The sequence below is a fragment of the Pavona decussata genome, unplaced genomic scaffold (genome assembly GCF_977016875.1).
Source record: "Pavona decussata unplaced genomic scaffold, jaPavDecu1.1 SCAFFOLD_391, whole genome shotgun sequence".
Taxonomy (NCBI): domain Eukaryota; kingdom Metazoa; phylum Cnidaria; class Anthozoa; order Scleractinia; family Agariciidae; genus Pavona; species Pavona decussata.
Window position 1 is genome coordinate 1,008,275 of NW_028145763.1, and position 231,726 is coordinate 1,240,000.

The window sequence follows — 231,726 nt, forward strand, 5'->3', positions numbered from 1 at the left end:
ATAAAAGTACATTCCAGTTAAAGAGCAACGTCTTCCCTTCAAATATATGCAATAAAATTTTGGGGCCAACGTACCTACGAAATTTGACAGTTGAAATTACCAAGTGCACTTTTGTAAACAAATGCAATCTTTAATTAGCTCAACAACGACGAGTCAATGACATACGGAAGGAAAAACATTACAAAATCCACTTACGTGCTGAAGATACTCTGACCTTGAGAAAAAGGAATGCTTTCAGTTACCTTCCCAGTGGGATGGCGGAATGGAAACATGTTTCTGCGTAATTTGTGGTGAAGTTTATACAGTCTTCGACAAAGAAGGCAAACTTTGACCATTCTTTGACTGTAACTCCCGCTGTTCGTCACGGAAAAACTGAATTTTTTGCGGTATTCGAAAGATCCAACGACTCTCGAGATCCTTACAATAACCGAGGTCGTCAAGCTAATGTTTCCTTTCCGACAATAAAAGTATCTTTTCTGTGGCGCATGAAGTAGCGAGAGATCTCCTGATCCAGCAGTTGGCAAGGAAAAAAAGATTGCGTTACATACACATTGTCGTCCCCAGATCACTCGGGTCGGGAATACGTGAGTGCCGAGCCGCGCAAATGATTATCTGATATCAGTTTTAGAGAAAACGTTTTTTCATGTGAAGCAATATCAAATAAGAGGATATCAGATACAGACTACTTAGCTAAACAAGAAAGTAATCAAGCGCCTACTGCTGAAACTGAACATTATATGTTTCCCCAAACCTGCGTTAAAGGCTGAGTTTCACGGTCAAGCGCATGCGCGAGCAGACCGGCTCAAAAATAAATTGTACGGGTCGACACTAAATTCGATGCGAGCTTGTGGTGGAACAATCTGTTGAAATCGCGCCCGAAATTGGATCATCCGCTCTTCGTTCTTCATTTTTTTTAATCGTTGTTTCCTGTTGTAAATATACGTTCGATTTTTGTAAGGTCAAAAGTGTTTTAGCATCCGAAAACGACATTTTTGTCGATGGATCGGCAAGGAGACGTCGCGGCCGACCGGCGACGGGACGTTCTGTGGACTCTCTGGAAGCACAGAAGTTAAAGCGGACAGAGTGGAGTGGATGTAGAAATCCTGTGTGGTTAACAAGATACGTCCACCAAACGTGGAAAATTGGTAAAGAGATAAGTCTGTTTAAAATAGACAACGATTTCGCGGCACATCTGCTTTCGCTGGAAATGGCAAAGGTCACCAACTGGCTTTGGATGAACTCGCGAGGATTTTCTAGATTTCAATCGTACTGTTTGTTCATATGGAAGTCAACTGTCAAAAACGGAGAATTCGACGGACAAACAGCATCAAACATCAGTGTTTTGCTTTGGATGGAAAAAATTGTACAACACTGAGACGCGAAGCGAATAAATATGAGATCAAATGTGCGAGTTAGTTGTAGTCGTCTATTAGCGGGCTCGAATAGCGGGCATTAGAAAAAAATCCAAAAGATTTGCGGCAAACTACAAAATCTATTGTAAGGTATTCATTTATCTATAAAATTATGGTCATTGCGAATGGCAAACGCAATTTTGATTTGCCACCATGGCAGAGTTTTCTCAAATGCATTCCAGCATCTCGGAAGGACGCTCAGTGTTGTTGTTACTAAACGGTCGCATCGCTTCTTGAAACTTGCGGATTTCTCGTTCTTCGCCTTCTCGCTGGTCTAATAAAATCAGGCTATCGAACGTACACACTATAGTAAGTTTATCACTGAATGCTGATGAAATACTGGATTTAAGTACGTAAGTTTGAGGGAGCTTTTCGGCTTTTCGAACCGCGCGTAATAAAAAAAGGTCGATGCTGCGAGATATCGACATTGTACTAAAATAAAACCGTATACGTTCGCATAAGTTCTGGCATTTCTTGAATGTCATGGGACATTCACGAAGCGGCGCTGCCAAAATCCCCATGTGTTTTACATGGACAGCCTCTTTGTTTCTTTCTGAAACGTGACCGAAACACTGGCCGGTCAGTTTTATTTTTATGCCAGCAAGTTATAAGACTTGCCCGCCATATCCCGCCGGTGTTGTGTACTCGCTTCTAATTGGTCCAAAAACAATTGGCTTGACAGCGCTTACGTTATCGCTCGCACATGCGCCGAACCGTGAAACTCTCCCTTTAATATATCGCCGATTTTCAGTCTGGATGTAGTCCGGCTTCAGCTGGATTTTACTAACTTTATTGGTAGCACCGCCTCGCTTTTTTTTTTTTTACAGGAGACTGGCAGCACATGTAGCAAGTTTCTTGGAAGGGGGTCTGAGTCATGACAAAAAATTCTGAAACGCCTTTGTTTTCTAATGACAGCCTAGTAGAGATATTCTAGTTCCGGTTCCTACATTCCGCCAACAAGTTGTCTACATCTCTCTACGTAATAACCACGAAAGGAAGTAAAGTACAACTCGAAGGCGTGGAAGACGTGAAAATACATCAAATGCTAACTGTTATATACCGTTTTGTTACAAGACTTATGCAAAGATTTTGCAATCATTTTTGGTGAAGTGCACAGCTGCACTCATGCACGAGACACCTTTGTAATTAGATGTACGGTAACTTACATGCCGTTGAGAAATGGGTGACATCTATTAAATCAAAGTCAAGATTCACACATTTTGCGGAACATGATGATGCTAAGCTTTTTGAATCCATTCGACGCGTTAAAGTTAGAGAGGTTAAATGATTCGAAAGTGACCGGATGGGATAACAGACACTGGTCAAGAATAGTTTGGCGAGTTAGTGAATAAGCAGCTTCGCCCGCCCTCAGCGGCAATTATGTCTTCTTCAGGGGTGTCTTCTTGGCTGTTCTTTAGCTTGCTGAGGAGTGAGGAAATCATCTACTGTAAACCTTCTATTTCCGCCTTTTTCCTTAGCAAACCTTATGTCACATGCTACGGCTGCTGCATGAAGCTTATGGCCGGTTTCCTGTCCAATGGTAAACTTTTCATCAAGGTAGCTTTCTTACCTTCAGTGAAACGTTTAGCCTGCTTTATCGGCCCAGCCCGGCTTGTGTTTGAATCTCTTCAGCAGGGCCTCGAAGCGTGGATCTTGCCACTAGCTGGTTGAATATCAGAACCACGAAGAAGTTTGTCTCTGTAGGCGATTCTGACCTTGTCGAATAAGTTCCCCCTTTCGAGGACAATTTCACATTTACCGTCCTGAAAATGGTTCTCTTAAGATCTGTAATGCTGGAAAAGTTTTACATATCCGTCAACCAGGCAAGTGAAGAGCTTTGTTGGTTGATCATCTTCATCGTGGGAATCGTTTTTCTTCTCTAATTCTACTGAGTGGAGCTTTCCTTAACCTCGGGTATTGCACAGCTACTAGCAAAGATGTCAACGAAGTTGATGAACGAGCGGGGAAGGCTCGCGGGGGAGGGTAGCGAGTTAATGCATGGAGTGCTTAGGGGACCAAAAAGTGCCTACTTTGGTTGTTTTTCTCCTTCCTCTCCAGACACTTTTCGTTCATTTGGAAGGGAAACGACTTTTGCTTTTAAACTTTCCACGCGCCCCATCATTTTGGAATTTATTGACGTCATAGTAGTTTAAAATTCAGAAAAATAAATCTTTAGGGCATTACCCTTACAATTTTAAAGTAACCATTAAACATAAATCATTTTACTCTGAAATTCGTAGCCTACGTAGCAGTCGGGGAAGGCTCACGAGGGAATGCACGGAGAGCGCATGGGACCAAAAATTTCCTACTTTAGTTGTTTTTTCGATTCCTCTCCAGGAGTTTGTGTTCACTTCTCCTGCTCGCCTGGTTAAAATTTTCCACACCTACCCGGGACACCTAAGACGATGAAACCACAGACCCTTCTCATCTCCCACCTTACTCTTTACCCCTCCCCCGGAGGGAATGGGAGTGCTACGTGAGAAGAAACATAACGCAACTCAAATAGCGGGCTAGTTTTAATCTTAATTTCTTGACCAGGTATTATGTTGGAATTGTCCTTTTTATCAAGCAGACTTGTAAATGTTTTGTTAATTAGGGATAGGAATAGTGTTACTTCAAACTATAAATTTTTTATTACCGCATTACTACTCTGGTTCAGTTGATTACCTGCTCTAGCTAGGAGTAACACTAACTGCGCCTCATTTTGCAAGGAAGCATCACGGACGTTGCATGATTTTAGACGTGCTTTTCTGTCCTTGACACCACTCTCTAGCGCTATACTCCTCACCACTGCAGGATTTGCTATTTTGCTGCACTAAAACTACATGTTCCACCGACGAAGGTTGAGTAACCGCATGTCGCCATGACCTGTATTAAGTAGTAATTGCTTTATGAAGGGGCCAATGATTGTCACGAGAATTACTTGATCATCGATGGACAGACAGGTGGGCGGACAACTTTCTGTGCTTATGTCACGCAATCCAACTTGTTGACAGTTCGTAAATTTTTTGCGAGACTCAGTTACGTGCGTTTCACAGATCCTCACCATCTGGCCTCAAAAGTATCATCCACTGCAAAGGTACGTTTCTCGTAGATAGCCTATGGCTCACGTATGGAATAGAAGTCAAATAATTTATCAATTTAGATTGTTTTTGAAGCGCGGAATTTGCTTATCTTTTGAACAGGTGGTGTGACAATTAAATAATACTTTTTCAAAACTTGTCTTGTTTCTTTCAAAATTCGCGGATGATTCATCGAAAAAATGTTTTTAATCCACAAAAAATATAACAGGAAGCAAAATATTTTGTTCACTTCGGGTATTTCATGACACGAGGGGATTTTAGATTGTTTTCCTCCGCATGTCATTGACTCGTCGTTGTTGAGCTATTTGAAAATTTAGTGTTAGTTTACAAAAGTGCACTTTGTAATTTCAACTGCTAAATTTCGTAGGTACGTTGGCCCCAAAATTTTATTGCATATATTTGAAGGGAAGACGTTGCTCTTTAACTGGGGTGTACTTTTATGAAGTCTAGAAATGTACCATTGGCGATATTTTCATTTGAATTTAGCCGATTTTTGTACCTGCCGAAATGGTTCACAAAAGAGACAAGTTAAAAAATCGATAAAATATTCACCCTATTATTAAAATTGGAAATAACCATCCTGAATTAATCATAAATGTCTTCTGACTTCCAGTTTCAACTTGGCGTTTAGTTTTAGTTACGTTTTATATCCAAATCCAGATATCTACGATCTGTAGTAAAATATTCCCTGAGTGCCTTCCGAGAGCTGAAAAACCAAATTATTTGTCCTACAGCTAAAATATTTATTTGATTGACCCAAAAGTTAGATAAATGTAAATCACTTACCTAGTCCTTTGTTTTGAGAAAGTTTGAGGAATTTTATTTTTTCTCACCCAAAACACATTAGTTGAAAATTACAGACGGTCACTCTTAAGACGTTCCGACAGGAAACGCTCACTTTTATCAGTTGAAAGGACGCAAGACGTACAAACGGTAGCTAGATTTGAACAGCTGATATTGAATCGAAATGACTGTTAATAATTTGAATCCTCTGAGTGAATTTGCTTACAGTGCTGTTTATTGTGTTTTTCATTGTTCTTCTTTGCTTATAGTGTTGTTTATTAGTATCATCACTTTAAATTGTTAATTGTCCGTCTTTTTAGTGATTCGCGTGTGAACATCTTACTTAGTAACACGCGCAAAAAAAGTAAATAAATTATTATTATTATTATTATTATTATCATTATTATTATTATTATTATTATTATTATTATTATTATTATTATTATTATTATTATTATTTTTATTATTATTATTATTATTTCTTCCGAAACGCCAACAGACGAAATGCAACGGAACTGTCTGAACATATATGGACGCAAACTTTTCGCATTAAATGGAAAGTACTCAAAGAGTGCAAACCCTATAATAACACTAACACTGAAGAAATGTAACCTATGTCTTCACGAAAAGTTTATTTTAATCTGTAGAAAAGATCTTTGTAGCCTGAACAAACGCAATGAATTACCAAGTTCATGTCCCCACAGAAATAGATATGTACTCAAAACCTCTCGAATATTGTAAAGTAACCGTTTTTATCATGGCACGTGAATTGTATCACGCCACGTGCATTAGTATTTTATCGCCCAGCAAACGCTTGTTTTAAATCACCAGTTCGAATGATTTCACAAATCCCTACCCTCATATAAATAGATATGTACCAAAAACCTCTTGTATAACGTAAGGTAACCGTTTGTATCATGGCACGGAAATTATATCACGGTACGTGGAATTGTCAGTATTTTATCGCCTAGCAACTGCTTGTTTTAAATCGCCATTTTTTGATTACTTTATATAGCCAGCCTTTAAATCTTTACCGGCCATTCGTTGAAGTTGCCTGATGAGTGTGGTCAGCTCCTAACCATACGAAACAGAGCTGTAGCAATAAAACAATGAATCACTTCTGAAGTGTATATCTCCATATCTATCGATTTTGGGGAGTAAGCGATGCTGGAAGTTATCACTGCTAAAAGATCGTAAGCTTACGCACCACGCATTCAAATATGGCCCGGGTATAAGTTGAGTAACAGCTTCTTGTTTATTTGGTATAACGATTATTTAAGACAGGAAGTATTTTACACTAGGTTGCGTCACGCCTCTCATCCCAGGCATGTTTATTTTCAATCTTTCCCTTCAATTTTTGAGTTGGGTTCACTTCGGAGCATTTCATTTGATGTTTAATGGCATTGGCAATTGGCCTTATAAGGATATTGACGGAAGTCGGGTCGTTCTCTCGAAATCGCGAGCCCAGTCAAGAAAACAGAGGACAAATCCATAAATCTCGAAGTTTATATCCGTGAACCTGTTCTGGCTTCTAAACAAAATTAAACCAGTTTTCTGATTTTACAGGTTGAAAGTTTGGACAGGTAAGTCTTGCAACTTTTATTTGGCTATCGTAGTGTAATATAATTCAATGACGTTTTTTTTTTTTTCACTTTTACTTAATTTGTGTAAAGTTGTTTTCTTTATAAACGCACGGTAAGCGGTCGCTGACAAAAAAGACTGATTTGTTCGTTTGTGCTGTATGTGATTTTACGCATTAATTACATGATAATATTATGACCAGTTTATAGAGGTTCTACAAGTGTTGAAATGGTAACTTTCAACTGAACGATCCTTAGCGATAGTAGCTCTTTTGTTTTACGCTACTAAAGGCTCACTAGCCACTATTATATAAAGGCCGCATAGCAAGTTGTGTTACAAAGTTAAACCTGATTTGATGGCCGGCTATCATTTCTGGTCTCACTGCTTAGCAGCCACAACCAACCTTTACTGCTTATTAGATCGATATTTGTTTTTTTGCTCAGATTTGCTGGATGTTTTGCTTGTGGTGCTTAATTCCTGTGATACAGTTTATTATGTGGTGTGCAAGGTGGTTCTATTGTAGCTTTTGAGTCTCTTGTCTCTATTCAACCTTACCCTCGACCCCTGTGTATATTGTTTAACGCTCTAAATTGCAAAGTTGGTCGATATTTTGAGAATGTAGATGAAGTGCTAGACCATTCAAATGATCTGTTTAACAGTCCTTTCAGGCTGTGTTGCTACTCACCTAACCTTTCAATCGGCCCGTCTAGATCAAATCCACAAGCTATGAATATTCAAGCTATCGAACAGCGTTTCTCTCTGGTGCTATTGTTTACGGTTTACTGGGGGGAGTACAAGTCTGTAGTAAAGACTTTACAATCGGTAGATAACATCCTAATTTTCAAAGAGTATTAACCATTCGAATGAATGCAACTGGCCATTACCTTCTGGTTATGCTGCTCACGGCTGAATCTTTTCGAAAATAATTTTTGAGAAATATTCCTTGAGCTCTGACACTCTAGCTGGAGGGTGTTTGAACACAACTGAAAAGGCCTGATTCTGATCCAAGAAGGAGTGTTTTCACCCAAACCAAAGACGAAAGCCAAAAAAAAATCATCAATGAGATGAAACATCATTTTCACTTTGCACGCATGTCTTTATTTATTCTCAGTTTTACAAATCCCTTAAACCCACTATTTTAAGCCCCTTATAACACTAATTAACCGTTGTTCGGTTTTTGAAGGCCATTGCTGTTGCCATCGTGACTTTATTGCTGCAGGTTCCAGCCGGTTCACTGCACCAAGATATACCCCATTGCTTTGATATGCACTTCGCCATTATCTGGAAAAAACCCGGCAGGAGCATCGTTTCCACACGAGTTGGACGTATCATGATTTCCTCCGGTACCAAACCCAATTCTGGAGTCTGGTGTAACGCAGTCGATGTTGTTGTCAGCAATGTAACCGATTCTTGCTCTGGCAAGGACCTGTTCGTTATTGCCAACCTGCTTGACATTGAACCCCTCCCTGGAACATCCGGTCTGTAGAGAAGCTGCAGGACCAATCAGTGACTTCCACGTGTTACGGCCCAGTGTGGTGGCTGTGTATTGACCGTCAGCAATCAGTGAGTACAGGGAGCTGGCCTGCTGGTTGATGACAGCAAAGTTGATTTTGTTGTCGACCATCATCCCAAGACAGACCTTGGTAAAGGGCGTGTTCCAGTAGGTCGGCAGCTTGGTTTCGGTTTTGTCAAGCCCAGTCTGTCCTCCTTGAGGGTTAAAGCTTTCTTTGGTGCTCCAACGAGGGGAAGCGTAAATGAAGGTATTCTGAAATTAAAGACAGAAAAAATCTCCTCTTATTAGCAAGAAGAAAATGAAGAAGCAAAAATGTGGCAGAATCTAGAGAGAAACGAACCTTTGCACCATCAATCTTCATGGCCAGCGTCCATGCTCCACTCCCACACTCAGAGTTTCCCATTTCACAGTAAACAGCAACCACTTCCGAGCCAACCCTCAGGTCGTACACGCCACTCGAAAGTGACCTGAAAATAGAAGCACGAAAGAATCTATAACTGCTTTGGATACGGATCCAAACTAGACCTACCCTGTTTTCTACTGAGTGTTTTGCTTTCGTTCGCTATGTTACTGCCTAAAACGATTACCTCCGAAATCACAACAGGTAATTCAATTGGCGCTGCGATTTTTAATAATAAATTATCCATTTGTAAAACACGTTTTAGCATAACAATGATCAAATGTGCTGGCTGTATACAACAACAAGTCAATTTGCGTTAAAAATAAAATAATGTGCCACACATGCCTAAGATAATACTACTCAACACGAAAAAGTTTACGAACTATGAAAGTCTTCAGCTGTTTCTTAAAGACAACCAGTTCGTTGTGGCTAGTGGAAATCAAAGATGTTTCACCGACGGTAGGGAGCAACCTGGCGTTACCACGGGCAGACCCGCACCCTCTGTTTGTGTGGTGTAATTACCGTTCGGAACTTGAGGCTTTACATTCACTCGGGGGGGAGGGGAGGCGGGGGGAGTCTTGTATAAAAGGGGCGGGGACACTCGTCGTCTCGCTTAGGGGTTTAAATTTTGGACTTTGGTCTCACTTAGGGTGTTCTGGCCAAAACGCCATTATATTTAGCCGTAAAGGTCTTGCTTAGGGGTGCACGCAAAGAAATATAAAAAATATATTTTTGTCTGTGTTTTAAAATGGTCTCTTTAAAGGGTCAACAAAAACAAAAAGCAAAAACAATAACGCACATGCACTCTGCTCTCGTCCTTATAAATTTTCTTTGACATCACCGTCAGTTTACAGGCAACATTCAGTGGCGTTATGATATCCCAGAATAAACTTGATGCGTTTGGCGCTTGTTACATGCATTCGCCTTGACGTCTGACTGGCTTATTGTGCTATTTACACAAATTCATTTGCTGCGATCGGCCGGAATATTTGGTCTTGCTTTAATAACAGACTAATAACTCAGAAAAGGAAGAAGAGGTAATGAATAGGCGCAGCCACAAATTAAAACTATATTTTATGGGTTAACTTGAACTCTCCAGAACATTGTACACTGTTCGACGGAAAACAACTTTTTTTACTAAATAATTTATAAGTGATCTAGAATCATATTAACTTTTTTGAAGACCCGCCAAACTGTTTGTGAATGAATTCGTTTTGAATGTTAATTTCCTTTTGCCTAAAACTAGAAAAGGTTAAACGAAATGAATGTTAAAGATTTCGATCTCCTTCCTGAGTCGGATTGAATGAGACGAAGAAGAGATGTATGCACGCCAATAATTGTTACTTGTTTTATCTCAAATTAACTACGTCAGCTGTCCTTGTCAACTTACGGATATTTCCCGTACAGTTCGTTGCAAGAACAAGGATCTGTAAAAAAAAAAAAAAAAAAAAAAATTGTTAATGCAAGTTTGAAATTCAGAGATGTTACAAAATTCAACTTATAAGAAAAATTATGGAGATGAGTTCTGTTTACCTGGCCAAATTCTGCCGTTTCCGCCTTAATACTATCTAGATGGGGCCTTTTTTAGTTTTCTTCATGTTGCGCATGCCGGGGGAAAGGAGGGATTATGCCCCCCTCCATAACTTTAGAAGTATAAAACCTAAGACGGTGACACTTAGAGGATAGATAGTACGTCCGCATCATGAAGTGATGACGTCATTTAAGGTGGTTATTCGGTCATGATTGCCAAATGGCGGCCATCTTGGATCCGCCATCTTGGATTTCTGGATTTTCCCAAAACTTCAGGAAAGCGCCAAAATTGAACGACAAGTAACCAGAACCAATAAAAGAACACTAATATGAGCTGAAAACATCAACGTTTTGGGAAAAAGTGACTTTGCTATCTAGGGCATAAAATGTAACTTCAACCAATACAATTTATCCATAGGATAGTGACTTATTCGCTGGATAAAGCTATCTGCTCTTTGAACAACTGGGGCCAGAGACCATCCCGAGATGCGCAGAATGTATGCGCAGTAACAAAAAGGAGGCAGCGTCCTTAATGGCGCGAAAACTTTACCTCCAAAAATTCCATGTACCGGCCAATTTTGCACGATTCTTGCACATTCTCGTCAACTGACCCGCAAATAATTAAAAGCATTATGGTATCACTTACAGCAGTCTTGGAAACCCTGAGACGTCACACTTATCACAAGCGTCAGAAGAACAAACACAGTCTTCATGGTGAATGGCGAAAAAACGGGTCTGGATACTGAAAAGAAAGATTAAATTATTACAGAAACAGATGAACCCTACTAACCTACTTTTCTGAAATTGAACGAACGAATAAATGATTTATTGCTTAATTCCTTGTTTGCAAGATGAACGAACGAACAAACGTACGTTAACGACTGGGTAAGTGAGTGAATGAATAAATGAATATACGGACGGACGGACGGACGGATGGTTGGATGGATGGATGAGTGAGTGATTTGAATAAATTTTGAATGAGATGAACGAATAAATGAACAAAGGAATTAATGAATGAATGAAAAGAAAAAGAAAAACAGGAGTCTAGCAAAAAGACGTACGTTATCACGAACGATAAGAAAGTCAAAACTCGAATTATGGGAACTGAATTGAGGAAGAGTTTGATTGTCTGCAGTCATGACGTCTTCAATATCTATCATATGTAGGGTTCTTGTGGGCACTTCTCTAACAACTGGAAAGACTAAATCTTACAAAGAGGAAAGTATCAAGACACCCACTGTACGATTTAATGTAATTTAACAGGTCAAAAAATTAAAAAAGGAGGAAAACACTGGAAAATGTTTCAAACATCAAAAGTCTCACGCTTTTAAATAAGAAGAGGAAAAGAAAAAGCCCATTTTTCGAGCGAAATAGTTCTGTGCTAGATGGCAGTATGCCTAAGATATCTTTAAACACGTTATCCAATCGTAATCAATCTTTACCTTAGTCTAGTTTTTAGCACCTGAATATTGGAAACTGATGAAAACGATGGGTAGAAACTGAACGCAACAAAAGAACATATACGTTTTTCCTACAGAAGAAAAAACTGGATCTAAATGATCAACAATCAAAATGTGTCTCGCGCCTCCGCTAGAGTGCTCGCTAAATTGCTGAGTACCTCGTTCTCTGTGAAAAAGATTAGCCTGAATATACTAACAAAAATGCTAGTCGAATGAATATCCTCTTAGCTACTTAGTAGGCTAGTAGTCCAGTGAATTTCGTTTACAAACTGACAAATCTATTCTCAGATAAGTAAAAACTTTACCTTGTATGATTTTCTGGGGTTGTTAAAACTTCAGTTGGATCCGGAGCTTTCTAGCCAGTCCTAGAACTGAAATAAAGATCTGTCTGGTTGTGTCCTTTTTATTGCTTTGAAGACAATACATCCACCCGTACAATACGTGTGGTGATCAATGATCACAAAATTAATTACCACTGCAGCTATTTGACACATGTTAATTATCTCTCACAATTTTCACACTGTGGGTGTGAATCAGCACCAGGGTGGGAATCGCGATATTGAACAAAGTATGACAACGACTTCCTTAATTAACTCATACGTGAACAGGCAACCCTTTTTTACACATTACGATCTTGAGTGGCCGATATATAGTACATTAAAACTCAAAAACGAGGTCAGACAAAGTCAGATAACCTTCTTTGTTTAAAAAGCTCCGCCTACTCTTCTCGAACAGACATGTTTTTAATTTAGTGTTTTGAGACGTTTATTTTTTAATCAGTTGACTGTGGAAGGCGTGGCCAAATGAAGCAATTATGTCAAACATCAAAACAAAACACTTTACAACGTTGGTATGTAAAATTAGGTAAAGAATTAATGCGTTTTATTTTCTAAAGTGTGATTGGATGTAACGAAAATCACACAGACAATCTTGGAAGAAAGAGGTAGCTATAGAACTTGGCTTTCAAAATTAAAGTCAAAGTTGAGTTTTGGTCGATTTCTGAGTCGTGATTACTTCGCTCATCTTGGCGTTAATTTGCCCAGGTTTTTGCCTTTTCCTTGGGCGGCGTGCCCAGTTTTGCGCTACATTTCGAAAACCGAACGTGAATAAAAGAACATACCTTTCCTGGGAACTGCTTTCCATTCAGTAATTGAGACCACGGGATATCTCTCATTAGCTCACGGTTTTATAAGGTTTATTTATAATGTCACATCGACTTTGAACGAATTTAGCCACACTATGTTAGAGATAATGCCGAAAAAAAAATGTTCCAGGAAATCAGTTTGATTTTTAGTAAACGTTTAGCGTGGCAACCGTTAAAGCAGCACGTCTTATATTTCTGTCCACCGTCTAAATTTGAGCCCAGATGCCTTGACAGCCAAAATATCGAAAAACATTGTCCGTTTTAGAGGTTCTCGGCTCCTGGCGCTTTCTAACGAAAGGTTCGCAAAAATTATATACTTAATCAAAAACTACACTTATTAAGCTTTCTATTGATACATATTAGTTTGTTATGGTTTTCAGTCTCACAACTAACTAGCGTCCGGCTTGAATTTTTCGCGAGGAACACCTCAACAGTAGGAAGTATCCTTGAATTTAAGAGGATGGAATTTATTTGTAGCGGAAAGCATCGAAATTTTAATGAGCGAGCCGACATTAGACATCTAAGCTAAATAAAAGTAGCTAAAAATTTGGATTGTGAGGCAGTCTACTTTAGCATGGTTGTTCATGATCATTTCGTGCTAGGACATCTTAACTTTACCTTTTCACTCTTTTCAGTCATGAGCTCAGAAGTTCAGTATTCTTTCTCAATTTTGTTTCTATTTCCTTTTTACAATATTTCAGTCGGAATTGTTTGGATCTCGCGGCAAATTGTTGTCACGCAAAGCTATCACTCTGGATACTTACACGTGCTACAAAAAAACGCTCACTTAAATTAGTTAAATTACTTAAATTTTCTGAACGTTAGACTTAAGGTTCAACGGACTTTAGATGAAATTTTGATGGTCGAAGAGAGTCACGAGACTGACAAAGTCGTTCTTAGTTTCATTATTTTACACTTGCTAGCTCAGTATAAATTAAACAAAGTTAAAAGTCTTACCTAACAACTAGCTCGTTTATTTAATACTTAAATCGTTAGTAAAAGAGGTAATCACTGCATCGGATCTGGAATTTATGATAGAATTTATCTAGAGAATTTATCATAGAATGTTGTAGTAAACAGCATTAAGAGCTAATTGTCAACAATTTGTAATCCTTTAAAGAAAAAAATTCATTTTATTAGCAAATTATGGCTCTTTTAATTTACTTGCTGACATTATATTGATTATATTGCTTGTATATTAAGTTGCCATTGTACTGTATTCTGTATTTTGTACAGTTTTCAATGTGATACTGTACAGGACTTGAAATAATATGTTATAGACATCGGTATCCCTTATGTACCGGCATCCTCCGTTTCCGGTACACTTTGCTATTTTAGTATGACACTTCAATTTCTCAAATTCTCAATTTATTTGCCATAAACCATAAAATCTATACAAGCATACATATGGTGTAATACATACATATAAAGTAAATAAAATAAATAATTGACATTAGATATTTTGAAAAGAAAAACAAAAGGGTCTGGTAAGGAAACCTTCATTTAATATTAGGCCACGTGTAGAATATTATATTTGTTTTATTCTACTTTTTGTGTATATCGATATTTTTTACCAGGCCATCAATAGGAGCTTTAAGTTATAATTTAAATGGAGCCTTTGGCACACCAAATTCAAACACTGAAAGACTTGTAACAACACTGTACACTGAACAAAAAAAGAAAAAATACATGCAATGTACACATTAAATTAGCGTTTGAGAGCGAGCTTCAGTTGAATCTTAAATTCGCCAAGGCTTCTTTGATTTAAGTAGCGAAAACATTTTGTCAAGTTATTAAATGCCCGTGTGCGCCATTATAATTAGCACTGACTACCGTGATACTTCAAATTCCTATTTAAGGTTATTAAACTCAACAAATCACGCGATATCTGGCGCCTTATTCCTGTCAATCATTGTTGTCCATATTTGAGCGCAAAAAAGATAGGGCAGTGCCATACCGCAAAGAGGTTTAAAAACTAGAACACATTAAAAGTATCGACCCGCGGTACTTGGAAACAAGACCAGCTAAGTAGTGTATGCGGCAGCTTTTCGGGCTCGACACCGAAGTACAGGCAGCGCGCCGATAAAGCTTACCAAGTGAGCCTTGCAGCTGACTTTATAACTGTGGCGCCGAAATTAAGCTGATAAATAATTAAAAAAAAACCGGAATATCACAGTGTATATATAGTAAATGTGTCTTATATAACCAATTTCTTTTCACTGAATCAGTTCACTTTTTATTTTGATCTACAGTATTTAGGTGGAAACCGGGTGTGCGGAGTGGAGTGTGTGGAAAATAACAAGAGTGGGTGGTGTACCTGGGAGGGTACACACCAAAGTTTCAGTGCGAGTAGGCACCGCCATGAGCTCCATACACGTACCATGACTTATTTACCATTTTTGACAAGAAAAGTAACCTTTCATATACCGTAGAAAATGGTGTCCCTTTCACACTCCTACTGTAGAAACATTACGTCTCTTTAAATGAATTTAGTCCGAAATAAATTGGAGAGTCGTTTAGATCATCAAACCGCAGTCAATAACGAATACCAATTTGCCACCATGCAGCAATTAAAGTTCTCACATAGATTTGAACAAAAACTTTATGTTTAATGGTATCAGACCTTGTAGCTTAGGAAAACAATATAAGCAGCAGACTATAATTCAAGTGGAAGATAATTAAAACTTTCATGAAAACAAACCTCTAGTGGTTTCTTTTAAGCAGGTAATTAAGATTTAGGCGTGAGTGCATTTTTATAATGGTGCCGCAATTTTTGTTAGAAACTTTTTTTTTTACATCATTAATCGTTTTATGGTTTCACATGACGGTATTATATTAGGCCGTGATATTTTCATAATAGTCTCACAACTTTGCTGGAAACGTCTTTGAAAACAAACATCCTGTGTGGTTTTATTCAGTTTCTATTAGATGAGATTTAGGCATGAGGGCATTTTCATAATAGTGGCGCAATTTTGCAAGGAACTTGTCTCAAAGCAAAGTCTTCAGTGTGATTTTAATTTTTCGTTAGCTGATATTTGGCTTGGGTGGAAAACTGGTAGTGCCAAACGTTTTATAGGGGAGGCTCCACCCTAATCTCCAGACACTTACCATTATATTTACTAGTTTTTAAAGTAAAGGTAACCCTTTCATATAGTTATCGTAATCAATGTTTCTCTTTAAGGTGATTCCATCGAATTGCATTGCGCATCCTTGCTGCGCATAATTTTTCGCGTCATTTAGCGCGCGCGCGCACAACATTACGGGATTTCCTTGAGGTTAAGCTCGGCAGGACAACAAAATGGTCCTTTTCTTCTAAACGAGCACGGTGACCCCCATTTTTTAATGCATCAATTTAAATGTCATACGGTTGACCACTATATATCACGATTGAAAGAAAAGTTTAATACTCTACTTTGAGATATTTTTATTTGAATGCTTTAAAAAGCATGTATTTAGGTAGTGCTGCTTACGTGCACACGCAGCAAAATCTTTAATTTCATTCATAATCTTAACTCCAGTTCAATGAAAATGGTTTGTTGTGTAAGATTAAAGGAAATTTTGTTGAACTGCTTCGATATTTTAATGCAAGAAATTAATTTTTCTAGAAATGATAGTTCCCTTTTCTGATTACTAGCGTTCCTAATATAAACCTCGTGGGTCATCTATTTACTATAATAGCCATCTAGGTTGCACAAAAACGAGCACGGTGACCCCCATTTTTTATTGCATTTTTGTAATGCTCATACCATAGTCATGAACTGGACCAAGTCTGAGACAATGTTAAATACTCCTTCTATTTCAGCGGAATCACCTTAAAGGAGTTTAGTCCGAAATAAAATTGAAGAGTCGGTGATAATGAACCGCGGTAGTCAATAAAATGAATGACAATTTAACAAAGAATATTAAAGTAATCTACGTTTTTGCTTACAGTGTAGAGGAGAGAAGAAGACTCGCGATAATTAAGGATGATCGTCATTAAATTTTAAAGCCCATTTTTATTTTCTGCCTCTTTTTTTGCTGATTTATACCAAAAGGCTCGAAATTTGATGAGCGAGCCGACATCAAACATCTTAATCAGTGACTCAGAAAAAAAATTAAAATTTAATTGTGTTGCACAGTTGTTCATAATCTTCTCTTGCTAAGACGTCTTAACTTAACCTTTTGACTCTTTTCAGTTATATGAGCTGAGAAGTCCAATATACTTTCGTTTTGTTCAGTTCTGTTTGCCGTTCACAATAAATATTTCAGTCGGAATTGTTTGGATATCGCGGCAAATTGTTGTCAAGCAAAGCTGTCTCACTGGATACTTCACTTTAATCAGTTTAGAAAGGACACAAGACGTAAGAACTGCATCCTTTCTTTGTCAGTACCATTAGCTTGTTCTTGTTTCTTTAATTTTTCTATTTTTCCACTTTTAAACATTGTAATAAAACAGTCGCATACAAGGCCGCAGTGTCTAGTATCATTGACAGCTTCCATTTGAATAACAGTGAGGAGCGCCGTATGATCGTTTCCAAGGCTGACCTTGTCGAAACGGAAAGGTTTGGATTGTAGCGTGAAACTTCTTCGAGTTTTAATGTCTTGGTTTAAGACTTAGGTGCGTTTCCAGACCATACATTCGATAGTTCTAGCAAGACCGGAGAATTTTCATGTAATTTCTATAAATTTAAACTTTAGATTTGAACGGCTGATAATGAATCGAAATGAACGTTTACTAATAATTTGAATCCTCTGACATATTTTGCTTATAGTGCTGTTCATTGTGTTCTTTGCTTATAGTGTTGTTTATATCACTTTTAACTGTAAATTGTTTTCCCTTTTTGTGATGCGCGTGTGAGCATCTGACTATATGTAACAAGCGCAAAAGAAGTAAATAAATTATTAATATTATTATTATTATTATTATTATTATTATTATTATTATTATTATTATTATTATTATTATTATTATTATTATTACTTGGTTAGTTTGCAATTTTTAGGTTTGTGTGCTAAGCAACTGATAGAGATGATGAAAAATGGCATTAATATAAAAACTCAATGTCTTCTGATAAATTCAGAAGGACTGGCTTCGACCGGCGTAATATGGATTGCAAAACCAGAGTAAAAATAAATGTCAGATCCAACATACTCTTTTTAAAAGAAGTCATGTGTACGATATTGAATCACCTAAATGCTCTCCCGTTTATTTAGCCGCAGCATTTCTCACCAACTCAAACTAACCTTTTATCGTGAACAATGTTTATTAGTAGCACGTACTGGCTTTTGGTTTAAGTTTGTTTTTCGCCATATGCTCTTCATTCCAAAGAAAAGCACAGTGAACCGTATAGAGCGTGTTCATGTGACGTCATCATTTTCTAAAATCCAAAACTAAAGAGCCTCCAAAGTTTTCATCCTCATCAGGTATAAGAGGCCGTATATTTAAAACTGTTTACAATTTTGCAGCTCCATAGCGTCCTTCGTTTGGAAATCAGAGCAGTTTAAAATTTCACGATTATGGAGTTGCGTGACAAAAAGCTACGATCGACTTCGCTGAAAAACAAATGCTTATCATCGATTTTTAGTCTTTTAGAAGTTAGAACATTAGAGAAAGTGCTTATGTAAGAGCTTTTGGTGTTCAGTACTGCTTATCAGTCAATAGATAACCAAAGTAAGTTTCAGATGTTAACACTATTTTTCGGCCGCCATATTGGTGTTCCACGGGGATACACCAAGATGGCGGATCCATACTGGGCTCTGTAAATTTCTGCAAAACATTTCGACTGATATATGACGTTTGGGGAGACGTAAAGGCCTAAAATTTGGAGAGTTGTCTCCTTTGGTCATCCTCTATAATATCATAGCTTCTCAACTTTTTCCTTGGATGGTTTTCGATTTATTTTTTTACTGCGTGACAGTGAATACCCTCTATTGATGGTCTGAATGCAAAACGATAAACGTTAGTTTTCAATCTCAGTTTCCCCACGTCAGTTTAATGATCATCAATAAATACCTTTACCCGCAACTCCTAAAGATAGACACTTTATCATGCAAGCGTCTTACAAAACAGAGCTTTTACTGGAAACCACCTGCTGACAAGCCGCCCGGAATAATTTGAAGACACATGTTTTTCCATATCCGCGTATCACTGTGTAAGTTGCACTGACCTGCTCGAATCACTGAACGCCGCTAAATTTGCCAACAAGTCAAGATCGGGAATCGTGAACTAATTGTTTTCTCTCGGAGCTAAGAATCCTATTACGAACAGTTACAAAAGGAGTGCTTTAAGATCGGAAAATAGAAGGATAGTCTATGAGTGAGTTCAAATGTTGAGTTAGTCTGTGAGTGAGACTACGATCATGAGTTCTCTTCGCTTGATGAGTTCAAAAGTGCAAACTATCCCTGCATATTTTTACTTGCTGTTTATTAATATTTCGACTCGCCGAGCGGGAAGGAATCAAAATACTTCATAGCTTCTAAAGAAAAACAACTAAATAAACAATATAATAAATAAGTTGGAGGAGTGCTTACCGTTTTAGCTAAGGTTGTGAGTCAGAGAGACTCGTTCTCTCAAAAAAGAGTAGTGTCAATGACAATATCATCGGCAGCAGAGACGTGCAAGCGGAAGATCACTGACAAACAAATATCTTGTTGAAAGAAATGTGATGGTATATTTCCAGCCTGGTGAATGAATGAGAATGATGATTATTCAAGAAAGTGACGCAGGCATACTCGGAAAAAAGAAATCCGAGTGCTCCTATCAGGAGTCGAACCTAAGACCTTCCGATTACTAGTTCGGATGCTCTACCACTGAGCTACAGGAGACTCGTGGGAGCTAAGGCCATTAAACTAGGTTCATCATCATTCTCATTCATTCACCAGGCTGGAAATATACCATCACATTTCTTTCATATACCACACGTTTGACATTCAAATCCTAGCAGTATGCAGGATGTTTGTCCCATGAACCTAGTTTAATGGCCTTAGCTCCCACGAGTCTCCTGTAGCTCAGTGGTAGAGCATCCGAACTAGTAATCGGAAGGTCTTAGGTTCGACTCCTGATAGGAGCACTCGGATTTCTTTTTTCCGAGTATGCCTGCGTCACTTTCTTGAATAATCATCATTCTCAAATATCTTGTTGTTTTGTAATTCATCCGTTAGATTGTGTATAAGCTTTCAGTACAAATTAGTGATCATGCACGCAGCATTCAGATAGAACATTAGGGAAAGTTTGTGATTTGCCTAATTAATTAACACCGGCCTTTTTCACGCATTCTTTTGGCACTATTCTTAGTTGGACCTTATCGCTTAGTAAAAAGCCACCATTTGAATTAAGAAAATATTGTCGAAGTGATCCACCCTTTCATATACCTACGTCTTTTTAAATGAATTTAGTCCGAAATTAAATTGGAGCGTCGGTCAGATCATTAAACCGCAGTCAATAACGAATACCAATTTTCCACCATGCAGCAATTAAAGTTCTCACATACATTTGAACAAACACTTTATGTTAGGCGGTATTAGACCTTGTAGCTTGGGAAAACAATATAAGCAGCAGACTATAATTAAAGTGGAAGATAATTAAAACTTTTATGAAAACAAACTTCTAGTGGTTTCTTTTAAGCAGGTAATTAAGATTTAAGCGTGAGTGCATTTTCATAATGGTGCCGCAATTTTTGTTAGAAACTTTTATTTTTTACATCATTAACCGTTTTGTGGTTTCAGATGACGGCATTATATTAGGCCGTGACATTTTCATAATAGTCCCACAGCTTTGCTGGAAACGTCTTTGAAAACAAACATCCTGTGTGGTTTTCTTCAGTTTCTATTAGATGAGATTTAGGCATGAGTGCATTTTCATAATAGTGTCGCAATTTTGCAAGGAACTTGTCGAAAAGCAAAGGTTTCAGTGTGATTTTAATTTTTCGTAAGCTGATATTTGGCTTGGGTGGAAAACTAGGAGTGCCAAAAGATTTATAAGGGAGGCCCCACCCTGTTTTCCAGTTACTTAAAATATTTATCAGTTCTTAAAGTAAAGGTAACCCTTTCATATGATTCAGTCGTAGAATCGGTGTTTCTCTTTAAAGGAATTTTTTCTAACAAGTGGCATATTTTATTGGTATTTCCATATAACATTAATGGTATTGCAGCAACAATGATAAATATAATAATTACAAGTTACGGATTAACAAATCATCACGCCTCAAGGACGCTTCAAATATAAAATGGCTCATTTTTTTAACAAATCACGGGGTCTACGCTATAGAGCGTTTTGATTCAGGTGACTACCGGCCATATTGGTTTACTGAAACAAAAGAAAGTATTTACATAAAAATAGAGTTCAATTCCCAGAGGTTTAGTTTGGGACACCAACATGGTCGCCGTGATTTCATGTAAAAACACTAATGAAGAAAAATGAAAATAGATCTTCGTCTAATAAATTCTTGCAACTTTCACAAAATTTTCTAACGTCGTAAAATAAGGTTTTTTCCGTACATCAGCACATGAGACGCAGCCGAAAAAGAGATGACACTCTTCTTCTACATTTTTTGAATAGCAGCATTCACAGCTTCTTAGCTCTCTTGGTGTTCAAGGCTTTGTATGTCTACCTTTTTCAACTTGAAGGTTATGGCTTCCAACTCTTAATTTGGCAAGCATGATTCTCCTGTGTCTCATATTCTTGAGCAGATCATAGCAATCACAACTCAGTTGGTATTATTAATAAATTTGGAATAAAAATTAAGTTTAGTATTTATCTTAATAAGTTTCATTGGATGCCGTTTAGAGTCTTTCATTCGAAGAAAGGGTGGATACATATTGTTTTAATGAGTTGGGTTTTTTTGTTAGTAATAGAAAAGCTAGTACTTGTTGTATGATTATATTTTATCAATTAGGTATTTATTGAGTTCATGAAGCTTTGATCGTTTGACAGGGGAAGATTTTCCGAGATATAAAGGCATTGCGTAGCTATATTGTCATCGGGCAAGGCTTTAAGGTGTAACCAAAAATGTAATACATTGCAAAAAATATCGCGATTTCAGAGATAACCTTCCTACTTCATTTCGTGCCGCCACATTGGGTGCCCGTTTGTTAAGCCCAAGATAATATTTAAAAAACTGTGAATGGAGTCGTTCAACTGAATCGTTTTCCCATATTTGAAGATTCATATTATCATAGGCTCAAAAGACTTTGGAAATATAAAGTAAGATAGGTAAAAAGAAGACTATCGAATAATTTGTTACAAATCTTGAGCGGAAACTTACAATAATTCAAAAAACGCTTTGTCGCAAACATAGAACGTCTTGTTTTCAACAGATTTTTGTTTAGCAATTATGAAGCTATATCATTACCAGATATCGTGGATCCTACATACGAATAACTAGGGACATTGTCAATTTGTAAGTCGTCTAAGAAGAAAGACAATTTTTCTAAAATAGACTTTCTGCGTTCTTTCTGAAAGATCATTATTTTGGATTTTTGAGTGTTGACAGACATCAAGGATTCTTTACAAAATTGATGTAGGGAGTTAATGCTTCTTTGCAAACCAACGGCACTTGTAGAAATTAGTACTAAGTCATATGCATATAAAAGCAAATTTAGCCGTGAGCCGTTAGGCGAGGTTATGGGGTCTGAACCGTGGGTATTTTCTAATCTCGAAGGAATATCGTTTAAATAGAGGTTGAACAAAAGGGGTGATAAGATACAACCTTGGCGCACCCCTCTGTTATAATTAAAATATTCAGATCTCATAATATCAGCTCTGACATAGCAGTCCGACTTGGAATACATGTTAGCAATAACGTTGAAAAATTTCCCACCTATTCCATAATCGAGTAAACGCTTTAGCAAGCCAGGATGCCAAATAGAATCAAAAGCTTTCTTCCTCGAGGTGTATTAGTTACATATTTGTCAATTAGAGTTAAAGAAGTCCAATATACTTTCGTTTTGTTCAGTTCTGTTTGCCGTTCGCGATAAATATTTTAGTCGGAATTGTTTGGATATCGCGGCAAATTGTTGTCAAGCAAAGCTGTCTACACTGGAAACTAAAGACGTTCCGACAGGAAACGCTCACTTTTATCAGTTGACGTAAAAACGGTAGCTAGATTTGAACAGCTGATATTGAATCGAAATGACTGTTAATAATTTGAATCCTCTGAGTGAATTTGCTTACAGTGCTGTTCATTGTGTTTTTCATTGTTCGTCTTTGCTTATAGTGTTGTTATTAATATCATCACTTTAAATTGTTAATTGTCCGTCTTTTTAGTGATTCGTGTGTGAACATCTTACTTTGTAACACGCGCAATAGAAGTAAATAAATTATTATTATTATTATTGTTATTATTATTATTATTATTATTATTATTATTATTATTATTATTATTATTATTATTTCTTCCGAAACGCCAACAGACGAAATGCAACGAAACTGTCTGAACATATATGGACGCTGTAAGACGCAAACTTTTCGCCTTAAATGGAAAGTACTCAAAGAATGCAAACCCTATAATAACACTAACACTGAAGAACTGTACCCTATGTCTTCACGAAAAGTTTATTTTAATCTGTAGAAAAGATCTTTGTATCCTGAACAAACGCAATGAATTACCAAGTTCATGTCCCCACAGAAATAGATATGTACTCAAAACCTCTCGAATATTGTAAAGTAACCGTTTGTATCATGGCACGTGAATTGTATCACGCCACGTGCATTAATATTTTATCGCCCAGCAAACGCTTGTTTTAAATCACCAGTTCGAATGATTTCACAAATCCCTGCTCTCATATAAATAGATATGTACCAAAAACCTCTTGTATAACGTAAGGTAACCGTTTGTATCATGGCACGTAAATTCTATCACGGTACGTGGAATTGTCAGTATTTTATCGCCTAGCAACTGCATGTTTTAAATCGCCAGTTTTTGATTACTTTACATAGCCAGCCTTTAAATCTTTACCGGCCATTCGTTGAAGTTGCCTGATGAGTGTGGTCAGCTCCTAACCATACGAAACAGAGCTGTAGCAATAAAACAATGAATCACTTCTGAAGTGTATATCTCCATATCTATCGATTTTGGGGAGTGAGCGATGCTGGAAGTTATCACTGCTAAAAGATCGTAGGCGTACGCACCACGCATTCAAATATGGCCCGGGTATAAGCTGAGTAACAGCTTCTTGTTTATTTTGTATAACGATTATTTAAGACAGGAAGTATTTTACACTAGGTTGCGTCACGCCTCTCATCCCACGCATGTTTATTTTCAATCTTTCCCTTCAATGTCCTTTTTGAGTTGGGTTCACTGCGGAGCACTTCATTTCCTGTTTATTGGCATTGTCAATTGTCCTAATAAGTATATTGACAGAAGTCGGGTCGTTCTCTCGAAATCGCGAGCCCAGTCAAGAAAACGGAGGTCAAGTCTATAAATCTCGAAGTTTATATCCGTGAACCCGTTCTGGCTTCTAAACAAAATTAAACCAGTTTTCTGATTTTACAAGTTGAAATTTTGGACAGGTAAGTCTTGCAACTTTTATTTGGCTATCGTAGTGTAATATAATTCAATAAACGCGCGGTAAGCGGTCGCTGACAAAAAAGACTGATTTGTTCGTTTGTGCTGTATGTGATTTTACGCATTAATTAAATGATAATATTATGAGCAGTTTATAGAGGTTCTAGAAGTGTGAAATGGTAACTTTCAACTTAACGATCCTTAGCGGTAGCAGCTCTTTTGTTTTACGCTACTAAAGGCTCACTAGCCATCATTATATAAAGGCCGCATAGCAAGTTGCGTTACAAAGTTAAACCTGATTTGATGGCCGGCCATCATTTCTGGTCTTACCGCTTAGCAGCCACAACCAAGTGAACCTTTACTGCTTATTAGATCGATATTTGTCTTTTTAGCTCAGATTTGCTGGATGTTTTGCTTGTGGTGCTTAATTCCTGTGATACAGTTTATTATGTAATGTGCAAGGTGGTTCTATTGTAGCTTTTGAGTCTCTTGTCTCTATTCCACCGTACCCTCGACCCCTGTGGATATTTTTTAACGCTCTAAATTGCAAAGTTGGTCGATATTTTGAGACTGTGGATGAAGTGCTAGACCATTCAAATGATCTGTTTAATAGTCCTTTCAGGCTGTGTTGCCACCCATCCAACCTTTCAATCGGCCCGTCTAGATCAAATCCACAAGCTATGAATAGTCAAGCTTTCGAACAGCGTTTCTCTCTGGTGCTATTGTTTACGGTTTAATATAAGTCTGTAGTAAAGACTTTACAATCAGTAGATAACATCCTAATTTTCAAAGAGTATTAACCATTCGAATGAATGCAACTGGCCATTACTTTCTGGTGATGCTGCTCACGGCTGAATCTTTTCGAAAATAATTTTTGAGAAATATTCCCTGAGCACTGACACTCTAGCTGGAGGGTGTTTGAACACAACTCAAAAGGCCTGATTCTGATCCAAGACGGAGTGCTTTCACCCAAGCCGGAATCAAACAAAGAACAAAGCCAAAAAAAAAATCATCAATGAGATGAAACATCATTTTCACTTTGCACGCATGTCTTTATTTACTCTCAGTTTTACAAATATCTTAAACCCACTGTTTTAAGCCCCTTATTACACTAATTAACCGTTATGGCGTTTTTGAAGGCCATTGCTGTTGCCATCGTGACTTTATTGCTGCAGGTTCCAGTCGGTTCACTGCACCAAGATATACCCCATTGCTTTGATATGCACTTCGCCATTATCTGGAGAAAACCCGGCAGGAGCGTCGTTTCCACACGAGTTGGACTTATCATGAAGTCCTCCAGTGCCAAACCCAATCCTGGAGTCTGGTGTAACGCAGTCGATGTTGTTGTCAGCAATGTAACCGATTCGTGCTCTGGCAAGGACCTGTTCGTTATTGCCAACCTGCTTGACGTTGAACCCCTCCCTGGAACATCCGGTCTGTAGAGAAGCTGCAGGACCAATCAGTGACTTCCACGTGTTACGGCCCAGTGTGGTGGCTCTGTATTGACCGTCAGCAATCAGTGAGTACAGGGAGCTGGCCTGCTGGTTGATGACAGCAAAGTTGATTTTGTTGTCGACCATCATCCCAAGACAAACCTTGGTAAAGGGCGTGTTCCAGTAGGTCGGCAGCTTGGTTTCGGTATTGTCAAGCCCAGTCTGTCCTCCTTGAGGGTTAAAGCTTTCTTTGGTACTCCAACGAGGGGAAGCGTAAATGAAGGTATCCTGAAATTAAAGACAGAAAAAACCTCTTCATATAAGCAAGAAGAAAATGAAGAAGCAAAAATGTGGCAGAATCTAGAAAGAAACGAACCTTTGCACCATCAATCTTCATGGCCAGCGTCCATGCTCCACTCCCACACTCAGAGTTTCCCATTTCACAGTAAACAGCAACCACTTCCGAGCCAACCCTCAGGTCGTACACGCCACTCGAAAGTGACCTGAAAATAGAAGCACGAAAGAATCTATAACTGCTTTGGATACGGAACCAAACTAGGCCAACCTTGTTTTCTACTGAGTGTTTTGCTTTCGTTCGCTCTGTGACTGCCTAAAACGATGACCTCCGAAATCACAACAGGTGATTCAATTGACGCTGCGATTTTTAATAATAAATTATCAATTTGTAAAACGCATTTTATCATTACAATGATCAAATGTGCTGGCTGTATACAACAACAACAAGTCAATTTGCGTTAAAAAAAACATAATGTGCCACACATGCTTAAGATAATACTACTCAACACGAAAAAGCTTTACGAACTATGAAAGTCTTCAGCTATTTCGTAAAGACAACCAGTTCGTTGTGGCTGGTGGAAATCAAAGATGTTTCACCGAGGGTAAAGAGAAACCTGGCGCTAGCAGACCACCCTCTGCTTGTGTGGTGTAATCACTGTTTGGAACTTGAGGCTTTACATTCATCCGGGGGGGGAGGGGGGTGGGGGGAGTCTCGTATGAAAGGGGCGGGGACACTCCTCGTCTCGCTTAGGGGTGTAAATTTCAGATTTCGGTCTCACTTAGGGTGTTCTGGGCAAAACGCCATTATATTTAGCCGTGAAGGTCTCGTTTAGGGGTGCACGCGAAGAAATATAAAAAATATATATTTGTCCGTGTTTTAAAATGGTCTCTTTAAAGGATCAACAAAAACAAAAAACAAAAACAATAGCGCACATGCACACTGCTCTCGTCGCAATAAATTTTCTTTGACATCACCGTCAGTTTACAGGCAACATTCAGTGGCGTTGTGATATCCCAGAATAAAATTGACGCGCTTGGCGCTGGTTACATGCATTCGCCTTGACTTCTGATTGGCTTATTGTGCTATTTACACAAATTCATTTGATGCGATCGGCTGGTATATTGGTCTTGGTTTAATAACAGACTAATAACTAAGAAAGGGACGAAGAGGTAATAAATAGGCGCAGCCACAAATTAAAACTATATTTTATCGGTTAACTTGAACTCTCCGGAACTATTGTACACTGCTCGAAGGAAAACAATTTTTTTCACTAAATAATTTATAAGTGATCAAGAATCATTGTAATTTTTTGAAGTCCCGCCAAACTGTTTGTCAATTAATTCGTTTTGAATGTTAATTTTCTTTTGCCTAAGACTAGAAAAGGTTAAACGAAATGAATGTAAAAGATTTCGATCTCCTGCACTCGGATTGAATGAGACGAAGAAGAGATGTATACACGCCAATAAATGTTACTTGTTTTAGCTCAAATTAACTACGTCAGCTGTGCTTGTCAACTTACGGATATTTCTCGTACAGTTCGTTGCAAGAAGAGGGATCTGTAAAAAAAAAATGTGTTAGTGCAAGTTTGAAATTCAGAGATGTTACAAAATTCAATTTATAAGAAAAATTATCGAGATGAATTCTGTTTACCTGGCCAAATTCTGCCGTTTCCGCCTTAACACTATCTAGATCGGGCTTTTTTTGGTCTTCTGCATGGGGCCGGGGGAAGGGGGGATTTTGCCCCCTCCATAACTTCAGAAGTATAAAAGCTATGACAGTGACACTTAGAGGATAGATAGTTTGTCCACATCGTGAAGTGATGACGTCATTTAAGGTGGTTATTCGGCCATGATTGCCAAATGGCGGCCATCTTGGATCCGCCATCTTGGATTTCTGGATTTTCCCAAACCTTAATGAAAGCGCCAAAATTGAACGACAAGTAACCAAAACCAAAAAAGGAACACTAATTTGAGCTGAAAACATCAACGTTTTGGGAAAAAGTGACTTTGCTTCATTTTTAAAAGTTATTTTCTGAAGTCAAGGCAATCATCACTGACCGACCACTTTAACATTTTCCCAGATACATTTCTGAAAAAGTCCTGAAGCTTCAGGCCGTTTGCTCGAATAGAAAATGTTATTCAGGTCCAAATTCGTCGCGGGCATAATCAGTTCCCCTCCCCGTTCATCTCTAGATAGAGTTAAGGCTTCACAGCATCGTCTCAAGGTTTCTATGGCTAATGAAAGAATATGCAGTAGGAAGAAAATCATACATTTTAAATTACTTTCATGGGCTATATTAATAATTTGCTACCCCTGTACATGTGTTACTTGGTAGTATAAGTGGAATGATGATTCCCACTTTTTGCCAAAACAACAGTTCTAAAAAGTTTTAAAATGCATAACAATTTCACTGGTTATTTATCTCTGAAAAATGCGTGGTTGTGTGGTTTTCTTTCTGGATTTCAATAACCCTTGCTCAGATCTACTTTGGCCTCGCAGAGCACTGAAAGTACTCTAAAATACCTTTGAATTAGTGGGCACCGTACAAAATAAATAACGCCCAAGTTGCTTATATTAAAGAGCAGATAACACTATCCAGCGCATAAAATGTAACTTCAACCAATACAATTTATCCATAGGATAGTGACTTATCCGCTGGATAAAGCTACCTGGTCTTTAAACAACTGTGGCCAGAGACCATGCCGAGATGGGCAGAACGTATGCGCACTAACAAAAGCAGGCAGCGTCCTTAACTGGCGCAAAAAATTTCACACCTCCAAAAGTTCCATACACCGACCAATTTTGCACGATTTTTGCGCATTCTCGTCAACTGACCCGCAAATATTTAAAAGCATTATGGTATCACTTACAGCAATCTTGGAAACCCTGTGGCGCCACACTTATCACAAACGTCAGAAGAACAAACACAGTCTTCATGGTAAATGGCGAGAAAACGGGTCTGGATACTGAAACGAAAGATTAAATATATTGCAGAAACAGATGAACCCTACTAACCTACTTTTCTGAAATTGAACGAACGAATGAATGATTTATTTCTTCCTTGTTTGCAAGATGAATGAACGAACGAACCAACGAACGTTAACGACTGGGTAAGTGAGTAAATGAATAAATGGATATACGGACGAACGGACGGACGGACGGACGGACGTACGGATGGTGGGATGGATGGATGGATGAATGGATGGATGGATGAGTGGGTGATTTGAATAAATTTTGAATGAGATGAACGAATAAATGAATGAATGAATAAATAAATGAATGAATGAATGAATGAGTGAATGAATGAATGAATGAATGAATGAATGAATGAATGAATGAATGAATGAATGAATGAATGAATGAATGAATGAATGAATGAATGAATGAATGAATGAAAGAATGAATGAATGAATGAATGAATGAATGAATGAATGAATGAATGAATGAATGAATGAATGAATGAATGAATGAATGAATGAGCGAAATAGTTCTGTGCTAGATGGCAGTATGCCTAAGATATCTTTAAACACGTTATCCGATCGTTATCAATCTATACCTTAGTCTCGTTTTTAGCACTTGAATATTTGAAACTGACGAAAACAATGGATAGAAACTAAACGAAACAAAAGAACAATGATCAACAATCAAAATGTGTCTCGCGCATCCGCTAGAGTGCTCGTTAAATTGCTGAGTACCTTGTTCTCTGTGAAAAAGATTAGCCTAAAAAAACCAACAAAATGCTAGTCGAATGAATATCCTCCTAGCTACTTAGTAGCCTTGTATTCCAGTGAATTTTGTTTACAAACTGACAAATCTATACTCAGATAAATAAAAACTTACCTTGTAGGATGTTGTGAGGTTGTTAAAACTTCAGTTGGATCCGGAGCTTCCTAGCCAGTCCTAGAACTGAAATAAAGATCTGTCTGGTTGTGTCCTTTTTATTGCTTTGAAAACAATACATCCACCCACACAATAAATGTAGTCGTCAATGATCACAAAATGAATTACCACTGCAGCTAATGACACATCTTAATTATCTCTCACAATTTTCACGCTGTGGGTGTGAATCAGCACCAGGGTGGGAATCGCGATATTGAACAAAGTATGACAACGACTTCCTTAATTAACTCATACGTGAACAGTCAACGCTTTTTTGCACATTACGATCTTGAGTGGCCGATATATAGTACAATAAAACTCAAAAACGAGGTCCGACAAAGTCAGATAACCTTCTTTGTTTAAAAAGCTCCGCCTACTCTTCTCGAAAAGCGATATTTCTAATTGACTGTTTTGAGACGTTTATTTTTTCATCAGTTGACTGGGGAAGGTGTGGCCAAATGAAGCAATTATGTCAAACATCAAAACAAAACACTTTACAACTTTGGTATGTGAAATTAGGTAAAGAATTAATGCGTTTTATTTTCCAAAGTGTGATTGGATATAACGAAGATCACACAGACAATTTTGGAAGAAATAGGTAGCTGTAGAACTTGGCTTCCAAAATTAAAGTCAAAGTTGAGTTTTGGTCGGTTTCTGAGTCGCGATTACTTCGCTCATCTTGGCATTAATTTGCCCAGGTTTTTGCCTTTTCCTTGGGCGGCTTGCCCAGTTTTGCGCTACATACGTGAATAAAAGAACATACATTTCCTGGGAAACTGCTTTCCATTGTAATTGAGACGACGGGATATCTCTCATTAGCTCACGGTTTTATAAGGTTTATTTATAATGCCACATCAACTTTGAACGAATTTAACTACACTGACTGTTTTAGAGATAATGCTGAACAAAACTGTTCCAGGAAATCAGTTTGATTTTTGGTAAACGTTTAGCGTGGCAACCATTAACGCAACACCTCTTATATTTCTGACCACCAGCTTAATTTGAGCCCAGATGCCTTGACAGCCAAAATATCGAAAAACCTTGTCCGTTTTAGAGGTTCTCGGCTCCTGGCACTTTCTAACGAAAGGCTTGAAAAAATTATATACTTTATCAAAAACTACACTTATTAAGTTTTCTATTTATTTATGGCTTGTTATGGTTTTCAGTCTCACAACCAACTAGCGTCCGACTTGAATTTTTCGCAAGGAACACCTCGAAAGTAGGAAGTATCCTTGAATTTAAGAGGATGAAATTTGTATCGGAAAAGTTCGAAATTTTAATGAGCGAGCCGATATTATAAGACATTTAAGTCAAATAAAAAGAGCTCAAAATTTGGATTGTGCAACAGTCTACCTTAGCATAGATGTTCATGATCATTTGTTGCTAGGACATCTTAACTTAACCTTTTCACTCTTTTCAGTAAAAAGCTCAGAAGTTTAGTATTCTTTCTCAATGTTGTTTCTATTTTCTGTTCACAACATTTCAGTCGGAATTGTTTGGGTATCGCGGCAAATTGTTGTCACGCAAAGCTATCACACTGGATACTTACACGTGCTACAAAAAACGCTCACTTAAAATAGTTGAAAGGACGTCAGACGAAGCTAGGTTTCTTTCTGAACATTAGACTTGAAGTTCAACGGACTTTAGATGAACTTTTGATGGTCGAAGAGAGTCACGAAACTCACAAAGTCGTTCTTAGTTTCATTTTTTTTACACTTAGTTACAGGGAGCTCAGTATAAATTAAACAAAGTCTTACCTAACAACTAGCTCGTTTATTTAGTAATAGAGGTAATCACTGCATTGGATCTGGAATTTATCATAGAATTTATCTCCAGTTATCATAGAATGTTGTAATAAACAACATTAAGAGCTTTGTCAACAACTTGTAATCTTTTAAAGAAAAAAAAAATCATTTTACCAACAAATTATAGCTATGTAACTTTACTTGTTGATATTATATTGATTATATTGCTTGTATATTAAGTTGCCATTGTACTGTATTCTGTATTTTGTGCAGTTTTCAATGTGTTACTGTACAGCACTTGAAATATATGTTATAAACATTGGCATCCCCTATGTACCGGCAGCGTTCGTTTCCGGTACACTATGCTATTTTAGTATGACACTTTCTCAATTTCTCAATTTATTTGCCATAAACTATAAAATCTATACAAGCATACATAGTGTAATACATACATATACAGTAAATAAAATAAACAGATAAATAGATATTTTGAAAAGAAAAACAAAAGGGTCTGGTAATGAAACCTTTATTTAATATAGGCCAAGTGTACAATATTATATTTGTTTTATTCTACTTTTTGTGTATATCGATATTTTTTACCAGCCCATCAGAAGGAGCTTTAAGTTATAATTTAAATGGATCCTTTGGCACACCAAATTCAAATACTGAAAGACTTGTAACTACACTGTACACTGAACAAAAAAAAGAAATAATACGTGCAATGTACACATTAAATTGGCGTTTGAGAGCGAGCTTCAGTTGACTCTTAAATCCGCCAAGGCTTCTTTGATTTAAGTAGCGAAAACATTTTGTCAAGTTATTAAATGCCTGTTTGCGCCATTATAATTAGCACTGACTACCGTGATACTTCAAATTCCTATTTAAGGTTATTAAACTCAACAAATCACGCGACATCTGGCGCCTTATTCCTGTCAATCATTGTTGTCCATATTTGAGCGCAAAAAAGACAGGGCAGTGCCATACCGCAAACAGGTTTAAAAACTAGAACACATTAAAAGTATCTATCCGGAGTACTTGAAAACAAGACCAGCTAAGTACTGTATGCAGCTTTTCAGGCTCGACACCGAAGTACAGGCAGCGCGCCGAGACTTTATAGCTACGGCGCCGAAATTAAGCTGACAAATAATTCAAAAAAACCGGAATATCACTGTGTATAAAAAGTGTATGTGTCTTATATGACAAATTTCTTTTCACTGAATCAGTTCACTTTTTATTTTGATCTACGATATTTAGGTGCAAACCGGGTGTACGGAGTGGAGTGTGTGGAAAATAAAAAGAGTGGGTGGTGTACCTGGGAGGGTACACACCAAAGTTTCAGTGCGAGCAGGCACCGCCATCAGCTCCATACACGTACCATCACTTATTTACCATCTTTGACAGGAAAGGTAACCTTTCATATATCGTAGAAAATGGTGTCCATTTCCACTCCTGCTGTAGAAACACTACGTCTCTTTAAATGAATTTAGTCCGAAATAAATTAGAGAGTCGTCTAGATCATTAAACCGCAGTCAATAACGAAGACCAATTTGCCACCATGCAGCAATTAAAGTTCTCACATAGATTTAAACAAAAACTTTATGTTTAATGGTATCAGACCTTGTAGCTTAGGAAAACAATATAAGCAGCAGACTATAATTCAAGTGGAAGATAATTAAAACTTTTATGAAAACAAACCTCTAGTGGTTTCTTTTAAGCAGGTAATTAAGATTTAAGCGTAAGGGCATTTTTATAATGGTGCCGCAATTTTTGTTAGAAACTTTACTTTTTACATCATTAATCGTTTTGTGGTTTCACATGACGGCATTATATTAGGCCGTGATATTTTCATAATAGTCTCACAGCTTTGCTGGAAACGTCTTTGAAAACAAACATCCTGTGTGGTTTTATTCAGTTTCTATTAGATGAGATTTAGGCATGAGTGCATTTTCATAATAGTGTCGCAATTTTGCAAGGAACTTGTCTCAAAGCAAAGTCTTCAATGTGATTTTAATTTTTTGTTAGCTGATATTTGGTTTGGGTGGAAAACTGGTAGCCGGTGCCAAACGTTTTATAGGGGAGGCTCCACCCTGATCTCCAGACACTTACCATTATATTTACTAGTTTTTAAAGTAAAGGTAACCCTTTCATATAGTTATCGTAATCAATGTTTCTCTTTAAAGGAGTTTAGTCCGAAATAAAATTGAAGAGTCGGTGATAATGAACCGCGGTAGTCAATAAAATGAATGACAATTTAACAAAGAATATTAAAGTAATCTACGTTTTTGCTTACAGTGTAGAGGAGAGAAGAAGACTCACGATAATTAAGGATGATCGTCATTAAAATTTAAAGCCCATTTTTATTTTCTTCCTCTTTTTTTGCTGATTTATACCAAAAGGCTCGAAATTTGATGAGCGAGCCGACATTAGACATCTTAATCAGTCACTCAGAAAAAAAATTAAAATTTAATTGTGTTGCACAGTTGTTCATAATCTTCTCTCGCTAAGACGTCTTAACTTAACCTTTTGACTCTTTTCAGTTATATGAGCTGAGAAGTCCAATATACTTTCGTTTTGTTCAGTTCTGTTTGCCGTTCACAATAAATATTTCAGTTGGAATTGTTTGGATATCGCGGCAAATTGTTGTCAAGCAAAGCTGTCTCACTGGATACTTCACTTTAATCAGTTTAGAAAGGACACTAGACGTAAGAACTGCTTCCTTTCTTTGTCAGCCGAGTACCATTAGCTTGTTCTTGTTTCTTTTATTTTTCTATTTTTCCACTTTTAAACATTGTAATAAAACAGTCGCATACAAGGCCGCAGTGTCTAGTATCATTGACAGCTTGCATTAGAATAACAGTGAGGAACGCCGTATGATCGTTTCCCAGGCTCACCTTGTCGAAACGGAAAGGTTTGGATTGTAGCGTGAAACTTCTTCGAGTTTTAATGTCTTGGTTTAAGACTTAGGTGCGTTTCCAGACCATAAATTCGGTAGTTCTAGCAAGACCGGAGAATTTTCATGTAATTCCTATAAATTTAAACTTTAGATTTGAACGGCTGATAATGAATTAAAATGACTGTTTACTAATAATTTGAATCCTCTGACATATTTTGCTTATAGTGCTGTTCATTGTGTTCTTTGCTTATAGTGTTGTTCATAAGTATTATCACTTTTAACTGTAAATTGTTTTCCCTTTTTGTGATGCGCGTGTGAGCATCTTACTATGTAACAAGCGCAAAAGAAGTAAATAAATAAATTATTATTATTATTATTATTATTATTATTATTATTATTACTTGGTTAGTTTGCAATTTTTAGGTTTGTGTGCTAAGCAACTGATAGAGATGATGAAAAATGGCATTAATATAAAAACTCAATGTCTTCTGTTAAATTCAGAAGGACTGGCTTCGACTGGCGTAATATGGATTGCAAAACCAGAGTAAAAATAAATGTCAGATCCAACATACTCTTTTTAAAAGAAGTCATGTGTACGATATTGAATCACGTAAATGCTCTCCCGTTTATTTAGCCTCAGCATTTCTCACCAACTCAAACTAACATTTTATCGTGAACAATGTTTATTAGTAGCACGTACTGGCTTTTGGTTTAAGTTTGTTTTTCGCCATATGCCCTTCATTCCAAAGAAAAGCCCAGTGAACCATATAGAGCGCGTTCATGTGACGTCATCATTTTCTAAAATCCAAAACTAAAGAGCCTCCAAAGTTTTCATCCTCATCAGGTATAAGAGGCCGTCATATTTAAAACTGTTTGCAATTTTACAGCTCCATACCGTCCTTCGTTTGGAAATCAGAGCAGTTTAAAATTTCACGATTATGGAGTTGCGTGACAAAAAGCTACGATCTACCTCGCTGAAAAATAAATGCTTATCATCGATTTTTAGTCTTTTAGAAGTTAGAACATTAGAGAAAGTGCTCATGTAAGAGCTTTTGGTGTTCAGTACTGCTTATCAGTCAATAGATAACCAAAGTAAGTTTCAGATGTTAACACTATTTTTCGGCCGCCATATTGGTGTTCCACGGGGATACACCAAGATGGCGGATCCATACTGGGCTCTGTAAATTTCTGCAAGACATTTCGACTGATATATGACGTTTGCGAAGACGTAAAGGCCTAAAATTTGGAGAGTTGTCTCCTTTGGTCATCCTCTATAATATCATAGCTTCTCAACGTTTTCCTTGGATGGTTTTTGATTTATTTTTTTACTGCGTAACAGTGAATACCCTCTATTGATGGTCTGAATGCAAAACGATAAACGTTAATTTTCAATCTCAGTTTCCCCACGTCAGTTTAATGATCATCAATAAATACCTTTACCTGCAACTCTAAAAGATAGACACTTTATCATGCAAGGGTCTTACAAAACAGAGCTTTTACTGGAAACCACCTGCCGACAAGCCGCCCGGGATAATTTGAAGACACATTTTTTTCCATTTCCGCGTATCACTGTGTAAGTTGCATTGACCTGCTCGAATCAGTGAACGCCGCTAAATTTGCCAACAAGTCAAGATCGGGAATCGTGAACTAATTGTTTTCTCTCGGAGCTAAGAATCCTATTACGAACAGTTACAAAAGGAGTGCTTTAAGATCGGAAAATAGAAGGATAGTCTATGAGTGAGTTTAAATGTTGAGTTAGTCTGTGACTGAGACTACGATCATGAGTTCTCTTCGCTTGATGAGTTCAAAAGTGCAAACTATCCCTGCATATTTTTACTTGCTGTTTATTAATATTTCGACTCGCCGAGCGAGAAGGAATCAAAATACTCCATAGCTTCTAAAGAAAAACAACTAAATAAACAATATAATAAGTAAGTTGGAAGAGTGCTTACCGTTTTAGCTAAGGTTGTGAGTCAGAGAGACTCGTTCTCTCAAAAAAGAGTAGTGTCAGTGACAACATCATCGGCAACAGAGACGTGCAAGCGGAAGATCACTGACAAACAAATATCTTGTTGTTTTGTAATTCATCCTTTAGATTGTGTATAGGGTATCAGTACAAATTAGCAATCATTGATGCACGCAGCATTCAGAGAGAACATGAGAGAAAGTTTGTGATTCGCATAATAAGTTGACACCCACTTTTTTCACACATTCTTTTGGCACTATTCTTAGTTCGACTTTACCGATTAGTAAAAACCCAATAAAAGAAAATATTGTTGAAGTGATCCGCCTAAAACAAACATGCACACTTTGAACTGTACTCCAAATACACAGATCATGAATGAAATCATCCGTTCTCGTTGACATTATGAAACCTGAAAAATGGCTTATCAATTTACGACAGGAAAGGTAACCTTTCATATACCGTAGAAAATGGTGTCCCTTTCACACTCCTACTGTAGAAACACTTCATCTCTTTAAATGAATTTAGTCCGAAATTAAATTGAAGCATCGGTCAGATCATTAAACCGCAGCCAATAACGAATACCAATTTGTCACCATGTAGCAATTAAAGTTCTCACACTGACATTTGAACAAAAACTTTATGTTAGGTGGTACCAGACCTTGTAGCTTGGGAAAACAATATAAGCAGCAGACTGTAATTTAAGTGGAAGATCATTAAAACTCTTATGAAAACAAACCTCTAGTGGTTTCTTTTAAGCAGGTAAAGAGGATTTAGGCGTGAGTGCATTTTCATAATATTGCTGCAACTTGTTAGAAACTTTTATTTTTTTACACCATTAATCGTTTTGTGGTTTCAGATGACGGCTTTATATTAGGCCGTGACATTTTCATAATAGTCTCACAGCTTTGCTGGAAACGTCTTTGAAAACAAACATCCTGTGTGGTTTTATTCAGTTTCTATTAGATGAGATTTAGGCATGAATGCATTTTCATAATAGTGTCGCAATTTTGCAAGGAACTTGTCTCAAAGCAAAGTTTTCAGTGTGATTTTAATTTTTCGTAAGCTGATATTTGGCTTGGGTGGAAAGCTAGGAGTGCCAAAAGATTTATAAGGGAGGCCCCACCCTGTTTTCCAGTCACTTAAAATATTTACTAGTTCTTAAAGTAAAGGTAACCCTTTCATATACTTCAGTCGTAGAATCAATGTTTCTCTTTAAAGGAATTTTTTTAACAAGTAACATATTTTATTGGCATTCCCATATCACATTAATGGTATTGCAGCAACAATGATAAATATAATAATTACAAGTTACGGATTAACAAATCATCACGCCTCAAGGACGCTTCAAATATAAAATGGCTCATTTTTTTAACAAATCACAGGGTCTACGCTATAGAGCGTTTTGATTCAGGTGACTACCAGCCATATTGGTTTACTGAAACAAAAGAAAGTAAAATAGAGTTCAATTCCCAGAGGTTTAGTTTTGGACACCAACATGGCCGCCGTGACGTCATGTAAAAACACTCCATTGAAGAAAAATGAAATTACATCTTCGTCTAATAAATTCTTGCAACTTTCACAAAATTTTCTAATGTCGTAAAATTAGGTTTTTCCGTACATCAGCACATGAGACGCAGTCGAAAAAGAGATGACACTCATCTTCTACATTTTTGAATGGCAGCATTCACAGCTCCTTAGCTTTCTTGGTGTTAAAGGCTTTGTATGTCTACCTTTTTCAATTTGAAGGTTATGGCTTCAAACTCTTAATTCGGCAAGCATGATTCTCCTGTGTCTCATATTCTTGACCAGATCATACCAATCAGAACTCAGTTGGTATTATTAATAAATTTGGAATAAAAATTAAGTTTAGTATTTATCTTAATAAGTTTCATTGGATGCCGTTTAGAGTCTTTCTTTCGAAGAAAGAGTGGATACATATTGTTTTAATGAGTTGGGATTTTTGTTACTAATAGAAAAGTTAGTACTTGTTGTATGATTATATTTTATAAATTAAGTATTTATTGAGTTCATGAAGCTTTGATCGTTTGACAGGGGAACATTTTCCGAGATATAAAGGCATTGCCTAGCTATATTGTCATCGGGCAAGGCTTTAAGGTGTAACCAAAAATGTTCTACATTGCAAAAAATATCGCGATTTCAGAGATAACCTTCCTACTTCATTTCGTGCCGCCACATTGGGTGCCCGTTTGTTAAGCCCAAGATAATATTGAAAAATTGTGTATGGAGTCGTTCAACTGAATCTTAATTTTTTCCCATATTTGAAGATTCATATTATCATAGGCTCCCCAGACTTCTGAAATATAAAGTAAGATAGGTAAAAAAAAAGACTATCGAATAATTTGTTACAAATCTTGAGCGGAAACTGACAATAATCCAAAAAACGCTTAGTCGCAAACATAGAACGTCTTGTTTTCAACAGATTTTTGTTAGAAATTATGACGCTATACCGCTACTAGATCTAGATGGGGTCTAAACCCTGGGTATTTTCTAATCTCGAAGGAAGGTTAAATGAAATGGGTGATAGGATACAACCTTGGTGCACCCCCTCTGTTATAATTAAAATATTCAGATCTCATAATATCAGCTTTGATACAGCATTCCAACTTGGAACACATGTTAGCAATAGGGTTAAAAAAATTTTCCACCTATTCCATAATCGAGTAAACGCTTTAGCAAACCAGGATGCCATATAGAATCAAAAGCTTTCTTGAAGTCCACAAAACAACAAAATAATTTTCTTCGAGGTGTATTAGTCACATATTTGTCAATCAGAGTTAAAAAAGTCCAATATACTTTCGTTTTGTTCAGTTCTGTTTGCCGTTCACAATAAATATTTCAGTCGGAATTGTTTCGATATCGCGGCAAATTGTTGTCAAGCAAAGCTGTCTACACTGGATACTTAAGACGTGCTACAGGAAACGCTCACTTTAATCGGTTGAAAGGGCGCAAGACGTATAAAAAAACGTCAGCTAGATTTGAACAGCTGATATTGAATCGAAATGACTGTTAATAATTTGAATCCTGTGTCAGATTTTGCTTATAGTGCTGTTCATTGTGTTTTTCATTGTGTTGTTCTTTGCTTATAGTGTTGTTCATTAGTATCATCAATTTAAATTGTTAATCGTCCTTCCTTTTAGTGATTCGCGTGTGAACATCTTACTTAATTTGTAACACGCGCAATAGAAGTAAATAAATTATTATTATTACTTTTACTATTATTATTATTATTATTATTATTATTATTATTATTATTATTAATTATCATTTCTCCCAAAACGCCAACAGACGAAATGCAACGGAACTGTCTGAACATATATGGACCCGGCCTGAAGGACGCAAACAAAAAATTTCGCATTAAATGGAAAGTACTCAAAGAGTGCAAACCCTATAATAACACCAACAAAAAATGTAACCTATGTCTTCACAAAAAGTTTATTTTAATCTGTAGAAAAGATCTTTGTAGCCTGAACAAACGCAATGATCGAAATTACCAAGTTCATGCCCCCCCAGAAATAGATATCTACTCAAAACCTCTCGAATATTGTAAAGTAACCGTTTGTATCATGGCACGTGAATTGTATCACGCCACGTGCATTAGTACTTTATCGCCGAGCAAACGCTTGTTTTAATCACCAGTATCATGGCACGTAAATTCTATCACGGTACGTGGAATTGTATTGTATCACCTAGCAACTGCTTGTTTTAAATCGCCAGTTTTTGATTAATTTATATAGCCAGCCTTTAAATCTTTACCGGCCATTCGTTTAAGTTGCCTGATGAGTGTGGTCAGCTCCTAACCATACAAAACAGAGCTGTAACATTAAAACAATGAATCACTTCTGAAGTGGATATCTCCATATCAATCGATTTTGGGGAGTTAGCGATGCTGGAAGTTATCACTGCTAAAAGATCGTAGGCTTACGCACCACGCAGTCAAATATGCCCCCCCCCCCCCCCGGGGGGGGGGGTCTACTTCCTTATAAGAGGCTAATGGGGATGTGCCGCTGGATGGGGTTCGCATTTTTACGACTGGATTGACTAGAATGTGGTTGCATTTTCAATAGAGTTACTAAAATGGGGTCGCACATTTTCGGATTTTTGGGGTGAGAAAGTTCTATTAAGTAGGGATTCGAAATGGTCTCGGTTAAAAAGTGCCGAAAGTTGTCGTTATTAAATGTAACAATCACCTCGCATTACATTCCGTTCTTGAAAGTAAATGCATAAATAGAAAGTGACTTAGTTGGGATCGCGAAAATTCATTTTCCCAAAAAGTGTTTAAGATGGGGTCTATAACTGGCCACAAAAAAGACTATAATGGGGCAGGGGCTCTGAGAGGCCAGCTGCACATACCCAGCAAAACTGAACCCAAGTACCTCCCCCCTCCCCCCCCCCCCCCCCCTTCGGGAAATAGCCCTTTTTGAGTTGGGTTCACTTCGGAGCACTTCATTTCCTGTTTATTGGCATTGTCAATTGTCCTAATAAGGATATTGACAGACGTCCGCGGGACGTTCTCTCGAAATCGCGAGCCCAGTCAAGAAAACGGAGGTCAAGTCTATAAATCTCGAAGTTTAGATCCATGAACCTGTTCTGGCTTCTAAACAAAATTAAACCAGTTTTCTGATTTTACAGGTTGAAATTTTGAACAGGTAAGTCTTGCAACTTTTATTTGGCTATCGTAGTGTATAAATATAATTCAATGACGTTTTTTTTTTTTTTTCACTTTTAATTTGTGTAAAGTTGCGTTTTCTCTCTGGTGTTATTGTTTACGGTTTAATAAAAGTCTGTAGCGTAGACTTTACAATTAGCAGATACCACCCTAATTTTCAAAGAGTATTAACCATTCGAATGAATGGCATTGGCCAGTACTTTCTGGTGATGCTGCTTACGCCTGAATCTTTTCGAAAAAAACACTTTTTGAGAAATATTCCCTGAGCTCTGACACTCTAGCTGGAGGGTGTTTGAACTCAACTCAAAAGGCCTGATTCTGATCCGAGACGGAGTGCTTTCACCCAAACCGGAATTAAACAAAGAACAATCACCAAGAAAAATTATCAACGAGATGAAACATCATTTTCGCTTTGCACGCATGTCTTTATTTATTCTCAGTTTTACAAATCCTTTAAACCCACTGTTTTAAGCCCCTTATAACACTAATTAACCGTTGTTGCGTTTTTGAAGGCCATTGCTGTTGGCATCGTGACTTTATTGCTGCAAGTTCCAGCCGGCTCACTGAACCAAGATATACCCCATTGCTTTGATATGCACTTCGCCATTATCTGGAAAAAACCCGGCAGGAGCATCGTTTCCACACGAGTTGGACGAATCATGAAGTCCTCCAGTGCCAAACCCAATCCTGGAGTCTGGTGTAACGCAGTCGATGTTGTTGTCAGCAATGTAACCGATTCTTGCTCTGGCTAGGACCTGTTCGTTATTGCCAACCTGCTTGACGTTGAACCCCTCCCTGGAACATCCGGTCTGTAGAGAGGCTGCAGGACCAATCAGTGACTTCCACGTGTCACGACCCAGTGTGGCGGCTTTGTATTGACCGTCAGCGATCAGTGAGTATAGGGAGCTGGCCTGCTGGTTGATGACAGCAAAGTTGATTTTGTTGTCGACCATCATCCCAAGACAGAGCTTAGTAAAAGGCGTGTTCCAGTAGGTCGGCAGCTTGGTTTCGGTATTGTCAAGCCCAGTCTGTCCTCCTTGAGGGTTAAAGCTTTCTTTGGTACTCCAACGAGGGGAAGCGTAAATGAAGGTATTCTGAAATTAAAGACAGAAAAAATCTCTTCTTATTAGCAAGAAGAAAATGAAGAAACAAAAATGTGGCAGAATCTAGAAAGAAACGAACCTTTGCACCATCAATCTTCATGGCCAGCGTCCATGCTCCACTCCCACACTCAGAGTTTCCCATTTCACAGTAAACAGCAACCACTTCCGAGCCAACCCTCAGGTCGTACACGCCACTCGGAAGTGACCTGTAAATACAAAAACGAAAGAATCTATAACTGCTTTGGATCCGGATCTAAACTAGACCAACCCTGTTTTCTACTGAGTGTTTTGCTTTCGTTCGCTATGTTACTACCTAACACGATTACCTCCGAAATCACAACAGGTGATTCAATTGGCGCTGCGATTTTTAATAATAAATTATCCATTTGTAAAACGCATTTTAGCATAACAATAATCAAAAGTGCTGGCTGTATACAACAACAACAAGTCAATTTGCGTTAAAAAGAAAATAATGTGCCACACATGCCTAAGATGATACTACTCAACACGAAAAAGCTTCACGAACTATGAAAGTCTTCAGCTATTTCGTAAAGACAACCAGTTCGTTGTGGCTGGAAATCAAAGATGTTTCACCAAGGGTAAGGAGAAACCTGGCGCTAGCACGGGCAGACAACCCTCTGCTTGTGTGGTGTAATTACTGTTTGGAACTTGAGGCTTTGCATTCATCCGGGGGGGAGGGGGGTGGGGGAGTCTCGTATGAAAGGGGCGGGGACACTCGTCGTCTCGCTTAGGGGTGTAAATTTCGGATTTTGGTCTCACTTAGGGTGTTCTGGGCAAAACGCCATCATATTTAGCCGTGAAGGTCTCGTTTAGGGGTGCACGCGAAGAAATATAAAAAATATATATTTGTCTGTTTTTAAAATGGTCTCTTTAAAGGGTCAACAAAAACAAAAAGCAAAAACAATAGCGCACATGCACACTGCTCTCGTCGCTATAAATTTTCATTGACATCCCCGTTAGTTTACAGGTACCATTCAGTGGCGTTATGATATCCCAGAATAAAATTGACGCGCTTGGCGCTGGTTACATGCATTCGCCTTGACTTCTGATTGGCTTATTGTGCTACAGTATTTACACAAATTTATTTGATGCGATCGGCCGGAATATTTGGTCTTGGTTTAATAACAGACTAATAACTAAGAAAGGGACGAAGAGGTAATGAATAGGTGCAGCCACAAATTAAAACTATATTTTATCGGTTAAGTTGAACTCTCCGGAATATTGTACACTGTTCGACGGAAAACAATTTTTTTTTCACTAAATAATTTATTAGTGATCTAGAATCATTGTAATTTTTTGAAGAACCGCCAAACTGTTTGCCAATTGATTCGTTTTGAATGTTAATTTTCTTTTGCCTAAAACTAGAAAAGGTTAAACGAAATGAATGTAAAAGATTTCGATCTCCTTCCTGGCTCGGATTGAATAAGATAAAGATGACATGTATACACGCCAATAATTGTTACTTGTTTTAGCTCAAATTAACTACGTCAGCTGTCCTTGTCAACTTACGGATATTTCTCGTACAGTTCGTTGCAAGAAGAGGGATCTGTAAAAAAAAAATGTGTTAGTACAAGTTTGAAATTCAGAGATGTTACAAAATTCAAAAGAAAAATTCTGGAGATGAGTTCTGTTTACCTGGCCAGATTCTGCCGTTTCTACCTTAATACTATCTAGATGGGGCTTTTTTTTGGTCTTCTGCATGGGGCCGGGGGGAAGGGGGATTATGCCCGCCTCCATAACTTTAGAAGTATAAAATATATGAAAATGACACTTGGAGGATAGATAGTACGTCCGCATCGTAAGGTGATGACGTCCAGTTTAAGGTTGTAATTCGGTCATGACTGCCAAATGGCAGCAATCTTGGATTCGCCATCTTTAATTATTGGATTTTCCCAAAACTTCAGGAAAGCGCCAAAATTGAACGACAAGTAATCAAAACCAATAAAGGAACACTGATATGAGCTGAAAACATCAACGTTATGGGAAAAATGGTGACTTTCCTTCATTTTTAAAAGTTATTTTCAGAGGTCAAGGCAATCATTACTAACCGACTACTTGAAAAACTGAAAAATACCGGAAGCCTCAGGCCGTTTGCTCGAATATAAAAAATGTTATTCAGGTTCAAAGTAGCCCCGCGTTAACCCCCCTCCCCGTTCATTTCTAGATAGAGTTAAGGCTTTACAGCGTCGTCTCAACGTTTCTATGGCTAATGAAAGAATATGCCGTAGGAAGAAAATCATACACATCAAATTACTTTCATGGGCTATATTAATAATTCGCCACACCTGTACATGTGATACTTGGTAGTATAAGTGGAATGATGATTCCCACTTTTTGCCGAAACACTAGTTCTAAAAAGGGTTTAAAATGCATAACAATTTCACGGACATTTTTTTTCAAAATTGAACTGATTATTTTTCTCTGAAAAATGCATGGTTGTGTGGTTTTCTTTCTGGATTTCAATAACCCTTGCTAAGATCTTCTTTTCCTCGCAGAGTCACTGAAAGTGTTCTAAAATACCTATAAATTAGTGGGCACCGTACACAATAAATAAGGCCCAAGTTGTTTAAAGGGCAGATAACACTATCTAGGGCATAAAATGTAACTTCAACCAATACAATTTATCCATAGGATAGTGACTTATTCGCTGGATAAAGCTATCTGCTCTTTGAACAACTGGGGCCAGAGACCATCCCGAGATGCGCAGAATGTATGCGCAGTAACAAAAAGGAGGCAGCGTCCTTAATGGCGCGAAAACTTTACCTCCAAAAATTCCATGTACTGGCCAATTTTGCACGATTCTTGCACATTCTCGTCAACTGACCCGCAAATAATTAAAAGCATTATGGTATCACTTACAGCAGTCTTGGAAACCCTGAGACGTCACACTTATCACAAGCGTCAGAAGAACAAACACAGTCTTCATGGTGAATGGCAAAAAAACAGGTCTGGATACTGAAAAGAAAGATGAAATAATTGCAGAAACAGATGAACCCTACTAACCTACTTTTCTGAAATTGAACGAACGAATAAATGATTTATTGCTTAATTACTTGTTTGCAAGATGAACAAACGAACGAACGAACGAACGTTAACGGCTGGGTAAGTGAGTGAATGAATAAATGAATATACGGACGGACGGACGGACGGACGGACGGATGGTTGGATGGATGGATGAGTGAGTGATTTGAATAAATTTTGAATGAGATGAACGAATAAATGAACAAAGGAATTAATGAATGAATGAAAAGAAAAAGGAAAACAGGAGTCTAGCAAAAAGACGCACGTTATCACGAACGATAAGAAAGTCAAAACTCGAATTACGGGAACTGAATTGAGGAAGAGTTTGATTGTCTGCAGTCATGACGTCTTCAATATCTATCATATGTAGGTTTCTTGTGGGCACTTCTCTAACAACTGGAAAGACTAAAAATTTAACAAAGAGGAAAGTATCAAGACACCCACTGTACGATTTAATGTAATTTAACAGGTCAAAAAATTAAAAAAGGAGGAAAACACTGGAAAATGTTTCAAACATCAAAAGTCTCACGCTTTTAAATAAGAAGAGGAAAAGAAAAAGCCCATTTTTTGAGCGAAATAGTTTTGTGCTAAATGGCAGTATGCCTAAGATATCTTTAAACACGTTATCCGATCGTAATCAATCTTTACCTTAGTCTAGTTTTTAGCACCTGAATATTGGAAACTGATGAAAACGATGGGTAGAAACTGAACGCAACAAAAGAACATATACGTTTTTCCTACAGAAGGAAAATCTGGATCTAAATGATCAACAATCAAAATGTGTCTCGCGCCTCCGCTAGAGTGCTCGCTAATTAAATTGCTGAGTACCTCGTTCTCTGTGAAAAAGATTAGCCTGAAAAAACTAACAAAAATGCTAGTCGAATGAATCAGATCCTCATAGCTACTTAGTAAGCTAGTAGTCCAGTGAATTTCGTTTAGAAACTGACAAATCTATACTCAGATAAATAAAAACTTACCTTGTAGGATGTTGTGAGGTTGTTAAAACTTCAGTTGGATCCGGAGCTTTCTAGCCAGTCCTAGAACTGAAATAAAGATCTGTCTGGTTGTGTCCTTTTTATTGCTTTGAAGACAATACATCCACCCGTACAATACGTGTGGTCATTAATGATCACAAAATTAATTACCACTGCAGCTATTTGACACATCTTAATTATCTCTCACAATTTTCACACTGTGGGTGTGAATCAGCACTAGGGTGGGAATCGCGATATTGAGCAAAGTATGACGACGACTTCCTTAATTAACTCATACGTGAACAGGCAACGCTTTTTTGCACCTTACGATCTTGAGTGGCCAATATATAGTACATTAAAACTCAAAAACGAGGTCAGACAAAGTCAGATAACCTTCTTTGTTTAAAAAGCCCCGCCTACTCTTCTCGAACAGACATATTTTTAATTGAGTGTTTTGAGACGTTTATTTTTTAATCAGTTGACTGTGGAAGGCGTGGCCAAATGAAGCAATTATGTCAAACATCAAAACAAAACACTTTACAACTTTGGTATGTGAAATTAGGTAAAGAATTAATGCGTTTTATTTTCTAAAGTGTGATTGGATGTAACGAAAATCACACAGACAATCTTGGAAGAAAGAGGTAGCTATAGAACTTGGCTTTTAAAATTAAAGTCAAAGTTGAGTTTTGGTCGATTTTTGAGTCGTGATTACTTCGCTTATCTTGGCGTTAATTTGCCCAGGTTTTTGCCTTTTCCTTGGGCGGCGTGCCCAGTTTTGCGCTACATTTCGAAAACCGAACGTGAATAAAAGAACATACCTTTCCTGGGAAACTGCTTTCCATTCAGTAATTGAGACCACGGGATATCTCTCATTAGCTCACGGTTTTATAAGGTTTATTTATAATGTCACATCGACTTTGAACGAATTTAGCCACACTATTTTAGAGATAATACCGAAAAAAAATGATCCAGGAAATCAGTTTGATTTTTAGTAAACGTTTAGCGTGGCAACCGTTAACGCAGCACGTCTTATATTTCTGTCCACCGTCTAAATTTGAGCCCAGATGCCTTGACAGCCAAAATATCGAAAGACCTTGTCCGTTTTAGAGGTTCTCGGCTCCTGGCGCTTTCTAACGAAAGGTTCGCAAAAATGATATACTTTATCAAAAACTACACTTATTAAGCTTTCTATTGATACATATTAGTTTGTTATGATTTTCAGTCTCACAACTAACTAACGTCCGGCTTGAATTTTTCGCGAGGAACACCTCAACAGTAGGAAGTATCCTTGAATTTAAGAGGATGGAATTTATTTGTAGCGGAAAGCATCGAAATTTTAATGAGCGAGCCGACATTAGACATCTAAGCTAAATAAAAGTAGCTAAAAACTTGGATTGTGCAGCAGTCTACTTTAGCATGGTTGTTCATGATCATTTCGTGCTAGGACATCTTAACTTTACCTTTTCACTCTTTTCAGTCATGAGCTCAGAAGTTCAGTATTCTTTTTCAATTTTGTTTCTATTTTCTGTTCACAATATTTCAGTCGGAATTGTTTGGATCTCGCGGCAAATTGTTGTCACGCAAAGCTATCACACTGGATACCTAACAGCTAGCTCGTTTATGTAATTCTGAAATCGTTAGTAATAGAGGTTATTACTGCATCGGATCTAGTGCCCCTACAGAATTTATCATAGAATTTTGTACTGTAAACAACATTAAGAGCTTTGTCAACAATTTGTAATCATTTAAAGAAAAAAAATCATTTCACCAACAAACTAAAGCTATGTTAAGTTACTTGCTGACGGATATTAAGTTTCCATTGTACTGTATTCTGTATTTTGTGAAGTTTTCAATGTGTTACTGTACAGCACTTGAAATATATGTTATAAACATCGGCATCCCTTATGTACCGGCAGCCTCCGTTTCCGGTACACTTTGCTGATTTAGAATGACACTTCAATTTCTCAATTTTTCAATTTATTTGCCATAAACCATAAAATCTATACAAGCATACATAGTGTAATATAGATACATATACAGTAAATAAAATAAATAATTGACGTTAGATATTTTGAAAAGAAAAACAAATGGGTCTGGTAAGAAAACCTCCATTTAATATAGGCCACGTGTGGAATATTATATTTGTTTTATTCTACTATTTGTGTATATCGATATTTTTTATCCGGCCATCAGAAGGAGCTGTAAGTGATATTTTAAATGGAGCCTTTGGCACACCAAATTCAAATACTAAAAGACTCGTAACAACACTGTCCACTGAACAAACAAAGGGAAAACACATGCAATGTACACATTAAATTAGCGTTTGAGAGCGAGCTTCAGTTGAGTCTTAAATTTGCCAAGGCTTCTTTAATTTAAGTTGCGAACACATTTTGTCAAGTTATTAAATGCCCTTGTGCGCCATTATAATTAGCACTGACTACCGTGATACTTCAAATTCCTATTAAAGGTTATTAAACTCAACAAATCACGCGATATCTGGCGCCTTATTCCTGTCAATCATTGTTGTCCATATTTGAGCGCAAAAAAGATAGGGCAGTTCCGTACCACAAATAGGTTTAAAAACTAGAACACATTAAAAGTATCGACCCGCGGTACTTGGAAACAAGACCAGCTAAGTAGTGTATGCAACTTTTCAGGCTCGACACCAAAGTACAGGCAGCGCGCCGATAAAGCTTACCAAGTGAGCCTTGCAGCTGACTATATACCTGCGGCGCCTAAATTAAGCTGACAAATAAATCAAAAAAACCGGAATATCACGGTGTATATAAAGTGTATGTGTCTTATATGACCAATTCTTTCCACTGAATCAGTTCACTTTTTATTTTGATCTACTCTATTTAGGTGGAAACCGGGTGTGCGGAGTGGAGTGTGTGGAAAATAACAAGAGTGGGTGGTGTACCTGGGAGGGTACACACCAAAGCTTCAGTTCGAGCAGACACCGCCATCAGCTCCATACACGTACCATCACTTATTTACCATCTTTGACAGGAAAGGTAACCTTTCATATACCGTAAAAAATGGTGTCCCTTTCACACTCCTACTGTAGAAACACTACGTCTCTTTAAATGAATTTAGTCCGAAATAAATTGGAGAGTCGTCTAGATCATTAAACCGCAGTCAATAACGAATACCAATTTGCCACCATGCAGCAATTAAAGTTCTCACATAGATTTGAACAAAAACTTTATGTTTAATGGTATCAGACCTTGTAGCTTAGGAAAACAATATAAGCAGCAGACTATAATTCAAGTGGAAGATAATTAAAACTTTTATGAAAACAAACTTCTAGTGGTTTCTTTTAAGCAGGTAATTAAGATTTAGGCGTGAGGGCATTTTTATAATGGTGCCGCAATTTTTGTTAGAAACTTTTACTTTTTACATCATTAATCGTTTTGTGGTTTCACATGACGGCATTATATTAGGCCGTGATATTCTCATAATAGTCTCACAGCTTTGCTGGAAACGTCTTTGAAAACAAACATCCTGTGTGGTTTTATTCAGTTTCTATTAGATGAGATTTAGGCATGAGTGCATTTTCATAATAGTGTCGCAATTTTGCAAGGAATTTGTCTCAAAGCAGTCTTCATTGTGATTTTAATTTTTCGTTAGCTGATATTTGGCTTGGGTGGAAAACTGGTAGTGCCAAACGTTTTATAGGGGAGGCTCCACCCTGATCTCCAGACACTTACCATTATATTTACTAGTTTTTAAAGTAAAGGTAACCCTTTCTTATACTTATCGTAATCAATGTTTCTCTTTAAAGGAGTTTAGTCCGAAATAAAATTGAAGAGTCGGTGATAATTGAACCGCGGCAGTTAATAAAATGAATGACAATTTAACAAAAATTATTAAAGTAATCTACGTTTTTGCTTACAGTGTAGAGGAGAGAAGAAGACTCACGATAATTAAGGATGATCGTCATTAAAATTTAAAGCCCATTTTTATTTTGTGCCTCTTTTTTTGCTGATTTATACCAAAAGGCTCGAAATTTGATGAGCGAGCCGACATTAGACATCTTAATCAGTCACTCAGAAAAAAAATTAAAATTTAATTGTGTTGCACAGTTGTTCATAATCTTCTCTCGCTAAGACGTCTTAACTTAACCTTTTGACTCTTTTCAGTTATATGAGCTGAGAAGTCCAATATACTTTCGTTTTGGTCAGGTCTGTTTACCGTTCACAATAAATATTTTAGTCGGAATTGTTTGGATATCGCGGCAAATTGTTGTCAAGCAAAGCTGTCTCACTGGATACTTCACTTTAATCAGTTTAGAAAGGACACTAGACGTAAGAACTGCTTCCTTTCTTTGTCAGTACCATTAGCTTGTTCTTGTTTCTTTAATTTTTCTATTTTTCCACTTTTAAACATTGTAATAAAACAGTCGCATGCAAGGCCGCAATGTCTAGTATCATTGACAGCTTGTATTAGAATAACAGTGAGGAACGCCGTATGATCGTTTCCAAGGCTGACCTTGTCGAAACGGAAAGGTTTGGATTGTAGCGTGAAACTTCTTCGAGTTTTAATGTCTTGGTTTAAGACTTAGGTGCGTTTCCAGACCATAAATTCGGTAGTTCTAGCAAGACCGGAGAATTTTCATGTAATTTCTATAAATTTAAACTTTAGATTTGAACGGCTGATAATGAATCGGAATGACTGTTTACTAATAATTTGAATCCTCTGACATATTTTGCTTATAGTGCTGTTCATTGTGTTCTTTGCTTATAGTGTTGTTCATAAGTATTATCCCTTTTAACTGTAAATTGTTTTCCCTTTTTGTGATGCGCGTGTGAGCATCTTACTATGTAACAAGCGCAAAAGAAGTAAATAAATTATTATTATTATTATTATTATTATTATTATTATTATTATTATTATTATTATTACTTGGTTAGTTCGCAATTTTTAGGTTTGTGTGCTAAGCAACTGATAGAGATGATGAAAAATGGCATAAATATAAAAAACTCAATGTCTTCTGTTAAATTCAGAAGGACTGGCTTCGACCGGCGTAATATGGATTGCAAAACCAGAGTAAAAATAAATGTCAGATCCAACATACTCTTTTTAAAAGAAGTCATGTGTACGATATTGAATCACCTAAATGCTCTCCCGTTTGTTTAGCCTTTGCATTTCTCACCAACTCAAACTAATCTTTTATCGTGAACAATGTTTATTAGTAGCACGTACTGGCTTTTGGTTTAAGTTTGTTTTTCGCCATATGCCCTTCATTCCAAAGAAAAGCACAGTGAACCGTATAGAGCGTGTTCATGTGACGTCATCATTTTCTAAAATCCAAAACATAAGAGCCTCCAAAGTTTTAATCCTCATCAGGTATAAGAGGCCGTATATTTAAAACTGTTTACAATTTTACAGCTCCATAGCGTCCTTCGTTTGGAAATCAGAGCAGTTTAAAATTTCACGATTATGGAGTTGCGTGACAAAAAGCTACGATCGACTTCGCTGAAAAATAAATGCTTATCATCGATTTTTAGTCTTTTAGAAGTTAGAACATTAGAGGAAGTGCTTATGTAAGAGCTTTTGGTGTTCAGTACTGCTTATCAGTCAATAGATAACCAAAGTAAGTTTCAGATGTTAACACTATTTTTCGGCCGCCATATTGGTGTTCCACGGGGATACACCAAGATGGCGGATCCATACTGGGCTCTGTAAATTTCTGCAAAACATTTCGACTGATATATGACGTTTGGGGAGACGTAAAGGCCTAAAATTTGGAGAGTTGTCTCCTTTGGTCATCCTCTATAATATCATAGCTTCTCAACTTTTTCCTTGGATGGTTTTCGATTTATTTTGTTACTGCGTGACAGTGAATACCCTCTATTGAAGGTCTGAATGCAAAACGATAAACGTTAATTTTCAATCTCAGTTTCCCCACGTCAGTTTAATGATCATTAATAAATACCTTTACCTGCAACTCTTAAAGATAGACACTTTATCATGCAAGCGCCTTACAAAACAGAGCTTTTACTGGAAACCACCTGCTGACAAGCCGCCCGGAATAATTTGAAGACACATGTTTTTCCATTTCCGCGTATCACTGTGTAAGTTGCACTGGCCTGCTCGAATCAGTGAACGCCGCTAAATTTGCCAACAAGTCAAGATCGGCAATCGTGAACTAATTGTTTTCTCTCGGAGCTAAGAATCCTATTACGAACAGTTACAAAAGGAGTGCTTTAAGATCGGAAAATAGAAGGATAGTCTATGAGTGAGTTCAAATGTTGAGTTAGTCTGTGACTGAGACTACGTTCATGAGTTCTCTTCGCTTGATGAGTTCAAAAGTGCAAACTATCCCTGCATATTTTTACTTGCTGTTTATTAATATTTCGACCCACCGAGCGGGAAGGAATCAAAATACTCCATAGCTTCTAAAGAAAAACAACTAAATAAACAATATAATAAATAAGTTGGAAGAGTGCTTACCGTTTTAGCTAAGGTTGTGAGTCAGAGAGACTCGTTCTCTCAAAAAAGAGTAGTGTCAGTGACAATATCATCGGCAGCAGAGACGTGCAAGCGGAAGATCACTGACAAACAAATATCTTGTTGTTTTGTAATTCATGCTTTAGATTGTGTATAAGGTATTAGTACAAATTAGCGATCATGGACGCTGCGTTCAGAGAGAACATTCGAGAAAGTTTGTAATTCGCATAATTAATTAACACCGACTTTTTTCAGTCATTCCTTTGGCACTATTCTTAGTTCGACTTTATCGATTAGTAAAAACCCAATAAAAGAAAATATTGTTGGAGTGATCCGCATAAAAGATACATGCACACTTTGAACTGCACTCCAAATACACAGATCATGAATGAAATCATCCGTTCTCGTTGACATTAAGAAACCTGAAAATGGCTTAACAATTTACGACAGGAAAGGTAACCTTTCATATGCCGTAAAAATGTTGTCCCTTTCACACTCCTGCTGTAGAAACACTACGTCTCTTTAAATGAACTTAGTCCGAAATTAAATTGGAGAGTCGTCTAGATCATTAAACCGCAGTCAATAACGAATACCAATTTGTCACCATGTAGCAATTAAAGTTCTTACATTGATTTGAACAAAAACTTTATGTTAGGTGGTATCAGACCTTGTAGCTTAGGAAAACAATATAAGCAGCAGACTATAATTTAAGTGGAAGATAATTAAAACTCTTATAAAAGCAAACCTCTAGTGGTTTCTTTTAAGCGGGTAAATAAGATTTAGGCGTGTGTGCATTTTCATAATAGTGCCGCAACTTGTTAGAAACTTTTATTTTTTTACATCATTAATCGTTTTGTGGTTTCAGATGACGGCATTATATTAGGCCGTGACATTTTCATAATAGTCTCACAGCTTTGCTGGAAACGTCTTTGAAAACAAACATCCTGTGTGGTTTTATTCAGTTTCTATTAGATGAGATTTAGGCATGAATGCATTTTCATAATAGTGTCGCAATTTTGCAAGGAACTTGTCTCAAAGCAAAGTTTTCAGTGTGATTTTAATTTTTTGTAAGCTGATATTTGGCTTGGGTAGAAAGCTAGGAGTGCCAAAAGATTTATAAGGGAGGCCCCACCTTGTTTTCCAGTCACTTAAAGTATTTACTAGCTTTTAAAGTAAAGGTAACCCTTTCATATACTTCAGTCGTAGAATCAATGTTTCTCTTTAAAGGAATTTTTTTTTGGCATTCCCATATAACATTAATGGTATTGCAGCAACAATGATAAATATAATAATTACAAGTTACGGATTAACAAATCATCACGCCTCAAGGACGCTTCAAATATAAAATGGCTCATTTTTTTAACAAATCACGGGGTCTACGCTATAGAGCGTTTTGATTCAGGTGACTACCGGCCATATTGGTTTGCTGAAACAAAAGAAAGTATTTGCATAAAAATAGAGTTCAATTCCCAGATTTTTAGTTTGGGACACCAACATGGCCGCCGTGACTTCATGTAAAAACACTCCTTTTGAGAAAAATTAAACTAGATCTTCGTCTAGTAAATTCTTAAAACCTTCACAATATTTTCTAATGTCGTAAAATAAGTTGCTCCGTAAATCAGCACATGAGACGCAGTCGAAAGAGAAATGACACTCATCGTCTACATTTTTTGAATGGCAGCATTTACAGCTCCTTAGCTCTCTTGGTGTTAAACGCTTTGTATGTCAACCTTTTTCAATTTTGAAGGTTATGGTTTCCAACTCTAAATTTGGCAAGCATGATTCTCCTGTGTCTCATATTTTTGATCAGATCAAAGCAATCAGAACTGTTGGTGTTATTAATAAATTTGGAAAAAAAATTAAGTTTAGTATTTATCTTAATAAGTTTCATTTGATGCGCTTTAGAGTCTTTCTCTATATCCGAAGGAAGAATGGATACATATTGTTTAAGTGAGTTGGGATTTTTGTTAGTAATAGAAAAACTAGTACTTGTTGTGTGATTATATTTTATCAATAGCGTATTTATTGAGTTCATGAAGTTTTGATCGTTTGCTAGGGCAAGATTTTCCGAGATATACAGGCATTGCCTAGCTATATTGTCATCGGGCAAGGCTTTAAGGTGTAACCAAAAATGTAATACATTGCGACAAATACGCGATTTCAGAGATAATCTTCCTACTTCATTTCCTGCCGCCACATTGGGTGCCCGTTTGTTAAGCCCAAGATAATATTTGAAAAATTGTGAATGGAGTCTTTAACTGAATCTTTTTTTCCATATTTGAAGATTCATATTATCATACTCATATTTTCAGACTATTAGGCTCCCCAGACTTCTGAAATATAAAGTAAGATAGGTAAAAAAAAGACTATCGAATAATTTTTTACAAATCTTGAGCGGAAACTTACAATAATCCAAAAAACGCTTAGTAGCAAACGTAGAACGTCTTGTTTCTTCAACAGATTTTTGCTAGAAATTATGACGCCATACAGCTACTAGATATATCGTATTTCCCAGAATCGAATAACTAGGGACATTGTCAATTTGTGAGTCGTCTAAGACGAAAGAATGTTTTTCTAAAATAGACTTTCTACATTCTTTCTGAAAGATTATTACTTTGGATTTTTAAGTGTTGACAGACATCAAGGATTCTTTACAAAATTGATGGTGGGAGTTAATGCTTCTTTGCAAACCAACGGCGCTAGTAGAAATTAGTACTAAGTCATCTGCATATAAAAGCAAATTTAGCCGTGAGCCGTTAGGCAAGGTAATGGGGTCTAAACCCTGGGTATTTTCTAATCTCGAAGGAATATTGAATAAAAGGGGTGATGGGATACAACGTTGGAGTACCCCTCTGTTATAATTAAAATATTCAGATATATCTCATAATATCAGCTTTGACACAGCAGTCCGACTTGGAATACATGTTTAAGCAATCGGTTGAAAAATGTTCCATCTATTCCATAATCGAGTAAACGCTTTAGCAAGCCAAGATGCCAAATAGAATCAAAAGCTTTTTCGAAGTCCACAAAATAACAAAATAATTTTCTTCGAGGTGTATTAGTTACATATTTGTCTATCAGAGTTAAAGAAGTCCCATATACTTTCGCTTTGTTCAGTTCCGTTTGCCGTTCACAAAAAATATTTCAGTTGGAATTGTTTGGATATCGCGGCAAATTGTTGTCAAGCAAAGCTGTCTACACTGGATACTTAAGACGTGCCGACAGGAAACGCTCACTTTAATCAGTTGAAAGAGCGCAAGACGTAAAAACCTTAGCTAGGTTTGAACAGCTGATATTGAATCGAAATAACTGTTAATAATTTGAATCCTCTGAGAGATTTTGCTTACAGTGCTGTTCATTGTGTTGTTCTTTGCTTATAGTGTTGTTCATTCGTATTATCACTTTAAATTGTAAATTGTCCTTTCTTTTTGTGATTCGCAAGTGAACATCTTACTATGTAACACGCGCAATAGAAGTAAATAAATTATTATTATTATTATTATTATTATTATTATTATTATTATTATTATTAATTATCATTTCTTCCAGAACGCCAACAGACGAAATGCAACGGAACTGTCTGAACATATATGGACCCTGAAGGACGCAAACAAAAAATTTCGCATTAAATGGAAAGTACTCAAAGAGTGCAAACCCTATAATAACACTGACAAAAAATGTAACCTATGTCTTCACAAAAAGTTTATTTTAATCTGTAGAAAAGATCTTTGTAGCCTGAACAAACGCAATGATCGAAATTACCAAGTTCATGCCCCCACAGAAATAGATATCTACTCAAAACCTCTCGAATATTGTAAAGTAACCGTTTCTATCATGGCACGTGAATTGTATCACGCCACGTGCATTAGTATTTTATCGCCCAGCAAACGTTTGTTTGAAATCACCAGTTCGAATGATTTCACGAATCCATGCCCTCATATAGATAGATATGTACTAACAACCTCTTGTATAATTAACGTAACGTAACCGTTTGTATCATGGCACGTAAATTCTATCACGGTACGTGGAATTGAATTTTATCACCTAGCAACTGCTTGTTTTAAATCGCCAGTTTTTGATTAATTTATATAGCCAGCCTTTAAATCTTTACCGGCCATTCGTTGAAGTTGCTTAATGAGTGTGGTCAGCTCCTAACCATACGAAACAGAGCTGTAACAATAAAACAATGAATCACTTCTGAAGTGGATACTGTCTCCTTCTCAAACTCATTAATAATTCATTAAGAGAAAAGAAAGAAAATCACTACCGTGACCGTGGTTTGGATATGTGATCCTAATTACCATAAAATTTTGCCAACTTTAGCCTTGAATTTCTCTGAGAAGTATCGATCATTTGAGAAGCCAGATCAAACACTCGAAAGTGTGTTTCATCAGATATCCAAACACCTCGAAGTCGTTTAAAAAAAACTCGGCTACGCCTCGTTTTTTCAACCTTCTTCTCAGTGTTTGGATATCTGATGAAACACTCTTCCTCGTGTTTGATATATTACATATCAATCGATTTTGGGGAGTTAGCAATCCTGGAGGTTATCACTGCTAAAAGATCGTAGGCTTACGCATCACGCAGTCAAATATGGCCCCGGGGGGGGGGGGGGGGCACTTCCTTATAAGTGGCTAATGGGGATGTGCTGCTGGATGGGGTCGCATTTTCACGACTAGATTGACTAGAATGGGGTTGCATTTTCAATAGAGTTACTAGAATGGGGTCGCACATTTTCGGATTTTTGGGGTGAGAAAATTCTATTAGGTAGGGATTCGAAATGGTCTCGGTTAAAAAGTTCCGAAAGTTATTAAATGTAACAATCACCTCGCATTACATTCCGTTCTTGAAAGTAAATGCATAAATAGAAAGTGACTTAGTTGGGATTGTGAAAATTTCATTTTCCATAAAAGTGACTAAGATGGGGTCTATAACTGGCCACAAAAAAGACTATAATGGGGCAGGGGCTCTGAGAGGCCAGCGGCACATACCCAGCCAAACTGAATCCCCCCACCCCACCCCCCCCCCCCCCCCCCTTGTCTGGGATATAGCCCGAGTACAAACTGAGTAACAGCTTCTTGTTTATTTTGTATCACGATTATTTAAGACAGGAAGTAGTTTACTCTAGGTTTCGTCACGCCTCTCATCTCTCATCTCATGCATGTTTATTTTCAATCGTTCTCTTCAATGTCCTTTTTGAGTTGGGCTCGTTCACTTCGGAGCACTTCATTTCCTGTTTATTGGCATTGTCAATTGTCCTCATAAGGATATTGACAGAAGTCCGCGGGTCGTTCTCTCAAAATCGCAAGCCCAGTCAAGAAAACGGAGGTCAAGTCTATAAATCTCGAGGTTTATATCAATGAAACTGTTCTGGCTTCTGAACAAAATTAAACCAGTTTTCTGATTTTACAGGTTGAAATTTTGAACAGGTAAGTCTTGCAACTTTTATTTGGCTATCGTACTGTAAAAATATAATTAGCTGACGTTTTTTTTTTTTTTTTCCACTTTTAATTTGTGTAAAGTTGCGTTTCTCTCTGGTGTTATTGTTTACGGTTTAATACAAAGTCTGTAGCACAGACTTTACAATTAGCAGATACCACCCTAATTTTCAAAGAGTATTAACCATTCGAATGAATGCCATTGGCCAGTACTTTCTGGTGATGCTGCTTACGCCTGAATCTTTCCGAAAAAAATACTTTTTGAGAAATATTCCCTGAGCTCTGACACTTTAGCTGTAGAGTGTTTGAACACAACTCAAAAGGCCTGATTCTGATCCAAGACGGAGTGCTTTCACCCAAACCGGAATTAAACAAACAACAATAACCAAGAAACATCATCAATGAGATAAAACATCATTTTCATTTTGCACGCATGTCTTTATTTATTCTCAAATTTACAAATCCCTTAAACCCACTGTTTTAAGCCCCTTATAACACTAATTAACCGTTGTTGCGTTTTTGAAGACCATTGCCGTTGCCATCGCGACTTTATTGCTGCAGGTTCCAGCCGGCTCACTGCACCAAAATATACCCCATTGCTTTGATATGCACTTCGCCATTATCTGGAGAAAACTCGGCAGGAGCGTCGTTTCCACACGAGTTGGACGAATCATGAAGTCCTCCAGTGCCAAACCCAATCCTGGAGTCTGGTGTAACGCAGTCGATGTTGTTGTCAGCAATGTAACCGATTCTTGCTCTGGCAAGGACCTGTTCGTTATTGCCAACCTGCTTGACGTTGAACCCCTCCCTGGAACATCCGCTCTGTAGAGAAGCTGCAGGACCAATCAGTGACTTCCACGTGTCACGGCCCAGTGTGGTGGCTCTGTATTGACCGTCAGCGATCAGTGAGAACAGGGAGCTGGCCTGCTGGTTGATGACAGCAAAGTTGATTTTGTTGTCGACCATCATCCCAAGACAGACCTTGGTAAAGGGCGTGTTCCAGTAGGTCGGCAGCTTGGTTTCGGTATTGTCAAGCCCAGTCTGTCCTCCTTGAGGGTTAAAGCTTTCTTTGGTACTCCAACGAGGGGAGGCGTAAATGAAGGTATTCTGAAATTAAAGACAGAAAAAATGTCCTCTTATTAGCAAGAAGAAAATGAAGAAGCAAAAATGTGGCAGAATCTAGAAAGAAATGAACCTTTGCACCATCAATCTTCATGGCCAGCGTCCATGCTCCACTCCCACACTCAGAGTTTCCCATTTCACAGTAAACAGCAACCACTTCAGAGCCAACCCTCAGGTCGTACACGCCACTCGGAAGTGACCTGTAAAGGCAAACACGAAAGAATCTATAACTACTTTGGATCCGGATCCACTCTAGGCCAACCCTATTTTCTACTGAGTGTGCTGCTTTCGTTCGCTATGTGACTGCCTAAAACGATTACCTCCGAAATCACAACAGGTGATTCAGTTGGCGCTGCGATTTTTAATAATAAATTATCCATTTGCAAAACGCATTTTAGCATAAGAATGATCAAATGTGCTGGCTGTATACAACAACAAGTCAATTTACGTTAAAAATAAAATAATGTGCCACACATGCCTAAGATAATACTGCTCGAGACGAAAAAGCTTTACGAACTATGAAAGTCTTCAGCTGTTCCTTAAAGACAACAAGTTCGTTGTGGCTGGTGGAAATCAAAGATGTTTCACCGAGGGTAGGGACAAAGCTGGCGTTACCACGGGCAGACCACCCTCTGTTTGTGTGGTGTAATTACTGTTTGGAACTTGAGGCTTTACATTTACCCGGGTGAGAGGGGGGTGGGGGGAGTCCCGTATAAAAGGGGCGGGGATGCTCGTCGTCTCGCTTAGGGGTGTAAATTTTGGGATTTTGGTCTTACTTAGGGTGTTCTGGGCAAAACGCCAATATATTTAGCCGTGAAGGTCTCGTTTAGGGGTACACGCGAAGAAATATAAAAAATATATATTTGGCTGTGTTTTAAAATGGTCTCTTTAAAGGGTCAACAGAAACAAAAAGCAAAAACAATAACGCACATGCACTCTGCTCTCGTCGCTACAATTTTTCTTTGACACCACCGTCAGTTTACAGCCAACATTCAGTGGCGTTATGATATCCCATAATGTAATTGACGCGCTTGGCGCTGGTTGCATGCATTCGCCTTGACTTCTGATTGGCTTATTGTGCTATTTACACAAATTCATTAGATGCGATCGGCCGGAATATTTGTTCTTGGTTTAATAATAGACTAATAACTAACAAAGGGACGAAGAGGTAATGAATAGGCGCAGCCACAAATTAAGACCATATTTTATCGGCTAACGGTGAACTCTCCGAAACATTGTACACTGTTCGACGGAAAGCAATTTTTTTTACTTAATAATTTATAAGTGATCTAGAGTCATTGTAAATTTTTGAAGTCCCGCCAAACTGTTTATCGATTAATTCGTTTTGAATGTTAATTTTCTTTTGTCTAAAACTAGAAAAGGTTAAACGAAATGAATGTCAAAGATTTTGATCTCCTTCACTCGGATTGAATGAGACGAAGAAGAGATGTATACACGCCAATAATTGTTACTTGTTTTAGCTCAAATTAACTACGTCAGCTGTGCTTGTCAACTTACGGATATCTCTCGAACAGTTCTTTGCAAGAAGAGGGATCTGTAAAAAAAAAAATGTGTTAGTGCAAGTTTGAAATTCAGAGATGTTACAAAATTATCGAGATAAGTTCTGTTTACCTGGCCAAATTCTGCCGTTTCCGCCTTAACACTATTTAGATTGGGCTTTTTTGGTCTTCTGCATGGGGCCGTGGGGAAGGGGGATTATGCCTCCCCTCCATAACTTTAGAAGTATAAACCTATGACAGTGACACTTAAAGGATATATAGTACGTCCACGTCGTGAAGTGATGACGTCATTTAAGGTGGTTATTTGGTCATGATTACCAAATGGCGGCCATCTTAGATCCGCCATCTTGGATTTCTGGATTTTCCCAAAACTTCAGGAAAGCGCCAAAATTAAACGACAAGTAACCAAAACCAATAAAGGAACACTAATATGAGCTAAAAACATCAACGTTTTTGGTAAAAGTGACTTTGCTTCAAAAGTTATTTTCTGAAGTCAAGGTAGTTATCACTAACCGACCACTTTAAAAATGTTCCCAGATAAGTTTCTGACAAAGTCCTGAAGCTTCAGGCCGTTTGCTCCAATATAAAAAATGTTATTCAGGTTCAAAGTCGCCGCGGGCATAATCAGTCCCCCTCCCTGTTCATCTCTAGATAGAGTTAAGGCTTTACAGCGTCGTCTCGTCAGCTAATGAAAGAATATGCAGTATGAAGAAAATCATACAAATCAAATTACTTTCATGGGCTATATTAACAATTTGCTACACCTGCACTTGTGTTTCTTGTTAGCATAGGTGGAACGATGATTCCCACTTTTTGCCGAAAAACTAGTTCTAAAAAGGTTTTAAAAAGCATAACAATTTCACGGACATTTTTTTCAAAATTGACCTGATTATTTATCTCTAAAAAATGCGTTGTTGTGTGGCTTTCTTTCTGGATTTCAATAACTCTTGTTAAGATCTTCTTTTCCTCGCAAAGTCACTGAAAGTGTTCTAAAATGCCCTTTTAAATTAGTGGGCACCGTACACAATAAATAAGGCCCAAGTTGTTTAAAGGGCAGATAACACTATCCAGCACATAAAATGTAACTTCAACCAATACAATTTATCCATAGGATAGTGACTTATCCACTGGATAAAGCTATCTGCTCTTTGAACAACTGAAGCCAGAGACCATCTCGAGATGCGCAGAATGTATGCGCAGTAACAGAAAGGAGGCAGCGTCCTTAATGGCGCAAAAACTTTACCTCCAAAAATTCCATGTACTGGCCAATTTTGCACAATTCTTGCGTATTCTCGTCAACTGACCCGCAAATAATTAAAAGCATTATGGTATCACTTACAGCAGTCTTGGAAACCCTGTGACGTCACAGTTATCACAAGCGTCAGAAGAACAAACACAGTCTTCATGGTGAATGGCGAAAAAACTGGTCAGGGCACTGAAAAGAAAGATTAGGTAATTGCAGAAACAGATGAACCCTACTAACCTACTTTTCTGAAATTGAACGAACGAATAAATGATTTATTGCTTAATTACTTGTTTGCAAGATGAATGAACATACAAACGAACGTTAACGACTGGGTAAGTGAGTGAATGAATAAATGAATGTACGGACGGACGGACGGACGGATGGTTGGATGGATGGATGAGTGAGTGATTTGAATAAATTTTGAATGAGATGAACGAATAAATGAACAAAGGAATTAATGAATGAATGAAAAGAAAAAGGAAAACAGGAGTCTAGCAAAAAGACGTATGTTATCACGAACGATAAGAAAGTCAAAACTCGAATTACGGGAACTGAATTAAGGAAGAGTTTGATTGTCTGCAGTCATGACGTCTTCAATATCTATCATATGTAGATTTCTTGTGGGCACTTCTCTAACAACTGGAAAGACTAAATCTTACAAAGAGGAAAGTATCAAGACACCCACTGTACGATTTAATGTAATTTAACAGGTCAAAAAATTAAAAAGGAGGAAAACACTGGTAAATGTTTCAAACATCAAAAGTCTCACGCTTTTAAATAAGAAGAGGAAAAGAAAAACCCATTTTTTGAGCGAACTAGTTCTGTGGTAGATGGCAGTATGCCTAAGATATCTTTAAACACGTTATCCGATCGTTATCAATCTTTACCTTAGTCTAGTTTTTAGCACCTGAATATTGAAAACTGATGAAAACGATGGGTAGAAACTGAACGCAACAAAAGAACATATACGTTTTTCCTACAGAAGAAAAATCTGGATCTAAAAGATCAACAATCAAAATGTGTCTCGCGCCTCCGCTAGAGTGCTCGCTAAATTGCTGAGTACCTCGTTCTCTGTAAAAAAGATTAGCCTTAAAAAACTAACAAAAATGCTAGTCGAATGAATATCCTCTTAGCTACTTAGTAGCCTAGTAGTCCAGTGAATTTCGTTTACAAACTGACAAATCTATACTCAAATAAATAAAAACTTACCTTGTAGGATGTTGTGAGGTTGTTAAAACTTCAGTTGGATCCGGAGCTTTCTAGCCAGTCCTAGAACTGAAATAAAGATCTGTCTGGTTGTGTCCTTTTTATTGCTTTGAAGACAATACATCCACCCGTACAATACGTGTGGTCATCAATGATCACAAAATTAATTACCACTGCAGCTATTTGACACATCTTAATTATCTCTCACAATTTTAACACTGTGGGTGTGAATCAGCACCAGGGTGGGAATCGCGATATTGAACAAAGTATGACAACGACTTCCTTAATTAACTCATACGTGAACAGGCAACGCTTTTTTGCACATTACGATCTTGAGTGGCCAATATATAGTACATTAAAACTCAAAAACGAGGTCAGACAAAGTTAGATAACCTTCTTTGTTTAAAAAGCTCCGCCTACTCTTCTCGAACAGACATATTTTTAATTTAGTGTTTTGAGACGTTTATTTTTTAATCAGTTGACTGTGGAAGGCGTGGCCAAATGAAGCAATTATGTCAAACATCAAAACAAAACACTTTACAACTTTGGTATGTGAAATTAGATAAAGAATTAATGCGTTTTATTTTCCAAAGTGTGATTGGATGTAACGAAAATCACACAGACAATCTTGGAAGAAAGAGGTAGCTATAGAACTTGGCTTTCAAAATTAAAGTCAAAGTTGAGTTTTGGTCGATTTCTGAGTCGTGATTACTTCACTTATCTTGGCGTTAATTTGCCCAGGTTTTTGCCTTTTCCTTGGGCGGCGTGCCCAGTTTTGCGCTACATTTCGAAAACCGAACGTGAATAAAAGAATATACCTTTCCTGGGAAACTGCTTTCCATTCAGTAATTGAGACCACGGGATATCTCTCATTAGCTCACGGTTTTATAAGGTTTATTTATAATGCCACATCGACTTTGAACGAATTTAACCACACTATTTTAGAGATAATGCCGAACAAAACTGTTCCAGGAAATCAGTTTGATCTTTAGTAAACGTTTAGCGTGGCAACCGTTAACGCAGCACGTCTTATATTTCTGTCCACCGTCTAAATTTGAGCCCAGATGCCCTGACAGCCAAAATATCGAAAAACCTTGTCCGTTTTAGAGGTTCTCGGCTTCTGGCGCTTTCTAACGAAAGGTTCGCAAAAATTATATACTTTATCAAAAACTACACTTATTAAGCTTTCTATTGATACATATTAGTTTGTTATGGTTTTCAGTCTCACAACCAACTAGCGTCCGGCTTGAATTTTTCGCGAGGAACACCTCAACAGTAGGAAGTATCCTTGAATTTAAGAGGATGGAATTTATTTGTAGCGGAAAGCATCGAAATTTTAATGAGCGAGCCGACATTAGACATCTAAGCTAAATAAAAGTAGCTAAAAATTTGGATTGTGCAGCAGTCTACTTTAGCATGGTTGTTCATGATCATTTCGTGCTAGGACATCTTAACTTTACCTTTTCACTCTTTTCAGTCATGAGCTCAGAAGTTCAGTATTCTTTCTCAATTTTGTTTCTATTTCCTTTTCACAATATTTCAGTCGGAATTGTTTGGATCTCGCGGCAAATTGTTGTCACGCAAAGCTATCACACTGGATACCTAACAGCTAGCTCGTTTATTTAATTCTGAAATCGTTAGTAATAGAGGTTATTACTGCATCGTATCTAGTGCCCGTACAGAATTCATCATAGAATGTTGTACTGTAAACAACATTAAGAGCTTTGTCAACAATTTGTAATCATTTAAAGAAAAAAAATCATTTCACCAACAAACTAAAGCTATGTTAAGTTACTTGCTGACGGATATTAAGTTGCCATTGTACTGTTTTCTGTATTTTGTGAAGTTTTCAATGTGTTACTGTACAGCACTTGAAATATAAGTTATAAACATCGGTTCCTTTATGTGCCGGCAGCCTCCGTTTCCGGTACACTTTGCTGATTTAGTATGACACTTCAATTTCTCAATTTCTCAATTTATTTGCCATAAACCATAAAATCTATACAAGCATACATAGCGTAATACATACATATACAGTAAATAAAATAAATAATTGACGTTAGATATTTTGAAAAGAAAAACAAAAGGGTCTGGTAAGAAAACCTTCATTTAATATAGGCCACGTGTGGAATATTATATTTGTTTTATTCTACTTTTTGTGTATATCGATATTTTTTACCAGGCCATCAGAAGGAGCTTTAAGTTATAATTTAAATGGAGCCTTTGGCACACCAAATTCAAATACTGAAAGACTTGTAACAACACTGTACACTGAACAAAAAAAGAAAAAATACATGCAATGTACACATTAAATTAGCGTTTGAGAGCGAGCTTCAGTTGAATCTTAAATCCGCCAAGGCTTCTTTGATTTAAGTAGCGAAAACATTTTGTCAAGTTATTAAATGTCCGTGTGCGCCATTATAATTAGCACTGACTATCGTGATACTTCAAATTCCTATTTAAGGTTATTAAACTCAACAAATCACGCGATATCTGGCGCCTAATATTCCTGTCAATCATTGTTGTCCATATTTGAGCGCAAAAAAGATAGGGCAGTGCCATACCGCAAAGAGGTTTAAAAACTAGAACACATTAAAAGTATCGACCCGCGGTACTTGGAAACAAGACCAGCTAAGTAGTGTATGCGGCAGCTTTTCGGGCTCGACACCGAAGTACAGGCAGCGCGCCGATAAAGCTTACCAAGTGAGCCTTGCAGCTGACTTTATAACTGCGGCGCCGAAATTAAGCTGATAAATAATTTAAAAAACCCGGAATATCACAGTGTATATATAGTGAATGCGTCTTATATGACCAATTTCTTTTCACTGAATCAGTTCACTTTTTATTTTGATCAACGGTATTTAGGTGGAAACCGGGTGTGCGGAATGGAGTGTGTGGAAAATAAAAAGAGTTGGTGGTGTACCTGGAAGGGTACACACCAAAGTTTCATTGCGAGTAGGCACCGCCATGAGCTCCATACACGTACCATTACTTATTTACCATCTTTGACAGGAAAGGTAACCTTTCATATACCGTAGAAAATGGCGTCCCTTTCACACTCCTGCTGTAGAAACACTACGTCTCTTTAAATGAATTTAGTCCGAAATAAATTGGAGCGTCGGTCAGATCATTAAACCGCAGTCAATAACGAATACCAATTTGCCACCATGCAGCAATTAAAGTTCTCACATAGATTTGAACAAAAACTTTATGTTTAATGGTATCAGACCATGTAGCTTAGGAAAACAATATAAGCAGCAGACTATAATTCAAGTGGAAGACAATTAAAACTTTTATGAAAACAAACCTCTAGTGGTTTCTTTTAAGCAGGTAATTAAGATTTAGGCGTGAGTGCATTTTTATAATGGTGCCGCAACTTTTGTTAGAAACTTTTACTTTTTACAACATTAATCGTTTCGTGGTTTCACATGACGGCATTATATTAGGCTGTGATATTTTCACAATAGTCTCACAGCTTTGCTGGAAACGTCTTTGAAAACAAACATCCTGTGTGGTTTTATTCAGTTTCTATTAGATGAGATTTAGGCATGAGTGCATTTTCATAATAGTGTCGCAATTTTGCAAGGAACTTGTCTCAAAGCAAAGTCTTCATTGTGATTTAAATTTTTCGTTAGCTGATATTTGGCTTGGGTGGAAAACTGGTAGTGCCAAACGTTTTATAGGGGAGGCTCCACCCTGATCTCCAGACACTTACCATTATATTTACTAGTTTTTAAAGTAAAGGTAACCCTTTCAATCATATACTTATCGTAGAATCAATGTTTCTCTTTAAAGGAGTTTAGTCCGAAATAAAATTGAAGAGTCGGTGATAATTGAACCGCGGCAGTTAATAAAATGAATGACAATTTAACAAAAAATATTAAAGTAATCTACGTTTTTGCTTACAGTGTAGAGGAGAGAAGAAAACTCACGATAATTAAGGATGATCGTCATTAAAATTTAAAGCCCATTTTTATTTTGTGCCTCTTTTTTTGCTGATTTATACCAAAAGGCTCGAAATTTGATGAGCGAGCAGACATTAGACATTTTAATCAGTGACTCAGAAAAAAAAATTTAATTTAATTGCGTTGCACAGTTGTTCATAATCATCTCTCTCTAAGACGTCTTAACTTAACCTTTTGACTCTTTTCAGTTATATGAGCTGAGAAGTCCAATATACTTTCGTTTTGTTCAATTCTGTTTGCCGTTCACAATAAATATTTCAGTCGGAATTGTTTGGATATTGCGGCAAATTGTTGTCAAGCAAAGCTGTCTCACTGGATACTTCACTTTAATCAGTTTAGAAAGGACACAAGACGTAAGAACTGCTTCCTTTCTTTGTCAGTACCATTAGCTTGTTCTTGTTTCTTTAATTTTTCTATTTTTCCACTTTTAAACATTGTAATAAAACAGTCGCATACAAGGCCGCAGTGTCTAGTATCATTGACAGCTTGCATTAGAATAACAGTGAGGAACGCCGTATGATCGTTTCCAAGGCTGACCTTGTCGAAACGGAAAGGTTTGGATTGTAGCGTGAAACTTCTTCGAGTTTTAATGTCTTGGTTTAAGACTTAGGTGCGTTTCCAGACCATAAATTCGGTAGTTCTAGCAAGACCGGAGAATTTTCATGTAATTTCTATAAATTTAAACTTTAGATTTGAACGGCTGATAATGAATCGAAATGACTGTTTACTAATAATTGAATCCTCTGACATATTTTGCTTATAGTGCTGTTCATTGTGTTCTTTGCTTATAGTGTTGTTCATAAGTATTATCCCTTTTAACTGTAAATTGTTTTCCCTTTTTGTGATGCGCGTGTGAGCATCTTACTATGTAACAAGCGCAAAAGAAGTTAATAAATTATTATTATTATTATTATTATTATTATTATTATTATTAATTGGTTAGTTCGCAATTTTTAGGTTTGTGTGCTAAGCAACTGATAGAGATGATGAAAAATGGCATTAATATAAAAACTCAATGTCTTCTGTTAAATTCAGAAGGACTGGCTTCGACCGGCGTAATATGGATTGCAAAACCAGAGTAAAAATAAATGTCAGATCCAACAAACTCTTTTTAAAAGAAGTCATGTGTACGATATTGAATCACCTAAATGCTCTCCCGTTTGTTTAGCCTCAGCATTTCTCACCAACTCAAACTAACCTTTTATCGTGAACAATGTTTATTAGTAGCACGTACTGGCTTTTGGTTTAAGTTTGTTTTTCGCCATATGCCCTTCATTCCAAACAAAAGCACAGTGAACCGTATAGCGCGTGTTCATGTGACGTCATCATTTTCTAAAATCCAAAACTAAAGAGCCTCCAAAGTTTTCATCCTCATCAGGTATAAGAGGCTATATATTTAAAACTGTTTACAATTTTACAGCTCCATAGCGTCCTTCGTTTGGAAATCAGAGCAGTTTAAAATTTCACGATTATGGAGTTGCGTGACAAAAAGCTACGATCGACTTCGCCGAAAAATAAATGCTTATCATCGATTTTTAGTCTTTTAGAAGTTAGAACATTAGAGAAAGTGCTTATGTAAGAGCTTTTGGTGTTCAGTACTGCTTATCAGTCAATAGATAACCAAAGTAAGTTTCAGATGTTAACACTATTTTTCGGCCGCCATATTGGTGTTCCACGGGGATACACCAAGATGGCGGATCCATACTGGGCTCTGTAAATTTCTGCAAAACATTTCGACTGATATATGACGTTTGGGGAGACGTAAAGGCCTAACATTTGGAGAGTTGTCTCCTTTGGTCATCCTCTATAATATCATATCTTCTCAACGTTTTCCTTGGATGGTTTTCGATTTATTTTGTTACTGCGTGACAGTGAATACCCTCTATTGATGGTCTGAATGCAAAACGATAAACGTTAATCTTCAATCTCAGTTTCCCCACGTCAGTTTAATGATCATCGATAAATACCTTTACCTGCAACTCTTAAAGATAGACACTTTATCATGCAAGCGTCTTACAAAACAGAGCTTTTACTTGAAACCACCTGCTGACAAGCCGCCCGGAATAATTTGAAGACACATGTTTTTCCATTTCCGCGTATCACTGTATAAGTTGCACTGACCTGCTCGAATCAGTGAACGCCACTAAATTTGCCAACAAGTCAAAAACGGGAATCGTGAACTAATTGTTTTCTCTCGGAGCTAAGAATCCTATTACGAACAGTTACAAAAGGAGTGCTTTAAGATCGGAAAATAGAAGGGTAGTCTATGAGTGAGTTTAAATGTTGAGTTAGTCTGTGACTGAGACTATGATCATGAGTTCTCTTTGCTTGATGAGTTCAAAAGTGCAAACTATCCCTGCATATTTTTACTTGCTGTTTATTAATATTTCGACTCGCCGAGCGGGAAGGAATCAAAATACTCCATAGCTTCTAAAGAAAAACGAATAAATAAACAATAGAATAAATAAGTTGGAAGAGTGCTTACCGTTTTAGCTAAGGTTTTGAGTCAGAGAGACTCGTTCTCTCAAAAAAGAGTAGTGTCAGTGACAACATCATCGGCAACAGAGACGTGCAAGCGGAAGATCACTGACAAACAAACATCTTGTTTTTTTGTAATTCATCCTTTAGATTGTGTATAAGGTATCAGTACAAATTAGCGATCATGCACGCAGAATTCAGAGAGAACATTAGAGAAAGTTTGTGATTTCCCTAATTAATTAACACCGGCTTTTTCACACATTCTTTTGGCACTATTCTTAGTTCGACCTTATCGATTGGTAAAAAGCCACCATTAGAAAGAAAATATTGTCGAAGTGATCCACCCTTTCATATACCTACGTCTTTTTAAATGAATTTAGTCCGAAATTAAATTGGAGCGTCGGTCAGATCATTAAACCGCAGTCAATAACGAATACCAATTTTCCACCATGCAGCAATTAAAGTTCTCACATACATTTGAACAAAGACTTTATGTTAGGCGGTATCAGACCTTGTAGCTTGGGAAAACAATATAAGCAGCAGACTATAATTCAAGTGGAAGATAATTAAAATTTTTATGAAAATAAACTTCTAGTGGTTTCTTTTAAGCAGGTAATTAAAATTTAAGCGTGAGTGCATTTTCATAATGGTGCCGCAATTTTTGTTAGAAACTTTTTTTTTTACATCATTAATCGTTTTGTGGTTTCAGATGACGGCATTATATTAGGCCGTGACATTTTCATAATAGTCTCACAGCTTTGCTGGAAACGTCTTTGAAAACAAACATCCTGTGTGGTTTTATTCAGTTTCTATTAGATGAGATTTAGGCATGAGTGCATTTTCATAATAGTGTCGCAATTTTGCAAGGAGCTTGTCCCAAAGCAAAGTTTTCAGTGCGATTTTAATTTTTCGTAATCTGATATTTGGCTTAGGTGGAAAACTAGGAGTGCCAAAAGATTTATAAGGGAGGCCCCACCCTGTTTTCCAGTCACTTAAAATATTTACTAGTTCTTAAAGTAAAGGTAACCCTTTCATATACTTCAGTCGTAGAATCAATGTTTCTCTTTGAAGGAATTTTTTTTTAACAAGTAACATATTTTATTGGCATTCCCATATAACATTAAAGGTATTGCAGTAACAATGATAAATATATTAATTCACCCCAAGTTACGGATTAACAAATCATCAGGCCTCCAGGACGCTTTAAATATAAAATTGCTCGTTTTTTTTTTTTTTTTTTACAAATCACGCGGTCTACGCTATAGAGCGTTTTGATTCAGGTGACTACCGGCCATATTGGTTTACTGAAACAAATTAAAGAAAGCATTTGCATAAAAATTGAGTTCAATTCCCAGAGGTTTAGTTTGGGACATCAACATGGCCGCCATTTCTTTGTTTTGGGACACCAACATGGCCGCCGTGACGTCATGTGAAAACACTCTATTGAAGAAAAATGAAATTAGATCTTCGTCTGATAAATTCTTACAACTTTCACAATATTTTCTAATGTGGTAAAATAAGTTGTTCCGTAAATCAGCACATGAGACGCAGTCGAAAAAGAAATGACACTCATCTTCTACATTTTTTGAATGACAGCATTCACAGCTCCTTAGCTCTCTTGGTGTTAAACGCTTTGTATGTCTACCTTTTTCAATTTGAAGGTTATGGTTTCCAGCTCTTAATTTGACAAGCATGATTCTCCTGTATCTCATATTCTTGACCAGATCATAGCAATCAGAATTGTTGGTATTATTAATAAATTTGGAATAAAAATTAAGTTTAGTATTTATCTCAGTAATAAGTTTCATTTGATGCGCTTTAGAGTCTTTCTCTATATTCGAAGAAAGACTGGATTTATATTGTTTAAGTGAGTTGGGATTTTTGATAGTAAAAGAAAAACTAGTACTTGTTGTATGATTATATTTTATCAATAGCGTATTTATTGAGTTCATGAAGCTTTGATCGTTTGATAGGGCAAGATGTTCCGAGATATATAGGCATTGCCTAGCTATATTGTCATCGGGCAAGGCTTTAAGGTGTAACCAAAAATGTAATACATTACTATAAAAGCGCGCATTCAGAGATAACCTTCCTACTTCATTTCGTGCCGCCATATTGGGTGCCCGTTTGTTAAGCCCAAGATAATATTTGAAAAATTGTGTATGGAGTCGTTCAAGTGAATCTTTGCTTCCATATTTGAAGATTCATATTATCATAGGCTCCCCAGACTTCTGAAATATAAAGTAAGATAGGTAAAAACAGACTATCGAATAATTTGTTACAAATCTTGAGCGGAAACTTACAATAATCCAAAAAACGCTTAGTCGCAAACTGTAGAACGTTTTGTTTTTTCAACAGATTTTTGTTAGCAATTATGACGCTATACCGCTACTAGATATATCGTAGATCCCACAATCGAATAACTAGGGACATTGTCAATTTGTAAGTCGTCTGAGACGAAAGAATGTTTTTCTAATATAGATTTTCTACATTTTTTCTAGAAGATCATTATTTTGGATTTGTAAGTGTTGACACACATCAAGGATTCTTTACAAAATTGATGTTGGGAGTTAATGCTTCTTTGCAAACCAACGGCACTGGTAGAAATTAGTACTAAGTCATTTGCATATAAAAGCAAATTCAGCCGTGAGCCATTAGGCAAGGTGATGGGGTTTAAACCCTGGGTATTTTCTAATCTCGACGGAATATCGTTTAAATAGAGGTTGAACAAAAGGGGTGATAAGATACAACCTTGGCGCACCCCTCTGTTATAATTAAAATATTCAGATCTCATAATATCAGCTTTGACACAGCTCTCCGACTTGGACTGATACATGTTAGCAATAACGTTGAAAAATTTCCCACCTATTCCATAATCGAGTAAACGCTTTAGCAAGCCAGGATGCCAAATAGAATCAAAAGCTTTCTTCCTCGAGGTGTATTAGTTACATATTTGTCAATCAGAGTTAAAGAAGTCCACTATACTTTCGTTTTGTTCAGTTCTGTTTGCCGTTCACAATAAATATTTTAGTCGGAATTGTTTGGATATCGCGGCAAATTGTTGTCAACCAAAGCTGTCTACACTGCAACCTAGTTCCCAGCGTCTCTCTTCTTCCCGCCCCCCTGGAGCGAGAGAGGAGAGACCCTAGACCAGGCTGGTCACGTGTCTCCCAGAAGAAAAAAATCCTCAGGAGGGGTCCCTGATTCTGGAAGTTTTGTTGTGCCAAACTTTTGCAAACATCAAAACGAGGCTGGCGTCGGTTGTTGAGATCCGCCATGTTTTATAGCAGCCTTCACTTTGCAATTGTAAATAGCAGCTACTGGAACATAAATCTCAAACCAAAACAAGTCAAGTGCCTGGAGGCAATTTACTCTGGAAGAGATGTTATCGCTGTACTGCCAACAGGATACGGAAAATCGATCATCTTCTATCTTTTACCCGGACTTTTCTTTCACAAAATGAACTCTCGATCGACACCGACAGAATCGCCATTCCATCCAGTTATTGTCGTCGTTTCACCGTTGAACTCCTCTCTCGCTCCAGGGGGGCGGGAAGAAGAGAGACGCTGGGAACTAGGTTGTGTTCTTCTTTGCTTATAGTGTTGTTCATTAGTATCATCACTTTAAATTGTTAATTGTCCGTCTTTTTAGTGATTCGCGTGTGAACATCTTACTTTGTAACACGCGCAAAAAAAGTAAATAAATTATTATTATTATTATTATTATTATTATTATTATTATTATTATTATTATTTTTATTATTATTATTATTATTTCTTCCGAAACGCCAACAGACGAAATGCAACGGAACTGTCTGAACATATATGGACGCAAACTTTTCGCATTAAATGGAAAGTACTCAAAGAGTGCAAACCCTATAATAACACTAACACTGAAGAAATGTAACCTATGTCTTCACGAAAAGTTTATTTTAATCTGTAGAAAAGATCTTTGTATCCTGAACAAACGCAATGAATTACCAAGTTCATGTCCCCACAGAAATAGATATGTACTCAAAACCTCTCGAATATTGTAAAGTAACCGTTTTTATCATGGCACGTGAATTGTATCACGCCACGTGCATTAGTATTTTATCGCCCAGCAAACGCTTGTTTTAAATCACCAGTTCGAATGATTTCACAAATCCCTACCCTCATATAAATAGATATGTACCAAAAACCTCTTGTATAACGTAAGGTAACCGTTTGTATCATGGCACGTAAATTATATCACGGTACGTGGAATTGTCAGTATTTTATCGCCTAGCAACTGCTTGTTTTAAATCGCCATTTTTTGATTACTTTATATAGCCAGCCTTTAAATCTTTACCGGCCATTCGTTGAAGTTGCCTGATGAGTGTGGTCAGCTCCTAACCATACGAAACAGAGCTGTAGCAATAAAACAATGAATCACTTCTGAAGTGTATATCTCCATATCTATCGATTTTGGGGAGTAAGCGATGCTGGAAGTTATCACTGCTAAAAGATCGTAAGCTTACGCACCACGCATTCAAATATGGCCCGGGTATAAGTTGAGTAACAGCTTCTTGTTTATTTGGTATAACGATTATTTAAGACAGGAAGTATTTTACACTAGGTTGCGTCACGCCTCTCATCCCAGGCATGTTTATTTTCAATCTTTCCCTTCAATTTTTGAGTTGGGTTCACTTCGGAGCATTTCATTTGATGTTTAATGGCATTGGCAATTGGCCTAATAAGGATATTGACGGAAGTCGGGTCGTTCTCTCGAAATCGCGAGCCCAGTCAAGAAAACAGAGGGCAAATCCATAAATCTCGAAGTTTATATCCGTGAACCTGTTCTGGCTTCTAAACAAAATTAAACCAGTTTTCTGATTTTACAGGTTGAAAGTTTGGACAGGTAAGTCTTGCAACTTCTATTTGGCTATCGTAGTGTAATATAATTCAATGACGTTTTTTTTTTTTTCACTTTTACTTAATTTGTGTAAAGTTGTTTTCTTTATAAACGCACGGTAAGCGGTCGCTGACAAAAAAGACTGATTTGTTCGTTTGTGCTGTATGTGATTTTACGCATTAATTACATGATAATATTATGACCAGTTTATAGAGGTTCTACAAGTGTTGAAATGGTAACTTTCAACTGAACGATCCTTAGCGATAGTAGCTCTTTTGTCTTACGCTACTAAAGGCTCACTAGCCACTATTATATAAAGGCCGCATAGCAAGTTGTGTTACAAAGTTAAACCTGATTTGATGGCCGGCTATCATTTCTGGTCTCACTGCTTAGCAGCCACAACCAACCTTTACTGCTTATTAGATCGATATTTGTTTTTTTTGCTCAGATTTGCTGGATGTTTTGCTTGTGGTGCTTAATTCCTGTGATACAGTTTATTATGTGGTGTGCAAGGTGGTTCTATTGTAGCTTTTGAGTCTCTTGTCTCTATTCAACCTTACCCTCGACCCCTGTGTATATTGTTTAACGCTCTAAATTGCAAAGTTGGTCGATATTTTGAGAATGTAGATGAAGTGCTAGACCATTCAAATGATCTGTTTAACAGTCCTTTCAGGCTGTGTTGCTACTCACCTAACCTTTCAATCGGCCCGTCTAGATCAAATCCACAAGCTATGAATATTCAAGCTATCGAACAGCGTTTCTCTCTGGTGCTATTGTTTACGGTTTACTGGGGGGAGTACAAGTCTGTAGTAAAGACTTTACAATCAGTAGATAACATCCTAATTTTCAAAGAGTATTAACCATTCGAATGAATGCAACTGGCCATTACCTTCTGGTGATGCTGCTCACGGCTGAATCTTTTCGAAAATAATTTTTGAGAAATATTCCCTGAGCTCTGACACTCTAGCTGGAGGGTGTTTGAACACAACTGAAAAGGCCTGATTCTGATCCAAGAAGGAGTGTTTTCACCCAAACCAAAGAACAAAGCCAAAAAAAATCATCAATGAGATGAAACATCATTTTCACTTTGCACGCATGTCTTTATTTATTCTCAGTTTTACAAATCCCTTAAACCCACTATTTTAAGCCCCTTATAACACTAATTAACCGTTGTTGCGTTTTTGAAGGCCATTGCTGTTGCCATCGTGACTTTATTGCTGCAGGTTCCAGCCGGTTCACTGCACCAAGATATACCCCATTGCTTTGATATGCACTTCGCCATTATCTGGAAAAAACCCGGCAGGAGCATCGTTTCCACACGAGTTGGACGTATCATGATTTCCTCCGGTACCAAACCCAATTCTGGAGTCTGGTGTAACGCAGTCGATGTTGTTGTCAGCAATGTAACCGATTCTTGCTCTGGCAAGGACCTGTTCGTTATTGCCAACCTGCTTGACATTGAACCCCTCCCTGGAACATCCGGTCTGTAGAGAAGCTGCAGGACCAATCAGTGACTTCCACGTGTTACGGCCCAGTGTGGTGGCTGTGTATTGACCGTCAGCAATCAGTGAGTACAGGGAGCTGGCCTGCTGGTTGATGACAGCAAAGTTGATTTTGTTGTCGACCATCATCCCAAGACAGACCTTGGTAAAGGGCGTGTTCCAGTAGGTCGGCAGCTTGGTTTCGGTATTGTCAAGCCCAGTCTGTCCTCCTTGAGGGTTAAAGCTTTCTTTGGTGCTCCAACGAGGGGAAGCGTAAATGAAGGTATTCTGAAATTAAAGACAGAAAAAATCTCCTCTTATTAGCAAGAAGAAAATGAAGAAGCAAAAATGTGGCAGAATCTAGAGAGAAACGAACCTTTGCACCATCAATCTTCATGGCCAGCGTCCATGCTCCACTCCCACACTCAGAGTTTCCCATTTCACAGTAAACAGCAACCACTTCCGAGCCAACCCTCAGGTCGTACACGCCACTCGGAAGTGACCTGAAAATAGAAGCACGAAAGAATCTATAACTGCTTTGGATACGGATCCAAACTAGACCTACCCTGTTTTCTACTGAGTGTTTTGCTTTCGTTCGCTATGTTACTGCCTAAAACGATTACCTCCGAAATCACAACAGGTAATTCAATTGGCGCTGCGATTTTTCATAATAAATTATCCATTTGTAAAACACGTTTTAGCATAACAATGATCAAATGTGCTGGCTGTATACAACAACAAGTCAATTTGCGTTAAAAATAAAATAATGTGCCACACATGCCTAAGATAATACTACTCAACACGAAAAAGTTTACGAACTATGAAAGTCTTCAGCTGTTTCTTAAAGACAACCAGTTCGTTGTGGCTAGTGGAAATCAAAGATGTTTCACCGACGGTAGGGAGCAACCTGGCGTTACCACGGGCAGACCCGCACCCTCTGTTTGTGTGGTGTAATTACCGTTCGGAACTTGAGGCTTTACATTCACTCGGGGGGGAGGGGAGGCGGGGGGAGTCTTGTATAAAAGGGGCGGGGACACTCGTCGTCTCGCTTAGGGGTTTAAATTTTGGACTTTGGTCTCACTTAGGGTGTTCTGGCCAAAACGCCATTATATTTAGCCGTAAAGGTCTTGCTTAGGGGTGCACGCAAAGAAATATAAAAAATATATTTTTGTCTGTGTTTTAAAATGGTCTCTTTAAAGGGTCAACAAAAACAAAAAGCAAAAACAATAACGCACATGCACTCTGCTCTCGTCCTTATAAATTTTCTTTGACATCACCGTCAGTTTACAGGCAACATTCAGTGGCGTTATGATATCCCAGAATAAACTTGATGCGTTTGGCGCTTGTTACATGCATTCGCCTTGACGTCTGACTGGCTTATTGTGCTATTTACACAAATTCATTTGCTGCGATCGGCCGGAATATTTGGTCTTGCTTTAATAACAGACTAATAACTCAGAAAAGGAAGAAGAGGTAATGAATAGGCGCAGCCACAAATTAAAACTATATTTTATGGGTTAACTTGAACTCTCCGGAACATTGTACACTGTTCGACGGAAAACAACTTTTTTTACTAAATAATTTATAAGTGATCTAGAATCATATTAACTTTTTTGAAGACCCGCCAAACTGTTTGTGAATGAATTCGTTTTGAATGTTAATTTCCTTTTGCCTAAAACTAGAAAAGGTTAAACGAAATGAATGTTAACGATTTCGATCTCCTTCCTGAGTCGGATTGATTGAGACGAAGAAGAGATGTATGCACGCCAATAATTGTTACTTGTTTTATCTCAAATTAACTACGTCAGCTGTCCTTGTCAACTTACGGATATTTCCCGTACAGTTCGTTGCAAGAAGAAGGATCTGTAAAAAAAAAAAAAAAAAAATTGTTAGTGCAGGTTTGAAATTCAGAGATGTTACAAAATTCAACTTATAAGAAAAATTATGGAGATGAGTTCTGTTTACCTGGCCAAATTCTGCCGTTTCCGCCTTAATACTATCTAGATGGGGCCTTTTTTAGTTTTCTTCATGTTGCGCATGCCGGGGGAAAGGAGGAGTTATGCCCCCCTCCATAACTTTAGAAGTATAAAACCTAAGACGGTAACACTTAGAGGATAGATAGTACGTCCGCATCATGAAGTGATGACGTCATTTAAGGTGGTTATTCGGTCATGATTGCCAAATGGCGGCCATCTTGGATCCGCCATCTTGGATTTCTGGATTTTCCCAAAACTTCAGGAAAGCGCCACAATTGAACGAACACTAATATGAGCTGAAAACATCAACGTTTTGGGAAAAAGTGACTTTGCTTCAAAAGTTATTTTCTGAAGTCAAGGCAATCATCACTAACCGACCACTTTAAAATTTTTCCAGATAAATTTCTGAAAAAGTCCTGAAGCTTCAGGTCGTTTGCTCGAATATAAAAAATGTTATTCAGGTTCAAATTCACCGCGGGCATAATCAGTCCCCCTCCCTGTTCTTCTCTAGATAGAGTTAAGGCTTTGCAGCGTCGTCTCCATGTTTCTATGGCTAATGAAAGAATATGCAGTAGGAAGAAAATCATACACATCAAATTACTTTCATGGGCTATATTAATAATTCGCTACACCTGTACATGTGATACTTGGTAGTATAAGTGGAATGATGATTCCCACTTTTTGCCGAAACACTAGTTCTAAAAAGGTTTTAAAATGCATAACAATTTCACGGACATTTTTTTTCAACATTGAACTGATTATTTATCTCTGAAAAATGCATGGTTGTGTGGTTTTCTTTCTGGATTTCAATAACCCTTGCTAAGATCTTCTTTTCCTCGCAGAGTCACTGAAAGTGTTCTAAAATACCTATAAATTAGTGGGCACCGTACACAATAAATAAGGCCCAAGTTGTTTAAAGGGCAGTTAACACTATCTAAGGCATAAAATGTAACTTCAACCAATACAATTTATCCATAGGATAGTGACTTATTCGCTGGATAAAGCTATCTGCTCTTTGAACAACTGGGGCCAGAGACCATCCCGAGATGCGCAGAATGTATGCGCAGTAACAAAAAGGAGGCAGCGTCCTTAATGGCGCGAAAACTTTACCTCCAAAAATTCCATGTACCGGCCAATTTTGCACGATTCTTGCACATTCTCGTCAACTGACCCGCAAATAATTAAAAGCATTATGGTATCACTTACAGCAGTCTTGGAAACCCTGAGACGTCACACTTATCACAAGCGTCAGAAGAACAAACACAGTCTTCATGGTGAATGGCGAAAAAACGGGTCTGGATACTGAAAAGAAAGATTAAATTATTACAGAAACAGATGAACCCTACTAACCTACTTTTCTGAAATTGAACGAACGAGTAAATGCTTTATTGCTTAATTCCTTGTTTGCAAGATGAACGAACGAACAAACGTACGTTAACGACTGGGTAAGTGAGTGAATGAATAAATGAATATACGGACGGACGGACGGACGGACGGACGGACGGACGGACGGACGGACGGATGGTTGGATGGATGGATGAGTGAGTGATTTGAATAAATTTTGAATGAGATGAACGAATAAATGAACAAAGGAATTAATGAATGAATGAAAAGAAAAAGAAAAACAGGAGTCTAGCAAAAAGACGTACGTTATCACGAACGATAAGAAAGTCAAAACTCGAATTATGGGAACTGTATTGAGGAAGAGTTTGATTGTCTGCAGTCATGACGTCTTCAATATCTATCATATGTAGGGTTCTTGTGGGCACTTCTCTAACAACTGGAAAGACTAAATCTTACAAAGAGGAAAGTATCAAGACACCCACTGTACGATTTAATGTAATTTAACAGGTCAAAAAATTAAAAAAGGAGGAAAACACTGGAAAATGTTTCAAACATCAAAAGTCTCACGCTTTTAAATAAGAAGAGGAAAAGAAAAAGCCAATTTTTTGAGCGAAATAAATCTGTGCTAGATGGTAGTATGCCTAAGATATCTTTAAACACGTTATCCGATCGTAATCAATCTTTACCTTAGTCTAGTTTTTAGCACCTGAATATTGGAAACTGATGAAAACGATGGGTAGAAACTGAACGCAACAAAAGAACATATACGTTTTTCCTACAGAAGAAAAATCTGGATCTAAATGATCAACAATCAAAATGTGTCTCGCGCCTCCGCTAGAGTGCTCGCTAAATTGCTGAGTACCTCGTTCTCTGTGAAAAAGATTAGCCTGAATATACTAACAAAAATGCTAGTCGAATGAATATCCTCTTAGCTACTTAGTAGGCTAGTAGTCCAGTGAATTTCGTTTACAAACTGACAAATCTATTCTCAGATAAGTAAAAACTTTACCTTGTAGGATTTTCTCGGGTTTTTAAAACTTCAGTTGGATCCGGAGCTTTCTAGCCAGTCCTAGAACTGAAATAAAGATCTGTCTGGTTGTGTCCTTTTTATTGCTTTGAAGACAATACATCCACCCGTACAATACGTGTGGTCATCAATGATCACAAAATTAATTACCACTGCAGCTATTTGACACATCTTAATTATCTCTCACAATTTTCACACTGTGGGTGTGAATCAGCACCAGGGTGGGAATCGCGATATTGAACAAAGTATGACAACGACTTCCTTAATTAACAGGCAAACCTTTTTTACACATTACGATCTTGAGTGGCCAATATATAGTACATTAAAACTCAAAAACGAGGTCAGACAAAGTCAGATAACCTTCTTTGTTTAAAAAGCTCCGCCTACTCTTCTCGAACAGACATGTTTTTAATTTAGTGTTTTGAGACGTTTATTTTTTAATCAGTTGACTGTGGAAGGCGTGGCCAAATGAAGCAATTATGTCAAACATCAAAACAAAACACTTTACAACTTTGGTATGTGAAATAAGGTAAAGAATTAATGCGTTTTATTTTCTAAAGTGTGATTAGATGTAACGAAAATCACACAGACAATCTTGGAAGAAAGAGGTAGCTATAGAACTTGGCTTTCAAAATTAAAGGCAAAGTTGAGTTTTGGTCGATTTCTGAGTCGTGATTACTTCGCTCATCTTGGCGTTAATTTGCCCAGGTTTTTGCCTTTTCCTTGGGCGGCGTGCCCAGTTTTGCGCTACATTTCGAAAACCGAACGTGAATAAAAGAACATACCTTTCCTGGGAACTGCTTTCCATTTAGTAATTGAGACCACGGGATATCTCTCATTAGCTCACGGTTTTATAAGGTTTATTTATAATGTCACATTGACTTTGAACGAATTTAGCCACACTATGTTAGAGATAATGCCGAAAAAAAAATGTTCCAGGAAATCAGTTTGATTTTTAGTAAACGTTTAGCGTGGCAACCGTTAAAGCAGCACGTCTTATATTTCTGTCCACCGTCTAAATTTGAGCCCAGATGCCTTGACAGCCAAAATATCGAAAAACCTTGTCCGTTTTAGAGGTTCTCGGCTCCTGGCGCTTTCTAACGAAAGGTCCGCAAAAATTATATACCTTATCAAAAACTACACTTATTAAGCTTTCTATTGATACATATTAGTTTGTTATGGTTTTCAGTCTTACAACTAACTAGCGTCCGGCTTGAATTTTTCGCGAGGAACACCTCAACAGTAGGAAGTATCCTTGAATTTAAGAGGATGGAATTTATTTGTAGCGGAAAGCATCGAAATTTTAATGAGCGAGCCGACATTAGACATCTAAGCTAAATAAAAGTAGCTAAAAAATTGGATTGTGAGGCAGTCTACTTTAGCATGGTTGTTCATGATCATTTCGTGCTAGGACATCTTAACTTTACCTTTTCACTCTTTTCAGTCATGAGCTCAGAAGTTCAGTATTCTTTCTCAATTTTGTTTCTATTTCCTTTTTACAATATTTCAGTCGGAATTGTTTGGATCTCGCGGCAAATTGTTGTCACGCAAAGCTATCACTCTGGATACTTACACGTGCTACAAAAAAACGCTCACTTAAATTAGTTAAATTACTTAAATTTTCTGAACGTTAGACTTAAAGTTCAACGGACTTTAGATGAAATTTTGATGGTCGAAGAGAGTCACGAGACTGACAAAGTCGTTCTTAGTTTCATTATTTTACACTTGCTAGCTCAGTATAAATTAAAGAAAGTTAAAAGTCTTATCTAACAACTAGCTCGTTTATTTAATACTTAAATCGTTAGTAAAAGAGGTAATCACTGCATCGGATCTGGAATTTATGATAGAATTTATCTAGAGAATTTATCATAGAATGTTGTAGTAAACAGCATTAAGAGCTAATTGTCAACAATTTGTAATCCTTTAAAGAAAAAAATTCATTTTATTAACAAATTATGGCTCTGTTAATTTACTTGCTGACATTATATTGATTATATTGCTTGTATATTAAGTTGCCATTGTACTGTATTCTGTATTTTGTACAGTTTTCAATGTGTTACTGTACAGGACTTGAAATATATGTTATAGACATCGGCATCCCTTATGTGCTGGCAGCCTCCGTTTCCGGTAAACTTTGCTAATTTAGTATGACACTTCAATTTCTCAAATTCTGAATTTATTTGCCATAAACCATAAAATCTATACAAGCATACATAGTGTAATACATACATATACAGTAAATAAAATAAATAATTGACGTTAGATATTTTGAAAAGAAAAACAAAAGGGTCTGGTAAGGAAACCTTCATTTAATATAGGCCACGTGTGGAATATTATATTTGTTTTATTCTACATTTTGTGTATATCGATATTTTTTACCAAGACATCAGAAGAAGCTTTAAGTTATAATTTAAATGGAGTCTTTGGCACACCAAATTCAAATACTGAAAGACTCGTAACAACACTGTACACTGAACAAAAAAGAAAAAATACATGCAATGTACACATTAAATTAGCGTTTGAGAGCGAGCTTCAGTTGAATCTTAAATCCGCCAAGGCTTCTTTGATTTAAGTAGCGAAAACATTTTGTCAAGTTATTAAATGCCCGTGTGGGCCATTATAATTAGCAATGACTACCGTGATACTTCAAATTCCTATTTAAGGTTATTAAACTTAACAAATCACGCGATATCTGGCGCCTTATTCCTGTCAATCATTGTTGTCCATATTTGAGCGCAAAAAAATAGGGCAGTTCCATACTGCAAAGAGGTTTAAAAACTAGAACACATTAAAAGTATCGACCCGCGGTGCTTGGAAACAAGACCAGCTAAGTAGTGTATGCAACTTTTCAGGCTCGACACCGAAGTACAGGCAGCGCGCCGATAAATCTTACCAAGTGAGCCTTGCAGCTGACTATATACCTGCGGCGCCTAAATTAAGCTGACAATTAATTCAAAAAACCGGAATATCACGGTGTATAAAAAGTGTATGTGTCTTATATGACCAATTTCTTTCCACTGAATTAGTTCACTTTTTATTTTGATCACTCTATTTAGGTGGAAAACGGGTGTGCGGAGTGGAGTGTGTGGAAAATAACAAGAGTGGGTGCTGTACCTGGGAGGGTACAAACCAAAGTTTTATACGAGTAGGCACCGCCATTATAAGCTCCATACACGTACCATCACTTATTTACTATTTTTGACAGGAAAGGTAAACCTTTCATATATCGTAGAAAATGGTGTCCCTTTCACACTCCTGCTATAGAAATACTACGTCTCTTTAAATGAATTAAGTCCGAAATGAAATTGGAGCGTCTATCAGATCATTAAACCGCAGTTAATAACAAATACCAAATTGCCACCATGCAGCAATTAAAGTTCTCACATACATTTGAACATAGACTTTATGTTAGGTGGTATCAGACCTTGTAGCTTGGGAAAACAATATAAGCAGCAGACTGTGAAAATTCAAGTAGAAGATAATTAAAACTTTTATGAAAACAAACTTCTAGTGGTTTCTTTTAAGCAGGTAATTAAGATTTAGGCGTGCGTGCATTTTCATAATGGTGCCGCAATTTGTTAGAAACTTTTATTTTTTACATCATTAATCGTTTTGTGGTTTCACATGACGCCGTTATATTAGGCCGTGACATTTTCATAATAGTCTCACAGCATTGCTGGAAACGTCTTTGAAAACAAACATCCTGTGTGGTTTTATTCAGTTTCTATTAGATGAGATTTAGGCATGAGGGCATTTTCATAATAGTGTCGCAATTTTGCAAGGAACTTGTCTCAAAGCAGTCTTCATTGTGATTTAAATTTTTCGTTAGCTGATATTTGGCTTGGGTGGAAAACTGGTAGTGCCAAACGTTTTATAGGGGAGGCTCCACCTTGATCTCCAGACACTTACCATTATATTTACTAGTTTTTAAAGTAAAGGTAACCCCTTCATATACTTATGGTAATCAATGTTTCTCTTTAAAGGAGTTTAGTCCGAAATAAAATTGAAGAGTCGGTGATAATTGAACCGCGGCAGTTAATAAAATGAATGACAATTTAACAAAAAATATTAAAGTAATCTACGTTTTTGCTTACAGTGTAAAGGAGAGAAGAAGACTCACGATAATTAAGGATGATCGTCATTAAAATTTAAAGCCCATTTTTATTTTTTGCCTCTTTTTTCGCTGATTTATACCAAAAGGCTCGAAATTTGATGAGCGAGCCGACATTAGACATTTTAATCAGTGACTCAGAAAAAAAAATAAAATTTAATTGCGTTGCACAGTTGTTCATAATCATCTCTCGCTAAGACGTCTTAACTTAACCTTTTGACTCTTTTCAGTTATATGAGCTGACAAGTCCAATATACTTTCGTTTTGTTCAGTTCCGTTTGCCGGCGTTCACAATAAATATTTCAGTCGGAATTGTTTGGATATCGCGGCAAATTGTTGTCAAGCAAAGCTGTCTACACTGGATACTTCACTTTAATTCGTTTAGAAAGGACACTAGACGTAAGAACTGCTTCCTTTCTTTGTCAGTACCATTAGCTTGTTCTTGTTTCTTTTTTTTTTTTCTTTTTTTTTCCACTTTTAAACATTGTAATAAAACAGTCGCATACAAGGCCGCAGTGTCTAGTATCATTGACAGCTTGCATTAGAATAACAGTGAGGAACGCCGCATGATCATTTCCAAGGCTGACCTTGTCGAAACGAAAAGGTTTGGATTGTAGCGTGAAACTTCTTCGAGTTTTAATGTCTTGGTTTAAGACTTAGGTGCGTTTCCAGACCATAAATTGGGTAGTTCTAGCAAGACCGGAGAATTTTCATGTAATTTCTATAAATTTAAACTTTAGATTTGAACGGCTGATAATGAATCGAAATGACTGTTTACTAATAATTTGAATCCTCTGACATATTTTGCTTATGGTGCTGTTCATTGTGTTGTTCTTTGCTTATGGTGTTGTTCATAAGTATTATCCCTTTTAACTGTAAATTGTTTTCCCTTTTTGTGATGCGCGGTTGAGCATCTTACTATGTAACAAGCGCAAAACAAGTAAATAAATTATTATTGTTATTATTATTATTATTATTATTATTATTATTATTATTATTATTATTACTTGGTTAGTTTGCTTTTTTTAGGTTTGTGTGCTAAGCAACTGATAGAGATGATGAAAAATGGCATTAATATAAAAACTCAATGTCTTCTGTTAAATTCAGAAGGACTGGCTTCGACCGCCGTAATATGGATTGCAAAACCAGAGTAAAAATAAATGTCAGATCCAACATACTCTTTTTAAAAGAAGTCATGTGTACGATATTGAATCATGTAAATGCTCTCTCGTTTATTTAGCCTCAGCATTTCTCACCAACTCAAACTAACCTTTTATCGTGAACAATGTTTATTAGTAGCACGTACTGGCTTTTGGTTTAAGCACAGTGAACCGTATAGAGCGTGTTCATGTGACGTCATCATTTTCTAAAATCCAATGAAACTAAAGAGCCTCCAAAGTTTTCATCCTCATCAGGTATAAGAGGCCGTATATTTAAAACTGTTTACAATTTTACAGCTCCATAGCGTCCTTCGTTTGGAAATCAGAGCAGTTTAAAATTTCACGATTATGGAGTTGCGTGACAAAAAGCTACGATCGACTTCGCTGCAAAATAAATGCTTATCATCAATTTTTAGTCTTTTAGAAGTTAGAACATTAGAGAAAGTGCTTATGTAAGAGCTTTTGGTGTTCAGTACTGCTTATCAGTCAATAGATAACCAAAGTAAGTTTCAGATGTTAACACTATTTTTCGGCCGCCATATTGGTGTTCCACGGGGGTACACCAAGATGGCGGATCCATACTGGGCTCTGTAAATTTCTGCAAAACATTTCGACTGATATATGACGTTTGGGGAGACGTAAAGGCCTAACATTTGAAGAGTTGTCTCCTTTGGTCATCCTCTATAATGTCATAGCGTGTCAACTTTTTCCTTGGATGGTTTTCGATTTATTTTATTACTGCGTGACAGTGAATACCCTCTATTGATGGTCTGAATGCAAAACGATAAACGTTAATTTTCAATCTCAGTTTCCCCACGTCAGTTTAATGATCATCAATAAATACCTTTACCTGCGACTCCAAAGATAGACACTTTATCATGCAAGCGTCTTACAAAACAGAGCTTTTACTGGAAACCGCCTGCTGACAAGCCGCCCGGAATAATTTGAAGACACATGTTTTTCCATTTCCGCGTATCACTGTGTAAGTTGCACTGACCTGCTCGAATCAGTGAACGCCGCTAAATTTGCCAACAAGTCAAGATCGGGAATCGTGAACCAATTGTTTTCTCTCGGAGCTAAGAATCCTATTACGAACAGTTACAAAAGGAGTGCTTTAAGATCGGAAAATAGAAGGATAGTCTATGAGTGAGTTCAAATGTTGAGTTAGTCTGTGACTGAGACTACGATCATGAGTTCTCTTTGCTTAATGAGTTCAAAAGTGCAAACTATCCCTGCATATTTTTACTTGCTGTTTATTAATATTTCGACTCGCCGAGCGGGAAGAAATCAAAATACTCCATAGCTTCTAAAGAAAAGCAACTAAATAAACAATATAATAAATAAGTTGGAGGAGTGCTTACCGTTTTAGCTAAGGTTGTGAGTCAGAGAGACTCGTTCTCTCAAAAAAGAGTAGTGTCAGTGACAATATCATCGGCAGCAGAGACGTGCAAGCGGAAGATCTCTGACAAACAAATATCTTGTTGTTTTGTAATTCATCCGTTAGATTGTACAAATTAGTGATCATGCACGCAATATTCAGAGAGAACATTAGGGAAAGTTTGTGATTTGCCTAATTAATTAACACCGGCTTTTTTCACGCATTCTTTTGGCACTACTCTTACTTCGACCTTATCGATTAGTAAAAAGCCACCATTAAAAAGAAAATATTGTCGAAGTGATCCGCCCTTTCATATACCTACGTCTTTTTAAATGAGTTTAGTCCGAAATTAAATTGGAGCGTCGGTCAGATTATTAAACCGCAGTCAATAACGAATACCAATTTGCCACCATGCAGCAATTAAAGTTCTCACATACATTTGAACAAAGACTTTATGTTAGGCGGTATCAGACCTTGTAGCTTGGGATCACAATATAAGCAGCAGACTATAATTCAAGTGGAAGATAATTAAAACTGTTATGAAAACAAACTTCTAGTGGTTTCTTTTAAGCAGGTAATTAAGATTTAAGCGTGAGTGCATTTTCATAATGGTGCCGCAATTTTTGTTAGAAACTTTTATTTTTTACATCATTAATCGTTTTGTGGTTTCAGATGACGGCGTTATATTAGGCCGTGACATTTTCATAATAGTCTCACAGCTTTGCTGGAAACGTCTTTGAAAACAAACATCCTGTGTGGTTTTCCTCAGTTTCTATTAGATGAGATTTAGGCATGAGTGCATTTTCATAATAGAATTGCAATTTTGCAAAGAACTTGTCGCAAAGCAAAGGTTTCAGTGTGATTTTAATTTTTTCTAAGCTGATATTTGGCTTGGGTGGAAAGCTAGGAGTGCCAAAAGATTTATAAGGGAGGCCCCACCCTGTTTTCCAGTTACTTAAAATATTTATCAGTTCTTAAAGTAAAGGTAACCCTTTCATATGATTCAGTCGTAGAATCGATGTTTCTCTTTAAAGGAATTTTTTCTAACAAGTAGCATATTTTATTGGTATTTCCATATAACATTAATGGTATTGCAGCGACAATGATAAATATAATAATTACAAGTTACGGATTAACAAATCATCACGCTTTAAGGACGCTTCAAATATAAAATGGCTCATTTTTTTTACAAATCACGGGGTCTACGCTATAGAGCGTTTTGGTTCAGGTGACTACCGGCCATATTGGTTTACTGAAACAAAAGAAAGTATTTGCATAAAAATAGAGTTCAATTCCCAGAGGTTTAGTTTGGGACACCAACATGGCCGCCGTGACGTCATGTAAAAACACTCCATTGAAGAAAAAGGAAAATAGATCTTCGTCTAATAAATTCTTGCAACTTTCACAAAATATTCTAATGTCGTAAAATAAGGTTTTTTCGTTCATCAGCACATGAGACGCAGCCGAAAAAGAGATGACACTCATCTTCTACATTTTTTGAATGGCAGCATTCACAGCTTCTTAGCTCTCTTGGTGTTCAAGGCTTTGTATGTCTACCTTTTTCAACTTGAAGGTTATGGCTTCCAACTCTTAATTTGGCAAGCATGATTCTCCTGTGTCTCATATTCTTGAGCAGATCATAGCAATCAGAACTCAGTTGGTATTATTAATAAATTTGGAATAAAAATTAAGTTTAGTATTTATCTTAATAAGTTTCATTGGATGCCGTTTAGAGTCTTTCATTCGAAGAAAGAGTGGATACATATTGTTTTAATGAGTTGGGATTTTTGTTAGTAATAGGAAAGCTAGTACTTGTTGTATAATTATATTTTATCAATTAAGTATTTATTGAGGTCATGAAGCTTTGATCGTTTGATAGGGCAAGATTTTCCAGATATATAGGCATTGCCTAGCTATATTGTCATCGGGCCAGGCTTTAAGGTGTAACCAAAAATGTAATACATTACTATAAAAGCGCGATTTCAGAGATAATCTTCCTACTTCATTTCGTGCCGCCACATTGGGTGCCCGTTTGTTAAGCCCAAGATAATATTTGAAAAATTGTGTATGGAGTCGTTCAACTGAATCTTTTTCCCATATTTGAAGATTCATATTATCATAGGCTCAGCAGACTTCTGAATTATAAAGTGAGATAGATAAAAAAGACTATCGAATAATTTGTTACAAATCTTGAGCGGAAACTTACAATAATCCAAAAAACGCGTAGTCGCAACCATAGAACGTCTTGTTTTCAACAGATTTTTGTTTAGCAATTATGAAGCTATACCATTACTAGATATCATAGATCCTAGATACCAATAACTAGGGACATTGTCAATTTGTAAGTCGTCTAAGAAGAAATAATGTTTTTCAGTCTAAAATAGACTTTTTACATTTTTTTCCTGAAAGATCATTTTTTTGGATTTGTAAGTGTTGACAGACATCAAGGATTCTTTACAAAATTGATGTAGGGAGTTAATGCTTCTTTGCAAACCAACGGCACTAGTAGAAATTAGTACTAAGTCATATGCATATAAAAGCAAATTTAACCGTGAGCCGTTAGGCGAGGTTATGGGGTCTGAACCGTGGGTATTGTCTAATCTCGAAGGAATATCGTTTAAATAGAGGTTGAATAAAAGGTGTGATAAGATACAACCTTGGCGCACCCATCTGTTATAATTAAAATATTCAGATCTCATAATATCAGCTCTGACACGACACAGTAGTCCGACTTGCAATACATGTTAGCAATAACGTTGAAAAATTTCCCACCTATTCCATAATCGAGTAAACGCTTTAGCAAGCCAGGATGCCAAATAGAATCAAAAGCTTTCTTCCTCGAGGTGTATTAGTTACATATTTGTCAATCAGAGTTAAAGAAGTCCACTATACTTTCGTTTTGTTCAGTTCTGTTTGCCGTTCACAATAAATATTTTAGTCGGAATTGTTTGGATATCGCGGCAAATTGTTGTCAAGCAAAGCTGTCTACACTGGATACTTAAGACGTTCCGACAGGAAACGCTCACTTTTATCAGTTGAAAGCCGGTGAGGGTAAAAGACGGAATGAGTTTGCGGAATGGAATGTGGAATGACGTGCGGAATGGCATAATTATGCAAATACGAGTTGCGGAATGACATAATTATGCGAGATACGATTTATGCATAATGACTCACAGAAATACATTAAACTGAAAAAGCGCGCCTTTTTTTGGGCGCCAATTTGCAAATACAGCCTTTTTGTAACCATTTCAACCGAAGAATGCATCACAAAAACCCAAACAATGGTATCTTCGAATTCAAACTTTTTTCCTTCGATTCTCATCGCATAGCCGTTGCTGCAACATAGCAGCTCGTGGACTTTTATCGTTCGCGAGTGAACACAAGATTTGTAATACATTTGCATTAAAGAGGCTTGTTTAATTACGTAACCTGGTTTCCATTCCACACGAGTCGTCCGCCATTACGGGAGATGTATACAACTCAATCGAAGGCTGGTTAAACTTGACATGTTTCAAGCTTTCACAGCTCCTCACAGGAAAAAGACGTGAGTAAAGAACCGCCTCTGTTTATTTTTGAAACGATTTATGTTACTTGTCGAGGATTTATCTGGTTATGACGAATGTGTTGTGGTTCGGTCACGCTCATTTCCGTTGTTTTACGTTTTATATTAATCAATTTATCATACACAGCCAAACACACACACACGCAAAAAATAAATAAATAAATGAAAACGAAAATAAAAATTTAACGGCAATCTATACCGCAGAACTCTTTCCCCGTATTTTGCCGTGTAGATTTTTTCTTGATGTAACAAATTTTCAACTCCAACATTTTATAAGAAACTATATCTAAGCAATTCAATTATTTATCCATGCACAACTGTCACACTAACCCACTTCCAAAAACGACGATCGCGAGCGTGAAAACATAGTGTGTGCCAAATGTATAGATAATTATGCATGGGGCTGTGCAGATATCTTGACGCAACTCGTACTAAAAATACTGTAAGAGACTAATGTCACTTGAAGACTACTTTCTTTTCTTTCTTTTTTTTTTTTTTTTTTCATTTTAAAGAATCGATATAAGCTTGTATTGTACTGGTTATCCCATACCATAAAATCTCGGTTTTAGAGAGGAAACATGAAATTCAGTCCACTTTGGAGAAGAGAGGGGTAGGGGGAGGGGAACTGCAATAACTGTTGCAACGTGTTGAAATAACACCCATGCCCATTTTTAACCATGGATAGTGCATGTCCCTCTGACTTATCAGTGATGGAATCACCTTCAGCGTGTATACTTTACAGTTAGAAGAACTTGCAAATAAATCATACTGATAACATCCCAAAATATTCCTAAGATGGAGAAAGCTTCTTCACCACTATAACAACTATCATCCATCACAATGGCTGAACAATCCAGTCACATTGTATTTTATTTTCAAAGTATAAAACATGTTACCCCAAACATTGTTTTTCTGATCTTTGTAGTGGGTATCTAAGTAGGTGTTTCAACATTATGCTAGCTTATAGCGGGGCAAAGCCTTAAAGAATATGTTAGTATTATATACTGGTTTTTCGGCTTTTTTTTTCTTCTTCTTTTACTGACCATTTTGTCTGATACTTGAACTGTCTCAGACAAATAAAAACTAAAATTGATCAGTTTTTAGAATTTGCTTTTAAATTTTGGCCTAATTAAATGATAATGCATCATTGTTGTATACTGACAAGGTTCCACATTAAATCATTTTTTTTTTTGACATTTTACAAACTGTAAGCAAGAACATTACAACATCACTTTGAAAACGATAAGTTTGTTGAGTTGTTTTCAAATTACATTACATAACTAATAATGTAATGAACAACTCATTTTTTGGCGTGAAAACAGCCTTGTTTATATTATGCTTAAGTATCTTCAAACTTTATGTTAAATGAAGATACTGTTTGTAGAGTTTTCATATTACAAGCGTTATATATGTGGACATGGAAACTGCTATGACAACTAGAATTACCAGCTAAAGTTATGGTGGATATAGTTTTGGTTGTCATAAGAGAGGATCAAGTATATGTATGGGCTTAATCCTCTAGTGGTCATACATGACTTATTGGAATGATGACGATTCCCCTTGGTTTATTTTTAGGTCAGTCATCAAGAATCATAAAAATTAATTTTTAAAAAATTATGTGTACGTAAACAAAAAACAAAAAAACTCTGGTTGTATGGTTGACCTAAAAAAAAGTCATAAATAGTGAACAGCTGGGTATGTATCGGAACATGTATGGAGAATTCATACTTTTGATCCTCTCTTGCTTGTTGTTGTTGTTGCCAAACGTTAACTCCATGTGAACAGTTAGTTATTATTGCTCTACACCCCAAGGGGAAATGGGAGGTCAATTTCAGGGCGATGTAAAAATGCTTGTCCCTGACAGGGGTTGAAAATGTGCAGTTTTGTACCATTGCGGTGGAAATCTGAATCTCTGCTTTCAAAACCTCAAAGGAAAGCTTTTTGGTTCTGTGCAATGAGGAAACTGCTTGATTATTTCAATATTTTGTTTTGGTAACCCTTAAGGAAACTACATTGGGGCCACACCTATGCCAAGAGAGTCTGCTACAATTTAGAACATTCTGTTCAACATTTTTGACGGCTTGTCCCTTCAGTTTTATGTAAGAGTCCCCCCTTCCCCTGGGGTGTAAGTGTGGTTACATTACATGTTTGTAGAGCTACTTGAGTTACTGTTGTTGAGCTACTGAGCAATCCAACCATTTATGGGTTTACCTCTGCGAGACCTGTGATACTCACCAATCAGATAAAACAAGGAAAACCAAAAAATTCAACAATAGGTTGAGTCTAGGAAAACTTAACAGGCTCTTGTAATGAGGCACAGACCATAATACCGTAAAATTCCGGTTACGGGTGGGGATACGTAAAAAGGAAATGTCACCGGCTTTTTTTAGGGGCAAGGGGGGAAGGGGTGTTACGTGTTTATATAAAGATCAAAGATGGGCCTATAAGTGGAAGAGTGGTAGGGGTTTATCACGGAATAAAATTTTCGTTTGCAAATAGATGGCCCAAAAATCGAGGCGATTTATTAGCAGGGGAGGGGGACTTAAAACCGGGATTTCATGGTATGGGATAACCAGTACAATACAAGCTTATATCGATTCTTTAAAATAAAATAAGAAAAAGAAAAGAAAGTAGATAGGAATTACGGTATGGTATTAATTACCTTGGCTTCAAGTGACATAAATCTCTTACAGTATTTTTAGTACGAGTTGCGTCAAGATATCTGCCCAGCCCCATGCATAATTATCTATACATTTGGCACACACTCTGTTTTCACGCTCGTCGTTTTTGGAAGTGGGTTAGTGTGACAGTTGTACATGAATAATAATGTATGGGGCTGTGCGGAAATCTTTCCCGAATTGCTTAGATATAGTTTCTTATAAAATGTTGGAGTTGAAAATTTGTTACATCAAGATCCTTCCTTCGAAAATAAAAAACTGAAATCTACACGTCAAAATACGGGGAAAGAGTTCTGCGGTATAGATTGCGGTTAAATTTTTATTTTCGTTTTCATTTATTTATTTATTTTTTGCGTGTGTGTGTGTTTGGCAGTGTCGGATAAATTGATTAATATAAAACGTAAAACAACGGAAATGAGCATGACCGAACCACAACACATTCGTCAGATAAATCCTCGACAAGTAACATAAATCGTTTCAAAAATAAACAGAGGCGGTTCTTTACTCGAAACAAGAAATATGAGTGATAGGAACCGACGTTTCGGTGCATCTTGCGCCATTATCAAGGTTACATAATTAATGATAAAAAGCGGTTTGTAAAAAGGCCAAGTTGAAGCGAATTTGCATAACATAGTGGCAAGCTAAATTACTTAAATACTTTAGCACGAAGAGAATCGGACTGTTTCCTGCGAGGCGCTGTGAAAGCTTGAAACATGTCAAGTTTAACCAGCCTTCGATTGAGTTGTATACATCTCCCGTAATGGCGGACGACTCGTGTGGAATGGAAACCAGGTTACGTAAATAAACAAGCCTCTTTAATGCAAATGTATTACAAATCTTGTGTTCACTCGCGAACGATAAAAGTCCACGAGCTGCTATGTTGCAGCAACGGCTATGCGATGAGAATCGAAGGAAAAAAGTTTGAATTCGAAGATACCATTGTTTGGGTTTTTGTGATGCATTCTTCGGTTGAAATGGTTACAAAAAGGCTGTATTTGCAAATTGGCGCCCAAAAAAAGGCGCGCTTTTTCAGTTTAATGTATTTCTGTGAGTCATTATGCATAAATCGTATCTCGCATAATTATGTCATTCCGCAACTCGTATTTGCATAATTATGCCATTCCGCACGTCATTCCACATTCCATTCCGCAAACTCATTCCGTCTTTTACCCTCACCGGTTGAAAGCACGCAAGACGTACAAACGGTAGCTAGATTTGAACAGCTGATATTGAATCGAAATGACTGTTGATAATTTGAATCCTCTGAGTGAATTTGCTTACAGTGCTGTTCATTGTGTTTTTCATTGTTCTTCTTTGTTTATAGTGCTGCTCATTAGTATCATCACTTTAAATTGTTAATTGTCCGTCTTTTTAGTGATTCGCGTGTGAACATCTTACTTTGTAACACGCGCAAAAAAATTAAATAAATTATTATTATTATTATTATTATTATTATTATTATTATTATTATTATTATTATTATTATTATTATTATTATTATTATTTCTTCCGAAACGCCAACAGACGAAATGCAACGGAACTGTCTGAACATATATGGACGCTGAAGGACGCAAACTTTTCGCATTAAATGGAAAGTACTCAAAGAGTGCAAACCCTATAATAACACTAACACTGAAGAAATGTAACCTATGTCTTCACGAAAAGTTTATTTTAATCTGTAGAAAAGATCTTTGTAGCCTGAACAAACGCAATGAATTACCAAGTTCATGTCCCCACAGAAATAGATATGTACTCAAAACCTCTCGAATATTAACCTCTTACTAACCGAGCGCGAGGGCCGTACTGGGGAATATTGGCCCGAGGTCGTGACAGTACGGACCGAGCGCAGCGAGGTCCGTACAAAAACGACCGAGGGCCAATATTCCCCAGTGCGGCTCGAGCAAGCTAGGTTAGTAAGTAGTTTATTATATGGCATCATTTCTTTGACCGAACGGACACTTCCGGTTGTTTCATTCAAGTCAACTTCCGGCGTGATGTCAGCGATGTGAGGGATTTTTCCCGCTTTTGATGATCATGACGCGAGCATCACAGAAACGAAAAGAACGATTTATAACACGAGTTCTAAAACACTTGTGTGGTTTATTTTATGCTGAAAAGATCAAGCATCTGCTGACTTAAGAAAGGGAAAAAATCACAAAACAGGAAATCAGCGGAATTTGAAAATGTAAAGTTTACAGAGTAAAAAAAAACTGACTTCTTGTGAGAAGAAAGGTCGACAGTCAATCATCGTCGTCACTTTCAATAACAAGTCGACGCTTTTTTTCGGTCTCTACAAATTTCACATTTCCATGAAAGATCTGGAAAGTGCAGCCACTGATGGAACCAATGTTAGCTCCTGCAAAGACCGGAGCGGCGGAGGATAGTAGTGGATCCACGCTAGACTTCATCATGGAATTTACGGCCGTGCTGGTTAAGGCGTTTTCACTGTTCATTTCTACTGGTCTGTGGCTTTTGAACGTTTTGTAGAACTTCACTGGACATCGTTCTGTCTTGGTAGCGTAAACCTTTGGTTGAAAACCCTTCGGTGACCTTTTTCTTGACCATGACGAGTCTTCGTGCCTCGTTCTGCAAGCCAAACAAGCATTTCTCCACCATCTTTATCTTCTTGGAGCTGAACATCTCCCCAGCGCAGCTTTCGGCTTTCGTCTCTCGCCCGAAAACCGAAGTGAAGAGACAAGAGCCACCAAACTGTTCGCTGCAGCGAAACTGGATTGTGATCACCAAATTCTCCTTTTTTAAAGAGAGCATCTTCTTCATCGTCTTCGAGTGCCGTGGCAGCTTGCGGTTTGTTACCTTTACCGTGTTCATGAACAAGCGACTTGCGTTTCGCAGAGAGAACTTTCCTCGACTTTGCAAAATCCTTGTCCTTCAATATGTTAACTGAAGAACCTTTCTCACTTAAATATCTTTGGATACTTCGCTGAAAACCAGATATGGTGTCTGGTTCGTACTCTTCTCCATTTTTCTTCTGGATATTCATGAAGAACTTGCACAGGAGGTGGTCAAGTTCGGGCGCAGGTAAGCTTTCGACCGTTTTTCCACTCATGCCAATTGTTTCCATGTAGCGGGAGAGAGTGTTCATGTCCGTTGTAGTTTTCTTGGTAGTATTGGCACTTTTCTGGTTCTTAATAAAGCCTTCTATTTCCTCTTGGCTCTCGCTTATGCGGTTTGCCTCGATGCTCCTCTCATCGAAGTCTTTGTCTGGATAATAAAACTCACTTGGCGAGTGTTCGAATTCTTCGTCGTCTTCCATGTTGTCAGTTAGACTCAAACTAAGAAACAGTTACTTTTTAAAATTATATTTTGCTTTTACCAAGGATTTTAACGCATTTTTTCTTACTTTTTGTGTTTCGCGCGGCTTTGAATTTCCCGGGGGCAAAAAAAAATACACAAACGGACCGTTTCCATGGTAATGGTCCGTACCGTAAAATCCCGACCGAAAATTAGCCAATGAGAGCGCACCATTTGACCTAAGAATTGCTTGCCATATAATAATGTAAAGTAACCGTTTTTATCATGGCACGTGAATTGTATCATGCCACGTGCATTAGTATTTTATCGCCCAGCAAACGCTTGTTTTAAATCACCAGTTCGAATGATTTCACAAATCCCTGCCCTCATATAAATAGATATGTACCAAAAACCTCTTGTATAACGTAAGGTAACCGTTTGTATCATGGCACGTAAATTCTATCACGGTACGTGGAATTTTCAGTATTTTATCGCCTAGCAACTGCTTGTTTTAAATCGCCATTTTTTGATTACTTTATATAGCCAGCCTTTAAATCTTTACCGGTCATTCGTTGAAGTTGCCTGATGAGTGTGGTCAGCTCCTAACCATACGAAACAGAGCTGTAGCAATAAAACAATGAATCACTTCTGAAGTGAATCACTTCTGAAGTGTATATCTCCATATCTATAGATTTTTGGGAGTTAGCGATGCTGGCAGTTATCATAGCTAAAAGATCGTAGGCTTACGCACCATGGCCCAGGTATAAGCTGAGTAACAGCTTCTTGTTTATTTGGTATAACGATTATTTAAGACAGGAAGTATTTTACACTAGGTTGCGTCACGCCTCTCAACCCACGCATGTTTATTTTCAATCTTTCCCTTCAATGTCCTTTTTGAGTTGGGTTCACTTCGGAACACTTCATTTCCTATTTAATGGCATTGTCAATTGTCCTAATAACGATATTGACGGAAGTTGGGTCGTTCTCTCGAAATCGCGAGCCCAGTCAAGAAAACAGAGGTCAAGTCCATAAATCTCGAAGTTTATATCCGTGAACCTGTTCTGGCTTCTAAACAAAATTAAACCAGTTTTCTGATTTTACGAGTTGAAATTTTGGACAGGTAAGTGTTGCAACTTTTATTTGGCTATCGTAGTGTAATATAATTCAATGACGTTTTTTTTTTTCACTTTAAAAACGCACGGTAAGCGGTCGCTGAGAAAAAAGACTGATTTGTTCGTTTGTGCTGTATGTGATTTTACGCATTAATTACATGATAATATTATGACCAGTTTATAGAGGTTCTACAAGTGTTGAAATGGTAACTTTCAACTGAACGCTCCTTAGCGATAGTAGCTCTTTTGCTTTACGCTACTAAAGGCTCACTAGCCATCATTATATAAAGGCCGCATAGCAAGTTGTGTTACAAAGTTAAACCTGATTTGATGGCCGGCCATCATTTCTGGTCTCACTGCTTAGCAGCCACAACCAACCTTTACTGCTTATTAGATCGATATTTGTTTTTTTGCTCAGATTTGCTGGATGTTTTGCTTGTGGTGCTTAATTCCTGTGATACAGTTTATTATGTAATGTGCAAGGTGGTTCTATTGTAGCTTTTGAGTCTCTTGCCTCTATTCAACCGTACCCTCGATCCCTGTGGATATTTTTTAACGCTCTAAATTGCAAAGTTGGTCGATATTTTGAGACTGTGGATGAAGTGCTAGACCATTCAAAAGATCTGTTTAACAGTCCTTTCAGGCTGTGTGGCTACTCATCCAACCTTTCAATCGGCCCGTCTAGATCAAATCCACAAGCTATGAATATTCAAGCTTTCGAACAGCGTTTCTCTCTGGTGCTATTGTTTACGGTTTAATATAAGTCTGTAGCAAAGACTTTACAATCAGCAGATAACATCCTAATTTTCAAAGAGTATTAACCATTCGAATGAATGCAACTGGCCATTACTTTCTGGTGATGCTGCTCACACCTGAATCTTTTCGAAAATAATTTTTGAGAAATATTCCCTGAGCACTGACACTCTAGCTGGAGGGTGTTTGAACACAACTCAAAAGGCCTGATTCTGATCCAAGAAGGAGTGCTTTCACCCAAGCCGGAATTAACCAAAGAACAAAGCCAAAAAAAATCATCAATGAGATGACTAAACATCATTTTCACTTTGCACGCATGTCTTTATTTATTCTCAGTTTTACAAATCCCTTAAACCCACTGTTTTAAGCCCCTTATAACACTAATTAACCGTTGTTGCGTTTTTGAAGGCCATTGCTGTTGCCATCGTGACTTTATTGCTGCAGGTTCCAGCCGGCTCACTGAACCAAGATATATCCCATTGCTTTGATATGCACTTCGCCATTATCTGGAGAAAACTCGGCAGGAGCGTCGTTTCCACACGAGTTAGACTTATCATGAAGTCCTCCAGTGCCAAACCCAATCCTGGAGTCTGGTGTAACGCAGTCGATGTTGTTGTCAGCAATGTAGCCGATTCTTGCTCTGGCAAGGACCTGTTCGTTATTGCCAACCTGCTTGACGTTGAACCCCTCCCTGGAACATCCGGTCTGTAGAGAAGCTGCAGGACCAATCAGTGACTTCCACGTGTTACGGCCCAGTGTGGTGGCTCTGTATTGACCGTCAGCGATCAGTGAGTACAGGGAGCTGGCCTGCTGGTTGATGACAGCAAAGTTGATGTTGTTGTCGACCATCATCCCAAGACAAACCTTGGTAAAGGGCGTGTTCCAGTAGGTCGGCAGCTTGGTTTCGGTATTGTCAAGCCCAGTCTGTCCTCCTTGAGGGTTAAAGCTTTCTTTGGTACTCCAACGAGGGGAAGCGTAAATGAAGGTATTCTGAAATAAAAGACAGAAAAAATCTCTTCTTATTAGCAAGAAGAAAATGAAGAAGCAAAAATGTGGCAGAATCTAGAAAGAAATGAACCTTTGCACCATCAATCTTCATGGCCAGCGTCCATGCTCCACTCCCACACTCAGAGTTTCCCATTTCACAGTAAACAGCAACCACTTCCGAGCCAACCCTCAGGTCGTACACGCCACTCGGAAGTGACCTGAAAATAGAAGCACGAAAGAATTTATAACTGCTTTGGATCCGGATCCAAACTAGGCCAACCCTGTTTTTAACGGAGTGTTTTGCTTTCGTTCGCTATGTTACTGCCTAAAACGATTACCTCCGAAATCACAACAAGTGATTCAATTGGCGCTGCGATTTTTAATAATAAATTATCCATTTGTAAAACGCATTTTAGCATAACAATGATCAAATGTGCTGGCTGCAGAAAACAACAAGTCAATTTGGGTTAAAAATAAAATAATGTGCCACACATGCCTAAGATAATACTACTCAACACGAAAAAGCTTTACGAACTATCAAAGTCTTTAGCTGTTTCTTAAAGACAACTAGTTTGTTGTGGCTTGGTGAAATCAAAGATGTTTCACCGAGGGTAGGGAGAAACCTGGTGTTACCACGGGCAGCCCACCCTCTGTTTGAGTGGTGTAATTACTGTTTGGAACTTGGGGCTTTACATTCACCCGGGGGGCAGGGGGGTGGGGGGAGTCTCGTATAAAAGGGGCGGGGACACTCGTCGTCTCGCTTAGGGGTGTAAATTTCGGATTTTGGTCTCACTTAGGGTGTTCTGGGCAAAACGCCATTATATTTAGCCGTAAAGGTCTCGTTTAGGGGTGCAAGCGAAGAAATATAAAAAATATGTATATTTGTCTGTGTTTTAAAATGGTCTCTTTAAAGGGTCAACAAAAACAAAAAGCAAAAACAATAGCGCACATGCACACTGCTCTCGTCGCTATTAACTTTCTTTGACATCACCGTCAGTTTACAGGTAACATTCAGTGGCGTTATGATATCCCAGAATAAAATTGACCCGCTTGGCACTGGTTACATGCATTCGCCTTGACTTCTGATTGGCTTATTGTGCTATTTACACAAATTTATTTGATGCGATCGGCCGGAATATTTGGTCTTGGTTTAATAACAGACTAATAACTAAGAAAGGTACGAAGAGGTAATGAATAGGCGCAGCCACAAATTAAAACTATATTTTATCGGTTAACTTGAACTCTCCGGAACATTGTACACTGTTCGACGGAAAACAATTATTTTTCACTAAATAATTTATAAGTGATCTAGAATCATTGTAATTTATGAAGTCCCGCCAAACTGTTTGTCAATTAATTCGCTTTGAATGTTAATTTTCTTTTGCCTAAAACTAGAAAAGGTTAAACGAAATGAATGTAAAAGATTTCGATCTCCTGCACTCGGATTGAATGAGACGAAGAAGAGATGTATACACGCCAATAATTGTTACTTGTTTTAGCTCAAATTAACTACGTCAGCTGTGCTTGTCAACTTACGGATATCTCTCGAACAGTTCGTTGCAAGAAGAGGGATCTGTAAAAAAAAAATGTGTTAGTGCAAGTTTGAAATTCAGAGATGTTACAAAATTATCGAGATAAGTTCTGTTTACCTGGCCAAATTCTGCCGTTTCCGCCTTAACACTATTTAGATTGGGCTTTTTTGGTCTTCTGCATGGGGCCGTGGGGAAGGGGGATTATGCCTCCCCTCCATAACTTTAGAAGTATAAACCTATGACAGTGACACTTAAAGGATATATAGTGCGTCCACGTCGTGAAGTGATGACGTCATTTAAGGTGGTTATTTGGTCATGATTACCAAATGGCGGCTATCTTAGATCCACCATCTTGGATTTCTGGATTTTCCCAAAACTTCAGGAAAGCGCCAAAATTAAACGACAAGTAACCAAAACCAATAAAGGAACACTAATATGAGCTAAAAACATCAACGTTTTGGGTAAAAGTGACTTTGCTTCAAAAGTCATTTTCTGAAGTCAACGCAGTTTTCACTAACCGACCACTTTGAAAATGTTCCCAGATAAATTTCTGACAAAGTCCTGAAGCTTCAGGCCGATTGCTCCAATATAAAAAATGTTATTCAGGTTCAAAGTCGCCGCGGGCATAATCAGACCCCCTCCCTGTTCATCTCTAGATAGAGTTAAGGCTTTACAGCGTCGTCTCGTCAGCTAATGAAAGAACTGCAGTAAGAAGAAAATCATACAAATCAAATTACTTTCATGGGCTATATTAACAATTTGCTACACCTGCACATGTGTTTCTTGTTAGCATAGGTGGAATGACGATGCCCACTTTTTGCCGAAGAACTAGTTCTATAAGGTTTTAAAAAGCATAACAATTTCACGGACATTTTTTTCAAAATTGAACTGATTATTTATCTCTGAAAAATGCGTTGTTGTGTGGCTTTCTTTCTGGACTTCAATAACTCTTGTTAAGATCTTCTTTTACTCGCAAAGTCACTGAAAGTGTTCTAAAATACCTATAAATTAGTGGGCACCGTACACAATAAATAAGGCCCAAGTTGTTTAAAGGGCAGATAACACTATCCAGCACATAAAATGTAACTTCAACCAATACAATTTATCCATAGGATAGTGACTTATCCGCTGGATAAAGCTATCTGCTCTTTGAACAACTGAAGCCAGAGACCATCCCGAGATGCGCAGAATGTATGCGCAGTAACAAAAAGGAGGCAGCGTCCCTAATGAGGCAAAAACTTTACCTCCAAAAATTCCATGTACTGGCCAATTTTGCACAATTCTTGCGCATTCTCGTCAACTGACCCGCAAATAATTAAAAGCATTATGGTATCACTTACAGCAGTCTTGGAAACCCTGTGACGTCACACTTATCACAAGCGTCAGAAGAACAAACACAGTCTTCATGGTGAATGGCCAAAAAAATTGGTCAGGGCACTGAAAAGAAAGATTAAATCATTGCAGAAACCGGATGAACCCTACTTACCTACTTTTCTGAAATTGAACGAACGAATAAATGATTTATTGCTTAATTCCTTGTTTGCAAGATGAATGAACGAACAAACGAACGTTAACGACTGGGTAAGTGAGTGGATGAATAAATGAATGTCAGACGGACGGACGGACGGACGGATGGTTGAAAGGATGGATGAGTGAGTGATTTGAATAAATTTTGAATGAGATGAACGAATAAATGAACAAAGGAATTAATGAATGAATGAAAAGAAAAAGAAAAACAGGAGTCTAGCAAAAAGACGTATGTTATCACGAACGATAAGAAAGTCAAAACTCGAATTACGGGGTCTGAATAGAGGAAGAGTTTGATTGTCTGCAGTCATGACGTCTTCAATATCTATCATATGTAGATTTCTTGTGGGCACTTCTCTAACAACTGGAAAGACTAAATCTTACAAAGGAGAAAGTATCAAGACACCCACTGTACGATTTATTGTAATTTAACAGGTCAAAAAATTAAAAAGGAGGAAAACACTAGTAAATGTTTCAAACATCAAAAGTCTCACGCTTTTAAATAAGAAGAGGAAAAGAAAAAGCCCATTTTTGGAGCGAAATAGTTCTGTGGTAGATGGCAGTATGCCTAAGATATTTTTAAACACGTTATCCGATCGTTATCAATCTTCAGTTTACCTTAGTCTAGTTTTTAGCACCTGAATATTGGAAACTGATGAAAACGATGGGTAGAAATCGAACTCAACAAAAGAACATATACGTTTTTCCTACAGAAGAAAAATCTGGATCTAAAAGATCAACAATCAAAATGTGTCTCGCGCCTCCGCTAGAGTGCTCGCTAAATTGCTGAGTACCTCGTTCTCTGTGAAAAAGATTAGCCTGAAAAAACTAACAAAAATGCTAGTCGAATGAATATCCTCTTAGCTACTTAGTAGCCTAGTAGTCCAGTGAATTTCGTTTACAAACTGACAAATCTATACTCAGATAAATAAAAACTTACCTTGTAGGATGTTGTGAGGTTGTTAAAACTTCAGTTGGATCCGGAGCTTTCTCGCCAGTCCTAGAACTGAAATAAAGATCTGTCTGGTTGTGTCCTTTTTATTGCTTTGAAGACAATACCTCCACCCGTACAATACGTGTGGTCATCAATGATCACAAAATTAATTAACACTACAGCTATTTGACACATCTTAATTATCTCTCACAATTTTCACACTGTGGGTGTGAATCAGCACCAGGGCGGGAATCGCGATATTGAACAAAGTATGACAACGACTTCCTTAATTAACTCATACGTGAACTTTTGCACATTACGATCTTGAGTGGCCAATATATAGTACATTAAAACTCAAAAACGAGGTCAGACAAAGTTAGATAACCTTCTTTGTTTAAAAAGCTCCGCCTACTCTTCTCGAACAGACATATTTTTAATTTAGTGTTTTGAGACGTTTATTTTTTAATCAGTTGACTGTGGAAGGCGTGGCCAAATGAAGCAATTATGTCAAACATCAAAACAAAACACTTTACAACTTTGGTATGTGAAATTAGGTAAAGAATTAATGTGTTTTATTTTCCAAAGTGTGATTGGATGTAACGAAAATCACACAGACAATCTTGGAAGAAAGAGGTAGCTATAGAAATTGGCTTTCAAAATTAAAGTCAAAGTTGAGTTTTGATCGATTTCTGACTCGTGATTACTTCACTTATCTTGGCGTTAATTTGCCCAGGTTTTTGCCTTTTCCTTGGGCGGCGTGCCCAGTTTTGCGCTACATTTCGAAAACCGAACGTGAATAAAAGAACATACCTTTCCTGGGAGACTGCTTTCCATTCAATAATTGAGACCACGGGATATCTCTCATTAGCTCACGGTTTTATAAGGTTTATTTATAATGCCACATCGACTTTGAACGAATTTAGCCACACTATTTTAGAGATAATGCCGAAAAAAAATGTTCCAGGAAATCAGTTTGATTTTTAGTAAACGTTTAGCGTGGCAACCGTTAACGCAACACGTCTTATATTTCTGTCCACCGTCTAAATTTGAGCCCAGATGCCTTAACAGCCAAAATATCGAAAAACCTTGTCCGTTTTAGAGGTTCTCGGCTCCTGGCGCTTTCTAACGAAAGGCTCGCAAAAATTATATACTTTATCAAAAACTACACTTATTAAGCTTTCTATTGATACATATTAGTTTGTTATGGTTTTCAGTCTCACAACTAACTAGCGTCCGGCTTGAATTTTTCGCGAGGAACACCTCAACAGTAGGAAGTATCCTTGAATTTAAGAGGATGGAATTTATTTGTAGCGGAAAGCATCGAAATTTTAATGAGCGAGCCGACATTAGACATCTAAGCTAAATAAAAGTAGCTAAAAATTTGGATTGTGAGGCAGTCTACTTTAGCATTGTTGTTCATGATCATTTCGTGCTAGGACATCTTAACTTTACCTTTTCACTCTTTTCAGTCATGAGCTCAGAAGTTCAGTATTCTTTCTCAATTTTATTTCTATTTCCTTTTTACAATATTTCAGTCGGAATTGTTTGGATCTCGCGGCAAATTGTTGTCACGCAAAGCTATCACACTGGATACCTAACAACTAGCTGGTTTATTTAATTCTGAAATCGTTAGTAATAGAGGTTATTACTGCATCGGATCTAGTGCCCCTACAGAATTTATCATAGAATTTTGTACTGTAAACAACATTAAGAGCTTTGTCAACAATTTGTAATCTTTTAAAGAAAAAAAATCATTTTACCAACAAACTAAAGCTATGTTAAGTTACTTGCTGACGGATATTAAGTTGCCATTGTAGTGTATTCTGTATTTTGTGAAGTTTTCAATGTGATACTGTACAGCACTTGAAATAATATGTTATAAACATCGGCATCCCTTATGTGCCGGCATCCTCCGTTTCCGGTACACTTTGCTAATTTAGTATGACATTTCAATTTCTCAAATTCTGAATTTATTTGCCATAAACCATAAAATCTATACAAGCATACATAGTGTAATACATACATATACAGTAAATAAAATAAATAATTGACGTTAGATATTTTGAAAAGAAAAACAAATGGGTCTGGTAAGAAAACCTCCATTTAATAATATAGGTCACGTGTGGAATATTATATTTGTTTTATTCTACTTTTTGTGTATATCGATATTTTTTATCCGGCCATCAGAAGGAGCTGTAAGTTATATTTTAAATGGAGCTTTTGGCACACCAAATTCAAATACTAAAAGACTCGTAACAACACTGTCCACTGAACAAAAAAAAGGGAAAAAATACATGCAATGTACACATTAAATTAGCGTTTGAGAGCGAGCTTCAGTTGAGTCTTAAATTTGCCAAGGCTTCTTTAATTTAAATAGCGAAAACATTTTGTCAAGTTATTAAATGCCCGTGTGCGCCATTATAATTAGCACTGACTACCGTGATACTTGAAATTCCTATTTAAGGTTATTAAACTCAACAAATCACGCGATATCTGGCGCCTTATTCCTGTAAATTGTTGCCATACTTGAGCGCAAAAAAGATAGGGCAGTGCCATACCGCTGAGAGGTTTAAAAACTAGAACACATTGAAAGTATCGACCCGGAGTACTTGGAAACAAGACCAGCTAAGTAGTGTATGCAGCTTTTCAGGCTCGACACCGAAGTACAGGCAGCGCGGCGATAAAGCTTACTAAGTGAGCCTTGCAGCTGACTTTATAGCTGAGGCGCCGAAATTAAGCTCAAAAATAATTTTAAAAAAAGCGGAATATCACGGTGTATAAAAAGTGTATGTGTCTTATATGACCAATTTCTTTCCACTGAATCAGTTCACTTTTTATTTTGATCTACGGTATTTAGGTGGAAACCGGGTGTGCGGAGTGGAGTGTGTGGAAAATAACAAGAGTGGGTGCTGTACCTGGGAGGGTACACACCAAAGTTTCAGTGCGAGTAGGCACCGCCATGAGCTCCATACACGTACCATCACTTATTTACTATTTTTGACAGGAAAGGTAAACCTTTCATATATCGTAGAAAATGGTGTCCCTTTCATTCTCCTGCTGCAAAAATACTACGTCCCTTTAAATGAATTAAGTCCGAAATGAAATTGGAGCGTCTATCAGATCATTAAACCGCAGTTAATAACAAATACCAAATAGCCACCATGCAGCAATTAAAGTTCTCACATACATTTGAACATAGACTTTATGTTAGGTGGTATCAGACCTTGTAGCTTGGGAAAACAATATAAGCAGCAGACCGTGATAATTCAAGTGGAAGATAATTAAAACTTTCATGATGAAAACAAACCTCTAGTGGTTTCTTTTAAGAAGGTAATTAAGATTTAGGCATGCGTGCATTTTCATAATGGTGCCGCACTTTTTTAGAAACTTTTATTTTTTACATCATTCATCGTTTTGTGGTTTCAGATGACGCCGTTATATTAGGCCGTGACATTTTCATAATAGTCTCACAGCATTGCTGGAAACGTCTTTGAAAACAAACATCCTGTGTGGTTTTATTCAGTTTCTATTTGATGAGATTTAGGCATGAGTGCATTTTCATAATAGTGTCGCAATTTTGCAAGGAACTTGTCTCAAAGCAAAGTTTTCAGTGTGATTTTAATTTTTGGTAAACTGGTATTTGGCTTAGGTGGAAAACTAGGAGTGCTAAAAGTGTTATAGGAGAGGGTCCACCATGCCTGATCTCCAGACACTTAACATATTTACTAGTTTTTACAGTAAAGGTAACCCTTTCATATACTTTTCGTAGAATCAATGTTTCTCTTTAAAAGAGTTTTTCTAACAAGTAACATATTTTATTGGCTTTCCCATATAACATTAATGGTATTGCAGCAACAATGATAAATATAATAATTCACCCCAAGTTACGGATTAACAAATCATCACGCCTCGAGGACGCTTCAAATATAAAATGGTTAAATTTTTTTTTTACAAATCACGGGGTCTACGCTATTGAAAAAAAATGAAATTAGATCTTCGTCTGGAAAATTCTTAAAACTTTCACAATATTTTATAATGTCATAAAATAAGGTTTTTCCGTAAATCAACACATGAGACGCAGTCGAAAAAAATAAATGACAGTTATCTTCTACATATTTTGAATGGCAGCATTCACAGCTCCTTAGCTCTCTTGGTGTTAGAGGCTTTGTATCTCTACCTTTTTCAATTTGAAGGTTATGGTTTCCAACTCTTCATTTGGCAAGCATGATTCTCCTGTGTCTCATAGGCTTGACCAGATTATAGCAATCAGAATCGAACTGTTGATATTATTTATAAGTTTGTAATAAAAATTAAGTTTAGTATTCATCTTAATAAGTTTCATTTGATGGTCATTTAGAGTCTTTCTTAGTATTTTTGAAGAAAGAGTGGATACATATTGTTTTCGTGTGTTGGGATTTTTGTTAGTTATAGAGAAACTAGTACTTGTTGTATGATTATATTTTATTAATAGCGTATTTATTGAGTTCATGAAGCTTTGATCGTTTGATAGGGCAAGATTTTTTGAGATATATAGGCATTGCGTAGCTATATTGTCATCGAGCAAGGCTTTAAGGTGTAACCAAAAATGTACTACATTACGATAAATACGCGATTTCAGAGATAATCTTCCTAGTTCATTTCGTGCCGCCACATTGGGTGCCCGTTTGTTAAGCCCAAGATAATATTTGAAAAATTGTGAATGGAGTCGTTCAAGTGAATCTTTGTTTCCATATTTGAAGATTCATATTATCATAGGCTCCCCAGACTTCTGAAATATAAAGTAAGATAGGTAAAAAAAGACTATCGAATAATTTGTTACAAATCTTGAGCGGAAACGTACAATAATCCAAAAAATGCTGAGTCGCAACCATAGAACGTCTTGTTTTCAACAGATTTTTGTTTAGCAATTATGAAGCTATGCCGTTACTAGATATCGTAGATCCTAGATACGAATAACTACGGACATTGTCAATTTGTAAGTCGTCTAAGAAGAAAGAATGTTTTTCAGTCTAAAATAGACTTTCTACATTTTTTTTCTGAAAGATCATTACTTTGGATTTTTGAGTGTTGACAGACATCAAGGATTCTTTACAAAATTTATGTTGGGAGTTAATGCTTCTTTGCAAACCAACGGCACCAGTAGAAATTAGTACTAAGTCATCTGCATATAAAAGCAAATTTAGCCGTGAGCCGTTAGGCAAGGTAATGGGGTCTAAACCCTGGGTATTTTCTAATCTCGAAGGAATATCGTTTAAATAGAGGTTGAATAAAAGGTGTGATAAGATACAACCTTGGCGCACCCCTCTTTTATAATTTGAATATTCAGATCTCATAATATCAGCTCTGACACAGCAGTCCGACTTGGAATACATGTTAGCAATATTTCCCACCTATTCCATAATCGAGTAAACGCTTTAGCAAGCCAGGATGCCAAATAGAATCAAAAGCTTTCTTCCTCGAGGTGTATTAGTTACATATTTGTCAATCAGAGTTAAAGAAGTCCAATATACTTTCGTTTTGTTCAGTTCTGTTTGCCGTTTACAAAAAATATTTTAGTCGGAATTGTTTGGATATCGCGGCAAATTGTTGTCAAGCAAAGCTGTCTACACTGGATACTTAAGACGTTCAAACGCTCACTTCTATCAGTTGAAAGGACGCAAGACGTACAAACGGTAGCTAGATTTGAACAGCTGATATTGAATAGAAATGACTATTAATAATTTGAATCCTCTGAGTGAATTTGCTTACAGTGCTGTTCATTGTGTTTTTCATTGTTCTTCTTTGCTTATAGTGTTGTTCATTAGTATCATCACTTTAAATTGTTAATTGTCCGTCTTTTTAGTGATTCGCGTGTGAACATCTTACTTTGTAACACGCGCAAAAAAAGTAAATAAATTATTATTATTATTATTATTATTATTATTATTATTATTATTATTATTATTATTATTATTATTATTATTATTTCTTCCGAAACGCCAACAGACGAAATGCAACGGAACTGTCTAAACATATATGGACGCTGAAGGACGCAAACTTTTCGCATTAAATGGAAAGTACTCAAAGAGTGCAAACCCTATAATAACACTAACACTGAAGAAATGTAACCTATGACTTCACGAAAAGTTTATTTTAATCTGTAGAAAAGATCTTTGTATCCTGAACAAACGCAATGAATTACCAAGTTCATGTCCCCACAGAAATAGATATATACTCAAAACCTCTCGAATATTGTGAAGTAACCGTTTTTATCATGGCACGTGAATTGTATCATGCCACGTGCATTAGTATTTTATCGCCCAGCAAACGCTTGTTTTAAATCACCAGTTCGAATGATTTCACAAATCCCTGCCCTCATATAAATAGATATGTACCAAAAACCTCTTGTATAACGTAAGGTAACCGTTTGTATCATGGCACGTAAATTCTATCACGGTACGTGGAATTGTCAGTATTTTATCGCCTAGCAACTGCTTGTTTTAAATCGCCAGTTTTTGATTACTTTATATAGCCAGCCTTTAAATCTTTACCGGCCATTCGTTGAAGTTGCCTGATGAGTGTGGTCAGCTCCTAACCATACGAAACAGAGCTGTAGCAATAAAACAATGAATCACTTCTGAAGTGTATATCTCCATATCTATCGATTTTAGGGAGTGAGCGATGCTGGAAGTTATCACTGCTAAAAGATCGTAGGCTTACGCACCACGCATTCAAATATGGCCCGGGTATAAGCTGAGTAACAGCTTCTTGTTTATTTGGTATAACGATTATTTAAGACAGGAAGTATTTTACACTAGGTTGCGTCACGCTTCCCATCCCACGCATGTTTATTTTCAATCTTTCCCTTCAATGTTCTTTTTGAGTTTTGTTCACTTCGGAGCACTTCATTTCCTGTTTATTGGCATTGACAATTGTCTTAATAAGGATATTGACAGAAGTCGGGTCGTTCTCTCGAAATCGCAAGCCCAGTCAAGAAAACGGAGGTCAAGTCTCTAAATCTCGAAGTTTATATCCATAAACCTGTTCTGGCTTCTGAACAAAATTAAACCAGTTTTCTGATTTTACAGGTTGAAATTTTGAATAGGTAAGTCTTGCAACTTTTATTTGGCTATCGTAGTGTAATATAATTCAATGACGTTTTTTATTTTTTTCACTTTTGTGTAAAGTTGTTTTCTTTATAAACGCGCAGTAACCGGTCGCTGACAAAAAACACTGATTTGTTCGTTTGTGCTGTATATGATTTTACGCATTAATTACATGATAATATCATGTCCAGTTTATAGAGGTTCTACAGGTGTGAAATGGTAACTTTCAACTGAACGATCCTTAGCGATATATAGTAGCTCTTTTGTTTTACGCTACTAAAGGCTCACTAGCCATCATTATGTAAACGTGCATAGTAAGTCGCGTTACAAAGTAAAACTGGTTTGATGGCCGGCCATCATGATCATATTTCTGGTCTTACCGCTTAGCAGCCAAAACCAACCTTTACTGTTTATTAGATCGATATTTGTTTTTCAGCTCAGATTTGCTGGATGTTTTGCTTGTTGTGCTTAATTCCTTTATGAAATGTTTCCCGGAGATCTTTTGGCTTTTTGTTGTTTGTTCTAAAAACGTGTTGTCCAGCTTGATCAGTGCCGTAATTGAGAAGGTTTCGGCAGTCATAATAAAAGTTTGCCGTCTTATAAATCGGCTTCCTGTTTTTGCTCAGTGTATTTTAATATTTTCGGAGGAGAATAAAAATACCGGTCTAATTAGATCGCTAGATGTTGCTAAAAATTCCTCATCAAAAATGAGATGTCTCGTTCCAAATAAGACTTGTAATTTGCAAAAAAGTGTGTTCTCAAAAAAACAAACTATTTTTGATGCTTTTCACTGCACGCGCGTACAGTTAACCGGCGGTACATGACGTAGTGAAAAGCGTCAAAAATAGTTTCTTTTTTTAATTGTCTTTCTCGTATTTGTCCACTTTTGGAACATCCCGTGGTTCAATGCTATAAACATAACGTGGCATTTTTTTTAGACAAGTCAGTTTGACTTTCCAATAAAGGCTAGAACACTGCATGATTTTAGAACAGTTGTTTTTGCTTCGTCAACACTGAATGTATTTATAACAAGAAAACATTATCTTTTCAGCCTTCTTTTGGGCCAATGGCAGCGTACGCCTGTGTGATGGGATATTCGAAAGTTGTTATTTTATGCTGCGTCCTTCTAGCCTCACAGACGTCAGCTAGTGGAACGAGTCAAAGGTTTGTAGGCCTTCCTGAAACAGGCCTCAGAGTGACTAACGATAATGCGAGCGAAAATAAAAGGACAGTGATTGTTCGCCACGACTTACCAGTAAGTAATCGTTGTTAAATCAACAGGTGGTGAACATTACGATATAGTGCAGCAGTTCTCGATTTTACTTGTAGACATATGCATGCATGTACGCGTGTGATTTTCACAGACGACATTAAGGGAACATTTTCTTCAACATTTGCTTTTTAGGGAACGTTATACGGTTGCCCTCCTGTTTCCTTTACAAGATGGTTTTTGTTGTTCAGTGTTTCCAACATCTTGAATGAACTAGTTTTTACAGTGACTGTTAAAATTCCCGCTCGTTGAATAGCTATGAGATCTAGTACAGAGAATAAACTGACGTCAGATGAAACGCGCGTGCTTTCTCAACGAAAATAAAGCCAATTTCGCTCGTACTTTTTCCTTCTTATAGTAAAAACGAATCGACGGCAGTTTTCTAGGGTCTACAGAAAACTGTCGTCGATTTTATTTGTTAAATTTTATGTAAATATTCCGCAGTCTTTATAGACTTTATATCTTAACTCCGAGTTGACAAGGAAACATATAATTCTTCCAAGTTGTTTTTGTTTACTGAGTGAATTTATTTTCATAGGGGAGAATAATTTTCCACGAGAACAAGGAATTTTGGATTGAATTAGTAACAACTAAGCCTGAAGGACAATATCACTCGAATGTGAAAGCTTTGTACACATCGGTTGATAACAACACCATTTCACTTCAAGTGGTAAGTACTACTATCTGCTTCTTGCATTCATACTATTTTGGTGTCAGTAATTTACGAACTTATTCTCTACCTCAGCACTATCATTCTCTTTGCTACGTTCCCAGAGATTTTTCTACTAAGCGTAATCCAGACCAACATCCCTTTCGTCCTCTATTTAAATTAATTTTGAGCTTTATAGCTTTTTGATGCCATTGTAATTAGGGTTAGAGACATTGCTTGGGTTTGAATCAGCTTGGATCGTTCAGAATTGGGGACAGTCATCTGAAAGGGCCATTAAAACAACCACAAAACGGACTGAAAGGAAAGAAATAGTCCATTTGTTTTTGACGTTTTGGTTTTAAAACGGGAGCGATTTTTGGGGTAAGCTCCGAAAGTTTTGAACGTGGACATGAAATGGCCTGAAATGAAATAAGGGATGTGTTATTCCCCTAATTGGCTCCTCTGTGGTCTACGAGCTGGGATCATGCGAGGGAGCTATCTAAGCGAGGCCAGCGAGAAAGCGAAAGAGTCCGTTCTTTTACGGGCTGATGCACGAAGGAATCCTTTTCCCAATTTCTGCGCGGTCAAAAAGTGAAAAACGCACAAGACTCCACGGAAAACAGACTGCTAGCAGTACTTCTCTTCTGGAGCCTGTAGGTGCTTTATATTACTGAAACTTAAAACTGAAATATTCCATTCTGTTTTAACATGCACAGTACAAACCCACTTCAGCTGAGCCAGAAGAAGGTAGCGAGACCGACAAAGTACTCATCATCATTCTAAGCAGCGTTGGAGCTTTTGTACTCCTCGGCCTTGTAATGTCCGCTTTGTGTTACTATTGCTACTGGAAGAAAAGAGAAATGACGAAAACAAAACAAGATACGAAAGAGACTCATGAAGGTTGGTGGAGAAACAAGTATTACCTCTCGAAATCAGATTTTATCACCGATATTTTAATCACATTAATTTTAGATCCAAAAAAAAATCTATTTTGCAGAATCGAAGCAGCAGGACTTAATGGCACGTTTCCATTTCAACCAGTCATTCAGTTATCAAGTTGATCATGATACTTGCATTCAGATAAGCCCAAGGGCAACCCTACACACTTTAAAACTTCTCATTCGAATAAGCATATTCTTCCTTGTCTTTTCATAGCTACCGGGAATTCAACGCTTGATACAGGTCGCCATTTTCTCGAAACTCAAGGAAGTGGTCCTCCGGGAGCAAGTGGTGTGACGCAGTTAATGGTGGTAGCTGTTTGCGCGTGCGCGCTGCACGCCCAGTTACAGACCGTGAATGTGGAGATTAACATTTATTTTCCCAGTGGATTTCTTCGCCCTGATACCAGAGTATTTTTGAATTCGGAGAACAACAACGAGATCAGGGTGATAACTAATGATACAAACTTAAAAATCGGTGTTTTTGGTGAGTATAAACAGTACTAACTGTATTTCCTTGATAAACGTACATTTTAAGTCTTAAACCGGACCAACATCGAACTTCTCCTTACACTGATCACTACTTGATCAAACAGCAAGGTAATGAGAATAAGAATAACCGTAACCCACCTCCCCTCCCTAATCAATTAAAAAAGTGACAAATAAGGCATGGAAAGCGAGGCTAGGTGTAAAGCTTTTTGTATGAAAAGTAGTCTTCATTCATATGCAAACAAAACTTATTTTCGCGCGAGAAGCTTTGAATTTAGCCTCGCTTTCATAATGAGGTACAAAGCAACTAGGAAATAGCTCATTAAAAAAACAAGCCAGTTCCTTGATGTTGAAAACACAACGAGGCTTGGACTCTTATTCCATGAAATAGGTCTTTTCATTTAGCTGCATCGGTATGGATTTTCTCCCATTTTTGTTTAAAATGGAATGCTAAAAAAAGAGGCTTTTACCGCAGTCAGGGGTTATACAGGTAAAATATTTACTGGGAGATGTGAAGACCCTTTTTACGTTTGGAATAAGCGACTTGAAACCTTTTTTCCAGATTGAAATCCTCTGGTGAACTTTTCTTGGGTGGAACTCAAAGCATTATTCCATTAAACGATTACCGAATTGATTTTTTTTGTCCTTTGTACAGTTCTTCAAAAGAAAATCCTTTTGAATATCCTTGTATAACTAACAGTGACGTTGATTGTAATTCTTAGATGTAGCCAATGCTGGCCTCGTTTTAGCGAATCACTGCTCCGGTAAAAACCTGACATGCGTAAATGGAGCTTGCGATCCTGTGGCGGGAAAATGTGTTTGTCCGAGAAAGATGAGAGCCAATAGGAAAGCGGGAGGTCTAACACGCTGCGTCTACAGTAAGTTCACTAGTAAAAGTCATGCCTCAAGGAGCTTCCAGTTTACGTAAAAATAACGTAACAAATTTACAAGCCGGTAAAGTTTATGCTATAAAGTCAATCTGTACACATATCAAGCTCTTCCCAAAACGCGAACTTTTCTGATCGTTAAAGCATTTTCCGTTAAATTAAAAGACGAGGGAAAGTTGGATAGAGAATATAACAACCAACTTTCGCATAGAAAAACCTACGGAAACGCCAACTACACAGGTTACTATTTCAGTCTATAATATTGTTCTTTCTCTTTTTTCCTTATATGGAGTAGACTAAATACGTATCATTGCAGCCACACCTAGAACTGTTTGACCATTGAACTAGCCAGTCGAGAGTGCCGTTATGTCCATCACACTTCTGGTTGTTTTTAGTTTCCTTCGCAGCCGCTCGGGCCGGAGTCACGCAGGGACGGGGAGCGTTGCATGACTCCGGCCCGAGCAGCTGCGAAGGAGGCTAGGTTGTTTTAGTTTCTGGAGTTGTAACGTGTTTAAAGCAACAAAAAGCTTGATGGAAATTTATTCCTAATTTGATAGAAATGGGTAAAAATTGGCTCTGAGGCTTAGGGTAATAAAACAAAAGATATTGTACAGAGATTCGTATATAAATAATTCATTTCTTTTGTTTTATTCCCCTTAGCCTCAGAGCCAAGTTAGAATTCTAATATATCGAAATGTTTCTATTGTTACCCAAATCCTGACTAAGCTCATCAGACTAATTTTATAGTCGTTAAAAATGCAACAACAACTATCAACGAACCTTCCGTGCAAGGATCGGCCTTTTCAGCCGTCTGCGCACCAACGGAGAACTCAAAAATCACTACAATGCTCCTGCCTCGTCCCCAGTCGCTCGCTCGAAACTGTAGCGCCAGGTTGTGTGTGCGTTGCTTCGTGTGCGTTATAAGCCCCCGCTTCGCTTTTCTCTTTCCCATAAGTCCCCCATGCTCCGCCAGCTTGTATTCGCACTCATTCCCAACCTTCCCTATAAAGAAGGGAGGAGATTATGGAGGACGTACTAGGTATTTGTCGTTCGTTCATCTTCGTTGACTCGACGGACGAAGGACAAATCTAACAATAACTAATGTTCCAATTTTCTATGTTCTCGTTATCTGGCTGAAGTTCAGTGACACTTGTAACTTTATAATGTTCTCTGCTTTTAAAGGATGCGATGAAAGATGTCCGACAGGTTCCTTTGAGTTTTCTCCCTGCAACCCCACACATCCTGCCGTGTGCAAAAGTAAGTTGACAATTTCTTCTCACTTTATACAGCTTGCGTGGCGCTTAATTTAAGAAAAACGTCACATATCAAAACGAAAAAAAAAAACATAAAAAGAGCATTCTTGAGCATTCTTGGTGTGAATGGTGACTCAATTTGTAAATTGTTAATGTTGAAAAAGTTGTATTTTCTAGTTTAGAAAACCGTTAGCCGAACAAGGAAAGTTGAATGGATAAAAACTCTGCCTTAACTTGATCTATCGTCTGTTTTTATTTTCAGAGTGTCGACCGCTGTGCGGCTTCAAGGAATTCGAATCCTCCACATGTGCAGGAAAGAGAGACAGAAATTGTACTGGTATGTCAGAAATTGTCGATTCAACTTTTTCCTAAAAAGTATTTTCTTTGCCTTTAATGTTAAATTTGGATTTCTGTTGTCTTTTTTATATAGATATTTCTAAATTACCGCGAATCAAAGTTTCTTCAAATATTGTCCACGAAGATGTATTGAAGGTAAGAAATCTGAAAACCTGTACCATTAAATAATTTGCACAAACTGAGTAAAGACATAAAAGGTGTTTACTGACTCAACATCGTTTCATCGATGGCTATGTAATTGATGTAATAAATGTTGAAATAGAACATTGCCGAAAGCAATCAGCCATTATGAGCAGATAAATCAATAACAAATACAAAAAGAAATTAAATTCAAAAATTCTCTCTCATAATGCATGGACGCCTTAGTTGCTTAAACAGTTGAAGAGAAACAGTCGACTGAAAAGTTCGATATGTCTCGTATCCTGTCTTATTTCAAGCCTGGGACGCTTTAGCTACTATACCAGCCCGCTAGCTACTCAGCAGTAGATAAAATAGGGAGCTTTAACAACGATGACGACGACGAGAAAGTCAATAGGCTTCAGTAGTAGTAAACAAAACCACTACTCTACACGTGCATTACACTTTTTGGTAAATTTCTTTCCCGTCACTGCACGACTAGGACGGAAAATTTCCTAATGGGACGTTTTATGGAGGACGTAAACACACGACTACAAATGTTTAGTTCTTTCCTTTTCTAAACTTGAGTGCAGTCTCCAAGAATTCAACTTAAAGGCAATTTTCTCCTACATGTGACATTTACATGTAAAGCGAGTTGGAATTACCGGGACGACGTTTGAGAAAATGCGAATTCACACTAATATTGGCGTTTTCGCTGCAGTCGCCGTCGTCGTTGTTAAAGCTCCCTACTATGAATGATTCGACAGACATTTTGAAATCCCACACATAATTACATAATGGTTGAATTGATGCAACGTATCTTGTTTGATCCTACATGGCTGTTATACATTCCGTGATTTGTCCTCCTAGGTTAAAGATGATCCGCCAGTGAGGCAAACTATTGCTTCGTTTTCAAACCACGCCTCGACATGGTTGAACAGATCAAGCGGTCTGGCAATACGGATACAAATGCTACACGTTGACTTTAGCACGACATTTCAAGAGGTCAAACATCACGTTAACGATAACAAGAACCTTCCGCAAAGTGCGTCGTCGGTTTTGAGATACTGCAGTTCCCCAGTTCCGGAATTCTACGAGATTAAATTGCAGCGCGAGGGTAAAAAGGTGAGGTATATCAAAGGACACCCAGATAGGACTTGCCCGAGTTATGATGGCTATTTGGCGAGGATTAGGCAAGTCCAAACGGGAAATCTTCTCTCTTGTAAAGGAGCGGAAAACGCAGTTGTCAGACTCTTTGGAGAGATCAGTGAGCCAGAAAACTTTTTGAAGGAAGAGAGGTCTCAACAATGCTATGATTATAAACAAAACTGTAACAAATGTCGTGATAAGTGTGCCACAATCGCGAGAGAGAATCCAATCTGCAATCTTACGGAGACGGATATCACTCGAGACGGGAGACAAGATTTCGGCGAACACTTCGGCTATTGCTTTGGTTGTTGTTTTCAAGAAACCTGCACTTGTTCGAGCTGTGCGTGTTCGCTGTATAATACTTCATGCATTGGGTCGCAGCTGACGTGCGTTGAAACCGAAGGCTTCTCCATTCCAATTAACCCCGTCTTTCCAAGTTCGGGGAAATTCAAGTGCCACGTGGAGTTGTCCCGAGGTCCGGTATTTGAGATCGAAACAACTTTGTGGAAGGATGGCAAGATGTTGAAGAGAATTCAGAACAGCGACAGGAACAAGAGCCAGGAAGATGTCAACGGACATGATTACGGATATATGGTGTTGAAGCATCCTTCTGTGTTACGAAATGGCACAACAAAAATGATTATGATTCGTGGAGAAGCTGGAAAATCGAATTTCGATGTGGGATGGTATGAAACTGAGCAAGAGCTGAAATCATCGAGTGCCACTCAAAAACTCTCCATCCAACCTAAGGAACCTTTCAAAATAAACTCTCATGATTGGGCGCTTGAAAACTGCCTGACCTTGGACACTGAAAGATTCATAACCATATCATCTACTAGTAAACTAATAAACAACTTTAAAAAGTTTCCCAAACTAAGCGCAAGTATTGCTTACGTGCAGAACACTCAAGTATATAAAGTTTACAATAATTCTGGACCACGTCAAGTCCACGTTGAATTGCCTCAAGGGCGTTCTTTTCTGCGACACACTTTTCCAGAAACGGTGATATTTAACGATCGGTCCTTTACTGGTCAACTGTTAAAGAACAGAACATTCTGGACCATCCGACTCACTGGACGCGTCACTTCATGTCCAGGATTTTTCGTGGTAAGGTTGACAGACCAAGATCGCCCAGATGTAGACGTTTATCACTACGACATTGGTGAGTTTAGTTTCCAGCTGGCGTTTTCCCAATTCAATACAATTGACTGTTTGTTGCGTCATTACACGTGTAGGCCCCATTTCGTATTTCGTATTTCCCCATTTCACTTTGTAGGCTGGTGGTCTGGCATAAGATTGATCAAATTAAGGAGAAATTTTGAAAGCATTTCACATAAACGTCCAACATTAAGGCAATTTTAGTCTTGGGGATATGATCACCAGACCAAGTAACGCAAACAAAAAAACGATTCTAAGGATATGTACACCAGATTACTACCCTAGCAGCTAACAGAGGTTTCCCGTTGTCGCTTCTGTTGTCTTTCGCTCTCGGATGAAATAAAACAGGAGCGACAAACCTCTCCTAGAGGGTTACTAGGACACAATAACTGAAGTGGCCTATTTTTTCAAGTTGCAATCTATTTCCATCCTAGCCATCCGCTGCCACATATAAATGAAACTAGTTTCTGTGCACTAGCCAGTAATAATAATAGTAGTGTTATTGTTAACAAAAGCGAACCGTTATTTTAACGTTTACAACAATAAAAATATGTGTTTTGGCTATTCAAAGTGACACTAAAAAAATAGATGTCGCTGCACCCCCCCACCCCCCCACCCCCCATTAAAATCCATCTACCTTACGCACGATACCTCCATAAGGCCGAAATGCAGATCTTCTTACATACAGTGAGTTGATTGTGAAATGATGGAAGCTCTCTTCGACAATATTTAATTTAAGTCGAAAACTTTTCATAGGAAATTAGTTTGGAGAAGTTAACTGTAGACTCTGGACTATTACATATTAGTATAAATCTACTAGTGCTCTATCATGAATGCCGTTCTCTGATTGGCTACGCTACTCGCTATCTATTCTGTGATAAATCAGTGAGTAGCGCTTTCCAACAAAATGGCGGCCGCTTTATCGCATTTTCGAAGTGTCTGCGATGCCGATACGACAAGAACGACTAGTAGATTTATACCAAGACAATTAGATTATTCGCTCTCGATTACTATGCATGATAGCTGATTCGGGTTGCACCCTCATCAGCTATCACGCGATAGAAATCTCGAGGTTATAATCTTATTGTTAAATAGAACAGAGCGGTTTTCAAATGAGTGTCGGAAGTAATTTTGCTTTTCCTTTGATTTTGCTTTATTTTGCTCTGTTATTGGTTAGAAACATTTGCGCCACTTTCTCAACCAAAGACCACAAGGAAACAAAACCAAAATCAATCGTGACATGCTCCCGTGCATTTTCGCGCGCTTGGTGTTGGTTACAAGTATTTGTATAGCATTCTGATTGGTTCATTGCGCTATTGAAGTTTGGTTTGATTGGCCAGAGAAATAACTTTGGTTACACGGCACTCAATTGAAAACCGCTGTATACAAAAACTTGTATAGAAGCGTGAACTGGAAAGTGTATAGTGACGATTTTTTAAAACTTTTCTTCTCCATAGCCATAAAGAACGAAGACTGCTCATTTTTAATAGAGTTCCATCTTCCATCGGGTGGCGACACTAATATGATCGACAAACAATTCGTCGTCCGCCTCACGGATTCGCGTAAAACGATAAAGCTCATCCTCATAAGCCCAAGAAGAATACCTGAATTCGAAATTCCAGATTTCGACGACGATTTCGACCTTAAGAAACTCGATGTATTAATTCCTTTTGGCGGTGCTGCTGGAGGCATGCTCATAGTCCTGGTCGCAATTTTGATCTACGGCTACAAAACGCGACCAAAAGACAGCTACCAACGCGATCGAGACAACGAACTGCACATTCGACACCTGCTGTTTGTCGGCATGAGACTTGTAAAAAGTTTCCTCTTGACACTGACTGTGTTTTCTGTCATTTTCACTGAAATTCATTACACAAACATAAGGACGTTACAAGGATACAAGGCGTTTCACGAGCACCAGAAAAGCCTGGAGGAGGACTTCATTAAACAGATGGATGCACATAAGGTGCAAGAGATCACTAGGCAATGGGAGCTTGTTCGAAAAGGCATGTTGATCTGTAACCGAAAGTTGGACGCCTTGAATGCGTACTTAGAAAAACATTTCAAGGAGATGAAGGAGAAACAAGAGAAAATGGAAACAAAGAGTATTCTTCGGGCTGTCAGTCATCGCATCGAGAAACAGTTCAAAGGAGCCAAAGCGAAATTCGAGAAAGAGAGAAATCCTTTCAACAGTGTGAATTTTAAACTGGATTCCGGGACTCCTTCGGATTCAAATTCGAGCTCCTCGTTTTGGGGTCAGCACTTTGCGCTACATACAAAGATAAACATCCAACAAGTTATAGTCCCGGAGTTGAACATATCTACTCTGGTAAACAAAGAGGGAGCGAAAGAATTGTTGGCTTTGGAGTGGATTATACAGCTATACAGAAGTGGAGTATTAACTAAAATCTTGATTCTTTTGGACATTCTGTGGTTTGTTTATCGCCTTAGTAAAACTTATCAGCTCGCCATTATGCTTATCCACGGTTTTCCTAAGTTATATGAACTTGAGAAGATACACAAGGATGAAGAAAAGAAACAACGAAAGTTAAAGAAAAAGGAAGAGAAGTTGAAGAAAAAAGCTGGGAAAAAAGCAACGAAGGAAACAGAAGAACAGCATTTATTTGATAGCATTGAAGATCTGCAAGAAAGGTCTGACAACGAACTGGAAACCAAACAAGAAAAAGAAGAAGAAGAAGAAGAAGAAGAAGAAGAAGAAGAAGAAGAAGAAGAAGAAGAAGAAGAAGAAGAAGAAGAAGAAGAAGAAAAAGAAGAAGAAGAAGAAGAAGAAGAAGAAGATGAAGAAGAAGAAGAAGAAGAAGAAGAAGAAGGAGAAGAGGAAGAAGAAGAAGAAGAAGAAGAAGAAGAAGAAGAAGAAGAAGAAGAAGAAGACACAATAAATGAATATAAAAATAAGAAAGAGGAAGATCAAATGAAGAGCATAATAAGGAAAAACGTGAAGAAGGACGAGTGCCTTTTACTTTATTCTAGTGCAAATGATATTGAAGACTGGCAAGAAGAAGTATCTGAAATAAAAGCGGGGAGAGTTAAGAAAACAGTCGAGGATCAGAAAGAGAACACCAAACAGAATAAAACGATAATGTATGCCGAGAGAGGAAGAAACAAAGGACAAGAAGAGGATGGAGATTCTCAAAACATCAGTGAAAGTCTTAATGATGAAGAAACCTACCAAGATGTCAAGAAGAAAGTGGTTGCTCGTGGTCTGAGAGGCGTGGACACACTTAATACCGTATTGGCGAAGATCTTTGTCAAACTCAAAGAACTTAACTATAAGGTGAGTTTGGAGTGCTTTCTCTGTTCTTCTCAGTTCCTTGTTTAATTTCAAGTATATTGTGAAATTGGATGGCCTGGGAATTCTCATTTGCATGAAGACGGTCAAGTAGTGCTGAATGTATTCGATAGCATTAACTGAAAACTCTTAAATGAATGTTTTCAAATTGGAAAATTAAGTCGGTAAAAAGTTCACTGGCTTAAAAACCAGTTTAATTTGCATGCATAGTAGACCATCTACGTATATATCACATAGATTTTGAGGGAGAAAGAAACTCTTGCCTGAAATCCACTGATACAGATATTTTAAGGCCGACGTTTGGAGTGGAATGGTAGGAATAACCAAAACTGGACAAGACTGAAACGAAATAAATGTTTACATGAAATGTGATTGGGTGGGTGTTTCTCTTACTTATACAATTAATTGATAGCTTTCCTGTATCTCTAAAATTATTTCTCTCGTTTTCTCGTATACCTGAATCCCCTGACGCTAGGCCTGCATAAGATACATTAGAATTAAAAATATTAAATTTTCTTTCAATTTTTTCTGATGTAGATCAACAACACTAACTTGGGCCCGATGTGTGTGCTCTCGGTGATTGCCATGCTGTCCGTATATATTGTCATAGGAACCGCCAGGCACTCCATGAACGTGGATACGCTGGACGTCTTCGGCTATTTCGACATCAAAATGGCGCCTCTGTTAACAATGAGGAAGATTGTCAACACAAGAATAACTTCAAACGCGTTCATGTTGAATGAAGTCCATATTCCTTATTATGAAAAAAGGTTTTTATAGAGCTATGTAGCTTAAAGGGAAATTTGATTTTATGGGCGGTGCCTCCTAACCCAGATGTATTTTGACCAGTTTATGACTATGGGGAGAAAGCAGGTAGCAGGTCTTAGAAATTCACGAATTCATTAATCTTCGTGATGTCCGGCATGATTTCATGAAACCATGTGCTCTATGAACTAATTTAATGGGTCACTTTCTATCAATGACCATGGGTGAACTGTGGCAAGCGAATCGTTTCTGAAAACCTGGATCTGATCTCTGAAGTAAAAACGGCTGAATACTTAAAGTTATCTGAAAAGGATATTTATGTAAAGTAAGGTAGTTCAGATTACAAAAAATATGCCGATTTAATAAGCTGTTCATAGTAATTCCTGCAATCTCTACACTAAACTCGCGATCACACTGCCATATCCCAAGGGAAGACTTATAATCAAATGAGTAAACACCTAGGATCTATTGAAACATAATTATGTAAAAAGTGCTTGGGATTCAGAACATATATTAAAATGAGGCGATACCGGACTGCCCAGCCACAGCCTGTGTGTAATGTTTCAATTTACTGCTTGCATTCGTCCTAGATGTTGAACGTTCAAAGTAGAACAACGACCAAAAGCTCTCTGTATTTTGTTTATTTCCAGGGTCAATGCCAGGATCAAATTTTACAGGCAAAAGGCTGAAATGTACCAGGCTTACCAATGTGCCAAGGCCAAGGCTGATCTTCATTCGTGGGTCTTGGAGCCTGGCGCCGGCGTGATTTGCGAAGGAGTAAAACGTTATAATCAAGACTTCCTCAGCAACTTGACTCAGTTTGAGTGTAACTTGGAACCAGTGTTACCTCAAAGGTGCGTCTAGTACTGCCATTGCATATGCCAACTTTATCCTCCATTAAAACGTCTCTGCATGGCAAAACTCTTCAGAGCCAAAGTAAAAATGTTTGCAAAGCTGTGTTTTTAGACGGTAAATTAAACCTCGTCATATCTTTTAGTTTTTGCTTATGTCCTACTAGTTTGATGGCAATGCATTTTGTGTCTTCTCGATGTATGAGTTTAAGCCACAAAACATTTACATATATATCCTCTGAAAACATTTAAACATCATAAAAATGTGAGTTTGCTCCTAAAAACTTGAGAAGTGGCAAAAAAACATTCTCAGGTTATGAGAGAACACAAGTTCAATTCAACTATAAAGCCTGGTTTACACGTACGAAGCAAGCATAAGCATAAGCACAAACATAGGAACAAGGATGTTTACACCTGCGCTAAGCATAACATAAGGTGACATACGCAAGCGCAGACCCATAAAAATGTGACAGAATCGCGCGCAAGATTCGATTCCAACATGGGGGACTAGAATGTACGCTGACAACTTGTCACTTTTTATCAGATTCCTTTCCTTGCGCTTGTGCTCATGCTTGCGTACCGTTCCAGTTTACACGTACGACGCAACGAAGCAAGCACAAGAGAATGGAAATGGTTCCATTTTCTTGTGCTTGTGTTTACGCTTGCGTCGTTGCGTCGTTATGTACACGGGGACGACGCAAGCACAAGACCCTTATGCTTGCATCAAATCTGTTTACACGTAGGTTTCTTGTGCTTCTGCTTGTGCTTATGGAGTGCGTCGAACATGTAAAACAGAATTAAAGCCCAAATCAAAATCCAGAAGATAATTGGAGTCGCTCTGAAAAAGGGTTAACGATCGAAACATCAGCACTCGAATCTCTTACAGCGGCCAATTAACATTCAGTTATCAACTCTCTCCCCATCAAGGCAGCATCACTGTGACAATTGTTTTTAGAACCTAATCCCCTTTAGTTAGTGGATTTCATAGACTTCACTGCTTTTATTAACAATAAGTTGAAACAGCTAAAAAGGAACCAATCGATTCACTTTTCCACTTTTTCCTGTTACGAAAGCAATAAGTGGCATAATCTGCTTCCCGCAACATGTGGATGAAAAGTTTGTTATGGCTAGTAAAATGAGACCTGTTACTAGCCACCGGGCCAGTGAGATAAAACTTTCGTCTCAAGCCCCTCGTCATGACAACTCTAGATAGCTAAGGTACCTCTGTAGACTATCCTACTTTAAGGGCCCTAGTCAGCCACACCTTTGTTTTGTTTATATGCGACAGTTTGGCTATTATATTTTATTCGGAGCATGTCGAAATGAACGAAATCACTGTGAAACTACTAAAGACAATGAAACAGTTTTTCAGGAACACAACTTACAGTAGAGCAATAATATTTCGCTTTACTATGCCTGCAATATCAATGATTTCGATGGCATCGAAAATGGCGGAGGCTGACTAGGGTCCTTTAATTGGTTAAAAATTCTGTTTCCCTTTTAGATTCACCAAGTTCGACCAAGTACTTTACAAAGAAGTGCACAAGAAAGCCATTGCTCCATACGTGGCAGCCCTACGAGGTCTTATCCTGAACACCTTCGACATGTTCTTAATTCTAATCGCGATTTTTATCCTTTTAAAAATCCTGGGAATGGTTGTGTTCGTGCTTCTCAAGAAATTCGATCTAGTGCGCCAAGTGAAACACTACAAAGTCAGTCAAGAACTTAAGAGGGAGATTGACAAGGCAGCTTGAACTACACCTCATTACCATAAATATGGTTCTACGTCTACGAAGACTGATGGACGAGTAATCAGACCTCTTAAATTTACCGAGAGCATGAAGGGGAGATTTGGCTCACTTGTTAATAAGGGAAAATGCAGCCATTGGGTGGATGAGCACGATAATTAAAAATAGAAATTAAAACAATGATCGCTGTGAAAAAGACAATCTATCACGTCAGTAAGTCGTTTAATTGACAATTTATCAAGTTCCCCCTCCCTCATTATTCAAAATTTGAGATTCATGTCTGCAGGTTGTTTTTCTGCATGCGCATAACGACTTGCGTCACCCTTAAACCATTTGCTTTGACCAAATTAGCCGCTTCAAAACCAACAAAGTTACCATGAAAAAAGTTTCGGCTTAGTTTGGAACATCTCAAAAAGATCAGGCGCTGTGAGATACCATTTACTGGTCTGGATAATAAAAGGTATTATTACCTGCATTTAGTTGCCTTAGAAATTCGTCCTTGGAGATAATCTATTCTTCGAAGTTTAGAAGTTTCCTGGAGCTTTACGTTAGCAGCGGATAATGTTCTAGAAGCTAAACATTTGTCAATATTTTTGCACAAAAAGATTTTGGTGATTATGCACCACTAGTACTGTTGATACTTTTGGAGGAAGGTGGAAACAGTTCCTTATTCCAAAGGTTATTTTTCGTTTTTTCAAAGAACAGCAATAAACACATGGCCAGCCTTAGCTTGACATGTTTTTAACTCCCGGAGATTTGAACCAGGGTACAATAGTAGACACGCTGTGACGACTTCGCCATATTAGCTCCCAAGTTAAAGCAATAACTATCTAAAGTTATTAAAGTTCTTAATATAATGTTTGGAACAATATATTTTGTCTTCAGTCCATGCATTAGTAAAATTAAGAAGCAATTGATCTCGAATAACAGGGGCGATACTATAAAGGGGAACAGAATTTTTTAATTTACGTGTATTTAGATCTTTAAAGAGAGTATATTTTTCAGTTATTTCATGAAATAATTTGGGGAGATAACTTGTCATAAAGCTTACTTGAAGTTCATTTTCTGAATAAAGGAAAATTTGGTTAAATAAAAAAAGAATAATTAACGTGGGAAACAAGGACACGTTCAAATGATTTCATCGTAGCTATCCGCTTTTTAGCTCAATGAAACTTTCATTTGTCCAGGAGTACCAAATATTAAAAAAAAAAAATTGGCAAAAAGTAGTGATATGTGGTGGAAATTAAGCCAAGTCAGTGCCTTCCTGCATACTATTTTTTTTTTATTTCCTCCATACTAATAATTGCCGAGGTTTACTAATAAGCGTCACTCTAGTACAATAAAAACAATAAACTTGCCTACGTTTGCCCGCTCATAGTTAACACAGATTGGATCTTAAGATCTGTATTGTCAGTTTGAATAAAAGCGCGCTTTCAATTCTCTTGGTAGGTCACTCTTGCAATCCTTTTGCTGGGAAAATCTCCAAGATTTCAGAGATTTCAGGTTATTCGTGACGATTATCGATCACTACCGTTAAAAAACAAACCACACGCACACATATACACAAAGTGGCGCCGAAAACTCTATATTTCAAGTTTGTTTGACAATTGTATTACAAAACCGTTTTCTCCTATCTATCTCGAGGAAATGAAAAACTATTAAAGTCTCAGCGTTTTGATGCACCGTTAGTCAGTTAATTATGCAAGTTCGCAAGCTCAAAGTATCAGATACAAATTAGTTCAGCTCTGCTGGATAAACCCCAAGGGAGTATCTTGACGTATTGGTATATTTAACCATTAGATTATGAGCTCGAGATTTATATCGCGTGATAGCTAATGAGGGTGCAACCCGAATCAGCTATCATGCATAGAAATCGAGAGCGAATAATCTAATTGTTTTAGTATAAATCTACAAGTCGTTCTAAACTAAACAAGTAAATTGTCTATATCCTCATCGCAGACACCTCAAAAATGCGACAAAGCGGCCGCCATTTTGTTGAAAACCACTACTCACTGTCTATCACAGAATAGATAGCGAGTAGCGTAGCCAATCAGAAAACTGCATTCGTGATAGAACACTAGTAGATTTATACTAAAAACAATTATATATACCTTAACAAGGATCAATTGAAATACGCGACTTATAATTGCTAGCAATAGAACCAGACAAGACTGTACCGTTATAAAAACTTTATTAAAAAACAATGACAAAAAAAGAGTAAAATACACAGCGATTTCAAGCGGAAGGAAATTAATTAATCTTCACGTTTTTGTGTGTAACTACTCCGCAATTGTGACACCGACGAAAGCCCTCTAGCCTGGTTTACACGTACGACGCAAGCATAAGCATAAACACAAGCATAAGCACAAGAAACCTACGTGTAAACCGGTGTGACGCAAGCATAAGCACAAGCACAAGAGAATTACAATAAAACGATTTCCATTCTCTTGTGCTTGCGTCGTTGCGTCGTGCGTGTAAACCAGGACGACGCAAGCATAAGCCGGCGCAAGGAAAGAAAACTGAAAATCATTAAAAAGTTGTCAGCGTACATTCTAGTTGCTCATGCGTTGCCATTTGTAAAATGGCGGCAGCAAATTTTTTATGCTTCTGCGCTTGCGTATGTCACCTTATGCTTATGCTTATCGCACGTGTAAACATCCTTGTGCTTATGCTTGTGCTTATGCTTATGCTTGCGCTTTACGTGTAAACCAGGCTTCCTCCATGTAATTCCTCCCCTCGGGAATCTGGTGACCGCATATAGACAAATCTTGGGCTAAGAGAGGAAGAATGTTGCACATTTATATTCATTACGTTTACAGGCCATAAAATTCTATTGCTTTCCCTCCACCACCACCACCACCACCACCACCACCACAACCACCGCAACCGCATTTCTATTGCTTTCCCTCCACCACCACCACAACCACCGCACCGCATTTTTATTGTTTACCCATCACCGCCACCACCACCACCATCGCCACCACATTTCTATTGTCAGTTTTCCCTCCACCACCACCACCACCACAACAACATAAATCACTACTTTTTGCCAATTCTTTTTTTTTTTCTGATATTTGGCACTTCTGGACAAATGAAAGTTTCATTAAGCTAAAAAGCGGATAGCTACGATGAAATCATTTGAACGTGTCCTTGTTTCCCACGTTAATTATTATTTTTTTTTATTTAACCAAATTTCCCTTTATTCAGAAAATGAACTTCAAGTAAGCTTTATGACAAGTTATCTCCCCAAATTATTCCATGAAATAACTGAAAAATATACTCTCTTTAAAGATCTAAATACACTTGAATTCAAAAATTCTGTTCTCCTACATAGTCGTCCCTGTTATTCGAGATCAATTGCTGCTTAATTTTACGAATGCATGGACTGAAGACAAAATATATTGTTCCAAACATCATGTTATGAACTTTAATAATTTTAGATAGTTATTGCCAAGTATAGATATGGGAAAACCTTAACAAAATGTTAATGTCGGTTAACTTGGGAGCTAATATGGCGAAGTCGTCACAGCGTGTCTACTATTGTGCCCTGGTTCAAATCTCCGGGAGTTAAAAACATGGCAAGGCTGGCCATGTGTTTATTGCTGTTCTTAGAAAACACGAAAAGGACCCTTGGAATAAGGAACTGTTTCCACCTTCCTCCAAAAGAACCAGCGCTATTCCCTAATTCTAATCCACCGTATGGAAAATGCAGGTGGCTGTACATTTTCATTTTACCAAAATACCTTGCGAACCTGACAGAGCCAGCAGGCACATAGAAGCCATATTTTTTTTTTGGCAAAATTCGTCTCTATACAAACAACATTGTGTATTATAGGTTTGAAGTTTTAGAACTTTTCTGTGCATTCTTATGAGCGTTCTTAGGATTTTCGTACACTAAAAATTATTCAGGTAAACGTACCAGTAGCCATCTTTTTCTGTACAATCGATTGGATCGAATATCGAGGACCTGTACAACAACTGTTGATGTTATTTACAAAACCAAAGCCCTATCATCCAGGCTAGTACTAAGAACATGAGTGGGTAACATCAAGGCTGGTTTAATCAGTTCCATTAAGGTACTACAATCATACCAAAACACAATATTACCAAATCCAAAATTACTAGTATTCTTGCGCAAGTGCAAAATTTATTTACAGTTTAGCCGTAAACTATTATTTACAATTTTCCTAGAAGACGTTTAGAGAACAAAAATATAACATCGGCATCGATCAAGTTAAGAAGAATGATGATTGTATACGCACACCCAGGTAGCTTTACCGTCCTGGGAGTTTGCGTTACACTTAAACGTATATTTTTGAGATAGTTTTATCCCAGATTTTGTAGTACCTGCTATACAGTTAGATTTTTAAAAGTACTAAATTATTAAATTATGTATGTCTGTCTCAAACATTTTCCAGTTTGCACACTCTCCTCTCCGCAGACACCTCTTTCACGCCCGAGCGGAGACAAATAAAGAGAGTGAAATAATGAGGAGCGCAGAGGCCGAGCAGAGACAAATAAGGGACTGGAAAGAGTGAAATAAGGGGGAGCGCGGGGAACTATGGGATCCGTGCGTGCATTTTACTCAATTTCCAGCTTTCTTCCCATTTCCGACTTTAAATCCTTTTCTTTTTTTTTTTTAATGAAGGAGCCTCGACGGAGGAGAGAACAGTTCACAGGAATATTTATTTTTACTTGGATTTTAGAGTAGCGCAAAAACACCTGAATTTCTCAAAAAATAAATAAAAGTACGGAATAGTTACAATAATAAATATTAAGCAAAAATAAATATATTTACATTATCAACAGTACTAGCAGTGCATAATCACCATAATCTTTTTAGTGCAAAAATATTGACAGATATTTATCTTCTAGAACATTATCTGCTGCTAATGTAAAGCTCCAGGAAACTTCTAAGCTTCAAAGAATAGATTATCTCCAAGGACGAATTTCTAAGGCGATGCAGGTAATAATACTTTTATTATCCAGGCCCCAGTTGTTCAAAGGCCGGATAACTTTATCAGCTGGATAAGGCACTATTCAGGGTCTAAAATATACTTCACGTTCAACGCTTGTACAAGAGGAAATACTGAAATCTTTTCTCAGATTAAAACAGTCGGATAGTGACACAGGATAAAGTTATCCGGCCTTTGAACAACTGGGGCCAGACCAGTAAATGGTACCTCACAGCGCCTGATCTTTTTGAGATCTTCCAAACTAACAAAGCTTTTTTCAGGGTAACTTTGTTGGTTTTGAAGCGGCTAATTTGGTCAAAGCAAATGGTTTAAGGGTGACGCAAGTCGTTTTGCGGAAAATGAACATGCAAACATGAATCTCAAATTTTGAAAAATGAGGAAAGGGAAACATGATAGATTGTCTATTAAACGACTTATACGTGATAGATTGTCTTTTTCACAACGCTCATTGTTTTAATTTATATTTTTAATTATCGTGCTCATCCACCCAATGGCTGCATTTTCCCTTATTAACAAGTGAGCCAAATCTCCCCTTCATGCTCTCGGTAAATTTAAGAGGTCTGATTACTCGTCCATCAGTCTTCGTAGACGTAGTCCGAGATTTAAGGCAATGAGGTGTAGTTCTAGCTGCCTTGTCAATCTCCTTCTTAAGTTCTTGACTGACTTTGTAGTGCTTCACTTGGCGCACTAGATCGAATTTCTTGAGAAGTACGAACACAACCATTCCCAGGATTTTTAAAAGGATAAAAATCGCAATAATAATTAAGAACATGTCGAAGGTGTTCAGGATAAGACCTCGTAGGGCTGCCAAGTATGGAGCAATGGCTTTCTTGTGCTCTTCTTTGTAAAGTACTTGGTCGAACTTGGTGAATCTAAAAGGGAAACAGAATTTTTAACTGATTAAAGGACCCTAGTCAGCCTCCGCTATTTTCGATGCCATCGAAATCATTGATATTGCATGGTAAAGCAAAATCTTATTGCTTAACTGTAAGTTGTGTTCCTGAAAATATGTTTCATTATCTTTAGTAGTTTCACAGTGATTTCATTCATTTCGACATGCTCCGAATAAAATGTAATAGCCAAACTCTCGCATATAAACAAAAACAAAGGTGTGGCTGACTAGGGCCCTTAAAGTAGGATAGTCTACAGAGGTACCTTAGTTATGTAGAGTAGTCATGACGAGGGGCTTGAGACGAACGTTTTAGCTCACTGGCCCAGTGGCTTAAGTAACAGGTCTCATTTTACTAGCCATAACAAACTTTTCATTCACATGTTGCGCGAAGCAGATTATGCCATTTATTGCCAGTTTCGTAACAGGAAAACTCGGAAAAGTGAATCGATTGGTTCCTTTTTCGCTGTTTCAACTTGTTGTTTTAATAAAAGCAGTGAAGTCTATGAAATCCACTAACTAAAGGGGATTAGGTTCTAAAAAAACTGTCATAGTGGTGCTGCCTTGGTGGGAAGAGAGTTGGTAACTGAATGTTAATTGGCCGCTGTAAGAGATTCGAGTGCTAATGTTTCGAGCGTTAACACTTTGTCAGAGCGACTCCAATTTTCTTCTGGATTTTGATTTGGGCTTCAAGCCTGGTTTACTCGTACGACGCAAGCATTAGCACAAGCAGAAGCACAAGAAACCTACGTGTAAACAGGTGCGACGCAAGCATAAGGGCCTTGAGAATGTTTTTTTGCCACTCTTCAAGACGTTTTTAGGTGCAAACTTCCACTTCATGATATTGAAATGCTTTCAGAGCATATATATGTAAATTCATAGATCGAGAAGACACAAAATTCATTGCCATTAAACTAGTGGGACATAAGCAAAAACTGAAAGATGTTAGGAGGTTTAATTTGCCGCCGTCTAAAAACACAGCTTTGCAAACATTTTGACTTTGGTTTTGAAGAGTTTTCCATAACAGTTCGCCATGTAGAGACGTTTTGCTGGAGAATGAAGCTGGCATATGCAATGGCGGTACTAGACGTACCTTTGAGGTAACACTGGTTCCAAGTTACACTCAAACTGAGTCAAGTTGTTGAGGAAGTCTTGATTATAAGGATTTACTCCTTCGCAAATCACGCCAGGCGCCAGGACCCACGAACAGTACTCTTCATTATATAGATCAGCCTTGGCACATTGGTAAGCCTGGTACAATTCAGCCTTTTTCCTGTAAAATTCGATCCTGGCATTGACCCTGGAAATAAACAAAATACCGAGAACTTTTGGTCCTTGTTCTACTTTGAACGTGCAACCAACATCTAGGGCGAACGCGAGCAGTAAATCGTAACATTACACGCAGAATGTGGCTGGGCAGTCATGTATCTTCTTTATTTTAATATATGTTTAATCCCGAGCAGTTTCCACATAAATTATGGCAAAAGATCTATATTTTTCCAAAGACACTAGACGTTTCACTCATTTCATTATAAGTCTACAGCTTGTGAAGCTGATCAGGGAAAACTGGACTATCTTACATGCACAAATATCCCTTTAAGATAAAATAAACAGCGCCTTTCACTTCAGTTGTCAGATCCGGGTTTTCAGACACGATTCGCTTGACATAATTTACCCATGATCACTGATTAAATTAAATGTCACAGAAAGTGACCCATTAAATTAGTCAGTCATGAAGTACATGGTTTCTTGAAATTATGGCGTCATGAAGATTAATGAATTCGTGAATTTCTAAGACCTGCTACCTGCTTTCTCCCTATAGTCATAAACTGGTCAAAATACATCTGGGTTAGTAGGCACCGTCCTTAAAAACAAATATCCCATTAAGCTACATAGCTATATAAATACCTATTTTCATAATAAGGAATATGGACTTCATTCAACATGAACGCGTTTGAAGTTATTCTTGTGTTGACAATCTTCCTCATGGTCAACAGAGGCGCCATTTTGAGGTCGAAATAGCCGATGACGTCCAACGTATCCACGTTCATGGAGTGCTTGGCGGTTACTATGACAACATATACGGACAGAATGGCGATTATCGAGAGCACACACAGCGGGACCAAGTTAGTGTTGTTGATCTACATAAGAACAAATTGAAAGAAAATTTATTATTTAACTCTATCTCATGCAGATCTAGCGTCAGGGAATTCAGGTATACGAGATAACGAGAAAAATAATTTTAGAGATACAGGGAAGCTATCAATTAATTGTATAAGTAAGAGAAACACCCACCCAATCACATTTCATGCAAACATTTATTTGGTTTCAGTCTTGTCCAGTTTTGGTTATTCCTACCATTCCACTCCCAACGTCGGTCTCAAAATATCTGTATCAGTAGATTTTAGTCAAGAGTTTCTTTCTCCCTCAAGATCTATGTGATATATACGTAGATGGTCTGATATGCATGCAAATTAAACTGGTTTTTAAGCCAGTGAACTTTTTACTGACTTAATGTTCCAATTTGGAAACATCCTTTTAAGAGTTTTCAGTTAATGCTATCGAATACATTTATGACCTCTCGACCGTCTCAATGCAAATGAGAATTCCCGGACCATCCAATTTCACAATATACTTGAAATTAAACAAAGAACTGGGAGGAACAAAGAAAACACTCCAAACTCACCTGATAGTTAAGTTCTTTCAGTTTGACAAAGATCTTCGCCAATACGGTATTAAGTGTGTCCACTCCTCTCAGACCACGAGCAATCACTTTCTTCTTGACATCTTGGCAGGTTTCTTCGTTATTAAGACTCTTGCCGATGTTTTGAGAATCTCCATCCTCTTCTTGTTCTTTGTCTTCAAAATCATTTGCACTAGAATCAAGTGATTTACACTCGTCCTTCTTTACGTTTTGCCTTATCATGCTCTTCATTTGATATTCCTCTTTCTTACTTTTATCTCCATTTATTATGTTTTCTTCTCCTCCCTCTCCTTCTTCTTCTACTTCTTCTTCTTCTTCTTGTATTGTTTCCAGTTCGTTTCCAGACCTTTCTTGCAGATCTTCAATGCTATCAAATAAATTGCGTTCTTCTGTGTCCTTCCTTGCTTTTTTTGCAGCTTTTTTCTTCAACTTCTCTTCCTTTTTCTTTAACTTTCGTTTTTTCTTTTCTTCATCCTCGTGTATCTTCTCAAGGTCATATAACTTAGGAAAACCGTGGATAAGCATAATGGCGAGCTGATAAGTTTTACTATGGCGATAAACAAACCACAGAATGTCCAAAAGAATCAAGATTTTAGTTAATACTCCACTTCTGTATAGCTGTATAATCCACTCCAAAGCCAACAGTTCTTTCGCTCTCTCTTTGTTTACCGGAGTAGATATGTTCAACTCCGGGACTATAACTTGTTGGATGTTTATCTTTGTATGTACCGGAAAGTACCGACGCCAAAACGAGGAGCTCGAATTTGAATCCGAGGATTTCCCAGAATCCAGTGTGAAATTCACTTTGTCAAAAAGATCATCGAAGGAGGGCATTTCCAGGTTTATGCTGGGAAAACTCACCGACAGCCCAACCCACCGAATGAAGGGTTTCATGCGTTTTCCAAAAAACTTTGCTATTTTGCGAAAAAATGTGTGCATTCCCCTTGCGGCTTTCAACCAAAAGTGGTTTTCTATTTTGTCCTGATTCTTGGACAACCTGGAATTGATTTCCCAGCTGTAAGCTCTCATTTGTTCATTCAAACGATTTCTCTCTTTCTCGAATTTCGCTTTGGCTCCTTTGAACTGCTTCTCGATGCGATGAGTAGCAGCCCGAAGAATACTCTTTATTTTCATTTCCGCTTCTTGTTTCTCCTTCATCTCCTTGGAATGTTTTTCTAAGTACGCATTCAAGGCGTCCAACTTCCGGTTGCAGATCAACTTGCCTTCTCCAACAAGCTCCCATTGCCTAGTGACCTCTTGCACCTTATGTGCGTCCATCTGTTTAATGAAGTCCTCCTCCAGGCTTTTCTGGTGCTCGTGAAACGCCTTGTATCCTTGTAACGTCCTTACATTTGTGTAGTGAATACCAGTCAGGATGACAGAAAACACAGTCAGTGTCAAGAGAAAACTTTTTACAAGTCTCATGCCGACAAACCACACGACAAACAGCAGGTGTCGAAAGTGCAGTTCGTTGTCTCGATCGCGTTGGTAGCTGTCTTTTGGTCGCGTTTTGTAGCCGTAGATCAGAATTGCGACCAGGACTATGAGCATGCCTCCAGCAGCACCGCCAAAAGGAATTAATACCTCGAGTTTTTTAAGGTCGAAATCGTCGTCGAGATCTGGAATCTCGAATTCGGGTATTCTTCTTGGGCTTATGAGGATGAGCTTTATCGTTTTACGCGAATCCGTGAGGCGGACGACGAATTGTTTGTCGATCATATTAGTGTCGCCACCCGATGGAAGATGGAACTCTATTAAAAATGAGCAGTCTTCGTTCTCTATGGCTATGGAGAAGAAAAGTTTAAAAAAAAAATCGTCATTATACACTTTCCAGTTCACGCTTCTATACAAGTGTTTGTATACAGCGGTTTTCAGTTGAAAACCGTGTAATCAAAGTCATTTCTCTGGCCAATTAAACCAACTCCAAAAGCGCAACGAACGAATCAGAATGCTATACAAATACATGTAACCAACACCATGCAAACGCTAGCGCCGGAAAATGCACGGAAGCGTGTCACGATTGATGTTGGTTTTGTTTCCTTGTGGTCTTTGGTTGCGGAGAAAGTGGTGCAAATGTTGCTAACCAATCACAGAGCAAAATGACGCAAAATCAAAGGAAAAGTCAAATTACTTCCGACACTCATTTGAAAACCGCCCTGTTCTATTTAACAATAAGATTATAAGCTCGAGATTTCTATCGCGTGATAGCTGATGAGGGCGCAACCCGAATCAGCTATCATGCATAGAAATCGAGAGCGAATAATCTAATTGTTTTAGTATAAATCTACTAGTCGTTGAAATAAACAAGTAAATTATCTATATCCTCATCTCAGACACTTCGAAAATGCTATAAAGCGGCCACCATTTTGTTGAAAAGCGCTACTCACTATCTATCACAGAATAGAAAGCGAGTAGCGTAGCCATTCATAGAACGGCATTCGTGATAGAACACTAGTAGATTTATACTAATATGTAATAGTCCAGACTCTACAGTTTACTTCTCCAAGCTTTTCCTATGAAACGTTTTCGACTCAAATTAAATATTGTCGAAGAGAGCTTACATCATGTCACAATCAACTCACTGTATGTAAGAAGATCTGCATTTCGGCCTTATGCAGGTGTCGTGCGTGAGGTAGATGGATTTTAATTGGGGGGAGGGATGGGAGGGTGGGGGGTGCAGCGACACCTATTTTTTAGTGTCACTTTGAATAGCCATAACACATACTTGTATTGTTGTAAACGTTAAAATAACGGTTCGCGTTTGTTAACAATAACACTACTATTATTATTATTACTAGCTAGTGCACAGAAACTAGTATCATTTATCTGTGGCTGAGGATGGCTAGGATGGGAACAGGTTGCAACTTGAAAAAAATAGGCCAATTTTTTTCGAGTTCCTCCTGAGCATTTTGAAAAAAATTGCTAAAAACTGGTTATACTTTATTCTTCCTCTGAGAAATCTTTTCACATTTTCCTCCCGGTGCAGTAAGAGCATTTTTTATATTAGAAAAGAAGTTTTTAGTAAAATATTGGAGTAGTTTTGAATAACATACAACAAAATCTTCGTCACAGTGCCCCTTTAACAAGAAGAGGAACGTTAGCAAACACATTTTATATTCTTTCCGAAAAGCTTGGATTTTTTGCCATTGAAGGCCATCCCTAACCATTCTCTGTTAGTTCTTGTTCTCTGTTAGTTCTTGTGTCCCAGTAACCCTCTAGGAGAGGTTTGTCTTAATTTGTCGCTTCTGTTTAATTTCATCCGAGAGCGAAAGATAACAGAAGCGTCAAAGAGAAACCTCTGTTAGCAGCTAGAGTAGTAATCTGCGGTACGTTTCCCTATAGTCGTTTGTTTTGCGTTACTTGGCCTGGTTATTGCATCCCCAAGATTAAAATTGCCTTAATGTTGGACATTTATGTGAAATACTTTTAAGATTTCTCCTTAATTCAACAATCGTATGCCAGACTACCAGCCTACAAAATGAAATGGGGAAATACGAAATACGAATCGAATACGAAATGGGGCCTGAACGTATAATGACGCAACAAACCGTCAACTGTATTGAACTGGGAAAACGCCAGCTGGAAACTAAACTCACCAATGTCGTAGTGGTAAACGTCTACATCTGGGCGATCTTGGTCTGTCAACCTTACCGCGAAAAATCCTGGACATGAAGTGACGCGTCCAGTGAGTCGGATGGTCCAGAATGTTCTGTTCTTTAACAGTTGACCAGCAAAGGACCGATCGTTAAATATCACCGTTTCTGGAAAAGTGTATCGCAGAACAGAACGCCCTTGGGGCAATTCAACGTGGACTTGACGTGGTCCAGAATTATTGTAAACTTTATATACTCGAGTGTTCTGCACGTGAGCAATTGTTGCGCTTAGTTTGGAAAACTTTTTAAAGTTGTTTATTGGTTTACTAGTAGATGATATGGTTATGAACCTTTCAGTGTCCAAGGTCAGGCAGTTTTCAAGGGCCCAATCATTAGAGTTTATTTTGAAAGGTTCATTAGGTTGGATGGAGAGTTTTTGAGTAGCACTCGATGGCTTCAGCTCTTGCTCAGTTTCATACCATCCCACATCAAAATTCGATTTTCCAGCTTCTCCACTAATCATAATCATTTTTGTTGTGCCATTTCGTAACACAGAAGGATGCTTCAACACCATATATCCGTAATCATGTCCGTTGACATCTTCCTGGCTCTTGTTCCTGTCGCTGTTCTCAATTCTCTTCAACATCTTGCCATCCTTCCACAAAGTTGTTTCCATCTCAAATACCGGATCTCGGGACAACTCCACGTGGCACTTAAATTTCCCCGAACTTGGAAAGACGGGGTTAATTGGGATGGAGAAGCCTTCGGTTTCAACGCATGTCAGCTGCGACCCAATGCATGAAGCATTATACAGCGAACACGCACAGCTCGAACAAGTGCAGTTTTCTTGAAAACAACAATCAAAACAATATCCGAAGTGTTCGCCGAAATCTTGTCTCCCGTCTCGAGTGATATCCGTCTCCGTAAGATTGCAGATTGGATTCTCTCTCGCGATTGTGGCACACTTATCACGACATTTGTTACAGTTTTGTTTATAATCATAGCATTGTTGAGACCTCTCTTCCTTCAAAAAGTCTTCTGGCTCACTGTTCAACCCAAAGAGTCTGACAACTTCGTTTTCCGCTCCGTTACAAGAGAGATGATTTCCCGTTTGGACTTGCCTAATCCTCGCCAAATAGCCATCATAACTCGGACAAGTCCTATCTGGGTGTCCTTTGATATACCTCACCTTTTTACCCTCGCGTTGCAATTTAATCTCGTAGAATTCCGGGACTGGGGAACTGCAGTATCTCAAAACCGACGACGCACTTTGCGGAAGCTTCTTGTTATCGTTAACGTCATGTTTGACCTCTTGAAATGTCGTGCTAAAGTCAACGTGTAGCATTTGTATCCGTATTGCCAGACCGCTTGATCTGTTCAACCATGTCGAGGCGTGGTTTGAAAACGAAGCAATAGTTTGCCTCATTGGCGGATCGTCTTTAACCTAGGAGGACAAATCACGCAATGTAACTATAACAGCCAGGTAGGATCAAACAAGATGCGTCGCATCAATTCAACCCATTATATTATTATGTGTGGGATTTCCCAATGTCTGTCGATACATTCATAATAGGGAGATTTAGCAACGACGACGGCGACAGAAGCGAAAACGTCACTTTTTGTCGAATTCGCATTTTCTCAAACGTCGTTGCCATGATTCCAACTCGCTTTACATATAAATGTCAAATGTAGGTGTAAAATTTCCTTTAAGTTGAATTCTGGGAGATTGCACCCAAGTTTAGAAAAGGAAAGAAAAAATTGTAGTCGTGTGCTTACGTCCTCCATAAAACGTCCCATCAGGAACTGATTTCACGTCCAAGTCGTGCAGTGACGGCAAAGAATGTAACAAAAAGTGTAATGCACGTGCAGAGTAGTTGTTTTGCTTACTTCTGAAGCCTATTGACTTTCTCGTCGTCGTCATCGTTGCTAAAGCTCCCTATTTTATCTACTGCTCAGCTGAGTAGCTAGCGCGCTGGTATAGTAGCTTAAACGTCCCAGGCTTGAAATAAGACAGGATATGCGACATATCGAACTTTTCAGCCGACCCTTTTTTCAACTGTTAAAGCAACTAAGGCAGAGAATTTTTGAATTTAATTTCTTTTTGTATTTGTTATTGATTTATCTGCTCATAATGGCTGATTGCTTTCGGCAATGTTCTATTTCAACATTTATCATATCAATTACATAGCCATCGATGAAACGATGTTGAGTCAGTAGACATTATATTGGTCGTCTAAATGACAACTTTAATGCGTTCACTCATGTCATTTTCCACATGCGCAAATTATTTAATAGTACATGATTTCAGATTTCTTACCTTCAATACATCCTCGTGGACAATATTTGAAGAAACCTTGATTCGCGGAAGTTTAGAAATATCTAATATAAAAAAAAGACAACAGAAATCCAAATTTAACGTTAATGGCAAAGAAAATACTTTTTCAAGTAGGAGAAAGTTGAATTGACAATTTCTGACATACCAGTACAATTTCTGTCTGTCTTTCCTGCACATGGCGAGGATTCGAATTCCTTGAAGCTGCACAACGGTCGACACTCTGAAAATAATAAGCAGACGACAGATCAAGTTAAGGCAAAGATTTTTTCCCATGCAACTTTCCTTGTTCGGCTAACGGTTTTCTAAACTAGAAAAAATACAACTTTTACAACTTTACCAATTCACAAATTGAGTCATCATTCACACCAAGAATGATGAATAGCCGGCTGTTTTTATGGTTTGGCGTTTTGATATGTGGGATTTTTCTTAAATTAAGCGCCATGCAACCTATACAAAATGAGAAGAAATTGTCAACTTACTTTTACACACGGCAGGATGTGTGTGGTTGCAGGGGGACAACTCAAAGAAACCTTTCGGACATCTTTCATTGCATCCTTTAAAAAGTAGAAAACAGAACATGACAAAGTTACAAGCGTTACTGGACTTACGGTGTTACGCGTCTAGTTTTTCTTCTCTATACGTAGTTAGCCAGGTAATGAGAACATAAAAAATTGCCACCGTAGTTATTGCTGGATTTTTCTTTCGTCTGTTGAGTCGACGAAGATGAACGAAAGACAAATACCTACGTCCTCCACAATCTCCTCCCTTCTTTATAGGGGAGTTTGGGAATGAATGCGAATACAAGCTGGTGGAGCATGGGAACGAGAGCGAAGCGGGGACTTATGGGAAGGAGAAAGGCGAAGCGGGGGCTTACGCACACACTACCGCGCGCTGCAATTTCGAGCGAGCAACTGGGGACGAGGCAGGACCATTGTAGTGATTTTTGGGTTTTCCCTGGGTGTGCAGATGGCTGAAAAGGTCGATCCTCGCACGGGAGGTTCGGTGACAGTTGTTGTCGTAGTTTTAATTAACGACTATAAAATCAGTCTGATAACCTTAGTTAGAATTTGCGCAACAATAGAAAAATTTCGATGTATTAGAATTCTAACTTGGCTCTGAGGCTAAGGGGAATAAAACAAAAGAAATGAATTCTTTAAATATGAACCTCCGTACAATATCTTTTGTTTTATTCCTCTAAGTCTCCTAACCAAGTTAGAATTATAATAGATCGAAGTTAGTCTATTAGGAATAAATAATTTTTCTCCATTTCTATCAACTATATTAATTAGGAATAAATTTCCATCAGGACTTTTAGTTGCTTTGATACGTTACAACTCCAGGACCTAAGACATCTAGCAATGTAACGAACATAACGGCATTCTTAATTACTGGCAAGTCTGTAACATTAGTCAAACAGTTCTAGACATGACGCGCAATGATACCTATCAAGTCCAGTCCATGAAAGAACAAAAGAAAGATTACTATAGACTGAAATAATAATTTGTGTAGTAAGCTTTTGCGTAGGTTTTTCTGTGCGAAAGTTGGTTTTTGTTCTGGGCTCCTGTCTCAACTCAACCCAACTTTCCCTCGGCATTTAATTTACCGAAAAATGCTTTAACGATCAGAATAAATCGCGTTCTGCACTCACTGAGAGGTTTGCGAAAAATGTTTTCAACAGCGAAATATAAATATGCTTTTAACGATCAGAAAAAATTTGCGTTTTGGGAAGAGGTTTGTTGTACATAGACTGACTTTATAGTATAAACTTCACTGGCTTCGGAATGTCTTATTTTCTACGCAAATTTGCAGCTCCTCCATGGTTTTTATTTGTAAACTTACTGTAAACACAGCGTGTTAAACCTCCCGCTTTCCTATTGGCTCTCATCTTTCTCGGACAAACACATTTTCCCGCCAAAGGATCGCAAGCACCATTCACGCATGTCAGGTTTCTACCGGAGCAGTAATTTGCCAAAACGCGGCCAGCATTGGTTACGTCTGAGAATTACAATCAACGTCACTGTTAGTTATGCAACGGATATTCAAAAGGATTTTCTTTTGAAGAACTGTACACAAACAAGGGCAAAAAATCAATCATTAGTTTATTGAAATAATGCTTTGAGTTCCACCCAAGAAAAGTTCACCAGGGGATTTCAATCTGTAAAAAGGCTTCAAATAGCTTATTTCAAACGTAAAAAGGGTCTTCTCATCTCCCAGTAAATAATTTACCTGTATAACCCCTGAGGTCAAAGCCTCTGTTTTTCAGTATTTCATTTTAAACAAAAATGGGAGTAAAATCCATACCGATGAAGCTAAATGAAAATATCTATTTCATGGAATAAGAGTCCTAGGCTAGTTGAGTTTTCAACATCAATAAAGTGGCTTGATTTTTTTTTTAATGAGCCATTTTCTAGTTGCTTTGAACCTCATTATGAAAGCGAGGCTAAATTCAAAGCTCCTTGCATATTAATGAAGACTACTTTTCATTAATACAAAAAGCTTTACACTTAGCCTCACTTTCATAATGAGGTTCAAAACAACTCCGGAAATGGCCTATTCGATCAGTTTTCTCTCTCCGCATGCCGTATTTGTCACTTTTTTTTAATTGAAGAGGGAGGGGAGGGGGGTTACAGCTATCCTTATTCTCAATACCTTGCTGCTTGATCAAGTAGTGATCAGTGTAAGAAGAAGTTCGATGTTGGTCCATTTTAAGACTTAAACTGTACGTTTATCAAGGAAATACAGTTACTACTGTTAATACTCACCAAAAACACCGATTTTTAAGTTTGTATCATTAGTTATCACCCTGATCTCATTGTTGTTCTCAGAATTCAGAAATACTCTGGTATCAGGGCGAAGAAATCCACTGGGAAAATAAATATTAATCTCCACATTCACGGTCTGTAACTGGGCGTGTAGCGCGCACGCGCAAACGGCTACCACCATTAACTGTGTCACACCACTTGTTCCCGGAGGAGCACTTCCTTGAGTTCCGAGAAAACAGCGACCTGTACCAGGCGTTGAATTCCCTGTAGCTGTGAAAAGAAAAGGAAGAATATGCTTATTAGAATGAGAAGTTTTAAGGTGTGTAGGGTTGCCCTTGGGCTAATCTGAATGTAAGTATAATTAACTTGATGAAAAAAAACTGGTTCAAATGGAAATGTGTCATTAAGTTCTGTTTTTTCGATTCTGAAACGTGGATGTTAAAGTTTTGTTTTTGTGCATCTAAAATTAATTTAAAATAAAAAATTAAAATATCGGTGACAACATCTGATTTCGAGAGATTATACTTGTTTCTCCACCAACCTTCATGAATCTCTTTCGTCTCTTGTTTTGTTTTCGTCATTTCTCTTTTCTTCCAGTAGCAATAGTAACACAAAGCGGACATTACAAGGCCGAGGAGAACAAAAGCTCCAACGCTGCTTAGAATGATGATGAGTACTTTGTCGGTCTCGCTGGCTTCTTCTGGCTCAGCTGAAGTGGGTTTGTACTGTGCATATAATAACAGAATGGAATATTGATTTAACTATAAAAGTTAACGTTAAAAGAGAACGACGTTTCGACCGTCCGACGGAATATTTAGAATGGAATATTTCAGTCTTAAGTTTCAGTAAAGCACTTACAGGCCCCATGGGGGAGAGAAGTAAGAAAACAGACTGTTAGCAGTCTGTTTTCCGTGGAGTTACGTCCATTTTTCACTTTTTGACCGTGCGGAAATTGTGAGTAGGAGCCCTTCGTGCATCAGCCGGTAAAAGAACGGGCTCTTTTGCTCTCTCGTTGGCCTCGCTTATATAACTCACTCACATGGTCTCAGCCCGCAGTCCAAAGAAGAGCCAATGAGGGGAATAACAGATCTCTTATTCTATTTCAGGCCTTTCATGTCTACGTTCAAAACTTTCTTAGCTTACCCCAAAATCCCTCCCGTTTTTAAACTAATATAAAACTTTAAAAATAAATGCCCTATTTCTTTCCTTTCAGTCTTTTTACTGATTCGTTTTAATGGTTCTTTTACTCTATTTCAGATGACTGTCTCCCAGTCTGAACGATCCACTGCAACAATGTCCCTAACCCTAATCAATAACAGCAAAACGCGATGAAGCCCAATGAAAATAGAGGACTGCGGAAGGCAGGATGCTGGTCTATTACATCCGTTAGCAGAAAAACTTCTGGGAACGTAGCAAAGGGATAAATAGTAATGAGGTAGATAATAGGTTTGTAAGTGACTGAGAACGTCAAAATAGCCGTATGCATGCAAGAAGCAGGGACTCAGAAAAGGGATACTGTTATGTAAATAAAACCGTAATACATACAGACAGTCAGTAAGGTACTTACCACTTGAAGTAAAATGGTGTTGTTATCAACCGATGTGTACAAAGCTTTAACATTCGAGCGATTTTGTCCTTCAGGGGTAGTTGTTACTAATTCAATCCAAAATTCCTTGCTCTCGTGGAAAATTATTCTCCCCTGTGAAAATAAATTCACTTAAACAAGAACACTTTGGCAGAATTATATGTTTCTTTGTCAACTCGGCAGTCATTAAGTTATAAAGTCTATAAAGACTGCGGAATGATTTACGTAACATTTAACAAATCGACGGCAGTTTTCTGTAGACCCTAGAAAACTGCCGTCGATTTGTTTTTACAATAACATGGAAAAAGTACGAAAGGAATTGGCTTTATTTTCATTGAGAAAGCGCGCGCGTTACATTTGACGTCATTTGTACTAGCTCTCATAGACAATAGCTATGAGCCAATCAGCGAGCGGGAATTTTGACAGTCACTGTAAAAACTAGTTCATTCAAGATGTTGGAAACAACAACAACAAAAACCATCTTGTAAAGGAAACAGGAGGTCAACCGTATAACGTTCCCTAAAAAGCAAATGTTGAAGAAAATGTTCCCTATTGAAGAAACTGTCAGACGTAAAAATTGCACGCGTAGATGCATATGTCTAAGTAAAATCGAGAACTGCTGCACTATATCGTAATGTTCACCACCTGTTGATTTAACAACGATTACTTACTGGTAAGTCGTGGCGAACAATCACTGTCCTGCTATTTTCGCTTGCATTATTGTTGTTCACTCTGAGGCCTGTTACAGGAAGGCCTACAAATCTTCTACTAGTTCTACCAGCTGACGTCTGTGAGGCTAGAAGGACGCAGCATAAAATAACAACTTTGGAATATCCCATCACACAGGAGTACGCCGCCGTTGGCCTAAACGAAGGCTGAAAAGACAATGTTTTCTTGTTATAAATACACTCAGTGATGACGAAGCAAAAACAACTATTCTAAAGTCATTCAGTGTTCTAGCCTTTATTGGAAAGTCTAACTGACTCTTCTAAAAGAAATGCCACATCATGTTTATAGTATTGAACCACGGGATGTTCCAAAAGTAGACAAATAAGAGAAAGAAAATTAAAAAAAGAAACTATTTTTGACGCTTTTCAGTACGTCTTGTACCGCCGGTTAACTGTACGCGCGCGCACTTTATGTTCAGTAAGAGAACACACATTTTGCAAACTGACAAGTCAAGTTATTTGGAACGATACATCTCATTTTTGAATAAGGAATTTTTAGCAACTGATCTAGTGATCTAGTTAGACCGATATTTTTTACTCTCCTCCGAAAATATTAACTAAAGATAAATTGAGCAAAAACAGGAAGCCGATTCATAAGGCGGCAAACTTATTGAGTGCCGAAACCTTCTCAATTACGGCACTTTAAAAACGAACCGCACAAAGTGAAAAACTCTCGGTGAAACGTTTAATTTCGTAAAGGAATTGAGGACCACAGGCAAAACATCCGGCAAATCTTAGCTAAAAAAACAAATATCGATCTAATAAGCAGTAAAGGTTGGCTGTGGCTGCTAAGCGGTGAGACCAGCAATGATGGCCGGCCATCAAATTAAATCAGTTTAACTTTGTAACGCGACTTACTATGCACCTTTATATAATGATGGCTAGTGAGCCTTAAGTAGCGTAAAACAAAACAGCTACTACTACTAATAATAATAATCATTTCTTAAGCGCAAATTCAACTGAAGTTTTTATCGCTCAGGATCGCTCAGTTGAAAGTTACCATTTCACATTTGTAGAACCTTTATAAACCGCGCAGGTCATGATACAAAGATCATGTTATGCGTAAAATCATATATACAGCACCAACGAGCAAATCAGTCTTTTTTGTCAGCGACCGCTTATTGCGCGTTTTTAAAGAAAACAACTTTACACAAAAGTGGAATAAACGTCATTGAATTATATTACACTACGTTAGCCAAATAAAAATTGTAAGACTTACCTGTCCAAAATTTTAACTTGTAAAATCAGGAAACTGGTTTAAATTTGTTTAGAAGCCAGAACAGGTTCACGGATATAAACTTCGAGATTTATAGACTTGACCTCGGTTTCTTGACTGGGCTCGTGATTTCAAGAGAACGACCCGACTTCCGTCAATATCCTTATTAGGACAATGCCAATAAACAGGAAATGAAGTGCTCCGAAGTGAACTCAACTCAAAAAGGACATTGAAGGGAAAGATTAAAACAAACAAGGTGGGATGAGAGGGGTGACGCAGGCTAGTGTAAACTACTTCCTGTCTTAAATAATCGTGATACAAAATAAATAATAGCGCGATCCTACGTTCTTCAATGACGTAATGAAAAACACCTTTCCAGCTGGTATTAAAACTTTTGTCTGAGATTTATACAGTGGGCCATATTTCGGACTGTGAACTTTTTGGTCCTGTTACTATGCACGTTTGTAAGTGTTTTGCATTTTGTAACTTGGCATGCCAAGAAAGGCGGAAACAATTGGAAGCCGTTTTTCATTTCTCAGTTCGTGATATGCATGTAGTCTATTAGAGCCGTTCTTTCCCTTACAAACCGGCAATTTGAAACTGGCTTCTCTCTCATACGAGTCACTGCGTGATTCTTTGAAAATCACAGCATGACGCGATAAGAATAAAACTGACTACAGTTGTAATCCGACAAATTTGAATTACGCAAGGAAAGTTCATGCTGTGAAAGATTACACTCAGTTGGTTTTCAAACGAATGTGTTTGATTTAGACTATTAACTTATGAATTGCTATGTTGGCCTCGCTCGTGACGTGCAGATAACAAATAAGGAAATAATTAAGGAGCTAGTAGAACAATGTAACCGGTGTGCGTAAAGATTGTTAACACACCCGAGGTCACGGGGATTAACCTTGGTCGTGTACTGCTCGTTTCAGTCGAGGCACACGCGACACGCGCGCAAACTCGTTCCGAGGGCTTTTCCTTGGGAACGAGGATGGACACGCGCGTTGTGTGCGAGAGCACGCAAGACCCAAATGCGTGGTCCTAAACAAAAACAAACACTAAATGAACATGTTTTACCTGCTGCTGTTCCAGCTTAAGATCAAGGAAGCTCTTTATATTCATTGGTTGAAACCTTCTTTAAATTTTAACATGTTAATTAAAAAAAAAAAAAAACTCTGTTTAGTTTCTTCACAGTTTATGCTTCCTTTTGTTATTTGAATTTATCATTAGCAATTCTAATTTTGGTTGCTTTTATATAGCAATTCATTTAGCTTTGAAATTTAACTGAAGATGGCTCATGTTCAAGCAGAAACATGTCTCATTTTAAACTCAAAAGCGTTATGATTTTTATTAGAACAATTTAATTACCACATGAAAAATGTTACACCAACTGTACTTGTTTTTTTTTTTTTTTTCACAATTATCCTACCATAAGATAAATTTACAAAAACGTACTCCAATCAGTTTCTCGTTTCTTTTCTTTTGTCTTCTCAATGCCTCAGAGCTTTCAACAGGCAAGTTCAAGAAATACCTCTCATTTTAAGGTCTCCTTGGAAACTGCAGGAGCAACCCTTTAGGAGAATCCTACCACTAATTAATAAGTTTTCTGTCTGAGGGGTATCTTTTAGCAAAAACACATACCATATTAATAACACAATCAAACGCCACTTAACCAACACCCACTTAAAATGGACAACTTGTTACCATTGTCTTACTTGTTAGGTCCGGTTGTTCAAAGTCCAATTAAGCCAACCCTGGGTTAATGTGTAGTTCCAGAAAATAACCATACTCCACCCATGGAAGGTTTTTGTTTTGCACCCCCTCCCCCCAGGAAATTCCAGTTTAGTTTCATACTTTGCTTCTAAAATTTGACTTTTAAGACCCCCCTCCCCCTAGGAATTTCCAGTGACCTTCCATGGGGTGGGCATGGATTTTTTCTGGAACTGCACAATGTGAACTTTGATTCGAATTTAATTACTAATTATTAATAAAGATTTTTCAAAAAGATTTTTGTTAAAACCTTCATTAATTGGCTTTCAAACAACTCGGTCCTGGTCAAAAGGCCATACAATCATTTTCGTTAAACTTAATCAGTTAACCTGTTAAAATGAATTATTGGTTTTTCGAGCCAAGCGTGAAACAACTTCAAACAAAGTTGATTTAATTGAGGGGCAATTTAGCTTATTATTCTATGCTTTAAAGTGTTGACAATAAAGTATTATGCTATGTTAGACAAATATCTCGTCAAAAGAAAATTACTTTCAAGCTTTTATTGGATTATAATTTTCCCAGTGGATCTTTGTGAGTTTACATTATGTATACACTGCGATAAATAGACGTATACATTATGTATGCACCACAACAGAAATTCTTTGTATTTTCTCTTCAAAATAGTGCAATTGACAAATTATGCTTGTCTTGTGAACCCAGTTAATATGGATATCTTATTACTATGAACAGTTTCAATGGTAACTCTGATGTCTGTATTAGCAGAGTTCAACTGTGCTTTGCTAAGTAACTAAATTCTAAGTGTAAATATTTTATGAAAATACATAAAATGTTGCGCCGCACATAACCTGTGAATGCAGACGTATTTCCGGCTATCACCTCTCTCTGCCAGAGAGAAGCGACAGCCGGGAAAATTAATACGTCTGCGTTCGCAGACTATGCCAAACAGCACTGTTGTACTTTCCATTTAGCCAAAATTTTGGGGTGGAAATTACAGAAACTTTCTGTGTCAAATGGAAAGGCTTCTTTTTCCATTAATTCTTAACGTGCAATCTCATTGGCAGCGGTTTCTATAAGAGCAGGCAACCGGCGAAATGCGCCATCTATATCAAGCAAATTGACCTAAATTCGCCGCCTACTTTCTCCGAAATCAATAAAATTAGAGTAAAATTGAACTTCCATTAGCCACCTACTTTGCAGTTTTTGCCCTCTGCTTAAAAACTTATTGAAACCTTTGCATTGGTGGATCGAAAAATGTACCTGATGGCACAATGATGGCGCATGAAGACAACAAAGTGAAAATGACAATTTTCTACGAAAAGAATGATAATTTCCATTCTTACCAGTTGGAAATATCGGAGTTCCATCAAAGGTACTGTAGTCCATTTGTTTGGGGAAATTTCTGTTTGATCACTGGTTGAACTGAAAATGTTAGCTAAAAAGAAAGCACCCCTGGTTATATAACAAGTTTTCCTTAATTCCTCAGTTACATTTGAAATAGTTTAGTAATTTTAAATGGCCTACAAGTATGTTATGAATACAATGTTTAGTGGCATTCACAGAACACCTAACTTTCAGGAAGTCGCTGTGAAATGTTCTGAGGAATAGCAATCTGTAGCGTGTCCAGCATATTTTCTAATTCCGACAAATTTTCATCCTCCTGCACTTGACTGGCATTCTGATATCTCTCGTTGATTTGCACCGCTGACCAACCAGCAAATTTTGAGTTCTCCTTCTTCGTTTTGGCATCTTTGGAAGAATTCGCCAAATGGGCCGCCGCCATAAAGAACCCAAACAAAGCTCTCATGTTGTTGTTGTCCAATTTGAGAGCTTGAGCAAAGTATTTCCTTGCCTTTTCCATGTTTTCGTTCCCTCCAAGAGTGTAGAGAATTTCTGCGTACCTCTGATGGAACAAATGGTTGTGTGGATTGACCAGAATCAACTCTTCCATGCAGAACTTGGCCTTCTTGTGCTCTTGCTGCGAGATGTAGAGCTCTGCTAACTCGGTCCAGGCCTCTTGATCACTCATGAACTTCTTTAAATAATCATTAAGCTCCTTCACCGCTTCTGCAATTTTGTTCTGTGCTTTGAGGATTGCAACCAACCTTTTGCGGACGACTGCATTCGCTGGTTCTGCTTCTAAAATCTTCTCGTAAATTTGTTCGGCATCTTCGTACTTGTCGAACGCTTCTAATCGCATCGCATTCAGTTTCTGCACCCGAACGCTGTCGGGAAATTGAGTTTTTAGTTCCCTCAAACACATGGTCGCCAAGTCCATTTTACGACAGTCGATGGAGGCCAAGAAAACTTGCTCGTATATCGTCCAAAGCTCGTCTCCCAGTTTGCTACCATGCTCTATAATAAGACATTCACCGAGTTCAGTGACTTCTTCGCTGTTGCGAAGAGGTTCATCGCGCCATTGCCTCATTTTTTGACGAGCGACTTCAAGGTCGACTACTTCGTCCGCCATCTTGAATTAAAGATGACATGCGCTTTTTGGAGTTGCAGCTGCACGTACGAATGTAGTTTTCTCCAGGGTAGGGTAGAGTACTTTTTTATGGTTGAAGGTAATAAAAAAGAAAGAAAAATAACGATATGAATAGTTAAATATAATGGATATATAGTGGATCCTGTGTTTAACATAATTTTGTTGAAGGAAAAGTTTAAAATTTCTTTTCCTGTGAGAAATATTTGCATTCTCTTACCCCTCCCTAAATATAATTTTATGTCGACTACTCGGGGACTGGGCCGGATGTGTCACGAAAATAAATATGGCGTCCGGAGTTCTGTGATTTTGGAGCCTGTGATCATAAGCGATATCTTTGTCAAAACTTCGCATTTTCCTTGTTTTCTATCTTTGAAACTCGAAAAACGAGTTTCACATAAAATCAAGGAATCATGAATGTGATTTTGGCAGTGAAACAGTATGTCACAAAGATGATTGAAGATAGCGGGCCTGGGATGAAGGTTCTACTCATGGACAAGGAAACCGTAAGAAATTTAATACGATTATTCTGATCGATGTAATGAAGAACAAAATTATCAAATGTTGCTTTAGATGATTTTTGGTGAAGAAGTTTGAAATATCTGTGATGTCCTTGTCTTTTTGATTTTGCTGTTCTTTAGCTTGGAGATTTTGGTTGCAAACTGAACGCACAAAACAAGGGGAGCTATGTAACTCTTGATTTCATCTTACAATCTTAAGCTTGTGTTTTCTTGTAGCGGAAAGATGCATATATGTGTATTAGGTGTCAAAATGAATGAGGATGAAAAACAAAATGTAAAACCTAGCTCTGGGAGGAATTTCTAAAACAGTGGATATAATAATTGTGTCATAAGCCTGGCAACTTGGAATGTCACAGTCATTTAAGTTCCCAGCTCTGCGAAAATTTAATGACTAAGAACCAGATGTAACTAATCGATGATCAATGACATGAATGAGTAACTCAACTGATTAGTCATTGATTATTGGCGATGATCGACGAGTAATCCATGAACAAAAATTTTGTGGCCTTTCGATTACTCATCGAAAATAATGGGCAAGTTTAAACGGGGAAAGCAACTGAATTCATAGGAATACAAGACTTGACTGTAGTCTTTTAAATACAATGCATATGCCATCTATGAGAAAAACGAAATGGCATGCATCATGTTGATTTGATGGATGGTAAACTTACCGAAAAGGAAATGTTCAGAAGGTTGAGTTGTCTTTCTCACCCTCCTGGCTTTCAGAGTCGGATTAAGTAAACTTGATGAGAGAACCATCAAGGTCTGGTTCAACAACAATTGCCACAAGATCACATCAATGACTAATCAATGTCATCAATGACTGATCGGTGACTAAAAATTTTGTGGCCTATCGATTAGTCATCAATTACTCATTCAGTCATCGGCAATAATCAATGAGTAATCAACTGATTACCCATCTATTACCCATTGATTACTCACTGATTTCATTATGTCATTGATGTCATCAATTAGTTACGTCATGTAAAAATTATTTGCAAAATTTTTTACTTATGAAACAGTACTGATTGACCAGATAAGAGACAAAAGAGTACCCAATTCCCTGTCCCCCACCCACCTTCAGGCTGCCCCCCCCCCCCCCCCCGGCATTAAGCAAACATTTTTTTCAAAAATAAACTGGCAAATGCCCTACAGTCAGGACAAATAAATAAGCTCAGGTCAAATGCCCAGCCATGCAATTGAAAAAGACTGGGCTTACCTTTATTCAAACAAAAACCTTTTTTATGTCAAACTACATCATGGAGTAGCCCTTTTATTTTCAGTATTGTGACAGTTGACTGTTTGTTGTTTGGATCTACTGTCTCCCTAATGCCCTTACCAGATTTAGTTAATAAAGGAATTTATTGTCTTTGCTGGGGAACTTATCATTGAAATGAAGTGACAGCATGTGGGCTGAAAGTAACAACACCTTCAAATGCCTGGGCAAGGGTTAATATCTGATCCCCGGGACTAACAATGTTGAAAAATGCTGCGCTTATGGTGAGGAGGGAAGAAGTGAAGGTGATGCTTTTCCTAGGTTGAGACAAAGCATCTGGCCTGACTAACAGTAAGATATAATCCCCATGAAGCCTTCCCAGTAAAATGCTTCCTTTCTCATCACTTGCAAATTGGCTGTCCCAATGTTTCAAAAGAAAACAAATCTGATTCATTGCTTGCACCTTAGCTTGAGTCATAATGCCTGTAGCTTGGTACAAAATGTTCCCTTACGTAAGAAATTTATGCCCCTAACCTGAGACAAAAATGTACTGTAGTTTCTCTCAAGTTGGAAAGTATTATTCTTGTACATATGCTGTATAATTTGTTTTTCAAGTTAAGGCAATATACTGTTTTGTTTCTCCACAGACCGGAGTGGTCAGTATGGTGTATACCCAGAGTGAAGTTTTACAGAAAGAAGTTTACCTTTTTGAAAGGGTAGACACCAGTGGGCGAGAATCCATGAAGCACTTGAAGGCAATTTGTTTCTTAAGGCCAACAAAGGTACTAAGTCTTTATACCAGTAGGGTTCTAGGGAAGTGGGGAGGGGAGAGGTTAAACCCCTTAAAGAAAAATATCACAAGCCTAAAAATTTGGCTTCAGTTGAAAAAGAAGAATGGGGAGAAGAATGAAGCAAAACAAAAGAAAAAAAAATTAAACAAAGATCATTAATTTAAACAGCACCATGGCACAAACTGTAGAAATGGAAATTATAGCAAATAAGCAAGCTGCACTGGTCAGAGGATAGTAATGCTCAATGCACTTGAATGTACATGTATATATAGTTTTTATTTAATTATGACCCAGTTGTCTATGAATAATTACATGTAATTACTGCTCTGTACTCAGGGTAACTTTTCGTCATGGTTACAGCAACTAATATTATAGGGCTGCGTAGATCTTTAGTTTTCAGTAGCCTGTCAGCCACCTTCTACAGATGAATTGAAAATGAAACATAAACTTTAAGAAATTAAAATATATATAGCCAATAGTACACATAAGTTAAGAACTAATACGTGTTAAACGACTGTTGTCTAGAATTCTAAGTTTCAAGTGTTTATAAGTGTTTGTTAGAAAGTGTGACAGAATGTTATATTCAAAAATTTCTTTATGTTTTATTTTTATCCATCGAAGGTAGCTGACAGGCCACCGGAAGATCATAATCTTTTACAAATCATTTTAACCAGAGACTGCTCATTTATGCTTGTTATTATGAATCCTGGTTACGGTTATTCTATTTTCTCGTCGTGTTTATGCCAATGAGAGTAAATTTATATTTCTTGCAGGAGAATGTTGAACATCTTTGCAGTGAACTGAAAAATCCCAAGTATGGGGTATACTATTTGTGTGAGTGTCATCTTCACTGGACTGCTGCTTTGGTTGCAGTTACACATTATTTTTTCTTTAAGATTAATCAATCAATAAATTAATGATCCAAAATAATGCAAAAATTTATGTCTTCTTGTTCTTTAACCAACATTACTATGCATATTTCTGTTTTGCTACAGATCGAGGGAAGGGTGGGTGCAAAGATAGGGTTGAGGGGTCCATTGCAACCCCTCCCCACTCATCTAAAAGGTTTTAAATGCAGCAAAACCCTTTATTTGACAATCTAGCTTTTTACAAATGTCTGATGTGGTGAAATATGTCACTAGCCAGGACTTCTTATAGTACCTGTACTCATAAATCCCACCCCCTCATTTTGATCAAATCCTGGATCTGCCTATCTGCTGTGAACTATGACTTCTTACCCAATATAGTTTATACACTGTAAGCTGAAGTACAATTTTAATTGTTTGCTCGAAACAAGATTCTTGTATGAATAATTAGGAATGTTTTGGTTCAGCGATTCAATCGAGAATCAAGGATCGAGTCAAGTTTCAAGAAAATTGAGTCTCAATTCTCGACTCAAATCCTTGATACTTGTTTCTCGTGAGGATCAAATTTGCACTGTCAACTTACTTCACATTGTAACCTGTACTGTACAACCTCTATGGCTACCAAGATGTATTAATTATTGTAAATTAATTTTGTTCCCATCAGACTTTTCCAATTTCATTGGTAAGCCAAGCATCAGGGCAATCGCTGAAGCCGATGATCATGAAGTTGTAAGAGAAGTTCAGGTAATTATTGGTATTCATTCATCAGTTAAGGTATCCTGGCCCACAAAATGATTTATTTTTGACGTGTAGTCCTCTGCATGATTAAAATGAGTGAATCAGTTAATTAAATAAAGGCCAATGAAAAGATGAGCTGCTACAGGTGTACCACCCTAAAATTTGTTTGAGAGATGTCCTTTTAAGGCTGACTTATATGCCAGAATCACTTCAAGACATAATTTTTTGTATAATTGGCATATTAAACCTGTAAATACCCCGAGAAAAGGGAGTAGGCCATGAACCCTGAGTGTTTTTTTTTTTTACTATAAGTTGAAAAATTGCGTTGCCTGGTCAATGGATTAATCCCTATCTGTTACACCTGCAATCTTTGTAGCTAGCAAGTGTTTGAACTGAGCACTACTGACAGCAGCTGCGTATCTGATAACACAAAATAATAAAGAAGCCTAATTAGATTCAGGAGAATGATGTGTTATCCAGTAAGTGACACAGGCATACTTGGAAAAAAATCCAAGTGATCCTATTAGGAGTTGAACCTTAGACCTTTCGATTACTAGTTTGGATGCTCTACCACTGAGCTACAGGAGACTCGTGGGAGCTTAGGGCATTTAACTAGGTTCATGGGACAAACAGCCTTATTAGAGTTTGTTTTGATATGTCACCTTGTTAGACCTGTATATGTGAGAAAAGCCACAGTCCATAAAAATTATTGAGTTGACACTGCACTGTAGAGGTTTAAATTTTAATTGATCCTACAGCCTGTACATGCTTACCTGCCAATATTTTTCTTCCTGACATGGACAGGACTGTATGGATATCATATAGTCTCTTGGGCACAGCAACAAATTCCCCATAGATATTTATGAATTTTCATTATTGTGCTACAAATTTACTCATTTTTAATTATAAAAACCCTCAACATTTTCTTCAAATTTCATTTCATTTCTTTCCTGCTTTTTTTGTTTTTTTTTTTGTTTTGCATTTTAACTTTTAATTAAACTGCAGAACACTATTTGAAAATAACTTATGTCTCTTTAAATGTATGCACACTGTAATTACTTGTAGTCAAGAGCCAAGAAGTATACATGTACATTTGTACGCTTCTGTTCAAATATTGACTGATTGTTATTTTGTTTCCTTATTTTACTTGTTGCAGGAATTTTATGCTGATTTTTATGCCATAAGTCCTCATGTGTTCTCAATGAATCTTCCAAATTGCTCACGGGTGAGTGATACACGCGAATAAACATGAGTAAAATGAATGTGCAAAATAAAATAATTATATCTTTTAATAGGGGATTATAGCCACTTCAAACCCACAAGCTCTCAAGTGACAAGGCAGAAACTAATTTCTTGTGTGCTAAAAACCAAGACTCTATTAGTAAACACTGTAGAATTTTTTTGACTTGTGTTTTACTTCGACTTGAAAATAGTCTCTCAAGCTATTTTTGTTCTAGATTCAATAATTTCATATCTAGTTTAGACAGTGCACAAATTCGAAGGTGTTCACTTTTTGCTTCAATACTGTATGCAACATTTTAGGGTGGAGCATGGGACATAGATGCCATGGACCGGTCATGTCAAGGAATCTTAGCGGTGTTACTGGCATTAAAGAAATGCCCTGTGATTAGATATCAGAATTCATCTGAGATGGCTAAAAGATTAGCAGAGACTATAAGGGTGGGTATTAATAATATTATTCATAACTAGCATTAAATTCTCTTGTTTACCATTTTAATCGAGCAAGCAGATGGACAGTTAAATGGTTGAGGTGACTTTACAAAAGAAAATTATACAAGTGCACACATTGTACAGTTCAATGTATTTTGTTGACTTACATATTTGGATTCATGAAGAACACGTTTTAGGCAAAACAGTATCCAGGTACCGGTATGCTGTGAGTGCACACTTTTTGAAACCAAAAAAATATACCTTTTGGAAGCCCAATTTTAAATTTCTGGCTGATAATGAAATACTAATACAGTCGAACCTCTTTGTTACGGACACCAAAGGGACAGGAATAAGACCAGTGTCCGTATTATAGAGGTGTCTGTTTTAGAGAGGTAGGCTTTATATGGATTTCGGTCTCTCGGGGACCAAGTGAACTCTCCGTAATAGAGAGGTGTCCGTATTATAGAGGTGTCCGTAAGGAGAGGTTCAACTTTATGTTAATGCTAACATGAAATACTGATTTTACAATCAGCATTTCATGTTAGTGTCAGTAAGTGTCACAGCTACAGGCATACTTGGAAAAAACTAGTTTAATTTTGTTTTTTGTATTTTATTATTTTTACCTATTATAGAGCGTTTTCATTCACGTGACTACTGGTCATTTTGGTTTACTGAAACAAAAGAAAGTATTTGCATAAAAATAGAGTTCAATTCCCAGAGGTTTAGTTTGGGACACCAACATGGCCTCCATTTCTTTCTTTTGGGACTCCAACATGGCCGCCGTGACCTCATGTGGAAACACTCTATAGACTTACAATACAACACTAACTGTAAAAACAACACTTTACTGTACTAAACTAGTTTAATTGCCTTAGCTCACACAAGTCTCCAATCAGTGTGTCATTTTTAATCAATAATATTATGTTAAGTTTTGTCAGTAAAATGGATTTGAATATTTCATTTCAAAAACTCATTAATAATTCACAAGCCCATTGACCTATCAAATGGTCGATAATACATCACGTGCAGTGACTTTACACCGATAACACACTCCTGCTCGTTTTTTATAAATTACGTAAATTTCTTACATGATGATGAGTGGTAGATGTACTGTTATAGTCAAGAGTTTTGTACACTGATTTTATTACTAATCTTGTTTTCAGCATAAAATAAATGATGAGGCCACGCTGTTTGACTTCAGGAGAACTGATGTTCCCCCACTTCTGTTGATTGTAGACAGACGGGATGATCCAGTTACCCCATTGCTGAACCAAGTTAGTTCCTAGTAACTAATCTTGTACCCAGGGCCCAGTTGCTCAGCATGGTTAGTGCTAACCCGGATTAAATACCATGACAACCTATAGGTTTTAATACCTCTTAACCAATGGTTAGCGCTAACCATGCTTCGAGCAACTCAGCCCAGATCTTCTCACTCTTCGGGGGAGAACATCTGGTAAAATCCATGTTCACGTGTCAGGAATGTGACACATAGCATAACTGCGAATGCTCAACATTTGCAACAAAAACTTTTGCTCAGGAATCGCTCAAGATGGACTTTCAAGATCAATTTGTCTCTATAAATGTCATTAATAGGGAGTTTAAGCAGCTACTGAGGCAACGGCAACGAGAACGTCACAAAACAATAGGATTTAATTCGAAAAACAAAGCCCTGCAAGTGCGTTATAAATTTTGTCACATTTCTCCGCCGTCTTCGGCAAAACAACAACTTGAAATGACCAGATTCATGGTTCTGTGTAGAACGTGAGCACATGACGGTGAATTTTTTCATTGTCTGTCTTAACTTGAACGCCGTTCCTACCAATTCTGTTCCTGGACAGTTCGGTTAAATCGTACGAGTTGAACGAGTTGGAATAAACGCGAAGTAATTCAATTTACGCGAACTTTTGTTTTCAGGTGACGTTTTCGTTGGCGTTGCCGTCGCCGGTGGTTGCTTAAAGTCCCTAATATTTCAGCTACCGTAATCACAAAAAAAATCATTGAAGAAAGCCGCTACTAAAGTTTTGTGAATAAAGCAGATTTTAAGGGCTGTATGACAAGGCTGCTATTTTGCAAATAACTATGTTAAGGACGGTGCCTACTAATACAGAGGTATTTTTGCGCAGTTTATTACTATGCGGGGAAAGTAGATCTTAGGATGGGCTAGTGGAATCCAAAAAGAAAATTGGGGGTAACCACACATTTTTACAGATAATTAAGCAACAATGATTCTAAAATTAAAAGGCGCCAAAATACAAAGCAATGTATTACATTTTTTATCAAGTTGAAGCCTTATTATCTCTGAAAAATAAAATGAATAGTTACCCCCAAGTTTCTTTTTAAATACCAAGCTTAAGAGCACTTGCTAAGTTCTGCTTTCTCCTCATAGTTTTAAACTGCACAAAATTATTAGTAGGCACCAGCCATAGGAAACCTCAAGATGCACAGAACGTATGCGTACTAACGAAAGTAGGCACCGTCCTTAAGCTGCGCTAAATTTCTCACTGGTCTTGGGACATCATCTTATTCCTAGTGGACTTATCAAGCAATGGTACACGAGCTCATTGGGGTCAGAAACAACAGAGTTGATTTGTCAAGATGTCCTGGTATCACCAAGGAACTTCAGGTATGTGACTTTGTACAATTTTGATAATGAAGTCAGACTTTTTTGGTCTCACCTTTGGTGTAAAATGGACGTTACCTCCTAATGTAGATCGGAAGTAATTTTGTACAGTTTATGACTATGCGGGAAAAGCAGATCTTAAGGACGGTACCTACTAATGCAGAGGTATCTATCAGTATGCGCAGTTTATGACTATGCGGGAAAAGCAGATCTTAAGGACGGTACCTACTAATGCAGAGGTATCTATCAGTATGCGCAGTTTATGACTATGCGGGAAAAGTAGATCTTAGCAAGGGCTATTGAAATCCATAAAGAAAATTAGGGGTAACCACACATGTTTTAGAGATAATTAAGCAACAATTATTCTAAAGAGCAGTAAAATACAAAGCAATGTATGGCGTTTTTCCGGAGATTGTAAATTATTATTGTTCTTATTATTCACATTAGCCATTCATTACTTTATATTAAGATTTTGTAATGCGCATTCGATCATATCTTTATAGCATGTTAGACTGCGCAATATGAGAAATAATAATAATTATTATTATTATTATTATTATTATTATTATTATTATTATTATTATTTGTTTTTCTTCAAATTGAAGCTTTCTTATCTCTGAAAAATGCATGGTTACCCCAAATTTTCTTTTTGGATACCAAGAGCACTTGCTAAGTTCTGTGTTCTCTGCATAGTTTTAAACTGCTCAATAATATGCCTGTGATAGTAGGCACCACCCATAGGAAAACCGAGTACAGTGGAACCCCGATTTTACGATCGTAAATATGATTGCGTTATTTTGCATGCAAATAACTGTAAACACATCAACCGTGGAATAAATCCTACGAGTCAACACTAAATCCAATATCGACAATATGAGTACAAACCACTAGAATTGTCTGTGAATTTTGGTTATCAGTCATTTTGCTTGGACTAATTATAGAATGTGATTACTGAAGTACATGTGAGCGGGATTTTTAAGGCCATAAAGTTGACAAGAAAGAGGAAAAAATTAAGATTCATGCGCATGTGCTGAAACGTGAACCCCTCCCTTTAAGCTGAATTGTATCTTGAAAAAATACGAACCATGATATATAATAAATAAATAATAATAAATAGGAATTTCAGTGGATTCCACGGGGTGGCTCTTCCATCCACTGTTTCCAGGTCGAATTGGAATTTGGAAATGTTGGCTTTTGTGGAGGGAGGAAAACCGGAGTACTTTCATGATATTTAATCGTCAAAGAATACTGGCTAGCTGTTTCATTAACGGCGGAGACAAAGTGGCCAGTGTTCGTGCCTTTCCAATAAACATCAGTAGATGTTCTATCAAGAGGAAATGTCTAAAAAAGTAACGTCGCGTTGCCATCCTCAAATTTATCGACCGTAATACGGAAGTTGCTGTGGAAGCTGTAAAGTCTGTAGCCTGTTCCAGGTTTCAGGTTTTGTCAGCATAATTATGGTACTTGTACAGCCCTGGGGGGTGGGGGGGGGGGGTACTCCCATATAAAAGTGACGGGGGTGATTGGTGGAAATTTTGAAGAAAAAAAACCCTAAAACGTACCAGAATTCTGTTTAGTGGGCGTGGTCCGAACAATTTTTTACCCCTAAGAGGTGCCAACTCTAAAACAATACACTGACACTTTGACAATTCTTAATGGCAATAAAGAATTCCTTCGAGTCTCGTAAAGATTTGATTCCTATCTTATTTTTCAGCTCAATACCCTTTCCTCAGGCTTAACTCAGTTTTCTTTTAAATTCTTTTTTTTTTCACTTATTTTGACAGGAAGTTGTTTTATCTGCAGAACATGATGAGTTTTATCAAAAGGTATTACAGCTTTCAATTCTGCTATTACATTCGCTCAGTGCAGTGTTCTTCATATCTCATGGAATAAATTTTGGGCCAAAGATTATTGTTATTATTTTTTTCATCACGAAAACTTAGGTACAAGTAACTATATCAACATAATTGGTAGGAGCTCGTACTGCTGAGGTTTTCAGATTCGCGCTGACCAAGGGCCATTACTCGAAACGTCAGCTTTTTTAAAAAAATCTTTTTACGGTGGCTAAGTTCCTTATCAATTCAGTTGACATAACCAAACTGTCGCGTTCCACTGTCTCACGGACGCACACAGCAGTTTCGTTCGAATCCAACCCCATGATCTATTTTCAATCTGACGATTGGTGTCATTATCATTATTAGTTAGGGGAAATGCGGTGGAGGGGTGGGGGTGCTTGGAGCGGAGATACCCAGTTAAACGAATTTAAGTAAGCTTTCTTGTTGCATGTAACCGTTTTGTTTGTTGTTTGTTACTTGTTAGAACATGTATTTGAATTTTGGTGAAATTGGTCAGAACATTAAAACCCTGATGACCGAGTTTCAACAAAACGTAAAGAGTAACCAGCGATTGGAGTCCATCACAGACATGAAGGTGAGAAATTACCATGAAAATCTACATATATAAACTTAACAAACGAGGCCCTCCGGCGGAGCGGGGCGGCGGGGTAGGGGGGGGGGGTGGTAACTCTGTAATGGACAAGTATCCCATCTAGGAGGAACTAGCATCAGCATCAGCATCAGCAAGCAGATAAGTGTCACAAAGCGGTGATGGGGGAGGGGAGGGGAGGAGAGGCGTGATCTTTGGAGTCTTAAAGGGGCACTGTCACGGAAGTTTAATTTGTGTGTATTTTGGTCAAAACGACGCCAATATTCGACAAAGAACCATTTCTCTAATACGAAATTAACATTTCCAGCGATACCAGTATATTTTCTGGCTATTCAAAATGACACTAAAATAGGTGACACTGTTTGTCATGAAGCCCCGAGCGTGAAACGTTTCTCAACAGTCAATTCCCTTTATTGCGGACACCCTCGGGACCGCGAGTTAGTGCCCTTATAATAGCGAAAGTCCTTGATAGCGGGAATTTGTTTCAGTCAGACATCTGTGATTAATTTTTTCTGGAAATTTAGCTGTTGTCCGTATTATCGGGGTGCCCTTAATAGCGTGGTGTCCGCAAGGCGAGAGTTGACTGTACTTGGAACCCTGGCATAAAAATGCGCACTCTGGCTAAATGATCCCATGGAGTAAATGGAGACCAGAGGTCCCGCATTTTTTTTCGGTCCGAAGACCTGGGGCCCTAAACCCCTATGGGACCCTGAGAAATGTCTTGTGTGGACCGATTGCTGCCTGTGTGAGAAAGTTTGTCAGCCCTGTCGTTTTACCTGTAATGATTATTTTAATTGTCTCATTGTTTCTTTTTGTCAACAGGCCTTTGTAGAAAATTATCCTCAGTTCAAGAAAATGTCAGGAACTGTGTCTAAACACGTTACCATTGTGGGCGAGTTGTCTCGCTTGGTAACTGAAAAATCGCTGCTGGATGTGTCCGAAGTTGAGCAGGATCTGACCTCTCAGAGCGACCACTCATCCGCCTTACAGGCAAGTGTTTAGATTATCTAAAAGACCCGGCAAAATGGAGTCACAGGTTGAAAGCTTGAGATATATTCTAATTGCTACTTAGTTTGGCTAGAAGCAATGGTTAGTTGCATTGGCTTTTACACGATCACTTCGCAGTTAGATCGCTACACTTCGCCTCGTGTTTGAGATGGTGAAAATAGCGAGATTTGGAATGAAGAAAGGGCGTAGCTATCATCATTCAAAGCAACTTCGTGAAGTTCGTCGCGCACAAAGAGTAAAGTGAAGCTTCCTGGGATATATTTCTTCTTAGTACTTAATCACTCTGGCCAATCGCAACAGATGTAAACAACACAACGAGCCAATGAGAATTCGAAGCAAATACATGTAACTGGCGCCAAGCGCGGGAAAATGCGTGCGGCCAAAACACGATTGGTTTTGGTTTGGATTCCCATTGGTTGAGAAAGCGGCGCGAGTTTTGTTAACCAATCACAGAGCGTAGTAATGCAAAACTAAAGCAAACTCGAAATTTCTTTCGACACAATTGAAAACTGCTCTTTCAGTCTTACTTTCCTTACTTGCTTGCGGACAGTTAAAAATAAGCAAGTTGAGTAGGGACATCCTTCAAATAAAGTTCAGAAAGAGAAAGTTAAACTAGTCATCATAGTCAACTTTTTCTATACAACCTTTGAATTTAGTCATTTCACGTTGTAGTTTTGCAAAGTCGGACGGTAAAGGAATGTGCCAAAATTTCTGACGCGCGTTCGCAGAGCTGGCCAGTATTTTGCTCATTAAAGCCTGGTTTTCACTAGCGACGCAAGCACAGGTGCAAGCACAAGCATAAGCGTAAGAGCTTTATGTCAAGTGAAAACGAACGCGTCGCAAGCACAAGCACAAGAAAAGGAAAGGAAAACTTTTGATCCTTGCGCTTGTGCTTGCGCGCGGCTTACTCTTGCGTCGAGGCCGTTATCATGGTGAAATAAGCATTCTTATGCTTGCGCTTGTGCTTGCTTCTGTGCTTGAGTCGCTGGTGAAAACCAGGCTTAAACCTTTCATTTTCTGACGCCTCGTTGTGGTCGCTGTTGTTTCTGCTTAAGTTCCGTATTTTTTGTACCTTTAGCCACCTTGAACCCACACTCATGTAGCTTAGGTGCTACTCTTCAATCTGAATTGAAATGAAGTGTGTGATGATGGTGGCACGCCCTTGGCCTGGTTCCTAATAAACAATCGGGCGGCTCGCTCTTGGCTTCTGTCGGCTGATACGAGGTGCCGATAGAAAGTCGATAAAAACCGAGAGCGAGCTGTCTGATTGTTTTAGCATAATCCGATGACCGATCTGTTCAACAAATATTGCAGTAAAAATGATTTATTCCTCGCTAGTCGGTTTGTGGGTTCAGCAGTTTTCCTTGCTTGCGCTCACAGGGCAGTCTATATTGAGTTATTAAAGACTAGGTTATTGTATAATGCAATTCCAGGGATTTAATTGGTCAGTCAGCAGTCATGGAATATGAGCCATTATACAGTACCATGCCCGAGAAATAGCGACCACTTAGTTGTCTTCTGGTTGTTCTTGTAAAGTGAAATCACCTCATATCAAACGCGCGCTCGTGTTATAATTGTTAAATATAGAACGCCCTTGCTTATCAAATCAGGTTGCGCTTTTTGCCTTATACTCGGCCACTTCACCGGGTTATGCTAAACTCAATACTTAACTAGTAATTAGTAATTTAATGTGAGCTTCACTAATGGGAAATTTCTTACCGTTCAGAATATTCGTCGGCAATTAGCCAATGACAACGTGACCGAGCTGGACATGATGAGAATGGTGGCCCTGTACGCCCTGCGCTATGAAAAACACAGCAGTAATGACGTGGGTGGCCTGTTGAACATGCTGTCGCGACGTGGAGTTAGCGAACACTATAAGAAGGTACAAAGCTCTATAACTGTATTGTTGTTTAAGTGGGACGTGCTGTACCACTAATTATTGTCGTGTGGGATTGCTTACAGCCGTTCTGTTTGCTCAAAGAATTCAAACGCATAAAAAGTGCAAGCATGGTAAATGCGAGGTATTTATCACGGGTAGCTTCATTAATTTATTCACAGTGTTCGCTTAACTATCCAAGATTCTGCTCACAGATTGCTCACAGTCGCCTTATTTGCTCAAAGAACTCGAGTACAGAGCAGAGAATTACAAGCATAGTGAATGCGAGGCATCCATCACGCGCAACTATATTTTTATTCACAGTATTTCCTTACCTATCCAACATTCTGCATCTACAGCTTTTAGTTTGGCAACATTTTATACGTAGTATTTTACTTTCTTACAGTACAAATTTTTAGAGCTGTATTCTCAATGACTTAGGTAACATATTTTACACATGAAACTCCCACCCATCCACTTAAATTGTAAAACAAAACCTTGTGTTCCATGATATATTCCCCGGGGGAAACTTTTCGTGAACTTTTCATGTAAAGGCCTTCGTGGGAAGGAATATGACATTTGTCGCATTCACCCACGTCTATATACACTAGCGTACCCAGTTTCAACGAAATTGATTTCACAGACCACGTCGCATTTTAATTCAACACCTGTCGTTCTTTGTTGTCTGCCTGTTTCACTTTATAATTCTTTTGCGCAATTGTAAAGTGTCCGCAAAATTACTGCTGGTAATAGGTGCTGTTTATTAAAAGGTCTTTAATAGCTTGTAAGTACAACGTGCGACAGCTGACTGTCTTCCTGTAAAGCACGGGAATTATTATTACAAAGTGCGACTGGCGGAGGAGGGGGGGGGGGGGGGAGGGGGGAAACACAGTTAACCACTATGCCCTCTGTATACCTAGGGCAGGTTACCGAATTCCTTGGACACCGACTGAGGGATACCTAGATGAATTTGGCTAATATATACGAGTTATCTAAAAACTATCACTGCTTCCATGTTAAAATCTGTCCACAGATTCAAAAGGTCGAAGCACTTTGTACAACATAATAAGCAGCACCACAGGAAAGTACTACTCAGTAGCTTTCATTTAAATAGTCGCATTTAAGGATTTCTTCATCAGACACAAAATGCATTCAAATGAAAGCCCGGTTAAACTCCTTAAAATACGACAGGAACAGATCCCCAGCGTTATAGTCACCATATCACTCTATGTTCTCTATATCTCTATTTTGTTGCAACATTATTATTTTAAGACTTTTGTCCCTGTACGATAGTTTACACTACGAAGAGACTGAAAGTCAACTTGATTGTGATGGTGTCAAGATATGCAGGTATTACTGTTTTTTCAACATCCTGCATGCATAAGATATTCCTCTGTTCGCAAATTTCAGTTTCTTGAGGCTTAGGTCATTAAATAGTTATCAACGTTCGTTTATACAACAACTTCAATCCTTGACACTGATTATTAATCCTTCTATGAGTAAGCATTGCACATACGGGTTCGTTAAACCCTTTGCGAATCTCTTAATCCCCTTCCAAACGATTTCAAAGCATCTAGAAAGTCTTGTTTGATAAACGTATACAAGAGTGGATTACACAACGCGGTGAGAAAACGGAAGAAGGTAATGCTGATGGCAATAATGTTCATATTGTTTGGCGATATGTCATGCAAGCCCAGAACTTCTAAGTCGTCCATTATTGCCCAGAGAAAGTAGAAAAATAAACCGAAGATGAAAACTGCGATCATTGCGATAAATAGAGAAGCGATTTTCTTTTCGTTGACTGCCCTCCTCCCCGCATTAACCCTGGAAGACGAGCGTCCGCGGGAGAGCTCGCTATGGATCTCGTTGCTCTGCCTCCGAAGCTGGACGAATATTTTAGTGTAAACAGCCCCCATCAAGAGAAGTGGTAGCACAACAAGGACAGCCATGCAGAAGAAGTCGTAGGACAGCTCAATGTGAATGAGAGTGTTGTCTTGTAAGGAGGGTAGAAGCCAGGTGAGTTGCACTAATGAAGCCAGAAGCGCGAGAATCCAAACCGACCCCAGCGCCCTGCCGACCCTCTCTTCTGTCACGATGGAAGGGTACTGTAGCATCTTTGTGACTCTGATATAGCGGTCGATAGAGAGTAGAATTAGATGACCCACCGAGGAGAACGCCAAGAAACGATTGGAGATGTCCATGGCGACACAAACTGCGCGCTGTAACGTTGCCGAACACGCAATTACCATCGGCACCGCTAGCAGTCCAGTTAGAAGATCGCTGCCTGCCAGGCTTGTCAGCATTAAATTCGACGTGGTCCTCAGACGTCGCTTTCGCCAGATCAGCAAAAGAACCAAACTGTTTGCAATGACGATGAAACAAGAAAGTAGCCCATACAGGATAAATGCTCCAGTTCTGTGGCTTGCGGATGATTCCTCCTTGTCAAGCTCTTCGACTGTGATGTTGCTGTCATTATTGACAGACATGTTTAAGCGTTTTCTCTTCCAAGTTTTCTGAGCTTTACAGAGTGCCAGTGGTTCCTTTACTCAGTCAATTTTGTGTAATTTTTTTTGTTTTTCACTCACAAACTGTATTTGTTTTCTTTTTTTTTATTTAGTCACGCCTCCGGCTACCTCTGCTTCGTCAGAAAAGAAAATTAAAACCCGTAAGCTGTTCACGCTATCGGTAAAGCAATATCTTCCTCTCTACAAAAAAAAATCTGATAGTCGGTGCTTTGGAAGCGATAAGGATTTTACGATGTTTTTGAGTGATTTCCTCGGCTGTCTCCGCTCAGATGCAAATTCAACGCGTCCCTGAAATATTGAAGCAAATGGTAATTAAAATAAATTAAAACTGCGGGCTTGATGTTAATTAAAATGAAATAGCTTGCTAAAAATAGCAGCATTTTGTAAAAGTTTGTTGAAAAAGGCAGGCATTTTTTTTATAGTATGCCTAATACCGCGGCCGAAGGGGAAAATAATTATACCGAATTAAAACACTGTTCATGGATTGTAACATTTAGCTAATGGTCTTACTTAGCACTAACAGCTGTAAATAGCTAATGGATAATATCAAATTTGAAATTGTTCTTTTCGACGAAGACATCGTTTTTTTAGCTGTCAATTTTCTTTCCCATTGCGAATTACCCGTTTTAACATTCGCCACCAAAAATGCGAGTGTTTTCCTTCGCTAGTAGTACGCGAGAGAGTTTTGTGTTTTCAGTGTTTTTTAGAGCAGATATACTTTTCACTAATGCAAGTCAATTTCCGTCAGTTTTCCTTAAATCGACCCTTTTAGCTCCACGATTTCAGGCATTATTAAAAGCTGCTCACAAGCTCCTCTTGTCTAGCAATGAACTGCTCGTTCAATATTCTTATACGAGAAAATCGAATTTGATGTTTGTAGTAAAATTTTCACAAACCCGTATCTTTTCAGAGTCAAACGTTTGTTAATTTAAGGCAGACCTAACTCTCACGTTCGTAGATGGAATCCTAAAGTACTCATTACTACGGGTGCTGTTTCTGATGCCGTAAAAAGGTGGTTATGATTTTTGAGTCTGTGGGTGAAAGTCTGTAATTTCAATATTTAAGAGCGGCTGCCTGTAAGAATCGAGAACTGCTTTTCAGCGACTACTTGGTCGAATTTCTGACAATTAGTCTGAAGATACCCTTGGATTAACTATTTTCGAAAATCATAGAGTATCTCCAGACGAAATATCAGAAATTCGACCAAGTTGTCGCTGAAATGCAGTTCTCGATTCTTACAGGTAGACGCTTTAAATTAAAGCTATTGAACAATGCTTTTCTGTGTTGTTCCAGCTTATTACTCCTTACTTGGTGGTTCTAACTTTTTAGTCTGTACAGAAAAGCATGAAGCATGCGATCCTGTGTATTGCACTTTACAAAGTGTTCTATCTTTTTAGCTCATGTTTGAAACCCCAAAGTATATCCATTCAACTGACAGCCATTGCGCAGTAATTTCCTGTGATGGTGTTTATGATTCTGTCCGAGGTGGTTCTAACTTTTGAGTCTGTGGATAAAATCCTAAAGTGTGACCATTCAAATGAAAGCTACTGAGCAGCACTTTCCTGTGGTTCTGTTTATTATGCTGCACAAGGTGGTTCTAACGTTTGAGTCTGTGGATGAAATCCTAAATGTAACTATTAAGCAGCATTTCCTCGCGATGCAGTTTGAGTTTTGTCAATATACAGAAGAACAAAAACCGCTGGATTTTTTGTTTTTCGATGTCTAACTCGGAGATTCTTGAAATTGAAAGGGGTGATTAGAATGTACTCACAGAAAAATTGCGTCCACGTCGAATAAAACTCGCCGCTCCTGGTGCTGTGTGTTGTGGTGCTCTAGGGAAGAATACGTGCCGTCACGTCTTATAAACTCTACCCATATCACATTTTAAATCAATACGCTTCTATTGTAAGCACATGATGTTTGTCCTGTTTGCGTTCAATTCAATGAGTCCACGAGCTAACACAGCTTGATAATGCAATGGCCATCATTTACATATGAGTGATATTGATACTTTTACACTTTAAATTGCGCTTTGTGATCGGCGGAAAACGCCACTTTTGTTGCCTCTAAACGCCTTTTCCTGGCACTTCATTCCGCTGTTTTTTTTAAGCATGCGTAAGTCAGCACATAAGTACATATTTAGTTTGTTTTGTTTGCTTTTTCGTCAAAGGAAAAAGATGAATTATTTCCTTTTCAAAAGACCAACATTATGCTTTTTATTACAGCTCGTCACATTTTTTGTACAAAATCTCAGAACTAGGTAACATTATGCCTCGAGTACAAATGTCATCCAAACAGCGATGAATTATATTTGTTGAAATTAAATCGAAAAATCATTCATTTAAGTTTTAGACATTAGTGTTTGACCACGCCAAGAACTCTATTAACTAAATAATATGCTTCTTCTTTTTTTGTCAGTTTATTTTTCTTTATTTGAAAATATTTTGCGCGCAGACGGTTTCTATGTCTAATTTGAGTAAGCAGGAAATAATTCACGCCTGTACGAAGTCTAGAGAAGAATAAACGGAATAACTAGAACGACGTAGGTATAAGATTTCTATTTCAAACTTGAGATGTTTATCTTAAACCAAGGTGAAAGTACTCAAGATTCGAAAAAGCCGTCTGCTATCGCAGGCTAATTTTTAATGTTAAAGGGATTTTTGATGGGCTTGTGTTGCCAATCAAACCGCGTTTTAATGGATTTACAATGGCGGCACACTCTTATCTTGCTTCATCAGAGAACTTTAAATCACTATTTGAAATAATCAGTTTTTGCTTATATTTTCTTTGCAATGTTTACATTTTATTAAATGAGGTTAAAAAACGATTTATTGTGTCGAGACAGGCGGTGTTTTAGGCTATTTTTCTCGCTTCTTGACGCTACAGTCTTAATTGATCAGGAAATTTAATATTTATTACTCTAGTACTTCGTACCTATCGGACCGGAAAAATACGAGAGCGCATTGTACGCATTGTGGGCGGGGAGGTGAGGGGGGGGGGGGGGGGGGTTACTTCCTTGTGTTGTATTTTGTTAGCTTTATTGGCTTTGCCAGGGACAATACTGTGAATGCAAGGTTAAAAAAAAAGATACAGATAGGGACGCCGCAACAGTTCGAGTTATTTGCTTGGGGCTCAGCACAAACAAAATAGGATGCAATTATACTAAGATAAACTAGGAAACAAGCTGTATATATACGTATGTACCGCGCCAAAGGTTATGGTTTTTTTAAGCGGTTTTGGTCTGAAAATGGCTACAGATTTTAACAATTCGATTGAAGTCTGATTTGACAGGCCACGTCTAAGGACGGGTATCGCTTTCAAAGGTTGTGTGTGAAAACGTCGGTTCTCCAGGGTTTGGAGAACCGGCGGCACATCCCCCTATAAATTCCGAGGATCCCCCCTCCCCCATCCCCCCCCCTGTCCCCCCACGGAAAGGTTTAGGAGCATAATTCATTGCACTATTCTCAATTGTATCCTGATTTATAGCTTTGTAGTGTACTGTATTGGAGGGATAAATTTCTTATTCGATTATACTAATTGCGGACATTTTACTTGCCGATATCTTTCCTCGTCCCTGTCGGGTTCGCAAGAATTCTGCGGAATCCGTGAAATTACCTCGTGGGTTATCTGTAAAAGCATTATTTAAAGTGATACCAATGAATCGTATCACTGCGCATAAGTTCGTACGTCATTACCGCGCGCAGCCCGAAAACACTGTGTTCTCCTTGATGCCGAGTCTAGCCAATACTGTAAAGGGTTATTTTCTCCTAAACGAGCACCGTGACCTATCTTTTTTTTTTATCTCGTTATTTTAACTTAGCTGTTATCCTCTTAATGTTCAAACATTTTTTAGGAAAATTTTACGACAGAAAAATGAGTTATTGCCGGAAATACGAACTTGTCCACCACTCGCTAGCATAAATTAGTGATACCGAGAACTCGCACGCAAGAAACGTTTTGGGTCGATATTGCTTCATATTGTGCTTTCCTGCGAAGAAATTTTTCTTTAGTTGCCGATTATGCCTCACACATTCTATGTATAACGCTTTTCTAAGTTATGCTTTATCTATGTAACTTCTGTTGCTATCAGACATGGCAGTAACTGATTAAATAAACTCATTTTTGGAAGCGAATATTGCTAGCGATTATGGAGTAAATTAAATGGATCGTAGCTCTTTCGCGGGCACGGTGACCTATCTTTTTTATTGCATTTCTCAAAATGTTATATAGTAGTGAACAATCACAGAAAGTTTGAGAAAAGTTTCACGACAACGTTTATTTCGAGGGAATCACCTTAAAGTGTTTTTGTTACTTGGAGAGGAAGCCTTGCTCTTCAACAACTCTATGAGCGAAACTCAAATAAGTTCCGCCTCTGACCATTTACTTGTAAAGAATTAAGCCTCTTGAGTCTTAAGACTCATAGTATTTTCATATATAAATTAATCTATAAATTTGTTTCCTTGTTTTTCTCATTTTTACACCAGCTTATGACTGCTCTTATCCAATATGGTGGCAGAAGTGTACGAAGCAGTGATCTGTTTGGTCAAAACAAAACTCCATTGTCACTAACAAGGAGGTTTTTTAAGGGATTAAAGGTAGGTACTGTATATAAAACCCACCGTGTTTTAAATAAAAGTTGTTGTTGTTTGTTATAAAGCAAAGCTATAAACGCTAGGTAAGTGGTAGAAAAGTGCCAAAAGAAATTCCAGACGTTTCGGGTCTAGCCCTTCATCAGTGGAAGTCAAGTGTGGTTTTCGTTGGAAACATGCGCCATGAAACGATATTTGAAATTCCGAGACGCGCGAACGGTATAAAAAGAATACCACGCGGGCGGACGATCAAATTCGGAGGTCGTGGGTTCGATTCCTGCCGAGGCCAAAGACTTTTTTCTTTGCCTCGTGCGATCTCCCATTTCCTTACTAGGTCTAACGCTCAGTGGGAAATTCACGGGTTCACTTTAGCACTTTAACGTACACTGCAGAGTAAATTCTCCGATCCATTTTTTGTGTCCAATACTGTCGACCTGTTGTGACTCGAAAACCATCTTTTGGCCCGTACAGATGGACTAAATTTGTCCATTGGAACTATGACTCGTTCTCAAAGCATGAGACCAAGAAGTGGACGCTTTTTTAACGTGTATTTCTTGATCTCACGCTTTGAGAACAAACAATAGTTCAAATTGACAAATTAATCTTTAGCGTGTATTTCATGGTCTCACGATTTGAGAACGAGCCACAGTTTAAATGAACGAAATTAGTCCATGATCTGTACGGGTCGAAAGATGGCTTTTTCGGGTAGTATCAGGTCGGTTGCTGTTGTTGCTGTTGTTGTTGTTGTTGTTGTTGTTGTTGTTGTTGTTGTTGTTGTTGTTGTTGTTGTTGTTGTAACCTGCTCACAAAGCATTTTCTCTGTACTGATCATTTCAGGGAGTTGAGAACATCTACACTCAGCATACTCCATTGCTGTCGGAAACACTCGACAGCTTGGTGAAAGGAAAACTCAAAGAAGCTCAATTCCCTTATCTTGGTTCAACAGTTCTTCGAGATAGGTGAGCTTTAAGCAAAGAAAATGATCCGTAATTTTCATCCCGCTTGTATTCAAGAATATCTCAATTTTGAGTCTCTGGAATAATGAAAATCAGACAGCGATAGTGTTGGGAAATTCCTTCGTAGTATTTCACACGAGCAACAGTCTTGGTTGTGGGTATGATAGGAGAGTTGTACGTACGTGCGTACGGACGGACGTGAATTGAACTGGATTTACGTAAGTAAACGATACAAGCGATGTTTGAAACCTTTGCGTAAAGGTGCATTTCCACTGCTGCGCAAATTTTACGTGCATTTTACGTGCGTATCGACGTAAATTTAACTGGCTGTAGGCACGTAATAACATACGAGAAACGATATTCGAAAGCCTTGCGTAAAGGTGGATTTCCACTGACACGTAAATTTTACGTGCGTATAGACGTAAATTTAACTGGCTTTACATACGTGAATAAAATAAGAGGCGATGTATGAGCCGCGTGCGTAAACGTAAAAAGTTGAACAGCGCTCATCATTTTACGTTTACGTAAGCCGTTCATGCGTCGCTTGTTATTTTGTTTACGTACGTAAAGGCAGCCGAATTTATGTCTGTACGCACGTAAAATTTACGCGACAGTGGAAATTCACGCCTGTTGTAATTACCCACCGCACATAAAATTACGTGACTGTGGAAACGTTGAGCGCTGTTCAAGTTTTTATGTTCACGCAAACGGTTTGTGCACCGTTGCCGATTTTATTTACGTACATAGAGTCACCTAAATTCACATCCGCACGCGCGTAAAATTTACGTGAAATTCGCCTTATCAACGGTATTGGGTTCGCCGCCCTGTAAAATATCGATGCTCACGAGAAATTTCGGAAGAAAAAGTGGCGTTTATATTCCACCCTTGATCGTGATTTTTAAAATTCTATCATTGTTACTGTTTTCTTGTACAAAATCAACATAATTATTTTTTCCTGTTTGTGTTTGGGCAGCTTATACTTTACTCGTTTTTAGTATATATTGCAAAAATTACTCAAATGTCAATTGATATTGTACTCGTAGTAAATCGATTATCAATTTGAAAACTGTTGTCGGTTCACCCTTAGTGGCAGGGTTAAGTTTATACGGTGTTTTCTAGTTTATAAAATCTGTGAGAAAGAATACTGAAGAAAAGGAATGTGGAATATAGTTCAAGTTTATTGTCTACCTTAACAAATTGTACAGAATGAAAGCTGGTTTAGAGAGACTTTGGAAGGAAAAATTGAAATTTAAACGCTTTTCGAAGTAATGCGAAAATTGGGTTACAATGAGATAAACCATACGATTTAGTTTCATCAAATTCTCCTTGTGTGGCTATGCGAAATTTTGCTTGTCAAAGTCAAGAAATTGTTCCTAAACATCTTGATCACGACAAAACCAACTCTCAAACGAAACTAGTTTTGAAGTCGCTTATGTAAATCAACGTGTTTAAAGTAAATGCAAATTATGTGTTTCTTGGCCAAGATGCCCCTTGTGTAGGGATTCTCTCTATAAGGCGCTTACTTGTTTCCTTTTCTTGTTTTTCAAATTGATTTCTTCTGAAGACCACAAGAAGTCATCGTGTTCATGGTCGGAGGTACCACGTATGAAGAAGCTTTTGCCGTCTACAACCTGAACAAAACCCTCCCAGGAGTCAAGATTGTGCTCGGTGGTACAACAATTCATAACTGCAAGAGGTAAGGGTTCTCATAGGATACTCTTTATTTGATTTCAGCTCAATCCGTAACAAAAAAAATCCGATATTTTTTACCGAAAAAGCCCGGATTTCGTGGAATGATACTGCAAGGCGTTTGGAAAATTTCCCGCCTTTTTGGTGCGCCCGTTGGCCAGGTTAACTGTGATTGGGTAATTTGAAACTGTGCCTGTATGTTGATTGGCTATATTTTGAGCTGTTTCGTTTCACTGGATAGAAGAGAGAAAATGTTGGAGATGGACTTCGTATTTTTTCCCTCGATATTTTTGCAGAGATACCATCGGAAGTACAGGTAAATAGGCCATTTCCAAGTTACTCTGAACTTCATTATGAAAGCGAAGCTAAGTGCATAGTTTATGTTATGTTAAATTAGTTTTCATTCATACGCAAACAAAAGTAATTTATACATGAAAAGATTTTTTTAAAGAAGTTGGAGTTTGGATTAAAACAGTATGAAAGAGTTCAAAGTCTTAAGAGTGCGCGAGAGTCGACATGAGCGCGTTAAATTTTCCAGCCAAACGGTTGAAGGTTGAAGAGTTTTACTCCCGTCGACCCTCCTTCCTGTTTACCTAAGCCAGAGAAACGTTAGAGGAATAATTCTTCGATTCCCCGTTTAATTGCTTGCAAAAGCGATAGACAAGTATGAAATAATGGAGCACACCTTCTAAGAATTATGCATGTTAAAACTAAAAAGAGAATTCCTGTCTTGTGTCTGTTCAAGTTTTGCGAAACAAGTCCCATATTTGAAAAGCTTTCTGTAGTAAATTCACAGGCGCGAATTACTATATTTTTATAGGAACAAAGTGATGTTTTGTTTCCAACCAAGCTGTATTCACTTTGCATGAATATGAACTAGCTATCAAAGGACTCTTGGCGATCTAAGGCACACTTATCAGATTCATCAGAAAGATGTTACTCAGTCGTGACACAGGTATACTCAGAAAAAATCTGAGTTCTCCAAACAGGACCTTTGACATTCCGACGACTAGTTCTATCACTGAGCTATATAGGAGACTCTTGGGAGCTAGGGCCATTAAACTAGGTTCATGTGACAAACATCCTGCATACTGCTAGGATTGGAATATCGATTGGTGGCATATGTGCAATGGAATAAATATGATGGTAGCTTTGTTCTTCGTGTGTGACATTTCGTCTTTCATATTGCAAGTATAACAACAACAACAACAACATTGACATATACGCAATGAAAAATTACTGCGATGCTCATGTGGTCGTGTTTAAAATTAAGATTTTTTTCAGGTAAGCACCAAAATCCTACAAATTCTAAAAAAAAACTTAAACTGCAAGCGAGCTTACTGAGTAACCTTATAAGCGGCTAAATTGATTGAAAGAATAATAAATAAAAGAAGGTACAAGTTTATTTGGTTTCCCTTTCTGAAAAAGGAACATTCAGAACTTGCGAGGGCCCAACGCTTCTACCGCATTGTTTTCGCTCAACAGAACTGCGAAATGAATTTCCATTTTCATTGTTGGTTCAGCTGTACTAACGGGTCGAAATTCGTTGTTGCCGACTTAGTGCTCAATTGTGGTTTTTAACGAAACTAAACTCATTCTTTTCCCCCTTTGTTTTATGTTTGTAGAGTACTTCAGAGTTTGATCAGTTGTTTGACATTTCATAGTCGATATTCTTAAGAAATAAAACCTGTCGCTAAGCCTACAAGCCATTCCGGTAAGCCCAGTGACATCTTTTCATGTCAAATGAGTTTTGAAGACTGGATTGTTTTAACTATTGTCTTTATTGTTTCCGCCATGTCTTTTCCAACAAGAGCAAGTTAGATTTTTAAAATCTGAATGCAGCTTTTGGGTTTCACGAATGAGCCAATCTGGCTAAACTAGTCCACGTATTAATCATTCTCACCAGGCCTAGAATGCCCAGACGGAGCGCTAAGATCGACCGCACATGCACGAATTGATTTCATTAAATTGCGTTTCCGGAAAAAAGTGTTCGAATGAAATGTTTTGTTTCAAGTCAAATCGTTCCCTGAGAGTCTTTCGTTTGGGAAATGTGTGAGAAAATGGCATAAAGAAAATGTTTATTTTGCAGGACGCACTCTTGCTAATAACGATATTCTTTGCTGTCGGCAAAGTTAAGAGAGGCATAATCAAAGACCTTTATTAGGCGAGCTTGCTTGTGGTTAAACTTACAAAAAAAGAATTTGATCATTTTTCCAACTCGGAACGAACAAGCTGTTCAGGAAGTTATATAGTTTGTTGATTTAGCTCAGATTCATAGCTTTGAAGATAAATCTAAAACAGTGAATCCTTGGTTGCCATGCAGAAGAAGAGGCAAAGCAAACTTGCAAACCTTTTGGTGTTGTTCGTGGAATTAATCAAGTAAAATATAAAAAATTTAACAGTAAAAATAACTAACCTTGACAAGTCGAGAGTGCTTTTGGATACTTTCTACGCCCTCGGATTCCCTCCGATTCTCAATGCTAAAAAAATGTGTAACAACACAATACCGTTGTATATGTAAAGCTGCCAGGACTTGACTTGCCGACGGCCTCAATTTTGTTGGGGTTAAACTCGTGTTAAATTCTAATTTCATTTAATTAACTTTTGAATTTGAATTTGAATTTGAATCAAATTAAATCTGCCGCACCTTTGCCATTTTTAAAACTTGAAGAGTATTTATTTGATTTGTTGTTTGGCATTTCACAGTCCATATATTTTGTTATCAAACTCAAACGATATGTTTACTGTCCGTTATTGAAAGCAATGTTGACGTCTTGATTAGGGAAAGTGCGTTGTAAAGAACTGTTTTATTATTATTGTCCTTCAAGTTTTAGCCAAAAAACAAGAAGCTGAACTTTTAAATATGAATGAAGTTTTGATGTAACACAAGCGTTGACCTGACTACGATTTATCTATGGCGTTCAACGCATGCTCAAAAGACAAGTCGAAAACGTTGTTGAATCAAAAAAGCTCATGAAGAAAAAATAAAATATATAACTTAGTACAAGCTTGACAAGCTTCCGAAAACCGAAAGACTACTTCTACATGAGTACGAATCTGAGTTCTCAGTAAGATTGGTGACAGATATATGCTCGCCTCTTCTGCCGTTTATTCTTGACACACTTAATTCTCTTCACTTAACTTTCATAGCATGGGTTTACTAATTCAGCAGTGCGTGTACAATCTTGGCGAATGTTTGAACCCTTTGGCTGCGAAGACTTTCAAGGGCGGAAATCTTCATATGTGAAGACATTTTAAAATTATGTTTTGGAAACGAACAGCACAATTTGTAGATTCAGCTCCGTTTATTATCCTTTTTTATCACATGTTGTTGTTGTTGTTGTTGTTGTTGTTGTTGTTTGCCGGGTTGTTGTTGATAAGTATCCTACCATACCCCACTGAAATGAAAGTGTACAGCACAATAATCAATATCACAAGAAAGTACTGCTCAGTAGCTTTCATTTGAATGGTCACACTTTAGGATATCATCCACAGACTCAAAAGTTAGAACCACCTTGTACAGCATAATAAACAGCACCACAGGAAAGTACTGCTCGCTGGCTTTCATTTACAAATTGTCACATTTGAGGATTTCATCCACAGACTCAAACGTGAGGACCCCTTTGTACAGCATAACAAACCGCATCACAGCACAGTAATACTCAGTGGTTTCATTTGAGAGTATTTTCTAAATTTTAACGGGTATTTTAAACGGTTCGTTCAACCTTGGCTCTGTTCAATGGAATTCTAGATCCAGAGCAGTGTTGGATTCGGTATCTACTTTTTGAATTTACCCCTTAAAACGTCGATGATGACCACTATCCAATTTCTCCTTTCAAATTTACAGCTTGTTTGAGCATTTGGGTCATGTGATTAAAGGAAATAATCACCAAAGATAAAATTTCTCGATTTTCAAATGAATTATCTTGATTAGTTTCATAAGAAACATATGGCCAGGACCAATCTCGTCTCCAGAGCCTTCGTTACCCTTGTTCAGCGGAACGGGCAAGGTGCTGAACAAACAATCTAGTACCCAGAGTCCCCAGGCTCTTTGGCCAGCGGTTAGTCGGGAGGAGAGACCCTGGGGACATCGAATTTTATTACCGCCGGATTTCTGCGGTAAAACAATAGAAACTTTGACGGAACAGCCAATCAAAAAATTTGAATTTTTTCGATGTCCCCAGAGTCTCTCCTGGCGCCCACCCACTGACCAAAAAGCCTAAGGACTCTGGCTACGAGATTGCTGACCAAAAGGATCGCAGCCTCTGGGAACGAGATCGATAGCGGACAGGCGCTGAGCCTATGATCATTATAGAAAGCACGGTGACATCTTTTGATTGTGCAAAATGTGTTTTCAATGACTGTTTGTGCTGTTTTTGTTATCCTTTCAAGTCCAAATGTAAAAATGACATGGTAGATTTTTGAATTTGAATGAAGTTTCCGCTTACACAAACATCTCAACCTAAGTGATTCGTTAGTGTGTTGATCAGAGCTAAGTAGACAAAGGTTTCCAAGGTTGTTAAGTAAACCAAAAGCTGGGGCTAGGCAAAGTGTCCATATTTATGAAGTTTTTAATAAACCGGACTAGTCTTCAGATTAAAAATATATAAGTCAACGCCATGTATACTGTTTGTACTCGGCAGGTATCGGTAAAAAAGCGAGCCTCAATTTTAAAATAAAATAAAATAAAATAAAATATCAAATTAATTTAAATCAGGAATCGTCTAAGTGGTGACGGAAGCTTCCGAAACTGAAAGACTTCTTCCATATGATTATGAATCAGATCCATATATAGGGATTGTCTTGTTCCGAAGGAGGCAAGGTCGTATATAATTCTTAAAACACGTAGCTTTTATCGCCGATTTGAACTGATAATAAAACACGTGTAACCATGGCGGACGGTAGAGTCCTTCGACTGTTTTAACAGCTGTCAAAAGACTTAAAAGCTGCGACAAATGTTCAAATTTGAAGACATTTCTGCACCAGCTATTTTAAAACAAACAGCATCGCTTGCATGTTCTGCTCGGTGAACTTTAAAGGTCACTTTTTAGGACTTCACCCACAAACTCCAAAGATGAAACCACTTTGTATGGCCACGTTGGGAAGTTATCACGTTGGCACAAAAAGTACAGCAAAATCATTAAACAGCGATACAAGAAAATACTGCTAGACAATCTTCATTTGAATGGTCACACTTAAGGATTTCATGCATGCAATGACACAAAACGTTGCAACATCCTTGTAGAGCATGATAAATAACACCACAACAAAGCACTACTTCTTAGCTTCCGTGTTGTATGGCCACGTCTTCGTATACGACATTTAAAAACAGCTAGAACCGCCTCGTATAGCATAACAAGAAATTACTGCTCAGTATCTTTCATTTGAATCATCACGCCGTAAAAGTTTCTTGTTTTAGACAATGTCAGATTTTTTTCTATAATTTTGGTGGGGATTTTCTATTGTTCGTTTGCCCTTTTTACTCGATAAAATGGGCCTCTTTTTCGACGAGAACAGACTGAAAACTTGGTAACATATTTATCCAGGGTTTAGGTCTGGAAAAGGAATCGTTGATTAAATGGAATCTAAAATTAAAAAATATACAGTTGGATTTAACGAGAAATACAAACTCGAAAACGCCATTTTTTCAGTTTGTTTTGGTTTGTTTTTCCCCCGTCTATGTTGCTGTGTTCATTGTCACCTTCCTCAGCAAAATCTCCTAATAAATTAACTGGGAAATTACAACAAAGTAGCTAACCTTGAAAACTCCAAAATTCAGATCTGCTGAATTTGTCTTCGTCTTATTTCCCTTCGACTCTGTTTAGAGTATTCGTAGAGCTAAAACGTCTGACTACAGCACGTCGAATATATAGAGCTTTCAATGTGTGACGTGTTTGTTACGTATGGAAGTAGTTTTTTGTTTTCTAGCGCCGGAAAACATTGACATAGCCGCGGTCGAACTGTCATTTGTTGTCGATTTTAAATCACTTTTATGTAAACAGGATCCAGGAGAATTTGCTTGGACCTTCCGCTTCGGCTTTGTAGCAATTTTTGTGCTTGTATTTAGAACTCATGAATGAATGGAAATAATTTCATTAAATACTTGGCTGCATTTTATTTCCAAAGAACTTGCTTTGAATTAAGAATCAGGTCAGGCATCTGTATGTGTTTGTTACGTGCGCTGTTGCAGGTGCAAAAGAAGGAAGAAAATAGTAGGGAAGAGTTAAACTGTCGAAAGTGCGCGAGAGTTGACATGAGCGCGTTAAGGTTTCCAGTCAAACAGTTGAAGAGTTTTAATCCTGTCAACCCTCCTTGTTTACCTAAGCCAGAGAAACATCAGGTGAATAATTCTTCGATTCCCCGTCTAATTGCTTGCAAAATCGATAGACAAGTATGAAATAAGTGAACACTCCCTCTATGAATTATAAATGTTAAAGTGAAAAGAGAATGACTGTCTTGTGTCTGTTCAAGTTTTGCAAAACAAGTCCCATATTTGAAAAGCCCTCTGTGGTAAATTCACAGCTGCAAATTACAATATTTTTATAGGAACTAAGTGATGTTTTGTTTCCAACCAAGCTGTATTCACTTTGCATGAATATGAACTAGCTATCGAAGGACTCTTGGCGATCTAAGGCACACTTATCAGATTCATCAGAAAGATGTTCCTCAATCGTGACACAGGTATACTCAGAAAAAATCTGAGTTCTCCAAACAGGACCTTTGACATTCCGACCACTAGTTCCATCACTGAGCTATACAGGAGACTCTTGGGTGCTAGGGCCACTAGTTAAACTAGGTTCATGGGACAAACATCCTGCGTACTCCTATGATTGAAATGTCGATTAGTGGCATATGTGCAATGCAATAAATGTGATAGTAGCTTTGTTATTCGTGTGTGACATTTCGTCTTTCATATTGCAAGTATAACAACAACAACATTGACTTATAGGTAATGAAAAATTACTGCGATGCTCATGTGGTCGTGTTTAAAATTTAAATTTTTTTCAGGTAAGCAATCAAAATCCTACAAATTCTAAAAAAAAGCCTAAGGTGCAAACTAGCTTACTGAGTAACCTTATAAGCGGCTAAATTGATTAAAAGAGTAATAAATAAAAGAAGGTACGAGTTTATGTGGTTACCTTTTCTGAGAAAGGAACATTCAGAAACTGCGAGGGCCCTACAATTCTACCGCATTGTTTTCGCTCAAGAGAACTGCGAAACAATTATTTCCATTTTTATTGCTGGTTCATCTGTACTAGCGGGTCGAAATTCGTTGTTGCCGACTTAGTGCTCAATTGTGGTTTTTAACAAAACTAAACCTCATTCTTTCCCCCCTTTGTTTAATGTTTGTAGAGTGCGTCAGAGTTTGATCAGTTGTTTGACATTTTATAGTCGATATTCTTAAGAAATAAAACCTGTCGCTAAGCCTACGAGTCATTCCGGAAAGCCTAGTGACATCTTTTCATGTCAAATGAGTTTTGAAGACTGGATTGTTTTAACTATTGTCATTATCCTTTCCGCCATGTCTTGTCCAACAATAACAAGTTAGATTTTTAAAATCTGAATTGAGCTTTTGGGTTTCACGAATTAGCCAATCTGGCTAAACTAGTCTACGTATTAATCATTCTCACCAGCCCTAGAATGCCCAGACGGAGCGCTAAGATCGACCGCACACGAATTGGTTTCATTAAATTGCGTTTCCGGAAAAAAGTGTTCAAATGAACTGTTTTGTTTGAGGTCAAATCGTTCTCTGAGAGTCTTTCGTTTTGGAAACGCGTGAGAAAATGGCATTAGGAAAATGTTTATTTTGTAGGTCGCACTCTCGTTAATAGAGATGTTCTTTGCTGTCGGCAAATTTAAGAGCGGCATAATCAAAAACCTTTATTAGACGAGCTTGCTTCTGGTTAAACTTACAAAAAAAGAATTTGATCATTTTTCCAATTCGGAACGAACAAGCTTGTTCAGGAAGTTGTATAGTTTGTTGATTAAGCTCAGATTCAGAGCTTTGAAAGTAAATCTAAAACAGTGAATCTTTGGTTGCCATGCAGAAGAAAAGACAAAGCAAACTTGCAAACTTTTGGTGTTGTTCGTGGAATTAATCAAGTAACATCATAAAAAATTTAACAGCAAAAATAGCTAACCTTGACAAGCCGAGAGTGCTTTTGGATACTTTCTACGCCTTCGGATTCCCTCCGATTCTCAATGCTAACACAATACCGTTGTATATGTAAAGTTGCCAGGACGTGACTTGCCGACGGCCTCAATTTTGTTGGGGTTAAACTCGTGTTAAATTCTAATTTCATTTAATTAACTTGTGAATTTGAATTTGAATTTGAATCAAATTAAATCTGCCGCACCTTTGCCATTTTTAACGCTTGAAGAGTATATATTTGATTTATTGTTTGGCATTTCACAGTCCTTTTCTTTTTGTTATCAAACTCAAACGATATGTTTACTGTCCGTTATTGAAAGCCACGTTGACGTCTTGATTAGGGAAAGTGCATTGTAAGGAACCGTTTTATTATTATTGTCCTTCAAGTTTTAGCCAAAAAACAAGAAGCTGGACTTTTAAATATGAATGAAGTTTTGATGTAACACAATTAAGCGTTGACCTGACTACGATTTACCTATGGCGTTGAACGCATGCTCAAAAGACAAAGGTTGTTGAATCCAAAAAAACTCATCATTGAAGGATAAATATAATATATGAAACTAAGCACAAGCTTGACAAGTTTCCGAAAACCGAAAGACTACTTCTACATGAGTATGAATCTGAGTTCTCAGTAAGATTGGTGACAGATATACGCTTGCCTCTTCTGTAAAAAAAAATAATGCCGTTTATTCTTGACACACTTAATTCTCTTCACTTAACTTTCATAGCATGGGTTTACTAATTCAGCAGTGCGTGTACAATCTTGGCGAATGTTTGAACCCTTTGGCTGCGAAGACTTTCAATGGCAGAAATCTTCATATGTGAAGACATTTTAAAATGATATGTTTTGGAAAAGAACAGCACAATTTGTAGATTCAGCTCCGTTTACCATCCTTTTTTGATCACATTTTTGTTGTTGTTGTTGTTGTTGTTGTTTTTTTTTGCCGGGCTGTTGTTGATAAGTATCCTACCATACCCTACTGAAATGAAAGTGTACAGCATAATAATCAACATCACAAGAAGGTACTCTTCAGTAGTTTTCATTTGAATGGTCACACTTTAGGGTTTCATCCACAGACTCAAAAGTTAGAACCACCTTGTACAGCGTAATGAACAGTATCACAGGAAAGTACTGCTCAGTAGCTTTCATCTGAACGGTCACACTTTAGGGTTTCATCCACAGACTCAAAAGTTAGAACCACCTTGTACAGCATAATAAACAGCACCACAGGAAAGTACTGCTCAGTAGCTTTCATTTGAATGGTCACACTTTCAAATTTACCGCTTGTTTGAACATTTAGGCCATGAGATTAAAGGTTCAGCGGAACGGGCAAGGTGCTAACCAAAAGGATCGCAGCCTCTGAGAACAAGATTGACGGCAGACAGGCGCTGAGCTTATGATCATTATAGATAGGACAATGACATCTTTTGGTTGTACAAAATGTGTTTTCAATGACTGTTTGTGCTATTTTTGTTATCCTTTCAAGTCTAAATGTAAAAATGACATGCTAGTTTTTTGAATTTGAATGAAGTTTCCGCTTACACAAACAACTCAACCTAAGTGATTCGTTAGTGTGTTGATCAGAGCTAAGAGGACAAAGGTTTCCAAGGTTGTTGAGTAAACCAAAAGCTGGGGCTAGACAAAGTGTCCATATTTATGAAGTTTTTAATAAACCGGATTAGTCTTCAGATTAAAAATATATAAGTCAACGCCATGTATACTGTTTGTACTCGGCAGGTATCGGTAAAAAAGCGAGCCTCAATTTTAAAATAAAATAAAATAAAATATCAAATTAATTTAAATCAGGAATCGTCCAAGTGTTGACGGAAGCTTCCGAAACTGAAAGACTTCTTCCATATGACTATGAATCAGATCCATATATAGGGATTGTCTTGTTCCGAAGGAGGCAAGGTCGTATATAATTCTTAAAACACGTAGCTTTTATCGCCGATTTGAAGTGGTAATAAAACACGTGTAACCATGGCGGGCGGTAGAGTCCTGCGGTTGTTTTAACAGCTGTTAAAAGACTTAAAAAGCGGCGACAAATGTTCAAATTTGAAGACATTTCTGCACCAGCTATTTTAAAACAAACAGCATCGCTTGCATGTTCTGCTCGGTGAACTTTAAAGGTCACCTTTTAGGACTTCACCCACAAACTCCAAAGACGAAACCACTTTGTATAGCGTTATAAAACGCACCATTTTGAATGGCCACGTTGGGAAGTTATCACGTTGGCACAAAAAGTACAGCAAAATCATTAAACAGCGATACAAGAAAATACTGCTAGACAATCTTCATTTGAATGGACACACTTAAGGATTTCATGCATGCAATGACACAAAACGTTGCAACATCCTTGTAGAGCATGATAAATAACACCACAACAAAGCACTACTTCTTAGCTTCCGTTTCGTATGGCCACGTCTTCGTATACGACATTTAAAACCAGCTAGAACCACCTCGTACAGCATAACAAGAAACTGCTACTCAGTATCTTTCATTTGAATCATCACGCCGTAAAGGCTTCTTGTTTTAGATAACGTCAGGTTTTTTTCTATAATTTTGGGGTGGATTTTCTATTTTTCGTTTGCCCTTTTTACTCGATAAAATGGGCCTGTTTTTCGACGAGAACAGACTGAAAACTTGGTAACATATTTATCCAGGGTTTAGGTCTGGAAAAGGAATCGTCGATTCGATGGAATCTAAAATTAAAAAATATACAGTTGGATTTAACGAGAAATACAAACTCGAAAACGCCATTTCTTCAGTTTGTTTTGGTTTGTTTTTCCCCCGTCTATGTTGCTGTGTTCATTGTCACCTTCCTCAGCAAAATCTCCTAATAAATTAACTGGGAAATTACAACAAAGTAGCTAACCTTGAAAACTCCAAAATTCAGATCTGCTGAATTTGTCTTCGTCTTATTTCCCTTCGACTCTGTTTAGAGTATTCGTAGAGCTAAAACGTCTGACTACAGCACGTCGAATATATAGAGCTTTCAATGTGTGACGTGTTTGTTACGTATGGAAGTAGTTTTTTGTTTTCTAGCGCCGGAAAACATTGACATAGCCGCGGTCGAACTGTCATTTGTTGTCGATTTTAAATCACTTTTATGTAAACAGGATCCAGGAGAATTTGCTTGGACCTTCCGCTTCGGCTTTGTAGCAATTTTTGTGCTTGTATTTAGAACTCACGAATGAATGGAAATAATTTCATTAAATACTTAGCTGCATGTTATTTCCAAAGAACTTGCTTTGAATTAAGAATCAGGTCACGCATCTGTATGTGTTCGTTACGTGCGCTGTTGCAGGTGATGTCAACTTGTTCACGTAGAGTTAGATAGAAATAATGACATTCAACTAAAAAGATACAAAACGTTTGTATTGTGCAACCAAATGCATCTAAAATAAAAGTTGTTTGTCGGTTTGCGACAGAACGTTTTAGTAAATTGTTTCATTGCCGACGCCCTCTGGGCTTCCAGTCGGAGAACCTATTATATGAAACTAAAGTGGTTTATCTAATTTTGCTGGTGAAAGTCAGTTTAGTCTGTTTTAGCACAATTTAACGATCTCGGAAATCGTGCAAAATTTACTGATAAAACGGTCACGATATTTGATGAGTAGCGCACGAAAACTGAGTCGAAGGACATTGATTCATGTCCTAAATATTGAGCTATGACATGTACAATTTTAAAAAAGGAACCTTGGCAGGAAAAACAATTATGCTAGGCTAAAAAAATGATAGCCTGAAGGGGCAGTCGCCTTTCACAAAAGTCCGAAAGGACGTCTGCTTTCCCAGGCTAAACAAATAGTCATAACTAAATTCTCGAGAGTTAGCGACGAACCTTTGGAGACACGCGAAAATGAAATCATCTTTTCGCCTTAGTCAAGTCTTTCCTAGCAAACTAGTAAGCTTTCTGTTTGGATACTTTTGAAATTGTTCAGTGGGTAACGAGTCAATGCCACAGAATTTGCTAATTACGAATGTTTGTACATTTTTTCTGGGGGTCTTTGTTATTGAAATCTAAAATCATAATAATAAATAATATTTATTACTTATGAAATAAATGTGATGGTATATTTCCAGCCTGGCGAATGAATGAGAATGATGTATTATTCTAGAAAGTGACACAGGCAAACTCGGAAGAAAGAAATCCGAGTGCTCCTATCAGGAATCGAACCTAAGACCTTCCGATTAACTCCTGATAGGAGCACTCGGATTTCTTTCTTCCGAGTTTGCCTGTGTCACTTTCTAGAATAATACATCATTCTTATTTATTACTTGTATCAGGCGCACAAATCCCATTGAAATATGACCAAATGTGCGCTACAAATGCGAAAAACCTAACAGCTAAGAGATTAAACCTGTGTTGACATTTTTGCTAAATATACGACATCGATGAATTCATATTGAAAGTGAAAACTGATACGCACTACGAAATAAAACAAGTTTTTAAATGTGATTTAAATCGGTTAAAATTGTCGTTAGCTTTGACCCCAACCGTGTCATCGAAATCTGTTGTCTGTTCTTTTTTATGGTTCTCTTCCTTTCCCTCGTCTTGTTTTATACTTTTTATACATTTTTCTCTTTTCTTTTCGTTTCCTTTCTTATTTCTTTTGTACCCTTTTTTATCTTTCTCTCCAATTCGTCTCGTTTGTATGTTGGCTGTCATTTCTGTTCATTTCTTCCGGTTTTGTTTTGTTTTGTTTTGTTTTGTTTCTTTCGTTCTTTTCAAATGAAATTCATTCAAAACATACATCATGATTTATTATGTAGATGAATCCGGTGTAAGTGAGCATTCACGGGATCAGGAAACATGTTCGCTCACGTGATGAAATGTTTTAAAGTGAAGAGATTCTAATGGGATTTCATAAAGGTGCTAGCTAAACGCCGATGGTCTCTTAAAAGGACATACTTACGTTGATACGATGGTACTCTGTTTGGTGTGTTTATGGTATATGAGGCAATATTCTCTAGTTGATACTCTTTTTATGTTTTTTGAAGTGCTTGCTGAACAACTTACACCCGTATTGTACGAGAAAAACGCCGAATTAAAAAAGCTATTTTTTTTTTTTTTGTTATTTATATGTTTTTAGGATTTTTTTTTTTTTTCATTCAAGATGCTTTGTTTCTCTTGACAAATATCCGAACATGATCATGTACATTTTAATACCAAGAAATGTCAAAATAATTTAGGGTTTAATTTGAGTTGTGCAAATGTCGCTAGATTCACAATTACAAATCTAATTAAAAAAACAATTCATTATGAGTTTTTGTGTGTTTAAAAACCGGATGGCGGTACAAATATTAAATGGTCAAACGTAATTGTTACTAGCAGGTAGGAAATTGGATAAAATTTGTCTTATTTTTTCTGCATATTATTTGAACAATGTAAATAGTTAAAACCAAGAGAAACCAAAATTGCATGTCTCCAGCCAAGCTTAAGCAAATTCTACGCCCAATTCCTCTATATTTCTTCTATATATCTTTTTACCACAATTGTTTCTAATCTCGCAATCTGATTGGCTGATTTTCCGTTGTCGATAAGAGTCTAGACAACGCTCGCGTCAATCAGCGCGCGGAAATTTTGACAGTTATTGTAAAAATTTTCTTTGACGTTGATATTGTGGTGAAAAACAAATCGAATGTGGTTTAGCGTTGTCTGCACTCTTATCGACAACGATATTCGTCATCACAGTGGTCCAAATTTGTTGTGGACTCACTCGGCTGCGCCTCGTGAGTCCACAACATTTTGACCACTGTGATGACGAATATCGTTGTCGATAAGAGTGCAGACAAAGCTAAACCACATTCGATTTGTTAATTGCCCTAGCAATAGAGACTGGTAGAAAGTCCTGCAGTTAAGCTATCAAATCTTGCGATTTTTGTCGTAATACCACAGACAAAACAGAGACTGCAAATTGGTCACGCAGCCCCACTTTATATCCTTTACGACCAATATTTTCATCCAAACTTGTTCCTTAATAGTATGTAATTATCAAAGGCCCCGTTCAGACACACTAGTAGAACATAGCCGGCTTTTTTTTTTGGAGGGGGGGGGGGGTGGGGGGAGGGGGTCACGGGCACTGTTCGAAACAGGATTTTGTCAGTTCACGCGCCTTTCCCCATGCCTCCTTGCAGTACATTAAGTAGGCACTGTCACGGCGATTTTGCTGCGGGAACAGTGTGTTTTGGTCAAAACTGCTCGAACATTTGACGAAAAATCTTTTTGCTTACACGAAATTGCTCTTAGAACACCGGGAAACTTTAGTAAGGGATTTCTCCAAGGAAGAAGTATTATTAGTTTTAACACAGAAGAACTTGAATATTCTCAAGTTGCAATCCATTTCCATCCAAGTTATCCGCAGACAAAAACAACTACGGTAGGACCCCGGTAACTAGAACTTCCCCACTAACTCGAACTGAGTCTCAATTCCCTTGAATTTGACCCAACTTTTCAGTCATTTTTACTCGGTTAACTCGAACTCGGATAACTCGAAAACCCCGTTAACTCCAACTAAATTTCGTTTCCCTTGATCAAAATTTACCCCGATAACTCGAATTTCCGGTTCTTATAACTCGCCACGGATGCCCATTGAGATATCCCATTAGTTTTTTTTTTTTTTGTTTGTTTTTTTTTTTTGTTTTTGTTTTTGTTTTGTTTTTTTATCGTGTGATTGAATTCCAACACTAGAACAAAGACTGGACAACGCAAAAGGGAACATCAATTGAGTGCATTAAATAAACTAAGTTACATTCACGGTATTGCATTGTGGTAAGAATGCATAATCGTTATAATTGTCGCAAAATGTGTTAGTTTCTCGTGAAATAAGTTTAATTTGCACTGTATTGTATACCAAAGTGCTGAAAATCAATGAACTATTGATTGTTAACAAGGAAAATTGAATATTTTAATCGGCCCCTATGACTCGAAACCGCGCTAACTCGAACAGTGTTTCGTTTCCCTTTATAGTTCGAGTTACCGGGGTTCTACTGTGTAATACTAGTTTCTGTGCACTAGTAGGGTTATTGTTAACAAAAACTGAACCATTATTTTGACGATTCCGTCGATTGAAGCCGTGTTGTTTCGCCATTCAAAGCAACACTAAATAGGTGACACTGCACCCTTAAACAAAATGGCGCGCGCTAAACTGACGGCCGAGGAAACTATTTCTCCTTGGGCACAAAGGAGTCTGAACAACTTCCTTTTTAGTTCCCGAGCATAGGGCCCTGATACGGGCACGTAGTGTGAACAGGGTCCAGCGAATTTTAATGCATGTTTCCTTTCTTTTCTTTTCAGCTTTTTAGAAGAAGTCGTTCACTCTACAGGCCAAGGAGCAGCGCCCAGAGCCCGAGCGTCCTCGGGCGGAGCAAACTACAGATCTTCTTATACGTCATCGTTCTTCTGAACTGTGTCTCAGGATCTTAGCTTAACCACTGACAGGCTTAGAAGACTGAATACGAGAGACAGGTCTCTCCAGAGACATTCAAATTACTAAAGTATCGTAAGAGTACATTTGTAATATCCAAATAGCCTGTTTTAGACTCTAAGATAGGAGAACGAAGGAAAAGTGGTACGCAGAGAAATATTGAGATTTTGCAAGCAAACAAACAAAAAACGTGTCGGTAGGGAAAGATACCGCAGTGTGCGGTTTAAAGCTTATTAGTCGAGCGGGTGGGCTGAAGCGGATGAGGCAAAGGGGATCTTCGATTTAGGCGGGAGAAAGCTCAGTCTCCCCTCGTTTTGTTTTTGTTCCCTTACGTCACTCTGTCAGCACTCTCGTTCGACTATCCAGATGTGGGCTGTTAGCAGTTTATTGCATGGTCTTTCATCTTCGTCATGAGAACAGAACGAAGTTCTCACAGATTTAGAAGTTACTGATTAACTATTACGTTACTATGGCTTTGTGAAAGCGGCGTCACTTATTGTCATTGGTGAATTTACCATGGTGGAGTTCCTTCTAGCCAATCAAAAATTCTCATTTTGTTATCAAAATTTAAATTTTCCGTTCCATTACTAAGGGACAACTTAAATCTGAACGATTCCCGTACAGAGATTCATCGTAAGGGTAACGACGCTGTCTGAGGCGCGAAAAGCTAGTTTCCGGTTTTTTGGCCGCGTGAGAATAGGGCGAGCGCAAAAATTGATTCTCGCGCGGCCAGAAAACCGGAAACTAGCTTTTCACTCGCCGGAAAGGCTTGCTTGAGAGGGTATGTGCTCGTCCGATCCGTGATCAACTGCGACCTGGTTTAGTGTAAACCAGATCAAATTAGGTTAATTTACACACCAAGAATATGTCAGAAATAGACCATTTTACTTTCGGTCATAATTCTCGAAAACTAACAGACTCCGACACTTCTTTGCTTTTCCAAGTGTGATGATAAGTGAAGGTACACGAAACTTTTGCTTTGGCAATATGCTTCGACTCTTGAAAAAAGTTGCAAAATGCTTCGTTTAAAATCTTCCTGTGTAATTGACATGTAAACGTTGCGCAATTAAGTTTATGTAATGTTCACTCGTTTAATCCTGGTTAATACGTTAAATCCGCCATTAAAAAATTCGTATAAGAAATCAGTAATTCCTCTGGTAATGTTTATTATGCTTTATGGTAAAGTGATGAGATTCTCCGTGTGAAATTCTTGCTCCTTGAAAAGAGGTTGGTATGTCTTTTATCGCAATAGCAAGTTGAAAATGACTTCATGTCGCTCCACCGGCGGTAAAACCCTTGAGCAAAAGGTCATGTATTTTGCACGCCAATCCCCCCCCGCCCCCCACCGTTCAATACAAACGTGTTCCTTTTTGTTAAACATAAATTAAAGTCTAATTTTCACTCTAACATTCGAAAAACAAAACCAAATTTCTTTTAATTTTACTTTCTCTTTTTACTCCAACAGCGAAACGGAATTTGCGGATTTCTCCTCTTTTTTTGTAGTAAATTGTAAACCATACATACTATCTCCTTCTTGGGTAGCTTAACACCCACGCGCTTATTTTTTCAATTCATGTGTATAATTTGGAGTTAATGGATGTAGTTTTCGTTTGTGCTTTGAATCATACCTTAACCTTTTAACCCCTTATATCAAAGAACAAACTCTCCCTTCTTGTCCCCATACTTTTCTTATAAAAGTCTGTACTGAGGAGAAGTTATTAAAATCAAGAAAAATCACCTTGGGTGCTCATAGGCATTGATATTACAAGGAGAAATTTGATTGCTGATCACTGTTAGGGCTTAAGGGGTAAAATGGATGTCTGTAAAAGGAATGTAAATAGCGTTCCCAAATTCATTAGTAATTTAGAATGGTGTATTAATCAATAAATGACACGGGCATACTCGGAAAAAAATTTGAGTGTTTCTGTCAGGAGAAATTGGTGGTGCGGGAATCAAATTACAATTTAATTTGCTGCTTCATCGGTTAAAAAAAATTCACATTGGAATAAACAGGCTCTCAAAATCGTGTTGCCATTTTGTTCAGAGAGACAAAGGAAAACGGCCGAGTTATGCCCACGGTCATTTCGTCATGGCGGAAAACGGCAGAGAAACGAAATGTTCAGTGAGGAAAGTCATGTTTTGTAATTGTTACGTTCTTGTTACCGTCAGCGAATTGGTTTCGTAAGATATCCCAAATCGACCGCGGCCCCTGAATGATGCAAAACTGAAAACGTGTGGTATCTTCTCAAGTGTTTCGCTCGCTCAGGCTGGAGCCCATGACCCAACCTCGTTTCCATGGTCAGAACCCTGGGAACGAGGTTGGCCATGACCATGGCTTCTCATATCCCTGAGAGAAGTAAGAGAATACTCTTAGTCTAAAACAACAAGAAAGGATTAATTTTCTTCATTTTGTTGTCTTCGTTACTTCCCTCGCCTATTTACCTGCCCAGTTACTATCTAGACAAACAGTCAATTCTAGTTTCTGATAGTAGTTGAGTACCTAGGGAATTTTCAGTGTTCACTCATCTTTGTTCCTGGCTTTAGTGGTATGGATGTGAACCGTTATTTTGAAAATATTAAATAAAAAATTGTGGATAATCACTACCGACCTCAAATATTGAATCTTCCCGTTCCTAGTTTTAGTAATGTTCAATAAATCTTAGCGAATGAGGAGATTTGTAAAAAGCATTCTCTGACGCACTGTTGACTCAGCAAGGCTTTATGAATTTTTATTTTGTAAAATTAAATTGCGAAAAATGATTTCAATGCCATAAAAAAGCATGATTTGAATTTTGCGGAAAAAACACTTGACAGTTTTTTTTCCATGGTGTAAATATTTATTCCATAGGTTTGTGTTTGAACAACAATGAAAATTGTCAAGTTTATGAATTGAAACATGGTAAAGAATTCCGCTCCAAATATGCCTTTTTAGCGACCAGTGATTGGTTCCCGACTTCTAATCAATATTCATGACAAAGTGAAGAATTCGCGTCAAAGTGAGCAACTACTTGACGAGTGAGGACGCGTGAAGGCGACCTCTGTTCTTGAAGTTATACTGATATGCCAGGAGTCATAAAAGGCTTTGAAGAAAGGAATATTGGCTTCAGTTAAACGCTAACGGTAAGAGTCTTAATGCCGTAAAATGTTTTCGCTACGTAATATTCAGAAGTCAATCGTTGAAGGCGCGTTCTGAAGTTTGGTTTATTGAAGTTACGCTTCTCTCTGCTCGTTTTTTGATAAGAACTGAAATTGAAGAAAACACAATTATAGTATATAAAAGCTGGGGAAGAGTTAACGATAAATAAACTGAATGTTTGGTTCCTTTCTGTGGAAAGAAAACCTTTCCAAATTCGATGTGGCCACGTGCTGAGAACTTTGTCGACTGTTTTGCATTAGAAAAGCACTGAATAATTTCCTGTTATTGTTTTTCTCTCGCTTTGAAAAACTTATAAATATACAACGGTATAGTTGCTCGTGAAAAGTAAAATTTGCTCTCTTGAAAGTTGGGTACAATCAGTCATTTTTGATCATTTCATTCAAAACTCCGAATTTTTATTTTTGGCTCGCTTAACCAACTTTCCATATGTAGTGCTGCTTATAAAGCCGTACAATGTGGTTCTAACTTTTGAGTGTGTGGATGAAATCCTAAAGTGTGACCATTCAAATAAAAGCTATGAAATGAAAGTTCTTTTCTTTGGTGTTGTTTATTGTGCTGTACAAGGTGGTTCTAACGTTTTAGTCTGTGGATGAAATTCTAAAGTGTGACCATTCAAATGAAAGCTACTGAGTAGTACTTTGATTCCCGTGGTACTGTTTATATTTCGCTACATTGCAAATAATGAAACTTGAGGATATTCTGGAATGTTTAGTTTTGGCTTTTTAATCAATCAATCTTTATTATACGGTTACCAATTTTTAAGCTAATTACACTGGACCGCAAAAAGCGGAAACTAATCGAGGCGCGCGAAGTGAAAGGCTCTTTTGTGCGCAATAGGGTTGTTACAAGTAGAAATCCCACTTGGTTTTGTATGAACAGAAATTTATGTGTTTTGTTGGTTTAATTCTCAGAAAGGACATTTCTACAAGAAAGAAGACTGAACAGAAGAAAAAGGATCAGAAAAGGAGGGAAAGCACTGAACCGAAGTACACGGAACAAAGATAAGATTTAATTAAATTTATGAAGCATTTGAAAGATGGTGGTGGTATATATGACAAAACAAACATATTTGATCTTCAATTCAGGAACAGATAATTGTGATGTGTCTACTAAAATATCAGTGATATGCTTAAATTTTGGGCAAGATTTCCGCACAGCTCCATACACTAATTCTGTATACATTTTGCGACTCAAATCTTTCTCACATACCAGCCACTATCTTTTTGTTACAGTATTATCCTACAGATCAGTTAACGCATTTTTAACGTTAACTCTGAGCGATCAGTCCATACTAACAAAGTTTAAGGCCACATTTTTCGCGATTTTACTTTTTTTTCTTTATAGATTTTCCAAAAATTAAATACAATTTGAAATCATAGTTCGTCTTTTTTGTCTATGATATATTATGGAAAAAAACCAGGAAAGATTTATCGCTGCTCGTTTTTATATGCCTTTGCTTCAGCAAATCCCTGCTGATCATATTTTATGGACAACTTGAAAATGTCAACATCGGTGATCGCTCAGTGTTACGTTATTTTTTAGTTAAAATAAGTTACCAAGGTGGAACTGCAAGGTTCATAAAAATTAAAAAATAAAAGACAAACCACGCTGGATAAAAGGACAGCTAGATCAAACTCTGAAGAAGCAATTTCTTCTGTTTTCGTTATGAAAAAAAATGGCATCCGAAGCCTACTTCTAGGCTTAGTCAAAATGCTAGAAAATGAGACTAGCAATTGCGTTTGTTTTACTACTAGATAAATTGATGGAATTAAAAAGATTCTAAGAAAAGTTTTGTTCGAGCAGGTCAATGGTTAAATGGAAACTCTGTTGATGACCTTATAGCTTTTGCCTGAATTCGGAGGAAACTGGACGCTTAAAATTCAAAATAAATTCTTCAGGTTTGGATCTCTTTCCGTTCTGGTCAATTCAATAATAGAAAATTTCCTGCATGATCAACTGCAAAAATCTTCAAATTTCTATATTATTTGGTCTGTAAAATGGAAAGCAGATAATAGTCTTGCTTTTTCTACTGAATTAGAAAGAAATTTGAAACTTCAATTTCTCCAGGTTTAAATCTTAGTTTGGGTTACAAATTCATGGTTGTAACAAAATTAGTAGATACTGCACTTGGCAGTTCCACCTTCGTATTTATCGTTGCCAAGGAAACAGAAGGCTTCAAAGAGGATCCCCATGGAAACGTGTATTTACCAATTTAACTGTTGCAGTGTCGCGTCAAAACTTTTACTGATTTAACAAAAGAGTTAAATGGAAAATCTTATAATTTACTGAAAACGAATAAATATGGGGTATCGTTTGCTTTGCCTTATGTTTCCTTTGCATCCTGTAGAAATAGTAAAACAAACGTCTGGTTGAAATAATGTTGACCAAACGATAGAAAACGCTTCGGGAACATCTTTGAATTCGTACCAAATTAGAGTTCAGCATGGACCACAAAAAACTGAATGATTTTCCCGCCATTTTGGTTCTGGCAAAGACGAAAGAAATAATTTTAATCTTTGAAAATTGAAATTTTCTGGAGAAAGCACTTCGATTATTTCTCAGCCAATTAAACAGGAAGCATACCAAAAGGTGATTTCAAGGAGGTCATTCATGAATCATCGATGTAACTATTGACCAAAACTGATGAATTTTGAACAAATTTATTACGCTGTGAATCACAAGCCACAAACTTCAAATTCATTTTCAACAATCTATTTCCACATAGTATCATACAATTGAAGTGCATTTTAATTCAAATTTTTCGGTGAGAAATTGAATGGATTTTACTTTTACTTGAGTTGAAGTTTACAAAATAATTTATAGGGATTTTGTCTGCTGTTCAAACCTTTATGTCACGTGCAAAATCTATGAAAATCTTACGTCAAATTGATTATGTGGAAAGAAACAATGTACAGTCCAATTTTCATTTCAGTTGTATCGAGAGCAGTTTGTTTGATTTCTTGGAGCTCGTTATACCAAAACTACGCTACTATTTTTTAATCTTTTACTAGCTAAACAAACAGAAAAACTAATTCTCCGTTTTTGATACGATTAATTTGGAATTTTTAAGAGAATAGGACAATTTTTTTACATCCGATTGGCGAAATGTATTGTCTGGCTAACTGTTTTCTTGCAAACCTCACGGTGCACATTCAAGTTTGATCATATAAGAAACGTTTGAGAATACGAAACGAGTTATGGAGAGAACTATTTTGACGAACTTTCAAAATTGACGTTTTAGATTCTGAAAGTCAAACGTTTGTGAAAATTGATGGCAAAATCTGTATTGTCCTTTGTGGTCCTGTTGATAATAAAAATGGAACAAATTAAATTAATTGTCCTGAAATTTCAACATAACAAAATTCAACATTATTACCTTTGTCATTCTAGTTTCTTAACATTACTTCAACCAGACGTTAATTTATCTTGCTTTTAACTGAATCAGTGTTACATGGGACAAGAACAACGAGTGAAAGCATGCATATATTTTTTAACTCGAACTGGAAAGTAAACGAGAAAAATCATCAAAGACTCGAACTCTTTTGATATTTGCCAAAAAAATTATCTAGAGGCAGAAGGTAAACGAACTGATAATTACGAAAATATTGTGAGAAATTGAACAATAATCGCACCAAATATAAACAAAGGCAAATTGTCTCGGAAAAATATGAACTATTACTGGAAAGTAAACGAAGCAAACGAGACCTTAGATTTTTTTGTATGGAGAATTCTTGATGTTTGCAAAAACATTATCTGGAATTAGAAAGTAAATGAACTAAATTATATCTACAAAGAGAAATCGTCTTGTGTTTTTGATTACTGCTGAAGAATAAACGAATCAACTATCAACACTTTCCAAAATATTGTCTTGAACTTGAGAGCAAATACACCAAATATCATTACAGGCATTGTATTGTTATTCTCCAAAATGTTTACAATAACTTGAAAACGGATTTACCAGAGTATTTATTTTTGAATTTAAAATCACTGCTTAGGCAGGAAAAGTAATTATCGGCCAAGATCGCCGAAATATTTTCTTAATATTTTATCGCAAAAGATGCTTTCACTCTCTAACTTCGTTCTGTCCTCTGTAACACAGTAAGATGTTAGCTCTGCTAGAAAAAAACGACATGGTAAGCTCAATGATTTTGCAGCTGTTTCAAATTCAATTTGAATTTAGAAATAGAAAATATAAGCATTTTTCTATCGGTTTAGTTATTATCAAAATTGAATTTAAGTTTGGAAATAGAAAAAATAAGCATTTTTCTATCGGTTTAGTTATCAAAATTGTAGCGATGATCCAAAATTTTTGCTGCTGCAAAACTTTTATTCCTTATCATGTTGTTTTTTTTTTTTTTTAGTATACACCACTTCGCAAATGAAACTTTACTTCCGACAAAAAATAGTTGAAAACAGTCCAAAATTCAAAACTTAAATTGGCAAACGAATCCTAATGCTTAGCAATTTTTACAAAACGTTTCCTTGCGAAGTGGTGTATGTTTTTTGGCGGGTTTAAATTTGTAGGGGTACTCTTTGAATTTTTTGATGATACAAATTTTTCAAGGGTGCCCCATTAATATTTTTTACCAAAATTGTTGCCAGGGGAAACGCTGTGCAAATTTAGTCAAATTTTCCCGCCAAAAGACTTAGTATATATAGGAAGAAAAATTTTTCTCACACTTTTAATTAGTTAAAAGATTTTTACTTAATTAATTAACTTAAAATTGAAAAGCATTGTTAATTAAGAGAAAGGAAATAAAGAGAACACATTGCAACTGAAACAACTGTTTTGATCTTTATTGTTTTTCTTCTTCTAAGTTATTAATAATAAAAATGAATACTTGACAACTAAAATATATATTAAATATTGAATTTTTTTTTTAAAAAAACGGCGCATGCGCATTTTGGGCGCCCGTATTTTTTCTAAGTCTTTTGGCGGGAAAATATAAAATTTTCGAACAGAGTATAACTAGTTGGAATGATAAAATTTTTTAAAAAAACGGCGCATGCATATTTTGAGCGCCCGTATTTTTTTAAAGTTTTTTGGCGGGAAAATTTAAGTAATTTGATTGGCGGTTACCATGGAAAAAAAACTAAGGAAATATGAATAAACACGATCAAAACTGCAAGGCTAGTTCAAAATTCGTATGGATTTTGGCAACAAAATAAATTGTGACAGTATTTACCAAAAGAAATATTTGAATATACATTAAAATGATTATACCAGGAAACTTGATGGAAAAATGAAGTAGAATATGTTACAGGAGATTCTCTGATTACAAAAAAAAGACCTTAGTTTTATGAACAATAAATATACTCGCGGACTTTAAATTTTGGCTTGTCCTGAAATTAAACTTGTTTACGGCAATTGTCACGTTACCCTCAACGATTTTTTGACTTTCGCTTTCAAAATGGAAAAATTTTTGAAACAACTTGAAACTTTTCAGCCGTAGTAGCCATGTTGAACGTTTAAAATTGTCTACGAATTGGAAATTTGTCGTCTAAAATACAGTATGATATGCTGCCGTGATGCAGTTGTAAACAAATGAGTACCGTGTAAATTGCCGCTAGCCTATTGATACAGTGCAACACAGATATAATTGACAAGCGAGATGAAAAAGGGTTATTCCAAAATCAAAGTCAACGCAAAATTTTCAAACCAGTTTAAGGTAGAAATCAGAAGTTACTACTGAATAATTTAATCAAACTTATTCCAGAAAAACCAGGACTCGTTTTTCAATGAGAAGGAAATAGCAATAGCTTGAAATTTTTGTTTTCGAAAAATGTTAATTTTTAAGAAGTAGGGAGAGAAAGCACGCAGAAATTTGAATAAATTATCAAAGCTTGCATTTGATTTAAAGTGCAATGTTGACGCTAACTTCAGTAAACACGTGAAATTCAAAATAATTCCTTTAATTAATTTTTTGAATGACCCCGGGTATTTGTACAATTAACTTACAACTTCTTAAATTTAAAATTGGTTTTTAGCAAGCAAAATTTTGAACTGAAAAAATATTTCCATCTTAGCTGAAACTTCCACGGGTAAAAATCAAATGCAAATCTACTGATGTCGAAAGTGGGAGGAGCGCGGTCAGTCCCTTCAGTGCCAACTTCTCGAAAAGAAAGAAATCGAAAATTGAAAACTCCAGGCTGAATTTCCAAGTATAAAGGGCCAATTTCGAGATTTCCAATTTGCGCGTCAAACCGACGGTAACTGAGTGGAATAGGGTAAAATGTTTGGTCAATTTGGCGGCTCTTAAACTCCAATTTGCCATTGGCAGATAAATATACAGTCCCTTAGCGATCAAATGGTGTATTGAGCTTAGCAATCTGTTGAGGAAGTTTGAACAAATCAATATTTTTGCAAGAGGTATTAATACTAACAATATATTTGCACTGAACCCAACTGAGAGTAAAACAGGGCGTAACTTTAGCCTATTAAACATCACTCGGTCTTTTACTCGTCGCCTACAGATGAATCTCAATTTCGATACAGTTTTTGGGGACCATTCCTCACTTCTTTAACCGACATTTTGGTAGTCTTCTAAGGCACCAATCGAAGTCAATTTTACACCAGTTACTGGTTTTGAATTATAGTTTGTCAGGATTTATATTTTGGGAAAATCGATATTACTATGACGACGATAAACAAAAATTCTCGAAATCAGTAAACTGCAAATTTTGCACCATCCAGATTTGTATTTGAAAAGCCACCACCCAATTCTTGAATGGCCCGCTTTGGTAAGTGATTTGACAACATTGACAATATGTGCCTTGAAGTGTTCGTTTGAAGCCACCAAAGTTTTACCGATTTTCTCTGTTGCAATCTTAAGAATGAGCTTTTTCTTTGGGATCGTTCGCATTAAATTTTTGAACAACTTTATTTCAAAGTTTCATTGAAATTAATTAAAAGGAACAACTTCAAATTCAACAATGAAGATCACGCATAAACCGACGGAAGTGTTCACGTTTCAAACTAGCTGTTAAAAAGTTATGCTGATATATTCAAATCAGTGTGTACGATATTCCGCCGGGACTGATATATTTTATTGCATATAATATCATGCTCTTCTATTGGGTATCTACAATACAAAACTGACGAACAATGCCGTACCATGTCAACATTTAGCATACCATATCAACATTGAATTTGCAGCTTAAGGAGGCTCGCAGCAGTCTTTCTGTACTTACGGTGGAAGTTTTGAAATTACAATCTTGCATAGAAGATAAACTTTCATAGTACATCATCATTTGAACATATATAATCAAAGTTAATTTTCTCATCGTTTTAGCAGCGGTAGCGCATGGCCTCTCGTTTTAAACATTGTCGATTATTTCGAAATCTTGTAAGACACTTAATGACGAAACTTAGGGGATTTAAACTACTCAATCTAGACAACTCACAGGAAAAATTGGAAAAACATCTGTAAGGGCGTTTTCAAGTAAATAATGAATCAATTTTTAAGGGGCGATTTTGTTCACCAATATATCAGCTCTGGCAAAATAAAACTTGACACTTTCTCTTTTTTGTTATTAACAGAAAAAAGGTCTTTCCTGATAGCAAAACATTCTAAATGTATATTGAGTTTTATCGTTTGCTTTGATTCTAAGATTTTTGCGTCTGAAACAGTTAAAATAAAGCGCAGATCAGTGGAAAAGTTCCTACTTTGCATCAATCGAGATATCTTAAAAATGCCCCTACGAATTTTTAACTATAAAAAAATGCGATAAAATATTTCTTAAAATCATTTTAAGATAAAAAAAATTACTAAAAAATGACGACGTTTCGACGTTAGCTAAACGTCATTATCAAGTACAAAATATGTTTGTAAGTTGCAGTCTATAAATACTAAAAAACCATAGCCATGATAGCTGATTAAAAAAGCTGTAAAGTGAAAAAAAAATTATTTTTTCTCACGTTACAGCTTTTTAATCCCTTATTGTTTTTTTTAGTATTTATAGACTGCAGCTTACAAACATATTTTGACTTGATAATGACGTTTAGCTGACGTCGAAACGACGTCGTTTTCTTGTATTTTTTAATCTTAAAATTATTTTAAGAACTATTTTATCGCAATTTTTTTTATAGTTAAACGCTTTTCTAAATCACTTCTTCTTCGTACACTACAAATGTTTCTGTTAAATTTTGCGAGTGGTTGGAGACAGAATTCTTTTCGATATTCGCGCAAGGTTTAGGCTCAACAACCGAAACCGGTGTTAGATAAGAAGGCTGAATCTTGGTCAAGTTTCAGTCGTTATTCGCTTTCTACGAACAAGAGTTTTATTTTGTTTGTCCTGATCTATTTCACTGCTATTCACGCGCTTTGAATATTTAAGATTACGTGAAGTCTGCCATTTGCTATTTGCACCATGAAAGCAGTCTGCCAAAGTCCCCCGTAAAGTGTTGTTCATTGACCCTGAAAAGCCCCTAGGGGAGTGGTCAATTACATACATGTACATATGCAAGTCGTGCAAAACGTAAAATTTACACAAATATATGCTCCTGCTTAAGCTTGTCAAGTTTTCCATTAGCTTTAATTTCTTAGCTGGGGTGGAAACTGCTAAGGAAAAATCACTTGTCAAAAAACTAACAAACAGATAAACAGACAAACGTAACGAAGAGTGCAGACCAAATATGATTTCCAACATGACCTTACAACGGTAAAAAGAACCAGAAAACCCTTAGATTCGTGAAAGCTGGAGTAAGGCCAACATAACAAGCCGACCACAACAGCTCGTTAACAATAAGCGTGTTCTGTGATCCTTCGTAAAATTCAATAAAAAAAAAACTGAACGAAACAAAGTGAAAACTGCCAAATAGCCCTCAAGTCATCGTCGAGAAATCAGTCAGTGGCGTTTCTTGATCAATACCTTTGTTAAAACTTGAAAAAAACTTGAAACTGCCATACTTGTCAATGCTTTTTTTATAGTGGAAATGCACTTAGCTACCCAAAGCTAGTTCACCCTCGGGTTGCCAATGAATTCACTGAGAAATCATGTTTTTTTTGTTACTTCACTCTCTATAGCCAATTAAGTGGAAAAGTATCAAAAAAATCTCTAAAACTCCAGTGTGAAACTCAGTAAGTGTCTAACTAAAATGAGGGTCTCAATGGGGGTGGAGCTTTGGCGGTTGACGTTTAAATTTTGCCGATTTTATTGAATTTTATTGAATTTTATTGAATCAAGAGGAAATTTCTTCCATCAGTTAAAGTTTATATTAACTTTTTTTAATATTAACAGTTGTGTTCTGGAGGTTGTTCTTGGTCTGAAACACGTTATCAATGTTGTAAATCATTAATATTTTGAAACTAGAATTACTTCACGACGGAAGTTAGTTGGGAGTTCAATTAAAACGCAAATTAAGTGGAAAAGACCATAAAATGAATATATTTGGGAACATAGAAACTTGTTTACCAGTGAAGACGATTCTTTGAGAGTCAGAATTCCGGGACGAGTAGCTCAAATAGTGATATTTGAAAGACCTTGAAACCGTTTGACGGCAAGTAATAACTGCATCTTTTACGGTTGATGATAAAAATTGGCCTATTTTGACTGTTGACGGTTACATTATAGGCTGTTTGACGGCTGACGATTAACCCCATTAAGAGGGAATGTCTACTAAGACCGAGCGAAATCATAAAAAAGTGGCACATGATGAAAAAATCAAAACTCTGCATATTCCGTCCAGAGATACTCCATACTAGTTTTAAAAACGTGGTGGGATTTTTTTTCCTGAAATATATTTTTTAAATCGGAAAAAATAGAAAAAACAGTGACGGCCCCTCGTGGTTTGCAAAACACCCGAAATAAACATGGTTCACACCTTCTCGTAAACTTCGTTCTGTTCAATTCGCATCATAGAAAACCCACTTTTCTTCTCGAAAATTTGCTTTTGAAGTGTTTATTAAGTATCTGAGTCCAAAAATACTTCAGTGGATGAATTTTCCTGGTCATGAGGAGCCACAAAAAACCTCAAAAATTCGCTCCCTCCAAGTTCTGAATTTGGCGCACCTTTTTAATAGAAAATTTCGCGATCCGGTAAAATACTAAAACCCTTCAAATTTAGAATTATAGATTGAGAAGTATCGCTCTAAAACCAGGTTTAAAAAAATAGCTTCGGGCTTTTTACCAGCGCCGAGCATTAGCGGTCTCAAAAGCACGAAAATCGCAATAAAAAAGTGTAAACAAACTGCACATGACTGCAACCAGTACGAAGAGAAACTATTGAAATTTCATGTAGTTTACCTCGGCATTCGCCTTTAAACCACCAGTGAAAGGTCATGTTTTGGTAACTGCAATAAGGCATTGTCTAAATAAGATATTTGGTTGTGTTTGTATCCTTTCATTATTATATAGCCATCTTGATGTGTGAAGTCAACAAGAGAAAGTATCATCGCTTATTGCGATGGAGCGACAATAAACTCAAATGACTTACCATCGGACCACTTCTTTTCGACTTGAAGATCGTTTAAAATGGAGATGAGTTTGATTTTCTTTGAATTTCGAAACGGTTTTTTTGTTTCGAGCTGTCGCTTCGAGGTCCGTTCGCAGGATTTACTTGAAGCGAAAGCGCTCGTGAATCAATTCGACTCTGTTTATGGCATAAGTCACGTAATAAAATGTTACGCTTTTTTTAATTCACGTGACGTTAGGTTTGACTATGTTGGGTGAAAAACACACGGGAAACGTGTGTCCTGACATGCTGAAAACAACAACAACAAAAAAAACAAATTAAAAACAATGAAATCTTTACCAAAGTGTGGACAGGACCGATGATTTATAGCCGAATGTTTTTATCATCTATACACGCCAAAAGGACTGAGCCACAAAGAAAGCCTTGCTAAAGTATGATACTCTGCATTTTAATGAGGTGAAACCTAGGGGAACACTTTTCTTGTTAGAACCACTAACTATTAACGCCTTGCTTTTCGCCTTCGTGCAAAAGTCACTACGGTCTCATCGCTGACTGTTCTCTTGAGGATGGGACAAAACAATGTTATCAGCCAGAAAAAAATCACTCCTCACTGCTGACATGCGCATCCTTGACAAAAAATAAAAAATAATAAAAGGAAAAAAAAACTAGTACATTTCTTCGTTTTTTATTTTTTGTTATTATTATTGTCATTTGCTTCATATTTTATACTGTTAATCAATTTAGTTTAACATAGTTCTGCTATTGTGCAAATATTTGTCAGCTATATAAATAAATACCTGAAGAAGGCTGGTTTGGCCAGCCGAAATATAGTAACCTTTAAACCGTAATTCTACGTTGTATCGGTCTCTGCTTCTAGATACCCGGCATAGTAAATCGAACCCAATCGAACTAAAATTCAATCGAACTCAATCGAACTCAATCGAACTCAATCGAACTCAATCCGTGGATTGAGTTCGATTGAGTTCGGCAATCGAACAAAATCGAACTCACCGAAAAGAAAAAAAATCAATCGAACCAAATCGAACGAATTCGTGATTTGTGTAAAACAGGAAAACATTGAAAATCCCTAACCATCTTGGAAGCTCGAGTTACTTCAGTCCGGAGTGTAGCGCACGTGTTTTACGTAAACGAAGAAATTACGCAGAAATGGCTTCAGATGCGCTGTGGATTGTAAGCTTCAAATGCGTAGTAAAAAGGCTACCAGGAATGCCGCTTTGACGTCAAGGATGGTGAAGTTTTTTAGTACATTGCTTGTATTTTTGCATAAAAGTAACCCTTCGATTTGTCATTCAGCTCAGTTGTAAGTTAGCTAAAAAAGAAAAGGGTACGACAATTTCGGAAAACGCCCGCGGGAATAATGATAGCTTTGTTCTGTTCTGTTCTGTTTTCTTAACTGCCGTGGACAGTTTATAAATGGGGTTTCTGTTATTGAATAAATTGTAACAAAGCACAAGAAAAACCTGCTTTGATGGGCTTGGTTTTTGCTTGCTTTGTGTAGGTTTACCAGAGCCAATCGAACTCAATCAATTAAATTGTGTTCGATTGAGTTCGGAAACCGAACTCAATCGAACACAATCAGATGGATTTAGTTCGATTGAGTTCGATTTGTTCGATTGAATTCGATTTGTTCGGAAATCGAACTCACTGAAAGTCTGGTGTTCGATTTCGTTCGATTGAGTTCGATTTTCGAACGTTCGATTTACTATGCCGGGTAGATAGGATCTGAGCTATGCTGACATGCGAAGGAATATACCATGTTTACTGAATCGCGCACTTTGGTTTTCGGACAACCAAAACTGATAACAGGGGCACCCAACTTTCATGATATGGAAAATTTAAGGCCTATTGTTTTCGGATTGATGAAAATGTCGTTTCGGGGAAAAATGGTCAGCTAAGATTTACGGAAAGGAAATAAGACCTAAGGTTTTCGAGAAATGGACAAAAATGCCCTAGTAATTTCGAAAAGACTGAAGTTCCCCTAGAATGGCCGAACAGATAAAAATATTATAGCGCAGCCTAAAATGAACCTACAGAACTTTAAAGGCACTCCAGATAACCTAAAATAGCGTTTCAAAGGATCTAAGAGAAAACTGTCGTTGGGTGCCCCTGCTGATAACTCTTCAGGTCGCTCTAGGACGTCGACCCTTGCAGCATCTTGGTTGATAGAGCGCCGGTATGTGGGCCTTCCATGACGATGTAAAGATATTTGCCTTTGCTTGCTTCACAGTCAATGCAAACTCCTCTTTAAGTTCGTTTAGCACATCAACGGTGTGCTGCGACATCAGAATGTTTATCACTAGAGAGCTGGCGACGCAGCGTGTCTGGTGAACGTGTTGCGCGGGACAGGGCGCCTGTCTCATTTGGTGTTATTTCTTGGCATGTACCTGACAGGAGCCACCCCTTGTCCACCATCAAAGTTCGTCCGCTCGCATTTTCCAATGAGCGTTTTAGCTGAGATCTAATAGGGCTGACGTCTGTAGATGCCAAGTATGAATTTAGTGCGTCTATAGGCCTAAATGTAGCTCCTGATGTAATATAATAAAGTTATTTTATGTTCTGAATCTGAACTGTGCAAAAGGACAAGCCTTTCACACCTAAATTTTAACTCTTACTATCGTTTCACACATACCCTGTACTATGAGTAGAACCCCCCCCCCCCCCTCCCCTAATCCCCTCGGCTCGATCCAATGCTTGCAGTTTCTCGTACTGTTTTTGCTGTCGCCTCGGTAGCTTCCGCAATAGGCCTGCGGTCACGGCATATACCTATGCAAAAGATTGCTAAGCTCACTTATTGATTTATGTAGTGATTAGTTCAAAGTTGAAAACACCAGCGACGAAAAAGACAAATACTAGTCACGTTTGGGTTATACCCCCACGCAGTCGCTTTTAGGGGAGCAGGTAATACGATGTCCCCTAAAATGATGACTGGGTCCAGGCTACGTTTGGATTGCACTGTTTCCAAACTAAATTGCCCCATTCATTCGCAAATCAGTTACAGAGGAGGCCAGCGTATATGACAAAATTAAGGTGTACTCAGTACACCAGTTTCAAGTTGTCGCAATAAAGCTAAGGACTCCGACTTGCCTATCCCACGGTCTGCTTTTCTCACCTTGTCAGTATTGCAGTATGTTAAGAGAGCCCATGCAGATCTCGTCATTGGTTAGCACTGGCTCTGCACCGGCCAATTTCCCACTGAGATGGGATAGGTTAGACTTTCTCAAAGTCCGTTTTCGTGGGAGTCCAGTCAGGCGCTCGGCTCACGACTCCGTCGCCTTGTTGGTCACTCTTTCGGTGCATAAGAAGACGACTTGTGGCAAGTCTATAATGGTCTACACAGAAATGTAGCCGAAGAGAGAATCACGCGCGCGCTAAGATAAGCTCAACTTCGGAGTAAACATGACTTATTCAAACACTGCTAGTGTTGTCCCGAAACGTGTTTGTCCTGAGAAATTTCACGAGGTATGCATTAAATTTAATGAATTAAATTAAATTAAATTAAATTTTGTATATTTGGTAATTGTTTCAATCAGAACAACGGCAGTGTTCATAAGAACACAACAGATCATTGTAACTAAAATAAACACATTTAAAAAAAAGTGCTACAGATCAGAGAAAATTAACGATTAAACAGAAAACTGAACTTTTTTAAAGATCTTATTAACGAAGAATTGATTCACCCAACCCTTTTTCAGGTACTGTTATCATCAGTGATCACGGAACTCTTTGTCTGTCTGTATATCTTTTATCTTGTTTATAGCTGTTATTTATGTTGGCAAACCGACACATGCGAAAAGAACGAACGTCATTCTGGTTGAGAAACTGAAAAAGTTCTCGTTAATTCAAAATTTTCTTATATCACCTTCTACCGGTATCTGTTCAATTTCCTCTCGTTAAAACATCATTCAAGTAATTATCTTTGCTGAATAAACCATTCACGCACACGCCATGACCGTCGTGAAATAAACAACCTGAATCGATCACTCAGTGTTCACGGAGAAATTCAAAAGCCGCGTTAATGCGTGAACAGTCACGTTTGCATGTTCAAATAACTTTAAAGGAACTAGTTTCAGGCGCCCTGATGTTTGGATTTTTTTTTTTTTTTCGATTTTGGCCGGCCATATGTAAGAAAAACCAATCAAGCCGTTGCGTGACCGAAACAAGTACAGTCAAAAACAGTCGAAGACGGAAGATTATAAAGTCCGGCGGTTTCTGAAATGACTGTGGAGAACTTTTAAATTAGATATTGCTGTTAATATTTTCTATGAGCCGACAGGGTTTTGTTACCGTCAAAGGATTTTTGCCCCTTCAATTGGCATTTGCCAAGTGACGTGAATGCGATAGCAGAAGTCATTAGTCACTGAAGGAGATCAATTATCAACCCTTCGAGCTATGATGGCTTTGTGTGGTACATTAAGCCAAGAATCTGATACTTAGATGACATCTTATGAAGGTGAGCTAAATATGAGCTTTCTGTTGTTTGGTCCATCGTAATATTGAGGGAAACAAGAAAAAAAATAAAGTCTTAGTTGATTTTGACAGAAACAGCATGTGTATCGCTTACAGTTCTTGTCAGATAATGTTGCAATTATCGGGATTTTGAGAGCGTTACTTCTCAGCGCTGATAGAAAGCCCGAAACTGATTTTTAAACCTGGTTTTAGAACGGCATTTCGTCAATCAAGAATTCTAAATTTCAAGTGATTCGGTGTTTTACCGGGTAGGGAAACTCTCTCCTGAAAAAGTGCGCCAAATTGAGAATTTCGACTGAGCCAATTTTAGTAACTTTCGATACCTTCCCCATGACCTTCAAAACTAAAGCAGAGATCTATTATTGGCCTCAAACGATTCGTAATCACTTCAACTGCACATTTCCAAGCTTAAAATGAGTTTTTTTTTTTATCGATGCGAATTAAACAGAGCGAAGTTGGGAGAAGGTATGGGACACGTCTACTTTGGGTGCTTTTATAGACACTTGGGCCCGAACAGATTTTATTCAGTTTTTCTGGGTTAAAAAAAGAATTCCGAGAAATCAACACCACCACATTACAAGAACTACCATAGGGTATCCTTAGTCAATTTGTGAAGGACTTTCACTTTTTATCATGTGCCACCCCTCGCTCGGTGTTAGTAGACATTCCCTCTTAAGACCCCCTAAAATCTGAGGAAGACACAAATCCAAGAGGATTGCCTAAGAGTTTCAATCTCAGATCGTGTGTTCGAACCTCGAATTCCCACTAGCTGACGAAATTCAAAAAAGGCGAATGATTTACCGAAAAATCGTGTCTCAACAACTTTAACAAAAAACTGAAAATCACTAAGAATCGACCCTAAATGCATGAAAGAATTTTTACTGACAGCGGATTCAAATGGAAACAAGGCCGTGAATAGCAGCCTCAAATAGTGATTATCAACCCCCCATTCTACATAGCTACTACATGAAAACCGACTAACAAAAACAACTTTTCAGGGAAATTACTTCAAAGGTCATATTTTATATTTTCCAGTCTCTGAAACGGCTTGTCAGTGAAAAATATCGCTTGCTGGCTTTAATTTTTAATATTGTTTGGAGACTTTGAGTAGTTGGCTTTCGAAGGCAAAAAAAGAAAAAACCTTTCTAGCTATGGCCCTAGCGGTATTCGAATCCGAGACTTTCGGCACGAGAGCGCTGTGCCATAGATCGGACCAGTACTTTGGCCCGACCAATTTCACTTATTTAATCATCGCTTTGTTGCGTCAAACCGGTACCCTCCGGCGCACCGATTTTAACACTAAATTGTAACGGACAAAATTTAATTTGCATTGAAAAAACAAAAAATGATCAAGGAATGGTAAAGAAAAATCGTTTTTACCTTTAGAGTTATTCCATTGAATTGCATTGCGCATTCTTACTGCGTGTAATTTCGTGCGGCATTGGCGCGCGCGTTGAAAGCATATGGGTCAGTTATTAAAAGACAGTTTAGGCGGTGTTTAACAAAACCTCGTTCTAAGCCATTTTCAACTTTGCCAACAGTCATATCTAAACATTGTCTGCTGCTGACGGTAACAAGAAGGGTTGCACCCCAGACTAGAAAACTATTTATCTACGTAAAATAAACCACTAATAAACAGATTTGGAGGCCCACTGATTGTCTTAAGCCGCGGCCTAAGTTAGACTCTGTTGAAATAACTGGCCCATAGTCTGCTTTTTGAAATGATGAGCCTAGTCAATAACTAAATGGCTATTTCCTTCTAAACAAGCATGACAACCTATCTCGTTATTTTAACTTAGCTATTGAGTATGTTTAAATTTTTTTAGAAAAAATTGACGACAGAAAAATGAGTTATTGCTGAGAAATACGAGTTTTCCCACCACTCGTTAGCATAAATAGTGATACTGAGAACTCGCACGCAAAAAACGTTTTAAGTCGATACTGCTTCACATTTTGCTTCCCTGCCAAGAAATTCACCTTAAGCTGCCGATTATGCTTCATACATTCCACGTAGAACGTTTTTCTAAGTTCTGCTTTATCTATGTAACTTCTGTTACGCGGGAGTCACCTTAAGATTGCGTGACCTTATTCTTAATCTGAAACTTGAATGCCCCGGATAAACGGAAGAGTCTGTAGATTTCTCATTTTAGGTAAATTGGGGAATTTCTCAACAACAAATCTCCAATTGAAGCTCGTAAGCAGACAACGTTTAACCGAATCCAAAGGTTCATAATGGTTGATAATTTTTACTTAAAACCTTTTAGAGCTATTTTGAAGCTATAATGGAAGTAATTATTGACAAATGGCACACGCTGTTAGAAAGATAATTGCGTCAACTACATTGAGAAATAGTGCACATTCCTCAAACCTCTTAATCGACAATCAGCTTAATAACTTCTTTACATAGCTACTCAGTTCTCGTTCCTGAATTTTTCTAAATCGTCTATCATCGTCAAAATCACTGTAGAAATTTTAGGCAAAAGCAGACAAAACGCCTTATAGTTTTATCACAAGACCCTGAAATCCTCAAGTGTGATTGACCGTTCAAATGAACAAAATGTTGTTGTTTATTAGTTCTAAATTTTTGGATGCGCAATTTCAGCTTTCATTTTTTCTCTCTGAATATTGCATACTATACTTGATTCGTTATATCTGTGATTGCACTGTATCTTGAAAGGGGATACTTTGTCTTGATTGTTTGGCTCCTAAAAAAAGAAAGTAAATTGAAGCAAAAACTATCGCGTTTACTCACGCGTATATATAAGCCGTATTCGTGCCGCAGGCTGTATGCGGTTATGACCCTCTGTGCCCGCGTTTTAACCGCACCCTAAATGCTGGACTTTTTGCAAAACAAATAAAATATACCGATTTGCTTGTATTGCCGTATAAACTGCATTCTTAACTTTTAAACCTTTTGCTGCTCTTTTTTCCAATTCATGTGGCTTAACCGTGAATAAATATGACAATCCTTTACGTGCTTCTTAATGTAAAATTAGTTTCTCTACCTCTACTTGCATTGCTTCCCCAGTTACGAAGGCAATCATCTTTGTTTCTTGCTTGAATCTGACAGTTAAAAGTTCTTCCATCCTCTATAGAAAGAAAAAATATATATCGATCACTAAATATAATAAGAAGGGTCTGGAACAGCGCATTGTGTTGGGTTAGCAATTTAATAGTTTTATACGCCCTATTAATGATGTATGCCACATCTAGAACTGAATTTGGTTCTTTCTTGGCTAGCTTTAAAAAGATTACAGTGCTGACGTTTCTTAAGAACTGGTTTTAAGATGAATAGCAGAATTGCAAAGCCATTCTGCAACTTGTTGTCTTTTTTTTTAGTCTCTGTACTTCCCTCTGGGTAAATCTGGGGAGAAGGATCTGCAAACGTTGGCTTGCGCACAATATTCAAGGCCCATTTTGCATCCGGGTAACTCCAAAACCTCTCAAGAAGGATTTTTATCAATCATTGCATGTATTCTTAACATTGAATCACCAAAGAGTAATAATAAATATATCTATTATAAATGATCAACTCACCTCTTAAGACAGTAATTTCTTGGTTGACGCGTCTTTCGTGTCTTCCCATCCTGCGTCTAAAATTTACCCGGAGAGAAAGAGTTAAATAGAGGGTCAGCGACTATAAGTGAAGTGGTAAGCAACATGCAGTTCTCTCTTTCAGAGGTAAAGGTGTAGAAGTGGTCGTTTGGGCCAAAATTAAAAGCTAAAGCTGATTTCTGTGACATAGAAAAAATATGTGTATTACTAGCCCCCGAAGAGATTAGAGTTCATGGTAGAGTTACCCCATACATTTTGGTCCATTTGGGCTACAACAGTCAGACTGAGCTGGTGTCCACCTGGGTACAGACAATGAGTAGAAAAGTTTCTTGTGGAAGGAAAACACACTGCGACAACGCAGACAAAAGGGACAGGATTCGTGAACCCATCAAAGGGGACCTTGTTTTCTAATTATTGCTTACAAAAAGCCGTTCGTTAATTCATCAACAATACTCGGTTCACTTCACTTCACTTCACAACGAAAACTTTGTGAATTTGGCCTCTTGTTTTAGCCAACGACCTTAGGTCAAAAGACTCCCTACGTGTTAACCACTATGCCCGGGTCTGGAAAAAAGGAGTGTACCGAAAATATCTATCCTATAATACACCTGAAAAATTATTGATTTTTGAAGACTTACTTCTTTAACTTTAATAACAAAGTCCGCTGTAACGCTTGTTGATAATTACTGCCTTGTCAAAAAATTGCCTCAAGGACGTCTGGAAGAAAAATAGCAGTCAAGTTAGACATGTTAGGTAACGTGATAATAATAATTTTTATAATAATAAAAATTATAGTCAGCGAGCTACGCATACGAGCTCCGTCATACTATTTTATTTCTAAATAGCGTATGGACGTTCTTTACTGCTATGTAATAATAATTATCAATTGAAGATGATGATGATGATGATGATGATGATGATGATGATGATGATGATGATGATATTTAAACAGGGAGTAGTGTTTCCAACAACAGATCTAAGGTCAACTAATAAAAGAAATTACTTCAATTCTGCTATAAAAGCTCACCTTCGGCGATTAAAAGAGTGCGAGTTTTCATCGTTGTTGCGTTGGAATTCCTTTAAATCTTCAATCCATTGCATTCATTGTGTCCACCCTTCAAATCGAAGATAATTTTTATTAGTCATTAAATAATTTAATGTACTAGCTCTAGAATTTGTCATTGAGATAAGCGGTACTCTAGGTTGTAATGAAACATGAACAAAACTAACTGTAGCAGGAACAAACTTTAATCATTTCGTAATGTGGTTTTGGCTGTTTAAATTGTGGATACTTTAAAACCCAACGAACATGCAGTATAGCACTTTCTTGTGGTACTATTTAACATGCTACAAAATGTGGTTTCGTCAACGATTTAAACAATACTTTCATTCTCTTTACTGATGAGTAAATACGCAAACGTTAACTAGTTCCGAGCTCTGGATGGCTCCAAATTATCAGAGCTAAATCTAGTAGAACAACAACTTGCGTAACAAAGTTTACATTAATAAAATAGAAAAAACGAAAATTACCTGGAGAAGGACGAGGCTGTTTTCGAAATTAAATTTCAAAGTTGACGAGTATTCTTTTTACCCAGCCTCCACGTGCTCGGATTTCTAGCCTTCCTTCGATGAACGACGAACATTTTGCCCTCATGTACCTTTCTCGGTGTTTTCTGCCAACATATCGGACATCGTCAAGGATTTAGCGTTGCCAAAACGCCGAAGAAAAGGTAGAAAAACGCCCTTTACGGAGCAATATTTTGTTCTTCGCTTTAACGGTCACCAGTGTAAGTCGAAGGTGAGAGATACGTTTTAGCATAAATTTGCAATTCAGATGAAAATTCAATAATTCTCGCCTTGGTTTCCAAATTTCAGATAAGGTTTGAGGGTGCGGCAAGGTACTATGTAAAAATCTATGTACCTCACGATAAATTATATTTGCAGTAAATTAATACAGTCGCTTCCACCAGGCAGCTGAATAAACTAACCAGTTTAATTAATCTCTGGGTAAAGAGAAGTTCAACGTTAAAAAATGTCACAAAAATGGTCTCCTCACTGACACATTCAAGGAAGCATTGCTGCGAACACCATATTCACAAATTACTCCTGTTTGCTTTTATGCTTCCTAAACAGTGAAGTTCACGAGACCTTTAATATCGCAGCAAAGTTCTCAAAGCAATGACAGTTAGAATGTCTCAGTCAAGGATATTGGAGAATGCAAAAGTACTATTTAATCTGTCCCCCTAGTCAACTGAAGCGAGACGCCTAAAGGCCTTAACAAAAGGTTCAGTGAATCACTTCTTGCAATGAAGGCAATACAACATGGCGAAGCACATTCATGACGGAGTTGATGGAAATGGTTCTCAATCTGGGGCGAGGCACAGTAAAGTGCCTGGAATAGCTAGGGGATAGCCTCGAATCACACAGGGGGCGAAAAGGATTGAGCCACACTTCGCGTGCACTGACTCAAAATTGGATGTCCAGAAAGAGTGGGAGCCTGTGTCCATTCTTGATAATACTCCATTATTTTACTTTAATAGAGTACAATAACACAATACAATTCATCAACTCAACTCGGAAAATTACAATAGATGAACAGAACAAAATACATTAAATGAAAATACATGTTTCAACAATAAGGATATATTAACATCAAATTAAGACAGTGAGTTAGGGCCTTCCAAAATAGCAAGGGCTATTCTAGCTAGAAGACCCTATACTAATATATAAAATACAGTTTCATGGCATTAATAATTATTAGTTTATAATAAAAGAATTAAGGTATTTCCTCATGTATTAGACTAAATTGATGTAAAACCAGTGTAAATAGAGGGCATAGAAACCTTAAGAGTTTTACAAAAATTTTAAATTGAGAGAGAATTGAGGCAAAGGCAACATTTAATTTTTAGGTAATGAATTCCAAAGACGAGTACGTACTAATAAATCTAATGGACCGTAAACGCTGAGTGGTATTAATGGAGGCTACAAAAAGATTTTCATTTCCAGATTTGCAAGTCAAATAGGAATGAATAAAAGAAGTAAATTAAGTGGTCACCCTGTATTAAGCGGTCAGTTGTCAAATGCCTGAAAATTACTTCTAATTACTGTAATTTTGACCTTTATTCAACGGTCACCTCTATTAAGAGGTCGTGCTCACCCTTTACTAAGTCCCAGCGAGCTGTTTCTATTGTTTTGACCTGTTGTAAACGCTCATTTTGAAAGGAAACCATTAACATATGGTAATAAATAGAGTGTCAGGCAATTGAATTTCTAACAAAAATAATAATGACTGTACAATCTTCGCGTTAATGTTTTACTTGACCGTATGATGTTCCCCTTTGCCATACCATTTTATTGCTGAACTTTCTTAACGAAGTTAGTAATGAGTGATTTTGCCCCGTGGCACTTTTAACATCATCTTTACTTTCGTCCACTTGAAATGGTTTAAAAGCAACTTGAATTTGACATACCTTCTACCTTCCAGTTTCTTCTTTTTCCCTCAAAAGAATAGAACATGTTTCTCTTTTCGATTTACTTGGCAAACTTTTTTCTCTCTTTGGCAAAACACAACTGAATCAAGTGATTTTTGTTTTACAACTGAAAATTTTCCTTTGTCACGTAACAAAGGAGGAGAAACGCGCGCGTGTAAATCAGCCAATCAGATTCTTTTGTAGCCACGTGATGTAAGTGCGCGCGCTGTAGTTTGAATTTAATTGCGCCCGCGTTGGTGACAAATGTACATGTCAACCTGTTGACTAACCTTTTTGCCACGTTTGCACGATAACTTGTATTTTCGACAAGGTGCTTGCAAACAGTAAGGTGTTGTTCCACAGAACGACTTATGACGCCACTGATTCTAAAATAGCACTCGGAAAATTCTTAACGAAGCAATTTGTTGCAAGTTTCGCAACGCGTTGTCGCAATAAAATCTTGCGTGAAAAGTTGTCCGCGTACTGTTTTGCGTTAAAGATATCCCGTGTGAAATTACCTTAGGTTTGCCGTGTGGAAGACCCAAGCTTTCATTAACTCGTCCAAAATCATTTTGCTTTTTGTGTTGGGAAATATTTCGAATATTTTCACAAACTCTTATTCATAGTCAAACACTCACTACTGTTTGGCAATATCACGTGAAGAAGTCTGACATACCTGAGGCTTTTTTTTTCCATTGTACTTTGAAAGAAGTCAAAGTGCTTGCAATTTTGAGATGTTTAGCCAAAACCTTTCCCTTTCCACAAAAACACGTCAAAGCCAAGATATTTTCGTTTTGCAACTGAAAATTTTCTTGGTAACTTAACAAAGGAGGAAAAAGGCGCTCGCAACTGAAATTAAGCCACCAAGGTTTATCTCTAGCTGATATGAAGCAAGCGCGCTGCAGCGGCTTGAAATTAGCACTGTGTTGTTCTTTCGAAATATTACACTCCTTAAGGTTCAACATCGTGATTAAAATTTCCAAGATTTAAGAAAATCTCAAAGTGATCTCCTAATTTGCAAATTTTTGTCTTCATCGCCCTCAGGACCGTCCGCGCGCAAACCGCTTTAAAAAATGAAAAACTTAAAGGTTTTTTAAATTTGGGAAGTTTTTTTGCGAAAGCCACCGAGGTTTATCTCTAGCTGATATGAATATTTCGAAAGAAAAAATTCACAGACCTGTTTTTGCTGTTTATATGTTAAACTAGCTACTGTCCAAATTTGAAGGCAAACGAACAAATTCCCTTTGAGTTTTAGCTCTTTGAAGTGGCTCCCCCAAGTGTAAAAACTTATTCGAGTAAACGGTGCTAAAAATTCGGCAAATCATTTTATTTCAAAATTCTTGGTTTAGTTTGATAGCCAGCTCTATAAGCTTTAATTTGATAAAAGGGTTCAGGTATCTACAGTTTAAACCGGACGCGCTACATCGCTTGGACGCGAGACACCTCTGAAGGTATACGGTAACCTTAAATATACACTCACTAATTTGGTTGTTTTTGTTTTATGAAACAATTCGAAAGCCGGTGTGTAAACTCTGCCAAAATCAACTCCATGCCACGTCTTTGAGTTCCGGGGCAACATGCTCTCCATAATGCTTTGATTTTATTTTTCTTACTACTTTTTTGATCATCACAAGAGTAATTTTCTAAAAAAACAAAGTTCATTATGAACTCTCTTTTTGAACGCAAAACAATGAAAGCTCTGTCATAACTTTCAGCTGGAAAGGAACTACATTACTTGCAAAAAAATTCGGACGTTAAAATTTCGGACGTTTTATTTCGGACGTTTAATTTTTGGACACTTTTTCCCTCATTTCGGACATCTTTCGGACAAGCAGTTCGGACACTGCGCTGAAACATCCCTAAAGTAAATTTACGACTAAAAACATGAATTAGACTGAAATAAAATCTGTGAAAATGATAGTTTCGCTGTACCCTCAAGGTTTTACAGCAGGATACACCAACGAGAAAATAACACAAACTCAATCAAGCTTATGCCTCAAGCTGCGTCTCAAATATTTTCCTTTCCAGTGATAAAAAAAACAAAAAACAAAAAACAAAAACGACTGAGCAAAGCCGTCTAATCCGAATTCCAGCCATATCATGTACTCGGGCTTTGAATATGTGATGCCGTCGCCCAGAAAGTCCTTTTAAAGTTTTATACTATACTGTAAAAAATTTCGGACGTTTAAAATTTCAGACGCTTAAAAATTTCGGACGGTTTTATTTTCAGACACTATTTCGTCCGAAGAAATTGTCCGGAATTTTTTGCAAGTAATGTACATTTCAGAAGGAAATTTTGTACAACGTAACCTTAATTGACCGTACGTACGTGCACTGAATCTCCGAGACGTTTATTCTGTTATTGGAGTGTACGTGCGCTCCTCTCACGACAACGTGCGTGAAGATCCAATATCGATAAAAACATAACGAATATAGATATTGGTTGAGAAAAACATCGGTAATGGTTAATCATCTATGACTTAATAATCCCTTTCCCACTCAGAGATTCAATCAAAGGCAAAGCGGAAGGTTAAATTTAGGTAAAAGTTACCTTACACAGTATGTTCGTAAAATAAACGTAAAGGCTCTTAAATCATTTTCACTTTAATGAGAAGGCTTAACTTCGGGTAAGAATGGGATTAACTCCGGTCTTTATTTCAGCCCTGCAAGCTTTTATATGAATGGTGAAACCTCTGGATTTTATAGTCGGTCGTAAAACTAACAGAATTACGATCAATAGAACCAGTTGTACAGCATGATAAACAGGTCTGCAGAATAATACCACTCTGATAGCTACCACACTTAGGATTTTGATTTATCCCCGAGTCAAAATAAGTGTAAATTATATTTTATTACGCATTCCATTGTCTCACTTAAGAGCAAAAGTGTTGAGTACTAAAAATTAAATCTGCCCGCCATAATTCTATGTACAGATCGACGTAACGGCGCAATGTATGCTTTTGTCATCCGGATTTGCACAGGTGACACAGCGACACACGCATAAAAGCAAACACAAACAAAATTGAAAGAAAGATTTATTTTGTTACTTGCATTGACCACCTCCATTTTAAAAGCAAAATCTTCCAGGTGCAAATGAATTGCCCAAATTTTAATTTAATTTATCTCCGTGATTAAGTGGGCGTTTCACAAGGGGTCCTAGGAGAGGTTGATACCCTAATTGGAGTAGGAGATAAAAAACAGAACGCGGAGCCCTGAAGTAAGTAAGTTAATTTCATTCCATATACATGCTTTATTTCAACGATAATTTATCTTAAGTTATTTTTACACGGATCTTTACTGCACATAGGCAGAATGTAATAAATATGATTTAGTCATTTAACCACGTTTTGCGAAACAAACGTGACATGATCTAGGCCTTATTAGGTGGGTTCAAACAAAACCGCCTAACGTTCATGGAAATTTAAGTTTAGACTAACATTGGGGTGTACAACTTGTGTTACGCGCTCAACTTCTCAGCCGGTCGATATTTAAAAAATAGGCGATTTACACGAAGATGCTATTTTTCTACGACTACCAGAACCCTCTTCGTTTTTCCTTTCTTAGGCCGGGCTGTTTACATGGAGGGAGGAAGATCCTAATACTAGAAGGATCCTAGAAGGCGGATCATCCTACCGCCATATGTTTTCTACATTCAGTTCACATGCAAAAGGTTGTACTTCGCCTCAGTGCTAGGATCTTTATAGCGATAGGATCTCCCTAGCTGAGAATGAGATTGGAAGATCCTGACACTGGGAAGATCCTAGCACCATGTAAACTACGTTCGCTCGGAGAGTCCTAGTACTAGGACAAGAAAAACAAACATGGCGGCGGCCGGGCGTTTAGCAGCTAAACACCTGCGACAATTTCGTCTTGCTTTCTTTCTCCACTTACTAACCACCCCGACCAAAATTTCTGCATGTAAGCCAAACGAAAAGTTGTTTCGTCTTCTAGGATCTTCCTCCTTGCATGTAAACAACCCCTTATTTAAATTTTGTAATCCCAGTGAGGCTTAGATACCAATATCCCTAATTTGGAAGAGAAAACAATAAACTGAAGGATTCTGGTGATTGTAGAAAATGACGCCTTTTGTTACCTTTCACCTGGATGTCATGCACGTTCGACTCACAAAGCTTATGTCAGTGTTAAATAATGGAAAAAAAACCCTTCTGCCTTTAGTTCATCTAAGGCGAATGGTCATAGGATATGTGTGAAAAATAGACCTTGTCAATTCTATTGATCTCCATGCGTTTGCCTAACAACGGAGATACAGTGTTACGGAAGTTTGTGCAATGGACCTCGATCTGTTCAAAGGTAGGTGATCTACGTCGTAGCGTCCGCCATCATGTTGTTCCTCTTCGACTGGGAACTTTGCTTCACATTTAATTTCTCTCCAGTGAGGACCGGCGATATACTGCTGGGGGTAACCCTGCAATAAATTATCTTCCCATCCGGGGATGGTAGCAATACTCCTAGTTGTCTAGTTGCTAGTGGCCGCATGCAGGCCCACCCGGCCTGTGAGTCGTGTGCAACCGAGTTGCCATTGTTTCGTCCTGAAAACAAGCCGTACATCTGGCGAATAACAGGCAGTACTGGAGCTCTACGAAGACCTTGTTAGGTGCGGATTCGTAGACCGATTAATGCATTGATTTTGAGCTTGACTCCATGTCCCCAAGCTATCATCGAGGACACAATTTATTCTTTCGCCAGGACTTGATTAGCCGACTAACCTCCTTACGAAACTTCTTACTCCGCACACCATAGATAAAAGGATTCAAAACGGCATTCAAGTAGTACACAGAGTTAATCCAGAACTGCATTCTGGGATATATCCAATCCTTTTGTCGAACCACAGAGTAAAACACCACCGAGGGGAGCCAGCAGAGCATATACACACCCAAAACTATAGCCATTGTCTTGGCAGACTTTCGCTCCCAGGGCATGCGCAGTGCGGAAGACCGCTGGAGATCCGGGTGTTGCGCATAGGTTGCAGCGATTTTTCTCTCGTGTTTTAAGGCAATAGAGAAAATATAAGTATAAAGAAAAAACGTTAACAGCATCAGAAATATAATGAGTACATTCACGACGTAAACCATTTTCAACCCGAAGAAAACACCAGTAATCAGCACGCCTGTCAACCAACTTAACGCAACACAACCTTTTGCCCGCAGTCTTGTAAACAGAGATCGGTAACGAAATGGGAACGCAATGGCGATGAAACGTTCCACAGAGATCACTACTAAACTCATTGCGGCAGCCGCAACCAAAAACTGAGCAAGCATTTGATGCAGAAGGACAAACGTATGATGAACATGACAGTATCCCATTCTATTGCACACGTGACGGTAAATATCGCCTGGTATCAACAATGATGCAGTGAGGAGATCCACCGCGGCCAAATTTGCGATTAAGATATTCGACACAGTTGAGAATCGAATCTGTACAAATATCACTGTTAATACAAGGAGATTACCAAGCGTTCCGGCGATTGAAATTGTTCCATTGACAACGACGACTGTTATACCAATAAATAAACTAGGCGTGTAATGAAAATCGTCATCTGTAGTAGACAAGACCGTTGAGTTTGAGGACATCCTGTCGGGATTTTGCTGACCAGTGATCTAAAAGTGGGATCCAGAGGAGAAAAAAAAACATTTAGAAATTGGAGGGGACGCAACACGGCATAAACCCTATGCCAAACATGGCTGAATTTTAATATTCTTTTGTTTGCATTCGAATAAGCCTCTGACTAGCCTCGTTCTTGAGTTCAAAAATAAAAAAGGATATTTTACCTTGAACGAGGCTAGTAGGGCTAATTTCAATGCAGACGAAAGAATATTAAAGGCCAGTCATTTTTGCTTGAGCAGGAGCCTATGGCTTGACGTGTATACTCCATTTCCAAGTTGCTTGAACCTCATTATGAAAGCGAGGCTTAGTGCAGTTTTAGTATGAAGGTTAGTGTTTATTCACATGCTGGACGCAGCCTCGCTTTCAAAATGAGGTTCAAGGCAAAGCCTAAATGGAGACTGGGGACCAGTTTTTCAATTTTCATTTAATCAGAAACTGGAGCCCATCACAAGGAAGATCACATTAAAATTACCCAGTTTACCAAGCTTGAGGTACTGTCCGATTGCAACCATGTAAGAAACCTTTCAAACATCGGAAAAATTACATACTTCAGTTGCATGGATTTGGGGGAAGCCAACGCAGAATTAGAGACATTTGTATGGAATTTGGGCGAACTTTGACAGGGCACAGCCTGGTTACTACACAATGAAGCGTAACCATACTAGGTAAACTTACTAATTTTTATGCGATGTTTCTGACGATAGAGTTCATTTCTTTATATGACGCAATTTGAACAATGTTTGAACTTGGGCCCAGTCCCTTTATGAACCTCTGAGCGGATAATTAAGAGATTTTTATAAGGACTTTGGAAAAAACATGGTATAAATAAACCACCCCCAAAAAAATCAGTTCCCTGTTGCATTTGCGGTAGACTACAAAACACTCCTTTTTTCTTTCTTAAAATTGACGGGGGTAGGCGCGGGTCACTGATAATGCAAACTCGCGCGGCGCGAAGCACCGAAAGCGCGAACCTCACACTCCCGGGGAAGAGCTTGAGTCTCGCTTTACATCTCGTCGCCGTTCTAGACTTTCCGTTCGAAAGATACGGACTGTTTTGCGGTTCAAAATTTGTGGCGCCATTACTTTTGTAGTTAACTATTCTACCCTTGATAGCAAAATCACGGCGGCAAAAAAAGTAATAAATAATGACAACAACAATAATGATGATGATGATGATGATGATGATGGTGATGATGATGATGATGATGATGATGATGATCACAGAAAACTTTATATGCCTGGTTTGAATGTTTTGGAAGTGAGTCATCATTTTGTGGCAAGGAAGATTTTACGGTCATGCAAGAGTTCTTTCTTGTCGGCAGGTTAGGATGCTATAAATGTATGCTTTTAACTCTTCTTTTTTACCATTTGTTTGTTTCTCCAACGCGGGTTCTACTTGATATTGCTTGAGTAGTCAGGAATTTTATTTTAGCTGATATTAAGGCATTTTTTTTGGGTGGCAAGCCGCCAAACACTAAGCTACTTCATAAATAATGCGTTTTCTTCACTTCTCTATCTTTTTTTTCAATTGTTGTTATTGCTACAGGTCAAAAGTGGCTCGTAATGGTGATGGAAAACGAAAAAGAATTTCAAAAAAAGCAATTCACACGGATTAAAGGGGCACTGCCAAGAGATTTTGCTGTTTTGGGGTCAAAAGTGTTCAAATATTGGATAAAGAACCTTGTTTTGTTCCAACTTGAAATTGCTCTTAGAGCACCGGAAGGAAAGTGGTAAGTGATTACTCCAAGGTAGAACAAACTATGAGTATTTAGAAAATTTCTACAAAATACACAGGAAGACTTTGAAAAACTTGGACAATTTTCAACGGTGATAATCCATTTTCATCCTAGCCATCCTTAGCCAAAGATAACTAATATTAGTTCCTGTGCACTAGTAGGGCAATTGCAAACAAAACTAAACCGTTATTTTACGTTTCCATCGATACAAATGTGTTTTTTGGCAATGCAATGGAAAGTGAACTTACTGGAAGCTGTTTACATGGTGGGAGGAAGATCTTAGAAAGCGGATCATCCTAGCGCCATATGTTTTCTGTATTCAGTTTACATGCAAAAGGTTGTACTTAAGCTTGGCCCTAGCGATAGGATCTTCCTAACTGAGAGATAGGAAGATCCTAGCACCATGTAATCTACCTTTGCTCGGAAGGTCCTAGTACTAGGGACTAAAAACAAACATGGCGGCGGCCAGGCGTTTAACTTCTAAAGGCCGACAATTTTCCTTCTTTTTCTTCTCCACTTGGTAGCCACCCCGACCGAAATTTCTTATGTAAACCAAATGAAAGTTGTTTTGCATTCTAGGATTTTCCTAATGCTAAGGGCCTTAAAAATAGGTGATATTGTCTCTTAAACTACTCATCTGGATCGATTTTCTATTTCCTTGGCAACCAATTAACCAACCAACCTCAACAGCTTCCTTACAAAAAGGAATAATTATCCAGCCAACCTTGGAAAACTGGCTTTGCGAGTTATTGTTACGTTTGTTAGGTTTTTTTTTAGAAGTAATCTCAGATTACTTAAATGCTACATGTACTTGCATAGCCCATTCGCTCTGACGAAAGACTAGCGCTTAAAACATCAGCTATCGAATCTCTTTACGGTGACCAATCTACCTCATCAACTCAATTGATAAAACACTGAAAATATTCCTAGCTATAATATCGGCCTGACTGCGAGATTTCTGTCGGGTGTTCTGCGGTTAATTAGAAATTTCAATTACATTTCGAAATAGTTTCTGTTGTATTTTGATGTTGTATCACATGCACTTCAACAGGTTCAGTTTTGGCTGGAGTAGTGTTCCACGCAATGCCTGAGTTGATTTAACTCTTCAACAAACTCAGTATATTACGTACGGAAATGAGAAGCTAATAGAACGCACTTTCTATAAACTAGCGGTCATGTGTTCGGAACGAAGATTGCCAACGAAATTTGCAGCTTTATATATTGATGACTTCTGAATAATTTTGCTGCTTTATGGTATCATAAAGGCTAACGTGTTCATGTAGGATAAGAATTGAGAAATTATAAGTTTGTCACTGCTTACATGTTCTATTGTGTCTTCTCGCACTGCGCTCCAGCAAAATTTGAGCCACTATCGATCCGCTTCGACTTTGTATGTTTAATCCACTCTGTGGGAGACTCACAGTTCGATCAAGTTGTTTCAAGCCCGCATTTTGCTTCTCTTAAGACAGAGGTCAGCACCTTTAATTTCCTCAATGTGAAACCAATTCCATCAGTTTTAAGACACACTCTTCCCTCGTGTCACAAAACATTCACCATTTTAGTTTTTATTTCAAGTTCGGTAACAATACATTGCGCAACCAAATAATTAATTAAAACATGAACGGAGCCGAAATGGTGCACTGCCCAAAACGGACGAAAAATTCCTCAAAGGATCCCACTTGGCTACACAGGAAACTCATGAAATCATAGGAACTCCACCGCATTATAACGCGTTCTCCTTCGTTGAACGCAAATGCTAACTGACATTATTATATTTATACAGTTTTTTTTATTTCACTTTTTCTCGTGCGTGTAATTGAGAACATTAAGCCCAAAATGCGTTCTTTTGCTATGATTGTCAGCAACAAATGATTGATATTGTTTAACGACAAGGTTCAGTCCTTGTGATGTGGCCATTAGACAACGATTAAGAATTTAAATAGGTAATCGTGGAGGCGTAAAGTGGGCAAGCCATATCTAAGCAGAAATGGGAAGGAACTTCAGAAAGCTTTCTTCCGCGATGATAAGCATTAACTTCAACATTCCGTGTGCTATAATTCCAAACAAAACATAAATAGTTTATTTCGAGTTTTTTATATCCTTAAAAGAAAACAGAACAAGAATATTTCTTTTGTTATATTATACCACTTCATGCAAGTAATTAGGAAATATTCAAATAATACGACAAGACTCATTTAAGTAACTGGCTGCTCTAGAAGCACCGAGAATAGTGGACGAATTAAGAATTCGAGTTCTAGAAAAAAGGAATAAAAACTGAGATGATAATAGAGTCTTTAACAAGCGCTGATTCTAACAGCAATATAAATGGTCAAGCTGACTATTTTGGTCATCAAGTTAATTTTTGTGCTTGATGGTTAATATAAGGGTGCCTTCGATCGCGACCCTATTCTGGAATAGGAATACATACAAATGAATGATATCAAGCAATCCCTCATAAGGTCGTCTTTGAAATTACTGGAGTACAAAATGGCTCTTAAATTATCATGTGTAAGCCAAAGTTTGCAGAAATTTTTTCCCAAATTTACTTAAAAAGAGACATCTAACAGCTGCTCCACTTGTTCTTATTCCGGAAAACGGTCAATCGAACGCAACTTACAAGATGGCTTGCAAGCCTTAATATTCTGCTTGGTTGTTAAGGTAGCGTTTTGTTTGCTATCAGTAAATTCTCATCGTTATATAGTTAATCCTTCTCTTTGGGTTTCGAGCGCGGAGGTTCTTTCCGTGATATCGCTTGGGTAGTCAACAAGATTTTTTTAGCTGATATAAATAATTCCTTTTCAGAAACCGCCAAGAAAAAAAAGCTTCCTCTTTTCGCAGGTTTTTCCTTTCTTCTTAAATGGTCGTACCGAAACAGAGTTTTGTTCGTGAAAGCTTAAAAAGTAATTATCCCTCGAATTAACTATTTTCGACCGATTTTGCTTTGCCTGACAACCAACCACGCACAGAAAACTCCCCTTTTAAAGTTCTACATTCAAAAAGAAGACAATGTCCAACCAAACTTGAATTTACAGAACAAGTTTAACCAGTTATTGTGGGGAAAGGTGTGCTATCTAATAGCAGTGTTCTCGTATAGTTCAGTCTTTTAAAGAAATTCTCGAAAATCGTGGAACGTTCTGTTTTTCTATTGTCGATCCAGCGTTAAGTGATTGATATTGTTTGATTACAAGGTTCACCCCTTGTAATGTGGTAATTAGACGAGTATTGAAGTGGCTATTATAAATTGTAGGAGTGTGAAGTAAGCAAGCCATATCTGGCAAAAACGTGAAGGAACTTGTCACTGTTTTCACTACCGAAAACTTAACATCCCATGCGTTACATTTTCAACGAAACTAAAACGAGCTTAATTTGTTTCGATTTTCCCTACCTTAAATGAAAACGGAAAGAGAATATTTATGGTATGTTTATATGATATTACTGTATGTTTGTACCTAGGAAACATTTGAATATAAAGCATCAATTGAAGCATTCATGTAAACTGCGTCTAGAATCATCAGGAATACTGAGGCCGAGGATTTAAGTGTTCGAGATCTTAAAAAATAGGGAGGTCGGGCTTAAGAACAACTGATTCAAGTCACGATTAAGCTGACTGATCTCGGATTTTTTAGCTTGTACGCAATGATTTTATTATTCAGCCCAAGTACTGGTCTTAGTAAAATCATTCTCCGCTTATGAGCGACTGAAGGTGAAAAACGGTTAAGCTTGGTTTTCATTAGCAACTATAGCCTAAATGGACCATATTCCAAGTGAAAACGGGCTCGACACAACCATGATTATAAAAGCAAGGACCAACCCGCAAGAATCTGAGAAAAGTTTTCTTTTTCCTTGTCCCAGGCGCCAATTCTGAACACTTGGTTTACATCTTTGTTTCTGTTACTTCGTGCTTATGTTCATGCTTGCGATTGGATTACTGTCTCTGTACAACTTAGAAAGGCCTTTATAAAACGGCTTTGCGTTTGGCCTTGAGTCGCCGTATAATAATTGAAAACCAGGACTTACAGTTATCAGATAGGGATATTTCTTTACCGCTCTCCAACTCAGATCCACTAGCTGATGACTCAGTTTGGCTGACACCGATTTGCTCGAAAACTTTGAACGAGAACTGAAGAATGCTTAGACCGCGGCGACGACTCCGTGACGGCGTTGAAGTCTTATACTTTTCTTTTTTATTCTACCTAGCTGTTTTACCAGGAGTCGTTACCAAGACTACTGCTGTTGTGTATATATTTCGACAAGAAAATTGGGCCGGCGACGCGAATCGACAATGATAAATTGGACATGTCAATGAGAAGTGGCAAAGGCCTACAGCACTACCATGAACTAAACGCACCGTAAATTGAACTTACCTTCATCAAGTTATTCACGTAGCGAAAGAATCAAACTCAGTTGCTCCTCTCTCCCCTCACTGTATGTTTCTGTTTCATGAAAGTGGGCTGTCACGAGAGTTCAACTATAATGTACACTTAGCCTCGCTAGATTTTTTCATCTTCGTGCGACTCCTGCAACGCAGCACGGAAATTTACGACAACACTGTATTCTGGCGGATGTGATATCGTAAGTATACGGTTCGGTGATTACTTTATGACGATTTTAAGCCCACTGATATTTCAGTTTACTCGTCATCGCAAAGCGATTGATTATTAAAACGAGGACCATTTCTGTTTCGATATATTTGACATTTCCTGACCTCGAAAACATTTGTCACTTTGTTTCTAATAATATTGAAAATTAGAGTAAAATATCAAGGTTTATCTTTTCTTTGCACGCCACTTCAGTTTTTGTTACTTATAAAACATGTGGCCACGCACCGGAACGAAACTGAGCTATTTCGAGCCTGAAAAAAAATTTAAATTTGAATTGAAAATTTGAGGTCATACCTAGAAGTGGTAATATCAACAGGACATTAAAAGCATGTTTATTTTTTTGTTCTGCAATGTAGTGCTTAAAATAATAAATATTGGCGCTATCAAGTATCCAGAAAAGTTCTCTTCCATTCAGTGTCCATCAAACTTGAACATGCACATATTCGTACGTGCTATTTTTACAAATGAGAAAAATTCTTGAACAATGATGCCAACCCTTCCTTGAACAATACTTGAATATTACGGCGGATGCGGTAAGAATTATAAAGCTGCTTTTCAAGCTAAAATGGGAAAGTTATAACCCCAAAACGCTATTTTAAAAATGATATTTTTAAAATTAGTAATAACCAAACCAGTAGTTTTTTTTTTTTGCTTGCCCTGATTGGCTACTCAAACTGCGGATGGTATTTGCTATTCTTTTCCGGAACGAGGTCGACCATCAACAGTTATTTCCATAGAGTTAGAGTTATTTATGTGGAGTTGTGACAAAGAGTTAATTCAAGATTTTGGTCTTTAAGTATGCCATAATTTTGAATTCAAGATTTTGGAAGGCCAAAATCCTGAATCTTGAAATCCTGAACAAGGACTAGCATAAAAAAAAACAAACAAAAAAAAAACAACAACCAACTCAGCCCCCATAAACTACGGGAATCGAACCCGACCAAATTGGTGGGAGGCACAAGTCACCTACCACTTTATCATTGCACCATCGGCTGCTTCGCCTCGATAAAAGATAAATCAAAGTGCTCACGGTTTTAAGCGCAGAATCCGCAAACGCTGCAGTACGCCGTATCCCAGCCAGATATTTTAGCCAGTAAAAAAGGCGCCTACTTTTTACTTCCGGCAAAACCTTTGCGTGCTCTTAAAAAAAAAAACAGCTGAACTCTCAACCAAAGTCAATCGACAAGCCCTTATTGTTGAATGACTTTGCCTCTGTACGTGCTTAACAACGGTGGAAAAATGGAAGAGAAGAGGATGTTTTCTTTTTCAATATTTTTATTTACTCACGGACTCAAGGATTGGTCACGTCCTGGCAGAGTTGTCTTCTTAAAACGCGTGTTCTTGTGCACGTGACAAGTTGCTGCACAACAATTGGCGTATCGAGTCTTAATTCCTTTTCAACTGAAAATAAAATTTTTTGAACAATATTTTTATAACTGGCACCATTTCAAACAAATTTGTATACTAAAATTAATTTTATAAGAATAGCGCATCATTTCGCTTTCTTGAAAAATTTCAGTTGTGTTGTCAACAAGCCTTGAGGGGTGGATCCTTTTATACAAAACATGATAACCGAAATTAATTTCGCCACAGTAAAAATTGACTGTAGGTTCGACTGCATCTCACGCTGGATGAATTGCATCTTGTTTAGAAAAAATTCCCGGGATGTAAGAGTCAATTGAAATGCGACAAGTACTTTCTTGACTACCTTGCGAAATAGTTTGAAACGTTTCCACATCCCAACTCGAACAACTTCGAAGTTTACAAATCTTTCAGCTATCGCGCGTACGTGTCATCACGATCTGTGATAGAATCGTTGAGAGTTGTTTTACCTCAATTACAAAGCGAATAAAAGGATATGCTGACGCTTCATGTGTTTCAAAAAACTCATTGAGATTGAAATTATTAACCGGTTTGACCTCGAAACCTTGGGATCAGACGATAACTATGCACCGCGTTCGCCAATGGCACGGTTGCGTTTTTCGTCCATCGCGGTAAATTCGTAACAGTTCAGTTAACATCAGCAAAGTCGAGGTTTTAATGTTTCTTATGCACGAATAGCTTCAAACGGTATAATCTTAGTATCAGGCCTTTACTGTATATTTTAAACTATTCTGTACGCAAAACCGAAGTTAGTGTAGAAATCGTACTAAAATTGCCCGCGGTGTAATCCCCGGCTTCTGTCGAGGTCGGTGGGTCGATTTTCAATGATTCGGTAATTTGACAAGGTACTGTAATGGTGGAGCTGGTTAAATAACGTCTCTGAACAATCTAGTAAGCAAAAGCTACTTACAGTTGTAGCAGAAGTACGTGTAGTAGCGACAAACCTGGTATCTATTTTTCCTGTTGCTGCCAGCTACGTACGTTCTTTCTCGTCTTTGGCGCGAGGCAGAGATGATCGGTCCCAAGCCTCAGACAGGCAGCTTGGCTCGCTAGATTAGGACTGGGAACGAGGCAGAGTTTTTTTCAGCCTAATGGGTAGGATAAAGCTTGCGTTCTGATAGGTTGATCAGTGCGCATGCACATCCACAAATTCTCTGCAAAACTTGCAACATGAGTCCTCCAAACCCGACACTTCTCTCCCCCTCCCCCACCCCTCCACAACCGCAGATCTCAAGGAGTCCACGGACGCAAAAGACCGAGGGCGAAAGAACAACTGGTTGGCATAGCTGTACAAAACAAATCGCTCAAGACTGAATTGAACATTGTGCGATTGAGACTCAAAAAACAACAAGAGGAACAGGAACAGTACTCGCAGAAAAATTTACTTCAATTGCATGGAATTCCACGCGAAGTGTATTCTTCGACGGAGGGAAGCGGTGCTGAATGTGACGAACGCACTGAACGTTTAATTAGCGTTCGTCCTGAAGACATCAGCGAAGTCTCCCTCCGCATCCCACAGAAGCGCCACGAGGCGATTTTAGTAAAATCTGTCAACCATGAAATCAAGTCCCAGGCGTGTGTATAAAGCAAGAACCAGCAGGTGGTATTCTACAGCTCGTATACGCGTACAGTCCAGAGTATCTGGACAATTGCAATCAGTTCGGAATCCGTAAAGGAAACTATAAACAGCTATGCTTTTACAATAGAAATGGAATGAAATTATTTTTGAGTCCTTAAGCGAGGACTTCTGTCCTTATAGTTTCCCGGGCTTGGAAATTTGGAAATTTGGTTTGCTGAGGTCAAAGAAATTAAATCTTTGACCTCAGCAGGATTTGAACCCACGACCTCTGGATAAGATCAACAGCGCTCAATACTATTTACAAGCCTGTTTTTAATGTACAGGAAGTTAACTTTTTCTTTTCCTTTTCTCACCTCAACAACATTTAATCAAACCAAGCTTATCTCTAAGCTTACAACTTTTTATTTGTTTTTTACGTCACTTTGTTAAGTTACAATCGCCTTTCCTTGGTATGATTAACACAACTACCTGCAAATTCCTATCGTTAAATGTGACGGTTAAAAACCAGCTAAAATGCAGGTCACATTATATCTATTTCAGAGATCAAAACTGTCACTAATACTTTCTTCAAGTGTCTTGTTCCTGGCCAAAAGACGAAAGGTTTTTGGAAGAGTAAGTGGAGAGGTGTTATTCTTTTTTGGCATGACACCAAACGGAGAAAGGGCGTCTGTAATATGATCAACCCGTTGATCACAAACTTTCAACTAGAGTACTCTTGCAATGATTTCGAAGGAAAAAAATATTTGCATCTCCGTATGTTCAACAGGATAATCTCCACGTAAAGCTCTCCCCTTCGCTGCCGCGTTACCGAGTATTTTTGCGGCCTCAGCGTCTTTCCGTTTTTTAAACCTCACCTGGGTAGTATCCAATTACTATCATTTCTTCAATGTCCTTTGTTTTTCCGCATGTTCAACAGTCTTTTCTTCAACGTAAAGTCCTTTCCTTCGTCGCACACTGTTCATGTATTTTCGCGCCTGGTTTTCAGAGTCCGCTTTCTCTCCATAGTGAGTGTACTCTTCCTCTGTAGTGGGGACCCAGTAAGGGTCAATATCGACAACCTGAAACAATCGAGTACCGGTCAATAACAATAATCCACAGGTAAATAAGTAGCCTGCGAGCAGGCAGTCTTGCTTATTTCACGCGAGCGAAGAAGCCGCGAGTTAGGAGCACTCGCGCGGCAAAGCCGCGAGTCACGAGCCGGCGAGAAAGATCACTACGCTTTCTCTCGCTCCAGCTTTCCCCGGTTCACCTCAATTCGCCAAGATGGCCGGACTACAACTCGCGCGAAACAAGCCAGAGCGCGTGCTCGCAAGATAGCAAATAAGCTCAGTATGGCACATTTATGGCAATGTAAAAGGGAACTTTACAGCAAGGCGATATTGGCAGACTGCCACAAAGTATTTTTGTTGGGTCAGCAAAAACAAAGATTTTATTGAATTTTTTCGGGGAGGGACGGGGTGGGGCAAAACATTTAACATCAAACAGCACCACAGGAAGGCACTGCTAAAAACCTTCATTTAAATGGTCACACTTGAGGATTTCACAAAGACTAAGAAGTACCCTGTAGGACACAATAAAGAGCACCACAGAAAAGTACTTCTCAATAGCTTTCATTTGAATGGTCACAAAGAACTCGAAAACCTTGTACCATCATGGCGTTTAACTCCATTTTTATTCCACGTTCCGTTGTTTGAGTTTGTTTTAATTTCCCTGAATTTCACGCTGGAACTTGTGATTTTTCGTACAGCTCAGTAATGGATTAAACATATTGCATAGGTTTCGTTTGTTTTCGTACAAGCATAAAAAGAACGTTTACTAGGCTTCTCTTAAGCCTGGTTTTCACCAGGACATAAGCAGAAGCCTAAACGCCCTTTTATCAAGTGATCATGAGAACACGTGCTACATAAGCATAAGCACAAGAACGTTCGTTCTTCTTGTGCTTATGTTTATGCTTATGTTATGTTATGTCACCGTTTTCACCAGTGAGAACAGGGACGACATAAGAACAAGCACAGACCAGTCAACCGTTTCGTCAGCCATCTTGCTTAACATTGAGGGGAGCTGGTATCGA

The 231,726-nt window shown here is 37.7% G+C and overlaps 11 protein-coding genes and 1 pseudogene across 20 annotated transcripts in view; 2 read left to right on the forward strand and 10 right to left on the reverse strand.

Annotated features, from left to right (window-relative positions):
• Nucleotides 1-7,951: 7,951 nt before the first annotated feature.
• LOC146451262 (putative skeletal organic matrix protein 5) lies at nt 7,952-12,144 on the reverse strand. The gene is made up of 5 exons (XM_085099262.1): nt 12,068-12,144; nt 10,949-11,044; nt 10,163-10,199; nt 8,713-8,839; nt 7,952-8,624 (listed from the first exon to the last, which is right to left on the reverse strand). The coding sequence occupies exons 2-5, from the start codon at nt 11,013-11,015 to the stop codon at nt 8,091-8,093; spliced, it is 765 nt and encodes a 254-aa protein (XP_084955388.1). The 5' UTR covers nt 11,016-11,044; nt 12,068-12,144; the 3' UTR covers nt 7,952-8,090.
• Nucleotides 12,145-25,420: 13,276 nt separating this feature from the next.
• LOC146451263 (putative skeletal organic matrix protein 5) lies at nt 25,421-30,724 on the reverse strand. Its single transcript, XM_085099263.1, has 5 exons — nt 29,961-30,724; nt 28,991-29,086; nt 27,640-27,676; nt 26,199-26,325; nt 25,421-26,110 (listed from the first exon to the last, which is right to left on the reverse strand). Exons 2-5 carry the CDS (start codon nt 29,055-29,057, stop codon nt 25,577-25,579), a joined length of 765 nt encoding a protein of 254 aa, XP_084955389.1. The 5' UTR covers nt 29,058-29,086; nt 29,961-30,724; the 3' UTR covers nt 25,421-25,576.
• A 10,976-nt stretch (nt 30,725-41,700) lies between these two features.
• LOC146451264 (putative skeletal organic matrix protein 5) lies at nt 41,701-46,652 on the reverse strand. The gene is made up of 5 exons (XM_085099260.1): nt 46,413-46,652; nt 45,274-45,369; nt 43,924-43,960; nt 42,473-42,599; nt 41,701-42,384 (listed from the first exon to the last, which is right to left on the reverse strand). The coding sequence occupies exons 2-5, from the start codon at nt 45,338-45,340 to the stop codon at nt 41,851-41,853; spliced, it is 765 nt and encodes a 254-aa protein (XP_084955386.1). The 5' UTR covers nt 45,341-45,369; nt 46,413-46,652; the 3' UTR covers nt 41,701-41,850.
• Nucleotides 46,653-58,724: 12,072 nt separating this feature from the next.
• On the reverse strand, nt 58,725-69,930 carry LOC146451265 (putative skeletal organic matrix protein 5). The gene is made up of 6 exons (XM_085099261.1): nt 69,845-69,930; nt 63,398-63,463; nt 62,282-62,377; nt 60,941-60,977; nt 59,496-59,622; nt 58,725-59,407 (listed from the first exon to the last, which is right to left on the reverse strand). Exons 3-6 carry the CDS (start codon nt 62,346-62,348, stop codon nt 58,874-58,876), a joined length of 765 nt encoding a protein of 254 aa, XP_084955387.1. The 5' UTR covers nt 62,349-62,377; nt 63,398-63,463; nt 69,845-69,930; the 3' UTR covers nt 58,725-58,873.
• A 5,858-nt stretch (nt 69,931-75,788) lies between these two features.
• On the reverse strand, nt 75,789-103,588 carry LOC146451266 (putative skeletal organic matrix protein 5). 4 transcript variants are annotated; one of them, XM_085099454.1, is made up of 5 exons: nt 103,530-103,588; nt 79,373-79,468; nt 78,017-78,053; nt 76,567-76,693; nt 75,789-76,478 (listed from the first exon to the last, which is right to left on the reverse strand). In XM_085099454.1, exons 2-5 carry the CDS (start codon nt 79,437-79,439, stop codon nt 75,945-75,947), a joined length of 765 nt encoding a protein of 254 aa, XP_084955580.1. In that variant the 5' UTR covers nt 79,440-79,468; nt 103,530-103,588; the 3' UTR covers nt 75,789-75,944. The 4 variants fall into 4 exon arrangements, with proteins under 4 accessions (XP_084955580.1, XP_084955579.1, XP_084955581.1 ...); XM_085099453.1 differs by lacking the exon at nt 103,530-103,588 and adding an exon at nt 80,520-80,576; XM_085099452.1 differs by lacking the exons at nt 75,789-76,478; nt 76,567-76,693; nt 78,017-78,053; nt 79,373-79,468 and adding exons at nt 98,844-99,533; nt 99,622-99,748; nt 101,067-101,103; nt 102,403-102,499 and having other exon boundaries at nt 103,530-103,578.
• On the forward strand, nt 97,709-125,754 carry LOC146451267 (uncharacterized; annotated as a pseudogene). The gene is made up of 15 exons (XR_014860068.1): nt 97,709-97,798; nt 111,660-111,863; nt 112,417-112,548; nt 113,244-113,427; nt 113,683-113,952; nt 114,677-114,832; nt 116,024-116,098; nt 116,357-116,431; nt 116,525-116,586; nt 117,439-118,879; nt 120,333-121,759; nt 121,841-122,170; nt 122,723-122,955; nt 123,601-123,804; nt 125,306-125,754. The product of XR_014860068.1 is annotated as an uncharacterized LOC146451267 (transcript).
• Nucleotides 125,755-130,780: 5,026 nt separating this feature from the next.
• Nucleotides 130,781-146,387, reverse strand: LOC146451268 (uncharacterized). The gene is made up of 14 exons (XM_085099349.1): nt 146,341-146,387; nt 145,065-145,268; nt 144,376-144,507; nt 143,350-143,533; nt 142,809-143,072; nt 141,886-142,041; nt 140,526-140,600; nt 140,192-140,266; nt 140,029-140,090; nt 137,715-139,155; nt 134,101-135,902; nt 133,323-133,555; nt 132,508-132,714; nt 130,781-131,397 (listed from the first exon to the last, which is right to left on the reverse strand). The coding sequence occupies exons 2-14, from the start codon at nt 145,230-145,232 to the stop codon at nt 130,992-130,994; spliced, it is 5,205 nt and encodes a 1,734-aa protein (XP_084955475.1). The 5' UTR covers nt 145,233-145,268; nt 146,341-146,387; the 3' UTR covers nt 130,781-130,991.
• A 1,297-nt stretch (nt 146,388-147,684) lies between these two features.
• On the reverse strand, nt 147,685-150,544 carry LOC146451269 (ER membrane protein complex subunit 2-like). The gene has a single exon (XM_085099447.1). The coding sequence runs from the start codon at nt 150,536-150,538 to the stop codon at nt 149,636-149,638; it is 903 nt and encodes a 300-aa protein (XP_084955573.1). The 5' UTR covers nt 150,539-150,544; the 3' UTR covers nt 147,685-149,635.
• Nucleotides 150,545-150,818: 274 nt separating this feature from the next.
• LOC146451270 (vacuolar protein sorting-associated protein 45-like) lies at nt 150,819-190,731 on the forward strand. Its single transcript, XM_085099419.1, has 16 exons — nt 150,819-151,059; nt 152,938-153,072; nt 153,855-153,915; nt 154,612-154,691; nt 155,842-155,910; nt 156,228-156,365; nt 157,520-157,630; nt 158,887-158,979; nt 160,761-160,802; nt 161,296-161,406; nt 162,244-162,411; nt 164,156-164,314; nt 171,318-171,428; nt 172,260-172,381; nt 173,943-174,074; nt 189,518-190,731. Exons 1-16 carry the CDS (start codon nt 150,967-150,969, stop codon nt 189,624-189,626), a joined length of 1,734 nt encoding a protein of 577 aa, XP_084955545.1. The 5' UTR covers nt 150,819-150,966; the 3' UTR covers nt 189,627-190,731.
• On the reverse strand, nt 164,605-210,729 carry LOC146451271 (trace amine-associated receptor 8a-like). 5 transcript variants are annotated; one of them, XM_085099441.1, is made up of 3 exons: nt 179,826-180,742; nt 176,484-176,547; nt 164,605-167,121 (listed from the first exon to the last, which is right to left on the reverse strand). In XM_085099441.1, the coding sequence occupies exon 3, from the start codon at nt 166,792-166,794 to the stop codon at nt 165,832-165,834; it is 963 nt and encodes a 320-aa protein (XP_084955567.1). In that variant the 5' UTR covers nt 166,795-167,121; nt 176,484-176,547; nt 179,826-180,742; the 3' UTR covers nt 164,605-165,831. The 5 variants fall into 5 exon arrangements, with proteins under 5 accessions (XP_084955567.1, XP_084955569.1, XP_084955568.1 ...); XM_085099443.1 differs by lacking the exons at nt 176,484-176,547; nt 179,826-180,742 and adding an exon at nt 210,712-210,729; XM_085099442.1 differs by lacking the exons at nt 176,484-176,547; nt 179,826-180,742 and adding an exon at nt 187,137-188,250.
• A 7,020-nt stretch (nt 210,730-217,749) lies between these two features.
• Nucleotides 217,750-229,071, reverse strand: LOC146451272 (beta-1 adrenergic receptor-like). Of its 2 annotated transcripts, none has more exons than XM_085099445.1 (2): nt 228,987-229,071; nt 217,750-220,349 (listed from the first exon to the last, which is right to left on the reverse strand). In XM_085099445.1, exon 2 carries the CDS (start codon nt 220,320-220,322, stop codon nt 219,408-219,410), a length of 915 nt encoding a protein of 304 aa, XP_084955571.1. In that variant the 5' UTR covers nt 220,323-220,349; nt 228,987-229,071; the 3' UTR covers nt 217,750-219,407. The 2 variants fall into 2 exon arrangements, with proteins under 2 accessions (XP_084955571.1, XP_084955570.1); XM_085099444.1 differs by lacking the exon at nt 228,987-229,071 and adding an exon at nt 226,457-226,955.
• A 963-nt stretch (nt 229,072-230,034) lies between these two features.
• Nucleotides 230,035-231,726, reverse strand: part of LOC146451273 (elongation factor-like GTPase 1) — a 15,196-nt gene continuing 13,504 nt past the window's right edge. Inside the window, exon 15 of the mRNA XM_085099387.1 lies at nt 230,035-230,713. Coding sequence (XP_084955513.1) covers nt 230,531-230,713 — 183 coding nt within the window. The 3' untranslated portion in view covers nt 230,035-230,530. The remainder of the gene's footprint in view (nt 230,714-231,726) is intronic.

Bases quoted from the DNA above. Each gene is read 5' to 3' on its own strand.
- LOC146451262 (XM_085099262.1), bottom strand. From the start codon at position 11,015: ATGAAGACTGTGTTTGTTCTTCTGACGCTTGTGATAAGTGTGACGTCT. The intron at 10,200-10,948 runs GTAAGTGATACC...TTTTTTTTACAG, and splicing joins TCAGGGTTTCCAAGACTGCT to ATCCTTGTTCTTGCAACGAA. The intron at 8,625-8,712 runs GTTCGTTTCTCT...CTTTAATTTCAG, and splicing joins TGAAGATTGATGGTGCAAAG to AATACCTTCATTTACGCTTC.
- LOC146451263 (XM_085099263.1), bottom strand. From the start codon at position 29,057: ATGAAGACTGTGTTTGTTCTTCTGACGTTTGTGATAAGTGTGGCGCCA. The intron at 27,677-28,990 runs GTAAGTGATACC...TTTTTTTTACAG, and splicing joins ACAGGGTTTCCAAGATTGCT to ATCCCTCTTCTTGCAACGAA. The intron at 26,326-27,639 runs GTAAGTTGACAA...TTCTATTTTCAG, and splicing joins GAACTGTACGAGAAATATCC to GTCACTTTCGAGTGGCGTGT.
- LOC146451264 (XM_085099260.1), bottom strand. From the start codon at position 45,340: ATGAAGACTGTGTTTGTTCTTCTGACGCTTGTGATAAGTGTGACGTCT. The intron at 43,961-45,273 runs GTAAGTGATACC...TTTTTTTTACAG, and splicing joins TCAGGGTTTCCAAGACTGCT to ATCCCTCTTCTTGCAACGAA. The intron at 42,600-43,923 runs GTAAGTTGACAA...TTGTATTTACAG, and splicing joins GAACTGTACGAGAAATATCC to GTCACTTCCGAGTGGCGTGT.
- LOC146451265 (XM_085099261.1), bottom strand. From the start codon at position 62,348: ATGAAGACTGTGTTTGTTCTTCTGACGCTTGTGATAACTGTGACGTCA. The intron at 60,978-62,281 runs GTAAGTGATACC...TTTTTTTTACAG, and splicing joins ACAGGGTTTCCAAGACTGCT to ATCCCTCTTCTTGCAAAGAA. The intron at 59,623-60,940 runs GTAAGTTGACAA...TTGCCTTTACAG, and splicing joins GAACTGTTCGAGAGATATCC to GTCACTTCCGAGTGGCGTGT.
- LOC146451266 (XM_085099454.1), bottom strand. From the start codon at position 79,439: ATGAAGACTGTGTTTGTTCTTCTGACGCTTGTGATAAGTGTGACGTCT. The intron at 78,054-79,372 runs GTAAGTGATACC...TTTTTTTTACAG, and splicing joins TCAGGGTTTCCAAGACTGCT to ATCCTTCTTCTTGCAACGAA. The intron at 76,479-76,566 runs GTTCGTTTCTCT...CTTTAATTTCAG, and splicing joins TGAAGATTGATGGTGCAAAG to AATACCTTCATTTACGCTTC.
- LOC146451268 (XM_085099349.1), bottom strand. From the start codon at position 145,232: ATGGGATATTCCAAAGTTGTTATTTTATGCTGCGTCCTTCTAGCCTCA. The intron at 144,508-145,064 runs GTAAGTAATCGT...TTATTTTCACAG, and splicing joins TTGTTCGCCACGACTTACCA to GGGAGAATAATTTTCCACGA. The intron at 139,156-140,028 runs GTAAGAAATCTG...TTGTCCTCCTAG, and splicing joins TCCACGAGGATGTATTGAAG to GTTAAAGACGATCCGCCAAT.
- LOC146451269 (XM_085099447.1), bottom strand. From the start codon at position 150,538: ATGGCGGACGAAGTAGTCGACCTTGAAGTCGCTCGTCAAAAAATGAGG.
- LOC146451270 (XM_085099419.1), top strand. From the start codon at position 150,967: ATGAATGTGATTTTGGCAGTGAAACAGTATGTCACAAAGATGATTGAA. The intron at 153,073-153,854 runs GTACTAAGTCTT...TATTTCTTGCAG, and splicing joins GTTTCTTAAGGCCAACAAAG to GAGAATGTTGAACATCTTTG. The intron at 155,911-156,227 runs GTGAGTGATACA...GCAACATTTTAG, and splicing joins ATCTTCCAAATTGCTCACGG to GGTGGAGCATGGGACATAGA.
- LOC146451271 (XM_085099443.1), bottom strand. From the start codon at position 166,794: ATGTCTGTCAATAATGACAGCAACATCACAGTCGAAGAGCTTGACAAG.